Below are 288,358 nucleotides of genomic sequence, written 5' to 3'. Positions count from 1 at the left end.
TGACACAGGTTGGACACTTGCCAGCTTCCCTCAAGTTTTGATGGGAAATGTAGGCAGCTTGGCGGAATGTTGGACAAGTGACAGTTGAAAAGTCCATTGGACAGCAGTCAGAGAGTCAAGCTGCAAGACCAGGATGCCTACATTTCCCATCAAAACTTGAGGGAAGCTGACTAGTGTCCAACCTGTGTCAGGCGTCACTTGTGGTCCCGCTCTGAGATTATTGCCTCCTTATATACCCCAACTTGTCTGGGACTCTGGGTAACTAGAATAATTCACACAACTGGATGGTGCTCATGTTTAAGACCACCTATAAAGTCTGCCATGCTTTTAAACTCTTTTTAATATCTCCATACCTCAGTTTAGCCAATATCATATCCTTATGACCATTCAGAAGGAATCAACAGAATCCAAGTAAATCCAAGTATCGTTATCTGTCATTGCTAACCCAGTTTTCCCTGAAAAATACCGTAGGTTATTAATGATCCCCATGTATTAGATGTGTTTGCTTCAAATGAATTGGGAGTGGGATAAAAGTCACCTCATTCTTTCAAACCCTCCCCAAATTAGGGCACAGCATCCTATGGTCTGGACGCAGGAAAAAGCCCATCTATAAACTATTATAGTTATATAACTATAAAACTATTACATTACTATAACTATAACCTTCTAATTTACCAGATGACCTCTGAGCATGCAGGGTTGTCTCTTTTTACCAAAGATGGTGGTCCAGTTATGATCCCACAGATTATCCCATAATCCCATCTCTCCTCACCACTCTTGAACTTTAGCAGCTCTTGTGCATCTGGAGTGAGGGGAAGCGTCCCCTGTCTGACTCCCACTCTATCCTCAGCACATGTGAGCTTGCCAAGGTGCCTGGAGGAAAAAAAGCAGGCTGTGGAGAGAGGCAAGTAAAATACTAATCATCAACCCAGTGTATCGAGTTTGCTCTTCTCCTGGTAGCTGCTGTGGTGGTGGTTTTACGCCACCTTTTCTGTGGCCAGCTTTCTGTCCTTCCAACAGCTGCTTGGTGCTGGGGTGAGAGTGTGGAGGTTGTGGAAGGGTAGGGGATTGTTGGAGAAAATGGGCCTTTTCTATCAGCCCCTGGCCCACAGCTCGGGGAAGGTTTACAGCTTACTCATCTTCCAGTCCTTGAAGTGTTTCAAGGGGGCAACTGCAAGCCCTACCAGGCAAATAACTTTGCCCATTTTCCTGGAACATGGGGGCACATACCACATTGGGGAACGGTGCTCAGAAGAGCCACAAGTGACATGTCAAAGAGCTACATGGGGGTCCCAAACTACTGAGTATCACTGCACTAAAGATTTAAACCTGTAATACAATAACTTTTAAGATCCAAAAATTAACAAGAGTGGAAGCAGCTGCTTTCTTCCTTCTAAATGTTTGTACCCAACTTTATATTGATTTATAACTCAGTATGGTTGTGTTAGGACCTGCCACAAGCCAACTTCAAGATAGGATGTTCAGAGAAAGAAAATTTCACCAAGCTCTCCACAACACTTAAGGCTCCAAGCACCTTAAGATCCCTGGACGGAGTCCCCAAACCCACCACATCACAGCAGGTTCCAATTAGAGATGATGAAAACGGCAACTCACAAATCCCAAGTGGACCCCTCTAACTCTGGAACCCCAGACTCTGGCAGGGCCCCAGAAGCAAAGGCAATGCAGACCTGAGCCATGCCCTGGCCCAGGCCGAGGAGCACTTGCTTAGTGGCTTGAGGTACCCCACAAGCCAGTCCTATGCTGGAGAACTAGGGTTGCCAACCCTAGTTGATTACAATTGATCTTCAGATGAAAGAGTTCCCCTGGAGAAAACAGATGCTTTGGAGGGTACACTCTATGGCATTATACCTTGCTGAGGTCCCTCCCCTCTCCAAACCCCCCCTCCCCAGGCTCCACCCCCAACATCTCCAAGTCTTTCCAAACCTGGAGCTGGCATGACTACATACCTATGCTGGCAAGGTGAAAAACAGGGCAGGTTGCAACATTAGACTAGAAAGGATACTCTTTTTAAAAATATACTTACTTCACTTACATCCCAGCTTTCTCCTCAATAAAGACCCCAAGCAGCGTACATCCTTCTCCTTTCCTTGGTTTATCCTCACAACAACCCAGTTAGGTAGGTTAGGTTGAAAGTATATGACTGACCCAAGCAGGGCCAGTGCCAGGTTTTCTAGTGCCTGAGGCCAGATACCTGCACCTGGGAGCAGTTTCAGGGGTGTTGTTGCCCCCATGTGTGCACACGCAAAGCGTGCACGTGCACCCAGACTGCATGATGACATCACTGTGCATGATGTCATCATGCAGGGCATGACGCTGCAAGCCAGCCACCCCATTGGTGTGGCAGGCAGCTGGGACGGTGAGCAAGTGGCCTCCCAGCCCTCCTGCTTAGTTGCCCCGCACCGCACCGCCCCAGCCGCCTGCTGCGCCTGGCTGGCCTGCAGCTGTGTCCTGGTGGTGGCGGCAGCAGCAGCAGCAGCTCAGGGCAACTAAGCAGGAGAGCTGGGAGGCTGCCTGCTCAGTTGCCCCATGCTGCTGCTGCTCCTGGGTGGGCACCTGTGGGCCAGGCATGGCAAGCGGCCGTGGCGGCACATGGGCAGCTTCCCAGCCCTCCTGTTCAGCTGTCAGCACTGCCACTGCCAGCTCTATGGCGTGCGCCCCCGCCCCCGGTCAGCGCTCGAGGTGGCTGCCAGCACCACCTCAATGGACGCACTGGCCCTGGGCCCAAGGTCACCCCAAAAGCTTCCATGGCAGAAATGGGATTCGAACCCGGGTATCCCAGATCCTAGTGCAAACACTACAACAGCACACTGGCAGTCTGGTAGATTGTTCTCAGAATGCATGACAGTCTTACAAAATCCTCACTTTAAGTGCCTTTTGAGATTATGATGGAAACGTGTGAGGACTTGCAATTTAGTAGTTACCATTCAGTGCTCGAAAGAAATGTCATCTTTAATATTTCCTCTCCATTCCCTATTATTGCAGGAACACAGCAGATCATCATAACTTCAAAACATTAAAAGCATTCTGAATTCACAGTCCTATTGATCAATTTTTTTCACAGACTAAAATTGTATTCCACTGATTAAACCAATGAAAACTCACAACCCTAATCCTAATATCAGAAAATCCAATGTCAGAAAAATTCTTCAATTTTCTTTAGAGCTTTGTAGGTAGGAACCAAACACAGGTTGCTCTTCTAGTCAGCTACAATGGCTGATACAATTCCCAGTTTCCCCTGATGTAATATAATCAGATTCCTATGCTCACCTGGGACAAAATTAATAGCATAACAAGACCGGGCAGTGGTGGCAAGTTTAGTAATAATAGCCACAGCCATAGTCTGAATCCTGCTGTGGTGGCAAAGAATCTCCAAAATCATGTATATAATAAACCTGCTCACTGTGTGTTTGCATTAGTATCTGCATAACAGGAACAAATCTTTTGCATGGGAGAAACTATGGACAAGGTATATGGCATGACAAAAGCAAAGTTACAGGTAGGCAGCCCCAAAGGCTACAATGGAAAACAAGAGATGTGGATTTCAGTCGTATTTTTGGAAGATGCAGAAGTAAGATCCAGCAGTACTTGAACCCAAGCCAACTACTCCAATTAGCAACAACCTAACCCAGAGATCCCCAACATGGTGACTGTGAGCACCATGGTATCTGCCGACATTTTCCCTAGCATTTCTGATTGACCATTGGAGAAGATCTGATCATGCATATTTCTAGAAAGCTGCTTCACCAGCTGCTGCTACCATAACTCAAGGATCTCCACTGTGTGACTGGAGGAAAGCTGTGAGTACACAAGAAAATATTTTTAAACAATATGTTCATTTTAAAAGTCATTTTGTTAAACAGAGCTTCTGCCTGAAATGATGAAGAATTACAATTTGAGTTGTGCATGACGTTACTCCCAGAGATTTTGTAGCTAGGTCTGCCTCCCGCAGCAGCCCTTTTTGTGGTTGCTGCCACCACCCTGGGTGAGAATTCCAAAGGTGCCCACAGGCTCAAAGGGGTTGGCAACCCCTGCACTATAGGACAAGGATGAAGGTGTAGAAAAATGAATGACCAATGCCACTAACAATGCAATCCTAAGCAAAGTTACTCCAGTCTCAGTCCATTGATTTCAATGGGTTTAAATTGGAGTAACTCTGCTTAAGACTGCTCTGTTAGTCTGTTAACTGGTCTTAACCATTAATTGCAACCTCCTTTGCTGTAAACTTGTTTATGTAAAAGACAGCATGCCTCCAAACATGTTCCAAATGACATTTTTTCACCCATGAATAACCTGTACCAAGCTCCAACACCTCTCCCCCAAATCTGGACTTAGGCTTAAAGATGCATAATGCTCTGGCCCAACAGAAAAAGAAGTACTTTACTACAGAAGGCCAAAGGGGTGAGGGGGCCTATCAAGGAAGTCTTAAGTTCCTTTCGTTAAAGAAAAATAAGATCTTTTGAGGATCTAAATAAATCTGTCCCAAGAATAATTAAGTGCTTGATTTCAGACCAATAACCACAAACATCTTCCTACCTAGTGTTTGGAGATAATTCTTGGGTTGAAGGAAGTGATTTGCAGGAAAGTGTAATGAAGGAGAATTCCCATTTTATTAATTGGCACCGAATAAGTGCTATCTTCCCCACCCATCCTTACCTGTCCCAGCATGGTTTTATGTACTGTTCACACACAGCACAATCCGGGAGGGGGGGAGGGCAATATACTTAGGGAGCCAACCAGGAGTCATGCCCATGTATTCTGGACTTATGCCAGCATAACCCTCCTATGCCAGCACAGCGGCCCAGCACCACTCCAGCCAGGCTCTTTGACAGCACCCAGCCATGGCGCCAGACGTGGGCACAAGAGTGGCGTAAGTCCCTGTGCCGGTGTGCCAGAGGGGGGGAAGGCCAGGGGGTGCAGCACAAGTTAATTAGCTCCCGAAGCCATTTCAGGCTGGTAATGCCCCCTGTGGCAATGGAAAGTTACTCCATGAAAAATGATGTCATAGTTCATAGGTGCCCATTGTTTGGGAGAAGTCAACAGCCCCCCTCTGAACCTGGCCCTGACGAAGGGGCCCAGCAGAGCATAGGATGCCAACTACCATGGGGACCAATCCACTCGTGCCCCTGCAAGCCCCTTCTTTCACGTCCAATCAGTTCCCCAGGCACTCTACATAACATCCAGCCAGGGCATCCATGACCCCAGGTCAGTAAGGAGGTGGCTGGAGGTTCTGCCTGAGAGCCCCCTGCCATGGGGATTTGGAGCACGAGGCAGGAGAGGGTGCTTGCAGTGGTGGGGCAAGAGTGTGCAGGGGGAACTTTGCAAAATCCAGGGCGTGCCTCACATTCACATATGGGAGTACGGCCATGTCCAGAATGTTAGACTAACAACTACCACCCAAGTCCCCTTGCAGGTTATCCTGAGTCCTGGCTTGGGGAGAGGCAAGGGTGCACCAACAGGTAAAAAGAAGCTAGGGAGGTGGCTGCCCTGGCTTGCTTATTCACACTGACCACCCCCTCCCGCGTCTCTGCCAAATGCTTGCCTCTGCAGTTGAGGCTCACTGCGGGGTGGTGTGGCTGCTGTCCATGAGCCAGCATGGCCCATCCCTGCCATAGAGGCAGGCAGTCAGGGAGCCCTGCTCAGCATGGCTGTTTCAGGGGGGAGGGATGGCCCAAGCAACCCATGGCAGGGCTCTGCTCAGACTCCCTTGGCTGGGCTCCCCTCCCTCAGGCAGGGGAGAGGGCACTGCTGTGGGATGGGGTGAGAGAGTACTCGCTCTGGCAACTCCCATGTGATGTCTTCTTGTACTCGCTCTGGCAACTCCCTTGTCTGTCTTCTTCACAGGATCAGAGCTCCAAGTAGCCATGGGAGTGGAACAGGCAGATGCAGAAGACAAGCACCATCCTCCCAGAGGCAGAAGACGAGCACCATCCCCCATCTGGTTGCTGGCAGGACCACTGATGATGTAACTGCTGCTGCCGCCCCCGGCCATGGACACTTTCCCAGGATATTGCAGACCTGCCTGTGGCTAGTGTGAGGCCCAGCCCCTTGCCACACATGTGTTTGTTTCCTTTTCAGGTAGATCGCTACTCGTCAGGGAGGTCAAGGAGCATAGCTGTTCCAGCCCCCTGTGATCTTTCCTGGCTGCCATCCGAGCCCTGCCCACAGAGCTGTTCCTCAGACAGCCCATGACTTGACCCCACTCCTGAGATGGCAGCATGAGGAACGGCCCTCATGGCTCCAACCGCCACTCAAGCAGGCACAGCTCCCTACCCAGGTGAGGAAAGTTGGCAATGTGCATCCAGACATCCTCTTCACTTTTGGCAGTTCAATAAAGTCTGTGTCAAACAGCAAGTCCTTTCCTGTCTGTTTGCTTGTCTGTACATGACAGTAGCCCCTCCTTCCCCGTAGGGCTGCTGCCCTTTCACACATTCCAGTGAATGGTCTCTGGGTATGGACTGGTAGTGATCGGATGGCCCCAAAGAGGCTACAGGTGCCTCCGTGCCTTTGTATGGCTCTGCTGCCAAGAGGAGCAGGTGTCCAGCGACACCTTGGAGGCTCCAGCCATGCCCAGCTTCCCTTTCCCCATCCCCCCCTCAAATTCACTGCAGGAAGTGGAGTGGGACTTGGAGTGTTGTCTGTGTATGTGTCTGGCGGGGGGAGGGGGTGGGCCATGGAAGACTCATTTTCTGACAGTGCTGATAAGTCTGGCAGCAGACTGCTGCATGCAGGGGGTGAGGCTGATGCTGGAATGGGGTGGGGGAATGTGCAAGGCCTTACCACTTTCCCTTTCACTCTTTGTGGAGGCAGGAATGGACTTTGGGTCTTGCGCTGGGGATGGAATGATGGCACCTGGAGCAGCTGTCATTCCACTCTGGGGGCCGTCATCCCCCTGAGCACAGATCTCAAAATCCACCCTGCATTCCCCTTGCATCTTTTACTTGCAGTGATGTATTTTGATGGGGCAGCTGCAAGTCGATGGGCATTCGTGGCTCTCATCATATCCAATGGGCCTTCCAGCCTCTCCTGTTGTTTCCAATGGGCATTCCTGTTATTAGTTTTCAGAACCCGCCCCCCTCTTGCCTCTAAGGAGCTGCCTCTCCAAGACTGGGGGGGCTGATCCTGGGTGCTGAGGGCTGCAGGTGCGACCCTCACCAGAATCCACTGTCTTTCTGGTCTTACTTTTCAGGGATGGGGTGCATATCATTTGGAGTGGCAGCAGCAGTACGGAAGAGGGAGTTTGCAAGAGAGCGGTGCTTCGGTTGCCAGCCTGGCCCTTGTCAGGAAGGGGGTTCTGTAACTCCCCCCCATGGGGTAGGGCTTCTCTTGAGGTAGGCACCTCTGTTGGGGTGTAGCAAGCCCAATTGTGGGGGTCTTTCTGCCCTGTACACCTGCTCTCTGCAGGGCAAGTGAGTAGCATTAGCAGCTGGATGGCAAATGTGGCCTGGCCTGCAGCTTGGCTATGTCTTTCCCTGCCACTCATGGCATTGTCAACTTCAGCCACCCTGCAATTGGTGGATTCTGCCAGTGTTGCTGGGACAACTGGGGTGCATTGTCTCCTGGCTGCGCCTTGCCAGGCTCGGCTTGAAGTGCAACTCTCCCACCAAAGACCATAGGGAGCACACAAGTGGCGCCACAGTTGCATGGGTGCCGGCAGCCCTCAAGATTGTGCTGTTATATTCAGCAACATTTCCTGAGAGAAAAATAAGGGTACATTAATTAAATCATTAAAGGACTTAAGAGTACGATCACAAGGAAATCACTTTTCCCTGAATAAGCTGATAGTTTGTCATGCTGCAGCTGTGATGTGCACTTGCTTGTCATAACTAGTGTGTGTGTGAATTGGATATTGGAAGCTTTATTTCCCTCCAAGTGCTCAACCACATTGTACATTTAGCATACAGCAGGTGCTAGAAGATTGCATGTCTCAGCAAAGCTACCCACTTTCCCATTGAGCATGCACTCACCTGTTTTTCCCTCAAACCCTGTATTTTAGATGCACTTCATGGAGAAGGTAATATTATAATTGCCAACAATAGTTATCTATCTAGTGAAGGGACCTGTATTGGAATTCTTTCACCTGTTATTGTGGTTCTGCTCCATAAACCCTGGTTGGGAAAATGCAAAGGGAACCAGTTAGAACTGCCTAGTCTTTAGTTTTTGTAAATAGAACAGACTGTTTGGAGTTTGCCAACAAAAGAGGTTTTATGTATTGTCGAAGGCTTTCACGGCCGGAGAACGATGGTTGTTGGGGGTTTTCCGGGCTGTATTGCCGTGGTCTTGGCATTGTAGTTCCTGACGTTTCGCCAGCAGCTGTGGCTGGCATCTTCAGAGGTGTAGCACCAAAAGACAGAGATCTCTCAGTGTCACAGTGTGGAAAAGATGTAGGTCATTTGTATCTACTCAGGAGGGGTGGGGTTGAGCTGAGTCATTTTGTAAGAGTTTCCCAGGGTGTGGAATGCTAATGGCGGGAGGCTTCACTGTAACCTGAGGAGGTTCTTTTGCATATGGATTGGTGCTTGATGTGCTAATCTTCTCTGCAGGGCTATTGTCGGGTGTGGAGTGTTTTGTTGGCCTGGTGTTTTTCAGAACTGGAGCCCATGCTCTGTTCATTCTTAAGGTTTCTTCTTTCCTGTTGAAGTTTTGCTTATGCTTGTGAATTTCAATGGCTTCCCTGTGCAGTCTGACAAAGTAGTTGGAAGTGTTGTCCAGTATTTTGGTGTCCTGGAATAAGATACTGTGCCCTGTTTGAGTTAGGCTATGTTCAGCCACTGCTGATTTTTCAGGCTGTCCAAGTCTGCAGTGTCTTTCATGTTCTTTTATTCTTGTCTGGATGCTACGCTTTGTGGTCCCGATGTAAACTTGTCCACAGCTGCAGGGTATACGGTATACTCCTGCAGAGGTGAGGGGGTCTCTGCTGTCTTTTGCTGATCGTAGCATCTGTTGTATTTTTCGGGTGGGTCTGAATACTGCTTGAAGGTTATGCTTTTCCATAAGCTTTCCCATCTGATCAGTAATTCCTTTGATATATGGCAAAAACACTTTTCCTGTAGGTGACTGTTTTTCCTTGGTTGTTTGATTCATCCTGGGTTTGATTGCTCTTCGGATTTCATTTCTGGAGTAGCCATTTGCCTGAAGTGCGTGGTTTAGATGATTAATTTCCTCATTGAGAAAGCGCGGCTCACATATCCGTCTTGCACGATCCACTAATGTTTTCATTATACCTCTTTTCTGTCGGGGGTGGTGATTGGAGTTTTTGTGTAAGTACCGATCAGTGTGAGTTGGTTTCCTGTAGACCTTGTGACCTAACTGAAAGTTTGCTTTGCGGATGACCAAGGTATCCAGGAATGCGAGTTTTCCCTCACTTTCTTTCTCCATTGTGAATTGTATGTTCAGGTGGATGTTGTTGAGATGATTCAAAAACTCCCTCAATTCTTCCTCCCCATGGCTCCAAATGATGAATGTATCATCCACAAACCGGAACCATACACTGGGTTTGTGGGGTGCTGATTCTAGAGCTGTTTTTTCAAAATGTTCCATGTAGAAGTTTGCTATAACTGGGCTGAGTGGGCTCCCCATGGCCACCCCATCCACCAGAATTCCTGTGGAAGACATCATTGCAAATGTAGAAGCTGCCATCCGTCATCTACCTGAAGAGGAAGCTGAGGAAATAAGAGGAGAGACAGCCAGGATTCTACGAAAGGCAAAGCTTCCCACCAGCAATATTTCACGCAAGGAGAGAAATGCCATCAAGACCCTCAATGCAGATCCAGACATCATCATTCTACCAGCTGATAAAGGCAATGCTACAGTGATCATGAAAACGGAGGAATACAAAAAGAAGATTAAGGAACTCCTGGACCCCTCCACCTACAAAAAACTAAAACGAGATCCCACTTGCAAAATCACCAGGCTAACAAATGCGCTGATCAAGAATTCCTCACTACATCCCGACACGCACAGAAAACTATGCAAGACTGAAGCACAGCCACCTAGACTATATGGACTCCCCAAAATACATAAAGATTCAGTCCCACTCCGACCCATTGTGAGTGTCATTGGTTCACCGACATATGAATTAGCTAGACATCTGGCAGATCTCCTGCAGGACCACATCGGGAAAACCTCGTCTTACATCAAAGATTCAGCAGATTTCATCAACAAAATCAGTTCTCTGAAACTCAATCCACAAGACATACTTGTCAGTTTTGATGTTGTATCCCTGTTTACCAAGGTTCCAGTAAAAGACACTATTGCACTGATTAATCAGATTTTCCCAGAGGATGTAACAGCCTTATTCCATCATTGTCTGACAACCAGTTACTTCCAATGGGACAACGAATTCTATGATCAGATGGATGGGGTGGCCATGGGGAGCCCACTCAGCCCAGTTATAGCAAACTTCTACATGGAACATTTTGAAAAAACAGCTCTAGAATCAGCACCCCACAAACCCAGTGTATGGTTCCGGTTTGTGGATGATACATTCATCATTTGGAGCCATGGGGAGGAAGAATTGAGGGAGTTTTTGAATCATCTCAACAACATCCACCTGAACATACAATTCACAATGGAGAAAGAAAGTGAGGGAAAACTCGCATTCCTGGATACCTTGGTCATCCGCAAAGCAAACTTTCAGTTAGGTCACAAGGTCTACAGGAAACCAACTCACACTGATCGGTACTTACACAAAAACTCCAATCACCACCCCCGACAGAAAAGAGGTATAATGAAAACATTAGTGGATCGTGCAAGACGGATATGTGAGCTGCGCTTTCTCAATGAGGAAATTAATCATCTAAACCACGCACTTCAGGCAAATGGCTACTCCAGAAATGAAATCCGAAGAGCAATCAAACCCAGGATGAATCAAACAACCAAGGAAAAACAGTCACCTACAGGAAAAGTGTTTTTGCCATATATCAAAGGAATTACTGATCAGATGGGAAAGCTTATGGAAAAGCATAACCTTCAAGCAGTATTCAGACCCACCCGAAAAATACAACAGATGCTACGATCAGCAAAAGACAGCAGAGACCCCCTCACCTCTGCAGGAGTATACCGTATACCCTGCAGCTGTGGACAAGTTTACATCGGGACCACAAAGCGTAGCATCCAGACAAGAATAAAAGAACATGAAAGACACTGCAGACTTGGACAGCCTGAAAAATCAGCAGTGGCTGAACATAGCCTAACTCAAACAGGGCACAGTATCTTATTCCAGGACACCAAAATACTGGACAACACTTCCAACTACTTTGTCAGACTGCACAGGGAAGCCATTGAAATTCACAAGCATAAGCAAAACTTCAACAGGAAAGAAGAAACCTTAAGAATGAACAGAGCATGGGCTCCAGTTCTGAAAAACACCAGGCCAACAAAACACTCCACACCCGACAATAGCCCTGCAGAGAAGATTAGCACATCAAGCACCAATCCATATGCAAAAGAACCTCCTCAGGTTACAGTGAAGCCTCCCGCCATTAGCATTCCACACCCTGGGAAACTCTTACAGAATGACTCAGCTCAACCCCACCCCTCCTGAGTAGATACAAATGACCTACATCTTTTCCACACTGTGACACTGAGAGATCTCTGTCTTTTGGCGCTACACCTCTGAAGATGCCAGCCACAGCTGCTGGCGAAACGTCAGGAACTACAATGCCAAGACCACGGCAATACAGCCCGGAAAACCCCCAACAACCAAAAGAGGTTTTCTTTTATATAAGAGGATTTGACCTGACAATTCAGCATAATATGTGGACAGAATTGTACCATTCAACAGCAAAATTTGTTTCCAAAATCTATTGGACTACCTAGTCCAAGCATCACACCACTGTAACTAACATATTAATGTTGTTCAGATGACTATCTCGTATTACCTTAGAGGCATTTCCCTCATATAATTTTGTCTACACTATACATACAAAACATTAAATCAAGTATCATTTTGGAGTCATGCTCCCCCAAGTTAGTAGTAAAGTCCGTCTTCACCCTTTCCATGAGTCCTTCTGTGTTGTCCCTCATCTATTTCCAGGGCTTTTTTTCAGGGGGAACACGGGGGAACGGAGTTCCGGAACCTCTTGAAAATGGTCACATGGCTGGTGGCCCCGCCCCCTGATCTCCAGACAGAGGGGAGGTTAGATTGCCGAGGGCAATCTAAACTCCCCTCTGTCTGGAGATCAGGGGGCAGGAGCACCAGCCATGTGACCATTTTCTCTGAGGGCAACCCACTGAGTTCCACCACCTCTTTTCCCAGAAAAAAGCCCTATTTCTATATACACAGTTGGGTTATAACCCAACCAATGTTAAGCCCAATCAATGGATTGGATCTAACCAGCTTTTCTAGTGGTAAGAATGAGAGAACAGGTCTACTTTGAGTGCCAAAAAGCCCATGCTGAGGAGCATGAGATGTTCATGGGGAAAAGTCTCATGCAATGGGGGAGGAGGAGTGGACTGAGTGAAAAAGCTGGCTGGATCCAACGCATAGACTGTGTAACTATAGTTAACTTTCTCTTAGCGGCTGAATAGTTTTAACATTAGGTTGATATATATATATTGGCTAAGACATTAATAATAAGAAAAAAGGTACACATTGTCATTTCTGTTTAATAATTATAGCTGAAAAGAAATAAAAGGTGTTATAAAAAGTGAAAAAACAGCCGTTATTTGATTGTAGTATTAGATTTAACTACATTAACTGATCTTGCAATTTAAAAATATATGTATCTCACACTGAAAGTAAAAATGAGGAAAGTAAAAATGAGGTAGATTCTGCTTTGGGAAACTCTATTTTAGTTCGTCAATCTAATTGTTTCTGCTCCCATAGTATTGTCATCTCCTGTTTTGACCCTCCTTTTATTCGCAGATAGCAGGTGTGTTCTGCCCTTTATTGCTGTAGCTGAGCACTGAGCTCAAACAGGTACAATGGAAGAACAAGGTACCCATGATAAAGAACAGCTTTTTATCAGGTCAATCCAACAGAGGAATCAAGTGAATTTATTAAAGAAAGAAATCCAGCTACGTTTCTAAGAGCAAGATTCTTAGAAGAGTTTGAAAGAGTTTAAGAACTTCGAGGTTTTTTTTTTTTTAGCAAGGAGAAAAACAAATGAACAAGAAGCTGCATTTTCTAATTAGATGTTTGGCTTATAATGCAACACAAATTAATGTATTTTATTTATTTACTTAAATTTATAGTCTGCCCTTCCCAAACAGGTGGGCTCAGGGCGGATCACAACAACATTAAGATTCAAGCATTACAAGTATGCAAAATCAAATGTATTATTGACTAATAATACATTTTTGAAAACTCAGTTCTAGTTCTAAACATGTGATGACAGAATGTTCAGGGCTCATTCACTGGTTGTTATTACAGACTCTACTATAGTTTTACCACAACTTGCTGTATTGTAATATATCCTGAGGTTCTCTCTTAACATGTTAACAATTCCAAGGTATAATTGTTATCTAACTACCTTTGGAGGCATGTGGCAGTAAAAGAGTTAAGACAAAGCACCACATTCCTGCAAGGTGACATCTCAAATCACAAGGTAAATGGCTCATTTCCTACCTTTTCCTACACTCCAAGCAAAACAGAACATACAGAGAAGTAATTGACTTTATTTTTCACTTTTGGAAACAGTTTGTTTTGTATGCGCTGCTTCTAACAAAATTTGCACATTCAGGGCTGCAGTTGTTCAAGAACTTAAGGCCACTATTCTAAATCACAGAGCTTCAATGGGCTTAGACTGGAGTAACTCACCACAGGATTACATTTTAGTATGAAATAAATCATATAGAACATGATTAAACTTCTGAATGCACAGAATTATGGGCTGCCAAAAGATTTTTATGAAGCCACTTGACCCATTGCATGACTATATCTGAATCTCTGGCTACAGTTCTGAACACACTTACTAGGACAAACATCAGCCAATATGGGGAAAGTGGATACAAATCTTATATTAAAAAATTGAAACAGTGAGTAGAATTTCAGTCTACCAGGAAACAGCATCACTGATGGAAATGTCAGCATTCCTCAGGAAAAGAAGTTTGCAGGAACGCTCCAGAGGCAAAAGACAATTGGAATCTTTCAAGAAACTCAGTATAAGACTGCCAAACACAGCTGAAGTTAACTATTTTTTGTATCGCAGTTGAATGTTACATTAATTATCTCTAGGCCTGCACTTCCTGGCCCCGTTGACCTTGCTGTTTCTAGGCTTGCCAGCTCCAGGTTGGGCAAATCTGGGAGTAGAGCCTGAGGAGGGTGAAGTTTAGGGAGGGGAAGGACTTCGCCAGGCGCATAATGCCATGGAGGCCACCTTCCAAAATTACTGTTTTTATTAGGGGGCAGTTATCTCCGCCACCTGGAGATCAGCTACAATTCCGAGAGATCCCCAAGCACCACCTGCAGGTTATCCACCTTTTGTTTGCCATGGTTTTTTCCCTCTTTGGCATACATACTGAGGCCTCACTATACACATGAGAAAGCTGGCTGTCTAGTCCATTAACGTGCAGGTTAAATCATTAAGGGACTACAAGAGTAGTGTTTATTTTTAGAAGAATAAGCAAGCCCCACCCTGGAGCTGAGCCTTGTTTCAGCGCAAAAGCGGGATAGCGATGAAAAGGGACCAGAGAAGAACTCCCGCTTCCGCACTGGCTGCTTTCCCTCCAGAAACGTGGGGGGGGGGGCGTCGCTTACGAGAAGGCTTTCTCCTACGCGGAGGGATACGTAGGAGCGAGTCCTCGAGATAAATAATTCCGGCAGCGACGGCCATTTGGCGAATGCGCGATCCCGAAAGGGGGAAACAGGAGACTGACGAAGGAGACCCGAGAGCGGAAGCCCCGTCCCTAGCCAGAACGGCTGCAGTGCCTGCTGTATTGTAAGTGTCATTCCGGAACTATAAAACGCCCCGTAGTTGTGAGGGAGGGGTGAGAAGGAAACCTTCATATGCGGGAAGGCGGATTTTTTTTTTCTTTCCTCTGAGGGGTCGTGAACGCGCACGCTTCATCAACTCGAGGTAGATAAGACAACGCGAACTTTTTTTTGTTGTTTTTCCCACCACGGTGTACGTTGTCGCGCGCGAGCGCGCGCCCGTTAGATCTCGCGAGAGCTCCTAGTCGAAATTTCGTTCTCCCCTTTTCCCCTTAAGAGTTGCTGCAGGGAAGAAACAAACAGAAGAAAGTGCGCGTGCGCCGCCTTTACGACTGTTTCCTCTTTCTCCCTCCCCCCACCGCCCCGAATGCGCGCGGTCTCCCTCCCTCTGCCGGCGGTTGAGCGTGCCTCGCGTCATCCAATGGGAGGCGCCCAGGGGCGGGACTTCAACGTTCTTCACACTTCATACTCCCCCAGGAGGGAGGGCGGCGGCGGCCGGTGACGCCGCGGAGGGGCGTGGCCTATATTTAGCCCCGCCCCTTTCTTTGGCCTCGCCATTGGCGGCGACGGCGGCTGCGCCCGAGCTTTTCTCAGCGCTTCGACTATTTCCGTCTCTCTCGGCCAGGCAGCCGCGGAACCCTTCATTCTTGGCCGGGCCCGGTCCAGGCAGGTGAAGGCAGGAGGCGGCGGCGCTGCCGGTGACGTCGCGGGCGGCAGTTCGGAGCGGGCGGGCGCCCCCGGCTGTTTCCGGAGGAAGGAGAAGCGCAGGCAGGCGGCGAGCAAGCGGCTCCATCCCCCACCCGCAGGGAGGGAGTGCGGCAGCGGCGGCGGCGCAGAAGGCCCGACGAGGAGGAGGCGCAGGAGGAGCAGCAGCAAGCCCCGGCCGCGGCGGCCACCACAGCCACACTCTCCCTAACGCAAGAAAGGATGGCGCTGAAACGCATCAACAAGGTGAGCGGCGGCCTCGCCCGGGCGGCCCGGCTGTGGGGAGGCGGTCGGGCGCAGGAGGAGAGCGGCGGCGGCCAGCCGTCCCCTGTGGGACTTCCGCCTTGGCTTGGAGGCGGGGGAGGTCGGTCAGCGCAGCCCGGCCGGAGACGGTGTGGCGGATCGGGCGTGAAGGAGGGAGGGGGCCGCCGGCGGCCCTCAGGCCGTTAAACACGTTTGGGGGCGGCCGGGGGCTGCTTCGGGGACGTTCCTGAGGCGCCCGGCGAGCCCCCTTTGAGCCCCTTGAGGCGATCGCCCTGCCGGACCCGGGCATTGTTGGCGTTACGAAACCCGCTCCGGGACTTCCCGGCGATGAGGAGGGAGGCGGGGGCTGCGGAGGGAAGGGCTGAGGGGGGCATACGTGTGTGCATTGAAGGGCCGGCGCCGGCCGTGCGGAATCCGCCTCCCCACCCGTCGCTCTCTGGCCGCCAACTTCTTTCCCGCATTGTAAGATGGCGGCGGCTGTGCCCAGCTCAGTCGCTTCCCGGGGATCTTTCTCTTTCTCTTCCTCTCCCTGGCCAGCTCTCGGCAGCAACCTCTGGCGGATCCGCTTCCCTGCAGTCGCCGATCGCCTGTCGCTCCCGCCGCCTCTGGATCCCCCGGAGCCGTTTTGCGAATGCGAAGTGTTGGCTTTTTTTTTTTTAAGCCTTCTCTCTTGACAAGGGGCGGAAGTGTGTGATGGTGGCTCTGTGTGTGTGTGATGCATCGAGAATTTCTTTCTTGCACAATCTAGAAGGAGGGTGGAGTAACTCGCCTAATTTGAAATGAGTGTCGTGGTGAAGGAAGTCGGCCTGCGTGTGCCTTGTGTCGAGGCTGGCTTGTGGTGGTGGCGGAGGGTGCGGTTGAGCAACTTCGTCATTCTACCAGTTTTGCTGGTGACGTTCCTGAAAACTCAAAAGTTCGGTCACTGGTGAAGCGAGGACGGGAACCTACACTGCTGGGAAGAGTCAGATGTTCAATGCTAAAGATTCTTTCATCTCTCCAGGAAAAAAAATCTGAATTTTCTGCTGTTAAAATTTTTGACCTTTCCAGGACACCAAATTAAGATTCCCCACTGCCCTCCCACTAGGTTCGCTTTAGAGGGGCATACACTGGCCACCAGCACATTTGCCTTGCCCATTCCTGGTGTGTGTAGACAGAATTAGGATGAAATCAAACTTTAATAATAGCTTCTGGTGAACTTGCTTTCAAACTTGTTTCCCATGCAGTAGAGAATAACAACTCCTGAGGGAGTTACCTGGCTTTAATGAGTTTTGTCAACAACATACAGGTGAAATGTTTATCAGCCTGACCCATAAGTGTTTTACCAATGTTGGTGAGGTGTGGAACTACCTTTGAATTCTGTCTGTAAAATTTTCAAAACTCAGGAAGTCTGCTGAAATCACTGACAAAATGGATACTGATTCTGCTATTTCAGTAGTCTGTTTCTGAACACATTAGAGTGTCTTGTTGGGGGTAGCTTTGTTTTTGACGTTCGGAATCTGCTGATAAGAATTTACTATTGCCTTTACAGCTGGTAACTTGTAATTTATCCATAACCAAGTCTACTGACTTAAGTCATTAGGGCATTTCCATATAATAAGTCCTCAACTTCACTTATGAATCAATAGTCAGGTGTCCAATTATAAGGTGTGACAAGTTTAAAGTTTGATTACCATTGTCATGACTATCTATTATAAGATACAATTAGGCAGAATTACATGAAAAATGCAGTTCAACTTTCAGATCAAGGTAGAAATCAAAATGCAAATTAGGTAGAGAATATTGTGAAATGGAAGATCTACTCTTATGCCTGCCAGTTTTAAGCTTTTTAGGTTCTTTTTTTAAGGTCTGCTACTGTCAGTTAAGAAAACATTGATTAAATAAGAATCATCTTACAGAAGAACTTAGAAATGGGCAGGCTGAAGACTTAATCCATTCCCAGAATAAAACATGTACTTTATCATCTAGCCACATTTTCTTAAAAATAATCCTTTAGTTTACTAATTTTGTCTCTTGGGTAAAGAAAAAAACTTACATATGGAACCACCATAGCATGTGGATCTTTGGTGTGGAATATTTGCTTTGCAGATACTGGTCCTGGTGTACGTTTGGATCACTCATCTTCTCACTACTTAGTTTAATTGAAATAATCTCAGCTATGAGAGTATTAGAACTTAAGTTTGGGCAGGTTGGTATAGCTTCAGCGTATATGGCTGGAGTAATAGTATTTCTTAACTGCAATTAGGACCTGAAGTAATCCAAGGACTGCTCGTGGTTTGATTAAAATATAGCCTAGGCGAGATTCTGAACTTAACATTCAAATGTTTGCTTATTTTGGCAGTTGATCTTGCCAACCCTAGTGCCTGCTTCCTTACATCAACAACTCTCAGTTGATAATAATGCTTTGCTAGCTGTACTTCTGGTATATCTTACCATACGCTTGTTTTACTGAATTTGATTTGATTTTTGCCCATAAATCCACTTACTCCCAGGATCACAGGCTGCGGTTTGAGGGTGCAGGGTACAGCAGTCTTGTTGAAGCAAGTCTGGCCTGGCTGTGAGGACTCTTGAGAATGCTTTATGAGCCATCTTGAATTCCATGATGGAACAAAGGCAAAAGCCAGATGAAACAGTTAACCTCTTGAATCTTGTTTTCTGAAGTTCCTCACGTCTTCTCATTCTTTTTCAAGATCCATGGGTTCATTCCAAGAGTGATCCCTCTAACAGTCTTCTCAATAGCTGTATGCTAAACCATATTTCTTGCACAATAAAAATCTCACTGAATTGTCTCACTTTGGAAACTTTTAACACCTCTAGAAGAGAGCATTTAGCAATAGCTGGATCAGTTGAACCAGGATGTACACCGTCAGAAATATTTTTAGGTAGACGTAGACCCATGACTAATCTGTCTCAATTGTGTCTATACTAGTGGTTTTTCAAGTGTTTGAGGATGCAGTAAATATGTGATTGGAGTGAAGGCTAGCTACTGTTGACAGATGGCCCTGTCACATGAATTGTACAGTAGAAGATAATAGATTTGTTACCTCACATCTTAATCTGTGGTACTGAAAACATATTGGCAATACCTTGGATGAGACCTTTTCTTTAAACATATCATTAATACTTTGGGACCGCTTGCATTTCATATGATTATCCTGATAGTGATTTTTGGTAAGCATTTTCAAAGGCTTAAAAGGACAACTGTTACCATTAATCATTGTTAATGAATTTGTCACCAGTTATTCTGTGGCCATGGCTTGTTGTTCCACTTCCTGACAATATTGCATGATTTATGAGATTTTTTGTTTTCCTTTTGAGCTGCTTATTCACCATTAAGGTTTTATCTTGTCATACTTGGTGTTATATAGAACTCAGGGTTTTCAGTAGTGTAAGTCTTCAGGCTGGTCTGTATATTAAGATAAGTCATATCATACAGCATTCCTGGTGCTGTGTAAAATCAGTCTACAAGTGGGTCTCCCATGTTCAAATATTCTCCTTATAACAAAACCTCTGTGGTTGTGGGTAAGCCAGTATATGGGGGAAGTTGTTAGAAAAGCTCCCTTCTGCTTGGAAGTCTTACAAATTCTTAAGCAGTCTCAATATTAAGTTAGATAATACAGTAGCTAATGTTGATGGCAAAGTAACTCAGTTTCTGGGTGTGTACCTGTTGCTTGTTTTGCCACTACCTATTTTTAACTTTAAAACTGCCTCTTTTGCTCAGATATATTAGCTTGAATTATTTTTAAAAATTGCTTATGACAGTTGGATTGTAATTTTAAAATGTCATTAGATAGCAGATTCTTACTTGCATTCTGTCTTTTCTGAGATACAAAATGAGATACCCCAAAGACATGTTTATCTGGCATTAATAGGCAGCCAGAAATTGTTGTCACCATCACACTGCCACTTGGGGATGCCAGAGTGTTGTCTGATGGTGTATTAATCGTGGAGGCATTTGACTATTGGAGCTTATCTGTGTTATGCTATACTTCCAGATGTTTCAAGCACTTCCAGCCTACAGCAGTGGTGAGGAGTGGATCTGGAAACAAGATGCTTGGTTGCCAGAGAGAGAATGGTAGCCATTGAAAGCAAATTGTAAGAGATTACAAAATAAGTCGATTGTACTCATAGGTTATATGAAAATATAGAACACGTAAACAATAACTAAGTTGTGTATTTAAGCTCTTATAAAACTAGTTGTTTATCTTGCTTAGGCTTTTTTATCTCAAAGAACAAAATCCTATAAGTCTGCGCAAAACCCATTATATTACAAATTGTATTTCTAATACAAAAAATAGATTTAACCATGTTTGGGAGGGGACTGTGGTAAAACATCTGCTTGGCATGTGGAAGGTCCCAGGTTCAATCCCTGGCACGTCCAGTTAAACAATCAGACAGTGGGGTGATGTGAAAAACCTCTTCTTAACACCCTGGAGAACTGCTGCCAGTTTGCGTACGGATTGCTGACCTTGATAGTCCAGTGGTCTGATTTAGTATAAGGCAGCTTCATGCGTTCATAGTGATATGTAGAGTGGACTATGCAGTTCCTGACTGGAACACTTTAGGTTGCTGTTTCCTATGGATATTAGTTTTAAAGTTAATACATAGCAAATATAGGTAATATGTGATGAGCCTGTTTTAAAGCACATTAATTGATATGATACCATTAACTCTTTTAGGCAGAAAAAGTTGGGAGTAGGCATGCTGAGAGGCATAGTAAAACTGTCTTATTTTCCTATTGATTTAAAATTCACTTCATGTTTGCATTGGAGAACATGGTTCTTTAGCAGTCCCTTTTGTCCAAGTTACCTAAACTGATTCTTGAAGGAGGGTTTTTTTGTCTGTGTATCTGCTCTGGTTTGAGTCTAGCGATGATTGAGAATCCCCATTTTTTTCTCCCCTCAACTCTGTCAATCACTAAATGAGTTCTGTGTTCTAGGGCCTCCCAAGCTAGTGTTAAATCATCTGTTCGTATCTTGGAATTTTATAGCTTAGCTTACTGCTTCTTGCAAGGATCTGCTAGTTGGGGTAACAATGCCAGGTGACATTAGAAAAACAGTTCTTATCCTTTCTAAAACCATGCACAGGCAAACATAAAACAGCTCTACCTGTGGATGTTCCATCATCCTTCACTTCCAGATCTGGTGTGGGTCATTGAGCATTCTAAGCCACAGTACACTTAATTCACTTAAGCTTTTGCTGGTGCCAAATGAAGGTACACCTCTTCATCCCATTCTGGACCCTTGTACTATGGCTGTTGGTGCTCTTTGGCCTCTAAAGAGTGGGGGGGGGGCGTGGTGAGTTCATGCATTGAACAGTTCTCAGATTTTTGAGGGAGAAGCCACGACAAACTAGAAAAGAACCAGAAAAAAATCTAATGTGCATGTACTTCTCCTCTCTGATACTTTTTTTCTTTAGATGTTCTTATTTGAGTCATCTTGTGTCAGGTTGTGACCCACTTCTTGGTTCTGAACCACTAGTTGAAGACCAGTGGAATAAAGTTATTCTGAGACAGCAAATTTGGGGCGAGGGGTGGGAAATGTAATTTACATTCTGCCTTTCTTTCTGAGAATCAGTGCATATTATACAGGGTAAGTCAATATGATCAACAACTGTGAAATAATAAATAGGTATGGATTGCAGACATTTGAAAAGAAATATAAAATTCAGGTACTGAAATGAATCATTGCCAAAACAAAGCATAAGTAATTTAACATAGCAAATTAACACAGAAACTACCCAGTAGGGGTACATTACTTTGTGGTATAGTTTACAGTTGCTGTCTCTTTACCAAAGTATCTCCCTGAACCATTTCCTTATAGTACAGCCCTGTTGCCTGAGTTAAAGTCCTCTTGTATAATTGAGCTTTGCACAGTTTGCGGAAGACCAAAAGTGGAAGCTTTCCTAACCTCTTCAGGCAGGTATTCTGTAAGGTGAGAGCCACCACAGAGAGAGCACATCTACAGGCAGCTGTTAATTTTGCCCATTTGAAGGGTAGTTATCTGTAGAAGGCCCTGTTCAGATGAGTGAAGTTGCTGTGGCAGAGCTTGGGGGAAGAGGCTGTCCTGCAGATACAAAGGGCCAAGTCCGTGGATGATTTTGTATGTTATAGTCAAAACCTTGAATTGACCCTGGTAACTGATGGGTAGCCAGTGGTGTGATTGTGGAATGGGAGTAATATGCATGCTCCACCTAGCTCCGAGCATGAGTGTTCTGCATCAGCTGGAGTCTGTGCATTGACTTTGAAGGAAGACCTGTGTAGAGTGCATTACAGTAGTCTAGTCTCAATATGACTGTCAATGATACTGGTGGAGTGAGTAGGATTTTTTATATGTAATGAACAGTTTTGGTTCCTATGAAACCAGTTTTACTGACATCTGTTGCTGTGCGTCTTTCTTGAAAATTATTTATTGGAAATAGGTTTGATCAGTTACCTAGATTCTCATCTAAAGGGCAAGTGGCTATCTGTTTTTGATAAAAGCTATAATAAATAATAGCACACAATGCTAATTTTTGTCTTTGAATTGATTTCTCTAAGAACAATAGTATAACAGTGATAAGAACTACTTAAAGAGTCAGTTGTGATTATACATATTGACCTGGAAGTCTTTGCCAGTAAAATACAGGAACTGAAGAAAATAGTGAAATATTTCTACCTTAAAATTATAATAGTCCTGTTGGGGTTCAGGGTACTTCTAAATCATTTGGCCATGAAGAACAGAGTCAGATCTTTATTGGATCATTAAAGTTATTAACGTGTTGGGTCAGTCATCTCTTCACCCAATATATCATAAAGGTCTTGTTGGTAAGGATAAAATGCTAGTTTGAGTATGTTTATCTCTTACAATATTTTTTAAAAACAAACCTAGCCCCTATTTAATCAGTGATTTGGAAAAGATTCTTTTCAATATGTTTATTCCTGTGTCTTAAAGTGCACTTTTGCTTTGGAAGGAAAGTATATCAAAGAGGTTGAGAGTTCTTAGATGAAAGTATAGTTTGTGTTTAATAACATACTGAATAAGGGGCCGTGGCTTGGTGGTAGAGTAACTCTCCTGTGCAGAAGTTTCCAAATTCGAGCCTTGATGCCTTCATTTTAAAGGATTGCATGACTGCTGGCCTTTCTAAAGAGATGTTGTCAAAATAAACAATATTGGCCAAGATAGTCCACTGGTCTGATTTGTATAAAACAGCGTTGTATGTATTCTTTTGTACTTGTAACCTACACTTTGAATAACAAGGTTAGGCTTTTCCAGGTCTAGTTATTCCTTCTTCTGCATGGTCTTATAGTGCAAACAACAGTAATCAGATTTGTTTATCACATTTGCCAAGCAAGACAGCAGTGTCGGAACACCTTTTTATCCTGCACAAAGTGACTTCAGAATAGGTAATAAACAAAGGTATTCAGAAGCTACCATGTTTTATGTATATATCTTAAGTTGTGAGTTCTCTCAGTGTAGTTGTGTAGTGTAGAGGTAGTTACCCTTATTGTAAGTGTATTTGGTCAAGAAGGGCTGATACATATGGAGTCATTGCTGTTGTAAAAAGTGAAGAGTAAGTTATTACTGAAGCTTTGTTTTACTATTAGCAAATACAAGATGGCTTTGTTCCCAAACTGTGGTCTTTCTTCTCTGGGGTGAATGTGTGCGGGGAATGTGTGCAAAGTTCCTGAAAACATTGATTCCCAAAGCAGAGGGCTCTTACTGATCAGGGGGGAGGGAGTTCCTCATTTTCCTAGAAAGTTATATTCCTGCATGAGTTCTTTTTAAAATGGTCAGCTTTTTTTCTACTGTCAGTGTTGGGGTTAAACCCCCAGTCCACTGTTCTTGGCTGCTGGCTGCTGGGTTCTAGGGTGGGTGCTTTCACACAACAAAAGTGTTAAACAGAGTCCCAGGTTGGAGGGGAAAGTTGAAAAACTGAACCTATAGGTAGGTGTTGAGAATGGAGAACTATAAGGAATGGGTTTTCAATATCTGGTAATTGCATTGCTATGGTAGGCCTTCTCATTGTTCCCTCCATACCAAACAGCATCTATATCAGTAGGCAAAAATGAACCTTGAGAGGTAGAAGGATTTTATGTGGAGGAGCATAGAACATTGCAACATGTGTATTTTTTAAAAAACTGTCGTGGGTAACATTTGGATATTTCAATTGAAGTACGTTCTTATTGAATCTTCTGTACTCTGATCCTTGTTGGCTGGAGCCAGAGCCATGAGGCTTCATTCATGGATGTAACTTCAGGATATCTTTCCTGGTTTTTCTGTGATGTTGCTAGGAGCAAGGTAGAAAAGACCCACCTCAGCAGTGAAAGAAACTAGGAACCCCTCCTGAGCAGAGAAGTTATTTTTCCTGAGCCAAGCTTTATCTTCAGGCAGCATCTTCTTTCTAACACAGACTGCCCCGGGCACAGAGTGGTAAGTTGCAGTACTGCAGTCTAAGCTCTGCGCACGACCTGAGTTCAGTCCCGGCGGAAGCGAGGTTCAGGTAGTTGGCTCAAGGTTGACTCAGCCTTCCATCCTTCCGAAGTTGATAAGATGAGTACCCAGTTTCCTGAGGATAAAGTGTAGATGACTGGGGAAGGCAATGGCAAACCACAGTTGATAGAAGTGTTTTGTGTGAGCAGAAAATATTGTCTGGATCCGTTGATAGACCTATTTGTTTAACCCCCTTTCCAAGCCATCTCTGTTCGTGGCCATCCCCTGATTTGATTGTGAATTCCACAGTTTAATTACTTGTTGACTAAAGAAGTATTTCCATTTGTCTGGTCTGAATCTTTTGTCTTCCCATAGGGTGACAGTTCTATTCTAGAAAGAAGAGCTGTTATCCAACTCATAGCCTTCAAAAATGGGTTGCCAACCTCCAGGTGATGGAACTTGTCATCCTTCCAGAATTACAACTGATCTCCAGCCTATAGAAATCAGTTCCCCTGGAGTAAATAGAGCTTCAGAGGTTGGGCGTTATGTCATCATATCCCTGCTGATCCCCCTTCCTAAACTCTGCCCTTCCCAGACTCTGCTCCCGCCCAAGATCTCCAGCTATATCCCAAGCCAGAGTTGGCAATCTTATTTCAAAAATAGCAGAGAAATACATCTGCTGTTTGCACTGAAAAATTTGCTAACCTCTACTCTTAAATCTGGTGATGGGGATAATTAAATCAGGCGTGGAGCCCTTCGAATGCATTTCCACATCCATGGATTGGAACGTAAGGGCCCAGCAGCTCTGAACATGTCACATTTTTCTGTGCAGGTAACCCAAAGACAGAACATTTGAGGTCTCCGACCTGTATGCATTAAGTAAATGAAACAAATGTGTTTGTATCTCTTACTTAGTTAGCCCCGTGGCACAGAGTGGTAAGCTGCTGTACTGCAGCCCAAGCTCTGCTCGCGACTTGAGTTTGGTCCTGGTGGAAGCCAGGTTCAAGTAGCCGGCTCAAGGTTGACTCAGCCTTCCATTCTTCCGAGATCGGTAAAATGAGTTCCCAGTTTCCTGGGGGTAAAGTGTAGATGACTGAGGAAGGCAATGGCAAGCCACCCTGTAAAAAAGTCTGTCAAGAAAACATCATGATGCGACATTCCCCCATGGGTCAGTAATGACTCAGTGCTTGCACAGGGGACTACCTTTACTTAATTAAGAACCACCTGCCATTGAAATATATCAAGCACATTTATATCCTTCCCTTCTTTCCTGTAATTTCTGGCCAGAGTTGCCTAATTATTAGAGATGGACATGAACCTGAATACAGCCCCCCCAAATCCCATGAACCAGCCCGGTTCGTGGTTCGTGAACCAGTGGTTCGTGGAAGCTCCTTTCCACGAACTGGTTATTGATTCGTTTGGGTCGTATTGGTTTCGGAGAGGGGCAATTTAAATGGCCATTTCCCCAAGGAAATGGCCATTTAAACTTTTCCTGCCGCTTGCAAGCAGGTCCCTTTAAACTATCAGCTGGCAGGCAGCAGGGAGAAGGATCCAAAAGCCCCAGCCCCACACTTACCTTGATTCACGCTCCTGCGGGCCCGCAGCCGCCGCCTCCTGCAAGGAGCGGCAAGGCTGTTTTAGGCCTCCTCCGCCGCTGCGCAGGCCCGCAGAGGGATGGAGGAGGCTGAAAACTGCCTTGGCGCCCTTCAACTGGCTGTGCGGCGGGTCCGCAGAGTGGCTGCTAAGCGGTCAGAAAGGGGCATTTAAACCCCAAGGACTGGTTCGTAACTGGCCCCAGTTCTGTGCCAGTTTGTGGTTCCTGGTTCGTGAAAACCCATGAACATCGTGGTTTTTTTTTCTTGGTTTGTACCCATGTCTGCTAATTACTACCACTCCTGTGCCACTGCTAGTTTAACACCAACTCCCACCCCATGCATGCAGCTCAGGCTGGAGCAGCTCAGGCTGTCAACTGTTCTTCATTTACAGCAGAGGGATTAAGGCTGCACTATATGAGGGAGCACAAAATTAGTATATGTCCATTTACTTTTAAGCAATTATTACTCTTGGACGATTAAGCAAGGGCTAAATTAAGAGGATGGAAAAATATTTTATTTGAAAAGAAACCTATGTTGTTGATGTTAGCACCGGGTTATTTATCCTACCTTTATTGTTTGCTTAATGGAATGTCATTGAATAACTGTTGGTGGGTTAACAATTCAGATTAAGATTACCAATGTCTCATGTTTTTCATGCAACGTGAACTTGAATATTTTTCCCATTATTGTGTGTTTCTCACCTTTATCAAGAAGGACAAGGTGGTGAGAGACAAAGATAGAAAATCTTTTAGTGCTTTCTTCAAAGAGAATGTTTTACATTTTTTATGCTGGTTATGACTATCACTTCTCTAATTGGAAAGGACAATTAAAATACTGTAATCCACTTCAGTTTTCATCTGTAAAGAATGTTGATGAGTCAGATTGGCCAATCCACCATGTGCTAGCTAAATGTTTCCCTTACAACTAATGCTGCCAAATATTTAACTAGAACTCCCTATGTGAACTAAACTGACCATTAAATGGTAAACTTCAGGAAACGGATCCTGGCCGAATCCACATTACCTCCACGTGTCCCGGTGTTGCACTAAATGTCCGCGAAACACCCGGAAGTATAGCGTCTTTCAAGCGCGATTCAGAAATCGTGCTTGAAAGACGCTATACTTCCGGGTGTTTCGCGGACATTTAGTGCAACACCAGGATGTGCGGAGGTAATGTGGATTCGGCCCCTGTGAACAGAATCCAGAAAGTGCCGATTCTGTGTGTTCAAAGGTATTGTAGAATATTTCAGTGAAGAGTAGTCCTTTTTCTCTGTACCTGCTTAATATTCAAGGCAAACTGCTATCGAAAATGGAAGAGTTGTGAAGGTAGCTTGATGAGACACAAAGGTATGCTGTAGGATGGGGAAATTCGAAAATCCCACTAGGTAGATACAAGCTTTTGTACTAGCCTAAAATGGCCCCTTTGCAGCACGTACCTCCTAGATCAAATAGATTGGAAGCTATACATCTTTATTTGATTTCCACCATGTGGATTTCAAATAACATCATGGGGTTGCTGCTTTACTGAATCATATCTCTTTGGTATCTTGAGTTTCCCCTTCAGAGTAGCTTTTACTTAGAGACCAATTTTCATATGAATATACTGTTTGTAATCTTGCCTATTTCTAGCATAATATATCTTGATCCTTTGCTATCTGCTACCTTCAAATGACAAGAGGTAGAAATAAGTCTGAAACTCCTTCAGCTGTTAGTGACATTGAGACTCTCTTACATTGTTGTCCACTGGCAAATTTAGGAAGAATATACAATGTGTGCATTCTGAAATGATATCTAAAGAACTTGATTTAATGATACTAAGGGATTATAAACTTCATAGGAGAGTATAGGTGTAGTTTTGTATTTGCTCGCTCTTAACATTGTGGTGAGTACTTTTCTGTGAGAAACTATACAAAAGCTCCCATTTTTGGGCTGCTCATGAGTAACAGATATTTGGGCAGATGAGCTTGTAATATATTGTTTAGTAATTTGTGTGGATCAGTTGTATGTCTAGGCTAAGATGAGTCAATGATAGACCCATAAATGACTGCAGATGGTGGCCAGGTCTGCTGATCGCAGAGTGAATGACTCCTACAAAGCAGACTGTAAACCTGTTAATTGGATTCTTAGTTTTGTAATGCTATGATCTAAAATGTCGCCATATAATTAGTTTTCAGAGAAATTTACCTGTTATAAAACACGTGTATTAATACATGCCATTTCTTTGGTATCACAAGAAAGAAATGAAACTCATAGTTCCACAAACCGCTTTCTTTAGTAAAGCCAGCAAGCTGATTTCATGATGAAAAGCAATATAAAATGCTGTATATCAAGATAGTTAATGCTTTGTTTATTCACATAGAAGCATAATCTAGGAAGATAATGTTTTCTAAATAGGTACATTTTGCTTTTTATTAGTACCTTTCATTAAGAAATCAGTTATCTTTTGGAAGCCCCAGTGGTAAAACATACTGATTGTATGTTTTGGAGTAGGTTTTGGGCACAAATATAAGACATTTTACACTGTAGCTATAAGCTTTACTTCTTCTTGCTTTGACAGATTATTCCAGCATAACTTCTGAATTTTTTTATTGCAAGCCTTTGATTTGCTTGTTCAATCACTGCATAAATAGTTGCTGTAAGATATCTAAATGAATCTTCCAGTTGCTTGCACTGTAGGTTTGCTAATAAACACACATGATACAAAGAAATGGCATTGATAGGTGGCAGGTAGCTATTCTTTACTAGAATTGCACAAGAAGGAGCGAACCTGTGAGGACTTACAGGGGGCATCTCATTTCCCCTTTCCCACTATTTTTCTACCTGAAAGCTCCCACAGCCTCTCTTCCACCTACCAGCTAACTTACCTTTGGCTTTCCCCCTGTCTTTGGCTTTCCCTCTCTCTGGCTGCCTCTACCTGAAAAACCTATGGTCCAGTTGCACAGTGCTGAACCAGGTCCAATTGTGCAGTGGGGAACTCTTAAGGACTTGCAGGGGAACACCTCAGCCCCTCCCCCCATGTCCCTTTCCCCACACTTCCCTCTTACCCTCCTGAAATCTCTAATCACTACACCTCACTGGCTGTTGTGAAAAGTGGCTATTGTTGAATAGGTGAGGCACGCATGTCCCTTGGTGGTTACTGCCAGGCTTGGGCATGATGAGCTCCCTCAAAGGCCCAAACAGCCCCTGGAAAGGGCCCTGCCTTTTAATGGTTTGAAGGCTGGCAGTACTGTTGTGGTTAACTAGCAGCAACCACTGAGAGGGTTCATCACTTAAAGATACAGGCACTCCTTCAGCCATTCTGCAATTCCTTTTTAGATTCAGTTTTTTTGCAATCCTAGGTCACTTTTCAGGTTTGTAGAAATATCTGTCTTCATGGCTCCAATCTCTGGATATAAGTATACTGATAATTAGATATAGTGACAAGTGGGGGTGGGTGCACTTTGTTAATTTGTTTTATTATTTGTATATTGATTTTAGTTCTTTATCAATTTTAACTGTTCATCGCCCAGAGCCCCTGGGGATGGGCGATATATAAATTGAATAAATAAAATGGAGTAATCTAATTTCTCCCTCCCTCCCTCCCCTGGCAGTCCCGATAGCCTCTCACTTTTTCCTGCTTCCTTCTCTTCTTCGCCTGTCCGTCTCATCTTCTTCACCTTGCTCCCCCGGCAGACTCTTCCCCATGCCTTACCTCCTATCCTCTTCCCCACCTATATCCTTTTTCCCCTCCTCCTGGTACCCCCCCCCCATATGTCCACCTTTTCCTCCTCCAAACTTGCTAAACAACTGCTCCCGTTATCTGCTCCCATTTCGATCTATATTTATTACTTTATTTATATGCTACCTTTCTCCAAAATGGGAATTCAAAGCCGCTTACATCATTCTCTTTGCCTCCCTTTGAAGTATCTTAGCCAGACAAGTGTGTGGCTGGCTGAAAGTCACCTACTGAGCTTCCACAGCAAAATAAGAATTCAAACCTGGGTCTCTTACGATTGCAGTCTGAAATGCTAACCAGTACACCACATTGGCTTCCATGGGGTGGCTGTTTTTCAACAGTATAAAGCAGGTGGGCCTGGGTGAGTCATTCAGGTTACATGGTATTGTGATACCAAGTTACCTGGCCCTAATGAGTCCTCCTTCAAAGACCAAAACAACCCTGGAAAGGCCCTCCCCCTCCCCCTGCCTTCTGTTAAAAAAACCAAGCCTAGTATACTGGCTAAACTGTTACGATTGCCTGGGAATGATTGCTAAGGACATCAGTTTCTTAAAGTTACAGGTGCTGCTTTAATCATTTTGTTTAATCATATGAGGAGAGGGATTTTTTGCAAAACTGGAGCATTTTCCAGGTTTGTTGAAACAGCTCTCTTGCCTGTTTTCAGCTCCAGTCTAGATTTAAGTATCCCCAGGTTTGGCAAATGATAAACGTCACGGAGAGGCTTCCGTTATTCTCCTGTTAACGTGTCGTGGTGACTGTCTGCGTGCAAACGCCATAGCAGTGCCTGCATGCTGCTTTGCAAGGCTTCCCTTGGCTGTCTTTCCCATATACTCGGGTACAGCCATGACAGATCATCATGCCCCTACAATCTTTTCTGTGGCAAGGTGCTTCCTTTGACATCATCATTGCTTGGCACTCTCACTGCAAATGTTTGCAGCCTTTGTGCCCTTCCTTCCTTCATCCTACAAGATAACATGGTTTGATTCTTGGGAGTTATTTACTGTTATTGGAAAGTCCTAGAGTTAAATTTGAAGGCATAAAAATATGATGGCATAAAATTAGGATGTATAAAAATGGCCTGTCTTTGAGATTCCTGAGGGGGATGGGGTTCGAAAACATGACACACAGAATTCTCTAAAGATAATGTGGATTTTTGTTTTAGGAACTTAGTGACTTGGCTCGTGACCCACCAGCACAGTGTTCTGCAGGTCCAGTTGGAGATGACAGTAAGTAGCAGTCAACAAATTTTATATATTCTTGTTCAAGAAAAAATTGTCATTCTTAAAGGTCCTGAGGTGACTCTTAAGATTGAATATCAATATAAAAATACTGTGAATGTTTTGAGCCAGTGTGGTGGGGTTGAATCGGGCAAATCTCAATTTCAGTCACTTTAGAGCTATGAATTTCATTGGAAGTTGACCGAATTGCATTGTTCAACCTAGTGCAGACTTCCTTTGTTCAGTACTGTTTTGTTATGGGGGGGAAATACAAACTACCTTTTTTCTTCTTGTTTCAGTGTTTCATTGGCAAGCCACAATTATGGGGCCTGTAAGTATTGCACTTTTAAACATGTAGTGGAATTAAAATTTGTTGAGACTTCTAGAGGCTACTGACATCTGGATTTTACAGTTCAGATTAGAAAATCTATAATTTGAGTTGTATCTGTAGCCTAATTTAGAGTAGTTACTATGCATTTAATTACCCTATTTGTCTACTTTAAAGCAGTGCTATGGGTGGGATTTTTTTTTTGTTCTGGGGAACTAACAGGACTACCTGTATTTCTCATTTACTTTGAGTATCCCTGCAGCTGTCCTAAAAAAACCTCAGATTTTAACACACAGGCAGTATTCTTGACATTTGCCAAATCTTTCTGTACTCAAAGTTCAAGAAGTATTTTGTTGCAGAAAACGAAGCTTGCTATTAGTGCTGCCGCACTCAGCTGCTTTGAATTGTGTGTGGTTCTTGCTAAAGCTACTAATTTGGCTTTGTTTTTCCTTCTGATAGAATGACAGTCCATATCAAGGCGGTGTTTTCTTCCTGACAATTCACTTTCCTACAGACTACCCTTTCAAACCACCTAAGGCAAGTATAACTTTTGGAAAATCTTGCTTTTAAATATTAAACTTCTCCAAGCAGAGAGAGAGAGTTGATATTTAAAAGCAAGAAAATAGTCTTTTAGGCTGTGTGTTAGATGTTGTAAAGCTTGGGGAAATCTGTTTTAAGAAGTTGTCCTTCTCTTTTCCCATGGAAAAAAATTGGAAATTTTGAAGAGCACTGAAGAAAAAATATCATCCTTTTTTTTGCAATCAGCAAAATTCTTCAAGACAAAGTTTTAAACAGAATGTATAGTATTATGATTTCTGTGTAAAATCTATTACATTAGATATTCCTATCCTGAAGACATATACAGCATAATTTCAAGGATATGTTTACATATTAATATGATGTGTGGTACAGTGTTGCAAGAATTCAGTGTTCTTGTCAAGTTTAACTTGAAATCTGGATATGCTTCTGGTCTTATTGCAACTACAAAAGACTGTTTCTATCCAGATACTACTATTAGATGTGTTTTCCTATTTCTCAGCTAAAACTAAAGACGTTTGATAAGGTAGCATAGGATGCAGCAGTTTACAGCTCTGTCTCTGTGGTATTGGACTTCTCTGTAAATTTCTTGTTGAAAACTCAAACATTCACACTCTTGGATTCTATAAATATAACAGTAAAATTTTAGGATAATTATGCATAATTATCATGCAGTAAAAAGTTTAGGTTTGGTAAGAAAATGTATTGCGTATATTTCATTTCCCAGAACTTGTTTCTGTGGTGTTTTCCTGTGGCTTCAAAAATTCTGGAAATTTTACATCTCACATTCTGACAAGCTACTGGTTAAAATGAGCAACTAAAGTTTTGTGCATGCATATCTTACCCATGTCCCTTTTGAATTGCAGCTCTCATGTACAGATATGCAAGGTAGACAAATGGCGTACAGAAAGGGCTTACTAGGTTCCACAGTACAAATAATTGCAGGTAGAATGCCTTAAGTGTTTGTAAATAGTCTGTAGTCTAAAGATAGTCACATGATGAAACTGAATAAGTTACAGGAAATTGTTTCCTTAGTTAGCACATTCATCCCCCTCCTCCCCACATTGTAGTGATACAGGCTTGTGTGAAATCCAGAGTTTGAGCTTTGAATTGAAGTATGTAGCTCTCTTAAGCGCTCAAAAGAGCTTAGGTTTATCTTTCTGAACAACAAATAGTACGTTGCACATTAGACTGCATTTGAAGCTCAGGCAGTTTCAAAAGCAACTTTGTAGGCATCAGCTGTTCAAAGGGGGGAAAGCAGAATAGCCACAGAATACCTTTTAATCATGGCCAGGCTGTTTGCATGGGGAGAAATATGACACACATGAAATATGACTGTCTTGCAAGAAAGATGTTTACATATTGCTCTGGTACCTGTTTAAGAAAATACTTGTTTGCGTGTGAAGCGCTGTGCCTCTAGCATTAATGCAGAGGAAAATCCATGCCCCAGTGGATCAACTTTGGGGAAATAATGTGGAATGGGAAAGGAGACAATGGCTGCTTCCACACACGTTGGATAATCCACTTTCAATACACTTTAGTGAACATTTGAAACTGATTTTCCATGTGTGGAACAAAAAATCCACTTCCAAAGGATTGCGAAAGTGCATTGAAAGTGCATTATTCAACGTGTGTGGAAATGGCCATAGTGTCAGGAGATTTTGTGATCAATGCCAAGATTTATTTACAATGCTTCCTTTAAAAAGATGACTCTAGATAAAGTATTTGGTTTTTATTATAAGACGGTTAAGAAACTTGCAGTTCGAAAGTGAGGTTCCCCCCAGAAGATTGTTATAGGTGTGCTTTCCCATGTGCACATGACTTGGAATATATACCTCCTTGGGCATTTAAATGCTTAATCCTTGATATGCCAAAATGTACTTGAGTTTGTAGATCCAGAGGATTTAAACAAACGACTAACACTTACTTTGGCACAGTAAGCAGGGCATTCTCCTTAGTATATTTAGCAACTAGCATCTTTAACCAGATCAAAGGGACGTTTACTAATTGTGATCTCTAAATTTCTTCTAGGTTGCATTTACAACAAGAATTTATCATCCAAATATTAACAGTAATGGCAGCATTTGTCTCGACATTCTAAGGTCACAGTGGTCTCCAGCTCTAACTATTTCTAAAGGTAAGGGAAGCCACTGTAATGGGCATCATAATGCCTGTCTTCCCTTTGCACTTAACAGGCACCACAAAACTTGTAAAGGTTCACGCTGTGTATATAACTGTCCTTGTTGATTTTTGTGGCAAGCATCAACATTTTAACAAAATTAATGACACCATTATAATGGATACAGTCTTAGTAAGGTGCAGTAAGCTTTCTGTTTGAACTTGGACTAATAACACAAAAGCATATATGCAGCTTATTTTGTAAAGTGATATGAAGAGGCTGAGAAGAATATGGGAAATATGTTCTTATTGGTTAGCTTGCTTGTAAATCTAGAATCTTGGATCTCTTTTGCAGAGCATTAGGAAACACTATGACTTCAAATCAGCATTTAGCTAGTAGCTGTTGTGATCACCTTTACAATGAATGTGTGGCACAGTTACACATGCTTTTTGCTTACAATTAAATCTTACCCAGGTGGACTTAAGAGGGATCCGTTGGCTTGTCTTTTTTTGTTACTAAATATACTTACCCAGTTAAGTGCAACAGGTTATTCCTTTTGACATAAGAATTACTTTTTCGTTGCAGTTCTCTTATCCATTTGTTCACTGCTATGTGATCCTAATCCAGATGATCCCCTAGTGCCAGAGATTGCACGTATCTATAAAACAGACAGAGACAAGTAAGTATGGCTTCTTAGGGAAAATAGATTTAGTAGAACATTGGACTATGTTTGCTCTTGTGAATTGGGTATTGATTTGGGGAAAGTGTTCCATTCCATTTTTATATCAAAAAGGCTCTTGATTTGAAGTATTTACTTGAAGTATATGCTGGCCAGATAGAGATTTCTGCGGTTGTCATTGGAACGTTTAACAGAACACTGCATTGGGCCTACAATGTAAGGAAAGAGTGATGCAGTCAATTGTCGACTCCCAGACATACCTGTTCCCTTCTCATTTGGATTTCTTGGGCTGCATAAGAGCTACCCATTAGTGCTAGGATGGCTTTTTTGCTTGCAATTAAATCTTACCCAGGTAGACTTAAGAGGGATCCATTGGCTTGTCTTTTTTGTTACTAAATATACTTATCCAATTAGGTACAATAGGTTAGCAAGAGAGTGGACAGAGAAATACGCTATGCTGTAGGGTAAGATGGTCTGCACAATTTGGTGCATTAATGATTTGGGGACTCCAGCACTTGAGTGCTGCATGCTTTAAGACACCAAACTTAACTAACACATATAATGAATGTATCAGTTACTAAGAGTCAACATTATAACTGCTTGATATATACTCAATGTGAGGAATCTATGTTTGCATGGCAAAAAAGTCAAGTGTAAGAAGGCTTTCTGAATCTTGGTTTTATGATGCTATGTTCATCTCTTAAGTACTTGACGGTAACTTCAGACAGGTTTCTGTCACACTCTAATCCAGATTGTTACTCCAGTGAAACTTGGCATTCATTAAGAACACATTATTTTTTGAGGCATGTTTAGGTAAACACTAATGTAGGAATGGATGAGCATGTTACTGTACTATTAGCTCTCTTCCAGTGGGGTGTGACAGGTTTCCCCCCTTAATATCCCTGCTGTTGAGAGAAGTTGTCTGCATCAGTATTAAAGAGCTTTGCGAGTTGTTTGTTGTAGAAGTTTGAAGTTCTGCATTATTTGCCATAACATAACTGTACATCCATCTGTATTTGCACATTAAGGTGTTTTATGTGGCACTGTATAATTATATGCTAAATCCAAAGATTGGCATGTGTTTGGCAAAGGTGTGAAATTGGCTTTGCTTGTGGCCTTCTTGACTAGTTCCATGTTCAAGAACAACATTGAAAGTAGAGATATTTCTGCCTGCTAGTCTTAGTTGAGATAGCTTAAGGCTACGAGTTTTCTTTGCTCCTCATCCAACATCAGAGTTATTCACAGTGTCAGGTTTTTGTAGTGTTGGATTAGTACCAGTCTTATTTCCTGCTCTGAGCTAATTTAAGAATTTTGCTTGGATCAATTTGGGCCAGTTGAAGGGACTCTATTTATGGCTAGAATTCTCATAGCTGTCAGTTTTGAATACACTGATTGTTTGGAATAGACACCTCACTTGCCTAGAAATTCTTCAGCTAGCAGCATTTTACTACATAAAATATCAAGGAAAAAGTTCCTTCCTTAAGCTTGTACTATTAATAGTATTTGTAGCTTTGCTGATTTGCTTAACATATTTTCCTGTTACAGGTACAACAGAATATCTCGGGAATGGACTCAGAAGTATGCCATGTGATGCTACCTTAAAAGTCAGAATAACCTGCATTATAGCTGGAATAAACTTTAAATTACTGTTCCTTTTTGATTTTCTTATCCGGCTGCTCCCCTATCAGACCTCATCTTTTTGTTTTTTTATTTACCTCTCTCCATTCATGCACATGCTCATCTGAGAAGACTTTAGCTCTTCCAGCTTTGGACAATAACTGCTTTTTAGAATCTGTAAAGTAGTTATACAAGAACAGTTGCCCAAGATTCAGAATTCTTTAAATGGAGCATGTGTGTTGTGGCCAATGTCTTCACTCTAACTTGGTTATGAGATTGAAATCATTCCTCACTGCTCTAACAGTTCTACGGAAGATACCACCCAAAGGGAGGGGAGATGGATGTTCAGATTGCTTGCATCACAGGAAATAACATTGCTGTAGCATCATCCATCTTGTTTTAAAACCTTCCAGTGTTAGAGACTGAGGTTTCATGACATAACTTGCGCTCATAACTGGTGTGGCTGGAGAATTGGTACAGAACCTGTAGCATCAACAGAACAGAACACGTGATGTATCTTATGCATGTCAATAAAGGAATGACCAGTTCTTGTTCTACAGAGAATGGAAAATTGGAAATCCAACATCTCTTGTATTCCAAAATAGGGTCTCAGAACATTTTTGTAACTCATTTAAATTTTGTTAGGATGCTTGGAGCTATTAGTTAATCTATCTTCCACAACAGTTTAATATAGCACTGAATAAACGATGCAAGTTGTCAATGGATGAGTGATCAACTAATAGCTCTCCTAGTAATTGATTTTATTTTCTTCAATAAAGTTACATAAACCAATGAGTTAGCTGCCTGGATTAATCAATATGGGAAACAAAATCTTTTGTAAAAGCAAAGGTGGTTTTTGTATATACTTGTTGGGATTTGCCTCATTGTTTGACATCAAATAATGATGTGAAGTTAGTAGAGTGAACCTTTTGCCATGTTCAGTTATAATACTTGGTCTGTTTTCAGGTTGACACATTGATCAGCCCTGGAGTATACAGAACTAATAAGCTAATCTAGTAGTGTAGACTTTAGTGTGCTACACAAGGTACTGGGAGCCAAGAGTTCAAACGTGGACTTGCGACCCAGCTAATACATGTACTGGTGCATTGTGGAGACCCTTCCGGGTGCACCCGCTTGTTGACTGAGAAGCTTTTCTTCACCTTGTACACTTGACAGCTGAAAGATCTTTATGTGGGAGTAATGAGGCAAAAATTACAAAATAAAGTACTGTTTTGATGTGGGAATTGTCATGAGGTTGTGTTGAAGTGACTTTTCTATGTGGGATGTTTGCTATCCATCGAAGGACTATCTACCGTGCTGCCACTTAACATTAATGAACGTTTTTGCTGCAGTGGTCACTCATTTCTGGTGACTAAAATGAATGAATAAAGTCATTGCTATTGGGTTTTTTGTTTTGACTAGCACTCTGTGCCACTCATTCTTGATCTTGTTGGTAAAAAGGTACTGATTTATCTTTCTCTCTCCCTACACTCATGGTCTTGTCTTCATCCTTGTTGTCTAGCTTGGCATTCTCTAGTCCTGTACTATCAGTTTGTGCTTCTGTGACTTCTTTCTAGCTCCACTCTGGCACTGCTTATAGTTCTGTGCATCCTAATTCCTTGTCTCCACACAATTGTGGGAACCTAGATGTAAAATAAATGTTAAACTATAACTTTTATAAAAACGGAAAATGTAGTTTGGCCATGGTTTGTTTCAATTACAAAACATAAGTTTCACAAACTTTTGGGAGCTTTCTGTTGCCTATTCAAGCTCATCCATCACTGCAGGCAGAGCTTTGCCTAGAGAAGAACTACTTTTTCATTGCTGATAGCAACAGTGCTTTCAGAATTGGGGGAAAGATTTTAATATCAGAACCAGGGGCAGTTACTTGGGTGGGGTTGTATTTCGTTTGCAATAAACTGCTCATCTAGCATGAACGAGTAGGATATAAATTACAGAAACGGGGCACAACAGAAACGGGGCACAATCCAACATTACCTCATTGATTTTAGTTGTAAAGTTTATGCAGGCGTTTCTATTTAAGTCATTACTACTTAATGACACAGTCCCATGTAAAAATTTGCTGCATTTCTAAGCAAGTTCCATTGAAATTAACTTTCATATGAAGATGTTAATGTTAAGTATAATGCGAAGTTAGGGATCTTTTAGGACCACTGTATTGGTGCCATGTAAATGTGTTGAAGATTTTAGCTGCTAGCTTATTAACCAATTACGCTATTTTCCCAGGTCTAGTTAATATTTCTAAATGTCTGCAGGATATAAAACTGACCTTTCAAACTTTGAAAATTTTGACTTGTACAGTCTGCCAATTTGAAGCAAAATTTCTCAGACAACCGCAAGATGAAGTAAAACTCACCAGGGGTGAATATTCTCAGTTTTGTCTTGTACAGCCTGTTTCTTATATAGTTCTTAGCTTGGTTTAAAAATACTAGATTTTCTTCCACCATAATAGACTTCTGCCTAATGGGGCAGGCAAAGAATTCAGATGTCTACTAATTGACTTGAAAGTAAGTTAAATTGAAATTTTGTATGAAAACTTGCCCAACAAGTTCCTCAGTCCTGAGAGTGCTTAGTGTTTTGTGTTTTATCTGAAGCTACTGAATAGCCTTTGCTTCCAACCTGTTTCCTACAGCTATGAAGGCTTGAAAAGTAAGCTTAAATGAAGGTGAGATTTTGAAAATCCATAGTCTGAATATACATGACAGATGACTAATGAAACACAAGAAAGGGGAGGTAAAAAGCAAGTTAAAAGCTTTTGTGACCTGTGCAGTCTCAGAGTAGCATCAGGGTTGGATCTTGTCGATCTGTTCCACTAATGATGGTGGTTCCCTTACTACAAGGAGCCTTCCCTGATGCCAAGGAGCCTCTTGTGTCAGGGGGAGGTTCCTTATACTGCACGGGGAGCTGTTAGCCGAACACATCTGTGGGATCCAACCTGCAGTTTTAAATTCAGTGCTTTGCTTTAACTTAGCATACTGTATGCAGCAGTAGACTGGTAACACATTTCACGTGCTCTGGTACTTGGATCTGTTCCACCCCTGTGTGATCCTATGGCACAGTAAGGTATTGAGGTGAAGATTTCACTGTTTCAACTACACACACAAATGCCACTGGTGTGTCTAATAGCTTGCTTGTGCCCTTGTCTTACTCAATTAACAATTTTGTTTAGGCATTTTTTCTGTATTTAGTTCTTAGCTTTAAGAACTTTGAGGAATGACCAAAAGTGGTTTGCCTTGTAGTAGCTTTGACACTTGCAGTGGGGGACATTAGAAGGTCATTTGCTTCTGTCTCGCCCTTTGGATTAACTCTTACATGGTTGCATGATTGGCCTCTTCCTCAGTCATACCAGAACAAAGAAATTTGCTATGAAACATTCTCTTCCAGAAGCAGTTCCAAGTAGCTGTGTTACATTCTCCTACTCCACAAGAATTGGCTGTGCAAGCTTCTCTTTTGACAAACAAAATTCCTTCCTGGATATGTTGGAAACACTTCCTAGCAGTGTGTCTGTGTTTAGAAAAGCTATGGTGTGATGCTGCAGCTCAAGTATCTCACATTCTTTTGTCCTGTGCTTTCTCTAGATTCAGGATTGTGTGCCATGGTGTTATCCTCTCAATCACAGTAACTTTCTTTTAAGTGGGTATTTGAATCATGGCTTAAACAGTGCAGCACAGTGTATCCTATTATGTTGGCTAATATTAATCAGTTAAGATACTAAAGTATGTAACATTCCTATCCACTATGCCATTATTTCCACCAAATAGAGTTTGGTAAAAAAAAAAAAGAATCACACACAACTACACTTGCCACCCTAGCAGAATAGAACATGTTTCTGGACAAAAATGTTACCTGTTAAAAACAGATTCATTCTTTTGCCATATAGAAGAGCAGTTTTCAAGTTTGGTGACTGTTAGCGGGGGTGGGGGGAACACTAATTCTGGAAATTGCATAAATTATACAATTCAGTACAGTTTCATGGAAAAAAGGAACTCCAGATATACATTCAGAAAACTGCAAAAGGAGTCTTGTGTATCAGCATTACCAAAACAATTTTGTCCTAAGAATAGAGGAAAATCCCAGTGTCGGCTTCCTTTTTAAACTGCTATTGGCAAGAGCTATACAACAGGCATTCTGCATTTCTATGGAACTCTTAAAGCATACTGAAGATCTTTTCAGCTCTGGACCTGGTAGCCTAGTGTGTAACCTTTAATATTTTTTTGAAATTTTTAATTAAAGTCAAATTTAGTTTGAACAATGTAAATCTCCAATAACTAGTAGCTTTTTTGCTATCCTGGGTGTAGGGTATAGAGCTTTTATCTAATGATGGGTAGAACTTCAACAGGTAACTGTATTTTAATAAAGCTGTTGTCTTGCTGTCTATTGCTGGTAACTGTTCAGATGTCCTTATAGGTCATGACTTGTGTGTATTGCTTCTGAAATAATTTGCCAGTCTCAATGCTTTTTATAGCCATAGTTAAATAACTTCCTGCAGTGACATGTTACACCCTGGTGGCTGGGGTGCCCTGTTATGACAGTGGACATACAAACATGAACCAGTCAATCATCCCTCTTAACAACCAGAGAATTCTGTTGCTGTTAGCAACCCTTTCAGTTAACTACCATGATTTCCTACTGCTTGGCTGGCAATCTATGTGTGTGAGAGAGCTGAACTGTATTTGCTGTTTGGTTTAACATGAAGCAACCGTATGTGTGGTGTGGCTTCCTGTTGTTCGGCTGCTCCAACTTGGTATCTGCTCGCCAGACATTTCCTATTTGATGATGGTCTGCCTGAGGACACAGTCTTGCATTGCAAGGATGTAATCATTCTGCATGGTCACTTTTGACTCAGTGCAAGTTATTGGAAGCTAGGATATTTGGGTGGGGGGCTTTCCCAATCGGTGATTTAAGTTTCTCCATGGAACTACAAAGAGTGTATAAATGTGTTTTTAATTTGTAACAAGTCTCATCTACATCTTTTGTGCTTAAAACTGGTTGTTTTACTAATCTAAATCTAAAACTAAGATCAACAAACTCAGCACTTTCCATATGTACTAGATAAGGGAAGTCTTTTGAACTTTTAAAGGCAGTGTAACGTAGCTTATGAAGGATGCAACACGACTCAAGGGAGGAACTTTGTTATATCGCAGTGTGAAGACCCAGAGTGTAAACATTTTAGAGAAGACCATTGGGAAACCCTAGTTATGGGTACTGATGGGAGGCTGAACTTCATTGTAACACCTCATACCTGTGCACTGGTGATAAATGTAAATATTTTTGTGCTGTTCTAATGCGCTTGACTCATTGGACTAAAAAGGGTACAATTTTTGTCAAAACCATGAGAATATGATAAGTTTTGAAACTGCATACCCCTGTCAAATCACCCATTGCGTGACAATGTTAGCTGCCCTCTGGAGAAATCCTGCATCTCAGGAGGTCTAGTTGCCCTTGAACTTCTGAATCAAGCTAGCAGCATCCCATAAGCCTTCTAAAAATCCTCCTCTTGCATAGCAGAGGTGCGCGAGCAGCATTGGGCCACTTGGTAATGGGGGGGGGGGAATTTCTTACTCATTTATGTGTGCTTACCCTACTTTTCCCCCCAAAAGGTGACCCAAAGTAACTTACAAAGTAATTATCCACTCCATTTTATATTAATAACAAACCTGTGTAGTAAGTTGGGTTGAGAGAAAGTGATGGGCCACAGGTCACTCAGCAACCTTTCATGGCAGAGTGGGGATTCAAACCTGAGTCTCCCAGGCCCTAGTTCAATACACCCAACGTGTTCAAGGCCCATCCTGTCACTTCACATATTCTAGCACTGAGTCTTCCCAATGAAGCACAGGTTTTGCTTCTCTGGCTGAATCCTGGTAATCTTTGGCCCAGTTTTAAGCCATAGATACAAATGTGTATCTCGTTCTGATTCCTGCCCTCCTCTGTTTTCATATACATAAATCTAGATCATGCAAAAAAACCCTAACAGCAAGAGATTAAAGTGTATTTGTAGTAGGCCAAATGGAATGGACTGGTGGTGTCCCTGTTTAGAACATGATGGGAAATCTTAACTTTATAATCTGGAACTATGGAGTTAATATCTAAACTATTTCCTCAGGTTTTCCTGTTTGTGTTTTGTTTTAGTGCATAAACAGAAAACAACTTGCATTTGGAAAATTTTGATTTTCTTAGGTAAATTGAAGGGTTAAATTACCTTGGCTACTATTTCAAAAGATCCATGGGAGTACTGAAAAGAAGATAAATGATTACAGTAAAAGATTATGGGAACAATATAACGAAAGAGCAAGATTAAGGTCCAGTACCACCTTAAAGACCAACTGAATTTGTAAGGTATGAGTTTTTTGAGAGCCAGAGCTCCCAGTCAGATACGAGTGGCTCCCCCACACACACACTCCTTGTATCTGATGAAGAGAGCTTTGACTCTTGAAAGCTTATACTCTGGAAATTTAATTGATCTTGCCCTTCTACTACTGATCAACATGGCTGCCAACCTGAAACAAATACAGCCAAAGTTAAGGTTGCAATCTCATGCCTGTTTCTATGGGATAAGCATGTTGCATGTACTTCCAAGAGAACACGCACAAGAGTCTGGCCAGTTTCACTAGCTAATGTGCTTTGATCAGACTATGTCCTATAAGTACAAGGGATAATATCTGCCTAAAAGTCTGAAAATTTATGATGTAAAGAGAAGGAATGGCTTCCCTGAATTGGCAAATGACATAGGCTCTTCTTTGTTTTATAAATATATTTAATTTGGCTGTAAGGTTTTCCCCCCCAGCTTCACAATGCTGTGCCTCAAAGCAATCTTGCTGTAGATGTGTTGAAAATTAGCATTTTTAAAAATTCTGAATAAATTGAGGTTTCTGAATAAATTGAGGGCCAGCAAGACAGGTGACTTAGAATGACATTTCCCTCTTCCTGTGTTCTTAAAATGCACATGTTATTTCAGTCTAACACAGTGGAAACTTTTTCCTAAACTACCCCCCCTTTTCAAAATTATGGGTAAATTATGGAGGATATTGTGTTACTGTAGTGCCTTGGCACCTACATGAGGGCTAGGAAAAGACTGCAGGGGGTGGAATTATTATTAATGGTGACATCAGCTTTTTTGAGTTTCCAGTGTATAATACCTAAAGGGGGATTCTGAAATGAAGGCTGAGCTCCAGCTAAATACGTCACAAAAAATCAGCAACATTCAAATACTGAGGTACATAAATCCCTATTCTCACCCTAGAAGATCTCTTTAGCATTTTAATAAGGAGAAGGGAGGAGGGTTAACTAACGTGGTTGAGAACAGCTATGTTTGATTGACAAAGTTTCATGCACTTCTAGGAATGCTGACCACGCATGATCAAAACTTTCTCGTATCTCTTAAAGGCTACTTATTTTTCTATCTGTGTCTCAAGATCTGCAGGTGCTATGACTTTTTGTCTTTGCAGGGTGAGGCATTTGGCAATAATGGCCTCCCTTATGGCCTGCACTAATTTTGTAGCCAGTTTGCAGCCAGTGCACGATTTATAAATTGCCTTGCAAAAATGCATGACGTCCACTTACAGATTGTTTCCGGAAAGGATACCAAGGGACCTCCAGAACTTCTAATACTGCTGCTATCAAAGTCACAAAAGCAGCTAGGAAGTCAGAACACGTTTAAAAATGCTGAATTGGCTTGGATTCTGTAATAGCAGCATTCACAGGAGGGAAATTTTGACCAGCCTGACATGCCCTCCAGTTTTGCCCTGTTGGGGGGTGGGTGGGAGATCAGAGAATGGCCTGGGATAAGGTGAGGGGGTTTTCAGTAGGAGAAGGAATGAGTGAGAACTGCTCCACCCTTCCGTTGGCTAGGATCCAAGCCATAAGGCCCATCAGCAGTTGTTAATTCTTAGCAGGTGTTGTGCTCTTCTTCACTGGCTTCATACACATCATCTTCCAATCCTTTCAACAATTCTGTAAGGCAGGTATCGTCCCCCTCCATTACAGATGGGAGGCTCAGAGAGAGTAGGGGGTCTGTGGCCATCTAGTGATGCTTGAGCTGGGATCTGCTTGATTCATCATTCTGTCTTGGCCATTATACTGCACCCCCCTGACAAAGTAAAGGGCCTGTGAATGCATCTTGAGAAGCACTGGGTTTAATTAGAGAGCTGGAAGTTTACCCCGGTTTGAAGACTGAGATGGGGTCCCTTTCCTTGTGGTCTGTCTATAGGCTTCCTTGAATAAAATACTGTTACTGATTACTACCATCAAGGTGATCAGGCCAAGCAGTAAGTGGTTTGTGAGTTTGAGAGAGGCTGCTCCCTTTTTGGGGGGGGGGGGCATAAGTGGAAATTCACCAGGGTTCCCTTCTTACTGGTGTGGAAATGGGCGATGAGGAAACCTTCAACTAGTTTATTTTTATTATTGTAGAATTAGTGAAAGCATCAAGGCTTGCCTGCAGATGCAACTTCACACACTACAATTTTAAGCATATCTCTTTCTGCAGGTTATAATTGTAATGCGTGAATAAGACGCATGTTTTTAATCATTGTCATGCAGGACAGCTTCCAGCTAGAATTAGATGTGGCTATGTAGAGGTAAACTTTTTGGATCTGTTGCTATGTGATGTATGGAAAAGCCTCTGATATGGGGCGGATCTTGCCTTGATATTAGGGCCTTGCAACTGGGCTGCTGACTTGTAAAACTGCTCTGGGCAGGCTAATTGGCAACAAATGTATTTTGCTGAGCGCTTTAAAGAGCCTAACTACTGGTTGCTGCTTATCAAAGCCGCACTGGTAATGCTGCAACATTCTTACTGCTTCCTTATTTGTTCTTTGTGAAATACCCTTTTGGGAATCAGCCAAACCACTTCCTATATGAAGATGCTTTTCTTGAAATCGAGCAAGGCCACACACTATTTTTTAACCAATTATGTTCAAATTGCTGGTCCTTGCAGTCAGTGAAGAGTAATGGGCCTGGGAAATTGATACCACCTTCTAATTTTGCTTGATCCTAGATTACTAAAAAGAAGAAAGCCCCTGCTAATTTATTACCAGACTGATGAGAAAGAGGTAGATTATGTGTGTGACTTACTGCATTAGCTGTGAATTATTGAAGGATTCTGGGTAATATGTAAATGAATGGAAAAACCCAACCTGCTTTCAGTTTGCAGCAGACTGCATCTATAACAGTCTTGCAGTGGTGCGTGGAGTACCAAGTTTAATACTGGTCATGCAATATGTGTATTTTAGTGTAAATAGAAAATAACCATGCCTCATGGCTTTAGCCAGCTAGGTTGCAAAGATGAAGCTGGTATTAACATACATTCATGAATGTCTTGCTAAGATGGCAACCTGGCTGGTATTTTTAACCAGATTAGGAAAAGAGGGAGGGGCTGACTGTTGCTGGGTTGCACTTTCATTTTTTAATGCTCATATTTCAAGAGTTTGCTTTAAAAAAATCTAGAAAACCTGTTAGGGCCTGAGTTTTGATTTTTTTACTGCTTGGATAAGTCTCTAAACAAACCTTCACGCTAAAGAGGAATTTCAATTGCTGATCTTTCCCAGCAGCCTCGGAACCTGTGCTGCTCTACAGGTCTGTAGCACGCATTCTTCATTCAGTGGGGCTCCAACATTACCAGCGTGGTGCCGGCCCTCCTCAGCCATTGTTGAGGCTTCTGTCCCCCATGCAGCTTGGATGTGCCTGTGTTAAATTACCCCTCACACCTCAACAAACTCCCAGGTCCAGGTTTCTCTTTAAAAATATGAGTCAGCCTGAAAACAAGCGCCCCCACCCTTTACATGGAATCTCTTGTGCCACAGGTGTTCCTTCTGAAAAATCATTCAGGTTGGTGCAACCTTTGGCTACAGCTGTGCCTCTAGAGGCAGCCACTGACGTTACTGGCTCTTGTGCAAACCACAATAATTGAAGGGGGGCAGAGTATACCACCTGTAACAGCTGGATCATAATGATCACTGATCGTTCTCTATTTTCCAGTTCCATATGGAATAAGCAAATATTTGCACTTCCCCGTGAGCTTCCTAATTTCATATTTACTTTGTCCTAACTTTAGTGTGCTGAGTAGGTAGACCCTGTACCAGCAACTTATTTTTAATGGGGCTAGGGTTGCTAGGAATTACAACTGATCACCAGGCCACAGAGATCAATTTCCCTGGAGAAAATGGCTGCTTTGGAGGGTGGGCTCTGGCATTATACCTTGCTGATGCCCCTGCCCACACTCCATCCTCAAATCTCCAGGAATTTCCCAAGCCAGAATTGGCAGCCCTAATGGCTATAGTGGAACTTGGCTAGATGTGTAGGGCTAACATTGGTTTTGCCCACTGATTACTTGGCAGACAAAGGCTTCTCTAAGTCTATCATTACTGATCTTATGCAAACAGCAGCCCAAGCTTTGGCCTCTTATTTCAAGAAAAAACAGACCAACGTCCCAGTATATCGAACCAATAACAAAAGTTCACAACTTATATACCATTTATCTGCCTAAGAAATTAGGTGTCAATGACCAGGAGTTACAGTGTATTTTAAAGCTCCGGTCTGGACTTCTTTAGCAATTACAATAGGAATCACTGTGTAGGCTCCAGTGTATTATGAGGAGCCAATTATTTTGTCTAGCTCCTTTGTTCCTTTTTGGAATTATTTTTGTTATATAATCATGAACGCCTAATTTCTTAGGCAGATAAATGGTGTATAAGTTGTGAACTTTCGTTATTGGTTCGATATACGGGGACGTTGGTCTGTTTTTTCTTGTCATACCCGTATCAGCCCTTTGCTGGTTGCTTGGCCTCTTATTTCAGCTGTTCAGTACTCAAGAAGCAGGAAAACTTGAGCAGCCAAGTGGGAGCTGCGTGATTGGAGAACACGACTGTTATCCCAGGAATGGTTCCAAGCTTGTGTGAGCAGAAGCAAGATTTCCTATCTTGTTGCAGCTGCTGTGGGACCTCCCAGGAACCCTGGGGTGGTGAAGTAAGGGACTGCAGTAGAGGAAAAGCTGTTAGAAATGTTCCCCTTTTCTACAATCAGAAGTGCCTTTTGTCAAGAGGGAACAGGGCAGGATCCAAGTCAGAGGAGGAGACAGCTTCAAGTGTCCTGGCTTCCAAGTCCTGGCTCACCTTTAAGCAATCTCCCGAGTCTTAAAATAAGGTTTCTGGGGGGGGGGGGCGGATTTTGTGGAGGCCTGATTTCGCCATCAGTTGACTATCTGTAGGATGTGCAATTTTGGCATGTCCTTTCTCTTTGTATAATGTGAATACAATCAGCTAGAAAGCTGGAGGATACAATGATGTTTTTAAAGCATGCTAATTCTAATACCATATTCTAGTCTTAGCCATTTTAGTTACTGTTTTGTTGAATTTTGCTTTTAATGTTACTCCCCTTTCTTCCTTCATGGGATGGGGAAGTTTGGCGCTAGAACCAACAAAAACAAGCAAGCACTTTGAACCTGACTCTGCTATTTATTCAGTTAATCACACTGACTTTTCCCTGATAGCTTTGGCCCAGCCAGCACCTACTTACCCTTACCAAATGAATTTCAGAAGTCAAATGGTCAGCTGCCTAAATTATTATCTGTTTTATGGGCAAGAATAAAGCTCGATCATAGCTGCAGCTGACTTGTGTGAAAGCTGCAAATGGGAGATAAGCAAAGTAAGGTTTTTTTTTTTTACCCCTCTGTTCTAACACAATTGCCCAAGGCCAATTTATTGTCACTAGGGTAACCAAGGATTACAGCCCAATTTTTTTTTAAAGGAAAGGCAAACACCACACCACATGCAGTTGGCTGTGACTTGAAATTTCTTTCATGGATGTGTTCCTCAATTTAGGGGGAATAACGTTCCCCATCATTGGCAGTGTTTTGCACACTTGCCTTAGACTGGGTCAGACATTGAGGCATCTAACTTGCTCCCTCTCGACTCTCAGGCTGAGAAAGATCTTTCCCAGTACCTGTGACATGAGATCCTTTAACTGGAGACGTCAGCAGTTGAACATACCAAGTTGCTTCAGACTAAGACTGTTGGTCTATCGCGGTCAGTATCATTTATTCTGGCTGCCAGCTGCTTTCCAGGGTAGGGTAGCAAACTAACTTCCAGATAGGGCTTGGTGTGATTCTAGAATTACAACTGATTTCTAGACGGCAGAGACCAGTTCCCTTGAAGGAAATTGTGACTTTTGTAGGGTGGACTGTGTGGCGTCACTTCCCCTCTGAGCAGAATCAAAAAGAGTCCAGTAGCACCTTTAAGACTAACCAATTTTATTGTAGCATAAGCTTTAGAGAATCACAGTTCTCTTCATCAGATGCACTGTGATTCTCGAAAGCTTATGCTACAATAAAATTGGTTAGTCTTAAAGGTGCTACTGGACTCTTTTTGATTTTGCTACTACAGACTAACACGGCTAACTCCTCTGGACCTCTGAGCAGAGTTCCCAACCTGCAGGTGAGTCCTGGAAATATCCTGGAATTGCAACTGATCTTGTCCCCCTGAAGAAAATGGCTGCTTTAGAGGGTGCACTCTATAGCAGGGCTCCCCAACATGGTGCTGGTGGGCACCACTGTACCAGCCTATACCTTTCCTGGCACCCACCAATTATTTTAAGAAAGTGGGTGTGGCCAGATGGGCTTTTGTCAAGCATGGCTTCTGATGGACAATTGGAGATTTGATATGCTGTGCAGAAGCTGCTCCCACAGCACAAGGATCTTCACTGTGTGACTGAAGGTAAGCTGTAGCAACCATTTTGTGGCAATCATTTTGTGGCTGTGCCCACTACACTGTGTCAGGATTCCTAATGTGCCCACAGGTTCAAAAAGATTGGGGACCACTGTTCTCTATAGCATTATACCCCATCTCTCCCCTCCCAAATGCTGCCCTCCCAGGCTTTGCCCCCAAATCTCCAGGAATTTCTCGATTGTTTCAGGTATGTAGCCCTATTGATCTGCAGTAGAACAGCGGGATTTGAGTCTGGTGGCACCTTAGAGGCCAACAAGATTTTCAGGGTGCAAGCTTTTGAGAGTCACAGCTATCTGAAGAAGGGAGCTTTGACTTTTGAAAGCTCATCCCCAGAAAATCATGGTCTCTAAGGTGCCACTGGTTCAAATCCTGCTGTTCCAAGCTAATGTTAGCAACTCTATTCCAGGGTCTTAGGTAGAAATCTTTCACATCATCTGCCAGGGATTGAACGTGGGACCTTCTGCATGTAGAGCAGATGCTCTGCCACTGAGCCACAGCCCTTCCCTAGCATGGGACTACTTGCATGTAAAGCTGGTACTTCACCACTGCCTGACACTTTTTTATATGGGTTCATCCAGGTTTTTTTTTTTCACCTTCTCACTCACTTCCATTTCAAACTACCTTTTCATCAAGAGCAAGCTGTTGCTTGTGACTTTATCTTCTCCTTCAGTTATATCCCTGTATAAAATGCTGTTCTGGGTTTCTTAGGTTTGTTTGTATTAAACTCTGCATTCTATCCTTAACACATGTAACATGAGCTCCATTGATATTGGATGTGATCCAAGTTTATGGCTAAATTAAATTTCTGTGATCGGCATCTTGTACAAATTATCTCATATATAAATTATGTATGCATTTTGCACAACATTATTTCTACTAATCATTATTTATTCCATACCCTTCCTGCATCCCTAATGAAGACCCAAAGTGGCTCACATCATTCTCTTCTCCTCCGATTCATCCTCACAACAGCCCTGGGAGATCGGTTAGGCTGAGAGTGTGTGGCTGCCCCAAGTTCACCAGGCAAGCTTCCGTGGCAGAGCGGGGATTTGAACCTGCGCCATCCAGATCTATACCTCAGTGGTGCTCTCACAAAAAAGGAAAAGAGCCATTGCGAAGTTGTGAAACTATCTATTCCTTGTTCATTGCAAATCCTGTTCTCTTGGTTTCTGAGATTTCTTTTAACCATTGTACACTTGCAAGCTGTTTTGTAGCCTTTTAGAACAGTCGAGTCATTCTGGAAGCATCCTCAGAGCAATTAATCCAGTCCTACCTCTTCTTCTCTGGTACTGACCTCTGAAATCTGAAGCCAGCTGTGAAGTACTGATGCCACAGTTGTGGATGCCACAAAGAACTTCTACAACTTCCCTTAACTTTAATATGTCATGAACCGATAAAGCCAGGAATGTTTACGTGGCGCTTTCACAAATAAAGTTAGCCTGCCTCTCTAGAACACGAGGCCTGGGCCAGGCAGACATCTGAGTGTTTGTTTGTATGCATCGTTTTAATTTTAGTAGCTAATCCAGGAAGAAGTGGTGGTCAACTGATGGCTGAGAGATGCACTGGAAGCTCTATATTATGCCCATCCTGACCCTAAAGTTTTAAAACTCAGAATTTCCAAAACAGTGGTGTGATGGAATACTCACAACAGGTGTTCCATTCACTATCAAATCAGTTTGGGGGCAGGTTGAATATCATAGGACTGCTGCTGGTGCTGCAAAGAAAGAAAGAGGGACCTTATTTCATATGATGTGATCCTGCCCTGAGGCATGAAGTGCAAAAGCACATAAAATCCTCCACTTAAAGCCAGCTGGGTGACCTTGGGCTAGTCACAGCTCTCTGGAACTCTCTCAACCCCACCCACCTCACAGGGTGTTTGTTATGGGGATAATAATGACATACTTTGTAAACTGCTCTGAGTGGGCATTAAGTTGTCCTGAAGGGGCGGTATATAAATCAAATATTATGATTATATTATTATTGTTTTAGATGCATCTTTAGACCTGTCAACAGTGCATTTAGGGCTGAGATTTTTTTCTTCTAATGATTCAGTTAGAAAGGAGTGTGGGTGTTAAGCAACAGACAAATGATTAGTTCTGCAACTCTGAGCAGCAGAGTAATCTAGTTCTGTTCGAAAAGGGATGTCAGCAGGTGCTAAAGTACCTCTACAAAAAAAGGGGGGGGGTATATTTGCTTTCACTAAGGGATGGCTACTCTCCTCACTTTTTATGGCTTGGAGGACAGTAGTACTTTCCCAGAATCTATACAGTTTCTTTCAAGCTTCCTCGGGGAAACAGCAATAAAGTACTGCTGATCTGCCTGGCAGTAATTTAATACCTAACTCCAGCTGGTCAATTGCAGAAGGTACCCAGCCGGATGCTAGTAATGAAATATCACGCTTTGTCTTCTGTGAGCATCTGAGATTTAGGGGTAGATACACTCCTCAGCAGTGACCAAAAACTACTTTTCTCTCAATTTCATTGTATAATTCAGTGCCTGTAGATGTGGTGATGGCCACTATCAAAAATGGCTTTATTTCATTCCAATTCATGGAGAATAGGTCAAGCAATGGCTACTCGTCATGATGTCTAAAGGGAACCTTCATATTCAGAGGCAGAGGGCAGCACTGAGGGGGGCACCTCGGCCTCTAGGCACCAGTCATTGGTCCTTGGGTAAAACAGGATGCCAAGCTAGATAGGCCACTGGTCTTGTGTTCAAAGCACGCAGCTCTATCAATACTGTATAGTCTATATGGAGTCAACAGAAACTAATCCAGAGAGGCAAGATACAAAATGTTCCAACCCAGCGCTGTATTGTGGGTTGCCAGTACTCGGGGCAACTCGTGTCAGGTGGTACCCCTGCCACCACGTGCGCTCATGCTCCCAGGACCTCGCGATGATGTCTCTTCCAGCAAGTGGTGTCATTGCACAGGGCACGGTCGCTCCTCAGGAGCGCGCTCACAATTCGGGCTATGGCTCCCCTGTCAGCGCGGCAGGTGGCCAAGGCGGTGCGGGTAGCCTCCCAGCCCTTCCACACTGCTGCCACCAGCTCTGCATGCCCAGCGATCCAGCTGCCCCATTGGCACAGCAGGCAACCAGAGTGATACGGGTGGCCTCCCAGCCCTCCCACGCAGCTGCCTGTGCTGCCGTTGCCAGCTCCGTGCCAGCAGCTGTGCTCAGCACCCTATCTTTGGCAGTGCCCAGGGCAAGCGACCCATCTGCCCCCCCCCTATATACAGCCATGTCCCAGCCTGATAGCCAGGAACTTTTGCTGCAGCCCCCTCCCAAGTGTCTTGTGATAATTTGAATCCTTAAGGTTGTATCCAAGCAGCATTGGTTAGTTGCTATTGTTGGGCTACAGCAGGCATTCCTTAAACGGATTATCTTTTTGTTTGTTTTTTAAATAAAGTTTTATTTGAAAAAAATAGAAATGACAATAGAAAGTGCATAGAAAATTATACAAAATACAAAGCACTACATCTGAGCTAGATTTAAGCTACAACAGAAAAGTATATTCAAAATAGGTGACTACACGACTAGCTTATTTAACAGTTCTCTTCTCCCTCTCCTTGACTGCTTATAACTAAACTTTAATGTCAATAGTTTATAATCAGTCATCTCTTCCATATTTTGTACTCAACATTTTTAAGGTCTCTATGTTATGATCACTCTATTTCCATATTAACTACTCTTAGTTTTTTTTAGCTTCAAGGTAATCAAAGAAATCTTTCCACTTTTTCTGGAATTCTACTAGTGCCGTTATGAGCATAGGAAGTTAATTGAGCCATCAATTCATATTCGTACAAGTTTGTCTATCCATTCAGCCATATCAGGGCAACATTCTGTCTTCCATTTTGCTGCAGATAGTACTCTAGCAGCTGTCACCATATACTTGAAAAGTTCTCCCTGTTCTTTTGTAACATTACTTGGTAGAATATTTAATAGCATATTTTTTCGGATTCAACTCAAACCTGAGTTTGAAAATCTTCTGCATCTCATCATGTATTTTTATCCAATATCTTTGTGCTTTCTTAAATGGATTATCTCGAGTGGGTGAGCCAGTCTATTTGAAAATGACTGTTATAGTGTAACAATTGCACAATTTCCCAATAATATAGATGCAGCCTAAGACATTTACAGCATTATCGATTTATGGCGAAACTGAAAAGAAAGCCCCCCTTTTTGTGTCTGAATGAACTGCATGTTTGTAGAGTCACTGGCTGTATGAACTGGCTGCCACAAGGACAAATTCCCACACAGGAGATCATAGGTATGGAAGCCAATGGGTGGTTTTTCACCCAACCAAATCACTAACATGAATTCAAAACGAGAGCGCTATCTGGTTGTGTGAATGGGCCTTGGGTTTCATCTGGAACTCTAAATAAGCCTTCTCAGTACAAGCAACCTGCTTTTTAAAAGGAGGTTCAAGCTTTTTAAGTCTGTTTGCAGCTGAGGACTCACGCCGGAAGAATTTTTTTGTCTGAAACCATTCATTTTGTAATTCAGAGGTCTGTAGCAATCTGGGCTGAGGATGGATGGTGCTGGAAATGGCAAATCGTTAGCTTTGAAGTATATTCACTGTGTTTATTCAACTTTGAAATGGCCAGTATTAATTTTAATCCTGTTTAGCATTTACGAAGTTGCTTCAACTGAATGTGCTTGCTGTATAGAGCCAGAATTCAAACCATAAAGGATTTTGCTCCTGATAAGGCCTGTGCTGGAATCATAGTTTTCTGATAATGTATTCCCGTCTCTGTGCAGCATAGTAAACGTGACAGATAAGGGTATGTTTTTGAGTTTCTCTCATGGAGCCTGATGCACAGTTAGTGAAAAAATATGAAAATGAACAGTTTGTAGAATGACTGAAGTGGGAGGTGATGATTCATTTAGCTTCTCTTAGGCGGGACTAGTTTGCCGATTCTTCTCCCATAAGGGGTCTTTATACCAACAGATCTTCTGAAGTTTTACCCTCAGCTTTAGAGGACCTGCTACCAAGAGGCCCTGAAAAGGAAGGGACCTTGGTTCCTGGATCCCTTTGCTGTGTGTCTTCTCTTATGACATGTAACTAGTTGGTTCTCCTGAATTCCCATGTATGCAATTCCTGATGCGGATCACAACAGCAGTGTGCCGGGAGAAGAGGCTTCAGCTTTCAAAACCCCCCCCCCCCGCTGCCATTTTCCTGACCTGAAACAATCCAGCTCAAGAAATGTGTGTGTGGGAGGCTGAATGTGCCACAGTGGTAATCTGAACTGGGGACTGCATCCACAAGAACGGAGAATATGTGAATAACGTGACTGCTACACAGGTCACAGTTGTGTGTGCTCAGCAACACTGAGAGCATCATTACTTATAAAGCAAGGTGTCTGGCTTGCCAGTATGCCTCATGTTTACTCACAAAACTGCAGCCAGTTTGGATTATTAAGTGCCTCCCTCCTCTTACTTACACCTGTGAGTACTGCAGCATAATTTCACACTGTTTTATGTATTTCCTGTGAGTCATTTTTAGTTCAGGTTCACGGTAGGCAATGGATATTTTTAAATACGTATCATACATCAATAAGAACGGAGCCATTTTAGACTGCAGGTAGGGGATATTTCAGAAGGCTCTTCCACAAAACCTCCCTGAACACACAGCCTTATGCTAAAGAGGTGCCACTGAACTCTTCTCCTAGAAAGCATTTTTCTTTTAAATGTAAAGATGTGTACAAATGTGCACACTGAACTTGGAATCTAGGTAAAGAACTGCCAGCTAGTTTGGTCTACCCTTTTAAGGGGTGTGTGTTGATATACAGAAACCAGCTGGCGAAGCTTTTAATGCCATTTTATTTCTGCCTCCTGCCTCCCCTGACCTCAAGATGCTTCCCAGGCAATGATCTGACCTAGGTGTGCTTAACTTCCGCCAGAATGCTGTGCCCTGGGTCTTTAGACCAGGCACTGGGGTACTGGTCTGAACAATGCAACCTGCTGAATCCTTGCAGAACGGAATCCTATTAAGGGGGGTAGTTCTGGGGCTGCATCCCTACTGAGGTAAAACTTTACCCTTCAGATTGAGTGAGGAGCATAATTAAATGACAAATCCCTGTTGCTCTCTACACACAGGAGGATGGAATATAACATAGACCCACTATTACTGACACACACTGCACTGAAAACATGGAATCAGTTGCTGACCAGGACCCTACTTTTCTTTGCCTCAGGATGGAGGGCTAGAGGCCTGCCAGCAGAAGCCAAACTTTTCAGCCAAGTCTCAAACTCTCCAACATTTCAACCAAGTTACAACCTTTTGAGTCCATTCCTTGAACGTTTTAACTTGGCTTAGGATGGCACTGAAAATGTACTTCCAGAGCTGGGCTAATTTGTTGCAGCCAGAAGAGAAAAGGGTCTCTCTTGATGCATCCATACATGGCTGGAGATTGTGCTCTCTTTGGACTATAGCAATAATTTCCAGTTGGGTACCCTGTGCTGACAAACCAACCGAGTTGCAATTACTATACCACAGTGAAACTCATTGGCTCGGGAGCCATACCTGGTTCTTGCCATTCCCCACGGTGGTGCCTCCTCACATTTCAGGAAAGTGGGCAAGACCATTATCCCATGAGGCGTGTGACTGGCAAGTGCTACTGCAGGATGGGTAAGCTGTGAGCTGGGGGGGGGGGTGGAAGTAAAGGGTCTGTCCTCTCACCCCCCCCCCCTCCTGGTCTCTGCAGCCTCTGCACTTTCATCCCAGCTGCTGGGCAGCTGCCAGGAGAGCAAACTGGCCACAGAGTAAAACCATCACCACCACAGCTGGGGCAGCTATCTGGGAAAAGAGCAATCTGCCCACAGTGGGGTGATTTTACTCCCCTTCCTCCAAGGCCAGCCTGCTCTCCTTTGGGGGCCTTGGCTGAGCTATTGTGCCTCCTGCCAGTGAGAGAGCATCAGGGAGGGCAGGCAAGAGGCATCTTGCAGAGAGGGGCCCCATAATGCTGCTGGCTGGCCCAGAGTAGGCTTATGCAGCGGGAAGCCCACGCACCCTTTACTTCCCATGCTGCTTTCTCACTCTCTCCCTGACCCAGTGGAAAGTGCAGCCCTGGCCATCTCCCTCTCACTAGAGCTATGAGCCCTCATACCAGGGAGAACGCAGGGGGATAGCGAGGAACGTAAAAAGGGCACACAGATTTAATGGTGGGTGGGAGGAGAGACAGCCCTACCTGTTCCGGGGTACTCTGGTCGTTAAAATAAGTTTCTAGCTCTATACTTAATATGAATAGTTTAATATTAGTACTTGCTTGGGTGGCACTCGGGGCATGCAATAGTCATGTGTCTCATTTGGTTGAATGGTAAATGCAAATTTGGCTCTCTGCAAGTAGCAGTGAGTGCTGCTGCTATAGCACAACAACAGGTGGCTGCAGCCCAACACACTTGCAGTTACTTCATTCAAATCCCACTGAAGTTGGTAGGTTGTCTCTAACCCGCTTTTCTGCTGGTCAGCAGCTGTTGTAAAGAGGAGAATTCAGTGATATTGAACAACAATAATAACAAAAATCTGGCTGGATCCAGCCCTGAAGATTTAAGCTGCAGTGACCTTGCCTGGGCTTGCATCCTGCCTTTCACACCTGTTGGGATTTTCCACTTGTAAACGATGGCTAATGTACCCTGAACGTGCATTATCCAGTGTGTGGGAAAGCAGCCTTAGGGTGGTGACAGCATCGCTCACTTCACTGGCCGCACCAAGACTTCAGCTATGACTCTGAGCACCGTTAATCCTTCTGTACTAATAGAATCTTAAGAGTGCAGAATACAGAACTTAAAAACAACACTCTATTCAAACAAGAGCACAATGTCAAGGGAAAGGGTGGCTCCTCTACATCTGCAGGAGGGCCTGGCTAAGGTAGGAAGGGCGTGTGTCTGTCCCAAAAAGCCTTTTACTGAGGCTGCTGAAGGATCAGGAGGGGAAGGCCTTGTGAGCAGCGCTGCCAACAGGCCTGAATCTTGATCTGCCCTCTTTCCTTTAGCTATATAGAACCCAGCCGGTGCTAAGCAGTCTCACCCGCTAATTCCTGCAGACCAAACGTGAACAGCTACAAAGGGCTTCAGATGCAGGCACAACAAGGGTTGCCAGCTCTGGGTTGTAAATTCCTGGAGATTTGCGGGGGGGGGGGTGGACCCTGGAGCTGGCGGGGTTTGGGGAGGGGGCACAAAAAGGCATGCTTTCATTCCTTTATATTCTTTACAGTCCGCCTTTCTCATTGCACCTCAAGGCTGAGTATAGAGTGCGAGTCCGTGCAGTCAATTTCAAAGTCATTTCTATAACTAATGGCATAGGGCATACACATGCAAATTTGCAAAGACTGCGAAAATCCAAGACGGGGGAAGAAACGCTGAACCGGAGCATAAGCAATTCTAAGACTGACATACGACACAAGATATAAGCATGAACCACGCCACAGAGCCGCCCGTCCATTTTCTCCAGGGGGACAGATCCCCGGGGCCTGGAGAGGCAGGCGAAGTAGCTCCCCTCGAGACTCTCAGCTCCGCTCTCCCTCCCTCGGCGGTCCTGCCGGGCGCCCGTCCCTTCCCCAGAGGAGGCGAGAACACGCAGGCGCCTCACTCCGTGCGCAGAGAGCCAAGGCGCAGGAGCCGCCCCGCCTCCCCGGCGGCGCTCAGCTGACCCGGGCGATGTGCGGCGGGCGCCTCGCAGTGCGGGGCTGTTTCGCGGGGGGTCTCGGAGGCCGCCTTGGCTGGGGAGGCGCGGGATGGCGCCGGAGGGCCGACGGGCGCTGGCGCTCCTGCTCCTGCTCTCCTTGGCGAGGAGCGGTGGGACGGGGGCGGCCGCCCAGCTGAGCCTGCGGGGCAGCTGGCGGTTGAGCAATGGGAACGGTTCGCTGGTGCTGAGAGGGGATGTCCCGGGGTGCGCCCACACCGCCCTGCTCCGGCAGGGGCTCATCCAGGTACCGGGCTGATGCTCGCTAGACGCCCGAGCCAAACACGAGCCGGTGGCAATCGGGAAGAGACCGTGCCTCTCTCTCTCTTTTTTAAATCTGACGCTAATTTGATAGGAAAACGGATGGGGGGGGGGGAATAGGCTTAACTGTTTTCACACGTGATGGCTAAAAAAAGTGCCTTTTAGCCCAGGACTACTTAGAGTCTTTCTACAGAAGACATCTTACACCGGACGCTCAAGTAAAAGATCTTACCACCCCCCCCCCCTTGTGGATACGCATGCCCCGCTATAGGGAGACAGAGTACGCTTGAATATAAGACCTCACAGAAAGCAAGTTATTTGAGTGTCCTCTCGTAAGATGGCTTGTGTAGAGAGACCTAGAGTTATTTACTTAATTTACGTCCACCTTTTGCCCCAAAGCAGCTTACATTTTTCTCCTGCCCTCCATTTAATCTCACAACAACCCTGTGAGGTAGGTTAGATTGAGAAAGGCAACTTGAAGTTTACTTGGTGGTAATGGAAAGTGCCCAGCAAGTCATAGCTCTGATTTACAGCACCCCCTGCTGGGATTCTCATGACAAGAGCCTGACAGAGGTGGTTTGCCATTGCCTGTTTCTGCGGGCTTCTTTGGCGGTCTCCCATCCAATTACTAACCAAGGCAGACCCTGCTTCGGTTCTGAGATCTGACAAGATCAGGCTGACCTGACCTTAATCCTTCCTTTTCCCACTCCTCCCATCTGACGAAGGGAGCTGCCCTGTGCTAAGTTCACTTGCATGCATGTTGGTTCCCTTGGCTTGGATGCTGCTGGGACGTAGGGTTTTCTGCTTCCCCATAGCCTCCTGATGCTTTCATACACTCCTGGTTTTCCCCATCTTTCCTGTGATGTTCCCCGTGCTGTTTTGGGGAAGATCTCAGCAAAGCTGGTGTGGCACCTGTGTCGATGGAGAAACCTGGATTGTCCCAGTATCAGCTGCACTGGTGCTGTTTCCCTTCCCCTGCAACCATTTCTTCTGCTGCTGGAGGGCTTTAAAAAAATAATAAAATCACAGGTGGAATATCATTGTTTCATAAAGTGTTGTAATACTCTCCCTGCTTCTATGAATTGTCATTTTTTAAAAAAGTTGTTGAGGAAATATGCCTTCCCTCTTATATTAGAGCAACAACAGGGGCTAGAGACTTGGTTTTCAAAAAAACAATGAAGCTGGGGTTCAACAAACCTGATAGAGTGTTCTAATGTTAAAGTAACATGAAAGTATCCTGTCTTTTTATAATACAAACAAACTTTTAACTACAACTAACAGTTTTAACATTAAACAATAAATAATCCAAGTAGACAAACATAGTAAACATTTTGATAACACTTTTCACAAGGTTATCAATGTATGCCAGTTAGTGTCTTCAATAAGATATTAGTGCTTTTGTAGTAACCCACGTTTGGAATTGATAGGTTCATTGGTTCATTGTTGATAAGGAATTCAAGGATAGATAATCATTGTTTAAAAAATTATCATTATATCTTGCTGTTTCTAATTGTGTAATATGATTAGCTAGCTTTTCCATTGTAAAATACTCCCATAAGCGGCTGTACCATGTTGCAATTGATGACGGATTGTTGGATTTCTAGTATAAAAGTGTATAGTTGATGAGTTAAAAAAAAAAGACACGAAAACACCTCCCGTGGCCTGCGGGGTGGGGGAGACTGCTGCTGGGGGACTAGGGTAGGGAAAATGTGCAGGGATCCCACTCAAACCCATCCTAAGTCAAACCTTTGGTCTGTCAAGGTCAGTATTGCCTGCGCAGACCGGCTTTTACTCTCCTGGGTCTCGGGCAGAGGTCTTTCGCATCACCCACTCCCTGGTCCTTCAAACTGTAGATGCCGAGGGTTGAACCTGGGATCTTCTGCGTGCAACGTAAATGTTTTGCCATGGAGCCACAGCCTTTCCCTTAGTCCAGAACAGTGTATGACTCGTCAGAACACATATACCTGCCTCCCCCCCGCCCAGCTCTGTTGCAGTGAGGGAGAACCGCTCAGCAGAGCAAGAGTGCTAGCATGTTCTTGTCCAGTTTCCATTCATTTCAGTGAGCCTCAGGCAGGGGAATGTCCTTCACGGGTGCTCGGTGCCAGCAGGAAGCGGCAATAAGAAATACTCTCAAAGAAGCCTGTCCAAATAGAGGGGAGCAGTGAGTGAACAATCACAGCTGCATGGCCGTCTCTTCCGGGCACACAGCACAATGGTTGCTTAGAGCTGAATGAGCATTAAGTGAAATGTGGTTGTTCAATCATCATTTCTGTTGCACCCCTTCTGCACGTCGGGTTTTCTTGCCCTTGTGCCCCTCTTGCCCAGGATTGTGAAATCAGGCATTAGTTGTGGTAATGTCTGAAGATAATAATGTGATTTGACAATGCTTTTTTGTTTGACTGCTCCAAAGAAACTTACGTATGCATGTTTTCTCTGCATGTAATGGTTCTTGGGAACAGACTCATAAATTTCACTGGAATTGCATGCACCTATTGCTTACAGTGCAATCCTGAACAGCATTATAATACTTTGTAACTCTGGTTAGGATAGCAGACTTTTCAGGGAGGGTATAATCATACATCTGGGGCATGGCACGCTCTGCCAAGAGGGGAGGTCAGGCAGTGGCCTCAGGGAACAGAGTTTGGGGAGTGGCAACCTGTGCCACCTCACCCACCCTGCAACTGAAGCTAATGCTCACTCCGTCTACATTTCCCAGGTGTCTTTAAATGCAGCAGGTCTTGAGGGGTTGGGAAGCCCTGCTGGGCATGAGAGACTTGCCACAGTGTGTTTAAAGATGCCTGGGGAACAAGGAGGAAAGGGGGCATTATGTGCTCTGGCTTAGGGTGGAGCTGTAGGGAGGAGAGGGCAGCAACAGCTGCATGGAGTGCCAGTTTGGTTAAAAACGGCAGGACTCTAATCTGGAGAACCGGGTTTGATTCCCCACTCCTCTGCTTGAAGCCAGCTGGATGACATTGGGTCAGTCACAGCTTCTAGGAGCTCTTTCAGCCCCACCCATCTCAAAGGGTGATTGTCATGAGGATAAACATAACATATTTTGTAAACCACTGTGAGTGGGCATTAAGTTGTCCTGAAGGGCAGTATATAAATCGAATGTTAAGATTATGATTATGAAGTGGAAGCCTAAGGCCATTCCTGCCCAATATTTTAACTGGTTTTTAAAATATTTTTAATTATTTTAATGATGTATTTTTGTTAGTTTTAAGATGTGATTTTATTATGTATGTTTTAATTTATTAACCACCTTGGTGGCCCTTATATGGGATGGAAAGGCTTGGTATAAAATTTTGTAAAATAAAAATAAAACAAGCTGTGCATCTGAAAAAGTGACCTCTCCTTCCCAAAAGCCCCTGCTGAAATAAATGTTGTTAGTTTTCAAGGTGCTGTTGGATTCCTATGCACTTGTACTACAACAGGCTAATCCCTCTGTCAAGCTAAGCTGAAGTTAAACTCCAGTTTGCTACCTTGGGCATGAAGGCATTGTGCCAGGGAGAGCGTGAAAACAACCTCCAGTTGAAAACAAACCTCGATTGCCTCCAGTGTCTGAGTGCATTCAAATTGGAGCTAGGATTCTGAACCAGAGCAGAATCCCATTTTGGGCTGACTCCAGTTCTCCTGCATTCAGACATCACGGGCAAATGGAGTTTGTTTGAAAGCCAGCAACTTCCTGTCAGGCTCAGTGGGCAAAGAGAAGAGTGACAAACGTGCATGGGCACGACTAACACGACACACCCGTTCCTGTCCTTGCAGATTGGAGTTCAATTGACACTTTGCATGAGGCCCAAATGCAGCTTAGATCTTGAGGGAGAAGGGCTCTAGCACAGCCTTCTGGCTGACAAGTCAGGTCTGGACGTGACATTTCATTTGTAGAATGAAATGATTTGAGCATCCTGAAGCAGGGGAACCCCGAGGCACATTTAGCACTTTGGTGAAAACTAAGCCTTACGTATTACAGAAACCAAGTTTCAAGCGGGTAGCCACGTTCGTCTGTATTAGAAGAGCAAGATTTGGTCCGGTAGTGCCTTAAAGACCAATTACATTTCCGGGGACGGTATGAGCTTTCAAGAACCAACGCTCCCTCTTGAAAGCTCATGCCTTGGAAATCTAGTTGTTCTTTAAAGTGCTATAGGACCCGAATCTTCTCTTCTACAGAAACCAAGCAATTAAGGTCGGTGAGCTTGGCAGCTGAATGAGAGCAAAACACAAACCTAGTAATATAATCTATAATAATAAAAGACAATATCTGTTTATCCATCTGAAATTGGCCACCAGCTTTGAGATGATAGCGGGAGTTGCATGAAGGGATTCGGACCCTCCTGGCACACCTTAAGTGTAACCCCACCCACCCTATGCTGTTTGCAGTGGAACCTAAGGTGGTTATGTATGTTTGTGATAGGCCCAACAGAAAACAATGCTACAGGTCTCAAAATTGGCCACCAGTGGAGGAAATTGGAACATCCGCCTGCTATTTGCAATGGAAGCAAACATTGGAAGCTGGGAAGCTGCAGGCAACACTTACAGGGGTGTGTGTGTGGAAAATATCCCCTCTGTTACAAAGCAAAGAGGGTTTAACAACTTCTCTCGCCTATCAGAGCCTAAAGGGGGTGTAGCGGTTAGACTAGATCTAAGAGACCCAAGATCAAATCTCCAGCCTGCCACAGAGAAGCTTGCTGAGTAACCTTGGGCCCATCGCGCATTCTCAGGCTAAAGCACCTCACAGGGTTGTTGTTGTGAGGATGAAACGGGGGGCAGGAGAATGATGTGAGCTGCCTTGGCTCCTCACTGGGGAGAAAGGCAGCACAGGCAGGGAGGATGGGAAATGTTCCCTCTACAGTAGAAAGGGAGTTGAAGAACTTCCCTGAAAAATCAGTACTAGTCTCATACTCATAGTTTCATATGTGGAGGGTTCTTTTAAATATTAAGCATTTGTGGGTCATTTGAATAAAGAAAATGAACTTCAGGAACATGGAAGAAAATATTGGCAAAGTAGAAGCAGAATAATGTGGCTATATTTAAAATCTGCTTGGGTTTTGTGGCTGTTTTTAATGCCTGTGATGTACTAATTTATACCTCTATATACTATTCTGGTTTTTCTCTCTCTTTTTTTTGCAGAGTGTATTAATGCTATTATTAAGTTGTTCAAGGGTAGTGGAAGATATGACTCATAGCTAGTTGGCCAAGCTGAAAATGAAAACTCTAGTTTAAAATGCTCTTTTTTGAGGAATGGGTAGCCAGTGATTTAAGTGGAAGGTTATGATCTGGGTTTTTTGCATAAAGCACCCAAAATGCATATAAAACATTTCTCCGCTTCTACCTTAACCCACAGGGTTCTGAATGCGCCTTAAATACATAGTTAAAAAACCAATACCATTAATAATAAAATTGACATTAAAATACAATACAATAAATACAATAAAATCAACATTAAAATGAACACAAATATTTAAAAGAGATAATCTAACCTATGCAATAGCCTAACAGTGCAATCTCTGCACTCTTAAAGGGTGTAAAGAGTTACACTCTTTGAAGTTTGCTGAAGTCAATGGATTTAGAAATATGTAACTGCCTAAGTTTGCACTGTAATACACACAAATCCAGCAAGCTCGACCTCATCAATAAAAGTGGAATTTAGCTAAAATCAGAAGAAGGCAAAAGCACTTTTAGATCCCACTTGAAAACCAGGACAAATAAACAGATGCTTTCATCTGCAGTCTGAAGCTAAGCAACTTGGTGCATGAGCAGCACCAATCCAGCAGCACAAGCGGTTTGCTGAAATTTTTCCAATGTGATTCTGATGTAGAGAGAGGGCTCAGTGGGGTGCTATGCAAGGACCACCCCCTCCAATCCAACCATAGTCAGATTGCTTGATACGTTACCCTGTTCAGATCCTTCAGAGGGAAGCGAGTTATGGCCTGGAGGCCACATTCAACCTTCAGGAGCTTTTTAACCACAGTGTTCAAGCTAGTTAACAATTGGTCAGGAGCATCTAGTTTGCTGGACTGCAGAATCAGCCAATGAAGAGATGCTCCCCAAAACACGTTAAACTGCACCAGGGCTGAGGGCTGTTATGAGCAGCACAGTGGAGGAGAGGCTGCTTCTTCTGCCTCTAAGGCCACAAGAAGAGCCCTGCTGGGGTTCTGGAAAGCCAACAAATAGGGCATAGAGGCTGATGTTGCCACCTAGCACTGGTATTCAGAGGTTTACGGCCTCTGAATATGGAAGTTTCCTTTAGTTACCATGGGTTGGATCCAGACTAAATTTTCTGATAGTGGAAGTAGGTGGGGATAATTTACAGCAATTCCCTCTACTTGCTGCGAATGCCTGCTTTGCCTCTTCTGCTGTTCCTAGGGACCCTCTGTCCCCCCTGGAGCAGCCATCTCTGTTCGTGGCCATCCCCTGACTGTGAATTCCACAGTTTAATTACTTGTTGACTAAAGAAGTATTTCCTTTTTCTTTTGCCTTCCTATAGGGTGATGGTTCTATTCTAGAAAGAAGAAGAGCTGTCATCCAACTCATCATAGCCTTCAAAAATGGGTTGCCAACCTCCAGGTGGTGGGATCTGTCCTCCTTCCAGAGTTACAACCAATCTCCAGCCTATAGAGATCAGTTCCCCTGGCGTAAATGGAGCTTCAGAGGGTGGACTCTATGGCATCATATCCCTGCTGAGCCCCCTCCCCAGGCTCTTCCCCTGCCCAAGATCTTCAGCTATATCCCAATCCAGAGTTAGCAATCTTATTTCAAAAATAGCGGAGACCTACATGTGCTCCTTGAACTGAAAAATTTGCTAACCTCTACCCTTAAATCTGGTGATGGGGCTAATTAAACAAGACGTGCAGCCCTTCTAATGCATTTCCACGTCTATGGATTGGAACTTAATGGTCCAGCAGCTCTGAACATGTCACATTTCTCTGTGCAGGTAACCCAAAGACAGAACATTTGAGGTCTCCAACCTGTATGCATTAAGTAAATGAAACAAATGTGTTTGTATCTCTTACTCACCGGCTGCTGACAATGGGAGTAGACGCACAACAAACAGAGGCACCCCCAGAACCATAGTCTAAAAAACTCGGTTGACTTAATAAGAATAACAACAATAACAACAACTTTTGATTTATATACCACCCTTCAGGACAATATAATGTCCACTCAGAGCAGTTTACAAAGTATGTCAGTATTATCCCCACAACAAAACACCCTGTGAGGTGGGTGGGGCTGAGAGAGCTCCAGAGAGCTGTGACTAGCCCAAGGTCACCCAGCTGGCTTCAAGCGGAGGAGTGGGGAATCAAACCCGGCTCTCCAGATTAGAGTCCCACGCTCTTAACCACTACACCAAACTGGCTGTTACCTGTTGTACTTCTGCCTTTGGTTGAGCCTTCTCTTCTGGAATTTATATTTATACCCAAGAAAGGAGGAAAACATTATGTATGGACTACTATGTCTGTATTAATGTTACTCACCTTGATTTTGGCCTTCTATTGAGAATTGTATGTATGTGTATTTATTGCTATCTATTTATGAATATTGATCTTAATATTTATTAATATTTATATAGAATGCACTAGTCACGTTTCACTTTAGTATATTTATAAATCAGTATTTATAGTTGTGTTTTTTGACCTCCAGTGTGGTTTCTCCACTGAGTTTTTTGGACAGTTGGAAGTAGAGCAAGCTTTGGACCATGCATGGGGCATGGCGGTCCTGCACTCATTCTGACCCCCAGGGATGGTCTGATTTGGTAATCATATTTACTGCTGGGTCAAAAACACCCACAAATAAGCCCTTAGTTCTCCTTCCCCCAGCTACATACAGTGTTGGTTCTATAAGAAAAGTATATTTTGTTGGAAAGGGGGACATAATAACATTCGATTTATATACCACCCTTCAGGACAACGGCCACTCAGAGCTTTTTACAAAGTGTGTTATTCTCATCTCGACAATTGCTCTGTGAGGTGGATGGGGCTGAGAGAGCTGTAACTGATCCAAAGTCACCCAGCTGGCTTCAAGCAGAGCAATGGGGAATCAAACCTGGTTCTCCATATTAGAGTCCTGCCGCTGTTAATCACTACACCATGTCTATAATGAAAAAATTACATGGTTGTGATTTAGCTGTGGTACTTTGCTCCACGAGAAAAGTCAGGCAATATTTACCATCCAGTTTCCAAACTCTTTCTTAGGGCCTATATATGTCGTCTTGAGAAGCTTATAAGATATCTTAGGAATCAAGACAATGCAAACCATGTCTGGCCCTAATTATTCTGCAGCTTGTAGAAATATGGGAGTAATTTCCCCTCAAGAATACTGTGAATTTCTGCAAATCCAAGTCCTCCTGACAGCCAATGAATTGGCTGCCATTCTAGTCTTCTGTACAACTGAACTGGGCTTTCTCTGCCATAAATGTTCACTCCCCTGTTGTCTGTAATTTTACATACCTTGTTGAAACTTCTCTGCAGCTGCTTCCATAATGGTTGGGCAATGTGCTATGGTTGCACTGTAACAATTATTTGCAACTGGAGTGTTGTGTCTGCACAAGAAAATCCAGTTGTGAAAGATTGGTACGGCAAAACGATAGCACAATATTCAGTGACATGTGGATGCCACTAGTATCACATCTGTGGGGAGGGACTGTGGCTCAGTGGGCAGAGCATCTGCTTTGGGAAAGGAAGGCAGCACAGAAATACCCAGATAAAGAAAGAAATATGCAGTAAGGAAAATCATGTCCCTTGACCCCAGCAACCAGAAGCCAGTAACTGCTGGAACATGGAAGCGAAGACCTGCCGTTTCAAATGCTTCTCCCACCATCATTTCTACCAACTAACAGTGCTTTGCCGTGTTCTGATAGATGCTGCAGTATTTGGCAAAATGTCGTTTATTGTATAAGAAGCCCCTCCTCGAAAAAGCCCCTGTACATTAAGGTGTGTATGTTTGGATATATGTGAGCCATAATTAAACCTGAAATTAGCTGTTTTCTATCAGCAAAGAAATATCTAAAATGACCCTTAACTCCCATGAAATTTCAGGACTATCTATGATTTGTCTCCTGGGCCGATTCCAGACGGCCCCCTGCCTCGCGAAACGTCGCGCGTCGTTGCGCAGAAAACGCGAAATATCGCGTTTTCTCGCGCGAGTTTTGCGCGAATTTCAGGGGTGTTTCAAGTTTTGGGGAGACCCAGGAGCAGAGACAGACAGAGGAACCATGCCCAGATGTCTGCTATTCCACAGTATGCGATCCCTTTAAACACTAAAGGGCCATTATTTTTTATGGGAAGACCTAGCTTCTGAATTCAGCCTTCAAACAGCTGGGAGGTGCTGAAGAGAGACTTGGCCTTGGAGGTTAGGTCTGATGCCCATAGGGAGTAGACTAGGCTTCTGAAGAAAATATGGTCTTTTAAAGTTTAAAGGAATTATGTGACACTGAAAAGCTGAAATCCCGAGGGCATGCTTCCTCTCTCTCTCCCTCCCTACTCTTGCTGCCTGGTGTGTGTGTGGGGGTGGGGGAATCCAAAATTGTTTACAACAACAACAACAACAATTGCGCTTATATATCACCTTTCAGGACAGATTAGAGCCCCACTCAGAGCAGTGAGCAAGGTTAGTGTTATGATTATCCCCGCAGTACAGCCGGGGAGCTGAGTCTGAAAGGAGTGGCTTACCAAGGCCATCTACTGAGCTCATGGCAGCAGTGGGATTTGAACCAGCAAGATGCTGATATTTTTAAAGGCATAGTTTTCAGGGGCTAAAATTCCCAGACCTGAAAACTGCTCTCCAAATTAATTATAATAAAGACTCCTCCAAATTTCAGCATGCCAAAAACCATTCCTTTAAAAAAAAAACTGACCCAAAATTTAAAAGAATTTTTTTTGATGTGCATACGCCTACTGAAGTGCATCTCGGCAAGAATTAAAATATGTGATAGATTTCAGCTGTACGTTGCTTTGGAAACCAATACAGACTGAATATTGGGGTGTAAATACATCTAACACACAAACTTGTCCCATCAAAAAGCAAGTACTGCAGGGTTCAGGGTTCTGAAATGTGCTGGCTGGGCCTGTCTTGAAATAATAGTCTGGTATGCCTGTTTTCTGTTTGTGACCCAAAGCAGCCCGCGTTGTTTAGGCTGACCAGTTTTGAAGGGGGATTGTTTCTCTTTCCTGTGGTACGGATTTAGGCTAGATGTCGTTTTAGCTCCTGCTAGGCTGGTGATCTTGCTGTCTAAAATGGTGTTTTGCAGACATCTGTTAACTGAGTCTTGCTGTTTGGGGGGATTTAAACTGTAGATATATCGTCATAGAAAGATGAGAATGAAGGCATGCCCAGAGCAGTGACACATACAGAGTTGCATTGGGTGATTTGTTCTGAGGGCAAGCATTTCTGGTGCATCTCTGCATGGGGTGTGAGTAGATCAATGAATCACTCCTGATACAGGGACAGAGTAGAATAACAGCCTTCGTAGGAGCCTGACTGCATGCAGACATGACCAGAGTTTCACAGTAGCCAGCAATTATTTAATTTATTCCTCATGACACCCTGTTGGGAGAATGACTGTTGTCAAAGTCCTCAAAATCAAGACTGGCTTAAGCAATTCCCCCACCCTTTCAGTTGTCCCTGAGCAAAGCAAGCACTGCTAAACCCACATATTTTTTCGGTTTTCCAGGAATGATTCCTGTTTTTTTATCCCTGCCCTAGGGAAATCCCTGTCCATATTTTGTCCTGATTTTTGTCTTTGGGAGATAGCTTGTTAAATTTTAAGTGGGGAAGTGGATATCTGATGGGTTTGTATGCTATGGTTCCTTTCCACCATGTCTTCCTTCACCAAAGAAAGACGTCCCTCGGGAAGGAAAGACTTCTCCATCAGAGGAAACGTTTCTTGATTAGGAAAAGTCATTCTCTGCTGAAGGAAGTATTCCTCCCTTGAAGGGACACTTAGCAGAAGAGAGTCAGAGGCTCCAGTATAACAGAAAGAAGTCACGAGCTCCAACCACTTACTGGTATTGCTTTGAAGTGCTGGCAACGTGGGACAATTACAACCACCACCCTAATGTGTATTTAACCTCAGTGACAAACATTTTCTTGGATTTTCAAACAACCTAAGGTTGTCTGTTGTGGAAGAAAGGAATGCAGCATAAAGCACACAAGAGTAAATGTGTAATGGGATTGGGGGGGGGGAGATCAGGCAGTAATCTCTGGTATGATCAGGGAGGGGTGTTATGAATATGTTCCTGTTTTCGTTTGTGACATCTTGGAGCCTACGAAACTGTACTAGATGCAACTTAATTAAAGATTAACCTGCTATGCAGATGACACATCAGTTGCTCTGAAAATGCCTCTTAGAGAAGCCGCTGCAGAAAGTGATTCCTGCCTCCTTATTTGCTACAGGAGCTCTAAATATTCCTGCCAGAGTTTATATTTAGCACTGGCTTACTAAAATATGCATTACACACACATATAAGGGTTGGCTAAAGGTTTGGTCGGGTTCCCCTCCCCTCCTATTCAAATGCCAGGTTATCTCTATGAAATGCTGTCAGCGGAGGGAAAAAAAATGGTGCCGTCTTGCTTTCATAGGACTGTACTCTTCTCATTTCAAACACTGGCTTAATGAAGATAAACTCCGAGGGTCAACTAAGTGTGTATTCCTTCAAGGGCTTCTTTATTCATGCTCTGCCTGGGCAGTGATAAGAGAATTAACTCTTGATTGTTTAATACTTGCTTTCTAGATTCCTCTTCTAAGAGAATGGGGGGAGGTGTGGATGGGAGGGGAGAGAGAAACGAGCATAGAAGTCATGCCACAGAAATGCCGAAGGGTTTCATGGGCAGGATGAGACAGGCTTGGTACATGCTCAGTAAAGTCTCTTGCCAATAATAGAGACATTGCATTTGGATCACGTTATATTGCAAGGGGAAGATTTTATCAATGAATTAAGCACTTGTACATAGATCACTGATACCTGGTTCAGTCTAGGAAGATCAGCAGATAGCTAATTTGTGAAAGGCTTGCGCTCACTATGGTGATTCTGTAGCTCTGGTTGGTGACTAATTTTTAACCAGGACTGGATTTTCAATCGAGCAAGGTCCAGAGGACCAGTAACAACGTTTATTATACATTCCACATAAGACGAGTCACATTAAAAAGGGGCTCTGGAACCCTTTTTGTCATTGTGAGAATAGCAGCAGAGACTTCAGAAAAATAATCCCATTTGTATGTGACTCGACTCCCATATAGGAGTTATATCTGAACCAGCAAACTATGGTTGTTCTTGTTCCCCAAACAAGGATCGAAAATGGTGATCAAACTTTGGCTTCTAATTCCGGTTTGGAAGGGAAGCAGAAACCATAGTTTTCATTTCAAATGTAATATCAGAGCAAATCAGAATGTGCAAAGGCAAGAAAGAAAGCACAAAACTGAGGTTTGTTTCCATAAGCTGAGACTGTAGTTTGGTATTATATGGGATGTGAACTGCATTTCTCTTGTTTAATGGAAAAAGCAATATCAGTTTCAGGATATGGAGACAATGATGGAGACAAGAAAAGAGCAGAGCTTGACATCACTGGTGAAAATAGTGCAAGTGGATTATACACTAATGAAAATTATGACAAAACTATGTCAATTCAACCCAAATCTAAGTATGTTTATTTCTCAAAAGATCCTGCTTTTCAGCAAAAGTGCCTCAAAGCAGCTTACAGTCACATAAACATATAATAAAAACAGGTGAGTCAAATTCTACATAATTTGCAATGTATGAATATAAAAAGATATTTTCTTGGGGAAAGTAGTGGATCAATTAAAAAAACTAAAAATTAAAAAACACAATTGTGTGAATCTTGAATGTGCTGCCTAACAGATGCTGTATTGGAGCAAGATCCGAGGGTCCTTTTCTGTTTTGTGGCTACAGTGGAAGAGTTGAAACTTCAGGGTGAAGGCAGCCGTGCTGACCTCCTAAAGGCATAAATTGCTTTCTAAATCCCAGTGTTCTAGCACTGCACTCACAGCTGTGTTTTATGTTTGTTGCTTTGAATAAGCAAACTTTTTGTTTCTTTTGTGTGGCCAATCAATAGGATCCTTATTATAGATTTAATGATCTGGCCTACAGATGGATCGCCTTGGATAACTGGACCTATAGCAGAGAATTCCAAACGCCTTTCGATGTCAGGTATGAGAAGAAAATTTTGTGAATATTGTTAGCTGCCCTGAGCCCATTTGTGGAGCGAGTGGGGTATAAATCAAATCAAATAAAAAATAATAAATAAATTACAATAGTACCACTTGGTGACACTTCTCGGCTTTTAGGGCTGTCTTATGATGTGGTGCTGGCATAACTGGGCTCACAGTGAAACCCAAAGCAGAATTACTCCAGTCTAAGCCCATTGAGTAACTCTTCTTAGGATTACATGGTCAGTCATGTGATCCTTCCCACATGCATGAATGGTTTCCTCTTAATTGCGGAGCTTATTGTGTTGCACTGTGGGATCTGCACTGTTCTTTTTGCCTGCCATTTTTAGTTCAGCCCACAATTTGCAACGCCATTCCTAACCCTAATTTTGGATGGTGTTGGTAAATAAAATGGACTTCAATATCTTTTAAAAGGCAGCCAAAGAAAAGTATTTGGTTTTACTGAGAAGATTGTTCCTCAGGTAGGAACCACTACTGGGAATGGCAGCTTTGTGACTTTTATTTGCAATCATAAAAAGTTAATTGAAAACACAAGTTTATTGGTTCTCATGTTGTTCAGAGCAAGTAGGGTGCAAGTGTGGCTGGAAACAGAAATAAGTGAAAAGGCAGAGAAAATAACCAGTACACCACTGAGGGGAGGTGAAGCAGATCAGGCAAAGATTAAATTAATTGGGAGGTTACGTGGAAAGAGGTTGCATGCCAAGTAGGCCTCCCATTTATGCAACCGGGGTAGGAAGTTACCAGCCCCCACCCTAACGAATTAAGAAACGGGAGAAAAAATGGCTTCCATATAATGACTCTTGGAATTATCCCTAGTCTTTATGGTAAAGATCATAGAGACTAGGGGGATAGCCTAGAATATCACTCAGAAATATCATATCCCCCCAAACTCTGCCCTTCCCAGGCACCACCCTCAGAATCTCCTGGCATTTGCTGAGGCACTGTTGGGATCCCTAATCCTGAGTCATGTTACCAGCATGGCACAGCCACAGGCTATAGCAAAATTATGAATGAACGGATTCTTACTCTTCTCACCTCTTTATACTTCAGAAATTCCTGTGGTATAGTTGGATAAACACAGAGTAAACCATTTGGCTGTGTCATGGCTCTTAATAAAATGCTTTCAAGTCTTTTTCCATTTTTAAAAAGGCTTCTGAATTATACATTAGTCATATACATCTTGAAAATTGATATGAGACATGTAAGCAAAATCTGATCTTTGTGTGTGTGATGTAAACCTTCCTGATCCATGTTGGTTGTCTCTTTAGAGGTGACATGATTACATTAATATTTTCAGAGCAGTAGAAATAGATGCTAAGTAAGGCTTTCAGAGACTGGCACACTTAACACTGCAAAATGTGATCCGCAAATTGGAAACCAGTTTCAGGAATGTTGTGTGCTTTCTCTCAGGCCCTCTTCCGTGCCTGGCGTGAGTTTCCCGTCTCTTACCTTGTCTGACTTGGCCATGTTTCAGCATTATATCTGCACCGATGCTACAACCAACGATAGTTCATCTGGTTTCCCATATTAAACAGAATTTGCAAACCAGATCCTCATTTCAAATTCTGTCCAAATAGGAATTCTGGTTCTTGTTAACCATGGTTAGTGTCAGTATCAGTGTACGGATACAATACAGTTAAGGCATTCAGAACTAGGGAGGGGAAAGGAGGAAATTCACATTCCTGGTGCTGGCTCCAGATTTGCAAATTAAAGCGTTTAGGGAATCAGCCTGGGACCAGATCACTAATGAAAATTCCATGGATAATTAATTTAGGACACTCCACTAATGTTTTATTCCTCTTCTCTTTCTGTAGCATATGGAAGAAAGTGAGTTTGATTTTTGAAGGAGTGGATACAGTTGCTGAGATTGTGGTCAATAACATCACTGTTGGAAGGACAAACAACATGTTCAATAGATATGTGAGCGCCACCTTTTTATATTTTAAAGGGATTTCCATAAGTGGGCATATAGCAAAAGACTTTGATGATCTTGGGTTTGTCTTCCACTCCCAATTTTGGTGGTTGTTTCTACATTGGACACCCGGAGGACACTCTGATCAGGGGACAAACAGCTGTTGGTGGTCCCTGGCCCCAAGGAGGCCCGCCTAGCCTCGACTAAAGCCAGGGCCCTTTCGGTCCTGGCTCCCACCTGGTGGAACGCTCTGTCTGCTGAAATCAGAGCCCAGCAAGACCTACTATCTTTTTGCCGGGCCTGCAAAACAGAGTTGTTCCGCCAGGCATATGGCTGAGGCTGGGCTTCCACCGGCCTTAAAAAAAGGGGTGTATGAATCTTAACCCTCCCTGTGAAGGCTGTCCACCATCCTGTTTTAAATGTGTTGTTTTTAATGTACATGAATTTTTTAATTTTATTTTTAATATGTTGTTATCTGCCCTGAGCCTGCTCATGGGGAGGGCAAAATAAAAATCTGAAATAAAAAAATAAAATAAATAAATAAATTGCCAGAAGCTGTGTGACTCTGCATATTGATTTGTAGTCCCATAGTATTTAGGGGATGATTCATTAGAGTAGCCTACAGTCACATGCAAATCTTTTATAAAATCAAAAGTTTGCATAGTGTTGTCCGCATAAGGTTGCATGGATACCGAAGACTGAAAGCAAACCAGTGAGGTTAGACAGCACTGGCAGCACTGGCCTATGGACATGTCACAGCCAGGGCAAGAATGGCCGTGGTTGCTGGGCTTTCATTTCCTGTGCCTTCACAGAGGCCTCTAGTGGTTGAGGCTGGCAAAACATGGCTCCTGTATCAGGCCATTTCCCACTGTCCTCCAGACGTGTTCGCCAGTGCACAGGACCACCACTTTCTTCCTGCCTCCTTGGGAACAACCTGGTGGAATAGCCAGGTTTAGAACACGTTTAGATCACGTCTACTCAGCTGGAGGCCCACCAGCCTTTTATTGTAGCTTGCCAGATGCTTGATAACCATCCTGTATTTGCAGTTCTGGGGCAGCAGACCCAGAAGGTCCATTGATCCCCTTAAATCCTCTCTTCTCCCCTACATGGCTAATAAGTTGTGTTCAGCTTGGTGGCTGTCAGTTGTGCAGATCTAGTAGAAAGCTGTGTGTGCTGCTCAGATGCTTCCCTCGCTTGCATTCATTGCTCCTGGGAACAGTTTGGCTGCAGGAACGAGGCCATGCAACCTGCAATCTGATGGAGCTCAGCTTTGTTGGCTTCTAGAGTCTTTAAAGTACGTTTAGGGGCTTCGGGGATGTTCAAAATTGGCCGTATTGGAGATTTGGGAGCTCCCATTGGAGCTCTTTTTTGCAAGTAAAGAAAATAATGTCTGTACAATACATACCTGAACTGGCACATAGCAAATGCTGCATGTCAGAGTGATTAATGTATCATGTCTATAACTGATACTTTTCTTGTCCCTCATACAGAGCTTTGATATTACTAACGTGATCAAAGAGGCCAATGCCATTCAAGTTCATTTCTTATCTGCAGTTTGGTATGCTGCAGAGCAGAGTAAAATTCACCAAGCATATCAAGTGCCTCCAGAATGCCCTCCGCCAGTACAGAAAGGAGAATGCCATGTTAATTTCATCAGAAAGGTAATAGCTGTGCGTCTGCAAATGGGAAACTCTATAAAGTCCGAAATTCAGATGTAATGGTGATCACACTAATTTGGTGATTTAGTTTGGCAAGTTCAGCAGGAATAAATATTACTAACTTGACAGAATACTGTTGAAAAGCTCAAAACGCTGACAATGTTTAAAAAGAAATAGAACCCGGAAAGTAGAAACAAATAGTTCAGGCACAAACAGGTGGGATATGGATAAAGCTGAGCAGGCACTGCAGATTCACATAAGTTACCTGCAGGTTCCTGCATCAAGAGATAAGCAGAGAGAAACCAGAGAGTGCTTGCTTAAAATATTTCTATACTGTTTCCCCCTACTCTTAGAATAATGTTAACCCTGCCTCCATAAAACAGACAACCGGTCAAAACACTCACTTATTAATCCAGTAAATAAATCAGAATGCAAGATAGCCAAGGAAACCTAAATGCCAGCTGGGAAAAAGAAAGATCTTGTATCCCTGGCAGAAATTCAGGAGGGATGCTGCTTCTTGCATGTCCTCAGGGAGGTGATTCCAGTGTGAGAGAGTAGCATGAAGAAAGGCCTGCTTTTTAAAAAGCTATGATTCCATCAACAGGCTCTTCGTTCCCATTGAGGGGAGACTGAGGGTTCCATGGGTATGAGGGTTCCATGTCATGAAGGGATTCAAAGGCTAAAGTCAGCCTTTTGAACTGAGCACCTTGAATTGAGTGGCAGTGTTGCATAGCGGTTAGAGTGTTGAAATAGGCTTTAAGGTGGTGGTTCCCAACCTTTTTGGTATGATGACACAAAAGACCAAATTTACTTCGTATGGTTGCCTCAAGAGACTAAGAAGGTGTTGTGTGTGTGTGTGTGTGTGGTGGTGGGGGTTACTGGGTTGAGGAGATGTGGGAAGATGGCAGATGTTAGCAAAGAGGTGGGTGGCAAGTGATTTGGTGAAGGACATTTCCCACAGCAGGCCGAGGACAGTGAGACATTGCAGAGGGCTGGGCACGAGGTTGGGCTGCTGAAGGAGCAGTGCCAAGACACAAAACTGCGCTTGCAGACGCCTCTTTCTCTCCCTCTTGTTTTTCCACGCACTGAACAGCTCCAACCCAGGCCTTTTTAGCATGGACAATTTTTGCCACTTTTGGCCCCGTACCTCTTCAGGTTTTTTTTCCAAATTCTGGACGCTTAACTCCCCCTTCAGTTTCCCATGGGGCATTTCAAGGGTTCTCTTCCAGAGAGAAGAGTGCAGGCAAAAAATTTGGGAAAGAACCCTTGAAACGGCGCATAGAAATCTGAAGGGGGAATTAGGCATCTGGAATTCGGAAGCAAACCTGAAGAGGTACGGGGCCAAAAGTGGTAAAAATCACTTGGGCAAAAAAGGACCTACTCTCCAGCCTTCCTCCCCCTTCTTCCACTTACTGTTGTAACGTTGTTGTAACTAGTTGCCAGACAGCTTCCCCCCCCCCTCATTCCCCTCATGTCATAAAGTTAGGCAAGACTGGGAGAAGCTGGCAAGGAAGGACAGGGGAGAAGGAGAAGGGTGCAAAGGGTAGGAGCCGCCTTTAGGGATGCGACCCACTTCCAGAGGCTTTGCAATTCATTTTTGGGTCCCAGCTCATGGGTCGGGAGACAGTGATCTAGGAGACCCCAGGTTTTCCCAGTCTGTCGTGGAAGCTTGCTGGGTGACCTCAGGCCAGTCAGACACTTTCAGTCTAACCCACCTCACAGGGGGTTGTGACAATAAAATGGAGGAGAGGAGAATTATGTCAGCTGCTTTGGAGCCTCACTGTGGAGAAAGGCGGGCTATAAATGAAGGAAATAAACTCGGAAACAAATTCACAACCAGTGTAGCTCTTGCAGAGCTGGTTGCTTGACAGAGCTGGGCAACCACACCAAATGAAGGTTCTCAGTGCTTGCCCAGTGCAGCTCACATAAAGTGTGTTGCGCTGTTCAAGCCTGGAAGTTATAAGAGATGGATCAGCATGTTCAGACCTGCTTAGAAGGGCAAAGAGCCTATGCGCTAGATGGATATGGGGAAAGACGTGTCCAGCAATAGCTCTCACCTGGTTTTCCAAGAACGGCCCTGGGCTTTCCCCTCAGTCAGAGAGGACAACAACCACACCGTCTATCGCAGGAAAACCCATCTGTGCCAGAACACCAGCAGACCCTACTGCCATCATGAGCAGCAGCAGTTCTGAGAAAAGAGAGCATCTTCTTCCAGGGTTGAAAACATCCTGGTCAAGCAACCACGTGTGTATGTGCCTTTACTCATGCGCCAAACTACTTACTTTGTGCAGCCCTGACAGTTTCTGGGAAGCATTACCTAGTAAGAAACCACCTCTCATTAAGCTGCCGTAAAGAGTGGCTGGATCTCTTTGAACATATTGTCGGCTAGTTTTAGAAACCACAAAAACTAGGGACTACAACATAATTAAAAACACCATTGAATTTTATCCTTAACAACATTCAACTTAGGGCTGGGAGATCTGTGAGCTCAGTATTTCTTTATACCTAGCTAGCAGCTGAGTGGAACCACAGTTTGGACTAGAACCACAATGTGTGTATATGTGTCTTATTTCCCTCCCAGGACAAATAAAAGTGTGTGTGTGTGTGGTTGTGTGTGTGTGTGCATGGAATCAGTTTCAAACAGTGAATCTATAAAACGGGCTTACGTTCCCCCACATACTGTGGCCCAAACTGGGACTGCGTGACTGCTGTTTCTGTGTTTTCCCCCTCTGGGAAGATGTGGTCATAGATCTTTCAGTGGCTCCTCTGGTTGGACCCTTTGAGTAAATGATACTGGGGATAGCTTCAGGGGTTCATTGATTTGCATCCAAATACATATATAGCCCTTATACTGTTCCTGACCCTTATGGGTTCTGTGGGCTCCAGTGGGGAATTGACAGGAAACTTGAGAAAATTTTCTTAACTGCATGGTTGGATACAGGCGAGTGTCCTGTCTCTGCCATCACCCCTACATCTCTTGGAGATGATGTTCCCTGTAAGACAGAGGAAGAGATCCCTGAAATTCAGCACATAAAATTTGGAAAGGAACTTCTTTTGATTTATAGCATAACTGCTGCAGTCGAAGTAGATATCACAGTAAGCTGTGAAAAAGGCAACTATTTTTGTTAAAATGGTTAATTAAAACATGGTGGGTCATCTTGGTGCTCCGGAATCCATATGTTGCTTCTCCTGTGTTGATAGAAATCAGCGTGAGGGAGAAAACAACTTGAACAGCTGTAGGCCTATTTTTGGAGCAGAGATGCTGGGAAAGTTGCTTTTCTAAAGTGCCGGGCTGTATGTTTTAAGTATGAGGGAAAATACCTCCTTTAAAAAAGATTTTGTGTCTTGATGGAATGATGTGAGCATGCCTGCATACTGATTAAGCTGTTTCCTAAAGAGGATTTATTTTCCATTTTTTCCCATTGGGAGGTCAAGGCAGCACTCATGAAGCTAAGCAGCAAATGAAGAAATGTCACTTAGTGGTGGATGCAGTGGAGGGGATCCATTGTTTGGTGTGTTGGACCTCAACCTGTGGGACAGGTCCCCTCAGTTGTCAATTGGACACCTGATGGTAATGGAGAGGGTAGGATCCTGAGGCATGTGGAGCTTTCTCTTCCACCAGCCAAGATCGGGATGGGATAAATGTCATCCGTCAAAGGATTCAGCAATTCACGTGGTATTTGAAAGGATGACAGCATCCCCATGGCCCATTGTTTTGTTCTGGTCTGGGAAAAAAGAAACACAAGAAGAGCTGCAGCTTTATTCTAATGAGAATTTGCCGTGTGCTTAGTTTTAGGGCTCATGTACACATGCCAGACTGAGGTGGGAATGAGATGGTAAACTGTTGAGGTAGTAGAATGGATTGTACCATGTCAGACAGCAGGTGGGGGATCAGATTTTGGAAGGGTTCCACTGGATTAAAAACTCCCTGCAAGTAGAAAACCAGAAGCTTTCTTCCTGCTGTGTTAGTTTTCTGTCTGCATGGAGTTTTGTATGTGAAAATGCATTTTGAACTGGAATCCATACTCGGTAGCAGTGGGAACCATTCTGTTGCCTCATTCTTCTTCGTATGTAAACCAGCCCCTGCGTGGGTGCCAGGAACCTTCTACATGTTACAGCAACTTCTGGGGTACCTCTTTTTAGTTGCTTCATCATTTGGCACTACAGCGCTACAGTTGATCCAACCATCAACAAGTGCTGCAGAATGGGACATTCCCATGTCTGTCTCCTGCTGTAGCTCACTGAGCACCCTTCCCAACTTAGTTTCTAAGGCTCAGTGGACCCTCAGGAACCGCATCAATGGCAAAGTAGAGGTCTGCCGTGAGAGGGCAGAAATGGCAGAAACCTCTGCCCCCTGTTCCACAACTGGAAATGCCCTTCCATTGGAAGGGCTGCAGCGCTGGGCACAGGCCAGTAACTTTTAAAAGGCTGTTACTATGGGAACAAGGATAATCGTACACACACAACTGCCTTTCAGTTGGAATGTCTGTTTCAGGCTGAGTGTGGGCCTCGTGAGGCTGTGGCCCATTAAAGACTATACAATAGCAGTGCAAGATGAACCCACTGAAAAATAGCTGCCATGATGCTGCAGGAGACGTCCTCTCCTTTCCTCTACTCATGTCAATGTAGAACAAGCACTCTGATCCGCAGATCCTTGTTTGGAACAACGGGAGATTAGTTACATGTGGCTGCACCTGAGTATGCCCATGCTCTTAACTTGCAGAACAGATTATTTGTGTTAGGTTAGGAAGTTTACCATTAGAGTCCAACATCAAAAATATTGAAAAAGACTGGTTTTGTGGCGCTTGTTATTGTGAGAGCAATGAAAAAAGGATGTGACTAATAGCCTCTGTACGTGATATCACTAGACTGTAATGTGGCCAATGCCTAGGACGTAAGCACCTTGCAGCTTTAGCTAATTTATCATAGGGGGCCAAGATGTGCCCTCAGCTCCTTCTCTCCTCTGTGCATATCACCACTGGTATGGCTGTAGAGGTGCAGCCACATAGTTATGCAAAGTCAATATTTTATTTAAAAAATTTTTTTTTAAGTGTTGCTTTTCTGAGATGACAAAATGCAGAAAAATTTGTTCCAGGACATCAAGAGTAAAAATAAAAATAAAACCAGTACTAACAAGATAAATGAAATTAAATGCAATAAGAATCTACAGTTTTAGGTGGGTAGCCTTGTTGGTCTGCAGTAGACGAGCAAGATTTGAGTCCAGTAGCATCTTGAAGATCAACAAGATTTCCAGAGCTTAAGCTTTCAAGATTCAGAAGCTCTCTGTCTGAAGAAAGGAAGCTTTGACTCTCCGAAGCTTATTCCCTGGAAATCTTTTTTGTCTGTAATGTGCTGTTGGACTTGAATCTTGCTCAACCTCGACAGGAATTTCATTGAGCAATTTCTAGGGCTATGTGTGGAAAACTTTTCCTTATAGTATTTAAGGTTTGATTTACATGTTCATTTTTGAAGTCATAAAGTCTGCACATGCAGACCCTATGACTTAATTTTCCGATGGAGAACATGGTAAAATTGCTGTGTTCAGGTGTAACAACTTGAAATTGTGTGAACCACTGCCTTTTTGTCCTCTTAACTATAACTCTGTGGCTTGTCAGTTCCCCATTGGTAGCAGTAAAGTAAAAAGATCTTCCACTTCGGCTTTGTTTTCTAAGAAATGGTTGCCTCTAATATTAACCTAGAAATAGGTGCAGTGCCTGCTTCTTAGTTCTTGCAACTTGATACATTGGCAGGCAAGCTGATTCTCTGGGGTGGCAGAGAACAAGCTATATGAGTGCTGTGTGGGTTACCAAAATTAGTATGGCTCAGCTGCCAGTTATTAGGATTATAAATTTAGATCTGTAGGTCACTATGTGTGACTTGAATGAGATGATAGTGTATGTGTTTTAGGATGGGGAGCTCTGAGGTCAAGTCAAGACATGACTTGAAAGAGTGAGTGGTCAACAACTTGTGTCAACCGAGGAACAGCACTGGAAAGATCTTATGTACCAAAGAGCTGAAGCTAACTTGTCGCACGCTAAGATCAGTGTGTCGTGATCTGAATCTGTTTGTATGTTGCCATACTGTGAATGAGCAGCTTTTCTGTGGCTTTATCTTATGCAGTTGGGGTCATGATTGGAAGGTGGAACCGTGTGATTGGGATGTGTGACCCAGGGAGCCCCTACCACCTGATCATTGTCACTTTCTGCTAGCTGGGTAACAATTGAATGGGAAGGAAATTGATCATTGGCTTAGCACACATGGTTCTCACATGTGTAAATATGACATGGTAATCGAAAAGCAGTTCAGGGGCCCCACCTCTGGTGGTCTTTGACCCAGCCTAGAAGTCTGCTTCTTGGGAGCAACAACATGCTGTCAAGGCAATGGGGGGGGTGCATGCATAAACTCACCTCATGGGATCCATATCAGTGAGTTTATGCTTTCCACCCTCAGGGGTGGAAGGCAAGTTTCATATTCAACACAACAGTTTGGTGTAGTGGTTCAGAGCGGCAGGACTCTAATCTGGAGAACCAGGTTTGATTCCTCCACTCCTCCGCTTGAAGCCAGCTGGGTGACCTTGGGCCAGTCACAGCTCTCTCAGAGCTCTTTCAGCCCCATCCACCTCATAGGGTGATTGTTGTGAGGATAATAATAACACACTTTTTAAACTGCTCTGAGTGGGTGTTAAGTTGTCCTGAAGGGTGGTATATAAATCGAATGTTGTTGTTGTTAACAATGCCTTCAAATGCACAGCTTTCCTTTTTTCCCCCTGTTGGGAATTGATAGCAGCCATTCAGTTATGTGAAAGAACAGCATGCAGTCAGAGGCAGGGGCATAACTTGAACAGGGTTAAGTCTTTCCCCATTATCTGGTAACTTCAGCCATTGAAAACAAAGTCTGGTTCTGTCTGCATAACCTTAACCTAGGGTTTATTGCCTTGGCCATGCTAGAGCAGTGGCTTTCAGATTGTATTCTGGGACCCATCAGGTTCCATGGGCAATCATCAGAGATTCTTCAACGAGAAGAGTGGTAATGTCGGACAAGGCTTCCCACGAGACAGCTGGCTCAAAATGGCCAGTTTCCTTTGTTATCCTCCACTGTTGTGTTGTGTATATTCTGGAAGTTCTCTCAGTTGATGTGGGTAAGGTAAGGCTGAACAGGCCTGGCTAGCGCTCACTTAGGAGTGTTTGCCACAGAACATGCCCTAAGATGCCGTACACACAGGTTTCTCAGCAGTGTAGTGAAGTCAGAAAAACTTCCTTGAACACAGGGAGTTTTAAATCCACTACACTAGAGTGTAGCAGAAAAACACTGAGGGTCCTGTGGATTGATGTTTTAAGCTCTTAAGGACGTGAGGCCAATTCCTCCATTCCTCTCCATTTTCCATTTTTCCTCTTTGATACTCCCTATCCTCAGCACTCTGTTCCTTCTGGCACGTGCCCAGTATTTATTAGGCCTCTGGGTAACCCCCCCCATAGTTTGGGAGCCCCCCCCAAGAATGCAGAAAGCCCTTCCTCATCTGCAGGTGACCTTGTTTCATTGCCATACTTACAAATGCACAACCATCAAGCTTGCTATGGGAGTGATAAATGTTTTATATTTGAGTGTTTAAAAATGATTTTTGTTGTTGCCTGTCGAGACAGAGCTGACTAGAAAGCAGAGCAAACCATGTTGCTGAGACTGTCCACATGCTTATTCCTCAGAATGCGTTTTTCCCTTCATGAAAATAATCTCTTTATGAAGCAACCTGCATTTCTGACACGTGTGCCTAATTAATTCCAGGAGCAGTGCTCGTTTAGCTGGGACTGGGGCCCCTCTTTCCCTACTCAGGGAATTTGGAAGGACGTTAGGATTGAAGCATACAACCTTTGTCGTCTGATCTATTTCTCTGTGACTTCTCATTACGGTAAGTCTCGCTTCCTGAACTCTGTAAAGTGGATTGGAAAAATGAAATTTTCATTCTAGAAAAAAATACTTCAGAATTAACAGCTGACTGGGGCAAGACACTCATTTTTTAAAACTCCCCTCATGAACATTCTCTCTTCACTCATTTAATCTAGAAATGCTCTGTGAAACATATTCTGTCTCATAGACATAATTGGGGAGGGATCGTTGCTGAATAGCTGAGGACAGGCAGAAGTTCCTAGCTTACACTCTGACGTCTCCAGTTAAAAAAGAATCTCAGGCAAGCTGTGAAGATGCTTGCCTGAGATTCTTCCTTTCTTTACAGGCTTACAACATTTTTCCCTTCTCCATTTTGTCCTCTCAGCAACCCTATGAAGTAAGTTAGGCTGACAGTGTATGACTGGTCCAAGGCCATCCAATGAGCTTCCATGGCAGAGAGGGGATTTGAACCTGGGTCTTCCAGTTCATAGTCCAACACTCTAACCACTACACAACATGGCTCATATGAGGCTTCCTGTAGTATCCCACCAAGGTTATTGGTCAGGTCCATATGCTCATTTAAGTTCAGCAGTGCTGCCTTATCAGATATGCCCAGAACTTTCACTAGACCTTTGTATTTCCCATTTCTGTTCCTTCTCTGTTGGACTGAAGCATATCTACTATGACTCTTTCTTGCTCTCTTATTTTTCTGCCTTCTGAACGCAAACCCTTCTTCTCTCTTTCTGAGCGCCACCTCACCATCCTGCATGAGGTCCCACTCGTTTAGTGGAGCCTTTCCTAAATCACTCTAGCCTCACATTATGGTCTGTGCTCATAATGTACCGCCGATAGGACTATAACTCCATAAATGCACTGCAAACAAAGATTTCTGCAAGTGTCAAGTTCTCAAGAGTTGTCTTGTCATGAAGTGGTAATCCTAATATGGAGTTAATGACCTGAAGTCAAAGAATATTATAGTAAGCAGGCACCCAAAGGGCCCGTAAGCAGTAGGATTTCAGGAATCAAAAGCAGCAACCCATGACTAAATTGCAGAAGATGGAAGTGGTAGCAGGGCCATATCTTCTTATTTCCTCCCTGCAGAAGACATGGGGAATCTTCCTCTCCTGCGTTCTGCTTGTCCTTATGACTAACATGTTGTCTGTACCTCATTTCTAAAATGAGAGCTAGTTCCCCTTAATGCTCAACTATCTTCTGTAATTGGTGCTTCCAGTTTATGCTGAGTATTTACTCCCCTCTGGTCAGGAAGCCATTCCTTCACATCCTGAATGTTCCTCTGGTATTGAGATCTAAAGGTTTATGGCAAGGGAAGAGGTGTGGAAGACAGCTACACAAGTATGGTTTATCTTTGACCCCAATTTGAGAGGACTTCCTGTTTGCCTCAAAGTCCTCTAACTAGTTTCTGTCAAGTGGTAATTACTGTTGTTTATCTTCTGGCTTGCATTCAGGTTGACTGAAACAGAACGTAGTTTCTTGTAATGTGAATTATGTCACAAGAAGGCAGTATGTTCTATGTTGTGATAAGGAAGTGTTAGTTGATATGATTTTTGGCTAGGAGACCCACATAACGTACCATTAAGAGAGTGACCCTGGAAGCCCGTTTCAAATTTCACCTCAGTAGGATCTGTAGGCAGCCTTGGGGGGAAAAATGCCATTGAGCCTCAATCTCAGCTTCCCATATGTAATGTGGAGATGATAATTAGTTTGAAGAGATTATTGATTGTATGTGGAATGCTTTGAGCTGTATTACTAAAGGAACAATCCAAAGTCTCTGAAGTCCCATTGATTTCAATGGGAAAATTAAGCACATCTCTCCTACCAAAGTCAGTGGGCCTTAGATTTGCTTAACTGGGATGAATTGTGACCAAAGTGTTGTTAAATTAGGCACCTTGTATATGGACAGGTCAGTATCTGATACTCCTAGAAATAGCTGTAAGCATCTGCTAGGATTAATGCATCTGGAATTCCACTGAATGCCACAAGACAGAGTCACAAGGCACTTAGTATGTGGCCTTCTGACTCCACCTGTTGATAACCAGGTATGCAGCCAGATACTGTTTCTGTTTGGTCAACTGGGAGGCGGGGGGGCTCTGGACTATGGCTGATTTATGGGCCGTGGAGCTGATTTATAAGAGAAGTAAAAACGACTTGGAATAACACACAATTGGACTTGGTTCTTCTCCTCTGGAACAAACCACTCACAGGTCCAGAAAAGATGGAAGGGTTACTCTGCACCAGCCCTTTCTTTTCTCCTAGAGCCTGAACATTGGACAGTACTAGTGCACAATGTGAAAACCTCAGGGTATGGGGTCAGTTTTTTGAGAAGAGACCGGGAAGGTGCCCAAGGTAGGGTTGCCAGTTTCGGCCTGGGAAATTCCTGGAGATTTAGACGCGGTGCCAGTGAAAGGCGAAATTGGGAGAGAGATTTCACCTTGAGTCTGTGGTATACCATAGAGTTTGCCCTCTGAAGCTGTCATTTCCTCCAGGGGACCTGATCTCCATAGTCTGGAGATCAGTTGTAATTCTGAGAGAATACCAGGGCCCACCTGGAGGCAGGCAATCCTAGCCCTCTTTTAGAGGGGCAGTTTGACTCTGTTGCAAGTCAGTTGGTGGCCCTGACTCATCGTTTTGTTTTGTTTTTCCTTTCAAAGAGTTCAGCTAGGAATCTCAGGTACCAGTAACTGACATTTGATTAACAGGCTGGGGTGAGGCGAGGGTGTCAATCTGACAAGAGATAATTAGTGGTTTACCGACTAAGGCAAGGGAAAGAGTTGTGCATGCCTTTGTTTTCTTCCTTGCATTGTTACATGTGCTCTGGGGGAAAGGGCAAAGGGAATCTGGCAGCTGCTGCATTTCTTAGACTGGGGCAGCCGCTCAGGCAATAAAAAAGGCATCTGGCTTCCTGCATTTACTGATATTGTCCATTGTATGATGAGGAGATGATTAACCAGGCTTTGGCAAGGGACAGGTAGTTTATTCAAGCTAAGTGAGAGGGATGAACAAACACTTGCTGGGAATACCCCTGTAAGTGAATCATTGTCAAAGTTGTCGGTTTTTCTGGGATACTGCTGTGTATGTTCCCTGACCTGCCGTTAGCATACTGATACTTCCAGTGCACTTGAGTGGCCAAAGAGAAACAGCCATAGGCCCCCTGAAATCCAGACACAATGGGCGTAATTCATTCCCTCAGTCATAGCTCCTTCAGTCACCTCACAGGCCTAGAGTGGGGAAGAATTTCACGCATTTTCTTTGAATGCAGCATTTGTTCAGAATACAGCCGTGATTTTGCTGCCCAGAAATTGTGATCTCTTTCAAAACAGCTGTGTTCATACATAAAGTGAATAAAAGCAGATATAACAGATGTAAAAAGCTCCTTAAAAATGACCGGAGCATTCCTGTTTCTTCTGAGGTCTCGTCAACATAAAATTGCTGTTGTAATCCCATTTCTTTTTTATTGTGTGGGAAAATTACTACCCAGGTGTGTTTTGCCAAAGTTAACTTGGTGTCGCACATTCTAGGCAAGATAAAAAGTGTATTTATTCTTTACATACATTGAAGTACCACCCTTGGTAAACATGATGTCTGTAAATTGTGGTATGCATCTATATTCCCAGGTCTTAGAGCAACCCAAGCATGGGTGGTTTATTTATTTCATTAAAAAAAACTTTATCCTATTTTTTAATTTAAAAATATTTAAAACAATTTATATTTATACTTAGTCCAGCATACTGCTTTTCACAGTGGCTGATCAGATGCCTACAAGAAGTTCCTAAGTAGAACAGGAACCTCTTCTTTTGTTGTCACCCAGAAACTGCTATTCAGAGAGCTGGCTCTACGTCACAACACGGAAATGCCATACAGTTGTCAGGGCCAATAGCCATTGAACATCTCTAGGAAAGAAAGGTGGCTAATAAATGTTTTAAATAAAATAAAGCCATCTAAAGTAGTGGCCACTGTTATACCTTGTGACAGTGAATTCCATAAATTAATTAAGGTTAATTGCTGAAGGGAATTGAGTTCTCAGTGGCCACCTACTTAGGACCATTACTGAGTGGGGATTTGAACCTCCAGTCTCCCCAGACTAAGGGTTCAGATAGATATAATGCTCTATATTACAAGTAAATAAAGATGTGCAGAATACTATCACCTCTCACACACCCTCTTCCTTGCTTTGTTTTTGTTCAGAGCAGAGCACTCGGCAGTGGAGTCTCAAAATAGAGTTGGATTTTGATGTAGTCAGCTCCAAGCCAGTTGACGGTCTCGTGACTGTGAGCATTCCTGAGCTGCAGACACAGGAGGCCCAAGCCATAGAGCTTTATCCTGGAGAAAGCAGCACGGCGCTGCTCATAAACATAAGTAAGGTGAGGTCCCTGGTCGGTCTTGCTGAAGCAAAACATTTCCTTCGGCTTGAAAGCCTTCTCCTTGTGTAAGGAGTTTAGCATATCAAGCTTGGCAAAGACTACTGGGTCACAGATAGTTTTAGTACCTTGCAAGCCCATCTGTAACTTTGGGTCTTATCCAAGCAATATTAGGCAACTTTAAAGTCCCATTGTTATCAGCAGGAGAGTTAAAGATGTTATTAAATCTGTCCTACTGACTCGAAGTGCCTCATTTGGACTTAATCATACCATGAGTTTTCCTTTGTCATGACCGTGTCCTGAAAGAGCAGAAAGCCTTCCTGCTTGGTCGCCTGGGCATGATTCTTCACACGATAGGTAAACAAGCATCTTTCAAATTCTGGCAGTGCTTTTGCTTTTCCTGTACTGATTGCATCCTGTGCTCAGTAATATTAGCGAATCTTCAGCAAGTGATGTGAAAATCGTTACTGAAATGCCTTGCGTCTTCTGATACGTAATGAACATTCACTTAGCAACGTGTGCTACATCGCCAAGGTGAGACCTAAAAGTTTCATTTTCTCCCAGAACAACAACTAATCAGGCAGGAGAGTAAATTGATCGGATCATTGTGACTTTTAAAAACTTGATAGATAGTTAATTCTGGTTTAAATTATTGTGGGAGATCTAGAATTTGGACAGCCTTTACACGGTCTGACATCACACCCCCAGTGGAAGGTCTGAATACAAGTAGCTTATCAGGCCCAGAAGATCCAGTCCATGATGTTTCCACATCTCTTTTGAAAACATTCTTATAACTTATCCTGGTATATAATACAAAGATATGTGCTAATGAAATGATTTCTTCACTTTTGTTTTTGTTAGCGGACAAACTTTGTTCCATTTCTGATTTTGTTATAATGGTACTAGATAGATTGTGTCTCTGCAAAAATATACTCCTTAAGGCTAATCTTCCTGTATAAACTTTTAATATCAACATTTTGTTTTGTGTAAAAATTCTATCAGGTGTCTAAGGTGTGTTCAGATCTGGTGAGAACTGGATATAGAAATGGGAAATGATAGGAAGGGTGTTTTCACTGGTGGGGGACTTGGTTCCCCCTGGTCTCAGGTCTGGCTCACCTCTGTTTTGACATATCCAGCCTTACTTAAAGAGCTGTGTCCTCCCTGACTTCAGAGGGCCTTTCTGAGTGTGCCCCTTGGAAAGAGAAAGTTTGAAATATATTGGGCATGACCCAAACCTTGTGGGGCTTTGATGCACACGTGGGGCCCTACTTGTGCAAGGAGAGACTGTCCAAAATGTGCCATGCATCCACAGGGGAATTCTTCCAATACATAAACAGTGCATTCTCTGATTTTTTTGACTGGAATAGGAATAGCCTACAGCTATAGGATGTGTGAATGGATTTGAGCTCCACATATGCACCACAATGCTTATGGGGAATTAAAAGGCAGCTGAATCTCAGTAACTGGTGGCATTCAACCTGCTCCTTGCTCCCGATGAGTTGATGAGACGGGGTCCTGCCTATTATGTTTTTTGTTAAAGTTGTAATCACACATTCTTCAGCCATTTCAGACTTTCACGGTTGCTGTTCTTGTGCCTGCTCTGGTTTTCTGACCTTATTCATAGGGATGATACCCTAACCTGGATAGCCCAGGAGAGCCTGATCTCTTCAGATCTCAGAAGCTAAGCAGGGACAGCCTTGGATGGGACACCTCCAGCGAAGACCCAGGTTGCAGATGCAGGCAATGGCAAACCACCTCAGTTAGTCTCTTGCCATGAAAACCCCTCCGGGTGTGTGTGGGGTCACCATAAGTCAGCTATGACTTGAGGGCACTCTCCATCACCATAGGGCGATACTGTTGGATTGAGAGAAACCATGTTTCTTGCATGGGATGTCACCGTTTCTCTCCCCTCCATCCAACAGTTAACATCATCAGTGCTTTCAAATAAAAATATTAAGCATGATGGTCATTTCACAGGATGGAAATAACTCATTTGTAATGGAAACATTTTGTGACATAACTGAAGTATACGGGATTAAAAGCAGGTAGCCTCTTACCTGCCATATAAGCCTGATGTTCAGGCATTGGGAATCTAAGGGATGAGTGGCAGTTCTGCTCCTGGTAAGAGCTGCCCCTCCTCAGAAACAAGGTCACAAATGATGAAGGAAAAATACGTTGATGGTTATATTACCATTCATTAAGCAATAGCTTTGAAGAGGAAATGGCACAAGAAGTTGGTGAAGTCACTGAACCAGAGTAAGCATCGAGACTGGAACCCTGATCTCCCTTCAAAAGAGCTATCTTGGAAGAAATTCATCTGCTGGCTCAAATTGCTGAAAGGTTCTCATATGAGTTCCTTTCCACCATGCTTCTCCCACGGTGGGCTGCTGTCCCTGATAGTTTCCTCAGCGTTGCATTCTTATTTCGAAATGTCTTGTTGCTTGTATAGATATCAAAGTCTGTGCTCATGATTTCTGACGCTAGATTGCATAGCGCGTATTCAGCAGCAAGGAACCCGCTTCAGTTGGTACTGAACTCATCTCTGGGTTGTGTTCCACACTGAGACAGCTTGAGCTGATGGCAGCCTTTTAAAAATGTGAACATTCTCGCCCTACACCCCTCCCCAGAACTGATTGTACTCCATGTTTTCTAGCTGAGAAGGGGCGAATGAATGTGCAGAGATATGACATCATTAGCAGCCAATGAGGAAGCTCTGGCCATGCCTGAGCTTCTAAAGCTTTTCTCTGGTTTACACAGCACAGTGGAAGGTACATATTAATAATGTTTTGTTCTCTGTACCTCTGATTCGTGGCCATTTGCATGCTGCTGCTTGAAGTAGTTCCAGATAATTGGACTTCAGCAGCTAAGCTTTGTAATTGTACCTTGGTAACAGGCATATCAGATCACACTGTTGAACTGTTTTCTCCATTCTTGCTGTCTGAGCATTTCACAGACATTTAACATGTTTGTTACAGTCAACGTTGATCTCATCCATTTTGTGGTTTGTGCCTTCTTACTATCTTTTAGCGGTTTACTGTACCTAGTGAGTGACAAAATTGTATATCAGTATTTAATCATTGCTGCTGCTTTCTGAAGTATTGTTATTTGAGTGGAATAGAAGATAACTGAATTATGAAAGCAGAAGATCTGTTTTCACATCCGGTATTGATAAAATGGGAAGATTTCAATACTCCTGCAATAGCTCAGAGCTAGTGGCTCTGGGTGAACAGGGGACATGCCCCATAGGCAGGGCTTTTTTTCAGCTGGAACACAGTGGAACGGAGTTCCGAAACCTCTTGAAAATGGTCACATGGCTGGTGGCCCCGCCCCCTGATCTCCAGACAGAGGGGAGTTTAGACTGCCCTCTGCGCCGCTTGGTGGCGCAGAGGGCAGTCTAAACTCCCCTCTGTCTGGAGATCAGGGGGTGGGGCCACCAGCCATGTGACCATTTTCTCTGACGGCAACCCACTGAGTTCCACCACCATTTTTCCCAGAAAAAAAGCCCTGCCCATAGGGAATATCTCCTATGCAAGACCATTGAAATTATTGGCAGGATTGCAAGGGCACATTATTTAATCAGCACATTCAGACAAGCAATATTAAAAATGTAGTGAATTTTGCATGGTAAAATGCTATAGAAACGACTCTAATGATTCTAATATATGGAAAGAAGAAGAGAACACACTCAAATTGGAACTCCTGTATGTAATGAAACCTGCTATGTAGACTTGCCTTAAGATTCTTAAGTTGCAATTCTATGCATATTTTCCCGGGAGGAGTCCCCACCTGATAAATAAAATGAGTTATTTCTGAATAAACATGGCACTGCTCTCCAATAGAGGAGGGTGGTAGAACCATAGATATTGCCTTAAGCTCCCTGGAGGAAGGGTAGGTTACAAACACAATAGATAAATAAATAAGTTACATGGGATCTCATAATTTAGCTTTCCTCTCTGCAGCATATCCAGGTGTAATGATGTGTGTCTGGGGAGGGGGGAGCCTCTTAGTTCTCTCAAACCAGTGGCTCCTGCTGAAGAAACCATCTCTGGGCCTTTACTGCATGCGTCAGCCATGTCTTCTTCTTATCCTGAACAATCATACCTTGTTTCTTCCACTCTAGTTGTGAGCTTGATTATCATTCTGTTTTACATAATGCTTTCAAAGAACACTCAAAGTGAAAGGAACTAATGGTTCCAAACAGTTAATTGATAGGAATTGAAAGCTAGGACTCCCTGAGAATGTAATGAAGTTGCCTCACTGTGGTTGCATTCAAAGAGGGTGTCTCCTGCTATCACTGAATCGCTACTCCTGCCCTCCCTCCTATGCGTCTGCCCTTCTCCTTCATTAGTGTGTTGTTGCTGATACCCTTAGGCGATGATGGTGGCGACCCTAAGCACTGGGGACCAGGACCCACTGAGTTCCCTGGGACTTGCTTCTGAGTATATATGCTTAGAATTGCCCAGTATAAGTCTTTCTGTTATTTTATTTTTTAAAATCCAGTTTTTAAAAACCCGAAAAATACGTTGAGTGGCATTAGATTTTTGATGTGTTATCAGTGCTGCACACAGCTGAAGTTTCTTGCAAGCACACAGAACCAGCTTTTCTTGCACATGACCCCAGAGAAAAATCATGTATTACCACCAGCAGTTCCTCTAGGCAAGCAATATTTTGTTTGTGTACAGTCTCAGATGTTGAAAAATCTTCTTAGCTGATATAAGTGCATTGCCAGATGGACTGGCACCAGGTGATAATTTGCAAAGGCAAACAAAGGCAGCGAAGAGCCAAGGAACTGTGCAATGACCCTTCGTGTACAATATGAAACAATGACCTGTACAAATCTGAGCAATAAGTCATGGATCACACATTCATTTAATTAACAATTTGGGTAGAAATTTCTTATTATAAGCTGTAACAAAAATACTGGTATTTAAGTATCAGCTATTCTTCTTTAGGATAAAAATACTGTTACAATCTAAAACCTTGAAGTTTATAACCTGGAAAAAAAACCCTTTTTTCTCAGCCTTGCCAGAGATCTGCCCAATTGAACTAGTATCACTTGTAGCTAGTGTTTATTTTATTATTATTATTGTGAGATATTCATACCCTTTCTAATAATACAGAGGCTTGAGCAGGATTCTGAGTAGAGCTGCTTAGTGATGGCTTTGTGTGCCAAATGTAAGCTTGACTTCTGTCTTCAAATGAGATTTCCTTTTTCCCTCTTTCTTGTATAAGAGTGTGGCATTGGAGACTTGGTGGCCAAGAGGACACGGAAACCAGACCGGATACAACATGACAACAGTATTCATTATAGAGGGAGGATACAAGATTGAGAAGTTTTCTAAGGTGTGCCAACTTTCCTGCTTAAAATAGCATAAGCAGTCTCTTCACTCAACTTTGTGTGTGCTCTACAGGGCTCCCCAGGAAGGCTGTTAAAATCGCCCTTGTTAGGCTGCTTCAGTTCCATGGACCAACTGGGTACAGGATTGCAGCTAGAGGCTAGGGTGGCCCATTGATTTCCTGATGCTGATAATCACCTCTAACTTGGTTACACATTCCAGTGCTGATAATTAAGAGCCAGCTTTGTGTAGTGGTTAAAGGGTTGGACTAGGATCTGGGAGACCCAGATTCAGATCTGCGCTCTTCCATGGAACCTCACTGCAAGATCTTGGGCCAGTTGCTCTTTTTCAGGCCAGCTTACTTTAGAGGATTCATCTTGGGAGGATAAATGCAGGCGGGCAGAAGGATGTTGTAAGCTGCTTTGCGGGGGACAAGATAAATATCGAAATAACCCCACAGAGGTAGCCATATTAGTCTGTTGCAGCAAAAATAAACAGTAGTGGCACCTTCAAGCGTAACTAATTCCAACACAAGTGTTTATGAACTAGGAAGACGTGGGCTCTAATCTGCAAAATTTATGTGGAATTAGATTTTGCTAGCCTTGAAGGTGCCAGTAGGCTTCTGCTTAAATTTTGGTGAATTTGTGTTCTGTCTTAATAGCAACATGTAAGGGAAGAAGCAGGCTCTTCCTTAGCATTTGTCTCTCCCTAGGGTGACTATCTCATACCCTGACAACCCCTTATAGGAGCCCAAATGAAATGCTTTTGGCCCTGGATAGGGAGTACTATGTGCCCAGCAGCTCCACATATTCCTTGCTGCCCCTGGTGTAGAGACTGTGCACATGATGAGAACAATTTGGTTCATGTGGTAAGCAGTTTACAAACATTACAACCTCCACACGGAGCTGGCTGTCACATGAAAGTGGTTTTCCACGGAGATGCAATGTTTGTGTTGGCTCTTGGATGTTAGAAGATGGGAGGAGTTCCTGTGCTGGCAGTCAGCTTTCACCTCTGCCTAGCACCTGCCCAACCAGTCAGACTGGGAGACAAATTACACCTGCTTTGAAATTCAAAAGAGAGAAAGGTGTTTCATTAAAAGTTTGCAGCTCTGTTTTCCAAGTTTTCAAATGCCGCCTTTTTCTGAGCAACAGTGAGATGCAGGAACTCAGCACTTGAGATCTCTAACTTGGATATGAAACTGTGTACAGTTCAGGGTAACTTCTCACCAGCATTTAGCTAGCATTTGTCAATATACCATATGCACTCTCGTGTCAGTGTGTATTAGATTTGAAGCTTCTTATGTAAACCCTAGCATTTTATTTTGAAAAAAGGATACTTGGAAGATTTGCTCTAAAGCACTTTCCTTTGAAACTTTATACCGAGCAGTAATACATTTGGCACCTCATGTAGATGCGAGTTGAGGGGGGTTGGATCCTATCAAAAATATTCACATGTACAAGGTGGGGTGATTTTTGCCAATTCCCTCCTCATATATCAAGTTCCTCATAACGCTGCTCTTCATTTGAAACGTTTATGTACCTTCTCTCCACTGTACAATAAAATGATACAATATTATAAAACTAGTATCATAGTAAATGTGAACAAGCCAGCACCCACAACAATTTAGCCCTTTAAATGCCTGGGGCTTTTTTCTTGTGGGTCACTGGCAACCTGTTGAAAGCTGAGCCATCTTGGTCTTGAGCCAACTTGGTCTTTGAAGTGCTGGCCCCACAACAGGGGCCATATGACTCAGCTTGCTCCAGGGTTGTTTGAATGTCCCTGTCTGCTCCTGAGCAGCACCCCCAAAAACCATAGACAGAGCTACAACTAAAAACCAACACCATCCACAGCACTAGTGCAAAAACATTAAACAGGCATAAATCAGTTTAAAAGCAGCCACAGAAAGAAGCTTTTGCCTAGCACCAGAAAACATCAAGTGAAAGTCCCAGGCACATTGAAAATGAGAGGGCATTCTGCAGTCTATGTAGAGTTGATTGGTTGATGTAGAGTTGAGTTGATAAACAAAGCAGTATTATAAAGGAATAAGCAATCTTTCAAAGCAAAAACAAACACCTCAAATTATGACCAGAAATGAACAGTCCAAGTGCAGTTGTTGAGCCCTGGATGTTAATTTCCAGTCGCCAGTCAACCTATCTGATGCCGCCTGTAGTTCACTCCAGCCACAAACCTGTGTTGTATTTATTATAAATATCCCCCACTTTGCTCCCCAGTGGGGGGCCAAAGCAATTTAAAACATTCTCCCCCTCCTTGATTTTTCCCTCACAACAACCCTCTAAAATGGGTTAGGCTCAGAGAGAGTGGCTAGCCCAATAGCACCCAGAGGACTTCTGTGGGAAGAAGGGGATTTGAAACCGGCTGTTCCAAATTCGAGCCTGACATATTAACCACTACATGAGGCCTTGGGATTCAAAAAACATTTTACCTTCCCAGAAAGACATTTCTTGATTTTATGCTCAGGGGCCTTGTCCTATGAAAAAAAATATAGCAGTTTCAAAGGGCTGGAAAGGAAACCCTGTAGGAAACCTGGTGAGTTTGTAGGTTGAACTAAGCTGGGCCTGCATAACTTCTGACCCACCAGGACCAAACACATCCCACAGCATCTGTTATTAGTTTCCAGATGCTTCCCAGCCAGTTTGTTTTTGTTGTTTGAGGTAGACAACAACAGAAGGTTTGTTGAATGCCATTCAGCTTGGTGAGTCACAAGCTGTATGGACCCGTGATAAACCCTACTTACTGTGTAGCTTCCTGGTTTCCCGCGTCAGTTGTAAAGAAAAGCTTTTGGGGTGGGGGTTGCAGCGCGATTCTTAGCCCAGTTTCCAGATCGAGGCTCTGCCAGTGTGGGCTGTTGTGTGTAGCCAGGGAGAGATGGTCACATGACAGCTTGTTTTCATGGCAGCCTGGACGAGACTCTTCAAGTGGGATGACTTGTCCTTGAGTGAGAAAGGCGAACTATAAATAGCATAAATAAATACAAATAAATAAATGACCCACTGCAGTAAGACAGTTAGAGCAGAACCACAAGTGACAAAAGGCACAGATTGGACACTTGTCAGCTTCCCTCAAGTTTTGATGGGAAATGTAGGCAGCTTGGCAGAATGTTGGACAAGTGACAGTTGAAAAGTCCATTGGACAGCAGTCAGAGAGCGAAGCTGCGAGACCAGGATGCCTACATTTCCCATCAAAACTTGAGGGAAGCTGACAAGTGTCCAATCTGTGCCTTTTGTCACTTGTGGTTCTGCTCATAGTTCCTGATTTTGATATCTTGGCCTTGCTTCATTTTCCACTGATTTCAGAAGTCAGTGTAGAAATTTACCCCATTAGACTTAACAAATACAGTCCATCCAAACAGAGGTCTGCTTTTCATGGTTCACATGCTAAAAATAAGCATTTGTATAGAGTTTTTGGTGTACAAAGTACTTCACTTATATTATCCCCATAATCCTTGCAACAGCCCTGTAGGGTAGGCCAGCCTTGGCTTCCCCATTTACAGATGAGGGATTGAGAGAGGGGAATGGCTTGCCTAAGGCCCTCTAGTAAGTTTGTGGCAGAGATGAAATCTTGTCAATGGATTTCCTGAATCACAGCTTGCTCTCTCAGCCTCTGTTTCACCACCTCAGGTCTCAAGTCTCAGAAAGAGGCCTAATTTGTGGTATTCTTGAGGAGGAGTGATTCTGCTGTATCTGTGTCAGGAACAGCTAGACGCAGCTTTTCTGAACAAAGTCATGATTGACAGGACTCTGTCCTCATGGGATGGTTTAGTGCTGTGGTTCCCATTTAAAGCAACCATATTTGCCTCTGTTCTTTCTATTATTTTTATAACTGCTTGGTTTCTTCCTCTAGTTTCTGGAAAATAACCTTAGAAAGAACCTCAGGCCCTAATGCATGTTCTGTCCTGAACATATCTCATAGGTTCAGCTTTTTCTTGAAAGTTCCAAGAGGAAAACAATCCAAGCTCTTTTAGCTTAGCTTGTTTTTCGTTGCTCAGCTTGCTCCTCTTAAGCCAGGATTTTCTCTCCGTTGCTTCACTCGCTGATCAGAAATGGTCTCCTTGAAAAGACTGGTGTCCCTTTTTAACCTAGCCTTGAACTTCTGCAGCTTCGTTCTCTGAATTTAGTTTGATTGCAGCCAGCAGTAATTGCTCGCAGGCTGCGTAGGCGTTTGTAGTGCTAATACATGTGTTGTCTTTTGGAGGTACGTGTGCGGAGCACAAACACTAGAATGTTCCAGCATTTTCCAGTTTCCTCTTGAGCTAAAATTAATTTAATCCATATACAAGAGTCGAGATAACTTGTTACACTAACAACATTCCCTGTTGTTTTTATACATAGAAGAACATGGCAGAATAGTGTGAGACATTGTGAGTGTCCTGATTTATTCTTGAAGACTAAACCATGCTTGCTTGTATTATGCAGCTGTGATAAACCTGTCTATATTGTAATCATTCACAGGTTTATTTTCGAACCGTGGAACTTGTAGAAGAGACCATTCCTGGGTCACCTGGCTTAAGTTTTTATTTCAGAATCAACAAACTCCCCATTTTTATGAAAGGATCCAACTGGATCCCTGCTGATTCTTTTCAAGACAGAGTGACTGCTAAAATGTGAGTATAGGTGAATGGTCTTTAAACATGTTGTAGATGTACAGTACTTGCCTTTGTCCATTGATACTGATTCAAAACTGATTCCATCTAGTGGGTAGTGTTCTCTTGCAAGATTGTACCACCTGACAATTTTTTGTGGGGATTGCATGTTTGAAATAAAAAGGAAAAAATGCATGCAGATAGGCAGCATTTGCTTGAGACGTTAGCATTCCGTGCATGAAGAGGTTTTCCACAGATTCCTCATGTGTTTTGTAGAGCAAGCAGGTGAAAGATCAGTACCAGATGCTTCTTGGTAATTTTTCGTCAGCACATATGGCTCAAGAAAATGGTAAAGCCTTTTTCCTAGACTGTACCATTCAGGCTCATGTTTAGGGAGATTCATGTTTGAAGACCATCCCACGCCTAAAAAGCCTCCCTTCACACAGAACAGTAGCATGACAAGGTGTGGGATCCAGCCTAGATTTCTCCTTAACATCCTGTCCTCTCTATTGATAGAGAATGTGCCTTTTTATGGGGAAGCATTCAGTTTGGTTCAGTTGGACTTTCTCTGGGATGAGCTCAGTTTACATCTGGGAGTGTGCCTTGGCCCTGACAGCCTTGACCCAGTGTGTTTCTGCAATGGCAGTCAACTTTGACTTTTCCCTATAGGAAACAATGGGGAGGTACCTTGTTCAGGGACCCATAGAATTGGCCCCTGGGTTCCAGTCTTCCTGAAACTTTTGAGAGTCATTGGAGGAAAGTCAGAAGTAGGTCCCCTGAAAATTTGGTGGAGTTTGCAGGAAAAATACCACCCCCAGCCCACAGAAAGTCTCTAGATATTTTTCCCCATAGGGAATAATGGAGAGTGGGCGGGGGCACTTTTTTGGGGAGCCCATAAAATTGGTACCAGCAGTCCAGTCTTCATGAAACTTGCTAGATCTTTAGAGGAGAAGAGAACAGTCAGGTTCCCTCCAAATTTGGTGAAGCTTGGTTGAAAAATGACCCTCTAGCCCACTGGATAGCCCCTAGAGTGATTTTCCATAGAAAACAATGGCCACATTTTTTGGAAATACCTGAACTGAATTAGAGAATCAATTTGGAAATTGGAGAATTCTGAGTTTTTTCTCAGATTTGATTTTAAAAAATCAGATTTACCAAATTTGGGGGGGGGGCGGGATACACACCCCTATCACCTGGTACCTGATCTTTTCCATTGGAGATGCTGGGGATTGAACCTGGGCCTTCTGCATGACAAATAGATGCCCTACCACTGAGCCACAGCTCCTCTCTGAAGAGCCCCTCTGGAGGAACAAGAAGGTTCTGAAATTGGCACATTTTCTTATAATTGTGCGCTCCATAAAAATGGTAGGGTATTTTGAGGCGCCTGGAGAAGTAAGGCATCTGGATGGGAAGTGAAGGAACTGGAAATGACGGGGAAGGAATCAGGTGGGCACACCCGAGCATTGAGCGTTGGTTTATTTTGGGAATTTTTTGGCAGCTGTGGCTGCTTCTGCTTTGGATCTGGGTACAAAAAGCAGCTGAATACTGGTCCCTTCAGTATGGGACACGTGTCCCTATCGACAAAATGCTGCTGATGCTCAACTCCTGTCAGCTCTGTGTGTCTCACGTAGCAATTCTGTTCAATCTCTGTTGACAGCTAGCGTGGTATAGTAGATAGACCAGGACCAAGAAGATGTGGGCTCAGCTCCTCAGCATGGCATAAAGCTTACTGGGGTGGCCTTGTGCGTGTAAAATAGGGGGGGGGGAGAGAATGTTCACATCCTCCCAAGCTTTTAAGAAGAAGAATGGGATAAAAATCTGAGAGGCAGATTGAAATGCAAGCCACTCCAGGTGTGCACTGGAGAGAAAAGTGGGGTATAAATGAATTTAAAAAATGAACTTTTCTCCAAGCGCTTGATGCCGTTCACTCTGATCACAATCTTCCTGAATCTTCCTTGTGCTTTCATTCGACAGGTTAAAGCTCCTCCTGCAGTCTGCTGCCGATGCCAACATCAACATGCTTCGGGTTTGGGGAGGAGGCGTTTATGAGCAGGATGAGTTTTACGATACCTGTGATGAACTAGGAATCATGGTAACCAAAACCAGCAGTACATAAGAACAGTCATATTTAAAACTTAGAAGTAAATGAGAAACAGCAAATGCTGTCTCATTAACAATAAGCTCTAAGCTTGAAAGACAGTATTTTAAAAAGACAATTCTATTAAGCTGCAGGTAAACCAACATGGGTCACAGGTGGCAAGGTGGGAGCTCAAGAGTGGGTGGATCCAAATAAGGTCTATAACGTTTGAAAGTGTCAAGGAGGAGGTGTGGATTTTTGCCACCTTTGGTGGACTTGATTTTATGTCCAGATATGTAGGTGCCTGATACTGTCAGCTGAGCAAATTTTTATCCCACCGTCCCTCCACAGATCTCAGAGCAGCATATATGGTTCTCCATTCCCTGTTTTATCCTCTCAAGAGAATGGCAGACTCAAGGTCATCCCACTTGTTCCATGGTGGTGTGGGGATCTGAACTTGTTTCTTCCAGATTCCATGAAAATATTCCAGTCACTGTTCCATGCTGGCTGTCTACTACTGGTGTTGTTGTGCTATTCCATCTGTCTAGTACGCTCTTACCCCACCCTTCTTCTGAGGAGCTCAGAGCAGCATACATTGTTCTTCCCTGTTTTAGCAACACAACAACCCTGTGAGGTAGGCTAGGCCAAGCCATTTATTTACGTATTTAGAAAAAAAATACTTTGCCTCTCTGGGAATCTGCCCAAAGTGGTTTACAAAATAAAAGGATAATAAACGAGAGAGTGACTGGCTTAAGGTCACCTAGCAAGCTTCATGGCAGGGTGGGGATTTGAGCCTGAGACTCCCTGGTTCTAAGCAGCCTTCTAACCACTATAATGTGCTGGCTTGTTGTACAAGTCACTGGGACATGTTAGAAGGTTGATCCTTTAAAGTTTATTCTACATTTCTTGTCGAAGGCTTTCACGGCCGGAGAACGATGGTTGTTGTGGATTTTCTGGGCTGTATAGCCGTGGTCTTGGCATTGTAGTTCCTGACGTTTCGCCTGACATTCCTGACTGTGACACTGAGAGATCTCTGTCTTTTGGTGCGACACCTCTGAAGATGCCAGTCACAGCTGTTGGCGAAACGTCAGGAACTACAATGCCAAGACCACAGCTATACAGCCCGGAAAATCCACAACAACCATTTATTCTACATTATTTTGATGAAGGTTATTGAGCTGCTGCTTAATGGATGCTGCAGCATCTGGAAAGGAACCTGCAACCCTATGGATGTCAGAACGGCCAACTGAAATGCCGGAGCTAGCTAGAATGTGTTTTAACAGGTATAAAAATGAATGGAATATGGAATGATGTCAGTGTTTGGAATCCCCACCCCCTTTTTTTTGGCACTCAGAGCGTATTAATATTCTGTTGAAAAGTCACCTTTTTCACAGTGTTCTCAAGAGGTTAATGAACTTTGCTGTGGCAGACCCTGCACTATACCCTGCTCTTAGTCAGCAGAGTAGAAGTACAATCACATGCATATGCAGCGGATGTGCATATTCCAGTGAGCCGACTGTGGACTTTTGACAGGCATCCTAAAAGGTTGTCTTGCGAAGGAGTAGACTTGAAGATGACAGTGCCCCCTGGCACTGGTATCCAGAGGTTTGCTGCTTCTAAATGTGGAGATTTCCATGATCTTACACATAACTTTTTCTGAAGATCACAGGGGACCCCTCTTTCCCTTTTTTTTTAAAAACTGGAGAAAACCTGGTTGAATCCATCCTTGTGACTTTTTAAAACCCTACAACTGTTCCTTCTGTGTCTATTTAATTTTACTAGTACTTCAGTCTGTGTATAATAATAACATTGGATTTATATACTGCCCTTCAGGACAACTTAACACCCACTCAGAACAGTTTACAAAGTATGTTATGATTATCCCCACAACAATCACCCTGTGAGGGGGGTGGGGTGAGAGAGCTCTGGAAGAGCTGTGACTGACTCAAGGTCACCCAGCTGGCTTCAAGTGAAGGAGTGGGGAATCAAACCCAGTTCTCCAGATTAGAGTCCCGCCACTCTTAACCACTACACCAAAAACTGTAAATGATTACTATTTGATAGTGAATTATTTCAAGATTGCTTGCTTGTGCTTGTCGGGTGCCCTTAATAAGTACATCTTGGACACCCAGTTCTCCATGCTGATTGCTTCTAGTCTACATAAACAGACAGGAGTTTATTCAGAAGTAAGTTACATTTTGTTCAAAGGGGCTTACTTCCTGGAAAGCGCTTTAGGATTGCAGCCGTAGTCTAAATCAACTGTCTAGCTAACTTCCCATTTAGTTACTGTCATTTCCAACAGTCATTCCCTCAATTGACAATTGACTGCATTTTGAGTATACAGTTACAGTCTCTTCTGTCTGAGTGCAACCTTAAGTTGGTAATCATCCATGCCTCTGAATGCTTTTACAGTTTTTCTTTGTTTTATTCAACAAAATTTTTGTTAATAAAATACGTAAACATCTAAGAGCGAATACATTTTTAACATACAGGGTGGATATTTGACTCAGTTGAGTGTAATATAGTGGTTAGAACATCACACTAGGATCTGGGAGTTGTAGGTTCAAATCCCCATTCACCTTTAGGCTCACTCCGTGATTTTGCGTCAGTCGCATGCTCTCATTTTAACCTACTTCATTGGAGTTTTTATGAATATAAAATGTGAAAAGATGACCACCGATGCGGCTCTGAATTCATTCACAGGAGGGTGAAATAAAAATGTGCTGGATAAAGAGATGCTGATTAAAATTGCTGTTATCTTTGTACAGCCCCTTCTCTTTGTGTCAGTAGGTGTCTTGAGCATTTGGTAAAATGACAGATATTCTAACTGCAGATGGTAAAGGAATTTACATTTTTTTGCAAGTGGAGGGTAAAGGAAAGTGATCAGCGTATAACAGATAAAAAGTTAGAAGTGATTTCCAAATCTATTTTCGTTCCCCCTGACAAACTTTAGCTGTATCTTTTCTCATCTTGCACATCTAGTGAGATTTTGGCTCACCCTAGTAGCTTTGACCCACTTCAGACATTCCAAAGATGAAATGGGATGCGTCATTGCTTTTTGTTCAGTCAAATCTACCTTTTTTGTGAACATGATTGGGCACCTTGATCTCACATAACCATTTTTGTACCACAAGATAGATATGCCAAGAAATAAGTGGCACATTCCTTTGTGTCTCCTGTTCCCTTAAATAAGGGGCACATTCCTTTGTGTCTCCTGCTCCCTTAAATAAGTGGCACGTTCCCTTGTGTCTTCTGTTCCCTTAAATAAGTGGCACATTCCCTTGTGTCTCCTGCTCCCTTAAATAAGTGGCACATTCCCTTGTGTCTCCTGCTCCCTTAAATAAGTGGCACATTCCCTTGTGTCTCCTGCTCCCTTAAATAAGTGGCACATTCCCTTGTGTCTCCTGCTCCCTTAAATAAGTGGCACATTCCCTTGTGTCTCCTGCTCCCTTAAATAAGTGGCACATTCCCTTGTGTCTCCTGCTCCCTTAAATAAGTGGCACATTCCCTTGTGTCTCCTGCTCCCTTAAATAAGTGGCACATTCCCTTGTGTCTTCTGTTCCCTTAAATAAGTGGCACATTCCCTTGTGTCTCCTGCTCCCTTAAATAAGTGGCACATTCCCTTGTGTCTCCTGCTCCCTTAAATAAGTGGCACATTCCCTTGTGTCTCCTGCTCCCTTAAATAAGTGGCACATTCCCTTGTGTCTCCTGCTCCCTTAAATAAGTGGCACATTCCCTTGTGTCTCCTGCTCCCTTAAATAAGTGGCACATTCCCTTGTGTCTCCTGCTCCCTTAAATAAGTGGCACATTCCCTTGTGTCTCCTGCTCCCTTAAATAAGTGGCACATTCCCTTGTGTCTTCTGTTCCCTTAAATAAGTGGCACATTCCCTTGTGTCTCCTGCTCCCTTAAATAGGTGGCACATTCCCTTGTGTCTCCTGCTCCCTTAAATAAGTGGCACATTCCCTTGTGTCTCCTGCTCCCTTAAATAAGTGGCACATTCCCTTGTGTCTCCTGCTCCCTTAAATAAGTGGCACATTCCCTTGTGTCTCCTGCTCCCTTAAATAAGTGGCACATTCCCTTGTGTCTCCTGCTCCCTTAAATAAGTGGCACATTCCCTTGTGTCTCCTGCTCCCTTAAATAAGTGGCACATTCCCTTGTGTCTCCTGCTCCCTTAAATAAGTGGCACATTCCCTTGTGTCTTCTGTTCCCTTAAATAAGTGGCACATTCCCTTGTGTCTCCTGCTCCCTTAAATAAGTGGCACATTCCCTTGTGTCTTCTGTTCCCTTAAATAAGTGGCACATTCCTTTGTGTCTCCTGCTCCCTTAAATAAGTGGCACATTCCCTTGTGTCTCCTGCTCCCTTAAATAAGTGGCACATTCCCTTGTGTCTTCTGTTCCCTTAAATAAGTGGCACATTCCCTTGTGTCTCCTGCTCCCTTAAATAAGTGGCACATTCCCTTGTGTCTCCTGCTCCCTTAAATAAGTGGCACATTCCCTTGTGTCTCCTGCTCCCTTAAATAAGTGGCACATTCCCTTGTGTCTCCTGCTCCCTTAAATAAGTGGCACATTCCCTTGTGTCTCCTGCTCCCTTAAATAAGTGGCACATTCCCTTGTGTCTTCTGTTCCCTTAAATAAGTGGCACATTCCCTTGTGTCTCCTGCTCCCTTAAATAAGTGGCACATTCCCTTGTGTCTTCTGTTCCCTTAAATAAGTGGCACATTCCTTTGTGTCTCCTGCTCCCTTAAATAAGTGGCACATTCCCTTGTGTCTCCTGCTCCCTTAAATAAGTGGCACATTCCCTTGTGTCTCCTGCTCCCTTAAATAAGTGGCACATTCCCTTGTGTCTCCTGTTCCCTTAAATAAGTGGCACATTCCTTTGTGTCTCCTGCTCCCTTAACATGGTAACTTTACCTAAAGCTACTCTTAGAATTTTAGGATATGGGAGCAAATATGATTAGTTAGGTAGTATTAGTTTTTTTAATCTTCTCCATTGTCTGAAGAGCTCAAGGGAGTGTACATAGATTTCCCTGCCCCCTTTGATTCTCACAACAACCCTGCGAAGTAGACTAAGTTAAATAACTGGCCTAAGGTCACCCAGTGAGCTTCCTGCAAGAGTGGGGTATTGAATTAAGCCCACTAACCCCTGTACCAAGCTGGTGCTGTGTGCTAACCTTAGCAGTCCTTTGTCATTTCCAGTGAGAAGGTTTTGACTGTTAGAGAGCCAGGTGGGCAATTCTGCTTCCCCTACTGTTCAAAATAATTCTTAGAAGTCAGGTAATTCTTTAAAAAGAATCCTTTTTGGCTAGAGACCAAGCAAGAAGGATTTCAGCCCCGAAGGTGCCTATTGGTTTGCCAGCATTTGCATAGCTTGGAGGGAGACACCTGCCACACATGTTTAGAGCAAAAATTCCTGCCTAGCCTTGAGTGAGAGAGTTTAGGCTACAAGCAGAGGAAGCTCTGTAGTTAGGATGAAGCGTGTGGGAAGGTAAAACTTGAGGTCTTCCCAACCCCTTTGGAGGCTGTCCAGATCCAAAGAATTTTTCATGCTCTTCGTCTCCAGAAGCAGCACAAAACCAGAATGTAGCTGCCGTTCAACGAAGCCCATGTAAAACAGGGAGGGAGAGGGGGTTGGCAAACCTGGTGTGGTTTTAGGGACTTTGAGACCAGCTGAAATTCGGCAGGGGGGAAACTTTTCCCACCACATTCCCATGCTGAGAAGAGCTGCACCTCACAAATCGTTGCCTGCCATGTAGTGTTAAAGATCCTCGCTCCCCTGCCTTTAAAAAAGTGGTCAGTGTCTTAAACATGGCACGTGTCTACAACTCTGTTCCCAAGTCTTTGGCAGTGCAATTTTAAGCAGTGAACATCCTTCTAAGCATTGGTCGGTGGGCAGAGAAGGGTGTAAGTCTGCTTAGGATCACATTGTGGGAATCTTTTGGATCTCAAGCCTGAGAAGGTGAATCTTTCTCTCTCACCCCACCAACAGTTCTCATACAAATCTTGCTTTCCAGCTATGGCGCAGGAAAGCCCCGGGGTTCCTCCTTCCCCTCACATCATCTTTCTCTTCCTTTGAGGCTAAAAGCTCCACATACTTGAAACCTGCTAGGCAGGCTGGAATTTGCAGCTTTTTGAAACCAGCCTGGGCTGAGAGAGAGTCACTTTGGAATTGCGGTCTTCATTGCAGTGGGGCTTGCCATTGTTAAATCAGGCCTAATTTTTATGTATTATGGGCCTTTAGAACATCTTGATTTGGGGAAATCAATGCATTAATCAAAAAGATTTATGATGCCAGATGGAAAATATGTGCACAGTGATACTGGCTGTGTGTTCACTTCTTTCTTTTTTCTCTTCCTAGATTTGGCAGGATTTTATGTTTGCTTGTGCTCTTTACCCAACTGACCAGAGCTACTTAGACTCAGTAAGAGCTGAAATTACTCATCAGGTAAGAGATTCAGTCCAGCAAGATTAAGAACTTGAATTTATACATACTTTGTCTCAACTAATGACGCTTCTCTGTTGTGTGTCATGTACTTGCAATACTTTGGTAAGAACTCCTGGATGAAAGAGGAAAAACCAAGGGAACACTGACTATCAATTTATAGTAGTTTGGGGGCTGGTCTGCACGTTCCTTTGTCCACTGGAAGGCTGTATCTGCTTGGCGACTCTTCTTGCCCCTCTTCAGCATGGCTTGCCAGATGGCCACTCCCACCCAGGATGTTCTAGGAGGTGTCTGGAAACTCCCCATCTGATGGATCCGTGTGACAAGCAGTGCTACAATAGATATCACAGTGAGCAATGAGGGACAGCCACCAGGGAACCAGATTGCCACAGGGATAAAATAATAAACTTGGAACTACTCCCCATAATACCCTTGCGGTACTGCCTCCTCCTGTACTATTTATCCCATCGGTTAAGCTCCTCCTCACAAGCCCTGTTTTCTGGGCCGTGGGCCTGCAGAGGTAAAGTGGATAGTGACTAGAAACGGGGTTAGATCCAGCCAGTTTTTCTGTTGATGAAAAAGGGAGGAAGGAGTCCCTTTGACCACCCAAAAAAGGCTGTGCTGGGGAGCCTGGGCCGACATGGACAAAAGCTGTACAGATCAGGAGTTGTGGTAGGAAGAGGAACTGGGCAAGACTGAGTGAAAAAGCTGGCTGGATCTGACCCAGGGATTTTTCAGTGGTGGCAGTTTGCCTGTGGGATGCCCTTCCCCTTGAGGCTTGCCTGGAGCCTACTCCGCTCTCTTTCAGGCACCAGGCCAGCTCTGCTATGGAAGCTCGCTGGGTGACCTTAGGTCAGTCACACCCTCTCAACCTAACGTACCTCACAGAGCTGTGAGGAGAAAATGGAGGAGAGTAGAACACTGAGAGCTGCTTGGCGTCTCGGTTCGGGCGAAAGGCAGAGTATGAATAAAGTCAGTCATTAAATAAATAAATACCATCTGCACCATGATCCTTGCTGGGCTGGAGATGAGCTCTGCTTTGTTCCGAGGCTTCTAGCTAAGGGTTTGAGCTTTTAAAATTGTTTGTACAGCCTGTTTTTAGCCTGAGAATGTTCACAGGGATCATTAGAGACTGTTAAATGTTTTATACTGTTTTTATGATCTGGCCGGTTTATTAATTTTAATAATTTCTATTCCATTTTTTTATCATGTTTTACTTTGTGATTCTCCTCAAGCAGGCCTCGGGAGAGGCGACATATACATTTTCTAAATTTATTTATTTACTCTGTCAAATTGAAAATTGGCCTTATTTATAAAGGCTGAACTCCTATGTGCCACTTAAATCTCCTTTTCTGTTCTTCGCCTTCTGTTAATGTTCACAAGGAAAATAGAAAAGGTGAGTCAGGTTTCTGATGTGAGGAAAGCAAAAATTTGTTATAATGGGCTTGTAATGGATTTCTGAATTGGTGAATGGCCATACAGGAAGGTTGATTTACAGTCACATTTCAACTTCCATGTCCTGTACAACTTGCCTGCAATTTTGTTCAAAGCGTTGGGGCTTACAATGCAGTCCTAAACAGAGTTACACCTTTCTATTCTTAGAATGGTCAAATTCTGCATACAATGGCATTGTTTCTCTAAGAGCCAAGCTACAAGAGACGAATTACACGAGGATGAGCATGTGAAGGGAGTCGCAACGTTAGCCGGGAAGCTGAGTTTGAAAAGAGATCGGAAGGCTTTGTTAATTTCTCTTCTCTACAGAACCAGGGAGATGGCTGCTCAGAGGGTTTGTTAATTTCCTCTTTGCCTCCCAAAGACTCTGTCAGTTTCACCTCCCCTTCTAGGAGGCGAAGAGGAAATAAACAAACCTGAGCAGCAATCTCCCTGGCTCTGAAGAGAGGGAGAGCCTTCCGATCTCTTTTAAAACTCAGCTTCCCGGCTAACATTGTGACTTCTTTCACGTGTTCCTCCTCGTGTAATTTGTCTCTTGTAACTTAGCTCCAAGTTCTCGTCCCCAGTTAAAGCAAAGGATAAGTTTGTGAACCTGCTTTTGTCATGTCCTTCCTCTTGACTCTCTTGTCTCTCTCCATCCTGGGAGCCAGTTTGGTGTAGTGGTTAAGAGCAGCAGGACTGTGATTTGGACAACTGGGTTTGATTCCCCACACCTCTGTTTGAAGCCAACTGGGTGGGTGTCCAAGATGTACTTATTAAGGGCACCTGACAAGTACAAGCAAGCAACCTTGAAATAATTCACTATCAAATAGTTACCATTTACTAGTTTGATGTAGCGGTTAAGAGTGGTGGGACTCTAATCTGGAGAACCGGGGTTGACTGACCTTGGGTCAGTCACAGCTCACTCAGAGCTCTCTCAGCCCCACCCACCTCACAGGGGGATTGTTGTGAGGGTAATACATTTTTTTAAACCAGTCTGGCATTAAGTTGTCCTGAAGGACGGTGTATAAATCGAATGTTGTTGTTGTTTCTCCCATTATCAAAATGTACATTGTAAATTTCCTAAGAACAGGCATCTTTCTTTAATGGTTGCTAATGTGTGAAGTGCCAAGTGTGTTGACAACAGTTCATACGTAGTTGTGCTTAATAAATATGGCAGCCAAGTGTTTGTGTATGGCTTGATCACAGCTATTGAAACTATGCTATTGTAATTAGAACTGTCAGTCTTCGACACTTCCATTATTGTCTATGGAATGTGGCCAGTTCCTTTGCTGCTTGCCTCTCTCCCTTCCAGTTTTCTCCATGCTTCCTGTTTCTAGAGTGTGCAAAGTTATGATGAATACAACCCAATGGAACTATGTTACTAGATGGCCACTGGGGTGCATGATGTTTGAAAAGCCAATGGAGGGGGGAAGATGGCCTCCACTTTACTTCTGCTGCCTCATGGACTCTAGAAGCAACACTGGTGGAAATCCCATCCAGCCAAGGGACCTGGCTCAGGAGCAAAGGGTACATGAGTATGCCAGGGATGAGTCTCGCATTTTTAGGCTTCATCCCGTGAACTGCTTTCTCAGCATCGTAGTGGTAAGGTAGCCTCATGCTTAAGGTTTGTTTTCTGAAGTAATTCCTGTAGAAGAAGGTGGAGTTCTTTCTGGGAAATGTAAAGTGAAATTCCTGAGTTCCTTTCAAGTACGGCTTATCAGAGGCAAGTTTGAATTTCCTCTTGTCTCAAAGACTTGAATGAGCAGGGACTTGCTTTTCAACTGCTGCAGTGAGAGCGCCCCCTTCTGTTTTTTCCCTCAAGGTATTGAGGTAGGAAACACAATATTATCACTGCTAGACCATTAGAGGGTTTGGTTTTTTTTACACCTAAGAACTTTAAAGCATTCATCTCAAAATTTAAAAACATCAGTTGTGTATCTCTTACAAGTGCTTTTCTTGAGGACTCACTGAATGCCCGCAGTGGGAGAGGAGTCTATATTTGAGAGGCTGCAGATACGTGATGTGTGAAATGGTGTCTGGTCTCTCGGGGATCTGTGTAGAGAAGCAAGGCAGAGTTTTGTGGCTGCAGAAAGCATGCAAAGGGTAAAGAGACAGCTTCCCCAACAGCAATGCGGTTTGTTTTGGGAGAAGAAAACTTTGCTTATCAGTCCCTTGTGTAGTAGTTTCAGCAGGTGGCTATTTTGTTAAAAGCTGAACATTTCCGCTCCCCTGATGAGACTTCGGGAGGGCAAATGCCAGTGTCTTTTATTTGCTTTAGTTAGAGGTAGTGTAAGCATTCAAAAGATGTGCCAGTACAGGAATGACCGATCCTGCCTGTTGAACAGAAGAACTGAAAGTATCTTCATAGGTACAGGTTTCTTATTCTTTGGAAAGCAGAAAAGGCTTGAAAAAACATTTAAAGTTATATTTTTCGCACCCATTGGTACAAATCATGTTATATCAGTGAGCATTTACCCACTAACGTTCTTTTTTCATCTGTATTGTTTTTATAGCAGACAAACATTTGGAAACTCTGCTCTTTTCTCCCCCTAGGTAAAACGGCTAAAATCTCACCCATCTATTATTTTATGGAGCGGAAACAATGAAAATGAAGCTGCAATTGCCAGCAACTGGTTTTCCATTCCTCAAGCAAAAATGAGCATTTATTCCAAAGATTATGTGACACTGTACGTAAAGAACATTCGAGAAGTTGTTTTTGCTGTAAGTGTTGTTTTTCAGAGGACCGAGAACTGGGCCAGTTCTCCAGCCAGGCCACCCAAGTGATTGCTGGGAGCAGTGCAAAGAAAAGGGCCCTGGAGGGGCTGGGCTTGCTATGGCCGTTGCTTCTTGGACCTAGGCAGTGGCAGCATTGGAGAAGGCAGACTTTTCTGGGGGCCGCAAAATGACTTGGAACATTTCCACAAGCAGAAGGATTTCTGCTTGCGTAGTGTGGCTTTCTCACTTCTCCGTAGCTGCTACCCAAAAATATGTCCCATTCCCAAATGCTGGAAGACAGGGAACAGCCCAGACCAATTAGGGGTGATGTCAGTAGACTTTAGCTTCTACTAAATCACTCGTTTTCCTCTTTAGTTTGAAACAAGTGGATTGTGTGCATGTGTTATTGGTGTTATCGCTCCTCTTGTGCACACAAAGATGTACTGGGCATGATCCGGAAACGCCTGTTCTTTTTGAGCATTCTTTGATGCCCTCAGATCGGTCCTGACAGTCATTTTGTCTTCTGCATTTGATCTGCACATCCACATTTATTTTTGTTTTCTGGTTAAAAGACAGTCGGTATGGAGACAGTGAGACTGGAGACTTGCCATAGTTAATGATGTTAAGGGGAAAGGCACTTCTGCAAACAGTCGAGGAACATGGTGAACATATGCCAGGAAGCAGGTCTCCCTTTAGCACCTGTGCCAACTGCTTGCACTTCCCATCTGGGGTGTTGAACTCTGTGACTGAATACTCGTGTACATGTCACAAGCACTCTTGCTGTGTAAAATGTCAACTGCCTACATGAGAAGAAATAAATGTAACCGAGAAGCTTCCAGCCTCCTTCCAGCATCCCCCAAATTGTCATCCCTGCAAGCACTGTGAAAAGGTTGTTAGGCTACCGCTCAAAGAAACAACGAATGATGATTATGGTACTCTTTTCTTATTAGTAGCTTATTCATTTCATTTATGAGAAAGATTCTGGGGAAAGTAGGGATCAAACTTGGATTTCTATCAGTGGAGGCATTCCACGATAATTTGAGCAACTCTGAACTACGCCAAACAAAAATAACATTATCAGCAAAACATCATGTTTTCCAAGTCGGATCATCAGTTCTGAAGCAGAACATTAATTCTGCTATGCATTTTTTCTGAAGTATCTCAAGAAATTAAGTGTTTATTATTATTAAAAGCTGCCAATCAGTTTCAAGTAGACACCTGTCACAAAATATTCTTCTGAAGCCTTTTTCACTATGTAATAGATACCAGTATAGCAGATTGCCGCCTTAATACAGAACCCAGCAGGCCACTTCGCCAGTTGCATTTTAAGGGCAGATCAAAATCTTCAATTTTCACACACGGGAGAGACTGGAGAGTTCCAATGGAACCATAAGATAACAGGTTAATCTAAAGCCAGACCTTGGCAGAGTTTGTATTCAGGGACTGTCACACTCCTCTGTTAACAGACAGATTGGAGGATCCTTTGCCTTTTGCTTCTGGATATAAAATTCTGTTCTCCACTTTGTCCAGAAGCCAACAAACAGCAGTCAACTGGTGTGCAGACTGGGGAGAATCAGCACAATAGCGGTGGATATGTTCACTGTGGGGGAGGAGGCGTCATAGTTTTCTAGTTACCGAACAGCATGAGTTGAGCGCTGGACAAATGTGTCATCCCTGCAGTAGATGCAACCTGGAGAGATGAAAACTGGACTCTTGGCTGGACATGTTGGGAGGGTATTGCCTTTTCCCCAGCACTCAGCGTAGCAGGCGGGAAACAATTGTGCCTTTGTTAAGCTAAAACTTCATTGCCCGGAAAGACTTTGATGGCCCTTCCACAGAATCTGTTTTACTATGCTGATAAAGGCATCTTTAAATGAAAATAAATTTGGCCATGCATAACAATTCCCTCAATCTGTAGGCAATATGGTTTTTCCCTAAGCACATCGCTTAGACCTTTTATGGTTAACCAGTAAACTCAACTAAAGCAGATTGCTTACCTTTGGGTGCTGAAATGCACAGGATTGTTCTTTCGTTGCTGAACTTGTGATTCCAGGAAATGGGCATTTAGATGTGCTTTAGCAAAGCAAAAAAAATGGGGTACAGTGTGGAAAGAAGCAATGACTCAGCAGTTCAGGGTTTGGAGTTTTGTCCTCTCAATTTCAGTTGTTCTGGCCAGATGTTTATAGAATGACTTTATCACCCTTTTTATTGGACTGCATCTCGTTAAATCCAGGAGGATAAGAGCCGTCCTTATATTCCCTCAAGCCCTACAAATGGATGGAAGACGGTTAAGGAAGGCTGGCTCTCCCATAACCCTTATGACACCCATTATGGAGATACTCATTACTACAACTACCTCAGTGACTGCTGGGATTGGACCACATACCCCAGAGCTCGATTTGCCTCAGAGTATGGCTTTCAGTCCTGGCCCTCTTTTAGCACCCTCACAAAGGTAAGGAAAAGGCTAACTTCCATCCCTTTTCCTCACTTGGAAATTCTCTTCTATCATCTGCTTTAGGCAGACATTAGAAAAAAACTAGTCTAAAGTGGCCTATTACTGTGAATTTCCCTTAGTGGCTTTTGGCTTGTATTCTTTTTCAGGCTGTCCTGCCTCATAAGCTAAAAATTAAACTATCTATTCAGCTACCAACCTATGGATGTATCTTTCAATGGTTAACAGAATTGTGGATGCCCAGAGATTTACAAGTCTGTCTGCCTGAGAAGCAAGTTCCAGATACGGATTACTCTGAGATATCAGTGCCTTGAGTAGGGATGATATATCTAACCAATGGAAACCAAAAGTGCAATTTCATGATAAGGAAGAGTTAGATTGCTTTGTAGTTGCCAGAGTCAAGAAATGGGAATTCCTGACTTCCACTCAGACATGTTCTCATCGTGAAATTGCATTTCCATTGCTCATTGTTTATTAAACTTAAACAATTCTTTTCCTTCCATGCAAGAAAATTACCCAAACCAACCAATGCTTTATTTACAGTAGTGTGCACACAAACGTGTGTGTACACACACACAAAAAGTGTTGGACTATAGCATTCCTTCTCCAGGGGCTGATACCTCAGAAGTATGTTGTCAGTTCTAAAGGAGCAGGGTTTTGAGAAGAAATGTGATATCTGAACTGGCTTTTGAAAAAGAAACCAATGTTTTGTTTTTCTCCAGTCACAACACACTTGCAGTCTTACAATTGTGTGTCTTGGTATTTTTAAAATAAATATCTTTATTAAACTTTGTTCAGTGCAAGCTTAAAAAGCAGGAAAGAGAGAACATACTCCTTCCAATCTTCTTGTATGTTTATCTTGCATTTTCCTTTGCAATATTTGACTGCCAGCTTCCAAAGTAGCTTTCAGCCATTAAGATTCCATTGGAGAAATAACTGTAACCTAAAAGATGCACATTTTTGTGCAGATTTCATTTTTCTTGCTGTCAAGCTTCCTTCAGGATCTACTTGCCTCCGAGTGTGGGGTTGAAGATTAAAGGGTAAAGAAGAGGAAATGGTGTTTGTGTGTGCTCATATGTGAGAAATAGACGTGATTCTACAAAAACATTCCAAGGTCTAGCTCATGCATTCTTTGTTTGCTGTGGTCTTCCTTTCTTCATGCGTTTTGCATTCAAACAGGTGTCGTCTGAGGAGGACTGGTCTTACACAAGCAACTTTTCCCTCCATCGACAGCATCACGCTAAGGGTAACGACGAAATGCTTCAACAGGCTGGGCTCCATTTTAAGCTGCCCCAGGGAACAAACCCGCTTGAGAACTTCAGACACACAATCTATCTCACTCAGGTAAGTATTTAGCAGAATCCTAGAGGTGAAAATGTATAGCTATAGTGTGCTGCAGAGAAGCTGCTGAAGCCCCCCCCCCACATATAAAACTAGATGTCAGAGAGAAGGGGTCTACCATAATATTTCCCTGCCATTCTAATTTTGAAAGTGCAGGATAATATTTTAAATATGAGCATTGAAATCATACAATACCCCCTGTGGGCTGAAGTGTTTGGCCCTGGAAGCATTTTGCCATGTGTCTGACTGACCCATATTCTTAAGATCTTTTGCGGTTCTAGAGTTACTTAAAAACTTAATGTTGATTGGGGGGGGGCTTTGTTGAATTAGGTTATGCAGGCTCAGTGTGTCAAGATAGAAACGGAGTTCTATCGTCGCAGCCAAAGTGAGATAATCAACGGAGAGGGCCGAACGATGGGGGCCCTCTACTGGCAACTCAATGATATCTGGCAAGGCCCTTCCTGGGCTTCTCTTGGTAAGTCTCGTTAGGCTGAAACAAAATTTGTGCTTTTTTGTGATGTGTGTGATATACATTTCTTTGCGTATGAAAATTCTTGAATGCAGCTTCGCAATTAATGTTGCAAAGCTTTTAAATGCCCACTCTAAAGCAAGGTGGGGTAATGCTTGATGTCGAAAGGAAGATTCTAACAGTTGCCTGTGGTCCGAGCTGGTCACTGGGGTGTGTCTGCAGGAGGTGTATTTCCTGAGATTTCTCTCCCCCCGCCCCCGACCCTAATGGCCTGTGCAGCTAGCATCTTGTTCTGATAGACAGCTTGCAGAAAGTAGGAGAGAACTGAAAAACGAACTTTTGATTAAATCTTAGATTTAAGCTTCCCTTTTACACAGGATGTAGTTGTTTGTTTTGGTTTGAAAAGACTCTTCCTCCCTAGAGTCATGCGTTGAAAAATTAAAGCAATACCAGTTTAACTAGGGCTTGACTCTCGTATGGGTTGTCAAGATGTTTGTGGTGAGAATGGTGGGAGGTGCGTTTCTTGATTCTCTGCTCCCCTGTTGTGCCTTAAAGGCAGCGTCTTGGGAATTGCATCCCTGCGCAGCCTGCAGTGGCTGCCTATGTTGGAAGGCAGACTTTATTGTTGTCTGGATACTCCACATTACTGTGCGGAAGTAAGAGCCCTGTAGCCAGCAGGGCCAGACCCACTGCAGGGATGTTTCGAAGCTTTGTTCCACTTTCCTTTAAGTAAAGGCCACCAGGATAGCCCAAGCAAGGCCCGTATCGTCAGATCCTGGAAACTAGGCAGGGGGTGCCTTGGATAGTAATTGGATGAGAGACCTCCAAGGAGGACCAGGGTCCCTATGCAGAGGCAGGCAGTGGCAAACCGCTTTTGAATGTCTCTGACCTTGAAAACCCCAGCAGGGCTCAGCATAAGTCAACTAGGTCTTGATGGCACTTTTCACCACCATGATTCATCCCCATGCAAGTGCTTGCTGAGACAATATATACTGTGCTAAAGCAGGGGAAAATTCTGTTCTATATGCATATATACTTATATATGACAGCCAGTGGGGTGGCTAGTGTCAGATTTGGACCTGGGGAGACCCAGGTTCGAATTCCCATGGAAGCTTGGTGGACCAGTCATTCTCTCTCAGTCTAACTATCCTTCTCTGTACTGGTCAAGTGGCTAGTTCTTGGTGGCTGACAGTACTTAACATCTGGTAGTCAGATTTCAGTGACCCATAAGAGATTCCCTCCAAAGCTACATGCTGCCCTCGGTCTGCTTAGTCATGCCATAACAACTCAAGCTTTGGGTTATGGCCTCTCTGCTGGCTGTGCATTTGAGTCCCATTAGCCTGCTCACAGTGTCTCTCCCCCCCCGCCCAAGGATGAACACTGAATTGCAATAGCAATTCTTCATCTTCCCTCGATATTACTAATGTCATCTTGACATATTTGGCTGAGGGCACACATTTTCCTTGATCGTAGAATCATAAGAGTTGGAAGGGGTCTTACAGACCATCTAGTCCAACCCCCTGCCCAGTGCAGGAAAAAGCCTAAAGCTGGGCCAATTCATCTGTTTTTGAAGCGGGCTGCTTTTCTATTCAGCTGTTGCCAAGTATGCTTTGGTAGACTCATGGAGAGAACAGCTTATATGATATGATTACTATGATATGATACAGTTACTCTGACGTCATTGGCTCTTAGCGGAGTACCCACATCATGTATTTCTTCATGTTTCTCTTATGTTGGTTACTGGACCAGTGGGGTCTTTTCGGGGTATGGCTAATATTTCCCCTTTTGAAAACCTCAGAATATGGTGGCAAATGGAAGATGCTCCATTATTTTGCTCGGCGCTTCTTTGCTCCTTTATTGCCTGTGGCACACGAAGATGAAGATGTATTCTACATATATGGGGTTTCGGATCTCCACTCGGATGCTGAGCTGACACTCAAAGTAAGTTCCATCTTTCATTGGAATAGCAGCTGGAAAGTATTTGGGAACAGGGTCTTTTTCTTTTTCCAAACTCATTCTTGTCGTTCAGATTTGCTTGCAAATGTGCCCTTCTTCACGCTGTGTTGTATTACTAGCGTGAGACGGCAAGAAAATGTAAAGCGGTAATATAGTCCCAGTTCTGTATTTAAGGTTTTGAAATTAAGGGCATATAAATTTGGCATGCTAAAGCAAAGGATGCCTGCCTTAATAAAGGGCCTGATCTTTAAAATCTTAATTTGTTTCAACTGGGGCGATTTGAGCTGGTTTAAATGAGCTGAGAATCTGAGCTCGATTGAGGCTTTGTTGTCTGATCGTCTCTTTTCATCATTTTAATTTCCTGATATTTCTCTTCTCTTTGCCCAGGTCAGCCTGCACCACTGGAATTCTATGGAGCCAGCGTGTACCATGGCTAAAGAGGGTGTGGTCATTAAAGCAGGAAGTGCCATTGCCATCTATAAAGAGCCAATTGGTGACCTTTTAAGAAGATGTGGAAACTGTACGAGGCAAAGCTGTGTCATCACCTTTTATTTTGCAGGAGAAGGCAAGCTGTCCAGCCCAAACAACTACCATTTTCTTTCCTCACTGAAGGATGCGGTGGGACTGCAGAAGCCACAGCTTACGGTAAGTATAGAATTACTTTCTGATTTGTTCCAGTAATATTTTTCCACCTTGGAAAGTCAGGCTCTTAAAAGGGCTTCATCTGTTGCCGTTGACAGAGCCACAGAGCTGGAAGATGTGCACTATGTGGCCTTCTCCTTAAATGTATTTATCTGCTTTAGTTATAGTTCGCCCTTCTCAGTGAGACTCAAGGCAGATTACCCAGTGTAAGTCAATGCAATCAATGGAGTGAAACATGTAATAAACAATGTAATAGGACTAGGATTGCAGACGTCTGAAATAAAACAGACATATTTTAAACAACGCAGGATGTAGAAAACAATGCAGTGAGAGCAGCATAGTACCTATAGCTGACAGGTAAAGCATACAGTACACACTGTTATAGTCCTCAGTGCCATTCCCTTTGTAAAAGAAACACCTCTCTGAACTGTTCCATTTTAATATGCTTGTATTTCCTTTAAAGAAATACTCTCCTGAACAATTCTGTTTTGTAGAATGTCGAAAGCATGAGCGCCTTTCTGGACTCGTCAGGCAGGCTTTTCCACAAGGTGGGGGTCTACAAGACAGAAGGCACATACATGGGTACCTTTACGCAAGGCTGTGTGTTTGGGAACAGGGTCTTTTTCTTTTTCCGAACTAATTCTTGTCATTCAGACAAGAATTCATACATTCAGTGTATGGAATTCGGTACTAGGCACAGAATTCAGCAGATCAGTTTTTTAAAACTGGTTTTTAAAAACAAGTTTTTAGTCCTTATTGCTTCTTGACATTTCAAGATAAGTAGGATTGCCAGTGGTTAGTATGTGGTTTAGGGGCCCTGCGTAGTCCCTGTTTCTGACTAGGAGAAGCAGAATAAAATATGAACTTGCACAATTTAAATAATTCATCCAGGTTTAGAATCAGACTGTTCCTAGTGCAGTATTCCACTAAAAGAAATGGTGTGAAATACGTCATCCCCATAAATACCTGGTCAGGTGTTTTTTTAATGTCCCAAGGACATTTCACAGCCTTTTAAAAACAGTTTGTTCTGTTGCCAAAGTTCGACCATTGTTATGAAAATTTCCTACCACGCTTAATGTAAACTTACAGGTGTAAGAAATAATAGCTGAAATCAGAAGAGACTGCCTTGCTGTGGGTGATGTGCATCCTTTATGTGACTTATTGCCACCTAGGCCAGTTCAGTGATTCCTTTAGTCTGCTGCCTTGACAGCCATGGGATCAGCACTGAGGGTATATAGTTGCTGATAACTCTAGAACAGTGGATCAAATCTCAGTTGTATACCAGCAACTTTGCAGGTATACAGAAATGTCAGACACTGACATTTCTGGTTTAAAAGGTTGTAGGCAGTAGGCTGGAAAGGCCTGGCAAAATACTTGGTAAGATGTGCCATCTGATTCAGGTTGTATCCGTACAACAGACTTAGATATGGTTCACACATGGAGGTGAATGAGATAACAAAGAACTGAAGTGGTAGAATGGACCGCTCCTGCTCCACTGCAGACAGCAAGAATAAGGCTACCATTTTGGTATGTTAAAAATTTCCCGCCATTAGAAAACCAGCACAGCAGGCAAGCAGAAGGGTAGATCCTTTCTCTCTGTTTTGCTAGTTTTCTGTTTGCATTGAACTTTAAAAAAAAGCACGAAGAAAAATTGAAAGCAGAACTACCTGACTGAAGTGGTACAATACTTTCTGCCACTTTATTTTCCTGCAAAATCACACAGGAGGCAAAGAATAACAAACTTTATTTCAGTAAAAGCTTTCCCAATGTCTTCTGAGGCTTCTTTTTGTATAGGGAGCGTCGACACAGGGCGGAATGTTACAAAGATCCTCGTTAAACAGGAATCAAACGAAGGAAGGCTCTGTTCGTCACAGAGGGGACATGTTCATCCACAGGCTTGTGGAGTTTCCCAGCTGCTGCTATGGCTGCAGATATAGCACATGGCAGGTTTCCCCACAGTGTTCCTGCCCCAATCTCTGGCAGCAGCCACCCCCCTCCCCTGCTCCAGCATAACAATATGTGTAACTGGATCTCTGAATTCCTAGTTTTCAGTTTTTAAAAAAGTAATCCTCTAGCCTTTCCCCTTATAACCCCACAACAAATGGTGCTGGAAACCCACCATTTAAAAAAAAAAAGAAATCTGAAGATTTAGAGAACCTGTTGCTTGTATTAATATAATGAATGCTATCTCAATATAACAATATTCTGTTGCCAATTAAAAACAAAAAGCCCTCCTCTCTGGAAGGAAATGGCCGCTGTCAGGAAAATGGCTGTTTTGATGGCAGCCTCAGGAAGCTCCAAACTTTCCCACCCACACGGAAGCCATCCCAGCTTTGCTGTAATCTCTCCCAAAACTTTGGAGCAAAGCAGGTTTGGAAACCCCAGGAGGTGCACACATGTAACATGGTGCTGTGGAGAAGCAGAAAAAAAGCCTCTTCTAGCAGCACTGAACCCAGGGCAGAAAACTTGTGTGAAAGTGGCCAGAGTGGACAGTGCTACAACCGACTAACACTGGTCCGGGGCATCAGAGCTGCAAGGAAGATTCTTGGGTGCTCTCATCACCAGACAGATCTGGGGGGAAGTTAAAACAGATGTAGACTGAAACCTTTTATGCTATAAAAATAGGCACTCCCCTGTATCTTACATGCCATTCACTCCCTTTCTGCAAACAATTTTAGAAGAGATACATAAATACTAGAATGCACTTTGTAAGCTAAATTCCTACAAACAATTAAACATCAAGAATAATATTGGAACAACATTTCCCCTCTTTTCAGGTTTCCATTTCCCAAGAGGAAGATCAGTTTCAGCTTGTCCTGGAAACCACCGCCATCGCTCCTTTTGTTTGGCTGGACGCTGGAGACATCCCAGGGACCTTCAGTGACAATGGATTTCTTCTCACGGAGAAGCAGAGGATCATATTGTTCCATCCCTGGGAGAGCACCAGTATTGTGGAGCTGAAAAAGTCACTCAGCTTAACATCACTGACAGACATTTCCTGAGGAAAGCCCTAAAGAAGGCCTAATGGAAACAGGAAGCTTTTGCCAGAACAGAACTCGCATGCCTTGGGAGGCACAATATGGGACCATTAAGCAGCATTCTTGCAGCAGCTTCTCATACACATGAGCCTCTTAGTCTGCAAGCAGATGCTGAGAGCAAGATCCTTACATCTTTTAGAGTGAGATTGCTTTCAAAGACTTTGAGATCCGTGAAATGAAGCACGTTGAATATCTGATGCTTTCCATGCCTTTGAATTGCAGAGTTTAGAGTCTGTATTTTAGATAGGGGGATGTGCTGCCTTATAAGTAGACTGGGGAATTAATGCATCTGCGAAGGACCACAGGTGGTCAACAGTGATAAAATGCAGATGCATTGGCTAAAAAAGGAAAGGCAGGAAGGGGGGGGTAGTGAGCATACACAGAGCTCCTCCCCCCTCCACAGAGCAAAAGCTGTACATCACTAGAAGCAGCAGCCATTCCTTGGAGGAAGGGCATTCAAGGCAGCAGCTGTGTCTTCCCAGTCAACCTGAATTCTGGCAACTGTCAAACACTGTCTGGAAGAAGGGCAATGAAGAAGAGAGAAAGAGGCCTCTTCCCCCCACCTCCTGTTGCCCAGTTTTCCAAGAATTTTTTGGACCCAATACTTGTCTTTTTTTAAAATCAGAAAGAAAGTGTGTGTGCATATCCAGAACAGATTTGTCATGCCTGCATTACTCATTAGAAACAAGTAAAAATACTTCATTTTCTCATTGGGGGCAGGGGGAGGATTTTAGTTATTCTACTGTTATAGGTCATCATGATTCCCTAACTATATCAGAGAGGTTTGAGAGGCAATAGCTGAATCAGTTCTGCTGCTGCAGATATTATGGACTACCCTTTGCCTGTGCTCTAAGCTCACCCAACGGAATGTGCCTCAATAAAAGCCCACTTTTAGCACAGTTCCTGTGATGAGTGCTTTTCATCGTCAAGCTCCTGCAGCCTTGTTAGTAGCATCAGAACACATCAACACTGGAAATAATCTGTTTTGCTTTTTTATTATAAAAGTAAAATTAAAAAAACCCTAAGCTTTTAAAAGCAATTTTTTCTTAACAGTCATTAATTGAAACCACAAGATATTTACAACAGAGAGATTTCAAAACAGCGTAACAAAAAAAGAGCTCGAGCCTGAATCATTTTTATAGGCACCAAATGAAATTTTAAATACATTTACTAAAATATACATTATATTGTCATCGTATCTACCTTTGATCATTTTCTGAGACTAATTTTTTTGAGCTTCACAGCTTTGGACCACAGTCACTGTCTCTTCTGTAACATTCGCTGAGCATCAAGAGGCAGTTTAAATTTATATTACTAAGGAAGATCTCAGGAAACAAGAAAATGCACTCACGTCCTCACACTGCTGATCCTGATCGTCTCACTTCACAGGGATCCAACTGCTGCTTGTTGAAAAATCTTGCTCTTTAGTGCATTTTGAATTTTTTTTTTTTAAAAAGACACTTCCCTTTCTCTGTAGAAAGCTTTACACAAGTTTTCTGCAACATTAAGTGGCTTCAATTTTACCATGTAGCAAGTTGTCTTGTCCATATCCTGTGGCCAGTTTCTTAAGTGTCACTGGTAACTTGCTGATGGAAGACTCGGAATACGTAAAGCTGAGTTTGCGGAGGGATATCTCTACACCACTATCACAAATGCTTTCAGTGTCTTGGAATTTGAGACTGCAAATTTCACCTGAGCAGAAGAAAACGAAGACTATGATATAGTCATATTTTTTTTAAAAAATGCTAATATGATACAGAGGCCTATATGATAACTGGTACAAAAGAGCAAAGCTAAAGCCCTTTGTCTTCTCCCTGGTCCCACTTAAACTCAAGGTCAACTGTCTTGTCGATGCTAAGTAGGCAAAGTCTCAGATTCAATCCTGGGATTTCCAGTTAAAGGATCTCAGAAGACGTAACTGGCAAAGACCGCTTCTGAAGAGCCTGTAGACCAGCCCAAACAGAATTCGGCTTAATGTGCCAATGACCTGATGCAAGGCCAGCTCCCTTTTCGATTGTCCTCAGGTGGAAACTCTCCCTCTCTCCATGGTACCTGAGATTCCCAAAGTGCTCCAACTGCACAGACCCACCTTGAAATCCCTCTGATGTGAGAAGACAAACGTCTACTTGAAACACTACCGGCCAGTCTGGGAAGCCATTCAACTACCTTAAAAGATGTAGCAATGTGTCCTAATTGCTGTTTCGTTGCTTCCATTAAATGCAATGCCAGACCAAAAAATTAAAAAGCTCATCAGCACATTTTCCAATAATGAAGATTAGATTACTTTCTTTTTTTTAAAAAAAGATGTGCTTGATTAACCCTTTATGGCTTACCTAATAGACTATTAAGAGTGGTATAAATGAAGCTATGAATGCTCAGTTCATTGAACCCCATTTCCAAAACCTTGAAACAGTGAAGACAGAATCCTCCCTAAGACTAACAACCTTAAGAGAATATCCCTTTGCCATGGCACTTCTGCCGTTCCTCTAGGAAACACAGAGCAACGTTTTAGCTTAGCAGGAGCCCTGGAAGATATAGTACAAATGCATGTCAGAGAATTTGACTCATCAGGGCTGCCCATTGAGTTGGGTTGGGATGTGAAGTTAGATCTCCCACATCCAAACCAATCACTCGGTCTTTTAGTACTACGTCTACTATGGGAAACTAATAGATCGGCTCAAATGCTGTTGTAGTTTGCATGGCTTAGCATAATGAAAATTGACCTATTGGTGCTTTCACAAGAGAGGAAGGCGGCTCACCTTTCATTTCCTCTTGGTCAGACTGCCTAGGTGAGATGGACAATGCTTTCTGAATAACCTCAGCAGCTTCTGGATAGTCCATGTCTCTTAAGGCATCAACCAGCTCTCCTATTGTACCTCCAGACACCTAACAAGGAGAGAAAAAACACACCAAAACTGTCACTGAGACAAGCTTTCCTTCCCAATAAAGTACATCGTTGGTTTTGCGCAGAGACTTGTTTCCTGGCTCACCTGGTGGCAGACAATTCTACAGTTCTCTGGAATTTTCTTTCTAGTGAGAAATTAGAAATATCAACCCCAGGAGTAAGGCTCTTTAAAATAAATATGAAAAGCAAATATCACCTTCAGTTGAGAACTCTTTAAGGTTTTTATATCCTTATAAATGTGTATCCTTTAGTTAAATCAAAAGATATAGCCATCTTGGGGTGGGAGTGGGAGGAAAAAAGTAAGCAAAATCTATGGTTGTCTAACTACAGGGGCCTGTGCAACCATTACAATATAAATAATCTCATAAAAGCCTGAAGTGGTTTGGTCCAACCTTACATCTTAAAAAGAAACAATTGATAGGAACTAAATTTCCATTTTGAAGCACCACAGACACAGATAACATACACAGAAGATCTGCATGTGCAGGACTCCCTGTTGAATTGAAGAACTAGCTCATGTACAGAGGATTGCACACAGTGGCTGACCCTCCATTAAACTGAATAGAAAAGCTCTTTTAGGCAGAGAAATCAACAGAGCTTCTGAGATTTAAAAAAAAAAACCCTGCTGAATTGAGGAATTTTACTGACAGTGATGTAAAACTACAGTAGAGTAGAGGAAGGATACTAGGCTAGAGTGACCACTAGCTTGATAGAGTTACCTCATAGTTATCCAGAAGAGTTTTTGATGGAGACGGACTCAAGCGGAAAGCATTGTTTAGAATCCCTAGGCCCAGCTTTTGAGCCAGCATGGACCAATTTTTGTTCAGATCAGGTACTTCAAGCAACTTGTAAAGCTGTAATTTAACGTCCTCGCTCAGTTCTTTCATGTTCCCTGTGAAAGCCAAAAAAAGAACACATTCAATATCCATAATTATGGTTATTTTTGGTTTTGGAATGTACTCAAACATTGGCTCCATTCTCTTCCCATCACTTCTCAAATGAAAGCAATACTTTTATGTCAAGCAGATTGCCAAGGAAAACTACAAGTGAGTGAGCAGTACACTGAACCCAAAGAATTCTAAGTTCAAATTTGGATGCCAAATGTGAGGTGTTCTACTGTGTTAGTCCATTTTTATTCCAACTACAGACAGCAGTGAAACCCTGCTTGAGTGGGTTCAGTGAGGTTGTTGTATGATAAGCCATTCTTCTGAAATAAGAAAAAAATCTTCAAAATCTTTAAATATTTTTCAAATTTTGTATCAAATTCATCTTGAGTTCAAAACTATCCCCATCTAATGCCCCTTGGAAATTACCTGGCCTATATAGTTGAATAAATTACCTTGCTAGAGCTGCTGCCAATTAGCTATCTCTGCCATGAAGGCCAGGGTGGGACAATAGCTAGGTTGCTGGGATTAGATGTGGGAGACCAGCTAAGCTCAAATTTCTTCCCAGCCATGAAGCTGATGGGAAAGTTACTCTTTCTCAGCCTAAACCACCTCTCACAGAACTGTTGAAACAGTAAACAAGAACTAAAGCACTTTGCCTAGGGAAAGGTCCAATGAGATTACAATAACAATATTAAAATTATGTATTAGACCAGAAGTTCCCAATGTGGTGCTCATGGGCACTCTAGTGCCCACCGACACCTTTCCTGGCACCTGCCAAGTGTTCTTACAAAGTGGGCAGGGCCAGGTGGGGCTTTTGCCAAGCAAGGCTTCTGATTGGCTGTGCAGATTATTTTTTAATTAACAAAATTTATATCCCACCTTTATGCCCTCATAAAGGCCACCAAGGTGACTTTTTAAAAACATTGCTTTGGCAGCAGCTGCTACCACATCATAAGGACCTTCACTGTGTGACTGAAAGTAAGCTGCAGCAGCCTTTTTGTGGCTGGATCCATCTCATAGGGCAGCCATTTTGTGGCTACCCCACCATGCTGTGTCAGAATTCTAAATATGCCCACAGGATCAAGACGGTTGGGGACCCCTGTATTAGACCACTTGATTATTTGGCACTTTACACTGTGGAAAGAAACAGACCCAGGCCGTTTCCACACATCTTGCCACGATGGCATCTTCATGGCGCAATTTCCCATCATGACTTCATGGCACAATTTATGAGAGTCATGATAGGAAATCGCGCCATGAAGATGCCGTTGTTCTGTAAGTTTTGTGTGATTTTCTGCAAGGGATAAAGATGTGTGGAAATGGCCCCAGTCTAAATTTCGACTAAGAGAGGGAGAAAGGCAAGGATAATAAATAGATAGTCTCATGTAGAAGTCATAAATGCTGATTTAGGACATGGAAGATCCAGCTTCAAATTTCCATTGAACCTTGAAGCTCACTGGTTGACCAAATTACCAACTCTCAGCCTAATCTTCCTCACAAAGTTGTTATGAGGAGGATAAAAAGCGTGTGTGTGTGTGTGAGAGAGAACCATGTACACTATTAGCACTTTAGAGAAAAGGTGAGAGAGGAAGAGATAGCACCATGTGGCTGTCCTAGGAAGTAATTTAAGGCATAAGCGGCATCAATGGAGAGAATAAATAGGACTGTTTAAGAGAGCAGGAAACTTGCAGCTTAAGTTATCGTACAGTGGCTGGAACAGGAAGTAGCTTTTTGTACACCCATGGCAAAAATAACTGTAGGTCACAGAGTTGGTATGGAACAAAATATTATTTATACCAACCCACCTGGTCTAAGGTGGGGCCTGCGCTGTACAAATCTCAGACTGCCTCAAACAGAGAACGAATTCTTTACAGTGAAATACCTGCTCTGCAATAGCAAACAAAGTGCATACTAGAGCAGAATGCAGAATCAGTGTCAGGTTTCCTCCCCCATTTAAACATTCTTACCTTGTGTCAATAGGTCATCAGAAGTCACCTTTGACTTACAAGGTTTGCCGTTCAAGATATCATACACCTGTTGGAAAGGAGTGGGGTTAACAGTGTGAACGTTAAAAAGAAAACAACCTTCATCCTTTAGTATTCGCTTCAAGCATTATATTTATACTGCTTAACAGGTTTCCCTAGATTGTTTTATTATAATTCATTGGTACATTTTACTATTTTCCCTTCGTGTCTGCATCGTATTAAAAAAATCCAAGAATCACAATGTGTCTTAAGTTTACATTGTTTTGCAACATTCAAAAATAAAACTCCCATGAGCATTTTTTAAAAAGTAGCTGCAAGGGCCAGCAAAGATAAAAGTAGTCTGAATTTTGGTTCCAGTTGTATTTGTCCTGGTGGTGGAAAGTGCTGTCAAGTCGCAGGCAACTTATGGTAATCCTATACAGTTTTCAAAGCTAGAATCTTTAGAGGTGGTTTGCTATGTCTCTACATAGTGATCTTGGACTTGCGATGAGGGCGGAATAGAAGTCCAATAAAATTAATTAATGAATGGTCTCCCATCCTAGTACTAATCAGGGCCAACCCTGCTCAGCTTCCAAGATTGGATGAGGCTGCACTTGCCTATGCTATCATTAGGACACATCTGCCCTAAGCAGTCTGAAAGTAGGATAGTTGTCACAGTGGACTTTCTTTCTCAAAAGAGCCTCGCTCTCACAAAGACAGCACAATCTGTGCCTTAAGAAAGTTCAAGTATGTGTGTGGTTTCTAGCTGCGATAACCATTTTTTCATTGATTTCAGAAATCTTTGTATGAAGCTGAAGATATAACCTTAGAAGCCAGAGCCTTTTGCTTTTGTTGTACTTTCTCAGCTAGATCAGACTCAATAGCACCCCAAGTCTCTTAAGATACTAGACAAAGGCTGGCAGGTGCTCATCAGGTGGTTGGACTTTTGGAGATCTTGGGAGTATTTATACAAGAATGGGAAATGGATCAAGTTGGGTAGCTGTGTTTGTCTGTCTGTCTAGCAGTAGAAAAGAGCAAGAGTCCAGTAGCACCTATAAGACTAAGAATAGGAAATGTACAGGATTGGGAAGGAAGAGGTGTGTAAGGCAGTCTTATACGCATATATTTTGAAATTCTGTTCGAAACCACAAAAATGACCACCTCTCTCCCTTCTACCAGACACACTGGAGGGGATCTGCACATATACTGTGTCCTATTTCTTTCTTTCTTTCTTTCGATACTTCTTTATTTAGATATCTATACCCCATTTTTCTTCCCAATGAGGAATCAAAATAGCTTTGAGTTCACCCCTCTTCCATTTTGTTCCCACAACTACGTGAGATTAGGCTGAGAGTAACTAGTCCAAGATTACCCACTGATTTTCCAAGGTAGAATGGGGATTAGAACCTGGGCCTCCTAGGATCCTAGACTGACTCTCTAACCACTACCCTACACTGTCATCAATTATTTTCCTTCTGTCTGCTGTGCTCCACAGTATCATGGCAGCTGCTCCCATGGTAGGCCTATGCCATCGTCCCTATGCACCCAACCAGCTGTCCCTTCCAAGGTTACCAATGAGGACCCTGACCCTGGAAGAAAAATCATAGAACCATAGAATCATAGGGTTGGAAGGGACCTCTAGGGTCATCTAGTCCAATGTGTACACAGGAGGGGGGATACATGATCAGTATGTTGGGATGATTACCTGAGGGACAGCTAGGGAAGAAAGAGGACTCCAATGTATTCTGTACCAACTCCCCCTTCTATGCATACAGCTGCAGGATGGAATGTGCCCCTGTTAGTCCATTTCTCCACTCTTCCATAAAATCCCCCCATTATGGTGACACTACATTTGCTTTCCTTTTTTTCTTATCAAACAAGGAACATCTTGGTGTGCTGTAATGGTTAAATGTCAGAATGGGACCCTCGAAGACCCAGGTTTGAATCCTCTCTGCTATGGCTTGCTGGGTGACCTTGGCCAGTCACACATGCTCATCCTAACTATCTTACAGGATTGTTGTCAGAATAAAATGGAGGAATGATGTAAGCTGCTTTGGATCCCCACTAGGGACAAAGGTGTTTATAAATGAAGTATATTAAGATAAAAATAAACAAACCTTGCATTGTCACAGCAATCAAGACATTCTGGGTATTTCACACTGCCTGCATTTCAGATCTGCACTACAGTTTTTCTCCGCATGATCCTATGTGTGTAAACTGCCCCTAGAATGGTTTACTGACTTTTGAAATGCTGCACCAAAGATCACTTGCCTCCCAGCTCGTTGCCATGTCGAAAGGTGTTGTTCGAGGGATAGCTTCTTCATCTTCTCTGTCTTTATCACTGCCATCTTCTAGTTCAAACAGTGGTTCGAAGTTCTCAGTGTAGGGATCTGCACCTTAACAGTTGCAATGAAGCACACTGGTGAAAGATCATGAACTTCTCTCACTGCCTTCCATGGTTGGTATGGTAAGGCATTTGCAAGCACAGATCTGTTTCCATCAGGAAGGGAGATCACCCCAGAAGGAAATCTCCCATTCCATCTCTAACAGGCACTTGGATGGAGTGTCAATGACAGGGCTTGAAGGAGCATGAAATTTGCATTTGTGCATGTGCAAAAAGTGGGGCAGAGGAAGGGGCTTACTGGAGGTCATCCTACAGTGACGGCCTCTAAACCTGGAGCAGGCCCAAATGGTCCCAAATAGTCAGGTAAGACCTCCAAAGAACCTCTGTGCCATCAGTGTGGTTTGATTTTACTTGACTAGTTACTTAGACTAACATGATGCTCAATGGGAGGGAGTCAAATAAAGAAGTTCTCCTGGGCAGGTCTCACTGAAATACGCAAGAGTCCTTCCTAGTGGATTGTGCTCTAAATATTCTTTTGCCCAAGCTTTGGTACATACTTGGGTTATTAAAAAGGAGCTCTCGACTCCTAGAGAATGATATTGCACATAGTTGTTTTTTAAAATGTTTGAGATCATCTTTCAGATAAGTCAATGTTTAGCGCCTTAGGATTCTATAGCTGAGCATCATCAAGGGCCCATTATAACAAATTTCAGCTTTTTTGACCCCAAAATTATGATACTGGATCTGAAGGGAAAAGAAAACTAGTTTTATTGAGAAAAAAGTGACCTTAAAGAAAATTCTTTTGTTGTATTCTCATCCCCTGCCCCTAAGTTAGACTGTTCTGGACAGAAGGCTCTATGCTGTTTAAGTTTCTCTTTCTTGCTTCTTATTATCTCCTATTTTTTTAAATGATCTTTTGCGGGGGCAGGGGCGGGGGGGGGGGAGTTCTTGAATACCAAATATAATTTTTTTTCATTCATGCTACCAGCTATCTGCAACCAGTAGGGGGAGCTCAAACACTGTATGTTGACAAAGCTCTGTTCTAATGGAGTAAAATTGTATATACATTATTGTGCTTGTGGTGAAGAAAGCCTCTATATGATTGGCTGACCTGACATCCAGTTACTTAGGGAACAAAGCAAAGCCCTTTCCAACCCAGAATCTGAGAAGGAAGGGAAATTGTAATTTTAGTTGTGATTAACACACAGTGGACGGCTGAGGTCCATAAAGATGTCTTAAAATGTAGGGAAGCTAAACAACAGGAAATCCAAAGGAAAGGAGACTGAAGAAGCAGGCCACAGTCCAAGAAAGGAATGTCAGACAGACAGAGAATGTCAGACCGAGAATGAGACCTCAATAAAAGGGCAGAGGAGACAAGGAATTCAAAGATGAAGCAGTTATTAAAAGGGGGGGGGAAATCTGAAGAAACTTCAGAACTTTTAAATATCAAGGTACAATTAAGGGAATAGAGAAGGATGTAATACAGAGGCTGGTTAACAAAAAAGGTGGCTTACAGAAGTAGGTGCTAGAAACATGGAACTGAAGAAAGAGTGAAGGAAAAACGTGGATGGAGAAAGTCTCACACAGGAAGCGGGAAGGAAGTGGGCAGGCTGGTGAGGGAGCCACAATGACATATCACAGAGTTGTTTGATCTCTAGGCCCTGACAGGAATTCAGCCAGTTGACTTCTGTTGTCACTGAAGCAGTGCTGTGTTGTGGCAACAGAAGCAAGAGTGCCAGGGTTAAATTTTACATGGGTTTGAGCTGTCCAATAAAATGAGTTGAGGACGGAGCAATTCAAGCCCTTCAGGTTGCTGCTGGTCTCTGAACTACATTGATTAATGGTGATTTTTTTAAAAATTTCCGTGTTAGTGAGGACCTGCTTTTTCTTAGACAGCCATGTGCCTTACCTGCAGCCTTGAGAAGTGCTGTCAGTTTTGTAGAACCCCTTCCAGCTGCTATGTGAAGTGGAGTGGTTCCATCATACGTAATGCTGTCAACGTTGGCATCACCCTGTTTTATTGTTTTTTTAAAAAGGCAGGTTAATCTAGGATTGCTATTGCCTCTACAACATTTTTCAATAACCTCAAAAGAAAAAGAGGCCTGCAGAAAAATGAAGGCTCAATTCAAAACTCTAAAGGCTCAACTCAAAACAGCCACAGAAACTAAAGTGGCCTCAAATATACATTTACTGTTGTATATGCACCATGCATCTATGGTGCTACAATTTACAGAAATCAGAGATGACCAACGTATTCATAAATAAGATCATCCCAAGGCAGAATTCGGATGATGAACTAGTAAGGTAAGAAACAGTATGAGACAACTGTGTAATAGTAAGGTATGAAATGCTAAGAGAGAAGTGAATAATTTCAATATGTAAGACTTCCATATACAAGTATGTAAGTGCAGGAAAAATTAACATTAACATGCCATTTAACACAGTATGTCCCAAACCAGGAAAACCAAGAATGGCTTAGGATATCAGCCATAAAAATTACTGTTTTGCCAAACCTTAGCTTTTTACATGTAGTGCTCCCAATCCAGAAATCAAACTCTGAATTATTGGGCAAATGATTACAAACTGAATCTAAGAAGGGGGGGGGGAAATCAAGAGTGGGTTTGTCTACTTTCGCTAAGAAAGTGATGGGACTACCTGCCACTTTATCTCACAAGCTCAACAGTTTGATTCTCCAAGCTAGAAAGAAAACAAAATGACTGAAGCTAGAACTCAATAGAGTACCGTAAAGGTTTAAGTTAGCCACTCTTCTGGCACTGCTAATAGTTGTACATCCAATCATCTATTCCAGCAAACTTCATCACCAGTGAACTAAGACAGGAATGGAATGTTTAAATAAAATGTGTGTGTTATTTGTAGTCTCTTATTTGTACAAGGCAACAGCCTTTGCAAAAGAAAGAGGCAGATTGGTTATCTTGTTTTCACGCTGCTCAAGAAAAGCAGATATCGAACTTTGGCTTACAGAATATGCCTGTTCAGCATTATTGCTGGGCGTGACCTGCAGGCTGTGTGTGTTGCCTACTTTGACTTAGGTGGGAGGATTACAATGAAGAAGAGCAGCTCCTCCTTTTAAGAAAGAAGGAAGCAGAGAAAAGGGTTTTTTTGCCCCCATGGTGTTCACCTCAAGCAGAAGGCAGCCTGCCAAGGAGATATTTCCTTGTTCAACAGCCAGGTGCAAGGCAGTTCTCCCAGATTTTTGTTCCTGGGCGTTGACATCAGCGCCAGCAGCAATGAGGTATCGGAGACAAGACACACTGTTTGCCATCACAGCCAGATGGACAGCATTCAGGCCTGCAAGACAGAAACACAAGGGTAGCAATCAAGATAAAATTCCATGCTAACAAGGAGCATCAGAAAAGGGAGGGGGAGTCTGTGTAAAAAACCAACAAGAAGCATCGTCACATCAGAAGCCTAACAGATTTATTGTAGCACAAGCTCTAGAGCCCATTTCATCTCATGCATTAAATGAAACAGCAATACATGGATACACACACAAAGAAGGAAGGAAAAATAAGTGTAATTGTGGGGCTGAAAGGCCATAAAATGCAATAGGGATACTCTGTGATATTTCTATGCAAATCTTGAAAGTATATGAGATAAGCAGAATGAATGCAGAGTGTAGTAACTGGCAATGCCTACCCAGTCATGTTAAGCAATTTAACACCTATCATGTTGTGTTAAGCAACTGAACACCTAAAATGCACAAGAATGTAAGAAGAGCCTGCTGGATCAGACCAGCAGCCTGTCTAGTCCAGCATACTTTTTCATACAGCAGGCAAAGAGTTGCCCTGGATGGCCAAACAAACAGGGCTCAGAAGCTGAGGCCCTCCCCTGCTCCTGCCTCCTGGCACGGCCATGCAAAGATAAATGAAGGCTCCTTTCAGTCATCCAGGCTCGTAGCCACTGATGGACTTCCCTTCCATTTGATGAAGGGTACTTCAACCCATAAAAGTTTGTGCTACAATAAGTACAATAATCTCACCATTTGGGCACAGACAAGACTTTGACTGAATCATGAGTCTATACTAAAGAAAATGACAAAGATCCTTGACCAAATAGCATGATATGACCTGCGAAACAGTAAAGGATCGATGAGAAATTCTGTGATTCCCCAGGAGACATTTTCTTACCTTCGCCATTCGGAAGGTCTTTCATCAGAGATGCCTCTTGGTGGTTAAGCAGAACATTCAGCACCTTCTCATCCCCTTGTTTGGTTGCCAGATGCAAGACTGAATTCCCATGCCGATCCAAAAGAGTCACATCTGCCCCAGCTCTGAGTAAGGCCTTCACTCCTCCTGCTTGCTTTGTGATGACAGCCAAGTGCAGAGGAGTCTGTTTAAAAAGGAGAAAACAACTAGAAATGAATAACAAAACACTAGTCAAGCATATGCTAATGAACAAATAAGAAACTACCCCGTGAAAATTCAAGTCATGTTATATCATAAACTCAAACCAATTATTTTAGACTCCCAAGATGCATACAAAAGTAACATATGGCAGGTTACATGGGCTTCCTAGCAAAGTTATATTTTTACTTGTTTATCAACAGATCTATGTCAACTTGTAACTTAATTCTAGAGGAGGCTAATAATGCAATAAAGTCAACATCGCTAGCAACCAAATTCAAGTTAGATCAGAAATTAAGATGACATCAGTAGCACAGCAGATATTGAAACCAACAGACAGAAAATACACTACCACCTGTCGTCAAAGATCTGAGAAAACATCAAGGTGTTCCAAACTAATACAGGAAAGGTGAGCTGATAATGGGAGGAAGGTCCATATAAAAAGCCCGACAACTAACGAAGTCTTGTCTCTAGTAGCCACCACCATCTCAGAAGCATACATAGAACAGTACTGTCATGATTGGGCAGGTTCCTATGGGAGCCGGGAGCCCTTCAGATACACTAGTCCCATGCGATTTAGGACTATCAAGGGAAGAACCAGCACTCTGAACTGTGCTTGGAAATGAACTGGCAACCAGCAAGTTTTTTTCAGTATAGATCAGATATGTTTCCAATAACTTTTTCATCACTGTCAGTGTCCTGAATCAACTGGAGTCTTTGAACAATCAAAGACATCCACACACAAAGCATATCACAATAATCTAAACTGGAAGGGATTGGAACATGGATAACTGCAGCCAAATCATGCTTTTCCAGGAAAAGGGCACAACTAGCAACACAGCCAACATCAGCTAGGGTGCTATGTGCCACAGATATTCTTCTGACAAGTTTCCAGAATTTTGCAATTTGACAACCCTCGCTAGGAAATAGATACAGGTGAAGTCCATCCTCCCACATGACATTTGCATTCATACTATGATCGATTGTACATTGGCCAGAGAGTAATGATTAGAAACAGCCATTGGTTGCAAGATCTTCAGCATCTTCAAGCTCAAATAGAATTGCTCAAAGTAATGTTGGAAGTAGCCTTGGAACTCGTTATCTCTACAGGTCCTGATAACAGAATGGGATCTGAGCTTGGAAAACCTACAGACCAAGGGAGGGACTTGGTGTAAAAACGGACAAAAGTCTATCAGCTAATCTTGCTGTGTCTGTCTGATAATTAACTTCAACATTTGAATCACCAGCAGCTGATGACTGTTTAATACCACCCATCCAAACCTGGGCTTCATGCTACAGAAGAGGCATGAACGTAATTCAAGTCATAATCCTTCTGACATGCAGAATAGACCACACTGTTGATCCTATTTCTGATCATTAAAATCCTGGTCTTTAAAAAAACAACCATAAGGTTGCCAAGCAAACACTAACCCAAGACAGCCTACTGATCTACAGGTAGAATGGAAAATGAGAGGAATGTATTAAGAAACTAATTCCCTCATGTTTGCTCACATCTCAGTCTGTTCTCAATGTTGCTGTATCCCCAAACATTACCTTAATTTTGCACAATTAATTAGCCAGATTTCAACAAACATTGTTTTTAAAAAACGTTGCTTCATTTAATTCAGCTACAAATGAAAGCAAAGTTTCCAAGGTTAGGATCATCCTCCCCGTCGGTTGCATACCTGATAAAGGTCATTTCTCACATTGAGAACGTCGTCAACATTCAAGTCTGCTGTAACTTCTAAGAGGTTTCTCAGCAGTTCCACATGAAGATGGATAATTGCTAAGTGAAGGACACTGGCATTGGTCAAAAGAGAGGGGGAAAGAAATCTAAGTTGCAAGGAAGTGAACAGGTCGGGAAAGAGATGCATTTATGTACTTTGAAATACACTTTGTTAGAATACGGTCATACTTGCAGACATGAACACATGGAGAGGGACGGACTGGCCCTGTTGGCATTCCTTTTCATGCATCATTCATCACAAAGCTGGAATGGAACCTACGCATTTGGATTCTGTCCCAACCTTCTGAGGAATGCATGGAGTGTAGAAAGAGGGCAGACTTCCCAACTTCCACGTCTATGAATTCAAATCCCCTTTTAATGCTAGAGTTTCAAAGGCAGAAAATGGGCGTTTGCAAAGAGTTCACCACCTCATCATTTTGCAGCGGAACATAACCACTATTTACATATTTCCTAGAGTTGTCCTAAGACCTACCCAAGAAATTATTTTTCCTTTGGGTATTTCCTGCATGTTGGGCTGGCCATTACTATTCTTCGTTGTAATACAGAATGTGATTCAGTATCATAGGATTCAGATGGGTTAACTGGAAAAATATTATATAAAGGAGGAAAAAACCAGCCCTTGACATACAAATTGAAATATTTTACAAAATTTTATTTTCTCTGGCTCTGAATATTGTGACCATAGTTTCTATTATTGTGTTAATTTATATTTAATAATTAATTCAATATGTGAATTAATGTGAAAAAGGTAAAAAGAACACATTCATGAAAATGCATTACCCTCCTCCCCACACACATATAAATACCTTTATGTGTATCCTATTGATTCAGTTTGAAAATTTCCTTCTCCTTGGTGAAACGTGCTATTATATACCTAATAAATACTGCACATTTTCTCCTTTCTTTTTTTGCATAGACCAACCCACCAACAAGTAACCCACCCTTCCACACTGGGAATTCTAGAGTACAATAAACTATAAGTCTTAAAGGACAGAACAACCCCCACATCCCCATAGGTGGCTCATTAGTGTTTGTATTCAAGTTCATACCCTGGTCTACTTACTCTATCCATTTTCAATTGCCCTTGGAAGTTCACAAAGAGTCAAGAAGAGATGGCCATTCAAAGGACTTGTTTAGAATCCTGCCGTAAGAAACACACTGCCTCTGAAATGGAGGCTGTGTTTAACTATAATCGCTAATAGCTAATGACTACGCATCAATGTCCGGATCCTGGTTCCATTTAAAACAGACTAATGGTTGGCATGGAGGTAAACATGGGGCTTTGCCTGCTTACATGATCACCTCTCTTTGAGCATCAATGGAACAGTATGGGGAGCAGCCACATTGCCCCTTCTCCCATCTCATGTAGGTTATTTATGAACTGGGCCTGAAAGACAGTACGTCAGTGTCCAGCATTTGTGGTATGCACCTCCTATCTGCTCACCCAACTTTGCCTGTTGCACAAGTATTTCCCAGAGCAGGATATAACTGGCCAGAATATAACTAGATGCAAAATAAATGGCTCGTTGCATTTCATAGAGAGAAGGGTAACTGAGATAAACAAAACAATGGAAAAAGCTTTAGGGTTAATTTGCTACATTATGCAATTAAGCCTCGTGCTGCAAACATTATTTTGAAAGCACATATTATAGCCCAATGAATTTTTATGTCCCCAGAAGAGGATTTCTCAGATCGAGTTTGGAGCTATAAAGTAATTCACTCAAAGTGGGATGGAAGCCACACCCCTAATAAATGTTGAATTGTGCATGGTATGTATATTCATGTCATTCTGTTGGCCAAATGCCTACACTATATATATCAGAAAGAGTGGCCTGCATTCGCTATCTTAATTCCTCACCAAATTATTTTGTTTGCAAATATGAGACCTTAATCATTCTAGCTGCCAATAAAAAATAACGATACTTCAGAAATAAATGATGTGTGGATATTGCAGGCTCTTTTTGGATTACTTTACCTGTTTTGCATTAAACTATAGCAGTTGGCTAAACACCATCCCTTTTTCTTCCTTCATATCCATCTAGTGCTAGAATAATAGGTAGGCTAACATGACTTTGTTACAATTTATACTCTACATATCTGACATTAATTATATGCTTGGTACCTTATATTTGATTCTCTCAGCAATCCCATCACATAATTATTTAAAGCAATACAATACAAATTATTTAAAATATTAAAAGGAGGGCAGATATCAAACCAAATTTGGGGGGGGGGGGATCTTGCATTGCTTCTGCAAAATGCCTAGATATCTTCTTCAGTGTGTCTCCAGGGAAAGGGAATTCTAAAACTGTAGAGCAATAAAAAAGAAATCTGTCCTTGGGCCCTTATAGTACAAATTCAGGTGTGGTCAAGAGGATGATATTTGTAGAGCTTAAAGATCAGCCCTGCCTGCCTACATATTCTGCATCTAATTATCCCTCTCCAAACATTTCCTCTTAGTCAAGACAGAACAACTAGATCAAGAGGCATATTGCGCACAGCAAAAATCCAGTTACGTTGCAACATATGCCTCCAAGCAAGGATATGTGAACTAATCCTCTCTCAAAGAAGGGAATTTCCCGTAAGTGTGTATTTTCTTCAAAGAGGAAAACACACACATCGTCCCAGTTCCAGCCAGCGCAGTTCAGGCAAGCACAGCACTGTCATGAGATTCATAGGCAGTTTCCGCTGGATAGAAAGCTGTGTACAGGACTGGACTGAGGAAACCCGGATGAGTAAGAATTTGAGCAGAATTGGGAGGCATGAGACTCATCAGCTAAACTGACAGAGAAAAAAAGTTAAACAGATCCAATAAATAAAGGCAATAAGGCTGAACAGAAGCTGGAACCTTTTCCTCAAGGCAGCCTGATGTCATATTGGTGCAGCTCATTTATCAGTTGTAGCTCTTGCCAACTTAACATAAGAAGTTGCCTTACATCAAGTCAAATCACTGGCTCATCTAACCTGTCTACTCTAAATAGCAATAGCTCTCTAAGGTCAGAGACAGAAAAAGTCCCTTCCCTGCTCCTGCTGCTCGAGAGCCTTTGTTTATTAAAAATATATATATATCCTACTTTGTCTTTGTGGCTCAGGGTACAAATCCAAATTTAAAGCATACAAAATAACACAAAACCCCAGCTAACTCCCCCTTAAAATGTCTGCAGCCACTCCACCCCTGGTCTACCGATGCAACTGAAGTTGTCTCCCTTAACTCCATTAAAAGCCTTAGCAAATAAGATAGCCTTAAAGAGCCTCTCCAAAACTTTGAGAGATGGTTCTCCCCCTCTACCTCAGGGAGCCCATTCCATAAGGCAGCCTAAGGTAGAAATGAGTTCTCTACCAAGAAAAACAAATACTGTTTTTAATAATTTCAGAATATATGTTATTGTTGTTTTGTCAATGCATAAGTTCTGTAAGGGAACAGCAGTAGGGTTTCAAAGCATGTATTTTTCAGTTGGTGAAACAAGGGACTGTTGTTTAGGGAAGGTTAAAAGGTCATTAAGCAGAGTTTTCAATCTCAGAATAGGTTTTTAGTGAGGAGGATTCTTTGAGGGGGATCTTTAAAGTCTGGAATTCCAGAGTCAATAAGATCAAGACTTGATCAAGTGTCAGCCATGGATTGGATGGAAGCTTCCTGAGAGGGTAAGTGACAGTTGAGGCAGCCGCTGGAAGGCAGAAGAACTTCAGGAAGAAGTAGTGAAGTATGCTGCCACGGAGGCCTTCCAAGAGTTGGGTGAGTGAGAGGATGAAGGCGAGGGGGATTCAAGGAGAAGGCAGGAGAAAGAGCACAGATAGCCAAGGAAGAGGCTAGAACTATAAGCGAGTCTATTTGATGAGATGCGAAGAATGCCTCAGCAGGACCAGAGGGAAGACTGCAAAGTAACCTGAGTCAGTCCTTTACTTGCATCAGCAGGGAGCTCCCAAGCTTATCAGGACATTATCCAGCAGTCAACGTACGAGGAACTGGCTGGGGTGAAGGAGTGGGGAAACCTGGCCTTTTTATTTTAATAGGAAAAGTGACTATTAGAGCCTCATCAGGGCCTTCTGCAGGAGCCATCTTGCACATGGGCAAAATCAACAGCTGCCTCTACCTTATGGAACAGCCTACCTGAAGAGACCAGGAAAGTTTCAACTCTCCTGGCTTTCCACAAATGATGCAAAAATGAATTATTCAAAAGTGTTTTTTACTCATAGGAGGGCTGTACTGTAAGGAAGCAGTCTCAAAGAGATGTATCAGAAAAGGGAAGGGGAGACTATAGACTTTGCTATTATTGCTGTAAGTATGATCGAATATAGTCTTTATTATCGTTGCTGTAAACATGATTCTACTGGATAGTTCTTATGTTGTTGTTTAATATGTTAGTCTTAGAATTGCTTATGCTCTGTCTCAGCATTTCTTCAACTCTATATTGGATGCCTGCTGGTTTTAAATCTTTGCAAATCTTCATGCAGTCTTACATTTTTCATTGAAATGTCTTCAAAACTGACTGTACTGACTCACCCTGCATCGTCCACCTTAAGTCTCAATGAGAAACACTTGAGTGCCTTGAGTGTCAGTGAGAAAGGCAGACTATAAATAATGCAAACCAGGGCTTTTTTTCTGGGAAAAGAAGTGGTGGAACTCTCAAGAGAAAAATGAGGGAGAAACACACAGCCCCCCTTACAAAACGGCCATTTCCTCCAGGGGAACTGATCTCTGTCTGAAGATCGGGGGTGGGTGGGGGCACGCACTGGTCACAAGAGGTATCGGAACTCTGTTCCACTGCGTTCCCACTGAAAAAAAAGCCCTGATGCAAACAAACAAATAAATAAAACCTTTACTAAGGGACAGTAGCATATACATTTGATTTTCAATTGTTTAATTTTTTTTCCTGTTTAAGGCTTACATCTTTATTTCCAGGGGACCTCACCAACAACCTAGTGAGGCTTGGAAACCTTTAAGGTCTTATCAGGTCACCACAAGTTCCACTACAGAAAAAGCACAGGTTCTTGTTACTGCCAGCTGGACCACCTTTAGCAGAGGAACAATCAGTAAGTGGCAACCTGAGATCCATAGTTGACACACAGGGACAGACATATGGGAAGAGATAATTCTTTAGACTTCCAAAGGTCACAATTAGCACTCTGAATTGAATTCAGAAACATACTGGTAGCCAGTACAGCTGTTTTAAGATAAGCAAGGTATGTTCCTGTCAGCTAGCCCCTTACAATAACCGGGTTGCCACATTTTGAACCAGTTGCAGTTTTTGGGTTGTCTTCAAGGGCAGTCCCAATATAGAGCACATTACAGTAACCTGAGTTGTGAGGCTACAAAAGCATGGATTAGCATGAACAGGACAGCTGAATGAAACAAAGAAGAGAATTGGTGAACCAAATTTAGCTGATCGAAGACATTCTTGGCCACCACAGTAACCTGCTTTTCAAACAAAGGTGCTTTTCATGAACATCCCTAAGCTCTTAACCTGCTTTGCAAATGCCAACTCCGGTCCATCTACCATAACTGCATCCAATTCCTCCAAAGCATCAGCCTTCCTGACCAGCATCACCTAGGTCTTAATTTAAATTTTTCTTGTTTTGCCTCAAAGCACTGGTTAAAATCTGAGGTGGATGCATCTGGGAGCTCAAATAAAGAAATGCGTGCGTCCTGCATATTGATGACATCCAACCCCATGCATCTGATGAAGAGAACTGTGATTCTCGAAAGTTTATACTACAATAAAGTTGATTAGTCTTTAAGGTGCTACTGGATTCTTTACTATTCTATCCAACCCCATAGCTCTGCGCAATCTCATTCAGGAGCCTCGTAAAAATACTGAAGAGCATTTATGACAGAATATGAGGCATCTCACTGGACAGATCCCAGCCTGCTGATTCTGGTTCTGTGATGGAAACTCTTTGTGTCTATTCAGGCAAGGAAACCCAAAATCATGGAAGAGCTATTCCTCTAGCACCAACTCCATATTCCAGCCCATGAACCAGGATGGGGTGATTAACTGTATCAAGGGCAGCTGAGATAACAATAAGAAACATGATTCTCCCGTGTCCAGCTTTAAACTAAGATAGTCTGCCACAGGAGCAGACTGAAAACAGCCCTGGAGCAAGTCAAGCTGAGTGGCCCTGCCATTCACGCACCCTCTGCATCATCCCACAGACTGGAAGCAGTGCAGGAGTCAGCTGGTAGGCTGATACAAACTGCCATGGCCGATGAGAGATCTGGACCAAGCAGCCTTTGAGGATTTGGTAGAGTAGTTGAGCCTTGCCTTTGCTTGGTCCTGGCCACCAGTGGCCCCCAAGAGCAGTAGGCCACTCTGAAGTTTCACTGTAAGTTAAATGGCCAGTCCATCCCTGCCTATCAGTGTAACTAAAGCTGTCCTCTTTAACTGGAGAAGCTTGGAACTTCAGGATGCAAAGCACGTGCTCTACCATGGAGCTGCTGGCTCTCCCTATTTACATCCACCTACACTTTATGGAAGAGACCAATGATCTAAACGTTGTATTCCAGGGAACACTGGGATTCTTTGGAACGTAGCAGAGACTCTTAATGAGAAGACAGTAACAGCAAACAGGCTTGCAAGAAAGACATCTTGTTTGCTATTACCAATCTTGCTCTGCTGTATGCAGCAACCACAAAGGAATTCTGGGCATATTACAGAGGGAGGATTCGTCATTGGGTAGACTGACTTTGAAATACTGAACATTTGAAAACCACTGCAATAGAGGCTAAATCCTTGCAGCTGGGTGAGTGCTTTGCTACTGTTGTGCTTGTTCCCACAGTATATGCTGTAGCACAGCCTCCTCAGAGGGTTAGGGATGATTGGCTCTTGGGACAGGGACAGGAAATTGCTTGAGAGCTGGAGGGAGAAAACAAGGGGTTCTCTGGAACAATTATTGAACACTTAGGCAAGGAATCCTGTGGCAAATCATGAATGCTAGATCTCCAGAAAAAGACATCATCTGGATTGTATTCCTATGATGGTTTTCATGGGGTAACCTGAGAGATACTGGAGCTCTCCAACACAGAAGCCTTCTTGCACAGAGATTCTTCCTGAACTTCTGAAGGCGAAGCAGCAGCCATCTCAAGTTTGGGCTGGCTCATTTTAATCTTCTGCTTTCATCTCGTTCATCTTTCCAACAACTCTTTGAGCCCTTTCCATTATCTTTCAACCAAACAGTTCTTGAAATAAACAGTTTGAAAAACCAGCTTGTTGGAGTCATTAAAAGGGGAAAGCTTGCTGGAAAAGGACTAGGATGAGTTTTCTTTGATCTAGAAGGCAAAAGGGGTTCAGGTGCCAAAAAGACGCATCCTGTTTTGAAATGTTAGATGAGTCAAATCATTTTCTCTCTCTGTCTAAATGAGAAGCACCTACAGCATATGAATCATAGCAATGTAACCTCATTCTGTAACTGCTACTTTCCCTTTAATGCATCATCTCAAAAGTGAGAAGCCATCTATAAACAGAACAATATGACACGTATCTCCCCTGCATCAACATAAAAAGTAAAAAAAAAAACACGATAAAGAAGAACAATTTTCTATGACAAGTTCAGAATGAAAGAAGAACTCTTTCACAAATTTGAGGAATCACCTTTTCTGTTGGATAAAGAATAGTCATCTATCGTTTTATAAAAGATCAGGAATTACAAACTTACTTATCACCATTTTCATCCTGGACAGTGGTAAGGTGTCGCTGAACAGCCAGTAACATCTTCACATCTCCAGTTACGGCGTAGTCAAAAAGGGCATTGGCATGACGCTTGGCAAGCTCCATGGCCTTCTCCAAAAAGAAACCCTCTGCACAGGGAGGGAAAGAGATCACTGTCGTTGTAACACACACATATACACAAATTCCCAATGCAACAATAAAAATCAACTGTGGCATATATGATAGTATCAACTGACTCAAACCTTCTTGCTTTAGTCCCGAGCATTCAGAATCTGGCACTTTCTCATGAACTGAAAACAGAGATCTAAAGCAAACTTCTGCAAATCACTCCAATGAGCAATGGGAGCAGGCAAACAGGAAGTGCCTCACTCAAGAGGCAACTCTTGCTGCAAGGATCTGGAACCATTACTGCCATTCTGAAATGGCTGTAGATTCAGCTATGTAGCAACCCTGTGTTAATCTGCAGGCTCTTGGAATGGAGATCACACACCCCTCCTCCATTTTTTGCAATATATAATCCATTGATTCACGGCACTGATTAGCCACAAATCCATTAATGTGGGACCATCCTTAGAAAGAAAAGAGAGGAGATGAACTGATGACTTAGGCAATGGCTCAAATTATCACAACTCACATGAACACATGAAGTTGCTTTATACTGAATTACACCCTTGGTCCATCGAAGTCATTATTGTCTATTCAGACTGGCAGCAGCGCTCCAAGGTCTTCAGTGGAGGTCTTTCACATCACCTACTACCAGATCTTTTTACCCACTGATGCCATGGATTGAACCTGGGACCTTCTGCATGCCAAGCAGATGCTCGACCCCTGAGCTACACCCCTCCCTACACATTAAGACCATTAAGGAGACAATCAACATGTCATAAAACGTTAAAAAATTGCAAACACAAATTTAATTCTACTCAGATCTCGGAAGCTAAGCAGGGTCAGCCTTGGTTAGTAATTAGATGGGAGACCTCCAACAAAGACCAAGGTCACTATATAGAGGCAAGCAATGGTAAACCCCCTCCATTACTCTCTTGTCTTAAAACCCCCAGCAGGGGTAGCCATAAGTCAGCTATGACTTGACAACACTTTCCACCATCAATATAAGCCCAATGAATTTCTTAGAATGCTTTCCTATGACATGACCCAAACAACAAGAGAAAATGACCTGTGCAATGTCTGGAACAAAGAGGTGTCTTCATACAAAGCAATGGAAGCAGACACAGGAGAATACATTAATGATTCACAAATCCTTCCTCACTCTCATGTTTTCAGGTCTCATGAACAGTAGAGGAGATGAGTATATGCCTTGCAAAGAAATATACACTCCGCTCACGTGAAGGGAGTCACAATGTTAGCTGTGAAAAGTTTTAAAAGAGATCAGAAGGCTATGCCAATTTCCCCTTTCTTCAAAGCCAGCAAAGCTGGTTCCTCAGGCGGGTTTGTCTATTTCTTCTTCACCTCCCAGAAGGGGAGGTGAAACTGACAGAGCCTTTGGGAAGCAAAGAGGAAATTAGCAAACCTTCTGAGGAGTGATCTTTGCTGGCTCTGTAGAGAGGCGAAATTGACAGAGCCTTTCGATCTCTTTTAAAACTCAGCTTCCTGGATAACATTACAACTCCCTTCACTTCGTGTTCTCATGTAATTTGTTTCTTGTAGCTTAGCTCTGAGTAGACCTGTCCATTCTAACACTGAATATTCAGCATGCAAGCATTCACTCTTGGGAAATGCTGTTTCCAGCCTTTGAACCCTTTTCTTGACTCGAGGTGCCAGGGTATTTCTCATTTTTCGTGTGGACAACCTCCAAAAGGCAAAATGATCAAAAATAAATATCTCGAATTTATACATAGTTTGCTCTATAAATAACTCTGATTGGAACATTTCCAAGTTGATTCAATGCATACCCACAGAACTGTCACAACAGTTGAGCAAGTTTCAGATTTAATAAATGGGTTTAGCCTGGAAATATCGTTTCACTGCACTCTGCAAATGAGAATACAGCAGTCTCTTGCACCTAACAATCTGTTTGTTTTTTTTGCCACAACATACCAGATAGCATCCTATTCACTTCCACAATGCAAATTGTCACAGGAAGGAGTGTTGCCAAAATATGGATCCCTATGTCTAGGAAGCATTTGGGGATGCATCTTTTTAAGCATGAACAGATCTCTTCCTATTCTCTTAGATGAACCTCTGGAACTGAGTGGAGGGGAGTTGGAAGCATGTCTCAGTCCTTCCACAAATGGAACAAAAGGTCACACAAAGGGGGGAGGAATTCTGCCAACTGTTGCAACCCCCTGTGCCATATCCAACTTAATTCCCCAAGGGTCCCTCTGATTTTCTAGATCAATTTTCGAATGGGTACCAGAGGTTGTAGGGGGAAGATTCTCAGCGTACAGGATCCAACCTTTTATTTCTAAGATCCAAACAATATTTGCTTTCATGCTGCTATAAATGTTACAAACATTACAACAGTAATGCCCTCAATTGAGACTGGGTGGCAGCGCTGATCTTATTTATTATTAGATATAATGGCTATGGTATCTATGAATATATTAGAAAATATGAATTTAGGGAATGGATCCCTCTGTTCCAAAGGTTAATTGAACTTTGCCATTCTGAAACTGAACGCTACATGCAAAGTCCACATCTTCTAGTTTTTCCTGCCCAGATTAATACAATGACACTGAAGAAAACCACGCACCAACCTTGCAAACTTATCTCTGCCTCTTCTGGCTTGGGAGCTGCACAAATTCTGGTTTTGCTTCTCTCTTCAACCTCTGTTTTTTCCTTGAATTTCACAGTATGTTTTTTGCTGCTCCTGCAGCAACTTTCGCCATCTTCCTTTTTAGACATGTCACTTGAGAATCCTTAAGAACAGAAGTAAGTAGTATTGATTCTTTCATACTGATTACACTCTATTGGTAAAACAAAGTTAAAGGACATGGATATTTGCCAAGAGCTCCAACCTGTCCTCTGCTGCACTGGGAGCAAACTCAGCTAGCGACATTTGCTAGCGTCTGGAAGTTCATACAACCACCATTTGCAATGCTCACATACTGCCTAGTAGTAATTTTGCTGATCTTCCAGCTTCATTAAAATAAAATGTATGAAAAACTTATAATTACCATGTTTCATTCCAGCACCAGCCTTGTTTGTGCTGGAATGGAAGTGCATTCCTCCATAACCAGAATAACCATATGGCGGGTACCCATAACCTAAACAACGGCAAACAGAATAAGTATGTGAGTCTTAAGCTTAAAAACAAATATCCAAAATCCAACATTCAATTTTAAATGCTCAGCTTCAAACAGATAGCTCCTATTCTTTCTGGCCAAAAAACCTGAGGAGTTCTCTTTTTAAAACAACCAACTCCAGAGTCTATTATCATTCCCGACTCCCACACTGCCCCCACTTACCTTAAGGACAATAAAGGCAACATTTCCATATCATCCAAAGCAGAGATGCCCATTGACTTCAATGGACTTAGAAAGCTTAGGATAACTCTACTAAGGATAGCACTGTTAGAAACCTAGACAGCACAGTTAGAAACCTAGACTATATATATATATAGTACAAATGTTTTGGATCAGCCTATCATCAGTCATTGGTACTTATTACTATAGTGTATTATAGCAGTTAGAGTACTAGATTAGAATCCAGAAAACCCTCACTCTGTCATGAAGCTCACAAAATGATCTTGGGCCTCTCTCAGCCACATAAGGTTGTTGCTGTGAAGATTAAATGGAGAAGACAGGAGAATGATGTTGTAAATCACTTGGGGTCCCCCTTGGGGAGAAAAGTGAGGTATAAATATTTTAATTAATAAGAATTACATTACTCTATTTTTAAGGAATTGGTGGATACTACAAGTTGCTTTGAGTCACTTCATAAAACTAAAGAATCCATCCTATCATATCTAAAGGGGGAAAAGTTCATTCATCCTTGGGAGAGAACTAAGTAAAAGACCCACATATCAGAAACATACTGAAAGGTGTCCGTAGCATTGCTGAGTGTGTGTCTAGGTTACCACTGTCAACCAGAAAGAGAAAACATTACACTTGGATAACAGCTCTCGCAAGAGAAGTAGCTTTTATTCAGTGTTGATATCCGATGGTTCAGCCATCTATGACAGCTATCCCACAGGGGAAGGAGATAAAATGTATCTTCCTTTCGGTTCCTTTTCAGAGCTCCTATGATTAAATAATCTTGAGCAATGACTAATAGAATAATAAATTAATTTCTAAAGCAAAATATACTAGACAGAAATTTAGCAACCAACAAGGTTATATTTGGACCACTATTTAGCATCAGAAAGAGAAGAATCCTCCTGAGAATCATTAGCTGGAGCACAGGATAAAAGAGGTAAAATCCAATGATTCTTGAAAACAGTAAAAAAGAGGATTTTCCAATATTTTATGAGACAAAAATGTATCTTCGTAAACTGTGCTTCCACTGGTTCTTGTTATATAATACAAGCCCTTTCATCATACATACCCCACCCACCAAAATAAGAGGGCAGGGGTTTACTACACATGCCCAAACAAAATTTATTTCACTAATCTGGTTTGGGGATCACATACACTTCAAAGTAAGCCATTGAAATAAACAAGAGGGCAAATATAATTCTGGTCTATTTTACCCTATTTGCTAATTTCAGATTTCCTTTCAATGTAATTGGGGGTAAAAATTACTCCAACAGCATCACAGTAAACAAAAATTTTTAAGAAGTGTTGGGACAGGACTATTGACCTCATTATGTTAGAGGAATGTACTGAGTATGGAGTTGTAAAAGTCTGAAAACCAAGTTTTAGAATTCCCAAAATACATATTTCACTGTTTATATTAGATGCGTTTTTCCTTTACCTGATCCAGCCCCTCCACCACCACCATTTCCTCCTCCTCCATACATTCCACCTCCTCCAGCACCCGCGCCGCTTCCACCGTAGCTGTCAGAAAAGTTAGGCATAAGTTTCTGTCGTTTTCTCTGTACTTCTTCCTTATCTGCATTTTTGAACAGAGTGACAGAAGGATGCAAACAATGAAGAAATCAAATCAATTCTATCCCCAAGGTCATTGTTCTAACAAGAAAGGGATACAATTCTCTCCTCTAACCCATATGCTGAGTGTTTGGATTTTGTCACCTTCAGTTAAAGTGAATAAAAGAGATATCCATGCCTTAATTTTACTAAACACATCCAAATCTCTACATGGGAGAAATCCTTATGAGCAGTGTGGGGGAGGGAGAGGTTTTGGAGCCCACCTTTCCAAACTAGCCCCCCATACTTTAATGCAAGCTATTCCAGGTAACTTAGGGAATTTCTGGTAGAATCTCTGAGCAACAGCAACTGCGGGGTGGGGAGGAATACATCAGGGAAGCCCCATTGTGACGGCACTGCTGGGTTTCAGGAAACCCTTAGACCCTAGTACAAAAATGGGAAATGTAAGAACATGTAGGTGGAAGCTAGTTCTCTTGAAATCTGTGGCACTTGTTTCTATGCAACATGTGGTGTTAGTTCTGAAAAGCTTACATTTTACAAAAAAGGGGCTTTTGGAGGCAGGATTAAAGGATTTGAAAAAAGCAAAAGAGAATATAAAGGGAGTCACAAGATGGAGACAGCTGAATGCAACAAGATAGCAGCATAGTGTGAGTACTCTACAGACTTTAGCTTCTCCCATGAGGCCTTTTACCTACTTCAATAACCTCTAATTAATCATAGGCAAATAAGGCATCTAATTGCAGCAGAGATTGGATACAAGGTAGGTCAGGTAATTTCTTTTATTACCAGCTGAGGCAAACCTCAGACAAATTAAAATCAGTTTGTCATGTGTTTCTCATCCTTCCTTCAAGGGGAGGTGTATATCTCTTCCATTCTGGCCCAACAGACAACACTGTGAGTTAGGTTAGGAAAGTGACTCCATGTTTTGTTTTCCACTCTCTGCCCAGCACTTTCTCTTCCCTCCCACCCCATTTCCCACCCCATCACTGATCACTTTCTCTCTCCCCTCATTGCTGCTGCTTTCTCTCAAGATGCAGTCACACTGGAGTTGCCTAGGCCCAAATTCTACTACTCAGTTGCTAGGTAATGCCACAGTATCGACTGTGATCTCACAAGATTTCTTGAGATCTCAGTCAGCATTCTCTGCTGAGAGGAATTAAATTTCAATTGTTTTTATTAAGCTTTTGAATTTTTCTACAAACCTAGGGACTAGTCACAGGGACTAGCTACAGAGTGAGAGCACCAAACGTTTGGCACGCCATTCATACCTATCAAGGACATGAAAGATCCATTTCAGCAATCGGCAAAATTCTGTGCTAAGAAAGATTTCCAGGTTTGCTGAGTGACACACCACAAAAGGGAATTCCTCATTTCACCTATCAATAAACAATTTTCTGACAAACTAATGAGAGACTTTGGGGCCTAACTTCAAAATGTGGTTTTGAAACAATTTGACCAAACTTAGAATGACAAATAAAGAATGCAATACGCTACAAAACAAAACAAACATTTCTTTAGCTAAAGTTCACTTTTGTGTCAGCTTAACAACAACAACAACAACAACAACATTCGATTTATATACTGCCCTTCAGGGCAATTTAACACCCAATTAGAACAGTTTACAAATTATGTTATTATTATCCCCACAATAAACACCCTGTGAGGTGGGTGGGGCTGAGAGAGCTCTAGGAAGCTGTGACTGACCCAAGGTCACCCAGCTGGCTTCAAGTGGAGGAGTGGGGAATCAAACCCAGCTCTCCAGATTAGAGTCCCGGCACTCTTAACCACTACACCAAACTGTCTCTCTATTTTTAGAGGAACTGTAACACGTTGAAGGTCTTTGACTTTGACAGTCCAAAAACCATATTGAGAACTGCTGAGTTTATCCAAAGTACATCTATGTTTAAATATATCAAGAAACAAGAATCCCTTAAGAAAAATGTGTATTTCCAACCTTCAAAATATCAATTCAATGTAGTTTGATGCAGTTAACAGAATAGTGCCTGAATATATATAGTAATTAAGTGAAAGTCCTCTAAAAGTAGCACACCCAGGCATTCCCCTCCCCCCAATAATACGCATACATGCTCAGCTACGCCCAGGATAGATCTGGAGGTGTTGTGGGAGTTTTTTTTAAACTTTCTGTAAAGTTCAAGCACACACCACAAAGTTTTCTGAATCCAAAAAAAAGAAAAAGAAGTGCTCAGAGTTCATCAAACCAACACCAAACCTGGAAATTCCCTGATATACATCACTTCCTGAAAGCAAGGTTAACAAGCAATCAATTTGTGAGCTCAGCTCTTCCCTTGCTTATCCATCTCATATACATGTTGTTGCTTGTTACATGCTAAATTTTCAACCCTTTGAACACTTACATAAATTCTCCTAAGACCAATTTAGCATGTCAGTTTTTGAAACAACAGAATCCCAGCTGGGTTTGCAGCAATGGAAATTTAAGTCATCGTGAGGCTTCTGGTATGCCTTCTTCCAGCCAACCTCATCTGAAAACATGTTTGTTGAGGTTGATCATTCAGTCACACTTGATTCAGAGGCAATAAATTACCCATTCTCCAATGAGGAGGTGACTAGCCACATCTCTGTATAAGAGCGGAACTACAAGTGACAAAAGGCACAGGTTGGACACTTGTCAGCTTCCCTCAAGTTTTGATGGGAAATGTAGGCATCCTAGTCTTGCAGCTTGACTCTCTGACTGCTGTTCAATGGACTTTTCAACTGTCACTTGTCCAACATTCCACCAAGCTGCCTACATTTCCCATCAAAACTTGAGGGAAGCTGACAAGTGTCCAACCTGTGCCTTTTGTCACTTGTAGTTCCGCTCTTAGTCACTGCTCTAGGATCACTCCTTTCCAATTGGACCAGAGATGCAGCATAAAGTGGCTTCCTCTATACAGGGGTAATTCTGCTACATTATAATGGTTGCACTCTGGCCCCCTCTCACTTGGGCTTCTGCAGGAGAAAGCAGGAAGCAGAGGTACTGGAGCACTAGATAAACCTGTGCAGCCAGGACCATTGGCAGCAGCACCTCTGATGAGGCCATTTGGCACAAACCTCAGGCTGCTGACCATGCTGGAAGTAAGGCATGCAGCTGTCTACACCTGGAAGGGGACTCACTTATCTAGCAGGGAAAGATGTAAGAAATTTTAAGAAATGCTGAATTCCAGCTGACTAAGAGTTGAGGTGCTGGGCCAGCTGCAAGAGAGGCGCAGAGGAGGGCTGTAGACAAAGGAGGCGCATACAGGGGATAAGAAGGAAGGGGAAGCAAAGCAGGAGGCAGCTGGAGGAAGACAGCAGAAAAGAAAGAATGAAAGAGAGGGGACTGGGAGAGAGATGGAGACAAGTGGAGAAAGAAGTGGAAAAGGAAGGGAGGGTTAGTCTAAGAGAAAAGGAGATTTAGTATGGGCCAGGCAATTAGCAAGGGACAGCTCAGGTATCAAAGGGAAAGGCCTGGGTAAAGGTAACTCTGGCACCCATATTCTTCTGTAACAAACCCCAAAGACAAAATAAAGCAACAAAGAACTGCACCTGCACTCATTCATAGATAAGTGCTCTGATCTGAGCCTTCCCATAGGAAGCATGACACACATTCAGCGGAAGTACTGTGGAATACACACTCTGGAAGGCAAGGTCAGAGTTCCATAGATTCCGCAAAAACCAAGAATCAAATTTTGGAATTTCCATGGCCTTGCCTCCCTGAGTGCATATTACACAATGCCTGTGCTAAATAAGTGTTAGTATCGTTTTTGTACCATCCATTAAAAAAAAAACCCTCCACCAGTTTTTGTGCAACAACGCACCTACAATTTTAACCTGAAAAAGCTTTGCTCTTGAAAGTCTAGAAAACGATAAGATAGAGGATGTTCATGTTTTTATGACCTCCACAGTCTGTGCTTTGAGATAAACTTCCATTAAGGGTGACCAGAGTGCCAGAGTAGTTTTTGCTGCCAAGGTAGTACAGGTAATGATGGTTTTGTCCTATGCAACAAAGCTATTAATTCACTACTGAAGTTCAATAGACTATAAAGGCCACACCATTCCAATGTTGATATGGATAAATGTCAAAATATCTTTCCATTTTCAGAAATATATATATATGAGACCAGGTAACTAATCTATAAAATATCTTTCCCCCTGCAAAATAATCCCCCAAATTCTTTCAAGGTATAGGCTGAATCAGAATTTCACAAGAAATGACATGTGCAACTTGTTTTGCAAGCCATTGACCTTGGGAGAATATTGTCAATCCAGAGGCATTCCCAGAAGTCAGAGAACCGAGAAAACAGAATTTGTGGCATGTTCCAGAATGATGTAGATTTCATGGGCAAATGGGTTTCAGTCTCAAACAAAAGATTAAAATGTTGTTCCTTTATTGATAAGACCAATAAAACTGTGTGGACAAGGTCCCAACAAAGGTCTTGTTCACGGACAATTCTCAAACTGCAAACAAAAAGCATTGGTGGCTTTACTCGAGGACCTCCATTTGAATGTAAACAAGGACCATGCCTTTTGGTTGCTCTTGCTGCATTTATCAGCAGTCTTTGGATACTGTGGACCATATTATCTTATTGAGGCATTTGGCGGTAGAAGCAGAAGTTAAGGGATGGGCTTAGGATTGGTGTAAATCACTCTATGCTGCCCAGTCTCTACGTAAAGCCCTTCGGAGAAATCATTTGTGGTTTAGACATAGGCTGTCATCAATATGCTGATGACATCCAGCCCTATATTTCTTTATCCAAATCCCCTGGTGATGCTGCAGAGGTCCTGAACCAGGGGCTTACTGCTGTGATTAAATGGCTATAGGTGAACAAGGGTGAATGGCATCCTTACAAGATGGAGGTCATGCTGATTGGGAAGGTTGAGATCTTGAAGAACAATGTGCTTCCCACTAAAGTAAGTTCTGTTCAGTTCTTTCTTCCAGCAGCTGATTAAACAAACGTAAAATGCATGTAGTGCTCAAATAAAAGATAATACACAGATGATGTATTATCTGGAATACCATTTTAAAAGTGTCTGGAATTAAGTATCACTTGTTCCCTAATGATGTTTATTCTTTCCATGTAGCACTGATCAATATTACTTCTTTGCACTCCCACGCCTCATTCCACTGCTAGAATTCTTGACAGCTTCCGGTAGCTCAGAAAACAGTACCTATTTAGTACCTATTTAGTTAACAAATGTTGTTAACTAAAACATTAGTTAACAAATGTTGTAAGTCACCTTTGATTTCAGGATAGTACAGAAAAGGCTTTGGTTCACTTGTCTCCAGATCAGATTTCCTCCGCAGCTGGACAAAAACAGATGCTGGTTTTATGATATTGACATCTCGGTACTTCGGTGTTTTGAATACTATAGCAAACTGCAAGTCAACATAAAATACAGTCAGGTCAGGAATAATGTATTTATTATCTTGTTATACATTCATCCTGCCCTTCTTCTGAGGAGCTCAGGCCAGCATTTCTGTTTGTACATTGTCCCCCACATTGAATGGCTCATTGTCTAAGTTTGGCATTTGAAGCCCTGTTTTATGCACTCCTATGGTCTGAAATAAAGGTAGTGGCAACCAGAGACAGGAATTCTCTGGAGTGGCACTTTGACTGTGGAATGCCCTCCTCACAGCTATCCTCTTGGCATCAAGGCTTTTATATTTTAGGCACCCTATGAAAACCTGGCTATCTGCCCAGCCATTTACACTGTATTTTACCACCTTGAGCCCAGATCATTTTATTGTTTTTGAACTGTCAATGGAAGTTATTCCAATGTGCTTTTCTGTTTTTAATTCTGTTGTTTTACTTAATTATACTGTATGGAAATGTACTTGATACTGATTATACTAAGCTCATACCGTGTAATCCATCTTGAGTCTCAGTGAGAAAGGCAGACTATAAATGATATAAATAAATAAATAAAATACTGATGGTATTTGTTCACATAAAATTACAATGTCATTGTAAGCTGTTTGAGGCCTATCTTATACAACAGCAGCTTTAAATGAATAAATGAATGAAAGAATGAGTTACTATTATTTCCCTGTAGCAATGGAACAGACTTCTTCTTACAGCTAGCAAGAGCTCTGATCAAGCACTGATAGCTGATTTACATATAATGGTAGGAAAGTGATAGCAGGAAATACTGCCTCTGTTTCCCTACTTCCTAACATTTACTGCAGTTTCATTCAAATAAATGGAGTAATGAAATTTACTGTATCAGACTGCAACCTGCTTTCTCCAGCAACAGAAGTTAAAAACCATGGCTGCATATTACCATGAATGTACATTTTCCACTGTCACATACCTGCCTGTGCACATCAGTAGGGGAAAAATCTCCAAATCCTTCCCAGACACCACCATTTTCATCTTCTTCATAAAAACGGATCTGAATATCATCTGCATTGATGAAATAATTTATCAATGGGCTAAGATTTCACTTTACAGCAGTGTGTTTAGTGGTTAGAGCAACGGGTTAGGATCTGGAAGACCCAGGTTCAAATACCCACTCTGCCATATAAGATGGTTGGGTGACCTTGGGCCAATTACGTGCTCTCAGCCTAACCTACCTCACAGAGTTGTTGTGAGGATAAAATGGAGGAGAGATGAACACTGTAAGTTGCTTTGAGTACCCACTGGGGAAATAGTCAAGTTATCAATGATTAATATAATGATTAATATAAATTAATCAATCAATCTCTTTATTTGCTTAAAGTATTTTATATTGTATTTTATACTATGTTCAAAGTAGTTTAATAACACACAATAAAACAATCAGTAAGATTATCACTAAACATTAAAATATACTACTTAGAGATCAATAAAGGCCCAAACTAAACAATGCAGAATGGCTAAAAGGAAAGTATTCTCAGCTGAATATCAAGAAAAGACCATCCCTGTTAAACATCAGCGGAAACAAAGAAACTCTCTGTTCCTCTTCAGACAAACAATTCCAGAGGCTAAGAGTCATAATGGAAAAAGTTCCAGTTGTAAACCTTATCATCTTCCATTGGTGTAGAGCAGACATCACCAATAGTGCTTGCTGACCAGATTTCAGCTGGCATATGGATATAGTCCATCTGGTACATGAATCTTAGATTGTGGAAGCAAATTAGTGTCCAGAGCATCTGATGAAAACCATAATCGATATGGTTAACTTCAGTACATTTTGGTTCTTTTAAATACTAAACACAAACCAACAATTCCGCCTTTTACGAGAAACAGCCAATGAGAGCTGGTGGGAATGCTGGGGAAGGAGTCCGTTGGAATCCAGTAAAGGAGTTAGAGACAAAAGAAGGATTTTGTGGCTGCTGAAGAGTAGCAGCAGATAACACCTGTTCTCATACATTGCAACCAAGCACTGTTAAAAGAGTGTGGGATTTTAAGTTCAACTCTGAACAACAGAGTATTTAAATCAGTTTAACTAACCACTCCATTCAGTTTTGTACATATTGTAAATAAAAGGTTTTGTTCTGCTTAACCCTGGATGAATGGAAGTTGTCAGCTAAGAGGAAATAAAACACACAAATGCACATCAAACATTCTGGACACAACAAACAGGTCTAATTTAATTGAATGGTGGCAGTGTATAGGAAATAAACACAGAATTCCCTTTCCCCAAAAGCCCTGGCCAGTAGCTGGGTGAGGGGTAGTGAATATAGGGAGCTGTCTGTCTGTTCAGCAGAGCCACTGGGAAGAGGAGAGGGAGGATCCAGCATGGATTTGAGTAAGGGTTCTCTACCTGATAGATCAGGGGTCCCCAACATGGGGCCCGTGGGCACAATTGTGCCTGCCGTCAATTTTTCTGGTGCCCTTCAAGTGTTTTTAGAAAGTGGGTGGGGTCCAGGTGGGGCCTTTTTCTCCAATGTTTCATCTCTGTGTTCATATTTATGCTTGCTTTCAAATTTCTACAACCCATACCCTATTGTAATTGTTCAATGAACGTCTTCGTTGTTGATCATATTGACTTGCATTGTGTAACCCACCTTGGGTTTTAGTGAGAAAGGCAGATTATAAATAAATACATGAATGAATAAATGAATATTTTTGTTTTCTTAACCAGTGGATGTTTATCTTCTGTCTTGTAATCTGCCAATCTATACTGAGAAACATCCTATTAACTTTCTTACAATCCATTTCAGCTCTCAAGGGCCAAGAGATTTCATAGAATGATGTCAAGGGAAAACCATACTCAAGGGAAAACCCCACTATGGGGTTTCCATTTAGTAAGATTTTTTTAAAAGTGACACATATTTCTCACTTCCTTTTCTTAGATCAGGAAGGACTTTCTCAGACTTCAGAAAAATTATAGACAGACTCTCAAAACAAGAGAGTAAGCTGTCCTATTAATATCCCTTTACTACAATATGGATTGGCAGAAATAAAAAGGACTGTTTATAAATTTCTTTTTATAGGTTGCCTATTTGTCATACAGCCCGGAAGGCAGTTTACAAACAATATTTAAAAACAAACAGAACACACACCCACACCTCATCTAAATATAATGAAATTCCATCGTGAAAACACAGAAAACATTTTCAACCAAACTAAAAAAAGAACAAATCAAAACTCAAAAAGCCTAATTTTACATACCACCCACATTAAGACAACAAAGACTGCAAAACAAACCGCCATCATTAACAACAATAACAACAACAAAAATACAATCCACAGCAGTAAGTTTAGCAGATTCACAGGGCAAGCCTAATACTGTTACAGCAAAATCCTAAACAGAGTTACTCCAGTCTAAGCCCACTGAAATCAGCCAATTTTTCCAGAAGTGAATGGCAACTTGAATCTGAAACACATGGCCACATTATCCGGCAGAAAACAAATTATTACTCTATTACTCTTCACTGAGAGATGCTCAAATGTTAAAATGAAACTGTCAAATCAAAATCTATGTACCAACATTTTAAAGGGAAATGTTTAAAAGGAAAGCATCACTGCTCTGCTCCCCCCTCCCCTCCTACCCATGCAAATACGTGCAATATAAAACACAAAAGTATGGCTATTCTACAGTCATGCTCAAATGAAACTCTCACCTTTCTGAACTTTGTCACAAAGAAGGTAAATCTCTTCTCCTCCTGTCACACAGCCTGCTGTCCGGTCCATGCGTACAATTTTTAAGTTGGATGCATTGGGGGCTTCTGGTAAATATAAGCAGCAGGAATTAATTCAGGTTGATATGATTCAGGAAAAAAAGTTAAAGCTTTACACATCTGAGAAATAAAAGGCTGGCATGTGGTCAAGGTTGCTTCCACATAGGGGTTTTGCTCTGGCTTGATGTTGGAGCAAGCATATATACAACATCATTCCTTAATTCTCCACTTTGCTAGGATCTTTCCCAAACCTGGGTCGGTCATATATTTTTGGAAAGATCATAGTCAAAGCACATTTGTATGCCATTCCACAAGAAATTGCGTATTTTTGGCAAGACCTGTCCATGTCATCACCATTTTTCTTCCTCCAGCTCCAGTGGTGGCCCCTGCCACTGACATCCTGGCTTTTTAAATCTGACTACAAGTTCCTATGAATTCCCAGTGTCCAGTCGTTTTTGTTGCAGAGATCATTTCCCCCCATTATATACCTACAATAAAAGAAGTGACTTGCTTTTTAATAAGGAAAGCTGGGAATTCAGAGGGTCTAGCTGACAGCTACAGTGTTATTTTATTATTTATTTATATTTACAGTTTGCCTTTCTGACATGCATGGCAGAAATTTGAAAAGAAGCATACAATTCAAATACAGGAATATAGCAATTAAATATTGCTGGAACGAAACATAAGAATTTGATACAACCTATTAAATGACATGGAAACAACCAAGTAAGATCATATCTACATCCACAGACACTACCCAGTAGTATATAGGGCCACTAAAAAGAAGGCATGTATGTGGGCAGCTACTGATTTTGCCCAGTTGCGGGGTTGTATCTGCAGAAGGACCTGTTCAGATGAACGAAGCTTCCATGGTGGAGCATAGGGGGAGAAGCGGCCCTGTAGATATGAGGGACCAAGTCCATGAAGGACTTTGTATGAGACAGCCAAAACCTTACATTGAGCCAGTAACTGATGAGAAGCCTGTGGGGTGACTGCAGAACAGGAGGATAATAATAATCAAGCAGCGGCATTCTGCACCAGCTGAAGTCTGCAAGTTGACTTTGAAGGGAGATGACATAGAGTGCATTACAGTAGCCTAGTGTCAATGTTACCATGGCATGAATCCAGGTGGCCAGATCAGCTGTGTCAAGGTAGGGGGCCATCTTCCAAGCTAGTCTAAGTTGGGAAAAGGCTCTGTTTGCAGCTGCATTTAGTTGCAGTGTGTAAGGATGCCAGGCAACTCTCAAGAGACTTCATGAGTAAAAGTTCTTTATTGATAAGATGCCCGTATCATACACTTATGCCATCCTTGCTAGGACTGGTGGCTACAGACAAGTATCAAGCAGATATAGGTTCCCCAAGGCTACTCCTAATTCCCCACCCCTTTTCTCCTAACAGTCCTCTAACTCTGCAGACAGAGACAGACTCTGCAGGAAAACAGGCTGTGTGATTCATGGACTGCTCAAGGTCAAGCAGGCTCCCAGACTCGGGGGAGATTACAACAGGAACAAATACCTCCTGTTCTCAGTTTCCCACTGAGGTTCAAATAACAGAATTACCCCAACAGCATCAGCATCAGCTGCAGGGGGGTATTGAATATGACAGGTGATCCTGAGCACCTGATACAGTGCTGGATCCAGTACAACCCCTAGCTCTTAACAGAGTCTGCTGGGGTCAGATGAACTCCATCAAAAGTGGAAAGAACCATGTCCTTCAGCTGGGTGACCTTGGGTCAGTCTCAGCTTCTAGGAGCTCTCTCAGCCCCACTCACCTCACAGGGTGTTTGTTGTTGTGGGGATAATAATGGCATACTTTGTAAACCACTCTGAGTGGGTGTTAAGACATCCTGAAGGACGGTATATAAATCGAATGTTGTTGTTGTTGTTATTATCTCAACTTTCCTGATATGTTAATTTCTGATTTAAAAACAAAAGCTGCCCAGTGTTTGTGTGTGGGTGGAGAACTACTGTTGTAAGGTAAGAAAAGTACAGACTTCTAGTATTATGGGAGAAGAAGGGAAAAGTTCTTTCCATCCACTTTCTCCTCCATGTACCTAATTTTAGAAACTTCTATTGCAAGAGCTATTTTATAAAGTTTTAGTTCAAAGTTAGGGTAGCATGGTGTCAATCTGCAGACTGAGGAGTCATCTCGATCTTTCCTTAGGACTCCTTTGAGATCTTTAGGGGAACAACTGCGCAAAGGGAAAATGAAAAGGGGCACTTATATGAGAGAGGACGTAAACAACTGATGACAGGAATACAACAAACATTCTCCTTGCTGTTTACCTAGCAGTTTCAGCATATTGCAGGGAATCATACTTCTTAGATATTATTTTGTATCAAAAACCTGTGACCTTGCTTCACTTTTCAGAGAATGCAAGTAAAAAAGGATATGTGGGTTACAACCCACTTAAATAAGTAGACGGGAAACATACAAACATCACAGGAAGGAGGGACAAAGCACTCACTGCTGTCATATATAGGATCAGATAAGACAGGATGAAGTGTTCTTGTAAAGCTGCCAGTGCTGTCAGGGAGGAAAGCTGTGAACATCAGCCGCACCACACTGAGGTCCATCTCTTTGGTCTGTTGAAGCGCTGCCTGACGAATGATTTCTCTCTCTCGCTCTATGACCAGCAAAAAGGACAGGTGAATTGAGGAAGCCTTCTGTCAAGATGATGTGTATGTGGGGGAGCTAGTTACAGAGACACAGAACTGGGATGGGCATCTATCCATTTGCCATGAGAAGCAAAAGCTTTGGATAAAATAGAACAATGTGATGCAACACCACATATTTGAAACAGAGGGCAATGGGCTACATAACCTGTCATAAAAGAAACTTTCAAAACAGATCTGGCAAAAACATAGGAGGAAAGAGGTCCGTGCAACATCTTTAACATCTAAATCAAAAGAACCAGGGATGTGCCTTGTTCAAAACTGTGGGAGCATAAACAAACTTTGGAAATAGACTTGATAAACTGAAGGGTAAGGTGCATTAGAACCACAGAACCCCTTTTTCTTTTCTATTCTACTTTAATACATTCTATTCTACTCATAATACAAATTCCCTTCCTGTTCAGGGACCTCTAACATTTGAGCACGGCCAGATGTTCTTAGCCCATGGCTCACAGCCAGGGCTTCAGATGAGCTAGAATACAAGTCCAGGGCCACCCCAAGATGAAGTCTGCCGATGTGATGCTGTTTTGTTTATTGGTTTATGTATAGTTTCTTTTTTTGGTTGTATGGGTCCCTTTAGGGAGAAAAGCAGGATACGAATTCTTCCTCCCCTTTACCAGCAATCAGTGGTGGGAAGGGACAAGAAAAAGAAGGGAATGTTTACTTAGACAAGAGTTACTCTAAAATTAGAAGCAGGTATTGAACAGAAACAGTAAGTAACACTTTGATGTGCCTGAGAGATTTGAACTGTTATTAATCAAATTCTCACCCACCTGTGAGCTGCCTCTCCCCTCCACCTTCCGCTTGTATATAGCCGAGTTCAGGGTGCACTAGAAGTCCTGGATTGTAGCCTTTTTTACAGGCATCCATCATGCGTGCTTCTAATGTGTCAAGCACTCTCTTTTTTGTAACATGTAAGATTCCCAGGTTTGGGAAGCTAGACAAAAATATGAGACAATTATTTGTAAAAGTTCTCTGTAGTTTCCTACAAGAATTGCCTATTTTCTTTACCAGTCCTCAGTCAATGCAATTTTAAAACTGGAATTTAAAAATTTCTGCCATGCTCTCTCAGTTTTGCCAGTGGCAGGCATAGTTCTGTTAGATGCCAATAAGTTGTCTCAATACATCTTGAAAATATGGGGGGAAGCAAGTCTCTTAACTCTATAGCTTAATAGCAACAGGACATCAAGCAAGATGCAAAGGCAACTGCAAGCAGGTGCACTTTGAATTCAAGAAGAGTGTTAAATAATCCCAGTTCCCACTAGCAAAAGCAAGTAAGACATTCCAAACTTTCCCTTGCCTCCTTAGGGGAGAATGTCAATTATTCCAGAGCATTTGATAAACAAAAATGCTTAGCAGGAAACAAGAGTAGAAGCAGAATCCCAGTACAGCAAATATGAAATTCTTGCAATCAAGTTGCTGGCATGTTGGGTATTAACATCAAACACAAGAACTTTTCAAGTATTAAAAGCGGCCTTTGCCTCCACCTCACCATTCTTTTCAAGACTAGTACAAGCATACCAAAACACTTCACTGTAAGACATCAAACCAGTACTTATTTGAAACCTGATCCAATCTTGGAACCAGTATTTTGTGTACTTATTTGAACAATAACTTCCCAAAGGGAAGATTAACTGTGATTCGATATTCCCTTTGTTGTTTCATACTAAGAATTTTAGTAATACAGAATGTCCTCAATGTTTATGCCAATTCGCACTGATTTTAATGTTACTGAAGCACAGTGACAACTTTTTGATCTAGAAGGCAGTCCCTGGAATGTTTTAATAGGTGAAAACAGTCCAACACTTCAGGGCATGTCTCACTGCAACACCCTTAAAACTGCTCCTGAAAGTTGGGGAGCTCCTAGGAGCAGCTTCCTACATGGTACAAAGAATTAAAGTAGGAGATCAGGAAAGTTCCAGTGTGCGTATCAAAGTGCTTGGGTACATGCACGAGACTCTTTGGATCTTTGGTTTTAAATTAGGTAATGATTGATTAGATAGTCTTGGGCAATTCATTAACTCTCAACTTCAGTTCCCCCTTTTTAAAAAGGAAAATGCAAATGAGCTTCACAGAAGAAGTGTAAATGGAAATTTTAAAATTGGGTTTTAAACTTTGTGCTTGGCCTATCAAACAGTTTTAGTAAAGTGAAAGATCCATCTTCCCAACTATCTTAAAGTACAAAAGTACAGCACTCCTTTAGACTAGACGTGGTAAGTACCTGTTCAGAACCAATGAAGTTCCCAATGAAATTTATGGCATCATTTCATCTACCCCCTATTATATGTTTTGTTTCTTTGACATGATAAAAACAATCGGCTCAGACTCAGTATGCAAGCTAAAGCACATAAAACGAAGGGATGTTTCATATGTTGTTGCAAGGTTGGGCTCTTCGATTTCCACTATGAGTTGACTACATGTTTTGGTTTTTGTAACTTTTATCTGGGATTCGCATGTCTGTCAAACCTTGTCCTGGAGCCACAATAGGTAGAGATTACTCATAGAGCACTTCTAGTTGAAAGACGGGTGTTCTACCTAATACTTCCTCTTTACAATCTCTGACCCCTGCAGCCCCACTTTTGATACACTTTTGCATGGAAATTTTATCCCACTAATGTATTAATATACTTACCCTACCACAACATCTTTTGGTCCTACATTAACTGTGCATACTCCATTCTCACAGTGTTTCCCCACCAAGCTGTGAGCATGCAGGTGGGGTTGTTTTCCATTTGTGACCAACTGAACAATTACTTTTGCAGGACCGACGTAATTACATATCTGTAAGAAGCACAACAAATACTTTCAGTATGAACCATCATGTGTTATGACTCTAATGTGTGTTCCATTGAGAATGAATTTCAATTTTCAAAGTGCAAAAGCACATTAAAACCACCTTGGGTTGGATCCAGTTAGAGCCAAGCTACAAGTGATGCCTGACACAGGTTGGACACTTGTCAGCTTCCCTCGAGTTATGATGGGAAATGTAGGTGTCCTGGTCTTACAGCTTGGCTCTCCATTTAATTGAAGTTTATAAACCTCCCCCCACACACACACACATAGCAGAGGGGAAGGGGGGTGCCCAGCAAGAGCCTGACACCTGCACTCCCCTCCCAACCGCATGTTCTCCCTCCCATAGACTGCCACTCTGTAAACTTCAATTAAATGGAGAGCCAAGCTGCAAGACCGGACGCCTACATTTACCATCAAAACTTGAGGGAAGCTGACAAGTGTCCAACCTGTGTCAGGCGTCACTTGTAGCTTGGCTCTCAGCTTTTCTGCTGGTGAAAAAAGGAAGGAGGGTTTCTCTTTGAGCACCCAAAATGCAATGCTGGGAATCACGGGATCCGAATTAACAAAACCCGTGTCGGCTGTAGTAATGTGGAGAAATGGGTGAGACTAAGTGAAAAAGCGGACTGGATCCAACCCAATATTCGTTCATATTTCAAAAACAGCCAAGGCATGTAACAGTGGGAGAATATGAAAACGTGAATGTATTTTTTCCCAAAATGGAAATAGAAGATTTTGGGTAATACTTTTAAAAAACAGTTCCAAAGACAGAACTTAGGTGGCTTCAGAAATCTCCATCTGCCCAAACAATTAACTTTCATCTTTGGCACAAACAGTTCTACAGGCCAGACTATCAGCTGTTTTTGAACCCAACAGGCATCTCTTTCTGACCACCCTAGGGAGGGTGGAGACCCTGGGCATGCTTCATTTCTTGGACACCAGCTGTCATGGCCTATAAACATTCTGAGAGGCAAAAATAATCATTTCAGATTTGGTTTATACTAGCAAACGCTCCATGACTCTGGTCATAACTGGGGTTTTCAATGATGAGCTGGATCTGTGACCATTCATCTCCCCCAGGTGCAGCTTTTCAGTGGGGGCATTTTGGGCTGCAGCAGAGGGAGGAGACAGGGAAGTCCCTCCCTGATGAGGAAATCCCTCCTGTCAGTTGAAATTACGAGTGGATCCAAGTCAATGTATTTGGTCTCCCATCCCGAACAGTGGTAGGTCATGATGGCCCCAGGGCTCTACTTCCACAGAGTGAGTGTCCTCTTTCAGCATAGGACGGTTCAATCTTCTTCAACCCACTAATGAAAGTAAGTAATTTCAGACAGAGTTTTCCTATGCAGGAGCTCTCAGAAGAACCAAATATACTTTACTTAAACAAGATACTGGGTTGGTTCCTGTGGCTATGTGAGTGGAAGAGTTGGGGGTGACAGATATTTTTCTGCTTTCTCCTTCCTGCAGCAGCCCTTTGTGACCCCCACCCCATGGCATTTGGAAAGGGTAGGGGGGCGGGGAAAGCCACCAAGCATGGTAGGGCTGCATGAAGAAGGGGAAATCAGGAACTCCACCACTACCATCCTTGATCTATGCTAACAGAAATTTTGCTCCATCATACTGCTTAATAGTGCAAAGATTTACTTTAAGGCCCATGTGCCACAGGAGAGGAGATGGGTATGAGATCAGAAATTCGGCACCAAAGAAGTATTAATAACTAAGCCAGTGTTTTGATCCATAGGTCTTATCCTTCTCTAAGCTGGCAACAGAAGAGGCAACAGTAGTGGGGTGTGCAGATTCATCTATCTAATCTACCAGATTTGGGCTCATGCATTTTCTTAATCAAATATGTACTTTGGTTGACCAACATTCTCATCCAGGCAGGAAATAATCAATTCCTGAAAAAAGTGCTGTGGTGATTTTTTTCAACACCGACAACAATAAAAGTGTTTTGTGTCCCTAACCTGATTGTGATTTAATAGCGGGTAGCCAGCACTGAGCTGACATTTATTTCACCCTAGTTACAGATTAGAGGTGTAGTGTCCATCTGAATCAGAGAATTTTGAAATATCACTTTTAGACAGCTCCACAGACTGCTCGCTTGCCTGCTAGTTCATACATTTTGTTTTACTGCAAATACATCATTCTTTTTCTGTAAAAAAGACAGTAAAATCAAAACTCATACAAGAAAAAAAAACCACCATGACAAAATAAACCAGTTGTACTGTATAAATATGATCTACTGAAAGCACAAACAGAGCACCTGCACATAGAAGATTTCTATGAGGAGAATTCCTCACTCTATTTCCTATGCGTATGCACAGACAGCAGCATGACAGGAAGGGGGGAATGGGACATCTGTGCATGCCTCCCACCTCCTCATCTATGCTCCCTTCGAATGTCTTGCCTCTATATTTTTGGACTTTGCTGCCTCTTTATGACATGATCCTCTGCAGGCTTACCTGAAAAGTAAGATTCCCAGTGATGGATGCAGCTTACTCCCAGCTAAGTGTGCACAGAACTACATTGCCAGTCCTCAATGATGCAGTTACAGCACCGAAGTCTCTCGTCAGGGTCTACATTCCAGATCTAGCAATTCTTCTCCCTTTGCCCCCTCCCTTGTCTGCCTACTTCTTTCCAGTTAGCATGTCAGTGCTTTCCTCCCTCTAGGCCTTAAGCATAGTTCTGGCTAGGGCTGCCAGTCGATGGTGGGGGCAGGGTATCCCTCGCTCCCAGCCTCTGTCTCTTGCCGCCACTCACCTGGCTTGTGGGAGGGGGAGGCCCAGGAGGCAAAAAAAAACCCTCCCAAGCCAGTGCGCAGCAGGCGCACTCCCGTCAGCCATGACAACATCACTTCCTTAAGTGACATCATCGAGCCTGAGAGTGGGCATGCTCTGTGCTGTGTGGGAGCATGCCCGTCGCCAGGCACAATGACGGCATTTCCAGAAGTGATGTCATTGAGCCCTGATGTGTGCACGCATGAGAAAATCCTCCAGGTAAGTGCCAGGTCTCTCCCTCCCCTTGGCAACCCTAGTTGGGACCCAGTCCTAAATTCCTCCCTCCTCCAGCTACTTATTATTGAATGGACCACTATTTAATCTCAGTTCCTTCTGTCAGCCTGTCCTTCATCAATTTCTAGCATTTCTCTTACTGCTCCCAAGCAAACTCCTACTGATTTTAAGTACCATGAATAGGCTTGCCAGCCTCCAGGTGGTGGCTGGAGACCTCCTGGAATTACAACTGATCTCCAGCCAACAGAGATCAGTTCTCCTGGAGAAAGTGGTTTCTTTTGAGGGTGGACTCTATGGCATTATACTCTGCTGAGGCCCCTCCCCTCCCAAACCCCATCCACTTGAAACTCCACCCCCCAAATCTCCAGGAACTTCCCAATGCAGCTGGCAACCCTAGCCATGAAGTTTCTTCAGTTCCATCTCTAATTATCCTCTTTACTTCAGTTCTGTTTTTCTCTAGACCCCATCTTTAAGCCTCATTTGCCATCTACTCTCTTTCACATTCTATTGTGTACAGACAGGGCTTTCAGGGTTTTTCTTGGAGGGGGGTGCATAGTGACAGCATTTATCGGTCTGAGTACTGGCATGGGGGGGGGGGGCTCTCTCAAGTCCTGATCCTCATGGATCAGCCTACCTCACTCAACCAGAGAAAGAGAGAACAGGACCCTCCTAGTGGGTTCTGTAGAGGGAGGTGGGAATTGGTGGAAATCCATGCAACCTTATATATGAGTACTGGTACCTTTTTTAAACAAAAGAGGAAGAGCTAGTTGCCTATTCTGCACTCCTTCTTTCAGCCTCTTTGCACTAGACTCTTAGCTGCTGTCCTTTCAGAAATTCTTGTGCAGTCCTCAGGCATAATCTTTTTACTCTTAGTCAAATTGACAACTTTCTCTTTCCTCTCATAAAGTGGATTACAGAACATTCCAAAGAATTATGCCAGCTCAGTCAATAAATATCAGAGGCTTCACCACCATGAGTACAATATAATATAGATGTTCTTCACCAAACAACATATAAAAGATAAATCCAAAAGGTCTACAAATTGGTCATCATGGGTCCTATACTGTAAAGGGATATGTTTTGATTGATTAACATTCCATTGAAGTCAATAGCAGAACTCCCATTTAAAAGACTGTTTTTGTATTACACTCACAATATGACTTTTGTTGTGAATGCCTTATGATTATGCAGAGCATAGAAGAAGCAATAATACACAAAATTATGAATAAGGCTATTCAGATTCCTAAGAGTATTCCCAACAAACCAATCAAATTTGACAATATGGCCAATGAATACCAACAATGAACATCTGCCCAACCATTTCAGGTGAGTAGTTGTAGTGGTCTGTCGTTGAAGAGCAAGATTCAGATCCATAAGCACCTTAAAGACCAACTAGATTTCCAAGGTATTTTGCATTTGTCAAACACTTATAGATTATAGGCGATTTTTTTGTGTCATCAAGTCATAGCTGATTTACAGCAACCCCGAAAGGTTTCCAAGACAAGAAACATAATAATAATAATAACTTTCAATGTATATACTGCCCTTCAGGACAACTTAACACTCACAGCAGTTACAAAGATTGTTATTATTATTATTCAGGGGTGGTTTGCCATTGCTTGCCAATAAATAGGAACTCTGGCTTTCTTTGGTAGTTTCCCATCCAAATATTGACCATGGCCAACCCTGGTTAGTTTCCAAGATCTGAGGAGATCTGGCTAGCCTGGGCCATCCAGGTAGGGCATATGCATGTTTACCAAATCAAAATTCAAAGTTATTTCAGGATCAATATTTACATGAACAAGGAATTCTAGAGTGCCTCCACCATTACTATCACAGATTACTCCTGTTTGGATGTGTTTATGAAAGCGAAAACCATCACCAGAAATACACTGATAGTATTTACATGATCTCTTACTCTGGTTCTTATATTATGAAAGCAACAATGTTGCTGTTCTCCAAATTTCCAAATACTTTCACTATGTAAGAATATGGAATTCATGTGGGAGAGGTAGGAGTGCTTATGCGAATACTGTTACCTTTTATGTAGCCTCTCCTGCTAACATACATCTTCCTGTGGGATCTTCCTCCTCCCATGTTTTCATATAATATTGCTTTACTGGGAGTAGCATGAGACTGAGCCACTGGGGAACGATAACCACACCTCTCTTTTAATGTAAGAAGCAATTCAATAACCTTTAATCGGACTAAGAGTGATTCCGCACACGCTGGAGAATGCACTTCCAATCCTCTTTATAGATCATTTGGAACGGATTTTTTTGTGTGTGGAACGAAAAATCCACCTCAAACGATTGGTAAAGTGCATTGAAAGTGCGTTATCCAACGTGTGTGGAATCAGCCTATTCTTAACACGGTAAGCTTACAAGAGTCCTGTCAATTAGGCCAGCATTATTTCCCCCATATAGTAGAGAGGTAAGCTGGTCTTTCTCAGAGTGCCCAAAGGCTATCTAGAGATTATGCGGCCAAGAAGATATCTGAAATGGCTCACAGCCCATGTTAACTACCAGATCCTCAGATCACAGCCCATGTTAACTAACTGCGCCAGGCACCAACACAGTCAAAATGAGATTTCTAACATTATACAGTATTTTTAGCTTCAAATGCTATACATGATCAATATTTATGCTTCCTACAGGTGAGTGGCACTGCTTCAGTGGGAAACAAGTTAAAATACAGAGTATCTGGCCATGTTGGTTAATTGTGTTAGAGGAACAATGCCTGATCCTTCATATTCTGTGGGGTTCATAGAGATCTTGTCATCCATCAAAGTGAAGGATTCAGCAACGGGAAGATGTATTGCTGGGGGAGGTGAGGTGAGCGCGTGTAAAAGAGGAAAGCTGCATGCAAAACATTTCTTTCCTGCTTGCTAAACATGAAGCAAGAACAGGCACTAACAAGCCATTAAGTTGCCTTGAGGAACTTCCCCATATTTCTCTGCCAACCTCTCCTAACAGGTGTTGCCATGGGAGGATTTATATAAAACAAAAAAGAAAGAAAAAAACCACAATCTGCCAATGAAAACAGGGGAAAAGACATGGGTAAAGGATAAAAATGAAGAAAGAACAAGTATCAGTAAGGCCTTTGACCTTTTTACAGCTTATATGACAATGTATTATATTTTCCGAGAGAAGCAATTCACAGTTTATCAGAATAAACATGTGATAATTTTTTAAATAAAAAAAATGGTACTGTCAAGGAAAAAAAAAAGAAAAAACATAGTTTATTCAGGATCCAGTGGAAGAGCTCACAGAAGGAGTTGGTATAGTAGCTCTTTTCCTGCCTTCTGCAAGCAGTCCCAAACCTTTCTCTGAGAGCCAAACTACAAGTAGTGATCAAGTGGAGGACAAGTGAACAGGGAGGAATACACGTGAGTCTGTTCACTTGCCAGGCAAGTGCAATTCGTCACTTGTAGCTTGGCTCTGAGGATCTAGTAGAAACAAGCAAATTGCACCACAGAACAGGGCACTGAAGTGATGACTGGGAATAGAGTAAAATCTTCCTCTCCATTAGAGGCTAAAAACTGAGGGTAAAGATTTCCTCTCCATCAGTGAAAAAGGGAGAAAGGGATTTGACCTCATTTCCTTTGCTCCTGAAGTGCTGCCTTCTGTGGCACATTTTGTTTGTCTCCCAATCTCCAGACGAGGAGTTTCATGCTGCCCGGGGAAGGTGGGGAGAAAACCACTCCCCCAACGCCTCCCACAAGCTTTTCCAATGGATCCAGCCCAGGGTTACCCACTGAATGTAACTCTGGTTTCGAATCTTGGTTGGTGACGGTGAGGGAACTAACTCTGGTTAACCTGTGCATCTGTGTTCATATGCCACAGGTAACTAGTTTTGAACTACAATTCATCATGCGATAAGGAAAGAGCAAGGAGCATCGTTGTGTCTACTCTTTATAAAGTGAGGGGATCCATTTTTTTTTAAATAAAAGCAGCTGTGTTTAAGGAAAGGAAGCTTTCTGCTCCCTTTCCCTACCTTAACACACCAAGCTGGAGAAAACAACATGCAGCTAATATGGAATATTCTCCCCCCATATACAGATGCACTTTCTTGCTTTATATGTGAAGCAACCAGGCACACAAATGAGAAGGCATCACCATCTCAATCACAGCCAGAGCTTTTTTTCAGTGGGAACGTGGTGGAACGGAGCTCCAGCACCACTTAAAAATGGTCACATGGCCGGTGGCCCCTCCCCCTGAGCCCCAGACAGAGGGGAGTTTAGATTTTCCTCTGCGCTGCTTAGCAGCACAGAGGGCAATCTAAACTCCCCTCGGTCTGGAGCTCAGGGGGCGCGGCCACTGGCCATGTGACCATTTTTGCCGAGGGCAATTTAAACTTTAAAAAACTTCCCCCTTGTTCCAGCTGACCCAAAGTGACATCATTGTGTGGTCTTGAGTTCCACCACCTCTTTTCCCAGAAAAAAAGCCTTGATCACAGCTAGAGTGGTCCTTCTATTTCTAGAACTCACTGTGCTGTGGCAAAAAAGGATACTTAAACAGATTCAGGGCTGCTGCTGTTGTGTTGGGATTCCTTCTGCTTTAAGACTGATGTTGCTTTGAGAAAAACGATGCATATCTGTCCCTGCTTGCTCAAGCTATGACTGGATTCACTCAAGCCCAATAAAACAATTTCTAGGCCCTTTCCCATTGTCCCATTTCACACCTGTGAAATCTGTTTAGGACGGGTTTCTCAACCGACTGCCATGCAGGAAGGTTGATTTTTACTTGCATTCCAACTTTTATTTTTTTGCTTTTACAGTGCACAAGTTATTTTAGCTTATATATTTATAAACAATGCAGTGTTACCGGACACCATAATGCTAAGAAGTTCTTTCCAGTAATAGAAACTGCTCTGGAACTGATAATTGCTTGGAGATGTGGGAAGCCTGACATTATAATTGGCATTGTAAAATAACGATTTTGCAATTTTTGGCAAAAAAGTAATTGGCATGGTAAAACAATGTTTTGCAATTTGTTTCTTATGATTTGTGTCATCTGAGCCCATTGTCCAAACCCTCCTGATTATTTGTATTCCAAATAATAGCAGCCATGTACACTCCCTTTTATCTGAATTTTTCATTAGCCACATGTTTGGCAAATCTTTCAGGCCTCGTCTTGTACATATGATTTTTATTTTACTCATAAAAATAACCAGCATGTCCACTTCTCAAGGCGTTGGATCCAACCCACTTTCCCAGTGATGAAAAAGGGAGGAAGGGGTCCCCCATGATCACTCAAAATGCTACACTGGAGATCACGGGACCTGCACGGACAAAAGCCTTGTGGAATGGGAGCTGCAGTAGGAAAGAGAATTGAGTAAGACTGAGGGCCAAGCTCCAAGTGACGAATGACACTTGCCTGGCAAGTGAACAGACTCACGTGTATTTCTCTGGCAAGTGAATAGGAAGGAATTCACATGAGTCTATTCACTTGCCAGGCAAGTGTCATTCGTCACTTGTAGCTTGGCTCTGAGTGAAAAAGCTGTCTGAATAATCCAACCCAATCCTATCCTGGTTTGATTTACAATGTTCAGCTAGAATCCTTTTAAAAAGTTGACATATGAAACTAAATTTGAAATAAAAATCAGAACATTTGTCTCAGTGGACAATGGAGATTTCAGATGCTGTTTTACACTCTCCCTGCAACAGCCATTCTCACATTTATTTGGCTGCCAAATTCCTGCTATGCTCAGCAGCACACACAGTTTCAAAACCCTGAGAGTCATTCTTGTTGGCTGCTTGTTACCCAAAGACAGTGGGGTAATGAATTATTATTTGCTTGGCCAATTTCCACCCTCTGTTCTTGAAACAATTGGGTCCTCAACTGAGCCACTGTTTCTAATGCTGTGAATCTTAAACACAATCAAAACTCCAAAACAGATTTATGCCAAATAGAGCACAGCAAAAAAAATTATGTACTTACTTTAACTTGAGGATATGATTTTTTGTTCTTTTCACTAGAAGCCCCAGGAAGTCCACCATGTGATGGACCTTCACAAACATATCGGAAACGAAATCCCCTCTGCAGAGATAAGTTTTTAGTGTGTTAATAAATGACCTTTCATCAGTATACTGGCTTCTTTAATTAAGTAGATAATCATAATTTATCTTCCTTCTTTGTATATGTCCTCTCATCTCAACATCATTATATATACTTTAATACCAGCATAATTTTCAGTATTAAACACCTATTATAAAGGATAGGAAAATACATTCCAAGATGAAATGCATTTTGTTACTGTGTTCTAGGCTCATTGTTTTCATGAATGTTTAGGAAGCTAATAACCTATTTGGGATAAAAAGAACTATCCTGGAATTCCCCGTACTTATTTGGGAAGTAATTCACTGTATGCAATAGTAAATTATGCTTCCATAGTCCATAAAAACATTTTGTCTTAGAATTCCATAGAATATTGTGAGTAAATGTGAAACACCAACTCATGGAAAGAAAACTTTTCTTTTACCACATTTGGAACAAAGTCACAGCTATTCTGATCTCAGAAAAAGAGAATGAAAGTTGGTGAGGCAGTACCTTTTTATTAGTCCATCTTAATATTATTAAATAATATTTATACAAGTAAATAATAAATATTTATGTAGCGGAATTGTTGTCAATGACAAAGTAAATAAGCATTTCATTGTAGCATCAAACTTCTGGTTATAGAGAAGCAAATATTTATAACTAGCTGACTAAAAAATGGAGGAAGCAATATGTAAACCAACTAGGCAACTTCAACACAGCTGCATTATTTAATAATAGACTAATGTAGTGAAGAATTAAGGTACTAATGTTAAACACAACTCTTAGGTCACGGCAGTACTGAATGCTACATAAAAGCAATATTTCATCAAAAAGGTTTTTGTTCTTAACAGTACAATTTTTACAGTCATATGTTCATTAAACATGTAAAAGCTATACTTCGTACAGAGGGTAGGCTTGCAACATATCTGAGATAACAAATCAAAGGCTCTGGACTATAAGAGTTTTCCCTCTTGAACTGTTTGCATCAAATCCTGACATCTGAGAAGTGAACCTGCAGTATTATTTTTAGAAGCTAGTGTGACGTGTCAAATAAACATTTAAGGAATGAAGAAATTAATGGTCACTTTTTATTTATGCTGTTCCATTTTTCTTCAATGGTACAGGGAAAAAAGGAATACCAGCCTCACCAGGTTCATCAAGCTGCAAATTTTATTAATTGCTATATGTGTATTTTATGGTGGACACAGTTTATTATTTTTATTTATTTATTTCATTAATATCCCGCCTTTCCCCCTGGATGGGGATCTAAAGTGGCTTACATCGTTCTCTTCTCCTTCATTTTATCCTCACAACAACCCTGTGAAGTAGGTTGGGCTGAAAGTGTGTGAGTAGCCCAAAGTTGCCCAGCAAGCTTCTACGACACAGCGAGAATTCAAACCCAGGCCTCCCAGATCCTAGTCTGACACTCCAACCACTACACCACACCGGTTCTTTAAAATCAGACCTTCAGACCTGTCCATACAGAGTCCTTTGAAGGGTAGCTAAAAACCCATGCATTAGTTATAGTCTCATACATTGATCATCAGTTATGTATCAAATGCAATTATGTGGATTTATTTTTATTTTATTTACAAAAATATAAGCTGCTTTACAACAATTCCAAAGAGATGTACACAGGAAAATAACAGTAACAATAAAAAAGAACAAACAACTAAGACATGGTCACATATGCAACATGTAAAAGCTATACAAGGGTTTATTTGCTTCATTTATGATGGTTAGAAAACAGCATCCTAACAATGTATACATACTTGCATGCATGTCTATGATCTTGGCAAACGAGTTTTCCATTTCAACTTATTTTTTTACCATATTACATGTATTGTGGAGGCTAGCTGCCACAGCAGCCTATTTTTAGTAGTTCTAATAAGGCACACATTTTATATTTTTTCCCCCATGGAGGTGTCTCATGTAGGAAATCTTGTAATGTGAAGTGGCTCTCAACTACAAAACTCACTAAATGCCTTGGGCAAGTTCACTTTCTCTCAACCTAATGTCTCTCTCTCAAGGTCATTACAATGATAAAATGAATTAAGGACATTCTGTATCCTGTCTGAATACCCAAGCTGCAAGTTTCCAACACACACGTTCAGTCCTTTATCAACCAAGATCTATCTACGCTACTCATGCACAGCTCTCAAATGAGTAATCCGCTTCAAAGCCTTGGCACTAATTAGCCTGTTCAAAATGTTTTCCAATCTGGCTCTCACTCAGAATATGTTACAAATGTTTCAGCATTCTAAGGAACAGGAGCCAGACTTTTACAAAGGCAGGAAGAAATACACATACGACAACCCTCAACAAATTTCCAACCATGGCTACAATACAGGACATAAATTTACACATCTCAGTGAAAGCAGTTTCAACCCCTCCTCAGCACTGATGTGCACTTATTCAAAATAGTTAGCAGTGTTAAAATGTGCTTATAGTAGGTTTTTTATCAATCATATAATGTGGTAGATTTGACTTACAACTGTGCTTTACAGTGCACATGTAATCTTGAACACTGTGTAACGCACGGTTCCCCAGTATGGTACCCGTGGACACCATTCCTGGTGCCCAGCAAGTGTTTTTAGGAAAAGCATTTTAAAAGGCAACATGTTATACAGAGCTTCCATCAGAAATGTTGGAAGGGTTTCTATTAGAGTCATGCATGACCATACTCCCTCAGATTTTGTGGTTGGCTCTGCCTCTTGTAGTAGCCATTTTACGGCTGCACCTACCGTCCAGCGTCAGAATTCCAAAGGTGCCTGCAGGCTCAAAGCAGTTGGAGATCCCGATGTAACTGTTCCCTCCAAGCTAGATTTCATTCAAGCAACACCTGCCTTTCCCTCAGCAGAACCATGCCATCCACTAAGGAGGGTTGGGGGAACAGGGAAATAAGTGAGTGTGTATGTGTTATATCACCAACATCACTTCCAGGTACAACCTGGACTTGACAATGGGTAGCTCTGGGAATCACAGGAAATGCCATGGTGAAACTCTATAGTTGTACCTACAAGTGACATACTGGTTCAGAGGCTGGCAATGTTTTGTTTTTTTTTTTAATTCTCCTGCTGTCACCTGGAGTGGCGGCATATAACAGAAATGATCAGTGGAGATTGTGTGCCATAACCAGCACATGGTAAGCCTACTGTCCTCTGCAATTAGCATTTGTGCCACGCCAGGGCAAAGCTACTGTGAGTGTAACTCCTCTTTCAAGAACTCATCCCCAAGCCACCAGGGTGACCCTGCATCACTGCAGGTTCTTCATAATTTTAAGGGAATTACAAACACAGACCCTGCCTGTGTTCTTTTCAGTCACAATACATTCTAGTGCATGGGTGCAACCTAGTTCTGACATGAGTAATTCTTGAGATAATATTTACAACAGTCCTATAAGAAAAGCTAGTGTTATCTCCATATCCTCAGCAACATACCCGAAGGGCCACCTACTCCCTTGTGAACCTACTGGACAGCTGCGGTCATCTTCAAATGTCCTCCACATTCCAAGATTAGGCGGATCGCAACCCTGGAGAGGACCTTCCTAGTGGTGGCACCACAACTCTGGAACTTTGTCCCTGGGGAGACCCGCCTGTACCCTTCTGTTGCCATCTTCTGCCAGTGAGTGAAGACTTTTTTTGTTTCGCTTGGCATTCCCTCAGTGATCCCTCCTCCATCCCCAATGTTTTAAGTGTTGTTTTTATCTTTTGTTTTAAATATGTATTTGTGTGTTGGTTTTAACGGCTTTCAAGATGAGGTTTTAATTTGTTCGCCACCTTGGTGGCCCCATGAGGACAGAAAGACAGGATAAGCATCTTGTTAATAAACAATAATAAATGCATTTGGGGAGTTGAGTCTGCAAGAGAGTGGCTGGTCTAAAGACATCAAGTAAAATCAGAGGCAAGGTTTGAAACAGGGACCTCCCAGATCCTCTTTGCCACTGTGCTATATTCACTCAGCCTATTTGCCTAAGTAGCAATGATGATGAGCAGAGAATTATTTGCATTATAAGAATAATAAAAGATACCACACATTCTACGAGAGATTATGGCTCACTGGTAGAGTATCTGCTTTGCATGTAGAAGGACCGAGGTTCAATCTCCAGTATCTCTACTTAAAAAGGATCAAGTACGTAGTAGGCTTAGTACATGATGTAACAGAACTCAGCCTGAGACCCCAAAGATCCACTGCTGGTCAGAGCAAGCAATACTGACCTTGATAGATCAAGGGTCTGGCTTCGTGTAAGGCAGCTTCATATGTGTGTGTGTGGCTAGTAAATTAAAAGAAAAGCTCATGGATATTTTAGGGGCTCTTGGCTTGTCTCGACTTCAACTTAAGGGGCATTTCTTGCAATACAGGTTCCTCCTACATCAGTATCTCCTCATTTAGGGAAACAAACATGCATTCTGTATGGTCAATATACTACAAAAGTGTGCCTGCCCTGACTTCTTCAACTGGCATACAACTGTACTATCAGAAAATAAGTGTGTTCCTTAAGAATTAAGAGAGCTGGTGTTGTGTAGTGGTTAGAGTGTTGGGACAGGATCTGAGAGAACCAGGTTAAAATCCCCACTCCACCATGGGTGTCCTTGGGCCAGTCACATGCTCTCAGCCTGACATAAGCCACAGGGTTGCTGTGAGTAAAGTGTAGGGAGAAGAATTATGTAAGCCACCTTGGGTCCACACTGGAGAAAGGCAGAGTATAAACAAAATAACCATTTTTTAAAAGGTACATTCTATCTTCTGCAGTATCTTCAGTCCACTGTAGAGTCAGAATAGTATCAAAACAAAATGTTCCACTTTGATAAAAGCAACATGAATTGCCCATAATGAGACAGGCTTGATATAAATTAAGATGGCAACATGCTACTCAGCATTGCTGTATCTAGTATTAATTTAGATCTTGATATGCTAATTTCCAAGTCCTTGACTGCTACTAAGACACAATCTTGTTCTCTTACCTGCTTAGGTTGCTCAATAATTTGAAGGTATGGCCCATCAGCTAGTTAAAAAAAGAAAAGGAGAACTTAGAGATGCCACTGTTTGTAAGAACAATGCATTTATGAAGTCACAGTTTTGCACAGAGGGCAGACATATGACCTTGATCCTGTTCCACTGATAGCGGCAAAGGCAAATCTTTAACACACACACACACACCCAATGCAGTGAAATCCTATTCATATGCTTGATTTTTCTTGAATGTTTCAAATCTGTGCAATTTTTAAACTACTAAATTCTCCTTTAAAATGGGGTGGGGGTCACAGGTTGGACCTGTGGCTGCTATAATATGTAGTTTCGCCTTAGGCACCACAGCTCATTGGCATTCACAGTTTGCCTACCCATCCAATGAGGAGAAGCAAGTTTTCGAGTGGATGTTATAACAAGATCTCTGCAAAGTGTTGCTCAGCTGTGAGCAGGATGGCAGTCCCCAAAGAGGATTTCTGAATGCCACAGACTAGTTTTTCTCCAAAGAGGTCCCCTCCCTGCATGTCTGATACCATGAAGAGGCTTTAATGGACTTCTTTATAACATTATCACTGTGATCCTAAGCAGAGTAAGAGTTACATCCTTTGGAGTCCACTGAAGCCAATGGGCTTAGAAAAGCATAACTCATCTTAGGATTGCACCATGTGTTTCTTTGTTTGCATTGTTGTTTTAAAGGAAAGCATCATATAGCTCAGGATCTAAAGGAAGAAAAAAAGTCAATTGGTGCAAAGGCAAGAAGCTTTAATAACTGTACAACCCCTATGTGTTTCACACATAGGGGCTGTATACTTTATCAGGGGGGATCTTTGAAATCTTTATGTGCATACATGTGAAAGATACTAAAAGGAATTTGGAAGATTCCCCCTGATGAAGCTGTATGCGAAACACATAGGGGTAGTACAATGATTAAAGACTCCTCCCTTTGCACCAATTGCCCTCTTTTTTTTTCATTTTGCCTTGGTGTGGCATCCCTTTTTCCAGGATCCAAAGGACGAGATAGGGTCTTCGACGTGTGCACAAAATGTTCAAAGCTGTTTTCTATCTTCTCCAAAAATCCACTCCATGAAAGTCAATGGACATTTCAGGGTGGTTTTTTTTTTTTTTAATTAGGGACCATCTCTATAAGGGAAAAACTGGGAATCCTCCCAGGACTGAAGAGCTTGGTGTGCGCACATGGTTGTCATGTGATAGAAAATAAATAAAATTAGTAAACAGCCAGCTTTCGGCAAGTGCCATATGTTTTAGAGTGCCTTTATACATTATGATCAAGCAATAAAGAGAAGTAAAGGAGACTTGCACTTCCAGCAATAACATACAAAATGCGAATCAAGGTGCGTTAACTGCTTTTGCGCATTACAGACGAAATCCAGCAATTGGGAGTCCAAGTCACTCTCTTTCTATCTCCTCTCTCGTCCATGATGTGCAAAGCCAATCTGAGTCATCCATGATGTTTCTTTTTGGTTCACATGAAACAAAAAAATCTATCTGAAACCCATTTATGGGGCTATGTTAACAAAAGAGGTTAACTTTTAATCTTTAAATTTAACTTTTCATACAACAGAGGGTTTACTGCCAGAAAGTCCCCAAATTTCTCAAGCATTTCACATCTGTTAAAAAAAAAATGAAGCAGAATTAACTGCACAGCACTAATCCTTTTTATGTTAACTGATGCTTGGCAACACAGAATTTTATTGTCAAAAGTCTGTGCCAGTTAATATTGTCCAATTCAAGGGGATTGTTGCCTTACGAGATAGTTGGGTTTCTGAAGAGCAAAATTAAAGTGCAGTAGCACCTTAAAGACCAACAAGATTTCCAAGGTATGACCTTTTGAGAGTTAAAGCTTCCTTCAACTATGGTACATTAGTATCTGATTAAGGGACCTTTGACTCTTGAAGTCTTATACCCTGGAAAACTGTTGGCCTTTAAGGTGCTACCAGATTTTAATCTTGCTCTTCTACTGCAGACCAACATTTTGATCCACTTGAAACGATCTTCCAGGATTTCTGACACTCCCCTCAGCTTATCTTCCTCCTGCTCAAGGAACCTACCTTTGATGGATGGTGTTCTTCTTCTGGAGTAAGATTTTAGCTAAGTAGAGTGGTAGGATTAAACACACTGGGTTGTGTCCAGCGGAAGAGTTCAAGGAAGGAGATGGAGAAGCAGGTCTTCCCCTTCCTTTCCCAAGCAGGGTGCCATTTGTCTTGAAACTCCTTATGGATTGTGATAGCCTCATAAACAAAATGTGACATAGTATGGAGCACTGTAGTGAAAGGAGGGAATCAGATAAATTAATCTTTTCCCCTCTTTCCATTTTCAGCTTGACACACTGAAGAATGGGGAGGTAAGCAAATTTACCTGATTCCCTCCTTATCACGGCAGCATTCCATCCTGTGGTACATTTTGCTTGTACGGCTCTCCCAGTCCTCAGAAAGGAGGTTGGCCTGAGGAATTTCCTCAGGCCAAATGGCAGGTTGCCTGGGGAAGTTGAAGATGAGGAAAGATCGACTTTGCAAACTCCGTCTGTGAACATTCCCCAGAGGTTCCAACCCATTGCTTTGTTACTCTACTACAAGAGTATAGGAAACACTGCACTTGCTGGAATTTCCCTTCCATACATCTAGTTAATAGCTATGGAGTTCTTTTCTGTATTGAATGACAACCTTACAGCTAGCTCAAATGTTGTGTGATCTAGTTAAGCAGAAGGGCTACCATCATTTACACATGTTGTATTTTCATATATTGAGAAATCAGTTCTGAATCTACCCAAGGAGGGAAGCTTTCAGAAATGAACAAGAACAGTGACTCATAGTTAACATTCCCTCCCCTACCATGTGACCTGAAAAACTGCCCACCAGACTCCAACAGAATTCATGTATGCAATTTATGTGGAATTGACATTTGCTCGTTTATGTGATAATGAGAAAAAGAAGCTTTTATGATTTCACATCTGACAGGAAATACCCAATTCACCAATATAGAAACAGATGGAAATGATACAGGAAGCCAACTTTACTGTAGACCACATTAGTAAGAATCACAGAATTTTCACAGCAACCCTAGAAGGTAAATGCTGTCCCAAGACAGGCATATGTTAAAGTCTTGAATCTTCCCTTTCCCTTCCACTTGGGCAGGTGGCCATTATTTTTGTACAACAGCTAATATGTAATGCATGTCTGGTGGCACCCAGTGGTTAGAGAGAGAAGCTTGGATCCAGGGAAACCTAGATTCAAGTCCTACCACTAACTTAGTGGGATTACTCTGTTCAGCCTTCCTCCAGCGCCAACAGAATTGCCTTCTGCACTAGAGAAACATTTCTTGTATGGAAAAAACGTGCTATCATTAAATGACCAGTGTGGTAGGATTAAAGCCATTATCTCTCAGCATCAGTTCCTCATTCATAAAACATGAATGACAGCCACTTTGGGGTGCTGTCATGCAACACAAACATGGTAACACATTTTGCTACATTGAAAGTGTTGTATCTACAATGCACATTAAGAATAATAGATCAACCAAATCCTTCAATTCTATCAAGCATGCTAAAATAACATACTAAAAGTATTTGAAGAAATAACTTTATCTTGAAGGATTCCTTGTTAATCTAGAACAAAATGAACATGTTGTATTTGAGAAGGCAACTGTAAATTATTCTATTTGTTATGAATTTTGGTTCAATTCTAAACATGCATAATTTTTCAAATAAAAGAAATAAGGCAATTTATAGCACAATTGTACAAAGAGTTACTTTAGTCTAAACCCACTGAATTCAACAGGGAGAGTGGAATGATTTTGCATAGGACTGCACTAAGAGTCCATTTGGGTGCTGTATACTCAGACGACATACCATACCGCTACTGGTTTCAATATTTATTACTGTTCTGTACACACACCCACTTAAAACTCCTATATCACTAATTAAGATTAAAAATCTTAACCAGTTTGCTTAATTTTTTTTAGAAAGCACAACATTTGTAACCACTATCCATAATCAATTTAGACAAAAACTGGGTCCTTACAAAATCATTATCAAATGCAAGACAATTTCTAGCAACCAACAACTTTTAATAGTCTCCACCAAGAAGCAATCATTCTTACCTGTACGAATTGGTAGATCAGACGTAATTATGCCGGCACTATTCATCAGTGCATTTATCCCAATGTACGGGTCTATTCCAAACATCTGCATTAATAAAATTTCACTTCTTAATAAATCAGTTTATTTCAGATTCCCAAAAAATCCAACATTCAGCAGGCAATACTCAAGTTCTAAGCACATATTAACTATGGCTGAATACTATTAAGCCTCTTACAGTGCTATCCTACAGAGAGCCTTCTTAAGTCCTCTGAGGTCAATGGGCTTTGAAGGATCACATTGTGACACTGTTTTAAAAAATATTAATTTTACAAAAGTTTGCCTCAACTTCTTGCCCAATAGTTGTCAGCCCCAGCTACCAATGACAGCTTTCTGCTTTCATTACTCAGCTCTTCATAACACCTGGACTGAATTAACTAAACATGTAGAAATAGTTTCCTATGGGCTATCAGTAAATGTGTACTTATATAGACCATGTCCAGAGGTTGTACCAAGTTAGCCTAGCACCACAATTAGGGCTTCCAGCCCTGGAAGTGGAAAGACCTCCATCTGATTATATTCCTCTACTTGCTATAGCCATCAAGAGATGCCTGTGCATGGAAGAGGCTCTGATTTATAGTTAGTTATTAAAATTCTACTTCTTAATGCTTGTATACATAAACCCACAGACTTCAGTGGCACTAAGCATCAAGGATGCAGTCCATGATAAGAGAAAAATCCTGGTACTACATAATCTCTATTCAATCACGTGGGTGTCAATCACGTCAAGTCCCCACTATAAATGATTAAAGATCATACACAGGCTCAGCTATGGTATTAAAAACCAATACACAGTTTATCTGTGTTCTGTAGGCTTCTTGTGGGTATTTGGGAAATTTGCCTTTCACTAATTTGATCAAAGCACAACCCAGGAAGCTCAGTCAGTGTCAAAGCGTTGCCACTCATTAATGAGCAAATGAAGCAACGTCTAAACCATAACCGTGACTCATACAGGATACCACTATGATAAAAATGCAACACCAATCAAAAACCCTCTTTATAGGCCTATCTTTTTAAAAAGCTTACTTTGCATTTTTAAAGATATGGACATAGATATGAACAGGCCAGTAGTATTGGTGACCCAAACTTAACCCACTATGTTTTTACCAATTTCTCCCAGAGACATGCAGATGTTTATAAAATTATGGATTTATGGATTCTTCACTGGGAAAAAAAATACATAAATATGATTTCAGTTTATATTTTTTAAATGCTGAAGTGGACCGCCAGTGTGGTGTAGAGGCTAGAATGATGGACTGGGTCACCCAAGTTCAATTCCCTGCGCTGCCATGGAAGCTTTGCTGGGTGACCTTGGCCCCGCCACAAACGCTCACCTTAACCTAACCGACAGAAGAAAATGGAGGCAAGGAGACTGGTGTAAGTTGCCTTGGGTCCCCATTGGGGAGAAAGGTAGGTTATAAATGAAGTAAAAAAATGACCTTAAAAAAGGGGGGATATTTTAAATTAGAAATTTCTTTGGCAGTAGCTGGAAAAAAACCAGCATTTACAGGGATAGCCGAGTTTAGTAGGTGCTGTCAAACAGCAGAGATTCAACAGATCGAATTAACATTAATAAGCTCCCATGTATATAGCAAATGAAACTTTTAATATATGAACACATAAAGCAGCCTTACATCAAGTCAGAACATTGGGCTAAGGTCAGTATTGCCTCTTCAGACTACCTGCAGTGGGGTTCCCCTCTGGGCTCAGATAAAGGTCTTTCACATCACCTGCTACCTGCTCCTTTGAACTGCAAACGCTGGAGATTGAACCTGGGACATTCTGCATGAAAAGCAGATGCTCCACCATCAACCCTCCTCATCTCCCCTTATTAACATGCAACTCTTTTGCAATCCTACTACTGAGTCATTTGCCAAGTCTTTTGGTTGAACAAAGCATGGTCTTACTGTTTGTTTTGCCGATGCTTCGAGGGCCACAGAATATTCTAATATTCTTGGTTTTGTCAATAGCTGTTATAACTTCCCCTAATCCTTACACAAAGTTTGATATTTTATAATGCAGATACTCACCTGATGATCCCCCAGGACATATGCATTCTCATCTGCCATCCTCACAGCTGAAATGATAAACCAGATGCTTTAAGTCAATGCATTGTTATAATAGCACCAACAGCAATACAACTTGCAATGGGGGGGGGAATCAAAGGTATCACCATTATCCTCACAGCTGAAATGATGAACCAGATGCTTTAAGTCAATGCATTGTTATAATAGCACCAACAGCAACACAACTTTCAATGGGGGGGAATCAAAGGTATCACCATTATCCTATGAAAGCTAAGGGTCAAATTCATCCAATAGTATAAGAAATAAGTTTATCAGATACACTCAAATGTTGCAGTATTTGTAGAGTGTGTAAAAGGGCAGGGAGGGATCATCCACTGATATCAAGGACTGATGTGGTCTTGTACATTTTTGGATAGTGGAACACAGAGATTTATTTATTTAGGGAATTTCTATGCTGCATCTGACGAAGAGAGCTGTGGCTCACGAAAGCTTATGCTACAATAAAGTTGATTAGTCTTAAAGGGGCTACTGGACTCTTTGCTATTTTGCTACTGCAGTGCATACTGCAGTAACTCCTCTGGATCCAGACTCCTGCTCAAGGCAGTGGAAATAAAGGGTTGCTGCCACATCAGGAGACCTGGCAACCCTAACGGGAGAGGGGGGCAGGATTTCCTCTCTCTGGGGATCTAATATGAAGTAGTAAATCTGCTGCTCGGTGGAAGGAGTACTTCTTTGCCTCCACCTGTGCTATAACGTTGTGAATAAAGGAAGACTACTAAAATGTTTTCTCCTTCAACAGAACGACCCTAGGAAATCTCTACGTTGTCTGGAGTTTTTCACCAGTCATAGAGGTGGGGCGCACATAACACTCTATCCTCACTTGCTTTCAGGAAAGTGAGCTGAACAGCTATAGGTGGACTGCCTGTGTGCTTCAACAACAGACAAGACGCTAACTGCAAAATGCAGCAATGAACTTGAGCACAGCAATCAGGTGCACAATCCACCACAAAATCTTTCAGCACAAGCTCTACAGAATGGAAGCAGCGCAAGAGACACAAAAGCACTTACAATGTTTCCAAGTGTTTTTTTCTTGCTTAGCAAGGGTGTATCCTACACTTAACATACCAAAGAGGCTTCCACAGGAAATCTTCCTGATGGCTCAGGTCTCTAATTCACTAGTATCATTGTGAGACTCTGTTCAGATGTCATTTGAAATAATCATGATTTCTTTATTGAACTATTACTAGTGTGATCATCCAAACATGGGCTACTGCAAAGACTACGGCTACATACGGTACATCACATCAGATCCGTATCTGAAACTGCATTACACTGTGTAATCTGCCTTGGGTCCCCAGTGAGAAAGGAGGGCTATAAATAATATTAATAAAATAAATAATAAACAAATAAAACCTGAAGTTGGCTAGCTAGTTACAATTAGCATTAACTATAGTTTCAGGTGATGTCCAAATGCAAATATCCTGGCTTAATCCTGACTTTCTTCCCAGCATTTCCCTTGCAAACTCTCTGGGCTGCAGAAAGTCCTGGCTAGAATGGCTCAAAATAAAAACCTTGCTATCCTCTCACTAGCTGTATAGAACCAACGAAACCTGCATTTGTTGAGGCAGACCAAGATTTGAATGGTTGTCTGAATCCTCGTTTCACAAACCAATCACAGATAAAATAAACGATACCTTGGCATTATGTCTGACATGAGCATCAAATTTTTAAAAATATGTAACAAACCTAAAGTGTATTTCGTTCTGTGGTTCTATTATTTTCATCCCAAATTTTAATTTGAGATACAACCTACAACAGAAGAATTAAAACCAGGGGGACTTTTCTGGAACAGGAAGGTAAGGGGGCTTTGTAGTCTAAGAAATGCTTCAAGTGTTGGAAAGACTGGGAAGACCTGGGTTTAAATCCCCCTCCAGCCATAAGAGAGCCAGTTTGGTGTAGTGGTTAAGAGTGGCGGGACTCTAATCTGGAGAACCGGGTTTGATTCCTCACTCCTCCGCTTGAAGCCAGCTGGGTGACCTTGGGTCAGTTACAGCTTCTAGCTCTCTCAGCTCTGCCCACCTCACAGGGTGTTTTGTTGTGGGGATAATAATGACATGCTTTGGAAACCACTCTGAGTGGGTGTTAAGTCATCCTGAAGGGCGGCATATAAATTGAATGTTGTTGTTGTTATTAAATTTTGCTAAGTAGCTTTGAGCCACTCACAGTGCTGTCCTAACAACACTCTCCTGGGAGTAAGCCCTACTGAACAAAGCTAAGTAGGAGTAAACCTGCTCACTGGCACTGTCATTCTCTTAGCCTCACCTACCTCCACTGGGTTGTTGTGAAAGTAAAATGAAGGAGGAAGAAAAAACATGGATGCAACAGATAGATGTTACTCACATGTACCACCTAGCTACATTTTTACACAACAATGTAGAAGTGAGCTACCAAGAAAAATGAAAAGTGATTATGTTGTGTAGCACCAAGTACCATGCATACAAATCATCACAATTTGCAAAATGTGCGAAGCTACCCACAGAGTAGGAGTGAGTGGATATTATCTTTTGTCAGATTAGAACTTTAACATAATTTACAGTAAATGAGGTGGGGAGTATATACATACATGAGCATATATTGTCATAAAAAATATCCGGAAGTGATTGTGGGGGAGAACTGCTCCATGACTTTGAGCTGATTTCTATCCATATTTAATTAGAAGTAAGTTTCACTGAGTGCAATAGGACTTGCTTATAAGCATGCATAGGACTACAGTCTCAGGAAGGCAATTAATAGAGATTTTAAAATGTGGAAGCTACTGTTTTATGTTGCTTTTTGTAAAGTGATAATACCAATTTGTAATGGGTTTTTAATTTTTTAAAAATAGATTCCTGTATCAATTATGTTATTTCATATCTTTGTTTATGAGACACTTTGGGCCTTATTTGGGCCTTATTATTTTAATATAATAAATAAACCAACATATTTGTGAAATCCAAACTTCAGTGTTCCTTGCTAGTAAACCTAGAAGATTTGTTTGCCATTTAGACAGTATATTCAGAAACTATTCTGGAACTGAATTATAAACAGTACTTGAACAAACTCACTCATTGCATTCCACCCTAAACATCTGTAGGTCTATCCCTGTTGCAACACAATTTTCTAGGATGGAATGAGTGGCATTAGAGAATCGTGGCTTTGTTTTCTTTCCCTTTAAAGCCTGTGTGATGTTCCTGTCATGGCTCTTATCTCTAGTGATAGTATCTTCTAGCCATGCTTTATGGATGCTCAAATCAGGAAGTACTATGCCAGCCACAGTCTGGGGGAAAAGAACGAGGGCCAAGCTAGAGGTGCAGGTTTTTAAAAAGTTCCCTGCAGCTACAGAGCAGCTTTGGGGAGTAGCTGTTAAAAATAAAGGAGATGCTAAGTGGCCTCAGAATGTCTCCATGTGGGGGGGGGAGGGGCTCCTCCTGATCCCCTCAAGTCAAAATAGCGGGGGGGGGGGAATGTTTTTTCTGTTCCACATGGAGTATTCTGTGCATGTGGAGCAGTAAAAACAGGGAGAAAAAAACTCCTGCGCTATTGTGACACGGGGAAATGGCTCGAGGTAGGAGGATGAAGCCCCTCCTTCCCCTGTGGAGGCATTCTGAGGCCATTTGGGCTCTCCTTTATTTTTAACAGCCATTTACTTTTTACCTGCTGTATAACTATGGATACCTGAGTTGGATCTGAGGAACCCAGACCCAACTCTTCAAAAACCTGCATGTCTAGTTTGGCCCTAAAACATCCACCAAAGACTGCTGCTTTCAGGGCTAGTTAAGAGCACTGCAGGTCAAAGAGGGAAGAAGGATTTCACTAGAAACCAGCGTAATTGCTTTTCAGTGAATGGCTAAAAATGCATTTTGTATTATAATCCAATCTTCCAAAAGTTCAAGGAAGCTTACAAAATAACATAAAACCAATTTAGGCCAAGATTAAAATCTAAAGCACAGTCTCACACATGACAGAACTTTATACTAAGTCTGAAGTCTACGAGTCAATGGAAGTCGGCATCATCAACTCAAGACTGGCAGCAATTACCGGGATCTCAGGCCGAGGTCTTTCTTCCACATCACCTACAACATGATCCTTTTAGCTGGAAACTGAAACTGTGGAACCTTTCACAGGCAAAGTAAATTATCTGTTATTGAACCGCAGCCCCATCCTCCCTTCAAGAAGTTTTTATTTGTCCCGATTTATTTTAAGAATTTCAATCAAATAAGTTATCAGAATGATCTACCAAAAAATGAAAATACTGCCAATAAATCATAAAAATGACAATATAAATATTGCATATATAGAAAAATAACAGCACAAGCAACACTTCTGGATTTTAATGAACTAGAAAATGGAAAAAAGTTGAGAGGGTTCATTCATCTCCAGTACAGTCCCTCAATTTACAGGTATTCGTGCAGCTGAATTCCTTTTTTCAGCACAATTCTTAGCAACCAGGAATCCATAATACAAATTTTTATACAGACCCCAGAAGCAAACCACTACTGAAACAGCTCACAGTTCTTTCCCAGTAAAACCTATGCTGCAGATTTTTTTTTTCATTTTTCACTGTTAATAGTATTGCAAATTTGTCAAAGAAATCTATTGAATCAGGTCCACAGTTCCCTTGCAACTTGAGTTTACCATTAGCTAAAGTTTAGTTTACTTACCGGCAGGGGTCATTTTGTAGAAAAAGAGCTGAAGGAACTCATTAGCCTAACTCATTAGCATACGTCATGCCTCTTGACATCACCAGAAGTGTGTCATTAGCATAACTTATTTGCATATGCCACACCCCCTGACATCACCTATCCTGGCTGTTTTGGACCCAATCCTGGCCATTCAGGGCTGAAATTGGGCCCAAAAAGGCAAAAAGAGGCTGAAAATGGCCGAAAAGGGGCCCAAAATGGTCAGGATCGGGCCACTGCTGAGTGGGAGAGTGATTCACCACCCATCAGAGGTCCGATTCAGGCTGTTTCGGCCCCAATCCAGGCAGGGCCACCTGACATGTAACCTCTTTGGGGAACTGCCGGAACTGCGTTCCAGCGTGTTCCCCCTCGAAATGAGCCCTGCTTACTGGAGAAACTGAGGGTAGTGAAGAAATCATGTTTTGAATTTACTACAAGCAACTCAGGAAAGGGAAGCAATGCCCATAATTGACCTAACACCAAATCCAAAAACCATGTGATACCTTTTATTAAAGCTAAGCAAAATAACAACATACTTCAAAAAATGTTATTATGTTACTTCTAATCTATTCATTGACATTCCTTCAAATTATTTTACACAATTAGAATTAATTTAAAACACAACAGACAGTTTGTTACAGAGTGGGAAGAAACAGAAGGGCCAGAATTTGGCTTACAAATGTAATTGCCATTTTTGAACGATTCAGATAAGAAATATTAACCTTCTTAAAAGAGCTCACAAGTCTGAAATTGGGGTATTTAAATAAAAATACTGCAACGCTTCAGGAAAAGCAAAATGTTGTGACATTGTACATTATAGTTTTGGCCTGAAAACTAGCAATTGTGAGTTACAATGCTGTAGTTCCTGCAAATCAATTATACTGTCAAAATATTTACTTATTTGCAACTTCTTCTGCTAGTCATAAGACGGGGGAAATGCACTGGAGTCTCCCACTCCAGGAAATCCTACTTGGATTCATCCACTTGCCCATCTAGATTACAGGATTTCAGCAGGCATTACCCATGCCTATTTTTGTAGTTTTAAAAGCTAGGGACTACTTTTGAAGCCAAATATTCTATCAATTGTATTTTTGTTTTGTCCTTTCTTCAAGGAATGGGTGGAGTATATTCCCCTCTATTTCATCTTTACTACATTCCTCAGAAGTTAAGGTTGAGAGAGTATTAGCTTTCATAGCCAAATGTGAGCAGATAATTTACCCCTACAAATTTCCAGTGTTTTATTTTTCTCTGGAAAAATTGCCAATTTAAAGATTTATTGTTTCATAAAGTTAATAACAATGGATGGATGCCATTGACAATACAATAGCTGTTTCAAAGCTGTTTTGGGGGTTGAGTATTCCTAGGAATTCTGTGGCAGTGAATATTTATGCAAGGATACAACCACAAATAAATATAAAAATACAGATTAGAAAATCAAATTATGAATTCACCAATCCAGCACAACCAACCTGATTGGCTGCGCAGCTCAAATGAAAACTACATCCTAAATTTTTATTTATGTCTTCTCTGACATGGTGGAAGGTTTATTGTAATCACCAATCAGATGTGGAACTAATAGATAATGCAAGAGATACTACAGACAGGGACAGTGAACAAGGTGCCATGTTATTTCCATAGAAAAGAGTTAGATGAGTGGACAACAATTCTTCAGGAGAGCTAAAATTAGTGTGTCAATAGTTTTTAGTAATGGGTTTTTCCTCTTGGAATTATACTATATTATATTCCCTTATATATTTTACAAGTATTATTCCAATAAAAATAATTTCCATATAAAGCTTTATATTTGTTCGAATACAAAACTGCAATCCCTCTTGATTAAATTTTTATAAAAAAACATTTCAGTAGTCGATATTATTGGAACATGAAATAAACAGCAATCCCAAGCAGGTATACTTGGGAGTAAACTGCTTTATTCTATGGGGCTTAATCCCAAAAAAGTGTTTGTAGAGTTGCAGCCACAGGCTACTTTTTAAATGTTGTTTACCAAGGTGTTTTCTGCACAGGGACAGTTTTGTGGTTTCCCCATTGCTGGTGCAGCTGCAGATCAAGCACAACAGCAACAGGGATTCCACATGGCAGTTTTCCTGTTTCCCTGCCCTAGTCCCCCAGAAGTGGCCACCCCCTCTCCAGGGCCAACAAGAGTTTTGTAATTTTTTTTAAAAAAAAATTAGCACCCAACTATTTAAATTCCAGCTTTCATGTTTTTAAAAAAGTAAGTCTCTAGCCCCATCCTGTGTCTCAGCAAAACTTACTTTTTAAAAATGAAAGCTTGGAATTCAGAGAACCTACAGTACCTATTGTTACAATGATATATTGATATAATGATATTCTACTGCTGATGTTTTTTAAAATAGTGGCAGTGGTGGGAGGAATGGCTGCCCTGGGGGCAGGGTTAACAAAAATGGCTGCCTTGTTAGCTGGAAAATCCAAAATTTCCCACACACACAGCAGCCACCCTACTTTTACTGTGATCCTTCCCAGAACCTTGAAGCAAAGCCAGTTTGAGGAAGACTAAAGAAAATCCAGAGAAATCCCTGGATTTGGAATGGACCACAATGCTGTGAGGAAGAAGTGAAAAAAACCCACTTCCCGAAAGCACTAAATTTGGGGCAGATAACCCATGTGGAAGATACCTAAATATATCAAAATGAATATGAAAAATACTCTATTTAGGGTAGCAGAAGTTTTTTTGGGTTATATTTTTCTAGAAAACTGACAAGACTGTTTATGACTAAATTAGGGTTTGTACGCAGGTCTCCCAGTCCTAATCTAGTACTCTAACCACTATACTTACTGACTCTGCAGAGTATTCTGTCTCCATTGTATTCTCAGGATGTTTACTTTTTCACTCAGTAAATGTGCTTGCAAAGTTCTATCACAGAATTGTACTATATGCAGAAAGCGAGATATTTAGCATGTGCAAAATGTGAGGTATGCTTATATGCACGCCTGTTTAACTGATGATGAGCATATGCTGCCAGAATGGCATTAGATTGGATCCAAACAGTTTTTCTGCTGATGAAAAAAAGGCGTAAGGGTTCTCTCTGACCACCAAAAAGACTATGATGTGTGTTAATGTATAACCTGTATAATAAAAACCAAGCTAGAGTTGGGGGGCGGGGGGGAGAGGCTACAATAAAGAAAGGAATTGTGTGAGTGGTAGGAAAACAATGTAGGATTCAATTCAGTGTATGTTTTTGCTGAATAGACAACTGGATAGTGCAACAAGGGGCATAATGATTTGATTAATTGATTGATTGAGCTTCTATCCTGCCCTCCCCACGAGCAGTCTCAGGGTGGATTACAGCAATTAAAACATACCATTTACAATAAAATCAACAGCATTTTCCATAAAACCACCCCTAGGCAGCAGCCCTACAACTCTCCCCTGCTAGTAATGCACAGGGGATGGGAGGAAGATGGAAAAAGGAGGAGGAAACAGGCCATTCAGTTTGCATTGCGACTCACATTGGGGGCCACATGATCAGATGGCCCCCCTGACAAGAGGCTGGCTGGGAGGTTTCCCAGATGACTACTACGCCGGCCTCAACCATATGCCTGGTGGAACATTTCAGTCTTGCAGGCCTGCTGAAAAGATAAAAGATCTTGGCAGGCCCACCAATAGAGAGTTCCACCAGGTCAGAACCAGGACCGAAAAGGCCCTGGGGCTCTGATCAAGGCCTGCCTAGCCTCCCTGGGGCCTGGGACCACCATAAAAGGCAAATGGAAGGAATCCTAAAGAGGAATCGGGGTCTCATTACAATGAAATCCTAAGCAGAGTTACTCCAGTCTACATTTGTTGATTTCAGTGGACTTTGACTGGAGTAACTCTTCTTAGGATTCCACTGTTAAATCAATTTGTTTTGGAGTTAACAACATTACAGCATTGTTGTCTAATCAAAACACATGGTCATACGGACTTCGCTACTGAAAGGGTTAACAAACATTTCATTATTGAAACTGTCACCTCTTGCCTGTGAAAAATGTTTCGTGACACACTGGCAGGCACGTTGACAGAGCTTATGCTAAATACTTGGTACAGAAACAGAAAGCAAAAATATCTGAACAAGTATTTTTTATTTTACATGAACTACAAATGCAATAAGAGAATGCACCTTTCTTTCTGCACGAGCACTAAATATTAAAGTAACGGTATATAAATTGAAAAAGTCATGAACCTTTGAGATGTGCCTGCTTTCAAGCAAACAAAGAAGAAAGAAAACCACAGAGTTTAAAGAGGTTTGGATTACCTCATTGGACAGTAATGAATCTTCTCCTTGGAAATCCCAGACCAAGTGAAGGAACCCTTCTTTTGGAGACTGTGATTAATGCATTTCTTGATTTTCAGATGAGATCTATATATACGGGTGTGTGTGTTTATGAGGCACTGGCATAGGAAGTGAAGAGAACAACACTGCATACACAAAGAGGAACTTGAGTTCTTCTGAGAACTTATTTACCAGCAGTAATACTGGAAACATACAGGTTTCCCATTGCAAACACTGTACTGTACTGAAATACGTTTCCCAGAAAAATACAGAACGTAAGGAAGATATTAGAAATACATTTCTCAGCCAAATTATTCAAGCTGATATCCCCCCCTTTTCATTTTCACTCTAGTGGGTATTTTGCCAAATTTGCTGTAAGATTCAGAGAATTGCAAAGCTGCTCTCAACTGTGGTTGTAGTCACTACACTAACAACTTATCAAACCTTAACATTCATGCAAATGAACCACACCTGCTTTTATAACTAAACCTCAGCCAGCCTGTACGAACGTTCTTATTAGATCATTTTAACCAACTCTGACTTCACTCAACAGTTCTGCTTTGCTCTTATGGAGTAAGGAGGAAATAACCACAGTTGTTGCAAGAATCTTGCAAAAGACTGTCTTTGATAAATCAATATACTTTGAAGTGGAAACATTAATTGGCTGTAAGGCTAAATTGCTTTCTGTAGCAGTTACCTGAGAGCAGAACCACAAGTGACAAAAGGCACAGATTGGACACTTGTCAGCTTCCCTCAAGTTTTGATGGGAAATGTAGGCAACTTGGCGGAATGTTGGACAAGTGGCAGTTGAAAAGTCCATTGGACAGCAGTCAGAGAGCGAAGCTGCGAGACCAGGATGCCTACATTTCCCATCAAAACTTGAGGGAAGCAGACAAGTGTCCAATCTGTGCCTTTTGTCACTTGTGGTTCTGCTCTGAGACAAACTGTGGTGTTGCCTTGCCAATACTTCTCCTAATAATGAACATTCCAAATACCAGATATCAAGTGTTTAATCTCAGCAATCCTTTTATGACAGCTTAGTAATGTAGAACAGTATTATTCCTATACTGCAGATACGGGGCTGAGGGCACCTAGTCCCAAAAAGGCCAAATTGGTTGTGACTGTTCCCCAAATTGGGACTGGGTTCCCATGACCTATCTCATTCGCATGAGTCAGAAAGCAGTGCTGCGTTCCGATATGGATCAGGATCACAGCGTGAGTGGGGGAAAGATGGGGCTTCACTGCACTGCACATGCAGCCCCCTCCAAACAGGGCACACAAGCCTCCCAGAGTTGTTCCAGGTCAGGAAAATGGTACAGTGGGGAAGGACATTTTCCTGACCTGAAATAACCCTTGGAGAACGCAGGCCCAACTTGGGAAAAAAAATAACACCTAGTATTTTTTTTTCTCTAAGCTTGAGCGAGTTCATGGCTGGGGTGACATTTGAACTTTTTTTTACTCATAGCTGTGCCACTTAGCCATTGAACCAACACTTATTAGGAAACAGAGGAACTTGCATTTGGGAGAGTGACAGATCATAGGGACAAGTACATGCGGGTCTGAAATGAGACACAAAAACAGGGCTAGTGCAGGTCAGGAAGAGACCAGCCCTGATGCTAGTCAGAGCAGGCAGAAGAAATCAGAAAGGGGAAGAAGGCAGGATGCAGTGGAGGAACCCACATAACAAAGGAAAGGAGAAGTACATCAGGACGGTGCCACGTGAGAATATTAGAACAAGCCTCACAGCCAATCTTCGCTTGGAAAAGAATTCTGTGATTTTATTTGAGGAAATATTTATTTAAAATAAAAAGGCAGGACACAAATATTTTAAGTAAATAAACAGAATCACCTCAAACCTTCCCATTTCTGCAGACGTACCCACAACAGGTCATTGTTCTCCAATTTCTTACTGCATCATCATTACAGATGTATGAACTGCCAAGGATTCTACTAGGGTCATGTGTGAGAATGTCCTGAAACCCTTCCAGAGAAAGTGGAATTGTGAGCAAGGAATATTTCTAGGAAACTGCAAAAGCTTGAAAGGGAATGGGGAGAAGCATATACCAAAGCCCTGTGCTTATGGTTTCCAAGAGTAAGGATTCCAGAAACAAGTGCCTGGACAATGAGTGGGTGACCATGGCTCTAAGTGTCTAATTTCTAAACTGAACAGGCTCTATGCGGATCCCAGATATATGGGAGCTAGTTGCAGTTGGTCAGAATTGAAATAAGAAGTTTTTGCAGACACAGAGAAGTGTTTTTCTCTATGACCATTTCACATCTGCTACACAGCTTCAGATGGTCTTGGAGGAGATGGATTATCTAGCCCCATTTTAATACGGATTCAGTCCTGAGTTTGGGATGGAAACAGCCTTGGTTGCCCTGACAGACGACCTTTGCTAGGAGAGTGACCGGGGAGTGGGTTCTTGTTGATTCTCCTGGACTTCCCTATGATGTTCAGAACCATCAACCATGGCATCCTTCTGGAGAAGCTGATTGAGTTGGGAGTGGGAGGCTCTCTGCCTTCGGTGGTTTCACTCTTATTTGACTAGCCAATTCTAGAAGGTGGTGCTGGGCAACTGCTGCTCAGACCCCTGGCATTTATGCTATGGTGTTGACACCCATGCTGTTTAACATCTACATGAAACGACTGGGAGAGATATCAGGGTGTTTGAAATAAGGTGCCACCAAATGTGGATGACACCCAGCTCTATTTCTCCTGAACAGCTGAGTCACGTGGGTCCATGGAAGTCCTCAAGACACGCCTAGTGACAGTGAAGGGATAGATAAGGGCCAATAAACTGAAGCTTAATCCATACAAGACTGAGGTGCTGCTGGTCAATGACAAGGAGTCAGGCTGACTTGGAAGGGGTTGCACTTCCCCTGAAAGAACATAGCTTGGGAGTGCTGCTGAAGGTTCATAGCTTGGGGGTGCTGTTGGATTCTGGATGCCCGGATCTCCTCTGTGGCACGTGATGCCTGTCATCAACTTTGGCTGATAGCCAGCTACAGCTGTTCCTCAAAAAGCAAGTTCTGGCCATGGCGATCCATGCTCTGATTACATCCAGGATTACTGAAATGTGCTTTACGTGGGGCTGCCTTTGAAAATGGTCCAGAAACCAGCTCATCCAAACTGCAGCGGCTACACTATTGTCAGGATGGGATACATGAATGGTTGCCTTCTTTTAGGCACCAGATCAAACCATTTCTGTTCCCTGAGGCTTTTAATTAGGGGGCTGATTTTTTAAAAAATACCATTCCAGTCTGGAAACTGTTCTTTTAAGCTGTCAGTGGTCGTTGTATGATTTATGCTGGGCTGGATTTTTAATACTGGATTTTAATTAACGTCTCTTAATATTTTGCTGTTATTTTGTAACCTTCCTTGGGTTGCTGGAGGAGTAGCATTTTTTTCTAAATAATATAAATAAATAATAGTAGGATCCAGGGCCAATCAGGGAAGGGCCCTTTCTCAAAATGCCATAAATACCTTTCCCTGCCTCTACTACATTCCTGGTTCAAGTTCCCCAGTGAAACACGGAAAGTGAAAAATACATTTCTCGTGCAGCACAAATGATATCCATGCAGGCTAAGGCAGATGCCTTCTGCAAAAAGCTCAACCTCTTGAATTTTCTGCTCTGTGCAGAAGTACCCGCAGCAGATCAGGACCTGGCCACTGCAAGTTCGTTCGCCTCCAGTCTGATGCAATAACTCTTGATACATTTATATCTTTTTAGAATGAGGAATGGATGTGATTATATTCACTAGCGGGTATCTCTTCAAGTTACCCAATGCACTAACAACATTTGCAGCACTTGCCACTTTATTTCTCTTATTTCGTTACACTGAGACACACAACAGCACAGCATCTGCTTAAGGATTTCGAAATGGCAGTCATACTTCCTAAATACACAGAAGTCCTCTTTTAGGATTCTAGCCCTGCTTTCTTCCTACACAGAGGGTGCTATGCATGTTAACTAAACCTTAGTCTGGTGCACAGCACTACTTCCCTTCACAGCTATGTTTCCATGCCGTTCACTTCACTGGGAGAAAAAAGAACCCATGTGTGTAACTCTCCTGTTACCCACACTTTTCCAAGCAACTCAAAGCAGCTTACAAATAAAATAAGATAGTTAAGTAGAAGAAGTCAACCTAATTCAAGATTAATTTTTTTTAAAAAAATTAAATCTTTGCAAAAAAGATACCACAGTTAAAAGCATCACTTCTTTCTGTTAGGAAGTGTTAAGCTTTACAGTATTTTGGACAAAACATGCAGTGCAATCCTAAATAGTCACACCCTTCTAAGCCCATCAACTTCAATGATTTAGAATTGCATTGATAAAAATCTTAATTTTTAAGAGAACTGTAAAAAAAAAATGATTACATTGACAAATGCTGAGATGTTGAGTATGCTCATGTGAAACACAGAAGTAACCTGGACATGAAACAATAAAGTTATTAAATTATTTCCAGGCTAATAAGAGACATGGAGCCAACCTTGATGAGGTCAGAGAGATTGATGTGGAGGGTAATAAACTAAAGAATAAGAAGAAACTAATGACAAGGGAAGAGAAAAACAGGTAGAAGAATCTTACAATACTATCATACTTGATTAAGGGGCAGTGAAGCGAACGTGTAGTCTTAAATTGAGTGTACAGGTTTGTCATGCTTTAGTTAGTCAGACAACCATGCAACTGGTTTCACATTACGAAATGTCTTATACAGATACCAGTTCTATTAGAAATGTCTTATACAGATACCAGTTCTATTAGGAATCTATAAAAACATAAGACCAGCTCTGCTGGAGTTAGGATCTATCTAACCCAGCGCCCCACTTCCAACAACAGCTAGACAGAGATATCTAGAAAGCCCGCAAAGAGGGCAAAAAGGCACCATTGATCAACAGCAGCAACTGGTATACAACAATGATGTGTATATAGTGAGAGTGTGATGCAGTGGTTAGAGTGTTAGAGTAGGATCTAGGAGATCCAGGTTCAAATCCCTACTCAACCCATGAAATATATAGGGTGACCTTGGACTTTCTCCCAGCCTAACCGATCTCATAGGGTTGTTGTAAGGGCAAAAGAGGAGGGAGCAGGTATACCTCCCTGACCTCCTTGGTGGAAGGGAAGTGATTTTTGCTTTGCTTATCAATTAGTTATTATGGATAATATAATTATTTTATTTTTAATATTATTTATAGTCTGCCGCACCCACTGGAAATTCAAGCCAGATTACTCAGTGTAAGTCAACACAATCAAGAAGGTATGTCATCATTGTTGTCACCATCAACATCATCATGAATGCACACATTTATTTCAAAAGGTACTGCTACTGCAGGAAGCTCTGATTGGCGTAGATTCCTGTGGCAAGTATGCTTTAAAAATGGTCTTGCAAAGCAGATTTTGTCTGCATGTCAAGTTGGAGTAGAATGAGAAAGAAAATCTCTCATAGCCATTGAGGCCTTAGTCCAAGCCCCCCCAAACATTTATGTTTCAGTACTGCATCTGAAATAATTGGCTTGAATCATCATCATCATCATCATCATCATCATCATCATCATCATCATCATCATCATCATCATCAATCTTTATTGCATTAGCAAAAAGCCATAGCGACAATATAAGGGAAAATGAAATGCCCATCAAGATAAAATTTAAAAATAAAACAAAATAAAACTTCTGGACATTTTCACAGAAAGGATTAAAATACGGAAACTGATTATAAAACACCGTACAATACAAAGGCCAATGAACTAAAGTAGAGCTTGGATCAGCATGCCTCATTGACTCTAATACATACAAGCTTATACTGGAATAATTAAAAAGAAAAAAGAAACAGTGTTCCAGGCACCACTAGATCCCTGTTCATTCTTGCTGCAACAAACATGACTGCATTTCTGGAACCACATAGTAGTAGTATCACTGTATTGTTTGTTTTGCTCACGTTTAGTTATATTTATCTATTTTAGGATTAGGCTGTGTGTTTCTTTTTAGAAGGAGAAAAAAAGAGTTATTTGGTTTGAAAGCTTCTCTAACAAAAGTTTGTTATCTTTCATCCATGGTTTAGTACAGACAGAAGGCAGAACCTTTCAGTCTGCACCTTCAACACAGCCTGTACACGTGAAGCTGCCTTACACTGAATCAGACCATTGGTCCATCAAGGTCAGTATTGACTACTCAGACCGGCAGTGGCTCTCCAGGGTCTCAAGCAGAGGTTTTCCCTATTACCTGCTGCCCGGTCCTTTTAACTGGAGATACTGGGAATGGAACCTGGGATCTTCGGCATACAAAACAGATGCTCTACCAGTAAGCCATAATTCTGTCCCTGCTTATTGAAAAGACCTTAATTGTAACGATGAAAATAGTGAAAGATCCGTGGAGGGTTTTTTTGTTGATGTTGTCAGCTGGGCTTTAGTAACAAAAAGAAAAATACATACATGCTAATAAGTGAACTGAGAAAAACTGGGAAATTCTAAAATTGCATAACGTTGCAGATGTAAGTTGACAGCCCCTGTCATAAACAAGAAAGGCTACGAAGTTTTCTCAGCATCTGATATTCAGAGGGATTGAACCTGCTTGTCTTAGAAGGAGTGAGCTTTTTCATAGTAGGTTAAGAGTTTGGAGATGCTTATGGACCCTGCCCTGCTCTTTGAAAAGCAGGTTAGCATGGTGGCCAAAAGCTCCTTCCATCAGCTGCACCTGGTGTGCCAACTCTCTTATTACCTAGACTCAGCTGATCTGGCCATACTGCTCTATGCTTCTGTAACTGCATAGCTGGATTACTCTAATGTGCTGTGTGTAGAGCTGCCCTTGAAAACAATCCAGAAACTACAACTGGTCCAGAATGCAGCAGCCCAAATATTGTCAGGGGCTAGTCTCTGGAAATATACGTATGTTGCGTGCTTCGAAACAACTACATTGGTTGCCAGTCTGTTTCTGAGCTCAATTCAAAGAGCACACTGTACTGAAATCCTAATAAAGACACTATCACATGCTATTTTTTCTGTTTAGCGTAGAAGGGAAGTCATGTTTAGAGATCAGGCATTTTGGAAGGAGGACAGAAAGTATATACTTCAGTTTCACTTATAAACCCTGTTCTACATGCAGAACCACACTTCCCTCTAGGATTATAAATTTTACTGAGACATATATCAAGGATATAGATCAAAATGGGTAGCCATGTTAGTCTGTCTCTAGCAGTAGAAAAGAGCAAGAGTCCAGTAGCATCTATAAGACTAACAAAATTTGTGGTAGGGTATGAGCTTTCGTGACTCACAGCTCACTTCTTCAGATCATCCGAAGAAGTGAGTTGTGACTCATGAAAACTCATATCCTACCACAAATTTTGTTAGCCTTATAGATGCTACTGGACTTTTGTTTTTTTATACATCAAGGATGTTATGGTTTTTTGTTTTATTTTATCTTTTTGTTCTTGCAGCTATTGCTGCTTTGTTAACCACCTTGAGTCTGAGAAGGCAGGATATAAATTTTATTTATTTATTTATATTCCACCTTTCTCACTGAGACTCAAGGCGGATTACCTACTGTGAGATTAGTACAATTAGTGACAAGGACAAGAGCAGGCATTTCCATACAGTGTCAAGAACATTTCCATAAACAATGTCATAGGGTAAATGAATAGTTTCAAGAACATTTCCATAAACCATGTCATGGGGTAAAAGAATATAAGTTTACAAAGATATAGTATTAGAATGTGATCCCTGCTAGGATTTGATCTCTTAATATCAATGCATCTAATTACCTCCTTTGAGTTGCTGAGTCCCAACAAAACATCTAGGAACCACTATTTCACAATTCTTTATTTAGAGGAAATGCACTTTATTTCCAGAATGCATCCAATCTCCTTAGCCATATCTCTACACAGTCCCCATCTCCCACAGCCTGATTCTCTTCCCCACCCCCAGGCCTCTGGTATATAATCATGTTTATCCTACTATATCACCTCGATTTTCACCTGCACAGAGTATCATTTTTGCAGCATTTATACCGCATATAAACAGCACAAATTATATTGACCACTAAAATGATTAAACTAAAATTGACATAACCAGACTATCTAGGTACCAAATGTACAAAAAAGCAGTCTGCACAAGTTGAGACATAGCTCTGCTTTATAGGAAATAGCAATGTGCTGTTATTCAGAATGTACTGACAATTTTTGAGAACTATCAAATAGTCCTTTTGGTATTTTATGAGCCACTGATCACTTCCCCATATAACATACTACAAACAGCTACACACTCAAGTAAATTCTGAATATGCTCAAAGAACACTTTTCTTTATTATTATTTGACATATTCGATTGAAATAAAGTGCTAGGCCTAATTCCTGTCTAGGAACCTTTCCCTGACGGATCCGTCTTGTCCTTTCTTTTCACACATTTTGTAAATATCTGGTAATATTGTTATTCATTTGATGCCCCTGAGCCTTTTTGCATTTTTTTTAAAAAAACTGCTGCCTTAGTATTTTATTGCTGGACGGTTGCTGTGGTTTTGATCACCAAGTTATAGGTGTATGCACACGCATGCGCAAATAATAGGTTATCACTTTAAGGCTTAAAAAAAAGAAAAAAATCTTGTGACATCTTAAAAACTAACCTGGCATAAAGTTTTGGGAGCCAGAGCTCACTTCAGACTGCTTTCACACATGCTGAATAGTGTACTTCAATGCACTTTAATGAACCTTCAATGCACTTTAATGAAACGTCAGGAACTACAATGCCAAGACCACGGCAATACAGCCTGGAAAACCCACAACAACCACTTTAATGAACCTTCAACACACTTTAGCAATCGTTTGCAAGTGGATTTTGCCATTTCACACAGTAAAATCAGCTGCAAAGTGCACTGAAAGTGGATTGATGAAGTGGGCTGTTGTTAGTCTTTAAAAACTCTGCTCTTTCATTTGTTAGCAGTCTAATATGGCTACCCCATTGGAAATGGCCAGGCTGTTAACTATCATAAGGCTATTTAAATACAGTTCCACCCCATAACAACATAATTACAGCCGGATGTATCGGAGCAGTGGTCCATCTAGTTCAGCCTACTCTTTCACACAGCACCAACCAATTACCCTGGAGGGCCAAACAAACAGGACATGGAGGCTGAGTCCCTACCCTGCTCCTGCTTCCCAGCACCCCTATGCAGAGGGTTGCTGCCGCTCTAGGTGGAGGCACTCTTCAGTCCCTATGGACCTCACCTCTATGAATCTGTCAATCCCCCTTTTAAAATGATTTGTGCTTGTGGTCATCATTACATCCACAGCCAATGAATTCCACATTTCAATGACTTGTTGAGTAAAGAAGCATCTGTCCTGAACCCACTTCTCAACAACTTCATTGAGTGCCCTGAGTTCTAGTATTATGGGAGATAGAGGAAAAAAACTGCATAGTTCAGTTTTTGGATTTTAGTACATGCCAGTTATTTTTACAACTGAAAAGCTTAGAGGAATCATGTTTACTTTTATACAGCATGAATACAGATTTACAGATTCTAGTGTGCCAAGTCATCATTTTATATGATAGGAATAAAACATACATGCAATTGATGCCCAGAGACAGGAAATGGGAGAAATGTAATTTTTTTAAAAAATGTCATTCAAAAGCTGGACAAATGGGCAGGGGCACCAAACCTGCATCCTGCCTGGGTTACTGCTGTCTAGGGCTATTCCTGACTTCTAGGAAGAAATACCACAAGACTGGCAAATCCTGCCCCCTGATCCCTAATGGGTATGGTCTGAGTGTCACAATCTATGCATGGATGCACTCTGCATATGCTTTGAGGAATTTCCCCTTAGGCCTGCTTCCACATATTTCAAGGCTAAGCTTAAGCATAAAAGGAACTCGAATCAGTTCGATCAACCCCGGAGAGGCCCGTTCAAACAACTCTCCGACATTTCAGGCCAGACACAACAGCAACACTTCCAGCCTCTTCTGTCACTGACTGGCAACGGCCTCCTCTCTTCCCACTCTAAAGGATGGAGAGCGACTCTGCTCCTATTTCCAGCAGAGCTGAGAAGAGGGAGGAGGGAGAGCGGTCCCGTTGCCACCTTTTCTGGCAAGGAAGCGGAGGGAAAGACTTCGCGCAGGAGCCATGCCAGGGAAGGGGCGGGCAACCGGACTCCACGACTGCCCCGCCGAGTGCCAGCAGCCCGGTCGTGCGCCCCGCGCCCCTTCTCACTCCCCGAATCCCAGCCCGCCCGTTCGCCTGCTAAAGCCTCGCCAGAGGAATGAGGAAGCGGAAAGCGCTGCTGAAGCCGCAGTGTGGATTCCACACACGCGCGCAGAAGCCGAGGCAGCAAATGCAGAAGTGGAATGCCTCCGAAAGTTGGCCCAGGCAGCCGCTCCTTCTCGGGCCGCTTCTCGCGCCCCGGCTGAAGGTTTCCAACGGACCCGACCGCGCCGCCAGCGGCCCTTCCGCCTTGAGAAGGTGGCGTCGCCAAAAGCGCACGAGAGGCGCTCCGAAGCAGGGAAGCGCCCGGTCTGCCGGCGGCGCTGTCTCCCCCCTGCCCGCCCTCTTACCTCCCTCAAGACGGGCGCGGCGTTCCTCCTGGCCCCTTCTCCTCTTGCCTTGGAGCGCGGCTAGCTGAGAGGCGGACACGAGGGTCGCTGCCGGGCGACGGCGAAAGGCAACAAGCCCGGTCAGAGGCACCCCATCCAAGGGCCGCCGCGGGTGCGAAGAGGCTCGCCTGGAGGAGGAGGAGGAGCTCCAAAGGCCCCGGCTGGGCTGGCGCTGGCGAGGGGGCAAAAGGAAAACAAACGGCGCGGCGGGCGCGCTGTCACTGTCAGAGGCTGGCGTGTGGACTCCGGTGCCCGCTCGCCCGCCCCTGCCGCTTCTCCTTCCTCTCACTTCCTAGCTGGAAATTCCCGCTGACGTTGTGAGAGCGAGAGAAAGACAGAAACACCCGCCCGAGGGAGGCCGGGAGCGAGGGGGCGGGAAAGCAGCACGGGCGGCGGCGGCACCCGTAAGGCTTGGCGGGGCGTCTCTGCGGGGCAGGAACGCGCCCAGGTGGCCAAGCCGAGCTCAGGCACGTTTCGTCGGAAGCCAGTCGCAGTCTCGTCAGGGGAGAGAGGGAGCCTGGAGCGCGCGAGAATTCTGCGGCGGAACGAGGAGCCCTGTGCGGTCTGGGGGAGCGAAACGAAAACAAAACTGTGGTGCCGCCTTCAACACCAACGACAGTTATTTCTTTAGCTTTTAAGGTGCCGTTATGGGTTTGTTTCGGGTGGCTAGCCGGGTTGGTCTGGAGCAGAAGAGCAAGATTCGGGTCCAATAAACACCTCAAAGGTCCACTAGATTTCCAGGGTATGAGCTTTCCAGTGTTTTGAGTATCTTCATTTTATTTATGCCATTTGAAGGGAACTTCGGTATTTGACCAAGGGAGCTTTGACTCAGGAAAGGAAATCTAGTTGGCCTAAATGTTTCGTTTTATTTTGCTATCATGGACTGACGCGGCTGCCCCATAACAAAGCTACACAGGACTCTAGCAGTAGCATCTTATCGACGAAGAAATTTTTACATTGGCTTGTGAGTTTAAACCCACTTCTTCAGAAGCCTGAAGTGTACAAACCATTGGTCCTGATTTCATAATGGGGTGGTGGTAGTGTGTAGAACAAGAACCCAATTGAGGGAGTAATCTGGTCAGTGGGTCTGAGATGCTCCCAACAATAACTGAGTAGAAACGGATGAAGTCTGATGCAGGATGAACAGAAGAGTGGGGACAAACTAGCATTTGTAAGGGGGGATATGTGAGATGTTAGCTAGTGAGTCAGAGAATCTCTCTACACAAGACATTTTACACAGGGACTCTAAAGTGACTTACTTTCTGTGTGGTCTTATACTCAAGTGTACTCTGTCTCCCTAGCAGTGCATGTGTATCCACAATGGGACAACAAGTGTAAGTTCTTTCACTTGAGTGTCCCCATGTAAGATGGCTTGTGTAGAGAGACTCGTAGGAATCCAAGCTAAGCACAGAGGTGGGTATGAATGTGTTAAAAGGTAATAATAATAATAACAACATTCAATTTATATACCGCCCTTCAGGACAACTTAATGCCCACTCAGAGCGGTTTACAAAGTATGTTGTTATTATCCCAACAACAAAACACCCTGTGAGGTGGGTGGGGCTGAGAGAGCTCTAAGACAGCTTTTACTGACCCAAGGTCACCCAGCTGGCTTCAAGTGGAGGAGTGGGGAATGGAACCCGGCTCTCCAGATTAGAGTCCCACACTCTTAACCACTACACCAAACTGGCTTTCACCTGTGCAACTACCGAGTCATTACTGACACATGGGGGGGGACGTTGCATCGCGATGTTTTCTTGGCAGACTTCTGTTACAGGTGGTTTGCCATTGCTTTCCCCAGTCATCTACACTTTACCTCCAGGAAACTGGGTACTCGTGTGTTGTGTGTCATGAATGTGTTATGTTACTCTTAATTCTCATGCATAGGGTTCAGGGACAAGAAAACGTTAAAGTTGTAGAAAAGAAAATTAATTCCACAGTCTTTCCAACATTTAGCATGTCCTTTTTCATATTTTCCCTCTTCCATTTGATCCTCACAACACCCTCATGAGGTTGATTAGACTGGAAAAGAGTAAACTTTATGATGACAGAGTGGGGATTTGAACCTACGTGTGCCTAGTCTAACACACATTCTTGTACTTTTCTTTATTCTTTTTTAATGTACACCTCTCAGCAGCAGGTCTTAGTAAAATCTCACTAGTTTGTTGATCGAGGTTTCGTGGTCTTACTCTTCCCTTAGTCACCCATTCTGACCTGTAATCAAGCCACGTCTTTGTAAAAACAGACAAAAATGTAACATTTAACAGAAACATTTCTGAAACATGTACAGATTACCTTTCTCTCCACACTGAGTGCCTCCTGGCTGCCCAGACGCTTGAGATATGAAGAAACAGAGATGCTTTTCCAGTTAAAGGATAGATTGCCTGCACCAGAAGTCTTCAAGCTTTATAGACCTCGGACCTGCTAAGCTGCAAGCATGTGACAAGAACAGAAAAAGACAGAGGGGTTGAACCTACTTGTGCTAAAAAGGAATCCTTTCCATGGCTGAGGGATCTTGCTTGGATGCCCTACTGGTTTTTTCAGGGTGTTTGCAAAGATGATTCAGGAGGCATGACATGCTTGCTTTCTACGCTCCACAGCAGCAGCTCCTTCCAAAAGGCAAGGCGGGGGCGGGGGGCAGTTCTGTAGGGGCTTCTGATCCAATACCACTCACTTCATAGTCCTGATCCACGGGTAGAAGACCACTGGCCTACTCAGACCTGTGATCTAAAATTACTCTTTGTTTTCAGTCTTGCTGAAATGAGTACGGTACAGTGGTAAGAGAGTCCGAATTTGACACACTTCAGAAGTTCAGAGAGAGGAGATCATGCCCCAAAAATGCGACTTTGGTTGTGATCTTTGAAAATGCTCTTACCCCCCCCCCCCCATATATATACTGTCCCCTGCACATTTTGGCTGCAGAGGCCTTCATAGTCATTTTATCAGTGTACTGAAACACCTTGTATGCCTGAGCCCTCTCCACAAAGTTTACAGGGGGCTTTTTATCTGGTTTTTGATCCAGTTGATCTCTCAATCCAACCTACACCTCTCAAGTTTGTTTTGAGTAGAAAAGAGAATGACTTCTTTGGAAGACACTCTGATAAAATGTGAGAAATCTCAACACAGTTTTTAAAAATAAAATCTTAACAGCTTTATGATAACAATGCTTTTTGCAGAAACTTTTTACTTGATTTGCTCACTCTAGGCTTTACAGTTTCAACATAATGCTACGAGATTTCAGCAGACACATAGCCTGTACTTTAAAGATCACTGTAAGTGTTAAGGAAGTAACTGATGTTCCTCTCTTTTTTCTTCCCTTTAAGCAACAACATATGGCAGTAGATTTGATGTCTACTTTCTCTGAACTGGCCTATTTTGCGAGCTTAGCTTAAAGTGACCCACATAGCAAGGGCCTATGGCATAAGAAAGTTGCAAATACTTCCTTAATGGGTTGTTAGGAAATGGCTCTATCCCAGAACCCATCAAACCCTCATGCATTGAAGTGTAGGAGGTAGGTGTGTGCCTGTATATGGGGGGAAAAGCTGTTTTGAGTTGGAACAGACAGAGAAGCAGTTGTGCAGATAGCTGTGAGATGGCTGAAGCATCTGGAGGTGTATTCATGATCTTTGTCTCTCTCTCATTGGGGTATCTGATGCTGGAAGAGACAGAAAGAAACAGACAATTGATGCAGAATCTCCTCTCTCTCTCTCTGGGATCTGATGCAGGATAGCAGATCTGCTGCATCGTAGGAATGCCTCTTTGCCTCCCCCTTTGTTTCTCTTGTATATTTGTAAATTTAAAAACACTACAAAAAGACCATAAATCTCCAGGGCGCTCTTCTCCTAAGGGGAGCGGCCCAAGCTAGTATCGTGCCATGGTTGTTGAGTTAGGATCTGGGAGAACCAGGTTTGAATCCCTGTTCTGCCGTAGGAGCTTGCTGGGTGGCCCATTGGGGAGAAAAGTGGGGTATAAATGAAGAAGAAGCAAGCAGTGCTGCTGGATCTGAGCATATATATGTTTTTAAAAGCTCAATTCTAATTGAAATGCAATTCTTTGGGGATGTATCCTTCTCCCAAGAGATTTTTTTTCTTTTCATCCCATGGACATGAAATGGCACATTACGTGTGATTCCAACAACTTCTGTGATCCTAACTAAGAGTGGAGGTATTTTATTTTTAATTGAATGGAGCAGTGCCTGCTGGGGTGCTTTGGTCTCTTAGTGTGTTGCTGATTGTGCTGAGAGCAGGTGACAGGCACTATGCCCAGGAAAATGGCAAGAGTATCATTCACCGATATGTAATTTTCCTGTAGTGCTGTTAATATATTGGAGTATATGGTGATGGAAAGTGCTGTCAAGCTATAGCCAACTTATGGCAACTCCTGCTGGGGTTTTCAAGGCAAGAGGCTAACAGAGGTGGTTTGCCAATGCCTGTCTGTGCAGACTGACCCGGGTCTTCTTTAGAATTCTCCCATCTAACTACTAACCAATGCCAACCTTGCTTAGTTTCTGAGATCTGATGAGATCAGGCTTGCCTGGGCTGTCTAGGTTAGAGCATGTTGGGGTTATAAGCAAAAATATTTGCTTGAGAGCTTAATAGATGCTACTTCAAAGGAGAGAATAGCTCAAGCAACGGGGGTATATGCTGATACAGAATCAAAATCTTCCCCAAGTTTGTAACCTAGCAATGTGATAGACATGAACAACATATTGGAAAACTCTGCTTATTGGTGAATAATGCCCATCAGTTACCTTTCTTGTGAGTCATTCTCTCAGCTATCCTCTGACTTTCAGGAACAGTATGCTAAAATGCCATGTTTGTGTGCTGGTTTTAAATTAGTTAATGCACATCCTGAAAGTTACTGATGCATCGTTACATTGCCATGCTAAATTAAAGTAGGTCTTTGTTTCACTGTGCATCTGTAGATCATGAAATCCAAGCAGTGGAGTGTTTCTGCAGAAGCATGTCACGTTCAGAGTAGCATTTCATTAACACAGGAGAGGTGTTGGGTTCAAACATATCTTAATAATCATGGCTTCTGGCACAGAAGCCACACCACATCCACATTCCCCAGTGTACACGTGTAAGTGGTAGCTACAAAGAGTAGTATGGAGGAACACACTCCACCCAAGAATTCACTCCAGTGTTTGTTATTGTGATCGCTCTGTCCATGGACAGGAGCCCTGCTGCAGAATGATAGTTGGCAGAAGGGAGGGGGTTGGAGACAGGAGCAGTCAGGCTCCCAATACAGAGTACTCAAGCACTTACCTGTGCTACTGGCTTACTATTTCATTCCCTGCTTGTAAGTCACATTTAGAGCCATAAAGCTGAGAAGTTTAAAGTGACAGAAGGAAAACTCTTCCTTCAGGATAGGAAAGCCATCCCAAAGCAGGGATGGGGAGGTTATAAAAACTCTGGATATGGGAAAGAGGGGTCTTCCTCCGAAAGGCAGGAAACAGTGAAGAGGAATTCCAACCTGGAAATCTAAGGTAATGATGATCTCTCACTTACTGCAACTTCAAAAAAAAGCCAGCTTGCACTAAATCAAACATAATTTAGAAAGTACCAAGAGAAGGGGTCCTGACCTAGCCCAGGTAGGCTTGATCTCATCAGATCTCAGAAACTAAGCAGGGATGGCTTTGGTTAGTAATTGGATGGGAGACCGCCAATGAAGACCAGGATTGCAGAGACAGGTAATGACAAACCACCTCTGTTAGTCTCTTGCCATGAAAACCCTGCCAGGGGTTGCCATAAGTCAACTTTGACTTGACGGCACTCTCCACCACCACCCAGACAAAAAGCTCTCCTCTTACATTTCAAAAATATACCAACCATTTACTAAAGTGCAAGAGTGCAAGAGTGCAATCAGTCATATTTACAAAATATCCTACAGTCTGGGGCGTTATGTTTTCTCCTTTGAGTTCCTCTATTTGTTTACCTGTACTTTCCACCACCACACCAAGAGAAGAGAAGGAGGTCTGAGCATTTTCACCTTTTCTTTGTTCCCCTGCTAAACCCAAAAGCTTGAACAGAGCATGCATATTCTTTTATTCCTTTATTAAACTTCCTTATATTTTTAACCCTCTAACTCTGATTTCTGGAAACTCACCAGGCCTATTTGTTCTACCTGTCTTATGTGTGATACCAGAGAGGGGCAGAAGAAAAGCTGACCGTTTCTGGAGCATGATCGCTTGAAAGGAAAAAGTTGGGCTAGATTTCCCATATGCTTGCTTGTAGAAGGGTAGAGGGAAGTGTAGCAACTAGGCAGGACCATGCAAATGGCATGGGCGGAGTGTTAGATGTCTAACTCTGTTTGGCAGGAGATGCTCCTAAGAATCATTGCTGAAAGTCAGATTGTTGCTCAGTTTGTAATTGGCACCCTGGGAGAAGGAGGGGATAGAGCTCATCATCAAGCAGAGACTTGAGTGGACACGGGGTTCTGCTGACTTCCCAAAGGTCCAAAAAGAAAGAATAAGGAAAACTTGTAAGTCCTTTCCCATGTAGTGGTGGGGAAAACCCTTTGCATATGCTGTTTTTCATATTTTCCAGTAGAAAGCTGTAGTGCTGCAAATAATTTCTGGAAGAGAGGCGAAGCAGTGAGCAGCAGTTTACGAATGCATGGCTTTTTGCTGTGTGTGCAAAATGTGTGTTTAAAATAGGCATTTTGTCACGCCTGAAGTATCAGTTGCACTTAAGTTGGTTAACCATATCTGCACTGCAGGAAATCCTGGTTATATTCTGTGTAATTTTTTTTGGTTTCCATTTTTATCATACCATTTGCCTTTTGCCATACCATTTGCCTTTTTTGCCATCTGACGAAGAGAACTGGTTCTCGAACACTTATGCTACAGTAAAGTTGGCTAGTCTTAAAGGTGCTACTGGACTCTTTACACATTTGCCTTTTGTCACCCTTTTATTTCCTGTTCTTTATTTCTGATCCATATTTTCCCTCCTGCTGTTTGGCGATATGGTGGATTATAATGGGATCACTGGGATATTCTACGCACTGTGTTTTACTATTTTATTAAACCAAAATATTACACTTAATCCTTTTTCCAGCTGATACATACCACCACCCCAACCCTGTGTTTAATGTTTTTTAAAAATAAAATATTAGATATCCATAATTGCATTTAGTAATAATCCCTTAGAGCTGAACAACTCTTATTTTGCCTAGATATGGTGTGAGTGATGACTGGGCTGGACCAAGCCTGGTTAAAAAGTGGCAGGTTAAATTTGCCATTCTAAACCATATAGGTGTCAATTTCTGCCAGGATGTCCTATAGAGAAAGAGGTGGTGAATTACAATTTTTGCATGTGTTTTTCCCCACTGTTACTTGATTGGAATGTTAAAAGACGTCACTGGAGTAAGCAGAGCCAAAGGGCCTCTTCAGTTCTGGCAATGTTGCAGTCTCTGCTTGAACGGCAGGTGCAAGCTCACCCCTACATCTGTGGTCATCGTCGTTCAGCCCAGGTCCAAGCCGAATGGAGCCTTCTGCAGTGGCAGAATTTCAGGGACCACTTGCCTATGCTTGTGTTACCACCGCCCTGCAAACACATGAACGTGCAGTTCAGACTTGTGTGGGGAGTTAGCTTGCTTGTGCAGGGAGTGGGAACAGGATTTTTACCTAAGGAGGTGGCTGTGAGGAGCATGATTTAGCAGAAAAGGCAGGAAAAACATTTTAAAGGTTTAAAAAAGGAATATGGAGTTAATTGGAGGATTGGGTACAATATTAGGAAGAGGGAGAGAAACTTATCCTAGTAGCAAATATTAAAACAAAGCACAAGCAGGTAGCACATTTCCAAACAATACTCAGAAAACATCAATTTATAAAGCTCCTGGTTTAGCTTCCCTAGTTTTCCCCATAGGGAATAATGGAGATTAGAGGCGGATAGGGGTACCTTCTTTGGGGGGCCATAACATGGTTCCCAAAGTCTCATCTCCCTGAAAGTTGGGGCTCTTGAGAGGACAGGTAGGCGTAGATGCCCTGAAAATCTGGTACATTTTGCTTGCAAAATGCCACCCCCAGCCACCTAAAAAGCCCCCCTAGTTTTCTCCTGCATTAAAAAAAAATCTCCTCCCAGAAAATCCACAAGCTGCTGCTGCAAGCAAAATGTACTTTTTACTACCTTAAGTGCATCCATTTATTTTTTAATTGTACACGGAGGCCCATGACTCCCAAGCTTTGACCTGTTCAGTCCTGGCAGAAGCCAGGTTCAGAATGACCACTCTGCATCACGGGGCTCTGCGTACAATTAAAAAATAAATAAATGGGTGCATTTAAGGTAGTTCAGATAGCCAGTTCAAGGTTGACTCAGCCTTCCATCCTTCCAAGGTCGGTAAAATGAGTACCCAGTTTCCTGGGGGTAAAGTGCAGATGACTGGGGAAGGCAATGGCAAACCACCCCATAACAAAAAGTCTGCCAAGAAAATGTCACGATGCGACATCCCCCCCTTGGGTCAGTAATGAGTTGGTGCTTGCACAGGGGACTACCTTTGCCTTTTTAAATTGTACGCAGCATAGACCGGGACCAGTGCAGGGTTGGACTGACCACATAACTACCTGGAAAAGTTTCTGGTGAGAGCTGCGATGGAGGGACACTGGTGGCCAGGAGCAAGCATTACCAGCCCTCCCCATTTAGGGATGTGCACTTCAGGCTCGGGATCTGGGTATTTAACCCAGATCGGACCCGATTTGGGATGTTTTGGCATTCCTGAATCTGAACACTTCAGTAAGCTTCAGGTATCATGGGAGCAGTCTTTCCCTTGCCATTCCAAAGGAACAGCAAGAGGAAACAGTGCTTCCCACGACTTTTTCCGTGCCTTTTTCAGGTGATGGGAGGGAGGCTGTGAGAGAGTTAAAAGTATTATCATGGTTTGGCCCAAGGGCTGAAGAGCCATACCTTATAACAAAAGAATGTTAACATTCCTTAACTACTCTAGGTGTTTCCACAATGGGTGAAAGTTGTTAGAAGACAATCCACTGATGGCTCCGTTGCATCACCCATCAGAGCTTGGTCCAGGACAGCCTGGCTCAGCTGAAGGGAGAGGACAGGTGTGTCTCCCTCTGTATGAAGAAATAGCAGTTTTGTTTGTTTACTTTGTTTAGCCTGGCAGGGTAGAAAAAGGCAGGCAGGCTGCCGAGAGTTGGTTGAAGCCCCCTAATTACCAGTCTGTCTCTTTTTCTGGTGATCTGTTGTAGGATAGCAGATCTGCTTCCCCACAGGACTGCTTCTTTGCCTCAACCTCAAAATAAAGCAAGTAATATAATAATGCCAAAAGGCTCTAGCGCTCTCTAAGGTAAACCCCCCTCCCCAACATCTCACTGTTTGGAGAAGTGAGGAGCACATGATAATAAACAATCTAAAAAATATCAAACAGCAGCAGTTAGGATGCCAGTAACTCCCAAGAAAGAACTACTGCATCAGGAGGCAGCTTCATAAGTCTTGATATCGATTGGTATTGCCTCTGGGCCTGGAGTAACCTGAGGCAAAGAACATCAGACCTTGCTAGAGGCTTAAAAGGCAACCTTGTTGCAGCGTCAGCCCTTTTTATCAGCCCAGAGCAAAATAAGTTCACGACACACATTGCATGATTTTTATTAATATTATTTTCATTTTCTTATGCTTTTCCAGCCATGGCTGGGTACCAGAGCAGCTCACGGGACTGAAAAAGCAAAATGCAAATGTCACCAGCGTTCAAAATGGGAGGGAACTTTCCAGACATCAAAACGGAGGAGAGGAGGAGAATGTTATCCACTTTGAAGCAACATAGGGAAGAAAGAAGGGTATAAAATGAAGTAAATAAAAATGTCTCCTTTACACAACTCTTCCTCCTTTTTTACCACCATGGGTGTGTCCATAGTGTTGCTGTTTCCTGCACCATACCCCTTCCTTCACAAGTAAAATATTTGTGGAAAGCCTTGCCAGTTTCACCAGTGTACCTTTTCTCTTGGAAGGTGTATGCTTGCATATGGGCTCTAGTGAAATGTAAGCAATTCATTTTTGATTTATCCAAGAAACTAAAGAAGCAACCGTTTCAAAGGACTGCAGAGAGGTTGAAGCCCCCCCGCCCCAACTCTGCTAGTTTCTCCTGAGAACAGATGGGGGCGTCCACCAGAAAAAAGGGAGATTTGACAAAAATGAGTGCTGGATGAAACGAAGATTTCCCCAGCCTTTTTTTCCCCACTGGAAGAATATGAGAAGCATAAAAGAAATCAGCATTTTTTTATTATCAAATTGTTTGAAAAATGCATGTATGATCTCAGCCTTAATTTGAACTAAACTTCTGCATAACCAGAGGTGAGGAAGCTTTTTATACACCCACACAGATCAAAGTCCTTTTAGCAGAGGAAATGAAGAGAATAAACAAAAGAGTATCTTACAGTACAGATGGCTACATGATTATATAAGAAACTCTACCTTTGCAGTAGAAAAAAGGTCTGCCCTTACTGGCACGAGTAGATCTGCACAAATATTAATATGCCACAGATGAGTTAACCATCAATTTGTGCTGAAAATAGCTACAAGAACTAGATAAACATCAAAGCCTGTAGAAGCATGTACTTAACTCTGCTCAGGGCTGTGTGTCTGCTGCTAGCTTGTGGGAGCAGACAGAATGTTGTATCTCAGCTTTCATTTTATAAAGTTTCTAGCCCTTATGGCTATCAAAAAAAAAGCCAGAGAAGTTTGCAGCTGTCAACATGCTGACTGAGAAATAAGTGTAATTGAAGTGTAATGCTTGAGATCGTGCCATAAGATTTCAAGTTGTCAAGGAATTGGGTCTCAGTATGCTACATAGCTCCCTGCCCTCCATGTAACAAGACAAAAAAGTTTTGCAAAATAATAAAATATACATTAAATGGTGGTAGAGAGTACTGTCATACGTTTGTCATGGCCAACTTATGGTGACCCCCTGCTGGGGTTTTCAAGGCAAGAGACTGATAGAAATGGTTTGCCATTGCCTACCTCTGCATAGTGGCCCTTACCTTCCTTGGTGGATTCCCATCCAATTGCTAACTAATGCCGACCCTACTTGGATTCCAAGATCTGATGAGATCCAGATAGTCTGGGTGGCCCAGGTCAGGGCATGTATTAAATAGATGATACAAATTTGCAAAATTTAGATTACCTAATTGCAGATTCTTTAAAGAGCTCTTGAAACATACGAACAATGCAGCTTTAACTCCTGTTCCTCATACACAAGGAGTATAAAAGCTGGAATTGCTAAATTGACTGCACCTTTCCCAAAGATCAGCACCAGTTTGTTGCAGTCTTTCCCAAACCTGATTTGGTACAATATTTTTGGAGGGCATTTATGGGCTTTTTAAAAAATCAGGAATTGCTGGGTCAATAGAACATTATAAAGTTATAGCACTGTATCTAGTAATTCTCAGTTTTTAAAGAAGCCCCCTAAACAGGGTTGCCAACTCTGGGTTGGGAAATTCTTGGAGATTTGGGGAGTAGAGCCTAGGGTGGTTGGGAGTTGAGAAGGAGAGGGAGCTCCTCAGTGGTGTAGAATGCTATAGCGTTCACCTTCCAAAGTAGCCATTTTCTCCAGGGGATCTGATTCCTGTATTCTGTCATCTTAAGATCATTCGTAATTCCAGGAAATTTCTGGGCACTGCATGGAGGTTGGCAACCCTGCTTCCAGAGATAGTGGTAGTGGGGATGTGCTGTTAGCCACAACTTAGAAGCTTGTATTAGCGCTATCAGAAATGTGTGTTTTGCTTCTTTAAGGCTTTGAATGATGGGAATTGTGGGGAAATAGAGGCTGCAGTGAATTGAGGTAAGAAAAGTGTAGGGGAAACTGCTTTGTGTACAGTCCGTTGCGTCTGCAAATGCCTCGCTATTCACAGCAGCAACGAGAGGTACATCTCCTTGTGGAAACTGCCGGTATTTCCAAGACCAGATGCCCGTTTTGCAAAACTCCAGGCACCAATTTAAAGAGTATTTTGTTTTCCCTAGGAAGCAGATAGTCGTCTTGCACCATGTTTATGTATGTGATATACAGTATTGTTGCTCGCTGTTTGGGATGGGAAGGCAGCTGTTTGTCCACTACTGGCATCAAGCCATAGTTTGAGGTGAGACACTGCTGCCGGGATTCTTGGGCTCAAAACTAGTCATTCCAAGAAAACAGGACTAAATGAGAGGACGAGGTCATTAGACTGTTTGTCTGTCTCAGTGACTGGATGGTGATATGCATGCCACTTGGAGGTGAAGAAGCCAAGAATTAAATGTAACTCTGAAAGAATGGATTCACAAGCCATTCCTTGTTCATATTGTTTGGCCTCAGGAGGGTGGAAAACCCTCATGCCGCCCCAAGTCTCCAATTGGTGATACTGCACTTTCATTCCCCAGGATGCCAACACAAACCCACTGCACCAATAACTCTGAGATTATCTCCTACCAGATGGTGTCACATAAGTCTGGCACTCTGTACTTGTATTGCCATTTAGTTGCCATGTCTGCCGCTGCCCTCCTATAGGGAAGCACGTGAGCGATATATCGCAACTTGGCAATTTAGAGCTATTTAGAACTGCTTCGCTGCCCCTCCCTGTGACTGCCCTTTTGATAGCAAGATCAAATAGACACGATATTTTTCCAGAGAACATACTTATACAGCCTGTAAAATATAAGAAACTTTAATAAATGAATAAAAAGGTAACGTGTTTCATCCAAGCATTTCAGGCTGGGCAAGGGAACAAAGAAAAGGTGAAAACACATAGTCCTCCAATCCCTACATTAGGTACTTCCTCCACAAGATTTTATTTAGGACAGGTTAGTTTTACTTTACTTTACAGTAGTTTAAAATTTTTTATTACCTTAGTCCTGGTTCTCTGTTTGCAAACACCTCTGTAATACACATGGTAGGAAACACATGTATAGTGACACATTTACTTATTTATTTAGATAATTTATCTCCCATCTCTCCATAGTGCAGCTTGTGGTGGCTCACAAAGTAAGAATCAATACAATAGGCTCATATAAACATCATAAGAATTATCAATATTAAAACAAATGGTCAAGAACAAACCAGAGGGATAAAAACAGCATGAATCAATATTCAGCAGCCAGAAAGGATGTCCATAAAACAGTCCTCAAAATAGTAGGAGACCACAACAACAGTTTACAAAGATGGAACTTGTACATGAAAACCACTTCTTTCTACATAAAATATGTAATATTTTAGTGACTCAAAAGGCATGACATAGAAGAGAAAAGGAGGGACAATATAAAGCATTGTACAAACTAAATTAGGCAGATTATATAACTGAGATCTAAAACTAATATTGGTAGAACTGCTAATAACTTTTCCATTCATATGTTTCACAGGGATATTGGCTGATATGAAGCAATGGTAAGGAGTAGATGTTTTATTGTAAAGTAGGAACCAGTGTAGAGACAGCTGAATAGCGTGTGTCAGGTAAAAGCATTTCAAAAATAGAAGTAGGACAAGAAAGCTCTTTTAAAAGTTAGAATAGTTGCAGAGTTTCAAAGATTAATAAAAACAAGAAACATTTGGATCAGAAAAGAGATAATTTCAAAAAATGAATGCCAGAGAGAGCTAAAATAGCATTAGTAAAATAATGAAAAAGGATGTACTTGGGGGAATAATGTTAGATGAATCAGTAAACAGCAAGTTTATTTAAACAGAAGATAATAATCTAGTAAAATCAAGATTGTGAGCCTGCTGCAAAAGAATAGAAAAGTCGTCATATTTTTAAAAAGTGGAAAAGGAAAGCTGAAAGTATCATTTTGTCTAATTGTAAGCTGGCTGGCCCAGTACAGATAATGAAAGCTGCAAAACTGGGCCACCTGCAAAAAAGGTAAGAGCCTATACACATTATGGACACTCCCCAAATATGCAGAAACATGACTTTGTGTATGAACCAGAAGTAAAGAGAAGGCCATAGTTTTGGTTCCAAAAAACAGAGCAATGAGAACAGAAAATGCTCTGGGGAAGGGAAAGAATATTGAGATCAACTGAGTGTCAGCTGAAGGGGAAAAGGCAGGCTGGAGGGGATTTAGCCTGTTTATACTTAGTTCTGAAATTTCCTGGAGATGAAGAATTTCAATACTTTTCCATCTCCCATAATCCTTTACCAGCCCCTATCTTGTCTATGTCTATATACCCATCTATCAATATTTCTATTTTTGTTGAAGGCTTTCACGGCCGGAGAACGTTAGTGGTCTTAGCATTGTAGTTCCTGACATTTTGCCAGCAGCTGTGACTGGCATCTTATGAATCTCAATGGCTTGAACAATTTTGATGGCCTAACTCAAACAGGACACAGTATCTTATTCCATGACACTAAAATACTGGACAAGACATCCAACTACTTTGTCAAATTGCACAGGGAAGCCATTGAAATTCATAAGCATAAGCACAATTTCAACAGGAAAGAAGAGAGTTTAAGAATGAATAGGGCGTTGTTTCTGGTCCTGAAAAACACCAGACTAACAAAATACATCTTACAATAGCCCTGCAGATAAGATTAGCATATCAACCACCAATCCATATGCAAAAGAACCTCCTCAGGATACAGTGAAGCTTCCCCTCATTAGTATTCCACACCCTGGGAAACTCTTACAGGATGACTCAGCCCAAAACCCACCTTCCTGAATAGATATAAATTACCTGCTAACATCTTCTCCACACATTGACACTGAGAGTTCTCTGTCTTTCGGTGCCACACCTCTGAAGATGCCAGTCACAGCTACTGGCAAAACGTCAGGAACTACAATGCCAAGACAACGGCCATGCAGCCCGGAAAATCTACAACTATCTCTATTTTTATTTAAATTTCATTTTATTTTAAATATTTAATATACAACAAAGAACCTTTCCCTCCATTTATTAGGATTTCATCTAAGTGAAATGTTTACCTAAACAGAGGTTTGTTTCCCTTTTTTGGTCCTATGATAACAGTTATTTGGCATGTAATCAGGACACAAAACAAAAATGGTGGGGGGTAAACCAGATACAACCAGCTCGTCCTTGAAATACACTGGCTACAAGGGTTACAATGCCAAAGCAAGCAGAGGTCACAGATTGTTTCCATAATTAGGATAGGAGGAATTAGAAGGGCTGACCCAAGTTCAGGCATGGCTGAAATGAATGGAAAATCAGTGTTTCTTCATAACCAGATCCATGAACCCTGATTCCAAGTTTAAGGCTTCGGTCTTAAAACCACTTTTTCCTTCAATGAATAAAGTTGGACTTCTGAGTAAACCTGTTTAGGCTTGCTCCCTAAATGTCTTATTTTATTTTATTTACTTCATTTATACCCAGCCTTTCTCCCCAGTGGGGATCCAGCATTGCTTACATCATTTTCCTTGCCTCCATTATATCCCTACAACAACCTCATGAGGTAAATTAGGCTCGGAGCATGTGACTGGATAACAGTCAAGCAGCAAGTTTCCATGGCAGAGTGAGGATTTGAACCTGATCCCAGTCCAACACACTAACCACTACACCCCATTGGCTTTGGAAATAAACACAGCTCCACACACTTTATCCTGGGAATCTGGTCCTTCAGACTTTGTTCTTGTTGAAACATAAGTAGGATGGTTAGGAAACTTTATATATTTTTTCTGCCTCCTGCCTTATGTTGTGGGATAATATTTCCAATGGGAGAAGATCTAAATGTTTTCTCATCATGTGGTAAGTTTTTTCTTCCATTCAGAATTTGATGGGTTTAGTTTGGAAAAGTGCCATATGAAGGAAAAACTGGAGCCAGAGGTGGTTTTTTAATAAGGTGAGAGGGGAGCAACTGGTGTATGTTGGCCGGGGGCGCATCCCACTATTCCAGCACCAACGCGCCTCAGCACCTGCCCCATGCTAGAACTACTAATGGTGCCTCCCTCCTCCCTCCCCCTCCATCATTATACAGAAAATGGGAAGCTGTGCATGCCCAACAAGGCTTCCTGAATGGGAGAATCTGGGAAGTGGGACTGCCTACTCCAAACGGGGAAGTTCCAGGAGATTTGGGGGCAAAGCCTGGGGTTTGGGGATGGAAGGGTACTCAGCAGGGATGTGATACCAGGTTACTCCTCCCCCAGCTGCCATTTTTTCCAACAGAACTGATCCCTGTGATCTGGAGATCAGTTATAATTCTGAGAAATCTTCAGGCCCCACCTGTAGGTTGGTAACCTTATCGGGAAGCTCATGTGCGGTTTGTCACATTGTGTTTAAAGGTGCCCAGGGAACACAGAGTGAGAAGGTATTAGATGTTCTGGTATGGGGACCTCCGGTGGCACCCTTTGTTGAGACTCAACTGCCTAGAGCAATTCTTTTTTCAAAGAATTAGCAGCTTCACTCTTCTTGCTCATGATGAATGGCACGATTGCTGTTTTAAGGGTAACTTTGTTGTTGTTGTTGTTTTTACATAGCACTTTATTATTCCCTAAATCCAGCCTTTACATCTCAACTTTCCTTTCTCCTGATAACCAAAAGTAAAAATTCAACAGATTGTTGGGGCCCATAAAATCAAACAGTGAATCTTAAGCATGGGAAATCATCGCTAAGGATCCCTGAACACGAATGCTTCCTTCTGAAACTCTTAGGGCTCCACCTGCTGGTGCTCAGAAAGTATAAAGAGAGAGACACTAACTAGAAACCTGCAGTCAAACCTCCCTTCCTTCAACCATCAAGAGGAGTAGAGAAGAAGCTTTACCCAGGTTATCGTTGGCATCTGTAGTTCTCTTTCTCCCACACAATTCCAATCCCATCACACTCTTTGTCATCAATTGTTTGCAGTGTTCTAATTCTGTAATCCTAGTCCTATTGCATTGTTCAGTGATTGCCTTACAGTTTCTGATTGCACAGTGATCTGCCTTGAGTGTCAGCAAGTAAGGCGGCGTAAAATAATAAATCTTTCCTATTGTATAATTCCCCAATCATTTGTTGTAGTTGTTAACGTTTTTATTAACCTGCCTTGTACACTGAGACTTGAGGCAGTTTATACAATACAATAATGATAGTATAATACATACATCCAGTGATGCAATTAAAACTGGTTTACAAAATTAGAGAAAAGCACACTAAAAACAGAAAAATACCCTCCACAAACCCCAGTATAATGCATAAAACAACGCTGCAACAAAACCAGATTACAAAATTAGAGAAAAAATGCAACAGAGAACGAACTAACGGAAGCTACCCAAAATCCCATAGGCCTCAACTGTAACTAGGGTTGCCAACTCCATGTTGGGAAATTCCTGGAGATCCAGGGAGGAGAAACCTGGAGAAAGTGGGGTTTGGGGAGGGAAAAGACCTTGGCATGGCATAATTCCATAGAGTCCACCTCCTAAATTAGCCATTTTCTTCAGGTGAACTGATCCCTGTGACCTGGAGACCAGTTGTAATTCTGGGAGATCTCCAGCCACTACCTGGAGGCTGGCAACCCTAACTGTAACCTTAATCCCAAAGGCCTTCCTGCACAATTCTGTTTTATGTGTTTGGTGGAATAATAAAATTGTAGGAATCTTCCTGCCGTTATCTGGCAGTTCATTCCACCAGGATTGCTAACTCTGTGTTGGGAAATTCCTGGAAATTTAGGAGTGGAGATTGGGGAGGGTGCGGTTTGGGGAAGGGAGGGACCTCAGTGGGCTATAATGCCACACTCCAAAGCTGCCATTTTCTCCTGAGGTACAGATTTCTGTCATCTGGAAATCACTTGTATTTTCACAGTATGTCAAGGCCCCACCTTGTAGTTGGCAAACCTAGGTGGCACTTTCAGAAGGCCACATCTCCCCTCTCCCGTCCTCTTTGTCTCTCTTACCAATTCCATGGCATGATGCTCTCTCTCTCTCTCTTCTTCTTTGTCCTTCCTTCCTTTCTTCCTTCCTTCCTTCCTTCCTTCCACATGTGCTGGCTTTTGTGTTGCCAGGCCTCCTTATCCTCCTGGTGTGTGCGGGAAACCCAGCAGTCACCTTTTTTTGCTCCTCACACATGTACTTCCGGGAAGTGACATCATTGCACTGGCCTGAGAGCACATGTGTGCTTCACAGCACACCCGTCTGGGCACCAAACAGGCCTGATTTGGCTCATTTGGTGCCCAAATTGACCTTTTGTGAAGCGTGGGAGCGGGGTGGGAATGATGTTGTTGCACCACCCCAGGAGTGCGCCAAGGAGGCCCGTTCCCCTGCCTTTCCCCCTTCCCTGCTGGCCAGGTGAGTGGGGGAAGGGTGGGAGCAAGGAATTCCTCAACCCCACCAGGGGACCTGGGATCCCTAGCTGGCCTCATGTAGGCTTCACTGATACAAATGTAATATACTATATAATTGGTCTGTGCTTAAAAAGAGCTTATTATGTACCCTTCCCCTTAGGGAAGGATATTTCTGAAGCAGCTTCAGTCAGATGAATAGTCGAAAAAGGCAAGGAAAGAAGGTCAGTGGACAAGAATATTGGACAATCAAAAATGAATTGGGTGGAACAAACAGGGCAAGAAAAAAGATTCCGAATGTTTAGTTTCTTCTCTCCACTGTGAGAAGAATCTGTTCCTTGTGGGTGTTAGAAAAGCATTCGCTGTAAAGAAAACATATTATTTCTGTTCAGCTCAATTTCTATGCTATAAAGTCATCCCAGAGTAATATTCTTCCCAACTATATACAAAAGATTTTGAGAGCATGGCCAAATATATGCATATTAGCTAAATGCAATCATTGCATTTGCATAACAGATTTCATCAACATCATTTCAGGTGGGTAGCTGTGTCGGTCTGTAGTAAAGGAGCAAGATGAAGAGGAGCTCGTACCCTGGAAATTTCATTGGTCTCAAAAGTGCTGCTGAACTCAAATCCTGCAAATTTCATCAGAGGTTGTAAAAAAACTCCCATCCTGCTGATTTTAATGAACTTCAGTTAGGTGAGCGTCTTTACAGCAGTATGACTTCTGCAGTAAGGAAACAAATTCTTATAGGTCACATCTTTATCCAAATCAAACATTAACAGATTTTTTAAAAAATCAATTGCCCGTTACTGAGCAGGTATCTCTCTGAGATGTGCTGTTTCTAATTTAATGATTACATTTCTTTCCACTGAGCTCAGGGTGGTGTACAATAACCCTGTGAGGTAGACTGGGCTGAGAGTGTGTAGCTCATCCAAGGTTATCTGGCTCTTAGTGTTGTTGTTACCCTTTCTATGGACAGCTTTTAGGGTTGCCAGCCTCCAGGTAGTGATGAGCAAAACAAGGGAAATGCCCGGATAGTGACCCCAGTCCAAGTTGAAGAGAAGTCCAACTGTGCTGACAGGATTATGCGTGCATCTTATACAATTCCCGTTTTGTATAGATCATACTTCTTCCTGGGCACAATTAATTCTGGACTGTAACAAAAATATAATTGGTCACCATTTTGCTAGTTATACCGATGTGACTACTCATAATATTCTTCCCAACTTCAATACATCATGGACATGAATACACAACCATAATAATTAATCCCGTCGGCACAGTTGGACTTCTCTTCAACTTGGACTGGGGTCACTGCCCACCTAGTACTGTGACTCTCTGCCTAGTCCCCATTGTGGGTTTTCATGTTATTCCCTTTGGACATTGCTATTACTTTGTGACCACTTGGACAGAAGAAACAAGAGATCTTATTGTATTTATTATATTTATTGTACATTATCTTTGCACTTTGCACATTTGCACCTTTGCACTATTATAGTGTCTATAAAGAAAAATGAATTGATTATTAATTGTATATTCCTGGATCTGTTGGTTGTTTGTAGCCTCCAGGTAGTGGCTGGAGATCTCCTGGAATTACAACTGGTCTCTAGGCCTTGGAGATCAGTTCACCTGATGGCTACTTTTGGGGGTGGACTCTATGGAATTATGGCATGCCAAGGTCCTTTCCCTCCCCAAATCCCACTTTCTCCAGGTTTCTCCAGGTTTCACCTCCCAGATCTCCAGGAATTTCCCAACTTGGAGCTGGCAACCCTAACAGCTTGAAAGAATGCTGACAACGTGGACATCACATTGTCCTGTACCCTGGAAAACTCTCGGTTCTTCATTTTGTTGCATCACTTTCTCTAGGCTTTCCATATTTTTTTTGTCCCAACAAGCAACGTGATGACATGTTTTCTATTTGCCTACTGCTATTTTGCATCAGCACAGAGCAACTGAATTCCCCCCTCCGGCAGCTGGAAGAGATTAAAAGCTATCACCTGCCTACACCTACCAGCACTGATGAAAGCTTCCGTTTGGCTATGGAGAACTAAATGTTTAGTGGCTGCCCAGCAACTGCAACCCAGGTCTCTTCTAGGCCGACAAGCAGAAGAGAAGCCTTTATAGATATTTGAACAAAAAGTGTGAGAGGGAAGAGGCAGAGCGCTGTTAGTCCCACAGATTAATAATTATAACGGAGGTCTTCTATAGCCCGTGGTTTCAGATTGAAGGAAGCTGCCATTTGGATAACTTCTTGAGCCTGAGCTTTACCTACACTGGTACAGTGATGGAGAAATGATGGTGGGCATGCACCAGGCCCACCATCTGATTTGGGAGTGTAATGCTGTTAGAAGAAGAAGCTGCAGCTCGAATGTCTGTGGCCCAGGATAACCCAGTGAAAAGACTCCCCCGTCTTGCTCTTTGATTTCTGCACAGGGTACTTTCAGGAGTCTGTAGTGCACTTATTCCACAAACAGCTTATTAAGCAGCACCTTGAGAAGATTGCTACTATTATTGTTGATTATTATTAACCTTATTTACCAACCTGTCTTTCTCAGTGAGACTCAAGGCAGAGTACAAATTGTGATAAAAACAGTGCAACAAACAGCAAAGATCTCTGATCAACAACAATGTGGTGAGGCTGGGACTGAAGAACTAGAAAACAATGCAAGCAAGCAAACAAACAAAAGTTCGACATACCATACTGAAGAGAGGGGCTGTTTTCACATGCACCCATAAGATCGCACGAAACTCACGGAATGAAGCGTCTTCCTAGCGCGATTTCCCGGCACGATCCCCTTTAATGATGCGATGACGTCAGAAATAGCAACATTAAACGGGATCATGCCGGGAAATCACGCTAGGAAGATGCTTCGTTCTGTGAGTTTCACACAATCTTCCAGTGGCTGTATGGAAACGGCCAGGGTTCCAAAGGTAGATGTTGAATTACAGTAAAAAGGGAGTGTAACATACAGTAAACACAGTAATGTGCTATAATTCCCTTATAGAAGAAACCTCCTGAGCTGATCTGTTGTATTGCAGTTTTTTGATCTTTTTATAAGAATGTCCTCCTGAACATTTCAGTTTTGCACAACGACAGAAGCATACTGTGCTGCAAGGAAACAAAAATACATGGAACAATCCAAGGTTACTGAAGATCCAAATGGGAAGCAGAGACGTGATTCATGCTCTGATCACATCTAGGTTAGATTACATGGGGCTACCTTTCAACTGTCCAGAAACTTCAGCTGGGTCAAAAAATATTTATTTGTTATTTATTGAAAACATTTATATGCTGCCTTTCTATGCAAAGTAGGGTCCCCAAAGCAGTGAACAACAAATATTACAACATTTAAAACATTAAAATAGCATTTAAAACGTACACATGAATACTATAAACATAAACACAGATGCACACAAAATAGAGGGGAGGCCAATAAGAGTTTTCTGGGGTTATTCCAAACGGGACAAAAAAGTCTTCACCTGCTGGCAGAAGACAAAGACAAAGGAAGACAGGCAGGTCTCCCTGAGGAGAGTGTTCCAAGGTTTCAGCACCACACAGGGCCCCCATGGGTGTGTGTGTGTGTGTGTGTGTGGAAAGGACACACTTTACTGGGGGGTTGGAGTTCCTGAGAGGCCCAGCCCAGCCTGCAATCCTTATTACCTCATGGGAAAAAATTGCGGATAAACTGTAGATTATGCCTGAGGAGATTTATTTGCCGGATATCCTTCAGGGTGTTCTGACGAACTTTTAGCATGTTCCACAGTCTGTTTTTAATGCTTGTTTTGATGAGATAATTTAATAACTGTAGTTTTATTAATTATTTTTGCTTTGTGAACCATGCCAGCTGAAGCAGGTTTCTAGAGAGGAGATATGTACATTTTCTAAATAAATAAAACCAAAATGATAAATAGAAGGCTGCCCACCATTTCTGCTTTCAGAGGAGTTTGCCCGTTGCATCACTGCATGTCGCCGCTTTTGGCTTCCCTCTGACTAGAAACAGATCTTGTAGGCTCTTCTGGTGATTTCTGTATTTGGATAGATGGAATGTGTTATGAATGACAGAAAAAATAAACAGTGAGAAAATGTTCAGTCTCATAACTCTAGAACTTGAGTTTCTCATCGGGCTCAGCATTAATTAATTAATTAATGCATCAGAAGCACAGAGAAGAATTATTTCACAATGCTGACAACTGGGTGGGCATTCAGTGCTGTGAAATGGATGGAAGACAATGGCTAATTTTTTTTCAAGAGTTAGGCAGATTCATGGGCCGTTTTCACACGGCCGTAAATTCAGCGCTAAACTTGCGCTTCCTCCCACAGAATTCTCACTTTATTCCAGTTTTGTCGCATTTTGCCCATTCTCCATCCATTCCGCTTTGTGAGTCTTCATTTCGGCATTTACAGCTTCCATGTGAGTAGCTTGGAATGAGTATTAATGACTTCCAACACAAAACCAGCAACTTCCCAATTTACCCATCACCTCTTTTTAAATTTTCAGTTCAGTTTGAAGAGATTTTCTGGTCCAAGACTCCCGCAATCCCCTGCGCGCTCCACCAGGCATATGTTTCTCATGTGTAAACTATCTTTTTATGTTGCCGGTAATTCTGTGCTGTGCAGCCCTGCCTGATAATTTTTTAAAAATTATTCAGCAGTTCAGGGGCAGGCAAACTCAGTTGCCTATCACAAGGAGCGTTGGGGGTGGTCGAGTGCAAATTTGGTATTCTGAAAGTGCGATATAGTGCAAAAGTGTGCAAAAATAAGAAAAAAATTAAAATGGGTGGGAATGTGCTTTTGTGCACTGTGACATGAGCACTTCGACTGCTCCCTCTTGTGCTTCAGCCTGTGAAATGTGAACTTGTGGAAGCGTGACTGGTTGTTACAAGTTGGGAAAATGCGTTTTGATTGCAAGATCACAGGAAATGAATTGTGGCGCAAAACTGGCGGAATAAACGGCCGTGTGAAAACAGCTGTGGTTTATTGGCAAATTCATAGTCTATCAACAGATTATTAGCTGCCCATGGCAGCTAAACAGGGCCTCCATGTTCCAAAATAGCATACTTCCTGAAGACGAAGAACAAGAGAAAGTTGCATCTTCACATCCTGTTTTTGGGCTTCCTCTTTCTGGGTGTATCTATCTGACCACTATGTCAAACAGAGTGTTAGAGTTAGGACTCTTTTAAGGTTTCTTTCCCCTCACTCTTAACATGCGCGCTTCAGGTGTGCAAATAAAGTGTTCTTTCAGCTTTGATTCATAAAAAAAGAGGAACAGTTTGGCAAATGCTGGTATGGAAGATGCCCCATGACTGAGTCTTAGGCACCTTTGCAAAGCTGTGCAGATGAATCACAATTCAATCTATAATTTCTTCAAAGTTTTCCATGACTCATCCTTGAATTTGTTTGAACTCTCCTCTGGCAAAACAAGAAGCACATGGGCTGAAACAGAAAGTTTTCTGCAGAGTGAGCAGAGAACTGTCTGTTCCACGCTTTAAAAGAAAGCTGCAGCTTTTAAATCATGCAAGTTGAAACAGAAACTCTTAAGTGTGAGAAAATATACCCGGGAGCCATAGAAGAAGAGGATGTGTGTGTGTGGAGGGGCAGGGGCGGCAGAGATCTGACAAAACTTAGATGCCTTTCAACACAAAGTCTACTAAGAATATCCACCACCACCCACCTCTCCATCCATGCCAATTTTTCTTTTCATCTACTCCATCTAACACTGTCCAGCTCTTACCAGTTTGGAAATGATGAGCAGTACTTTTGTAGCATCAAGACTGCATTGTGAATATCTCTGTGATGTGTCTTTCTCTATATGATTGTTGCCATAAATAAAGACATCTGGAATAGTGTATTTGGGACAAAATATTCCCAGCTGAAAATGGGAGACAGTCATACATGCTTAAATCCCCATGGGTCTGACCCTTAATGGGACAGGACGGAGGACTGCAACCCAATACACAGCCAATCAGTCCAAAGCCGTGGAGTTAAAACACATTCACAGGTGACATTCACAAGTTTTGATTGCATGGATTGTGAACTGCACAGCTAGGCCTCCATTAAAATGAGTCAGACCAAAGGTGCACCTGTCTGCCCAAGACTTTCATCGTGACTGACAGCTTTCTATCATTCTGGAAGAAGATTACACCAGCCAGGCTAATAGAGTTCCTTTAAGCATCAAAAACCAGAGATCAGACATGGCATTTTGTTTTGGGCAGGGATTAATTTTAACATAAAAGGTTAGTTAGTAGGCCCTTGCAAAATGTCCTTCTGTGGGTGTCTGCCAGGGCTAGACTGGGAAGCAAACATGCCCCCCTCCCCAGGGCTGGATCTAGGGTTGTTGGCACCCAGGGCAACCCAAGTCTGGCCTTGCGCGCATGTGCAGCGCGCACACACTCCCGGCGCTATGTGATGACATCACTTCCATGACATCATCACGCACTGCAGAGCGCACCGCCCCGCTCAGCAAGCCGGCTGCCCCGGCGTACCACAGAGCTGGCGGCAACAGTGCGGGTGGCTGGGAGGCCGTCCATGCTGTTTGCCTGCCCCACTGAGGAGGTGGCTGGCTTGCTGCGGGCCCCCTGTCCTGCGGGGCAGGTGAATGGCGCGGGCGGCCTCCCAACCACCTGCGCTGCAGCTGCAGAGCGCTGGGGCAGCCGGCTTGCCATGCGGGTGGCACACTGACGGGGCAGCAGGCTTGCTGCGCGCCCCCTGCTCTCACGGCAGGTGAATGGCACGGTCAGGCTCCCACTGCCCTTTGCTCAGCTGCCCACATACTCCTGGGGGCTGGCAGCTGCGCCAGAGCAGCCTCCCGTGGGAGCCCAGGTCGCCTGCTGGCAGCAACAGCTATTGCGCCTGCTCCACGGAGCTTGGGCCTTCAGCTTGCCTTGGCCGTTCCTGCCCAGCTTGCATGGTGTGAGGGCTGCCCCTTGCATGGGGCTGGGACGGCCCAGCATGGAGGGAGCCCCCAGCCCTTCAGCCCCTTGCCCCATGACCCCTTCCTAAATGTATTGGTATAAAGATTGAAAGCAGATCAGCAGTTACAATGAATAAGCCCTAGAATTGTTTTTGTGGATACCTTTGTGCTAGAGTTGCCAAATCTTGCCTGGGAAATTCCTGGAAACTTGGGGGTAGTGTCTGCGGAGAGGGTGATTTGAGGGGGGCGGAAATTTCACCTAGAATCTATAGAAAACCACAGAGTTTGCCCTCTAAAGCTGTTATTTTCTCCAGTGGAACTAAAGTCTGGAGATCTGGTGTAATTTTGAGAGAGGCCCCACCTGGAGGATGGCAACCCTAGTTTATGCCATCATTGGCTGTTACATCCAAAAACCGCTTGTAAGCCCCATCTCTTACAGCCTTGTAACATAATCTTAAGATAAATCTATTGACAGAGAGTGAGTTACTGAAATATTAGCCGAGTCTGTTCGCGTCTATTTAGCTGGTTCAGTTCCCAAACTGCAGAGGGTTTTTTTTGGGACTGTCTGCACCCAATCTGCTGCCATGAGTAGTTGCTCCGGCCACTATGCGGCTTTCCCCCAGCTCTCCTGAGAGCACTTACACCATGACTTAAAAAAAAAATCCTCTTTGAGGTAGGCTGTTTCCCTGCGCATATACTCTTCATTTCGTTTTTGGTGTTCCATCTTCTTCCCCCCTCTCCTGCCCCCTGCCAGCCCACTGCATTGTGATTGGCTACTCTCATCTAGCCAGCCACTCCCACTCCCCTCCTTTCTATTCTTTCCCCCATTCCTCTTTTCCTCTTTTTTTAAAAAAAGTTCAACACAGGATCGATGAATTGAAAGCAGGCAGGGGGAAGTTCCATTTTTATTCTTTTTGTATTGTACCGGGGGCTAAATATTTGGGTATCAGAAATACCCAGCAACTCATTCAATCTCCCCCTTATGTTGGAAGGGATGTGGGAGTAGAGGGACATATATGCACTGTTGGTGGGATTGTGTCTACATCAAGCAGTTTTGGAGTAATGTACTTAAATATATAGATAAAATGACCACCTGTCAGTTGCCTCTTCAGCCTGAAGTGATACTACTTAATGATTGGCATGGTATTCCCATCCCGAAGGAAAGAAAAGCTTTAATAGCTCAACTGTTGGCAGCGGGTAAATCCGTTCTTGCGGCTGCCTAGAAAAGTGAGAAGTGCCCAACCTTCTCACTTTCTAACTGGCTACTGAAGGTCTGAGATCTATTTATTTTAGCTAAGTTAACTGATTACACCAAACAACATGAAAACCCATACTACAAATCACAGTTTGTTGAATTTTGGTATCCAGTTTTAGAATTTTTGTCAACGGATGATTATACTAAAAAACTTGTTAAATCTAAAGACTGTTTTGATGTTCTGCTTAGCTTGTAAGAGCATCTTTAATCAAACTGTATAAGTCTCTAAGGTGATGGTGATATCTCTCTGTATATACAACTACTCAGATTGCCTGGGCAGATGTTAACCATGTGGTTTCTATGTTTATTTATGTATAGTGTTGACTGTTCTTGTATTTCCTTATAAATAAAATATATATTTGGGGAAAAAAAGTTTCCAGCAAACACACAACTCTGATAGAGGTAATAGTGGTGAGTGGAACCAAAGGGCTTCTGCCGACTATTAAGCCGTGTTATTGCCCACTCCTAGCCTGACTATTGTCATTAAAATCATTTTAGACTGCTCTGTTTAAAAAAGAAGAAAGAAAGAAACACCCAGCATCAGCTTTGGAGAAGGCTGCTAAAAAATGAAGGAGAACCAAAACAGCTTCAGAGCGCCCCCGTGTGGGGAGGCAGGGCTTTCCCCTCTCCCCTCAAGCGATTTCCTCTTGTCAAAATAGCATAGGAGGGAGGTTCTTTCCCTGTTTTTTTTTTTGCTCCATGTGGAGTATTCTGTGCATGTGGAGCAGTAAAAACAGGGAGAAAAAACTCCCCTCATGCCTGCATGTCTAGCGTGACCCCTAGTCCAACACTTTAACCACTACACCACAATGGCTCATTAACAGTAAGGCATTGTTAAGTATGCAATACTGCATACACGAAGAAACTTCCTCTTTACTTTTGAAGTAGAAGAGGATAAGCTATTGCAGAGGAAATAAGTACAACATTTCACAGAATCTTCAGCAATTCATCATGATGATGGTGGCTGCCTTGGGCAGAGTATGAGAAAAGGAGACTTACACGTGTGACCCTGTGGGAGATGACATTTCTGTGCTGGAACCATTTTTGGTATCTGCGCTCTTGGGTCTTACAGCAATTATTCACAGAATGACTCAGCAGTCAAGGATTCCGCCTCTCAAGGACTTGAATTCTCCCCCCCCCCCCCCCCCGCCCCGTGGCCAGAACCTGATCAGGAACAGTATGACATCCATTGTGCTGTTTAAATTTGTCCTTGAAACACTGATTATTCTCTAGACTAGAGGACTACATTTGGAACATTCTAATACAAACCACAGTTCATGCTCAAAGTATAAGATCAGGGAAAGAGCAGGGCTTTTTTTCTGGGAAAAGAGATGGTGGAACTCAGTAGGTCGCCCTTGGAGAAAATGGTCACATTGCTGGTGGCCCTGCCCCCTGATCTCCAGACAGAGGGGAGTTGAGATTACCCTCCGCACCGGTCAGCGGCACAGAGGGCAATCTAAACTCCCCTCTGTCTGGAGATCGGGGGGCGGGGCCACCAGCCATGTGACCATTTTCAAGAGGTTCTGGAACTTCGTTCCACTGCGTTCTCGCTGAAAAAAAGCCCTGGGAAAGAGAAAGGAAAAAGGGGTACCATGAAATGAAAATGTCATGTGTAGAGATTGAAGGGGAAACAAAGAAGGGCTTCCAGGATTTATACTGTTCAAAGCTTTCCTGTCAGTCCTTGGCAGTTCAATCAATCCCAAAGCCCCTTACAAGCAAGAACACAGGTGTCTTGGTTAAGGTAACTTTATTAAGGCTCTATCAGTACAAGGTCTTTACTCTAAGAGAGTCATTGGCAGAAGTGATCATTCAAACAGAGACTAACTAGATATAGGTAGATTTTCCCGCCCTGGGGTCCGTTGCATTCTGGCGCGAACATCCCAGAGCTTTGTGAGAATTGATAAGAGCATTTTAGACACAGCACAGTGTTAGGTCATTTTTGTCTGTGAGAATAGTTACAAGTTTCATTACACATCTGGCCTTCAAGGCCATTGCCTGTTAAAAATGAAAGTATATATTTATAATGGATAACCAAACCCTCCTCCGTCCAGCACAGTGCACATTAATAACTCAGTAGAAGTTGCAAACCAAAACAGCAAAACACATATACATTAATGGCAGGGATGTATGCATTCCTGACATTCCCTCAGGTTGAACTGGCATGGTCACGGCCCAATATACCTTCACTTGCCCCTTGTGTGTCATCACATCGCTGAATCCTATTGGCTGTGCAAAAATCGGATAGCCACTCCGTACATGATTCTTAATTGGGTAGGATTACTGAGGACTGGGGGTCTGCAGGTTGGTTCAGAATGGGTTCAAATAAAAGGATTTTGTTTTTAAATAATCATTGTTTCCCATGTTCAAGCTCAGTCCCAAGTTTTGAAGCACAATAGAGCCAACCATGTAATTTTCTGAAGCAACCAAGAATGCAACAGGGTTTGAGGGCCTTCCCTTTTCTCCTGTGATGGACAGGAGGAGGCTGTCCAGCTTCTGAAAGGCTAGAACAGCCACTCAGCTGCCCCATCCCTGAGACTATGGGATGCTCCAGCATCCAGTCACCTTTGGGAGGATGAAATGTTGGAGGGAAATGCAGCGGCAGTTCGGTTGGCGTCTGCCTCAGCAAAAGAGCAGGCAGTATGAAGGACGGCTCTGCCTGTAGTGTGGCAGAGTGGTTTAGCTCTACCTCTGGGAGAGGACAGAGTATCCAGACGTGACGGAGGCCTGTCTCTGGTGATGAGCAGACCTGGCACCATTTAGGCTGACTCTTGGGAAAGCACAGGCTGGTGTAGGTGGAGTCCTGTGTTCCCCCCAAATTATAGGAGCCTGTGTGAATTCCCTCAGCTTGAAGAAAAGGCCTGTCACACCTCCCCTCCCCAAGTTCCATCCCTCTAAGCCCTGTCTCCTGCTTGCCGTTCCTCAACATCATATCTAGCGGCAGCAGCTGGCCCCTATAATGGGTGCGTGTATATCAACATTGCCGGGTTTGTTTTAGCCCTGTAGTTGCTCAGAGAGGACCGGGGCTGAAGAGGGATGGGAAGCATATTTCTGATGGATCGCAATGTCCCATGAGGGCATGAGGATTATACCTCCTATGGAGCCTTGTGTGTCCAGAAAGATGATGCAGAAACACCAAAGTTTAATGGAGGCCCTGCAGCAAGCCCTCTCCATCACCACTGCTCTAGCCACCACGAAGTAGGTGCAGACGGGCAAAGGAAAGAGGCAACTGCCCTGGGAGGGCTGCTTCTGGACCCATTCCAAACTCTGGCTCATAAGCAGCTTGGGGATTTCTTAAGTCATGGGCATCCTTTCTGATCCCCTCGTTTCTCATCTGTGCCGTCACTAGGCAGGATCACCCATCAGACTAATTTAGAAAGAAGAAGAAATAAACTGCGGGTGGTGGTGGTGGTGGTGGTGGTGAAGGAATGGCACCAAACAAGATCCACCACAGGAAGTTGTATAGTTGTACAAAATATGCAGAGATGGTGTAAGGGGGGAAAGGTCTCCCCTAGAAAAATGGCGAATTTTACTCAAAACAAGGAGCATATTTGGTGCAGTGAATGTGTAAAATGGAATTGTTCAGGGGGAACTTTTTTATACAGGGAACAAGGTCATAGTTAATGTCTATGATTTTTTTTTGTAGTTTTCATAGTTTTATTCCTTATATATGCTCTTAATTTCTCTAATTTTATGATCCAGTTTTGTTCCATCATTTGTAAGCAGTATACTCTTTTATTGTATGTAGTATACTGATTTTTGTGTACTACCCTCTAATTTTCTAATCCCATTCTATAGCACTGGTGACAGTATGTATAGTATTGCGCTGCCTGCACTGTTTGAATTGTGCGATCCGTCTTGGATTTCATGAGAAAGATGGACTACAAATGAAGCAAATGAAGTCACTCCATAAACACACTTCACATGTGCTTTAAGGCATGTCAGTTTTGGAAACAGTTGTTACGGAAACGGAACCATTTTTGTATTCAAATTGTTTTAGAGAGTAAACAAAGTTCTCTTTGAAAGACTGCTGGTAGCTTTGTCTGTTTTTCTGCATTGTTTTCTTGTTAGCCCAATAAACTGATACAATCCACCCATCAGCAATATAAGGAGAGCAATGGAAACTCAGGAGCTATACCTAGCTCTCAGCATATCTGGGGCTTGAATGAACCCTTCCCACTTGAAAAACTGTTTCAGGCTGTGGAAGCCTGGAAAAGATTTCAAGATCACAGCCAGGCCTTTATTTCCCATCCTGTCAGCATCTTTTGTATGATAAAGCGAAAAGCGCTTGCCTCCTTCTTTCATGTTCCTGTCGAAAGATTTATATCTAGGGCATATTAACCAGTGAATTGTGCAACTAGAAGATGGTTTGCCTCTTATCTGGGGACGTACTGCCATCTAGTGGTCAACTGCAGGAATGTCTAGTTCCCCAATGCCATGATACAAATAAAGATATCAAAACAGTCTAAGGCTTTTGAGATCATTGGGGTTTTACGGAAAACATCATTTTTTCATCAGACAGCCAGTACTGTATTGAATGCTGAAATCAGCATGTACATTTCAGTATGTGTTTGTGCTGGTAATAGCTGCAGTCACAGGAAACTTTGAGAGATGAATTTAAAGTATGGGCCCCCTCCCAACTCTTAGAAAACCCCCTAAACCTGCAGATATATATCATGATAAAATGACATGATCTCAGATAAGCCTTTAACTGGGATCAGCTGCTGGTGTGGAAGAAACCGTTGTTGGTGGAGATGACATCCTAAATTTCCTGCTTCTATTTATGATGTATTTTATCCCCTCTGGTCAATGTATATTTGGTACATTCCAGGTTATTTCACCTAATCTAGATGGTAGATAATATTTTATAATTGCATTAGTAACCATTAGAGATGGGCACAAACAGGGAAAATTCCGAACCATGTGGTTCGCGGTTTGTCATGTTTCATGAATCATGAACCATGAACTTTCATGAACTTGCCCCAGTTGTTCGGTTCGTGAAAACATCCCTTCTGGGCCAGCAGAAGGTCTGCAGAGAGCCTATCCGCCTTGTTGCCTAGGAAACTGATTGATTGGCACCAGGCTGTCTACAGTGACGAATGGAAATACAAACCTAATGAACCGGGCTAAAATTCACGAGGAATGAGCTCCCACGAACCGCTGGTTCACAAACCATGAATCAGCCCGGTTCATGACGAACTTCGGTTTGCGAACCACAAACCAGCCCAGTTTGTGGTGTGCGTCGGTTCGTATTTGGATTTGTGCCCTCCTCTAGTAACCATAGAGAAAAAATTAAAGATGTGGCAGACTGGAACTATCTCAAAGGAATACAGGAAAACATCATAACCTGGTCCAGTGTCCCTGATTTGCATGCTGCTGGAGTCAGGAGCCGGGAAATACCCATTTCAGCTTCTCCAAATGGTAGACGTTTCGATCTATAGACATGTTTGGTAATGACTCCATTTCAATATTGGAGAACTTATTCACTTGACTTTGCTATTTCCTTGGAAGTTGTCTTTGGTTTTGCAGGAAATCATTCAGGTCTAAGCGCCTTATATTTCATGCTTTCCAGATATAACTCCAAGAAATGCTAGCCAGAGGCATTAATGAAAGAGAAGTATAAAGCTCTTCTGCCAAAGCTTTGAGGCAATCTACGCCTTCTTTCTGGGGCACACATGTTCCTCTTGTATCCCTGAAAAGGGAAAGGAAGAACGAGACATGCTTTATTCCCTTGGCCTTAGTACAGCATTGGCTGAAAACATCTTCAGCTCAGCACACACTCCCCTCCCCCATTCATCTTGCAGTCCAGGAAGTGAGATACTGACAAAGACATTTTTGAGTGGAGGAAACACACATTCCTGATCCACACCCTGATTTCCCAACCATGAGAGAATAGCAGGTCTTTTTTTATCAGAAAGAGTTACAAATTCCCCGATTGACTAGTAAAGGAGTTGTTTATGGTATAGAATGACTCTCTTTCATTACTGATGGTTACAAATGAATTTTGAAGTATTCCAGATGGATTATTTGACATAGGGGAAAACCCAGGTTTAAACCCCTCAGCTAGGCTAGGCCCTGATTGGGGGGGGGGGGCTAACTATACATCATGTTGTCCATGTGCCTCCCTAGGCTTGCAAAATGTGGGCCTGGTGGTGGAGCCTGGGAAGGGTGGAGTTTGGGAGGGGAAGGATGATAGCTACCATTTTCTCCATGGGAACCAATCTCTGTAGTGTGGAGATCAGTTGTAATTTACAGACATGAAGCTGCCTGATACTGAATCAGAGTGTTTGTCTGAAATGGAAGTCTTCCGCATCACCTGCTCCCTGATCTTTTCCCCTGGACATGCCAAAGATTGAACCTGGGACCTCCTGCATTTCAAGCAGATGCTCTGCCACTGGACCACAGCTTCTCTGGGAGAATTCAAAGCCTCGCCTAGAGGCTGGCAACCACAGTCTCACCTACCCCATACCTCCCCCGGTTCAGTCAACCAGATGTGTGCTGGGAATGCTAGGCTTGGAACTTAATTCCTAGGTGTGTGGATAGGGTTGCCAGGTCCCTATACCCTCCAGGTGGGAGGGGGGAACCTGGCACTTACCTCGTGCCAGCAGTGAGGTCTTCTTTGCATGTGCGCGCTCCGGCACTTGCGTGATGACATCACTTCCGGAAGTGATGTCATTGCGCCAGCCATGGGAATGCAAGAATGCTCTGTGCAGGGCTGATTCAGCCCATTTGGGACCTAAATTGGCTCCAAACGAAGTGCAGGAACATTCCTGTGGCTGGTGCAATGACATAACTTCTGGAAGTGATGTCTCTGCGTCTGTTGGGACCACGTCCACGGCACGCATTCCTGAGGTGCCTGCCAGTGACAAGCAATCTCTAGGAGCTTGCCACCTCCTGCTGACCACGGGTGGGTTGGCAGGCAAGCTGGCAAACCCCCAGGAGTTTGCCTGTCACTGGCAGGCACCTGGGAACCCTATGCATGAAGGGCCTGATTTGGATCAGGACCATGGTGTAAAGTGTGCTTAAACCTCAGTTCAGGGGAAAGGTCAAGGAGCCCAGGGCAGAACAGATCGCACTTCCCTCCTCTGTTTTATTTTCACAACAATCCTGTGATGTAGTTTAGGCTGAGAAATGGCCTGAGGTCATCCAGTAAGTTGCATGGAAAGTGAGGCCTTGAACTGGGGTCCTCCCAGGCCTAGTCCAACACTGTTAATTAGTACACCACATGGTTTGTTTGATTGCTACAGAAGGAGGAACCCATCTAAGGATCCCAGGTCCCTCACTGGGGGTGAGGGATCCCCCGCTCCTACCCTCCATCCCCCTTCTCCGCTCACCTAGCTGTCAGGGGGGACAGGTGCAGGAACAGCCCTCCTGGGTGTGTTCCTGAGTAGAGATGGTCACGAAAAAAAAAATGAACATGACATTCGTTGTTCGTTGCCATCCATGAACAGGGACTCACGAACAACCACAAACATGGCCCTGTTCACAAACATGGTTGGCTGTTCGAGGAGGGGCCAGCAGGCTCTCCTCCAGTCATCATCCAAGTTTGGTCAAGATCCCTACTGCACCACTCCCAGAAACCTGACCTGAGCAGGCACCAGGAAAGGTACCAATAATAAATAATAGCTTGGCCCAGAGCCTGGCAGCAGCCCTGGAACTTGAAGGGGTAGATCCCTACCCACCACACACACAGAAAATTCAAGCTCCAATGCACTCTCCCTGTCTCTCTCTCAAAATGCCAACAGCAACTGTCTCTCCCTCTCCACTGTCTGCAAACTAAGCCAGAGCTGGGAGTCCCCCCCCCCCCCGCTCTTTGCTCCCTTGTAACAAATTTGGAGCTCCACACTTGAAAGGAAGACCTGCCTATCAAGCTAAATTGGGCTTAGATTGGGGTTTCTAGGGCAACAGCAGGAGTTCAGACAGAGTTCAGACAATCCCTGCCTCAGTTACCAAGGGAATTGATTGCAGGTGCCAGACTGTTTGGCTTGACAAACAGCAACAAACAGCAATGAGGCTTGCAATGACTACCTGTTCGTTTAGAATGTGGCCTCAGGAACAGCTTGTTCTCGAACAGCAGATTGGGCTGTTTGTGGCTTTTTTTGTTCATATTGCTGTTCGTGCCCATCTCTACTCCTGAGATGGTGTGACGTCACTCCGAGAAATGATGTCAATGCACTGCCCCAAGAGCAGCTGCCTGCTTTGCAGTGCATTGATTTGGGCCCCAAATGGGCTGAATCAGACCTGTTTGGGGCCCAAATCGGCCTGCTGCGAAGTGTACACACTCCTGCACCTGCACAATGATGTCACCTGGAAGTGATGTCATCAGAAAGGAACAGAGAGAAGGTGAGTGCCGGGTCCTTCCCCTCCCACTGGGAGGGTAAGGGAACCTAGCAATCCGAGACCCTTGAGTATGCTGGGTTCTGAAGGGCTGAATGGACCTGGTGTTCCTTACAAATGGAATAGCCATGTGAGAAAGGACATGAAAACAGAGGACAGGAAAAAGAACTAATAGCATTTAGAGTGATTAAATGATCATTTTTTGTAAAAAAATACTTATTGTTTGTAGCCAATGAAGTAATGGGTAGTAGGCAGATGGAAACAAATGGCTTGTGAACTGGCATTCATTGCAGGCCTTCTGTATTCTTTCTAAGTGCCTTGTGCTCTGAGGAGGCAAAAGAAAACAGAGATTGGCTCTTTTCTTTGAGGAAGAGAGACTATTTGGTTGCAGGAGGTCTTGCTGCCTGTGTGGCCATGGGGAAAGGTTGCCAAGCCCTGAGACATACGCGTGTCTAGGATTAAACTGTGGGCATGCAGCTGTCATTGCCTTCCTGGGATGAGCTTAGTGCTTCCCTTGTCGCTGTCAGACAGCTGGAAGGGAATGGGCTGGAGTTGCCTCCCTCCTTCCATTCTAGATCCTTTGAATTTTATTTCTAAGAGCCAAGCTACAAGTGACGCCTTACACAGGTTGGACACTTGTCAGCTTCCCTCAAGTTTTGATGGGAAATGTAGGCGTCCTGGTTTTACAGCTTGGCTGTCCATTACAGCTGCAAGACCAGGATGCCTACATTTCCCATCAAAACTTGAGGGAAGCTGAAAAGTGTCCAACCTGTGTCAGGCGTCACTTGTAGCTTGGCTCTAAGACTCAAGATGCCAGTGGGTACCAGGAATCACATCAGCAGTGACACACTGTGGATTGCTGCACCGCAAAACAAACATATCCATTCTACTAATGCCTCTTGAGGATGTGTTCTTATCAATGTGCAGGAGGAGGGACTAAATATGGTGTGTGTGTTTTGGGGGGGGGGACACATCCAGAGGCAATCATGTTCTCTAGTGGCCCTAAATCTGGCACATGCAGCAAAGTATCACAAAAACTGTTACGAAATAGCTGGTTCTTTATTTTCCAAATGATTCGCTTTCAAAGATACTGATAACAAGAAAAAGAACGAGTAAGGAAAAAATTGCTACAGAGTTCTACAGTAGGGGCTCTTGCTCAGTGGCAGCACAGCCGCTTAGCGTGAAGAAGGTTCCAAGTTCCATCCCTGGTATGTCCATTTAAAAGGGCCAAGTAATAGGTGATGTGAAACAGCTCCACTGAAACCCTGGAGAGCTGCTGCTAGCCTGAGTGGACAATACTGACCTTGATAGACCTGGGCCTGGCTGATAAAGCAGCCTCAGGTGTATTCAAAACGACCGGGTTTAACAACCACCTATCCAGTGGGCCCCTTGCCTTGATCAACTCCTCAGTATGTCATTAAACGAACAATAAGTACTGTTACATTAACACTAATCATGTGTTTTTCTGAACCACAAATTTCCAAGCTACTACTTTCACCCCTCCCCCTCCCCACTTCCTTGTTAGTTATGTAGCAGGGATATTTAAATGACGATATTTAAACCATGATTCCCGTCATCATTAAGTATTGTTTTCATGACATCTTTTTTTTTAAGCAAGGAACCGAGGATTGGCTCGACCAGGCTGGGGATTTAGATCATGATGACTTTTACCAACAATTATCTTTAATAACAGATCTGTGTTTTTCATCTCTCCCTTACAAAGCCCATCAAATCCCTATTTGTTTCAGTAAATACATGAATCCTTACGCTACATGGAATTCATTGCATTTGGTATCATAGCCCTATGTTGATTAGCAGACTCCGCATAGAGTCATGGATCAGGATCAGGCCAGCCCAACCCTCTTGGTTTGTCCAACCCACCATCACAGGCCTTTTTGGCATGGCTGATTTTTGCCACTTTGGGCCCTTGTCTCTCTTCAGGTTTTCTTCTGAATTCCAGATGATTCACTCCCCCTTCAGATTTCAATGTGGTGTTTCAAGGGTTCTCCAGAGGGATGTTACATTTTCGATAGTCCTTGTAATGCATATTTTAAATTTTCACTGTAATCTTTGTATTTTTTGTTCCCCTTTCCGTTCTTTCCTTCTGTACCCCTTTATCTAGTTTATATATATAAAAAAGAAAGGGGAGGAGGAAAGAAAGACGGGGGAGTTAATCATCTGAAATTTGGAAGAAAACTCGAAGAGGTATCGGGCCAAACACGGCAAAAATTGCCCATGCAAAGAAGGCCTCACTCTGCCTGCCTTTTGCACATCAGAGCTCATGATTGCAGAGAGACTGAAAGCACAAATGGGGTCTCTGCACACAGGAATCTACATCCATAGGTCCCAATGTATCACATCAGGGTACAACATTCAGGGAGATGCTAATAGGAAAATAAAAAAGATAAAGGTCATGTTCTTCCAGGTCACTTAAGAAAAATAAGAATGACAGTGATCAGGGCTTTTTTTCAGCTGGAACATGGTGGAATGGAGTTCCGGAACCTCTTGAAAATAGTCACATGGCTGGTGGCACCACCCCTGATCTCCAGACAAAGGGCAATCTAAACTCCCCTCTGTCTGGAGATCAGGGGGTGGGGCCACCAGCCATGTGACCATTTTCTCCGAGGGCAACCCACTGAGTTCCACCACCTCTTTTCCCAGAAAAAAAGACCTGACAGTGATTATGAAAAATGCAATCTGCTTGAGAAAAATCTTGAGTGGGAAGAGCTAGAGAGAGCAGAGGGAAAGAGCTCGGATCACTTTTGTGGGCTACCAGCTGCTAGTACTTACATTGATTTTTTTTTAACTTCGACATTCTAAAAACAAATTTTTGCTCCTTCAATGGAAGTCACCCTGTGTAAACAAAGAAACTTAATTTTTCAATAGTTTTAGGTGGGTGGCCACACTGGTCTACAGTAGAACAGCAGGATTTGAGTCCAGTGGTACCTTAGAGACCAACAAGATTTTCAGGGTGTAAGCTCCCTTCTTCAGACACAAGTTGGATTTGTGTCTCTTGACTCTTGAAAGCTTACACCTTGCAAATCTTGTCAGTGTCTAAGGTGCCACCGGACTAAAATCCTGGTGCACTCTGATTCCCCCTCCCTACTGGCTACACCCCTGATTTAAAAGTATTTGTGTGCCGGTCAGAATAGATACCATCCCTCCCCCATCAGGTATTGTGGCCTTTCAGGTGCTTGCAGTCCTAGGTAGGTTATTGAGTCCCTGACAGACTGTCATGGCAAACCGTTTCAATTGGTGAGTTGCAAGCTGTGAAGCCCTTTACTGAAATATGCAGTGAATTGTATACTGGGGATTCCAGGAGATGGGTGCCGCCTTCTCATTCTTACCCTCTTTCCAAAGCCTCTGCAAACCTCAAACATAGTGGTCTTCAATTATAATACTATACAGACAAAATTGGCAAGCTCTTCTTCAAGTTCAACTATAAAACTAGTTCTCAAGTAGTGGCATTTGAAACCGAGTGCCACAGATAGAAGGTGTGCCATCCCCTGCCTCCAGATACCTCCTTCTCAGCTATAACCAAAACAACTTGCCTTGTCAAATAGTAATTTCTCCTTTTCTGCTTCTGTGTGAGCTAATGAGCTCAAGCCACGACTCTCAAAGCTCCACACCCTAACCCGACTGACCTGCACACCATGACCCAGCCAACAATTTGCAGAGAAGGGCATCTTCAGGGAGGCTTAGAAGGTGTGCTTAATTACTGTGTGTGCCAGTCACAGCACAGCTGTGATGCCATTGATGGGAAATCCTTGGATTTCTTCCATGTTGTAGGAGGTGAATACCTTAGTTAAACTGCCTCATATTTCGCAAGACCAACCTGCCCATAGCAAGAGCGAGGGAGATGTTACTTCATTTAGGAAACTCCTTGTCTTTAGAAAGTATAAGGCGTTTTACGGTCTGGAAGAAACTTTACTGGAAATTATGGTGCACTCTGAGTTAGCTCACAGCCTAAAGTATGTTTTGAATACGTTATACAACAAGAAGGGACATGGGAAGAAGACCCATACCTTGGCACCAACGGCAGTGCTGACCTCACAGTGTGCAATGTGATGCCTCTCCAAGATAAGGGAAAATATTCCTGGTTTTCTTCAGCGCAAATAACATCATAATTCTGTGGTTACAATCGCTCTCTCTTTCTCTCAAAAAATTTATTAAAGTGCAACAATACATAGCCAGAATCAGTATACAGGAAAAACCAGACCGTCATCCCCGTATATTGAACCAATAGTGAAAGTTCACAACTTATACACCATTTATCTGCCTAAGAAATTAGGCGTCAATCATTATAGGCGTCAAGAATCAGTATACAGAGCAAACAACACATCCAGTTCACACATTAAAAACAAATGAAGGAAGAGAATGTACATACTTAGAATTATTCCTTTCTTATCCATTCATTTTTTACAGTTTAAGGATTATTTTTAAAATGCAGCCAATTATTGCAATTTTTTATCATCTAAAACATTCTTAGAATTTTGAGAAACTGTTAGTTTAATTATAACAGCTCCTTGGAGTTACAGTTTTGTAAAAAGCTCATTAGAAGCCCCATCCATATCTGCTTCAGGGCCAAACTACAAGTGATGAATGACACAGGTTGGACACTTGTCAGCTTCCCTCAAGTTTTGATGGGAAATGTAGGCAGCTTGGTGGAAGGTTGGACAAGTGACAGTTGAAAAGTTCATTGGACAGCAGTCGGAGAGCCAAGCTGCAAGACCAGGATGCCTACATTCCCCATCAAAACTTGAGGGAAGCTGACAAGTATCCAACCTGTGTCATACTTGACCATGCCTCTCCCACCATCACATCCTTATTTTTAAGATGTTGTGGAATTATTAATTAACATTTGAAAAACAGTGAGAGATTGTAATCACAGAACTCATCCCACAAATTATCTGCGGTTCTCAGAGACCATCTGGTGGATCCAGCCATCCTCCAAGTAGCCTTCCTCCAGTCTAAGAAGTTTTCTTCCAACTTAAATGGCTCTTTACCTAATATTTAAAATTTATAAAATATTTCAAAAAAAATTGCCCAGTGGCATGGTAGGATAAGGACAGGACGTGCCCTCTGCGGGCCAGGATGCTGTTTAGCACCAGTAATTGCCTTGTATATTTCAGAGTACAGTCGAAACTTGAGCTAAAATGGATGAGAAGCAAATTCTGTCCAGTCTAACTAGGGACTCTGGAAGTAAATATGCATACTACCTCTACCACTTAAAAAATGTAATTTCTATTCTTTCATGAATGCTGAAAAAAGGGAGCGAAATATTTGTATGCTGTAAGAGGGATATCTGGGTTTTCCGGTTTTTCTTGTTACAACCGAGAGCATGACAGGAATAAAGCATCTTAGAAAGCAGAGAAGCAAACAGAAGAGCAAGAGAAGGTTTAGTTATAATCCTGCCCCCCAGGCAAGTAGTTTAAACCATGCACTTAAAAGAAATCCAGTGCAAGATCCTGTATTTCATCCTGACATTACAGCTCCCCATTTGCAGGAAGTTTTCAGCACAGGATACATACTCGATAAACTCGTGAATGCAGACATCCTAGTTTAAATCTGCCTTCTTTCCCAGGACCCCCTTTCTGTGCTCCCCAGTTATAGAAATGCCTGGTCAGAGCAAATAGTGACCAGTCCTTGTAGAGGCATGCCAGAGTTAGAATGATTGTCAGGGAGATGGATCCTGGTTTCACAAACTAACCAGAGTTAAAATAAACCCTGGCTTTATGATATGTCCGAACGGAGCAGTGTTGTTTGTTCTCATTCTCTCTTTGTTTTTCGGTACGCCACGCTGATGTTGTATTTGCGTCTGATTTTTGGCAGCTGTTTGGTCTGCCTTGTTTTAGTGCAAGATTATATACCTTCCGAAATTGTTGAGGGACAAAATGTATCTTGAAAAATTAAGCTGCTGTGCTGGATGAATCCATCACTCGATGCCTACCGGAGGCCTCATGCTATGCCGATACCAGGGATTTTTTTCTGGGAAAAGAGGTGGTGGAACTCTCAAGAGGGAAATGAGGAAGAAACACACGGGATTCTTTGAAATCATATTATTTTCAAGCACTATGGCTGAGTATTTTCAAGAGGTGCTGGAGCTCCGTTCCACCGCATTCCCCCTGAAAAAAAGCCTTGGTTGATAACCTTCTCTCTGCTGCTATATGGGCAGTGACTTCATCTCAAGGGATGCAACAGGGTACACTTCAGCGGCCCATGCTATGTAAGGAGTTATAAATAGATGCCATTCATATTATACCTCTTTCTGTAGAGCCTTAGACCTTATCAAGAACAAGATAAAGAAATGGCCCTTAAGAAAGCACAGACAAGCCAACAGCCCCTAAAACATTCACAGAGTTTTTCTTTGCTTTGCCACTTATTAGCCTTACACATACACACATGAAACTGCCTTAAACTGAGTCAGATTGGTGTGCCAATCTCCAGGTGGGCCTGGAGATCTCCTAGAATTACAACTGATCTCCAGATTGCATGGAGAAAATGGCTGCTTTGGAGGGTGGACGGCATAGCATTATACCCTACTGAGATCCATCACCTCCTCACCTGCTCTCTTCAGGCTCCACCCCCAAATTTCCAGGAATTTCTCAACCTGAAGTTGGTAACTCTAATCAAGGTCACTATTATCTATTTGAACTATGTGCAGTGGAGCTGCAGGATCTCAGATAATCCTTTTTAACTGGACTGAACCTGGGTTCTTCTGAACACCAGGCAGATGCTCTGCTGCTGGGCCATGGCTCCTCCTAGGTATTTTATCTCATGAATACATCCTTCGACAAATATCTTGACTATAGCAGGAAAACTGGCACAGTCTTAATAGTGTTGTCAGCATAGTCCAAGTCCCCCTATGAAAGAAGATAACATACAATTGGTTATCAGTGGTGTGTGTCCTAAGTAGAGTTACACCCTTTTAAAGCCATTGTCTTGAGTGTACTTAATGTTACTCTGTTTAGGATGGTATCATACATTTTATGCTCCATCACTCAGGTAGGGGGAATCCCTGATGTGCCCTCTTTGCTCAGGAAGCATGGTCCCATCTTTGAATGTGATTGAAAGGACAAAGCAGAACGCTAGGAGGAAATTTTAACAGGGTTCTTGCCCAGTTGCGAGGACTAGAATTCTGGGTGCTGATAGAGAACTATATTCCTCTTTTTGAGTATCACATTGAAATGTTCCAGTTTTAATAAAGAACACAACCTCAAACTCTATCCCATCTGAAAAAACTGAAAAACATTACTCAAGGTAGAATGATAAATTTCGGATTAACTGGAAGACAAATGAGTATAGATTAGTCTAGCTTGACTAGCCACTCCTGCCTGTTGGTAAATCTGATTACATGTTAACTAAGATTAACCTATGTTCGCAGCATTACATCACGGTTGGACTGAACACCCTTGCAAAAGATACGGATTAAAGTGTTTGTTTGCCAGAAGGCAATGACATCATTTCCCAGAATATATTTTTCTCTTGGGTCATGGTAGACACAATCCTTAAAACTGTCTCTCCAAACATCCATTTACATATATACTCAGGAATCATTTTACTAAGTGGTCTTTTTGAGATTCAAAGGCTAAATGTGGGTGGCTATCATGGATGGTGGTGAACACAATTGTTCACCAGACAAATTCTTTGTTACAATGTTTTCTCGGTCACGATGAGCTCATTTTAGGGGGCGGGCCGTTCTCTCTCAGTCCCCCCATCTGCAAAATGGGGAAAACACGGGCCTGCCTTGAAATATTGTTATAAAGACTCGTGAAAATATGTAAAGCTTCAGATGCTTTAAAATTCTACTCCTCTTCTTATACTATTTTATAATGTGAATTCAGAAGAGAATATTCTGATCACAATTGACAGCACTACACAAAACTTCAGAGCAAGATATCAACAAAGAGCCTATAAAAGAAAGTCCATTTGCATAACTGTACATATACAATTTAGCATTATTCATAACAGATATGCTGATTAATAATTCACAAAGTTTTGCAACCCAAACACTGGTTATTGTGTGACTTTTATTAGGAAGCGGCACCCACAAGGTCTCACAATAAGTAATAAATATACATAGGAGCACCCTGTGCAATTGTTTTAGTGCACTGGCATAAATCTCTGTGTTATTTGTTCTTACAATACAGGCAGCTGTTCACCTCTTATCATTTCCCTTTCTGTAAAGCATCTCCAAGAAACCCTTTAATCCCATAAAAATCTTTGCCTGCCATTCCCTTTACAGCCTGGAATTCTAGGATACACTCACATCTCCAATGTACTTTATCTGAAAGATTTCATTTTCTTTCTTTCAGGAGCCACATTTGATTCCACACTGAGAGCCAAGCTACAAGTGACGAATGACACTTGAACAGCAAGTGTATTTCTCCCTGTTCACTTGCCCTCCACTCAATCCACTTGCCATTCAAGTGTCATTCGTCACTTGTAGCTTGGCCCTCAGTCTGTTCACTTGCCAGGCAAGTGTCATTTGTCACTTGTAGCTTGGCCATGAGCCACATTTGGCCATAGGCTGCAGACCCTCTCTTTGTCCCCTCTTCTAACCTGCCCCCTCTTCCAGCCCTCACTTAAACCAACATGAAATTTTTGTCTAGTATGCAGAGATTCTTGTATAGAGCACTGCAAGAAGGAACTGTAGATTGAAGCAATGGGACATTTTAGCCTCCCATCAGTAATATGGCTTGAGTCGTGGTGAGAAACGTGCACTATAAATGAAAATAAATGAAATTAAAATTAAATAAATAAATAGGAATGGATCAAGGGGGTTAACCTCTTGCATTTGTGTTAATATGAATGCACGGAAAGCAGTATGTCTGAATGGTATGTTCACATGAGCATTGCTCATAGGCACGGTGAAAGACCACGAGTGCATGTGAAGGTAGGCATGTTGGAGAGAGAGAACTGACATTGAAGACATCATGTTTCACAAAAAATATGTAGGTTTCTGCTTCTATCTTATGAACTGTGAGGACTGGGTAGTATAACCATTTGTATTTTCTTCTTCCTTGCTCAATCAATATTATGCAATACTGAGCACAATGGAAACCTCAGAACAGCCTAGGGCTTGGCAAGCAGGGTAAACACAAGTCTTAGCAAGAAGAAATCAATGACCGCATTAATAGGTATGGTGGATGGGTTAGGTAATAGGTAGTACGTCCTCCTTCCATCGGCTTCAGTATGCTTTGGTTTAGTTCTCAAAGTCAAACGAGATGTAATGCAGGAGGCAAGGACAAGCTGCACTCGGCTTTCATTAAAGATCAGAGCAGCTGCAGAAGGTTATGAAGTGGCTCAAGAAAACTGTGCTGAACATGTGTGAGGGGACCATTAAACATTCCCCTTGTGGCGTTTTCCTGGTTTAAATCGCATAGCTTTCTCTGAAATGGCTTCTGTAGGAGAAAACATACCCGAAATGGTAAATCTGTGGCTCAGATGTACCACCTGAGACTGCAAGTGGGGGCTGAAGGGATGGGATTCTTCCTTACAAAAAATGAATACATAAATAAAAGAGAGAAGGAAAATATATTAGAAGGCTAAACTACAATCCTTGTTGTTGTACCCAAACTTATGTGGTGGTGAAGAGTGCTCTCAAGTCATAGCTGACTTATGGCAACCCCTGGTGAGGTTTTAATGGCAAGAGACTAACAGAGGTGGTTTGTCATTGCCTGCCTCTGCAACCCTGGTCTTTATTGGTGGCCTCCCATCCAATTACTAACCAAGGCTGACTCTGCTTAGCTTCTGAGATCTGACAAGATCAGGTTCACCTGGGCTGTGCAGGTCAGGCATACTTTACAGCTTGGAATTCTAGGATACCACTCACATGGAGGAAATCTTTGGCATCTCAGCCTCACACAAAAACAAGGACTGCCATGAAATTATCAGGGTATGCATTTTCATTCTAAAGACTAGGGGTGGGCAGAACAAAACAAATGAGCCAGAAATACACATGGAAATCGCTGCTTCATTTCTTTATAATGGCTTCTGGAATGTTGAGCCAAATCCAGGAGAGCCTCCAGAAGATCGCACGAAACTCACGGCATGAAGCGTCTTCCTAGCGCAATTTCCTGGCACGATCTCGTTTAATGGCGTGATTTCTGATGTCATCGCATCATTAAAGGGGATCATGCCAGGAAATTGCGCTAGGAAGACGCTTCATGCTGTGAGTTTCGTGCGATCTTCTGGAGGCTTACAGGTACGTGTGAAAATGGCCCAAGTTATAATGAACACCCCCTCCAACAAAAAGTTTGTGTCTTTCTTCATCTCAGTTCTTACCATGCAGTGGTCGTAGCAGGCAGGCAGGTATTTGGCTGGTAGCATCTTGTTTTCCTTAACGGCATTCACTAATCAGATCGCAAGGGGAGAGAGCCCTTACATTAGAGCACCCAGTTAACTCCATTGGAAGGAAGGGGGAATGTGTGTACAAGTTCTTCTTCTTCTTGTTCTTCTTCTTCTGCTGCTGCTCTCCGGGCAATGGCGTTATCTTTCTGCCAGTGGGGCCCTCACAAAGTGAGGAGAATTGACCCACCTATTGGCTTTGGAAACATTAACACAGTTCGAAGCAGGGGAAAATGTTTTGGGAGAACGTGAAGGGGGAAATTGTTGCTTGAAGAAATCATAGGGCGAGGTACTAGACTGGTCTGGAATGGAGGTCTCCTGAAAGGAAGATACAGGTTGGCCAGAGATTAGCACCACTCCAGTACCATGACACTGGTCTCCCTCCCTCACCCCCATCAGGGCACTGGGACAGTCAGTCACTGTAAGGAAAGGTGCCTCTAGGCAGGGTGCAAGTGGTCCGTTTGATCAATTGAACATGATAACAACTCTGGAAGACTTCAATCATAGTTTTTAAGGGCTCTCTCTTTTTCTGAGTCAAATGGCAAACATGTACCCCCCAAAGAAAATTTCAGCTACTTCACAGTTCCCACCTATGTAACCATCTAGTTTTCTCTTCAGGTTTCCATCCTATTGCAAGTGCCTCCTTAGCCAAAATATTATTTTTAAAAAACATTCTCCACATCTAGCTTAAGTCAAGGCCCCTGCAAGCCATTCCTCTACTTTTCCCTTTCAAAAACAATCCTGCCTGCCCACAGCAAAAAGCATATGGTCTGTCAGGGGTGGGGGCAGGAATTCAAACATACTGCCTATCTGCCTGCACTTGGGCGATAGAGATTGGCAGAAGTTAATGTGTGAACACACATACACCCTGTTTTGCCGTGGAACTCTGAGCATCCAAAGGAAGAATTCTCCACTCTTTGTGGGAAACTGCAAAATACAAGGAAAATTGACAGCAACAAGCAACGGCAGGATGCAAAGGTAATAATTTACTGACACTACCATCACTTAGAAGGAAAAAAAGTTAATGCAAGGTAGGATTTTTTTAAATGTCACTGAGCTGTTTGGAGTGTTCTTCTGCTTGGGCACCATCCCACCGTTGCCCTATTACCGCTTTGCCTGTTTCCTACCATAGTGAGTGCCTGTTGACACTTGCCTTCTTTGGGGTCAGTTATTGTATGTGTGTGTAGTGCACTTGAGGAAAAACATGGTGGAATGATGGTTCAGAGAGAGGGGACTAACAGTTGATGTGGTTTTTGGTGAAGTGCAAAAACAGCTGCCCCAGATCCTCTTTTCTCTAACCTCCCCTTGAAAAGAACACTGTATGCATGCACAGCCAACACTCACCTCAATGCCTTTGGCACTGAAATTAAATTAAAATAAAATAACAATATAAACAACAACCCATTAAAAACAAGCCATTGGACATGGACGGCATAAAACTATCCATAAAATAGATTTCAAACCAGAAACAGACCATTTTAAAAAGCTGGTAAAATAGAACCACTAATTAAAAGCCTGGGTTAAAAGATTTGTGTTTGACTGGCACTTAAAAGACAGTAAAGTAGGAGCCAGCAAGTATCAAGGGGGAGGGCAGGTATAGCTTAGGTAATACTCAACATGGCCGTATCTGTGGATACTTAAATCATTTCCTTGAGCTAACGAAATTTTTCATTAAACTATTCCATGATTAGGCACTTCTCGCATGAAGTTTTATTCACATCTTTTTACTTTCTCTGTCTGCTTTTCTGTAGTCTTAAACGAGCTCGATAAATCTGTGGGATGGGTTGGGTTTAGAATATAATTTACGTATGTTTTCACCTTTGAGCAGAGGGGTCAGGGTAACATTGTGATTCTATGCATGGTTACTTGGGAGTCTCACTCAATGCATAAGTTAGGACTACAAGTAATCTTCCCTCTTCAGAACCTAGCCACTGTTGATTATCATTGGCCATTTCCACACATGTTGGATAATGCACTTTCAATGCACTTTATAGTGATCTTTTGGAAGTGGATCTTTTGTTTCACACACGAAAATCCAGTTCCAAATGATCACTAAAGAGCACTGAAAGTGCATTATCCAATGTGTGTGGAAGCAGCCATTGTCACTGTGCTATCTGCTAAATCATGGTATGATAAACTGCGAACTAATGAGCTTTAGAGAACATGAGGTCTCCGGTTATTATGAAAGGGATTTGCAGAAATACTTAGTGACTCACTTTTCCCTTGATGAGTAGCCATAACTAGAAGTTGATCCATGCCGTTATAACCTCAAGTTTAGACTACTGTAATGTGTTTTCTGTGGAGTCAAAACTTGGAAACGGCAGTCAAGCAAAATGCAGCAACTGAAGTATGTCCCACCAGTGCTTGCTTGCTGTGCCCTCTCATAAGATTGGAGTGATTGTCAGAGCGAATGTAGGATCTCTCATCAACACTGTCCTTTTATATAGTTTGCCCAAGGCCATGGACATCTCCTTTGCTATTATTTAAAAGTCAGTTGTAAGCTACCTTGTTTCAGAGGGCTTTCTGTTGGTAATATGCATGCAGGTTGAAGGTTTTTTGGTTGGGGGGGTGGTATTTTCCATCTTAGATTGTTGGTAATGTTTTAAAGGTTTTGATATGCGTTGTAGCTTATCTTGTCAGCTGCCTGGGGCGCCTATGTATGGGGAAAGGCAGGGTAGAAAGATTTTAAGAAAACAAAAATATCAGCAAGAAATCAGTTTTCTACTGATGCAGAAAGAAGAAGGTGCCCCCATTGACCTCCCAAACACTATAGACTGGATCCAGCCAGTGTTTTCACCGATGAAAAAGAAGTGGGTTCGCTTTGACTACTACAAAGTCTTTGTTGATGATTGTGGGACCACCATGGCTAAAAGTCATGTGGGATGGGGAGTGTAATGAAGAGGAGGAAAGGTCAAAACAGAATCAAAAATGGATCCAACGTGATGAATAGATAAGACCCAAAAGATTAATTACAGAGGAGAACATTTCCACAGCTCCTTCCTTCACAACCTGGGTGGAAAGAATTGTTAATTTTTTTTTAAAAAAAAAATTGGGATTGTTGTATGAGAAGAGGAGACCAGTAAGCTTTCCTTGTGATATCCACCCAGAGACAGTTTCATAGACAGACTTGCTGAGCAGGAATCAACTCTGGCAGCTTAAATGTTGCCACTATGATGTCATCCAAGATTTCTAGTACTCAGAGATGTCATCTGTCATCGGGGGACGGGGTGTAACTCAGTGGCAGAGCATCTGCTTCGCCTGCAGAAGGCTCCAGGCTCCATCCTTGGCATCTCCAGTTAAAAGGAGGTGCTATGAAAGACCCAAGAGCTGCTTCCAGGCTGAGTAGACAATATATTGACCTTAATGGATTAACACCAGTCAAAGGCAACTTCATGAGTTCATATTGATAGATGTACTAGGAGCACAAATGTGCCAGAGGTTTTCAAAATTATTCTTTATTTATGAAGCTACAAATGTGCAAAATATTATAAATTATCAGAATGGAAGAAGCTACACGAATTTACAAAAATAGAATAAAAAAAAATATGGTGTTGAGCCCCATCTCTAACTTTTTTTATACACTATCATAAAAATGAACTGTTTTTACACATGTCTCATTCAGTATTGACATCTGTGATAATTCTATACCTATATGTTAATTCAGACCCAGAAGCTCCCGTTAAAATCCCAACTAACCGATCAGATGTGAATGGGGCTCCCATTCATCTCCAACAAGTGGCGATGCATTGTTTTGCTGCAGTAATCAAACTTGCAATTAATTCCACATCTACAGTATCTGTACAATCTTTCACACAGCGTGCCAAAATAACGAGTGGATCCAAATAAGTCAAATACAATTAGATCTACAATTCCAAAACAGTTGAATAAAAGGTCAAGACCAAAATATATAGAGGCCATTTCCACACACGTTGAATAATGCACTTTCAATGCACTTTAGCAATCCTTTGGAAGTGGATTTTTTGTTCCACACATGGAAAAGCAGTTTCAAATGTGTTCACTAAAGAGTATTGAAAGTGGATTATCCAATGTGTGTGGAAGCAGCCAGAGTCAACCAGTCCCTAAGGGAAGCGCTTTTTCTACAAGAAAGAAGTTACGTTGGATATGCTGAGGAATTTACACCTTGTCTGTCCCATTTGCTTCCATATGACATGCAGCCTTACACAGTATAATCAGCAAACAGAATCACACATTGGGTTCTGTTGCCCAACCCCATGTCTGTTTTCTCGGAAGTTAATCCTACATACTTTTGAAATGTACTCCTGATCAAGTGTGGACACACAAGATTGCTGCCTTAATTTCCTGCTACTCCAGGTCACATGAACACGGGACGCTGTTTTAGAACAGGTGAGATCACTGGTCTAGCGAGCTATTATCTATTCTGTCAGCAGCTCCCCAGGGTCTAAAGCAGATGATGTGAAAGACCTCTACTATCTGATCTTTTTAACAGAGATGCCAGGGATCGAACCTCGGTCCTTCTGCATGCAAAGCAGCGGCTTTACCACTCAGCCACGCCTCACCATGCAGGGGCAGCTGCCACCACCTGGAAAGCACTCCTATATGCCACATCCTAAGGGCCACCACAAAGGCCCCATCGCCTTAGTGTCAGCTAGGATAAAATGTGAAGAGAGTGTTAGGACAGAGCTTGCTTGCATCATATCGACACCTCTTCAATTGTTGTGGCCCGCATAAACTTCTGTTTGAATGCTGCTGCAGGAGCTAAAGTAGCTGATGGGTGGGCCAGACTGTTAACATCGTTAAAATCTAGTGCTGTGGAGTGGACTGATAGCTGTGTTTATAACCCATGGTGCCTTTCAAACAAGTCTCTGGTTTAGCTAAGATGCATCTCTTGTAACATTTGTAGGTGTACAGGCTACAAAACCAAGCTGAGCATGCAAAAATCTCTGGAACTTGCTTCACCCATGAGTTTAAAACCAGGTTGCTCTCTTTTTAACTAAATCTGCTGTATAGGAATAATAATACTAGGCTATTGCACAGAAAAAAGAGTGATACAAATCCACGCTACATAAGTTAAGTAAGTTAAAAGGCGGGTTTCTAGCTCAGTTGCAGAGCACATTCTTTGCATATAGAAGATTCCCACTTCCATCTCAACCATCTCCAGCTAAAACATAATAGAAAGCTAGGTGCTGGGAGACACTTTTATCTGCACAGAAACCTGGAGAGCCACTGCTAGTCAGACAATAGCGGGCAGGTTCATAAATGCATTTATTTAGTATACCCCCCTCTTCTTTTCCTGGTGGAACTAAAACAGCATACACAGGGGTTACTAACAATTCTATAAGGGGATATTAATGTGAGAAATAGAGGCTCGTTCATGATCATGCAGCAAGCTTCATTTCTCCCTGAGCAGAGTCAACACACCACTAGTCAATAAAACACACTGGACTGACTTTAAATCTTTTATACAGCAGTGGGACAAATTAGGCTTAAATCTTAGCTGGGAAAATGTGCATTACTAGTTCTAAAAGTCTTGAAACCCCAGCCATAAGCCATCTTCTTGGTGATAAGCTGCTTCAACCCTTTCTATAGAACATGATCCTCAAGCCATGAGTCAGGAGAACCTCCAGGCTGGTCACAGAGCCCCTTTTGATGTATTGTGAACTCGTACACAGCTGCCATTTTTAATGACATTTCTAGAGGACCTTCTGCCTTTCCTTGCACACAGGCTGAGAAGCATGGCAGCAAGGTGAAGTCACTTGGAGGTAGGCAAAATTCCTCCAAGGGTCTGATCCTCAGCTTGTTCCTCACCACAGTACACTTCCGGTGATTGGCTTGTGATTCCTGTACCTAGCTCTTTTTGTCTGCTGCACATGGTGCTGGCTTTGATAATGGTCAGATCACAACAGTGCCTTCTCAGACGATTCTGCCATGTGATTTCCTGTTATGCGCTTGCAATTTTCAGTGAGTTTTAGGCCTGGGAAGCTTGAAGACCACTGAGATGTGGAATCTCAAGGAAGCTCTGGCTGGTCAAGGCTTTGTATTTGTAAAATTTAATATTGGCCTTCTGTAGGATCCAGATGCTGATGAAGGCAGAGTGAACCAGTGTTGTAGAATATAAATGTCGTTCATAGGTTTTAAGAGATGTAATTTACATTCACTGCAGACTCCAGTGCGAGGAGGTCAGGTTCCCTAATTAGTTATCAGAGGAATAAAATTTATGCCAGGCAAGCTCTATAGTGGAATGATCACATAAATCGCACATGCGTAATATCCTACTAAACCTACATGACCTATTTGGCCTTGTTTGCTATATTCCCTCCTGGCTCTTTGAGGTACTTTTAAAAATAACACCCAGCTTTTTTAGCCATTGGAGTGTGAATGCACCAGACTTCGAGGCAAAACTTTGGCTAGAACCCAAAACAGGGAAGGATTTTCATTCTGTAGGGGATTGTAATGGAAAAAATAATTCCCACTGGAATTGCCCAGGAACTGAACTTTTTACTGTTATGCAAATACAGACTGCACTTTTACAACAGCAAATGACTTGTTTCTTTAATGAAACATTTGGGATCCTGTTGCTGATCAAACGAAATAGTAAAAGGAGGACAAATGTTAACCAGCTGAGGAGTTAGACTACCTAAGGACCAATTAACCCACAGAGAAAGTGTGAGGATTCATGCTTGTTTACGATGACAAATTCCCCAAACATAGGTGCATATGTGATTAAGGTTAACTTTTAAAAATAATTCATGGGGCTTTTTAACTGCACTGTGACATATAGCAATGAAGGAGGTAAAGCTTTTCCTAGCATATTTATCTCCATGCCAAGAAAAGCTTTATACAAATTAATGTTTGCATGTCAGGCAGATGTTAGACACTGGAGTTAAGTGTCTAACTGTCTTACTGCAGTGGGTCATTTATTTATTGGTATTTATTTATGCTATTTATAGTTCGCCTTTCTCACTGAGACTCAAGCCAGATTTCAAGAGCCAAAGCTCAAAGTTGATGAAGGGAGATCTGACTCTCGGAAGCTCATATCCTGAAAATTTTGCTGGTGTTTAAAGTGCTGCTGGGCTTGAATCTCTCTTTTCACTGATATGTAGACACTGCCCCTCCCCCTCCTGGAGGAGGGGCTGAGGAGGAGCCATCATCTATGCAAGTGCCATTCTACCACCAGAAAGATTTTTTATTATTATTATGTATCGAGTTTTTTTAAATTGCTGTTTTCACATTGTAAGCCACCTTGAATGCTGTAAAGCACTAATAAATATTTTAAAACAAACACACGGAGACATTGTGCAACGGAAGAGCAGCTGTATAGTTGCTATGTATATTACTTGAAATGCCTAGAAATGAACAGAGCCGTTTAATTAATCATTGTGATCAGGAGTTTTTTTCTGGGAAAAGAGGTGCTGGAACTTTCAAGAGGGAAATGAGGAAGAAACACATGGGATTCTTTGAAATCATATTATTTTCAAGCACTATTGCCGAGTATTTTCAAGAGGTGCTGGAACTCCGTTCCCCCACGTTCCCCCTGAAAAAAGGCCCTGATAGTAATAATAATAACTGCTTATATACCACTCTTCTAGACAGATGAGTGCCCCACTCAGAGCAGTGAACAAAGTCCATCTTATTATTATCCCCACAATGCACCTGGGGAACTGGGGCTGAGAGGAGTGGCTTAGCCAAGGCTACCTGCTGAGGCTACGGTTGCCAGGTCCCATCACCCTCTCAGTGGGAGGGGGACTGGCAACCCTATGCTGAACTCATGGCAGTAGTGGGATTTGAACCAGCAGAATACCGACTCACATCCCAGCCACTTAACTACTATCAGGAAGGCCTTTTAGCCTGGGCCTGAAAAGAGACCTCACATTTAGGCAATTTTAAATGTTTTACATTCAAAATGTTTTGTGATATGTTTTTATGGGTTCCATGCATTATTTATTTCTTTTTATTACAGCTAGGGCCTCAAAAGCTGGAAGTGGACCTCTCTGGAAAGGTACCAGAAAGATGCAGTATTGGATTGGGCCTGGAGAGGTCTGGATGCAAGTGTCCACCTGCCACGAAGTTCACTTGGGGACCGTGTGCCAGTCACTCTCTCTCAGCCTGAGTTAGCACAGAGTTGTAGCAAGGATAAAAAGGGAAGGGACCTACACAACTCTGAGCTCCCTAGAGGAAGAGTGGGATAAACATGGCATGAAGCAACGCTCTTCTGCACATGTGAAGGCTATCAAGCCTAGGGGAGAAGCTATCAAAAAGTGGGGACTTTCCCAGACAGGCACATGTTGAGTCCCTCAGAGTTTCATGGGACACCTGGTAAAGCATCACTGAAGTTGCTTTTCTAAGGTTAACTAACATTCGCTACAAAACTGCTCGATGCACTTTCAAGCAGATATGCAGGAACAATGCCTGGATTGCCACAGGCTGAGATTTAGATTACAGAACCATTGGAAAGGTGCACAGTTGCTACTGCTTTGGACAAGGAATCCCTTCTTTCATTTAAAGAAGAAAACTGCTATTTACTTGCAAGCTTTGTCCTTATACTACATCTGACCATTTTCAGGCACTTTGAAGATAACAGCTGTGATTCCGAAGAATCAACTTCCATGCAAAAGCTCTTCATTTAAATCCAAAGCTTTCTCGAGTATTTTGTGTGTGTTTTTGCAGCAAGCAGAAGCATCCAACCCAACTATCTATTACATATGAAGCCATCTTATAGCTTTTGTCATCAATGCCATCACTGGTGACATCACAGTGTCAGCCCTTTCAATTTTTTTTTTTGCACACATGATGAATCGATGCATTGGTGGAATGCTGGATCAACCTGCTTCCTGGATTTCTCCCTCTCAACCCATTGGTGCATCGATCCTACACTAGATTGTTTTTTTTTAAATGAGTGGAAAGGAAAATGGAGAGGAAAGAGGGGAGGGGGAGGGATGGAAAGGAGGGGGAGGGAGTGGCTGAATAGACAACAGTGGCCAATCACAATGAAGTGGACTGGCAGAGGGTGTGGGAGGGGGGAAGCAGAAGAGGGTGGAATGCTAAAAGACAGGATAAAGAGTGTGCATGGGGAAACAGCAGATTGTAAAATGATTTTTTTTTTAAAGTCAGAGTATAAGTACTCCTAGGAAAGCTGTGGAAAAGCCACATAATAGCCGGAGTGATGGTGACAAATCAGGTGCAGATGGTCACAAAACCCCCTGCTGCTGTATGGGAACTGAGCCAGGAAAACTGGCCCATGCAGAAGAGGTTACAGCCCTCATCCAAAGTGTGCAGCAAAACCATTCATCTGATATATCTGAAGAGTGGAGGTTAGAAGGGGAATTGTAGTGGATAAAAGTCAGAGTAATCCTAAGGAGAGTTACACCCATCTAAGGGCCAAATTATACAATATGTATGACATAAATTGTGACATGGGTACTCACCTTGACTCATAGTCACATGTGGAAATCAGTGTAACTCACCTTAAAAATATTGTGTTGTTTCACCTGGCTCCAAATAACAACAAAAACAGTAAGACCCTTCTGGACAGATTGGTGCCCCGCTCGGAGCAGTGAATAAAGACAGTGTTATTATCCCTACAATGCAGCTGGGGAGCTGGGGCTGAAAGGGGTGGCTTACCCAAGGCCACCTGCAGAGCTCATGCCAGTAGTGGAGTTGAACCAGCAGAGTGCTGATTCAGAACCCATCCACTTCACCACTATGCTACAGAAGCTCCAAATGCTGTGACGGGGGAGGAAGGGCTACAGGTTTCCCTCCCGCACAGTTTTCACTGGTGAAAATGACAACGGGGGCACGGATGTATACTGATTCTTTGGGCTTCACAGCAACAAAATGCTTTCAACACCAATCCCATACATGGCCACACATTGGGTCAGGCACCCGTGTCCTGACTAATGACATGCATATTGTGTATTTTGCCGGTAAACCACTGTTAATCACCCTCCCATCTGACTTTTCTACCCCAAATCTTCCCTACTCACAGCTTCTTTTCCTTATAATTTGTGCCAGCAATTCTTGTTAACTGCATTTATATGCATATAATGTAGTTCAGCCCTAATACATAGATCCTATGTATGAATGCACTTGGGGCCTGCTCTGGCATTTAGCTGCTGAACATAAACCTTAAAATGACCCAAAAAGCTCTGCAAAACCCCAATGCCCACTTTGCCTCTGACCTTGCTGATGAAATGAAGGCTCACGTGCCTGGCTTTGCACCCTGGGCTCCAAGACAAAGAGTGTGAAGGAGTAAGCTTGGAATGGACTTTTCACCTACTTTTCAAACACGCCTTCTCTTCACACGAATCTGTGAATAAGTACAAATTCATTTCATTTCAAGTATTTTCCTTCAGGGTAATGACTGACTAGGAAGGGCTAATGATTGAAGGATGAGCAGAGCATTTAAAAAAGGAAGCAGGGCACTTTCAGAGTCGATAGCGACTTGGCTGACAGCGATATCCAGTCTTCCATAGCTCAGCGCCTCAATAGAGCAATTCTTTTGCAAACCACACAGTGCCATTCCACTTCTTAGGCTCTCAGTGCCGAATCAAAATATTCAAGTAGCAAGCTATTGGTTGGATTCAGCCAGCCTGAATTTTGTGCAATCCCCTTTCTTTTTGCATGTCTATGTAGGCCCAGTGGCCCCCAGCATAGCCTTGTGGGTGATCAAAGGAAACCCTTTTTCATAAGCAGGGGGAAATGCTTGGATCTAACCCTCTGTTGGAATGGGCTCCGCGATGCAAACTCTTGCAGAAGGGGACATATTTTGGGTGAAAAGGTTCAATATCTTGCCTTAAAGGGAAGTTGATCAGTCATTTCCCAATCTAAATTTAAAGGGATAGCCACGTGCTGCTTATAGTCAGGTATAAGGAGCTGGGGCAGCTCAATAGGCAGCAGATATTTGCTAACCTAAAATTGACTTTGACTCTGCCTTTGGAAAGGGAAGGAAGAAGGTTAGAGCCACTACTGGGAGGGGCACACTGTGGCTGATCTTTGACTTCAGAAGTTGTGAATGTGACAGGTTTTTCGAGCAGTACAGAGTGGCTGAAGTACAACGTGCTTTCCTCTGTCTGGCTTTATCTGTGGAAGACATGGGAGCTCCCTGAAAGGTCTGCAGGAATAATCTGTGACAAAAAGAGGTGAGTAGGGCAGGCTTCCTTTCATGTGAAGAGAGATAGCGGCGGGCCGTATTGTGAGAACTGGCGCAGTAAAGATAGCAAACTGGTCTGTGAAAGAGTGAATCTATCAGAAGTAACACAAGGGGTGTGAACATGTGCCTGAGTATTCTCAAGTTCCCCTTGCTGCAAAGAATATCCTCTGCTAAGCAGCCTCTTGTTTTCTACCACTTGTGAAACGGTCAAAGAATTTGAGCTGCGGCAGTAGACAGGATTTCCCAAAACTCTTCTACCAGTTTGATAATGAAAAATAAAAGTTAGAATGCCACACTACCCTCTTTTTCTCATGTTAACAGAAATTCAGCATGTTCTTATTTACTAACAAGGCACCTACTGAATTTCTGCCTGTTGAGGAGGCAGCTCAGGAATGCTGCCAACAAAAAGGGAAAACCGTCCTTGTGAAGCATCCAAAACCAAAACCCACGGGAATACTTTTTGTTAATGCTGAGCAGAGGAGCACAATTATCTGGTCTTCATAAAAGGCTCTAATATGGTTTTTGGTTTGGGATTTTGCTATGGACCAAGGCTGCTACCTACTCTCCACTATATTAGGGTTACATAGCAACAAGGGAGCCTACTGAATTCTTCATCTGATGCTAAAGCAACTGCAAAAAAAAATGCTGGGAGGGGGGAGAAAGGAAGCACAAAACAATTCTGCAAGCCTTCTCTTATTCCCCACATGGACTGTGCAGTGTATGCACAGTTCTGGATTCCTGTCATGCAGATAAGCACACATTGATATGTGGGCTGGGCACACACATGACCGAAGTGGAATGAGCAAGCTAGCATTTAACAAAAAAGCCGTATGTACCAATGCCAAGAGAGCATTATTTGGACAGAAAGATGATGAAGCCAGCTCTAGGCAGATATGCAGTGACCCTGCTGCTTTTCTGGAAGACTCGATCATACTTGCCTGCTCACATGTTGATATTTCTAAGCCACAGCCAAAGCCCAGCTAACGGCTGTTTACCTTCTGAAATTGCATACCGCAAGCTGTGCCCCTCTCCTTCCTTAGCTTTTCCAGTGTTTGTCACTGGCCTCATTTTCTTTTAAAGTTTTTTTTGCATTCAGTCAATGCTTTTAATGAGGGCAGTGATAGTGGTAACATTTATCTAGTAGATCTTTTCCCTCAGGTATCTGGGGAGAGGGGGGGGGGAAGAATGCAGGAAAGTCTATATGGATTCCCAAAATGTGTCTGCTTTATTTGTATGTCAGAGGATGGAAAAATCAGAAGAACATGGTGGTGGCAATTCCTGCAGTGTTTATAGAAAAGGGAGAGACTGAGAGAGTGTTGTTATGGGGAATACAATTTCCTTTTCTGAAATTTACTTTTTTAGATATAGGCATTGATTCCTCTTAATCTCTTTCAAAAGAGGAATTTCTCTTTTTGTGTGCCCCCTTGCAAATTCAGCCCCCGTTTTTGCTGTTACACATCACGGAGTGGTGCTCTAGCACAAGGACAGGAAAGTTTGGGAAGACATTGCCTGCCTCTGACCATCTGCAGAGTGAAATTTTGTAGAACCCCCCTTCCTGCCCCTCCTCTCTTTGAATTACTCTTTTGATAAAAACAGAAATGATTCTAAACAGACTCCAAATTCTTAAAATGAGGGAAAGAAACAAATTATTGGATTCCAGGGAGATATTGGGTAAGGAGAAATTAAGAGAATTTCTCTTAGCAATGGTACACTGAGAATAAAGCAGTAGGTACTGTAATATTGTTATAGAAATATGTGGCATGAACACATCTGGAATATTGTGTATAATCTGTTCCCCCCTCCCCATATTGTACCGGTGAAAAATGTGCAGAAAAGAGCAAGCAGACACTTAAGGGAACACTAAAGTATTTTGGTCTTTTTAATTAAGGAAAATGTTTGGGTGGGCATGACACAGGTTTGTTAAAGAATACATGGTGTTTAACAAAGTTAATTTCAGTCTCCCAACTAGCACTCAGAATCACCCAGTGAAATTAATTGGAAATCGATTCAAGGCATAAAAAAATTCTTCTTTTTTCCCAACAAATGTATGATCTTCACTGCCACAAATGGCTATTGGCTTAGATGGTTTTATACAAACAGCCAGGAGACCATTGTCTTCATGACCTGCTTGCAAGTTTCCTAGAAACATCTAGCAGGTCAATTTGAGAAACACAATGTTCAATCAGATTTGTCTTTTTGACCCAGTGTGGCTATTCCATTGTTCTCATGTAGCAAGAAACCATAGCTGTGTAACTTCTGTGGCCCTTTAGCCATGGATGGTCTCATTACACCGACAAGCCATGTGCAACCCTGAAAAATTAAAAGTGTGGTTTCCTCAGCAGTTAAAAAAGTCACCAGAGGTTAGCAAAATGGCTGTGCAGAGTTATACTAAGGGCTCAGTGAAGAGTTAGAAAGGAAGGATTACGGTAATAACAGAATCAAAAAGAGTCCAGTAGCACCTTTAAGACTTAAAGGTGCTACTGGACTCTTTTTGATTTTGCTACTACAGACTAACACGGCTAACTCCTCTGCAGTAATAAGAGGGTCAGCATGTTGTAGTGGATAGCGTCAGACTAGAGTCTGGGAGATCCTGGTTCGAATCTCCACTCTGCCACAGAAGCTAGGTGAGCTTGGGCCTGTCACATACTCTCAGCCTAGCCAACTTCACTGGGTTACTGTGAGGATAAAATGGAGGACAGGTGAACAACAGGAGGTCCCATTGGGAAGAAAGGTGGGAGCCAGTTTGGTGTAGTGGTTAAGAGTGCAGGACTCTAATCTGGAGAGCCGGGTTTGATTCCCCACTCTTCCGCTTGAAGCCAGCTGGGTGACCTTGGACTAGTCACGGCTCTCTGGAGCTCTCTCAGCCCCACCCACCTCACAGGGTGTTTTGTTGTGGGGATAATAACGACATACTCTGTAAACCACTCTGAGTGGGCATTAAGTTGTCCTGAAGGGCGGTATATAAATCGAATGTTGTTGTTGTTATTATATGAAGTAAATTTTTTAAAATTACAGTAAGAATTGGTAATAATTGTGAAAGCGGTCAGCATGCTAATTTCTTGTAGCAAGCCCAGTAAAAGAATCTAGTGTACCATAAAGACTAAGAGATTTATTACAGCAAACACTTTTGTTGGCCCTAGTTTACAAAAGCTCATATAAAGCTACCTAAACCAGAGTCAGATTATTGAGCCAGGCTCTCCAGGGCAGAGAAAGGCCTTCCCTACAGTCCTTCAGCTAGAGACTGAACCTGGTCAGGGGTGGCCTGGCTATTTAACTTATGCAGAAAATTCCAAGTGAGCCAGTTTGCCTGGGAGCCAGCAGACCCAAGGCCAAGGAGCTCTGCCACATATAAGGTGGTCAGAACTGAGCAGCCCTTTAAGCACTGGCTTATAGCACCGTGGTGGTGGTGGTGGTGTGGGGGGAATCAAGCATTTCTGACTCCATTTCAATTTCCCAGCCTGCCCCTAGACCCAGTCATGCTAACCCGTGTCAAATACATATTAGGGTTGCCAGGCAACAGGTGGTGACGGGAGATCTCCCGAAGCGCAGCTCCCCTGGAGAAAATAGCCACCTTGGAAGGTGAACTCTGTGGCATTATACCCTGAGGTCCCTTCCATCTCCCAACCTTACCCTCGCCAGGCTCAAGCCCCCCACCCCCCGCCCATCTCAGGAATTTCCAAACCCGGAGCTGGCAACCACAGAAGAAACGCCTAAAGAGCCACTGGCCTTGCTCAGCCTCTCCTGACTGGTCTTTGCAAAGGCCCGAAAAAGCGCGCCCTAATCCTACCCGGGAGGGAGGGAAGGAGGGAAAGGAGCTAGAAAAACGCGCCGCGTAGCAGGGCAGCGGGCAGAGCGCCGGAGACCGCGCGAAGCCCCGTCCCGTCTCCTTCTGGCCCGGGGAGGCTCAGCGCCTGCGCGCTCCTGGCACCCGAGGAACTCTTCAAGCGTCTTCTCCGCCTCCCTCCGCAGCTCGCCTCGCCGCTTGGCGCCCAGAGACGAGCAGCCGCGGCGCGATCATGTCTCCCGCCGGGGCTCGGACGCTGCTGGCCGCTGCGCTCGCCGTGGCGATCCTCGGCCCGCTAAAAGCACGAGCAGGCGACGCGCCGGCAGCGGCAGCGACCGAGAGGCGCTTCGCTCAGGATGTCCTGGCCATGTTCGGAGGCAACCGGAGCCTCTCGCCCGGCCAGGTGAACCAAATGCTGCAGCGCTTGGGAGCCGCGCACAGGCTGGAGGATTCGCTGCCCGGACAGCTGGAGCTGCACTTCAACCAGGTACTGCCGCGTGCTCTCCCCTCCCTTCCCCTGGCGCCCTTCGCAGCCCTGATGGCAGGATCGGTGGCACCTAAGAGGCCCCCGAGAGACCACCACTAGCAGCCAGAGAGACTTACATGGAACGTGTGGGCTAGTTTAGTATGAGTATTAGTTTAGGGCACGTCTGGAAACAAAAGAAGCGCTTTGAGGGCCATGTGAGCAAATTCTCTCCTGCTTCATCCCTGTCCCCCAAGATCACAGATTGGTCGTCGCTAAATTTGCACACTTAAATCAACTGAATACTCGAAGTAGTTAAAGAGTATCGGAATTCTCTCTCTCACTGCCTATCTGAAAGCAAGGCAAGGATGTGATCTGGGTGTTCAATCAGGTGGTGGGACCAGCCCCTGTCAAACTAGTACCTAACGTGTTAGGTACTTTACAGAATATCAGAGTGCAGAACGGACAAGATTCCAAGCTAGAGGCCCTGAAAGCTAAGGGGGAATTAGGGTAGTGGAAGATGTTAAATCTCATTTGGATCACACTGTCTTCCAGTGCTCGGGATGGGGCAAACATGTTTGAATCTGTTTGCGTAATCCCCGTTGTATGCGGAATCTGTTGTATGAATCTGGGTGTTTGCATTAGCAGGCCTCCCTCATGAGTTGCCACTCACCCCCCAAAAGGGGTGCGTAGATCAGATCTTGTGAAGATGGCCTCCTCCTGTAGGCCTTTGCGTGGATAATTGGGGTTTCCTGGCATGCTGGTGGAGGACATGAGGCTTGCAGTCCTGCCCTACCCACTTACACAGCCTACGTATGCAAGCGCATTGTGAATAGAAACTAAGATGGTTCAGGAATGACAGCGTATAGAGAGGAAATGAGAACCATAAAGAGCAGGTTTTGGATGGCTTGAACTTTTGTAGGCGTTTCTTCATCAGAGGCATAACCTGGCTAGGGAAGGAGCTATTTTGCAAGGGGAGATCAATAAAGGAACACAACTTTAGCCCTCCCGTTAATTCAAGTCAACAAGATCACAGACTGAATCTTGTATAACGTGTGTTTTCAAGGTGCCTTGATTTTTGATCATGGTTTTAATTTGAACAAGGTTGCCAACACTGTGTGAATTAGGCAGGCAGTCTATGCTCAGATGGTTCCGAAGGATCTTATAAGGCCTTAGCTATAGAGCAGAAGATTGGGGCTGTGGGTGGCGGATATGACTGTAGAAGATTCACATTATCTAAAGTCCAGTATGGAATGGGTGCTGCACCTGTGATTTCCCAAATGCCCTAGGTGCAAACCACACAAGACATCACAGACACAACATGCCCATTTTTTAAAAAAGTGAATGTCTTAAGTCTATGTGCTACTTTGGACATCAAGGATTATATAGAGCTAGTTCTATCCAGCGTGTTTTGCTCACTCAACCAATTTTCCTCTTCTTTAAACTTCCACTCAAGGTGCCTTTTGACCATGCAAGACCCCCAACCCATGACATACCCTCTTTGGTGGTCAAAGGGGACCCCCTCACTGGCATGGTCTAACCCATAGTATTTTCAGAACTTTCCATCAGTCTTATAAGACTGCATTCCCTGGAGAGATGGCAATGCCTGTGTGCCATTCGGAATATTGTAGGATCTTGTTTGGCCTAGTTGCAGTTAAACTAGGAGGAGGAGAGATTGAAGTTGGAGCGTTGGCAACCTGAATCTAATTTGTTCTATAGTGGATACTGCAGAAGTATTTTAAAATAAATTGTCACCTGTACTGATCCTTTTCTTATGGCATGGACTAGAAATATAAATGAAAACCTATCCTAAAGACTGAGCTCAATGTAGGCATATTCTTATTGTGGGCGTATTTTGTGATTACAAAAAACTGATATGAAGTTTTTGACTGCAATAAAACACGAGAAATGGCATGTGCAATTACATGCCCACTATGCAATTATGGGCTCATCATTGATTGGGCATCTGATCATGTGGTACAATTGGAGTCACCTGTGATACACCATGGCTCAAAAAGAAAAAAAGGTTGACGAGGTGGAACCTTGTACTTTAACACAAATAATTACAAATAATTAGTAGGTCAGAAAATCTGTCATCAGCTTTCCTCCCAAGCATGTAACTCTATTAGTAATATGGTAAATATTAAAGGGGAGGGGACCCACAAGTTATTATTTTCACTACCAGTGATGAGGCCAATTGTTGTTTAAAAGCCTGAGCTATGCTACAGTCGCAGTGCTGTCCTAAGCAGAGTTACTCTCTTCTAAGCCCATTGCCTTCAGTGGTTATAGAAAGATGTAACTCTGTTTAGGATGGCACTGCAAGACACTTTCTCATGGCTGGGAACAATGGCAGTGAAGAAAGACAAAGGATAAGTCAAGCTGAAATTTGGAAAAACGTCTAAGGTTCTCTTCTAGTACCTTGTGCTGCAGCAGCTATATTTCTGCTGTTCGTAGTAGTCCCAAATTGTGAATTGGGTAACTTCTCTTGCCTGGAGTAGCATTATTTCACATATTCTGTAAGTCATGCATCCCATGGTAAACTTACTGTATCCAATTTCCTTGTGTAACAAAAAAATATACTGTTTTACCAGCTAGAGAAGACATTTAGTAAAATAAAGAAAACTAGTTCATTTTGTGTCAGGGGAACATACTATTAGGAACCACCTATGGAAGACAGTGGGATTTCCATGAAGGAAGCAATTCCATGTATTAAGTGCCTGTCTCTCCCCCGCCCCCCACCTTCCAAGCTATTAACAGTGTGGGGTGGAGGTGGCTTTGATTGACAAAGCCATGAAGGTGATAGAACAGTGAATCTGCTCTTCCCTCATGGTTTAAATACTGATTAAATTCCCCTTGAAGTTGCTATTTTAATGTTAAAAACACCAAAAGGTTCCAGTCACAGATTGTCTTGCATCTCATGCATATGTATGTTGTGAACTGCCTTGAGCATCAGACATGGTGGAGAGGCGGTATATAAGTTGAATAAATAAAGTAAATCCAGTTATTCAGTTAAGCTTGCTTTGTGTTTTTTTAAAAATACTAGAGAAGCTCTCACGCAAAAATAGTATTTAACTCTGTGGCCTTTACTGAACTGCACATTTTTGGGAAAAATGCATGTGTAGCCTAATCTTATGCATGCTTGCTTACTTGGAATTAAGTTATACTAAGTTCACCTTGGGCTTGTAAAAATTAGGTCATTTGGTTTGTTCAAATAAAAAGTATTATGGGGATTATGTTATAGATATTGACACAGACTGGTCATCTGTGGGATAAAAATTGTCACCATGTAGGGTTTCCAGATCCCCTTACCATCCTGGTGGGAGGGGACCCAGCATTCACTTTTGTAGTCTTCTTGCATGTGTGCTTTGCGTGTGAATGTTTCTGACGTGGCGTGATGATATCACTTCTGAGCAGGGCTTTTTTTCTGGGAAAAGAGGTGGCGGAACTCAGTGGGTTGCCCTCAGAGAATACGGTCAGCGGCGAGTAGGGCAATCTAAACTCCCCTCTGTCTAGAGATCAGGGGGCGGGGCCACCGGCCATGTGACCATTTTCAAGAGGCTCCGGAACTCCGTTCCCCCGCATTCCCCCTGAAAAAAAGCCCTGCTTCTGAGAGTGATGTCATTGTGCAGGCCCCGGGAGTGCTCCTGAGCTTCACACTGTGGCGATTTGGTCCATTTAGAGCCCAAATCGCCTCAACATGAAGCACGAGAGCACTCCTAGGGCCTACATGATGGTGGCCCTCCTGGGAACTCGCCCCAGGAGGCCTGTTTCCCCCTTTTCCACACTGGCCAGGTGAGTGGTGGCGTGGGGTGGGGAGGACAGAGGCTGGGAGTAGGGGATCCCCCACCCCCACTGGGGGACCAGCAACCCTATCACCAGGTGACCTGATAAGGAAAATTTAAAAAAGAGAGTTTTTGTCTTTTAGGCCTCAAATGAGCAACTCAGATGTGTGTAGCAGGCAGGCAACCTTGTGAACTGTTTGGGAGGCTTTAGTACCTTTTTTCTGAGACTTAGAATTGGTTTCCACATGAAATGGAGGAAGGAGGCAGGTAGTAGAGATTCCAGGTCTGAATGTTCCTTTGGTTAAAAAAGAACTATATAAATAGAAAGTTAGCCCAGTGGCCAAAAATGTTCTATTTCCCTAGGGATGCCAACCTCCAGGAGGGGGAAAGGCGTTCTCCTGGAATTACAACTGATCTCCAGACTACAGCAGTCAGTTCCCCTGGAGGAAATGGCATCGATGGACTCCATGTCGTCACATCCTTTCTGAACCCTCTACCCTCCCCAAACTCCACCCTCTCCAGGCTCTGCCCTCACATCTCCAGGAATTTCCCAACCTGTTGGCAATCCTAGACTCCCACTCATTACAGTTTCAATACTTAAAAGTTGACTTAATACATTTAAGAATTTCATAATGTTTCATGTGTTGACACTGAGGCTTAACAGGAAGTGTCTTGATTTGTTTACATAAAACTTCACTGTAAAAACCATCAGGAACTTTAAGAAATCTATTTGACTTCCTATAAATAGCACTGATGAAGAAACTCAAATGGAACTCCAGCAAAATGAAAGACCTTTGCCATAAAATGTTTCAGGATTCAAACCACAGCTCCATTGCCTCCTTCCCAGTTCAAATAAATACTTGAACATGTGCAAAAATAATTTTTTAGAGTGGTATTTAGTGTCCGTGAGGTTTCTGGTTCCCTATCTCATGAATGTTATCCGTGTGCAAAAAAAGTTTCATGTGTGGACCTGCTGTTCCATTTGTGCAAATATTTGTATTGCACAGAAATGAAAGGTGACATCTGTCAATGGAGCTTCTTCATTCCTCATTTTGTGTTTCTCAAACAAATGCAAGTTTCCCATTTTTTTTCCAGTGCATGTCTGCCGAAGACATCCTTTCTGTCCACGGAATGCCAAACAGCAGCAAGATAACGGATTCCAGCTTGTCCACAATATGCCCTGCTGTCTTACAACAGCTGATTTTTCATCCTTGTGAAAGGGCCCTGTCCAAAGGCAATTCTAAGCCAACATCTACCGAAGGTAGTACTCATTAGTATTGATATCTCCATGAGACTAATGCTGATTGTTTTTAATACAATAAATCAGTCAATAGAAGTTGCTATGTGTGGCACAGGCTTGTATGATGGATCACTGGCAGACTACTGGCTTCTGCCTATGAGAGCCGCTGTATGAGGAAAGGGGACACAGTGCCATAAATTGAAAGCTTTGTCAGCCATTAGAAGTGGCAAAAGTGCATTCATGTAGCCAGGGCCGGCACGCTCATAGAGGCCAGGTAGGTGGTGGCCTCAGGCACGTGGGCCCTGGAGAGGCGCCGGAGGGGGTGTCGGGGGTGGAGGCGTGCGCCGCAGAGCTGGCGTGGCTGGCCTGCAGCTGCTGCAGCCAGCCAGCCACTGCCGCTGCCGCCGCCACACGCCCCCAGCCGGGCGCAGCAGCCACAAGCCGCTGCTGGGGCAGCGTGCGGAGCGTGGAGCAGCCTCTGCCCACCACCCCAGCCATCCGCCGGCGGATGCCCCGGCTTGCGCTGCACGATGATGTCATTGTGCGATGACATCATCGCGCAGTCTGTGGCGCGCGCGCACTGCATGTGCACGGGGGGGGGGGGGGCGCAGGCGCCAGAGACCCTGGCACCGGCAGTGCATGTAGCATCACTGTGGAGGCCATTTTCTGGCTATTTTTTCTCCCGCTCCTCCATGGCAGGAGTTTATCCACTCAAGTGTGCAAGTAGCAAACCTACACTCAGTGGTGGAAATTGGTAGCCCATAAGCAAACTACTGCCTGAGCTGAGTTGGCTGCATGGGAATCATGCCCAATGAAGCCCAATCCAGAAATGTTTGGTTTCCTTACCATGGTTGCCCACCTCCCATTGGTGCCTGGAAAGCTCCTGGAACTACCACTGATCTCCAGCTTACGCATATTGGTTGCTCAGGAGAAAATGGCTGGTTTGGAAGGTGGGCTCTGTGGCATTATACTCCACTGAGGTCACTCCCCTTCCCAAACATTACCCTCCCCAGACTTTCCTCCCTTAAATCTCAAGGAATTTCTTAACCCAGAGTTGGCAACCCTATTAAAGTGCCATTCTAAACAGAGTTTCATCCTTCTAAGGCCATTGACTTTAATGGATTTCAAAGGATTTAACGCTGCTTAGGATAGCATGTTATTCCAGTAGAGATCTGTACAAGGTGCTCATTCCAAACAGAACAGAAGTTTCAAATGAGTTAGTTACAAAATAAAACTGCCCAGGAGGAAATCTCTACAAAAGGCCAGGGTATGCTCTGAAATGTAAATACTCCTGTTAATAGAAATAACTGTTCATCCCATTGAAGTTACAGGAAGGGATTCCTGTAACTTTTATTACATGCATAGGGTCACTATCTTCTGTATTAATTCATTCAAAATTAATCCTGTGGTTCCATGTTCAGAATTACCAAGATGGATTCCCATTTTTATTCACTGAAAGGGTGGAATAGTGTCAGCCCTGAGCACGTCTAACTAACATCTGCTTAGGACTTACAGTACTAACCATTAGTGCCCCATATAAAAGGGGCTCAGCAATAAGAACTACATGAAAAATAATAGCTATAAAATAGCCCTCTGATAATTGGCCAGGCCTCGTAAGAACGATTTGTCAGAGTATGTAAAAACTAAGTGGTCACAGTGTTGGTTTTTGTGTGCTATTTTAGGATTGTATTGCTCCCCCACTTCCTGTTAGACAGTTTTGACTTTTTAAAATGTCAACATTAGACATAAAGCTGTTGTGGCTCTCAAAAGGTATTATGGTAAGTGTTTTGTCTTGTCCATTGGCTTAGGTAGAAATGAGCTTTAAAGAAAGCCCTGTGACTAGCTACGGTCTGACCTTTCCTCTTATTTTCTTTTTATCATGTGAACTCCATGACAGGGTCTAGCAGCAAGATAAGGAAGGAAACATGCTTGACAGAAGCTGTTCAAAGGTTGCTTCTCCTTCCAGCGCAAAATGTGTGCATGGTTGCTTTTTTTTAACATTCCATGAATAGGACTACCTGGCTGGACACAGGACTTTTGTTATCAAAGATAATAATTGGTAGCTACCGTTGAATAAGCTGGATTATTTATGCCCATTTCAATCCAATTCCTGAATGGATTTTTGAACTGAACCAGTCTGGTCACTCTAATGGATGACCTTCACTGGGATGGTGGTGGAGGAGTACGTGGCCAGTTGTCCTCCTAAACCTCTCGGCACCTTTTGACTATCTGCACCAGCTGGCTAGGATGGGTACTGAGGGCACTGCACTCTAGTGGTTCTATTTGCATCTGAATGGTAGATACCAGAAAGTGATCCTGGAGGTTTGGTGCTAACCTCCTTGGCACTTGTACTATGGCTCTAACTTGAACACCCTGTGTGAAACCTCTGGGAGAGGTTATCTGGAGACATGGAAAAACTGTTAGTATTCTGATAACACAAAACTCTGCTTTCTTTTGATAGCAGAATGAGGTGAGTGTGTGGATGTTCTCAGTGGGTGTCTGGTAGAGCTAGTTCACTGGCAGCAGGCATGGCATGCCTGCCATTGTCTGCTGCACCTATATAACTGCCACCTGGATTCAAGATGGAAGGCCCTTTCTCTACAGTCTACCTTGTATCCTCCCAGAGTGGCATGGAAGAAAAAGTGTGGAAAGAAAGGGAGTACAGCAAGATGAAGTGAAGAAGGCAGACAGGGTTTAGTTTTCCTTGACCATGTGCTTTGTTTTTGCTGAACAAGAAAAAGACACCCATCCACCCATTTTATATGAACCCCTCAGTCATATCAAGTGTTACCCTGAGCTTCTGGGTTTTCAGTCAAGGTTGTCACAACAATTTTTTATTTGTTTGGTCACAATTCTTCTGCTATAGTCATATTTCTTTTGCTTGTCCTTAGGCAGAATTTTGAGTTGTGGAAAGATAATGGTTGATTTTTTAATTTAGCACATCATGTGAAGCTCTATGGCTTTAGCATGAAAATTTAGAAAGTTACCTTAGAAACAAATGCCATCCTTCCTCCAGAATCATGTACTACATTTCCCCCACAGGTTAACATATATCATGGTTTATGATACACTGTTTCTAAGTTAATTGCCCAAATAAATGCTACTATTCTGAGATGGGAGAAGAGTTGGAATTTTTCTTTCCCAGTCAGCAGATTTTAAAGTATTTGGCACAAACATAATTTTCTTATCCTGGCCTGACCTTAATATTTCCTTAATTTTCGGACCCAACTGCAGCTCTTCAACAAAGAGATTTTTTTTTCCTTGCCAGACAAGTTACTCTCAAAAGACACCCCCAGTACTTCTGTCTTTTAACTTCTACAGTGTTTCTACCATATTTTTGTTTTTTCCCTCACAGTTTGGGGCTATGGTTTCCTCGCCGTGACTATTATCAACTTTGCATCACTTCTTGGATTGGTTTTAACTCCTCTTTTAAGGAAGCCATATTTTCCCAAGATTTTAACCTACTTTGTAGGATTGGCCATTGGAACACTCTTTTCCAATGCAATTTTTCAGCTTATACCAGAGGTAAGAAGGAAAAAAAAGCTGATAAGGGACAGTGGAAGAGCTGGGAACATGGGGTTGGATCCAACCAGCTTTTCCGCTGATGAAAAAGGGAGGAGGGGGGCTCTCTTTGACCAACAAAAAGGCTAGGTTGGAGATCATAGGTGCAGCATGGACAAATGTCATGTGGGATGGAGGTTGTAAAAAGGAGGGGCAGGGGGGGAAGATTGAATGAAAAAGCTGGCTGGATCCAACCCTTTTATTCCACAGGCAACCAGTTTATGCCAATATATGTAAGCCAAATGTGGTGATTCATTTTAAAAGAACTATTTTCTTCCTAGGCATTCGGATTTGATCCCAAAATAGACAACTACATTGAAAAAGCTGTGGCTGTGTTTGGTGGATTCTACATTCTCTTCTTTGTGGAAAGAATTCTTAAAATGATACTGAAGACTTATAGCCAGGTGAGTAGGTAGCAGGGCATGAAAGGCAACGAGGTATTGATTTGTGCAAGCATTTCATTGTTAAAAATCATCTTGTTTTTATATTTATTTACATCTTTTATACCCTGCCTTTCTTCCTTATGGGGACCCCAAGCAGTTTACATCATTCTCCTCTCCTCCATTTTATTGTCACAACAACCCTGTGAGGTAGGTTGGGCTGAGAGTGTGTGACTGGCCCAAAGTCACCCAGCAAGCTTCCATGGCAGAGTACGGATTTGAACCTGGATCTCCCAGATCCAAGTCCCGACACTCTAACCACTGCACCCCACCGGCTCTCAGTATCTTTTTAATTGTAGAAAATTTTAGGTTTAAATACTGAGCCTGGGTTTAAACGGGTTGTTACTCTATTTTTAATAATGTTGCTTAATACTATTTCAATCATGCAGACTAGGGCCCTGCTTGAGATTCCCATTCAGCCCTGAAGCTTGCTAGGTGATGGTGCGCCAGTCACTGGCTTGGATCCTGATGAATATTACTATGATTGAAGGGTTTCCATCGGCAGATTGTGACTTCCTCACCTCCCCACTCGTGCTGCAGTCAAAAATTCCCTCCCTAAATGCTGCTCCTGGGGGATGGGGGACCACCAGGAACAACATGGGGGGAGGGGGAATTGGCAAAAATCACACCCTGGTGCTTGTGGAAATGTTAGCAGCGGGGAGAGGGGCTCAGCTTCATTCTCTCTCAACCCACCCTACCTCACAGGGTTCTTGTGAAAACAGAAAAGGCGGAGGAGGTGGAAGAAACCCATGTATCCTGCCCTGAGGTCCCTGGAGGGAGGGCAAGATAAAAACCAAATAAATAATAATTAGAAGGAGCAACAATATTTTACTGTCTTAATCCAGTACCTAAATCTTAAACAGTGTCTCAGTTTACATGTGTTGCCGAACCACAGTTTGGCATTACATAACTGAGGCGCAGAGTTGCACACTCTGTCTCCCTTTCCATCTTTCTCTTGCATGCTGCGATTCTATCCCTCTTTTTATCAAGGCAATCAGGAATGGGCTGGGAGGAAAAACCAGCAGTGGAAAAGGGCCCTGCCTCAGTCTGTTTGGCGCCGCACTCCAGGAGAGAGGGAGATTGGCTGGGCTTGTCCTGTCCCTCACCATGCTGTATGACCAATGGCAGACAAGACTCTCCTTCCCTGAGGGCTTCCCTCGCAGGGCTGGCTTGTAATGGATGGCACCTGCCCCTCATTTGAGGGGCAAGGTGGCCCCAGCAGGGGCAGATCCCTAGCCATTGGTCCACCTGGACTTTTCCCAGTGGCCTTAATGGCCATTCTGAGCCTATAGGTGAATCATTGTTTGCCTTTGTATTCAAATGGGCAAACTGTGGTTTGTGCCTGCCCTCAACACCAGAATTGCAAACTTCAGTCAATCCCTGGTTTACCATTCTGGTTTGGAACGTGATTGCTATTTTGCAGGTGACAGGAAACAATGATTTGGCTGTACATAGAAAGGGAGAGAGAGTTGTAGCATATGAGGGGCAAGGTTTGCTCATGCAATGCCAATTCATGGTCATGTCTAAGATGCGTCATTGTCTTTGAAAATAAATCAGCTGGCATCAGTAGATGGAAAAGTGGATGCCTTCCATGGAGGTGCCAAACCAATAATTGTTATAGCATTATGGAGACCTTGGATGCTCAGTCAATGCTGCCAAGGCCAGTCTTGTGGATTTACATCTCAACTAAAATAACCAACAGATTTCTTTCTATTATAATATATTTGGGCAACTTTTGCTCCACCTAATTTTTTTTTGTTTCTTACACTCTTCCATTTGGTTTTCTTTAGATGGGCCATGGCCACTCTGACCCTGAAGAACTGAAAGCTCCCCAAAATCTTCCTCTTCCACCCAACCCCTTCAAACCCACTAATGGAACAGCTATGTGTTATGCAAACCCAGCTATAGCTGAGGCTAATGGGACCCTGAATTTCGACCGCCTCAGTGTGGTCTCTGGTCAGGTATGACTATTGTTTTGTGCGTATTAATGAGTCTCATCAGTCTGTGTTACCTGGGAAAGAGTGGGCGGAGGGGAGAATGTGAGCCATTGTTTTTGTTATCAGTTTTAAAATCAATTTCAGTGAGTTCATTCCAGCACTATGAGAATGTTGCCGTATCCAGTAGAACATATAGTAAGCATCTGGGGTTTTACAGAGGTAACAAGGAACACACAGTGCTCTCAAATCACTGTGTTCAAATAAGGACTCTCCCTGACAGCGAGAGTCACTTGAGATATGTGGTTTGACAGGATATCAGGGATTGTGCATGAAGTGCATGAGGTAATACTCTTGATGAATTGAAAGAAGGATGAAGTGAAACTGCAGGTAGGAGAACAGATAGGTAGTTAAGAAGGGTGGCAGACAAGCAGGAAAACCCATAGTTGCTGTAGCATAGTGGTTAAGTGGCTGGGCTCCAAATCAGCACTCTGTTGGTTTGACTCCTGTGACTGCCATGAGCTCAGCAGATGGCCTTGGGTAAGCCCCTCCTCTCAGCCCCAGCTCCCCAGCTGTATTGTGGGGATAATAACAACACTGATTTTGTTCAGTGCTCTGAGAGGGGCACTAATCTGTCTAGGTGAGTGGTATATAACTTAGCACAGTGTTATTATTATTATTTATAGGATCAGGATAGGACTATGGAAACCTGCGTTGAAATCCTTCCTCTGGAAGGAAGGGTTACATTGGGCCCATCGTTCCCTGTCAACATAAACTATAGGGCTTCCAAGCTCCAGATAGGGACTGGAGTCCTTCCAGAATTGCAACTGATCTCCAGACTCCTGAGATCAGTTCCCTTGGAGAAAATGGTTGCTTTGGAGGATGGACTCTATGACATTATGAGTTCCCTGCCCCAAACCCTGCCTCCTCAAGCTTCATTCCTGCAGATCTCCAGGAATTGGTAATTCTAAGCTATCTGACAGGGGGGCTGTCAGGTACCCTAAGTTGGCAATTCTTAAGATATCTGACATGTTGGTTGACCAGATGTTTGTTGTAAAGTTGGAAGGGAGGATTAGGTATGCCATCCTGGGCTGCTCAAAGGAAGTATGGGATAAAAATGACAGAACAGAGAGGCAGGGGTTCATAGCAACTATGGAGTCATACAGGGCCACAGTCTGTTGGCAAAGGCACAGGCATGACTCAGAAGTATTTAGTCAGGCCAGTTCAAGAGGAGCCAATGGGCTGCTTGGTGGGTAGAGCAGTGTGAGAGAAAAATACCTCAGGTAGCTTACCACAAGGCCACCAATGCATTGTTCTGGACACTCCCCGGTAGTGTCTCCCAACTGATCCTGAGATTTATGGGCAGCAATTATGTTTATTTATGGGGACTGTAGGCCTCCTCTCCCCTCCCCCTTTTTAAAAGTGGCTAGAACTGACTGGATGAATGAAATGTCACTTATCAGGTATATTGACATCCCACTCAGACTGAATGTCAGCCTTAAAACTTGTTGTCATGTTTGCACAAAATTCACAGCTTACACAGACAGTAAGGATAAGTTAAAAAAAAAAAAGATTAGCTCCCCCCCGTGCCCTCAAAAAAAGAAAAGGAAAGGGATTTTGCTTCACTGGAGAAAGAAGCTCTGTCTTTTAGCAAATTCTTACAGGGATCTTTTGTGGCACTTAATGGTCAGAGTGGTTAAAAAGGAGCCCAGCTAGAAACTGAACATACAACTAATAAATAAGATACTGAGGCTGCCGTCTTAAACACACTAACCTGGGATTAAGTCCTATTGAACTCAATAGGATTTAGTTTTGAGTAGACACGCTTAGGATTGCTCTGTGTGTGTGTGAAGTTTCGAATCGTCACTTCGATGAGAAAATTGGCATGCTGTATTTTTTTTTGAAGCATAGGCACTCCCATTCTGTCAGGTTTGTTTAAACCTGCTCCTCTGGATATTTCAGTATCGCTCACATGCCTGGCTTCTGTAACAAGTGTGGTTTTATGACCCACTTTGAAAGCTACTCAGATGCTATTATTTCCTTCCTAGAATTCTGTCTCCTTTAAGTATTATGTGGTTTTAAGATATCAGAAATATCCAGGAGCCAAGTAAGGAAAACCGAATGTGGAAAACTAATTTTTGTAAATTGCAATGTTATCTTTTGGAAATATATATAGATACCAGAGCACTTTTCTTTTTTCTTTTTAACGTGAAGTGCTTCAGGCCCCATGTAGGTGAGATGCCAGTTGCATGCAGCAATGCTCAAAAGACCTTGCTGCCACAGCTATAGCTGGGATTTCCGTTGAAACGTTCTTGCTCCATGAATGCAAGCGTATAATCCATCGCGGAGGTCATGGATTGCTGGCAGGCAGGGGCTGCACGTTTAGGGGGGCTGTCGTGTGGAATAAAAACCTTATGAATGAAAAGTAGATTGCCTGGAGCATCTATACAGGTGGGTCTTTCTGATGGCACTGCAAGTGGTCGGAATCGTCTCGCTGACTCCTCCGCTATTCTTCACTTACCCACTTTGAATGTGATTAGCAGCTTTTATATTACCCAGAATAGCTGGCCCTTGAAGAGTTCAGGCACTCCTCCAATCTGAATGGCATCTAGGAAGGGCTATTGATGCTCAAGGATGCTGCTCTGGATTACAGGGAGAACATGGGATGTTCCTATAATCCCCACCACTTTGACACTGAATTTTTGGAGGGAGTTAGTCTACTAATGAAGTCATGCTGAATTGCCTGATTAATCTGGCTCAGAGCAAAGGCCCAGAATCAAAACCATGCTTTAAAGGAGTATATTGCTGCACGCTTCCTTGGACACGGCCAGCTGCTCATTTTTTTAGGTTTCTCATTCTTGAGGCTGTACCCTGAACATCTTCAGTAAGAGCAGTACAGGTTCCTGTTTTGGCCTGAAGAAGATTCTCATCATGAGAATGAAGCTGCTGGAATTTGGTCTTATTCTATTCAACAATCCAGTACAGTTCTCAAAACACTCTTCTGGCACGTAATGCAGTTTGCCAGAAAGTTAATGTATCAGCGTTTAAAAAAAAATGCCAAACAGACCTGGAGCCACCAGAGAAAAGACTCCTTATATTGCAATTGTTGCAATCCAGTTGGCCGACATTAGAGTCTTGAAAATTGGTTCAAAAGCCAGGCGATGGTGTGATTGCTGACCCATTTAGAAGCTTTTGGTTATGAGTGCAGTGGTCATAAGCAAGTGTTTGTGCAGTGCTAGCCTAACTTCATTTACTCAGGAATAAGTCCTAATGAAATCAATGGAGTTTCTGCCCTAGGAAGCAAGTTTAGGATTTCTGTTTAAGATAAAAAAGAAGGACACTATAGCCTGGTAGAGATGACAGCCCCAAAGGCTCACTGAATGAGCACAGAGGGAGAGCGAGCCTCATTTCGTAGAAAAAGAACTGCAGAAACTCATTAGCATAACTCATTAGCATAACCTATTAGCATATGCCACAACCCTAGCCATCACCAGAAGTGTGTCATTGGTATAACTGATTTGCTTATGCCACACCCCCTGACATCACTGGGGGAGGCTTTATCACCCTCCAGAGTGCCCTTTTTCTCTCTCCAGAGGAATACAGATATGTATTCCTAGGGCCCTTCTGGAAGATGACAGTCAACAGATAACAATCAAAAGATGACAAAAAATAACCTCAGAAGAAAAAAGTCACTACACAGTGTAGTACACACTAAGGAACAACCCTGTCCTTGCAGTGGCAAAGATCAAACTGAGGGAGAGGTCCCTTCAATGGGCTTAGACTGCAGTAACTGCTTAAAATTGCACTGTAAGTCACTTAACTCTACAATCCTCTCTAAATGGCCACCTTGTGTACTTGCTAGGCCAGCACAGAGCTTTCTAACACAGTTCAGACCTCAACTGTATCTCCTGGGCAACTCAAGAAGGAAAATGGCATGCTAGGCAGATAACCGAAGCAGTAGAGCTGAACCTCAGATGAAATGAATTCGAGATCTGTGGATATTTGTATTTATGATCTGTGGATTGATTTCTCTCTCTCTCTATACCACCCCCACTCTCTCCCTCCAGTCCACACACACACACACATTCTTTCTCCCTCTACCCCCCCCTCCCCCTCTAGTCCACGCACACTCTCTCATGCACTCAGGAGTCAAAAATGAAAATAAAGCCAATGAAATCAAAGCAGCGTACCCTCCTTTAGAAAACCAGCCCCAGCAGCCTGGCTTACAGGCAGTCATTCACTCACTCAAGAGTCACAAATGAAACTAAAGCAAGTGATATCAAAGCAGCTTGCCCTCCTTTACACCAGCAGGCAGGCAGGCAGGCAGGCAGGCAGGCAGGCAGGCAGGCAGGCAGGCAGGCAGGCAGGCACTCACTCACTCACTCACTCACTCACTCACTCACTCACTCACTCACTCACTCACTCACTCACTCAGGAGTCACGAATGAAAGTAAAGCAAGTGAAATCAAAGCAGCTTACCCTCCTTTACAAAGATAGCCCCAGCAGCCCGGCTGCTGCCTCCGCTTCCTGCTACTAAAGAGGAGGGCAGCAGGGAGGCAGTGTTGAGGAAAAGGAATCACGTGGGCAGGGTCAAAACCCACGTGATCTCTTTTCAGAGCTGCTGGAACGCTGTTCCAGTGCGTTCCCCCTCCAAATGAGCCCTGGCGACCACGAATATACCAGCCCCACACCCTGTCTCTGCGCAAACACTTGGTCATCTGCAGATTGTGACTGTGTGGAGGTAGTGGTCATGTGTATTCTTTCTCCTTATGATCAATGAGGCTACTTTCAAAATGTTGTTGATCACAGGGTGGGGGAGTTCGCTCAGCCACTCCCTCTATGCAGTTGCCCCTGCAAATGACCAGGTGATCTCATGCAGGCAGGGGGTGAGGCCAGCATGCTCACTGCCCACTCTTCCCACACACTCACTGAATGCTTGGGGCTGTTGTACTGGACTTATCTCTCTTATCGGTCTTTTGGGGGCAAGAATCACAACATGCATTCAACAAGTCAGAGGGATAAAAGGGACAGTTGCTGACTTAATACTTAAAACATACATAAGCTGCGTCTTTAAAGACCTACTGAAGGTGACTCAGAAAATAAAACAAGCTAAAACCATAAAACAGAACCATTAAAACCCAGCCAGAGCATAAAAGTGCATAAAGAAATCCCCAGACCAGTACAAGTATTAAACGACTAGAAGTTATGTCTCATTTGCTTGCATGTTTCAAGCTTCCATTATGCTTGGAAAAATTATGCTTGGGGCTCAAGCATAATTTTTCCAAGCAGGTTGTAAACTTGAAACCCAAAAGTCACAAAAGATGAATATCATAAATAGATCATATCACGGTAATGGCCACCTGGGCCCCAGTAACGTATACCTATTCCAGGGGTGGACTGGGAAGCAAACAGTCCTGGAAATGGCCCTGTCCCTTGTCCTGCCCACAACAACCATACCCCTGACTGAGGGGGAACGGAAGAAGAGGAAGTTCCCAGGGGGGCTTGAGCTGCCTGCTTGCAGCAGCAGCTACTTGCGCCTGCCCGTGGGGCTCAGGCTGTCAGCTTGCATCGTCCGCTCTCACCTAGCTCTCATGGTGTGAGGGCCGCCCCTCACTTGGGGCTGGGATGGATCCAACAAGGAGGCAGCCCCTCAGGCCATCAGCCCACTAGGACTTTTCCTGGTGACCTTAATGGCCAATCCACCCAAACCTGTTCCCCCTCCCCATGCTGGCCATCATATATGAAATGCCTCTCCAAAGTAATGCTGTTTAGCTTGTTTAATATCTACAAAGCCACAGAGGCCAGGCATTTTATCTAGGCACGTTGTTACAGCACCAATATACTTTTACAGGACAATGTAGGATTTTGTTTTTCTCTACCTTTTAGAGTAATTCTACAGTCTTAAAACTAAAAACCAGAGTTGATACATTCCAGTGCTGCCTCTGTTAACAACTCTGGTATACGGAGAATATAGACAGTTGCAAATACATATCTATTTCTTTCTCACAATCCAATACATAATTTGTGTGGGAGGACTGTGTGGCAGAGCTACCAGCTTTTATCAGTGCTTCTTTCCAGTTCTCATAAGCATCACTCTCACTTTTACTGTACTCCAGCTGAGGCTGCCAGTAGCGGTTTGTGATTATGTCGGTATCACTCAACCAAAGTGTTATCAACTTTTACTGGAGTAATAACGACTTGGCTGAAGATTCCGTGACTTGGTTTTTTGAATGCAGCCACCGGATAATCAAGCCTGTTAGGCCAAAGATAAGAATCAGGCAATGGAGATACAACTCAGTGCTTTTTTCATGATACTGCTCATTCACTCATTCATTTAACAAGGCTGGAAATTTTGCTTGTTTGAGTAGCATTTTCCTCTAATGTTCTTTTGATGATTTGCAGATAATTTAATTTTCACAATCTTGTCTGATACAATGGCTCTCCTTGCAGTCAGACGAGCCAGTGTTGGACTAGGATCTGGGGGACCCAGGTTCAAATCTCTACTCTGCTGTGGAAACTTGCTGGGTGATCTTGGGCTAGTCACACACTTGCAGTCTAACCTACCTCACAGGGTTGTTGTGAGGATAAAATGGAGGAGAGGAGAAGGATGTATGCTAATGGATCTGCATAGAGGAGGAAGGCAGGGTATGCATGAGTAAACAAACAAATAAATAAGAAAGAATGCTTACATTAGTGTGGAACTACAAAAATCTAAATAGGATGGATTCAAATAGCCCTGTATACTTTGTCCAGAAGGAAGCACAAACTGTAAATGCATGAAAGAAAACAGAGAAAAAGTGGCTTTTGTTCTCACAACAATCCTCGGAGGAATGCTGTGCTGAGACATAGAAACTAACCCAGGAGATATTGTGGCCAAGCAAGGACTTGAACCTCCGTTTCCTTTCTTGTGGTCACTGAAGCTAACGGGCTAAGGAACCCATGAAGAGCTCAACTATGAACGTGGAGCCTGCACTTTTTTTTAAAATATAATTTTATTGAAATTATAAAATCTATTAACAACATTGAGATAGCAATAAATAACAATAGATAGCAATAAATAGCAATAACAATAATATTAGTAATTACAATAATATAAACAATGTGTAGCTCTCTAAAAAACAAGAAGACACTTGATGGACTCCTGGAGCTGTTTGTTCAAACAAGATTTCTGCAGCCTTAGTAAACATGCGAGCAGCGGAGTACATCATGCCTTGAGCAGGTCTATGGACTGGTGGCATATATTTTTCTAAATTAATAAATATGGTGACTACAAGCAAAAAAGATCCAGATATTTCCCGTATAGTGTTGTGTAGGCTATTTAGATAAATTCCCTACCTCGGTGGTCCTCTGTGTGCTGCAGTGTTTGGACTATGCGGATAGAGGGGGCACTGACTTTTTGTCTTCCTGCAATAGGATGTCCTAAAATATAAGGAAGAAATGAACCTGCTCTCTCACAGGCTTTGTGTAATCAGGATCTTTCCCTTTTTATTCCCACAGAAAGAAGAAACCCAAAGCAGTTGGTGTCACTGTTTCAAGGGACCTTCGTTGTCTGAGATTGGAACAATTGCCTGGATGATCACCTTGAGCGATGCTCTGCATAACTTCATTGATGGACTTGCCATCGGTGCTTCTTTCACACTTTCCCTGCTTCAGGGAATTAGCACATCTATCGCAATCTTGTGTGAAGAGTTTCCTCATGAACTGGGTAAGATCTGTTCCTCCGTCTCAGCCCGCACATTAATGCAGTGAGAAATGGAGGAGAGGAGAATTATGTAAGCCACCTTGGGTGCCTACTGGAGAGAAAGGTGGGGTATAAAGGAAGTAAATAATGGTAAATAAATACATAGAGAAGAGTTGCTCCAAACCGTAACATACTCTATAGCTTTTAATGTGGGGTGGATGTGTGGGTGGGGAATGAATTGTTTTTCTTGCAAGTTTCACACGTTACAAATCTTTAAATTCTCTTAGGAAATTTTGAATTACTATTGTACCAAAGAATAGTAAAAAATTTTTTGAATATTTTTAAAACAGATAAAGGGGTACAAAAGGAAAAGGAGAACAAAAATTAAAAAGAGAAAATTGAAGATTATGTGTTATACGGACTGTGAAAATACAATGACCACATAACATTTAAAATATAGTTACCAACACAACACGAACAAAACCTCATTGTTGAATCAATCAATAATTAGTAAACTATATAGTCAGACTGACTTAGATGGAAAAAAAATTATGGAAAATATTTAGCATAATAGTGAATATTTTTTGATGGTGCTTTCCACCCTTTTAGTCTTAGGTGGCTGTGAGAAAGTTGGGATTATAAATGTTTTAAATACATACATTTTCTTTTGCAGGGGATTTCGTCATCCTCCTTAACGCAGGGATGAGCACGCGGCAGGCCTTGTTTTTCAACTTCCTGTCAGCGTGCTCCTGTTACGTTGGCCTGGCTTTTGGTATAATAGTGGGAAACAACTTTGAACCAAATGTTATCTTTGCCATAGCCGGAGGCATGTTCCTGTATATTTCCCTAGCAGATATGGTGAGGTTCTACAACATCTTATTTTACATAGGAGCAGGTGGTTTTACATTCTAAGGAAATACACTGGGGAAGGGGGAGAATCACAGTGAAAATCATGGAGCCTACCTCAATAGCACAAAATGTATTTCTTTTGGGTTGTCTTATAATTTTGACTGTTTTGGAATGGCACTTTCCAAATGGCACATTGTGCCGCCCCTCCATGTCCCTCTCACGACTCAACTGAGCAGCAGGGGGTGACCGATGCTGCCAGGCAAGAGGTCTCCCTCCACCAGAGTGCGAGACCTGGCAGCCCTAAATTTAAACATATACCCCCAGTTTTCTTGTATGGTGATTCACTGGTGGGATTGAGTCATGGGATTGAGATTGGGATCGGTCCCTGCCTGAATGACATCTGCTTGGCATGCAGAAAGTCCTAGGTTTAGTCCCTGCTAGCTTTAGATAAAAGGACTGGGTAAATAGCTGCTTTTAAAGATTCCCCACTTGGGGCCTTGGAGAACAGCAGCCAGGATTTTGACCTAAAATTCCAGCGTGATCTAGAAGAGTGAGTAGTAGACATACAAGAGGAAAAGAGCTCTCTCATCCTGGTCCTTCCTTCCAACTCTTAGAGAAGGAGCTCTTTCCAAGAAACCCCAAAGAGTTTGGTTTAATCCAGCTTTGTTTGTACATGCATGTAGAGTTTCTCACTGAAAAAAGCAAGGAGGGAAAACGTGTTTGTATTTTGTATGGATAGATTGGTGGACAACAGCATAAGAGTTTAAGGGGAAATAAAACACAACTAAATAGAGCAAATTGATAGGGGAAGAAAGATGCGCCAAGAAAGTAGTTAGCATGATGAATAAAACCCAAGTGCACTTTACTCACAGATGTAATCATCTTCAAATTAGAGTAAGAAAGTCCTGAGTAGAAGAGACAGAGACCCAACATCACATTGTGAATCTGAGGTGTGATTTTCCCCTCCTTTGGGTCTGATGATGCAGGAATATTGAGATGGAAATAATAGCTACTCCATTGGCATCTCTTCCGAACATTTTCCATAAAAGAAAAGAGCAAGCTGTACTTCAACTCGTTCTTTCTGTCCTGGCCTATGATTACACCCCTGTTTTAAGGTCCATTTTTGCAGAAAAGGTGATCTTCTCAGCATTCTCTGTCTTCGCAGTTTTCTAGCCTGGATCCATTACGGCTTTGTCTGAACAATATGTAAATCACGTGTGTGCGTGCTCTGTTCAGAATCCGGCTTTTCCACTTTACTGCTGAATTCCAACCTGTTCTTCTCTGTCTAGAAACAGGTAGGATTCATTGGAACTCTCGTTTCTATCTTCGCCCCTCCTTCTGTCGCTTGTTGCCTCATGTACGTTTTTGCTCTTCTACTATGTATAGTGAGATTGCAGAGCGAGGAGGTTCAGTTCTTAATTTCAGAATGCAGGAAAGGAAAGCATTGTATTCTTTTTCATTGTTCATGCTTTATTTGAACTGCACATCAGTTATTGCTGGTTGCACCAATACAACATTGGAAGTTGTATCCCATTAAGCCCCTGTTAAAGGAACATTAGTTACCTGCATGCCATGAAAAGTGTCAGCTGCCCTTTTCTACACATTGAGCCTCTATTAAAAGGACTGTTCCCCAGGCCTGTTCACCACCCTAACTAAAGATGTGGTCCAAATAACTCAGCTCTCTTGTGACTGCTTGTTGTTGTTTTTTTGTTGCACAAGATGAAGGGAGATGAGATGGACTGCAAAGTTGGCTCTGACAGCCCACGTTGTTCTAGAGCTGTGGCAAGAAAAACTCAGCAAGGGTCAGCTTTGATCAAATTATAATTCAAAATACCTGACAGCACTTTCGTTCATGCTTTTACTTACATATATAACACACATGTATGCAGCACCATGGCCATTTCCAGACGGCTTACCGGCCCCCGGAACGTCGCACCACGTTGCGGAGAAAACGCCAAATATCGCGTTTTCTTGCGCGAGTTTTGCGCGCCGTCGTGCAAAACTCGTGCGAGAAAACACGATATTTTGCGTTTTCCCCGCAATGTGGCGCGACGTTCCGGGGACCGGTAAGCCGTCTGGAAACGGCCCTTATTAAGGAATTAATCATTTATCGTTTAGAACACATTCAGTTTATCCGTTTTAAGACTGGAAGAGCTGAGGTTGAGTAAAGCCAAGGCTGAGAATTGCTGATTCAAAAGATAATTGGTGAACCTGTAACAAAGAACTCCAGATTCAGGCAGAGCAGATCTCTCAAGTAAGCCAGGCTGCACAACAGCTATGGAAACCACAGCAGAGTATTCAAAGTCCATGCAAAGTTGGGAAACAAAAGCACCAAAAAAGTAGATCCATGGTACACAGAAATCAAAAACCCATGCAGGCTAAAGCAATCCTGAGCAGGCCTACTTAGTAAAGGGGGCTTGCTACCAGGAAAGTGTCCTTAGGACTATAGCCAGAGCCTCTCATCTCTCTCTTGACCCTTTGATTGACTTGTCTTTTCTGGCTACTTGATGTTCACAAGGTGGGCAGTGGGCTTGATGGTGAGGTGGACAGGCTGCCTGTCAGGCTCTGCCAGTTAGATCCCCAGTTACTTCACTGCAGACACTTCAAGACAAGAGTCCCGTTAAACTTTCTTTATTAGAGATCCATCAGTATCAGTGCACTCAGACAGCAGCATTGGCAGAAGTGACGTAAAGGGGAAAAGCAATGTTAGTTACAGGGCAGGGTTCCCGTCCTAGGATAAGGACTGTTAGAATTTAGGCGCGCAGGGCCTAGAAGGTTGGGTGGGGTAGCGGAGGGGAAGACCAGGATGAGCTCATTACATGTCTCAGGGAGATACGGCTCTGACCGGCACTTCAAGGACACTTTCCCATGCCAGTCGAGAAAGTGAAAGTAGCCACCTGAAAGATAAGTGATTCACAGCTACACAGCTACACTGATATTTCTTTGCATATTCTCAGAGGCCCAAAATACAATACAGAGTATAATCGGCACACACGGCAGATAAACTGGGCGCATCTGACACTGCCAGTGCTTCTTAACACTTGGAACAATTACATGCTCCCATCCATGTGAAACCCTGCTGTGTTGCTGCCCCATAATAGTTTGGACCAGGGCTCAAAAGTTGAGGATGGGCTTGAAAGCTAAGTGATATTTTCTGCTAGCTAATCAGAAAATCTATTTCTACAAAGAATTATATTACATATATTATGTTTTTAAAGGGAGCAAAATAAATGCAAAGGTTTAGATTTGCTATCTTCAATTTAATCTAAATTAATGAACATAATAAAAACATTTAGACTGCTACCTTTTTGGCCATCTTGCTCTTTCAATTTTGTACCTTTGTCAGCAAAGTTGTAATTGGTTTGGGAGTGCATTTTAGTAGATATCGGTAACAAATCTGATTCCAGTTTTTTTTAAAAAAACAGTTCTCTATTCTTTCCTTCCAAACAGAAAAAAGCAAGCTCAGAATAAAGTGCTCCCTTTAGTAGCAGTTTGTGCTTTCCTTCTAGTCCCTCTCCTTCTGGCTGATGAAGTATAGGGGGAAAGGGAAGCAGAGAGAACAGCTGTATCAGAAAAGCTACTTTGGGAGGCCCAGAAAAGCCTCGCTAAAAATGAAATTAAAGAGAAGAAACAAGCCTGGTGCGGCATACCTCTTAAAGGCACAGTACAGCCAAGCCAGTTGCCTTAACTTTAATTTCACAATGGGAACAATACCTGCCATGCCGAATGGAAAACTGGCCGGTTAATGACCCTATGTGGCAAGTAACCCTACTTGTAACTATCAACCCTGCTGACTGACTGGACCTTCCGCCATTGTCTGGTCAAAATAACAGGAACATTTGTCTTTGGGGCTTGGCTTCATCTGGGTTCACAGTTCTTACTCAAGTTCTAGCTCCTGGACCCTGGATTGGATTAATTGCATACAAATGCTCATGCCTCTGGCCTAGGGTTTCCAACTCCAGCTCCAGAAATTCCTGACATTTGGGGGCTGGAGTCGGGAGGGCAAGAGATTAGTGGGGATGTGATGCCAGAGTCTGCCTTCAGAAGTTGCCATTTTCTTCACTGGAACTGATCCCTGTCAGTTGTCCGGAAGGGCAGTGTATAAATCGAATGTTATTATTATTATCTGGAGTTCAGTTGTAATTCTAGGAGAACTCCAGATTCTGCCCGGAGGTTGGTAAGCCTACCTGGCCTTGAAGGATCATGTTACAGATTTCAAGTCAGCCAGCAGGGGGCAGAGTTGAGGGGGGGGCACAAACTCAGCCCAGAACTGCAAGTTCTCCCCATGTTTCCTGAGGATCTCAGTTGCATTGGAAAGACATTTTCAGGAAGCTCATTTTAATACTATTTAAGTTTCAGAAGAAAATTCTGAACCTGATCCTACTTCATAAGCAGCAAGCATAGCAATGTTGTGGGTCTGCACTTGGTAGAAGCTGGAGCATCTTTGTTGTCTTTGAATTAATTTTCAAGGAGAGTTTGTTACAGTGATTAGCTGCAAGTAAGTGGAAGCATTCACCCATCAAATTAGAAGTGGCATCTATAGCAGTTTTTGTTTCTTTTTGTTCTGTGTGTCTGGGTTTTAAGTGTGCACGTCTTGCTATAGCTGTATATTTATTTCTTTACTATATTTCTTTATAGCTTTTCCATACTGCTCAAAGTGCTTTACAATAAAATGTGTAAATTCGGAACATTAATTATACACTCCCAAGCAATTTCTAAATTAATCTCAATTGCTGAGTGCTAGCTAGCTATTCTTCTTAAGCGAACAGCAGGACAGAGGCAGCCTATGGCAACTCCCTCTGCCAAGCTTGCTCTGGTCTTAATGGACCAGTCCAGATAAAAAGGTCAATCAATCACTGCTTCTACATTGGTGAGGCTTGGAAGTTCTCCTGCACAACTATAATGCATGGAAACTTTAGAAGAGCACAGTGCTGACTGCACAAGAGAATTTTTAAACTGGGAAGACCATTTTAGAACCGAGTAGCAGCATTTTCGTTGTTTGTTCCTTAGTGAAAGGATTACTTGGATACAACATCCAAACTGAGAACAACCCCAAATTACTGCTTTTCTTCTGGCTTAAGAACCATACCAAATTGTATACAGTACTGTAAAAGAAAATCAATGGATGCATGGAGAAAAACAAACCTGAAATGGAATAAGAGCTGTGTGACCACCAGATGGCAACGCTTGTCTAAGAATGTTTTCTCTTTTTCTAGTTCCCAGAGATGAACGACATGATGAGAGAAAAAGTAACGGGGAGGAAAACTGATCTAGCCTTTTTCCTGATCCAAAACGCTGGCTTGCTCACAGGGTTTGCTGCAATACTGCTGATCACCCTCTACGCAGGAGACATTGAACTGGAATGATGTAATCCTGGAAGACATCTAGATTTTTTTTTTTAAAAAAAAGGAAGAACTCTAGAAATCCATAAAGGGACATGGAAGACTTTTCCTCAGCATTTGGGGAAAAAAACCCCTAAGCAGTTGGGTGACAGAGGCTCCATCAACTCCATTTGTTACAATCCTGTATCTTCTGAAAGGTGTGGAAGCTCTGACACACGTGGGGGCTCTGCCTCGCCTGCAAACACTGCAGTGCTCATTCTAATGGAGACATCACTTTCCTTTGAGTTCTGGCACAAACAGGACTTTGGAGTGGGCTTTTCGTGTCCCTAATTGAAAAATCACCCACAGTGCCTATACTGTAGTAAACGGGAAACAGAAGGTATTGCATGCAATTCAGGTGGTGTACAGATCAGTAAATGCACGTGTGATCTGTGATCCAGACCAAAATAAGTATGAACTGGTCAACAAGGGTGTTTTTACAGAAGAAAATGCTGCAGTTCCAAGCTTTGATTTCACTGTGATACAAGTAGGTTTCAAAATAGGTTTAGGGTTTTTCTCTTTTAGAAGAAGTTTAAAAAAAAACTTGCTTCAGCAAGTTTGTATAAATGATGCAAAGATTCCAACTGCTAATTAACCCTCAATTAGTTTTACTGCATACTTCTTTTGATCTTTCTCTTTCAGTATGTACAAGAGTTTATTATGGGAACCACAGTTTTAATAAATGAAAAGCATGCTAAAATCCCAACAATTTAGTATATGTCCTGGTGGAAGCTGGGTTCAGGTAGCTGGCTCAAGGTTGACTCAGCCTTCCATCCATCCGAGGTTGGTAAAATGAATACCCAGTTTCCTGGGGGTAAAGTGTAGATGACTGGGGAAGGCAATGGCAAACCACACCATAACAAAAAGTCTGCCAAAAAAAGTCATGATGCGACGTCCCCCCATGGGTCAGCAATGACTTGGTGCTTGCACCTTTACCTTTTTACCTATAGTGCTTAATAATTCCAAGTTTCTACTTTGGTTGAATGTACAGTTAGTGGACAATAGCAGCAAAAATAAGACACTGCTGATGCACAATCTCCAGGCTCCCCACTGGAAGTTGCGTGGGAGAGCTGCAATGCTTGATGGATTGTATACTCACTTTAGTAGTTCCTTGGAGTGGTGAGACCTCAGAGGTACCCCCAGGGCTCCTCCTCCCATAGGAATTTCCCTTTCACTTCTTTGGAAAGAACACCAAACATCTACAATGGTGTATTTGTATGGGGCTGACTCCTCTATTAAGCTGTATTGGGGAGGTTGCTCGGGTTCCATAGAGACATTAGAGTGAGCATGGAGCTCTGGAACAAGGACATGGATTAAGGTTGTCAAGTGAACATTCAGGCCTTTTTTAAATGAACCTATAAACTGCCTTAGGATGGATTCATTCTTGTGGTCCATACAGCCTAGTTTTGCCTTATCTGGCTGGTAGCAATGACTCTGTAGGATCTCAAGAATGGGTGTAGTCTATCTCTTCTGACTGAGAACCTTTACCAAAGAGAGGGGCTACTGGCGTTGGGGCCTTAAGCATGCAATGCACTTGTTCTACCACGGGACCTTTGCCCCTGTCTATAATGTGCCCAATTTTCATACACAGGTAACTGGCAAGAAGAAAATATGCTTCAAGCATTCATGTCTACGATTCTGCATTTTTATGGGTAGATATTCTCACTATAATTCAAGAAGTGCCAATCATATTACTTGCACTCCAAAACCTATGTATATGAACTTTTGCAAATATATAAATAATTTCAGGCAGAAATAGGAAGGGTATATTTCTTTCATTACTACTGCTGTGCCCTGACCTGGATAACACAGACAAGCCCCATCTACTCAGATCTTGGAAGCTAAGCAGGGTCAGCCTTGGTTATTAATTGGATGGGAGACCTCCAAAGACCAAGGCTGCTAAGCAAAAGCAGGCAATGGCAAACCACCTCTGTTAGTCCCTTGCCTTGAAAACCCCAGCAGGGGTTGCCATAAGTCAAGTATGACTTGAGAGCACTCTCCACCACCACCACCACCACCACCACCATATTACCACTGTATGGAGGAATTGTGCAATATTTATGATGAAGTTATGTGTATGTTTTGACAGTACAAAGAAACTTTCACTAATGCACTACTTTTAAGTGTATGTGGTGCTCACACTTGTCTTTCTGCCTTTGGATGAAGACTGAACCATTCCTTATACATTGTTGAAATATTTCCCATGAAGCAATAAAATTGGTATATTAAACATTTAAATGGTCTCTCGCTTTCTTCCGGCATTGTTTTTGACAGACTGGGATTGGATCCAGCAAGCTTTTCTGCTCAGTTGTGCCCAGTTCTCTTCCTTACTAGAGCACCTCAGCCCTCCTGGCTTCTTCCTGTGATCCTCATACAGCCTTTTTGGGTTGTCAAAGGTGCTCTCTCCTCCCCTTTTTCTCAGTGGGAAAGCTGGTTGGGTCTAAGCCAGAGTCGTTGACTTAAAAAAAAACTTTTCTGTTTTATTTTTTTTCATATACAAAATGCACAAAGGGTAAATTTATCCTTCATGCATTTCATGTGTGTAAAATTATTTTTATTTTATTTATTTTTATTTGGCTTATATGTGGCCTTTCT

General features: G+C 42.8%; 4 protein-coding genes and 1 long non-coding RNA gene across 10 annotated transcripts; 4 read left to right on the top strand and 1 right to left on the bottom strand.

Moving 5' to 3' along the window:
* The first annotated feature begins 14,793 nt into the window (after positions 1-14,793).
* Positions 14,794-37,481, top strand: UBE2D3 (ubiquitin conjugating enzyme E2 D3). Of its 4 annotated transcripts, XM_054989717.1 has the most exons (9): positions 14,794-14,900; positions 15,519-15,844; positions 30,742-30,805; positions 31,096-31,127; positions 31,584-31,661; positions 33,693-33,798; positions 34,366-34,459; positions 34,874-34,923; positions 36,005-37,481. In XM_054989717.1, the coding sequence occupies exons 2-8, from the start codon at positions 15,821-15,823 to the stop codon at positions 34,920-34,922; spliced, it is 447 nt and encodes a 148-aa protein (XP_054845692.1). In that variant the 5' UTR covers positions 14,794-14,900; positions 15,519-15,820; the 3' UTR covers position 34,923; positions 36,005-37,481. The 4 variants fall into 4 exon arrangements, with proteins under 4 accessions (XP_054845692.1, XP_054845691.1, XP_054845694.1 ...); XM_054989716.1 differs by lacking the exon at positions 14,794-14,900 and having other exon boundaries at positions 15,414-15,844; XM_054989720.1 differs by lacking the exons at positions 14,794-14,900; positions 15,519-15,844 and adding an exon at positions 19,879-19,954.
* A 19,992-nt stretch (positions 37,482-57,473) lies between these two features.
* Positions 57,474-120,175, top strand: MANBA (mannosidase beta). The gene is made up of 17 exons (XM_054990433.1): positions 57,474-57,742; positions 70,825-70,919; positions 72,754-72,859; positions 74,342-74,512; positions 82,289-82,412; positions 86,594-86,769; positions 91,999-92,109; positions 96,572-96,723; positions 98,677-98,794; positions 105,136-105,222; positions 109,207-109,374; positions 111,602-111,820; positions 113,000-113,164; positions 113,492-113,636; positions 115,429-115,571; positions 115,974-116,231; positions 119,006-120,175. The coding sequence occupies exons 1-17, from the start codon at positions 57,548-57,550 to the stop codon at positions 119,228-119,230; spliced, it is 2,658 nt and encodes an 885-aa protein (XP_054846408.1). The 5' UTR covers positions 57,474-57,547; the 3' UTR covers positions 119,231-120,175.
* Positions 120,176-120,242: 67 nt separating this feature from the next.
* On the bottom strand, positions 120,243-200,626 carry NFKB1 (nuclear factor kappa B subunit 1). Its single transcript, XM_054990432.1, has 24 exons — positions 200,459-200,626; positions 180,919-180,965; positions 178,852-178,936; positions 174,732-174,772; positions 169,669-169,767; positions 160,558-160,706; positions 158,699-158,862; positions 157,718-157,876; positions 155,194-155,298; positions 152,457-152,548; positions 151,383-151,521; positions 146,014-146,151; positions 144,276-144,365; positions 143,856-144,017; positions 141,128-141,269; positions 133,416-133,530; positions 131,515-131,716; positions 130,506-130,675; positions 129,276-129,378; positions 127,294-127,418; positions 125,026-125,092; positions 122,891-123,063; positions 122,026-122,152; positions 120,243-120,958 (listed from the first exon to the last, which is right to left on the bottom strand). The coding sequence occupies exons 2-24, from the start codon at positions 180,955-180,957 to the stop codon at positions 120,771-120,773; spliced, it is 2,874 nt and encodes a 957-aa protein (XP_054846407.1). The 5' UTR covers positions 180,958-180,965; positions 200,459-200,626; the 3' UTR covers positions 120,243-120,770.
* A 417-nt stretch (positions 200,627-201,043) lies between these two features.
* LOC129336996 (uncharacterized) lies at positions 201,044-211,311 on the top strand. 2 transcript variants are annotated; one of them, XR_008597764.1, is made up of 3 exons: positions 201,044-201,136; positions 209,441-209,552; positions 210,133-211,311. It is a non-coding gene; the product is annotated as an uncharacterized LOC129336996 (long non-coding RNA). The 2 variants fall into 2 exon arrangements; XR_008597765.1 differs by having other exon boundaries at positions 201,055-201,239.
* A 45,265-nt stretch (positions 211,312-256,576) lies between these two features.
* Positions 256,577-288,001, top strand: SLC39A8 (solute carrier family 39 member 8). 2 transcript variants are annotated; one of them, XM_054990517.1, is made up of 9 exons: positions 256,577-256,637; positions 260,618-260,919; positions 265,773-265,938; positions 269,273-269,442; positions 269,760-269,882; positions 271,709-271,879; positions 279,350-279,557; positions 280,207-280,391; positions 285,599-288,001. In XM_054990517.1, the coding sequence occupies exons 2-9, from the start codon at positions 260,665-260,667 to the stop codon at positions 285,746-285,748; spliced, it is 1,428 nt and encodes a 475-aa protein (XP_054846492.1). In that variant the 5' UTR covers positions 256,577-256,637; positions 260,618-260,664; the 3' UTR covers positions 285,749-288,001. The 2 variants fall into 2 exon arrangements, with proteins under 2 accessions (XP_054846492.1, XP_054846491.1); XM_054990516.1 differs by lacking the exon at positions 256,577-256,637 and having other exon boundaries at positions 260,462-260,919.
* Positions 288,002-288,358: the final 357 nt, after the last annotated feature.

Source organism: Eublepharis macularius, chromosome 10, assembly GCF_028583425.1.
Source record: "Eublepharis macularius isolate TG4126 chromosome 10, MPM_Emac_v1.0, whole genome shotgun sequence".
Taxonomy (NCBI): Eukaryota; Metazoa; Chordata; class Lepidosauria; order Squamata; family Eublepharidae; genus Eublepharis; species Eublepharis macularius.
This window is presented reverse-complemented; position numbering and strand designations above follow the sequence as displayed.

Bases quoted from the DNA above. Each gene is read 5' to 3' on its own strand.
- UBE2D3 (XM_054989717.1), top strand. From the start codon at position 15,821: ATGGCGCTGAAACGCATCAACAAG. The intron at 30,806-31,095 runs GTAAGTAGCAGT...TTCTTGTTTCAG, and splicing joins AGGTCCAGTTGGAGATGACA to TGTTTCATTGGCAAGCCACA. The intron at 31,662-33,692 runs GCAAGTATAACT...AATTTCTTCTAG, and splicing joins ACCCTTTCAAACCACCTAAG to GTTGCATTTACAACAAGAAT.
- MANBA (XM_054990433.1), top strand. From the start codon at position 57,548: ATGGCGCCGGAGGGCCGACGGGCGCTGGCGCTCCTGCTCCTGCTCTCC. The intron at 105,223-109,206 runs GTAAGAGATTCA...TTCTCCCCCTAG, and splicing joins GAGCTGAAATTACTCATCAG to GTAAAACGGCTAAAATCTCA. The intron at 116,232-119,005 runs GTAAGTATAGAA...CCCTCTTTTCAG, and splicing joins TGCAGAAGCCACAGCTTACG to GTTTCCATTTCCCAAGAGGA.
- NFKB1 (XM_054990432.1), bottom strand. From the start codon at position 180,957: ATGGCAGATGAGAATGCATATGTCCTGGGGGATCATCAG. The intron at 155,299-157,717 runs GTGAGTGCTTTG...TATATTTACCAG, and splicing joins TGATCCTATATATGACAGCA to AAGCCCCCAATGCATCCAAC. The intron at 125,093-127,293 runs GCAAGTGATCTT...CCTTTCCAACAG, and splicing joins ACATGGCAACGAGCTGGGAG to GTGTATGATATCTTGAACGG.
- SLC39A8 (XM_054990517.1), top strand. From the start codon at position 260,665: ATGTCTCCCGCCGGGGCTCGGACGCTGCTGGCCGCTGCGCTCGCCGTG. The intron at 269,443-269,759 runs GTAAGAAGGAAA...TTTTCTTCCTAG, and splicing joins TTTTTCAGCTTATACCAGAG to GCATTCGGATTTGATCCCAA. The intron at 269,883-271,708 runs GTGAGTAGGTAG...GGTTTTCTTTAG, and splicing joins TACTGAAGACTTATAGCCAG to ATGGGCCATGGCCACTCTGA.